At 37.5% G+C, this 288,358-nt stretch overlaps 2 non-coding genes across 2 annotated transcripts; one reads left to right on the forward strand and one right to left on the reverse strand.

Moving 5' to 3' along the window:
* Positions 1-590: 590 nt before the first annotated feature.
* Positions 591-697, reverse strand: LOC141602869 (small nucleolar RNA R71). The gene has a single exon (XR_012524775.1). It is a non-coding gene; the product is annotated as a small nucleolar RNA R71 (small nucleolar RNA).
* Positions 698-168,659: 167,962 nt separating this feature from the next.
* On the forward strand, positions 168,660-168,766 carry LOC141602890 (small nucleolar RNA R71). The gene has a single exon (XR_012524796.1). It is a non-coding gene; the product is annotated as a small nucleolar RNA R71 (small nucleolar RNA).
* The last annotated feature ends 119,592 nt before the right edge of the window (positions 168,767-288,358 follow it).

Below are 288,358 nucleotides of genomic sequence, written 5' to 3' on the forward strand. Positions count from 1 at the left end.
ATGTCTAGAAGATCACAAGGTGACTTGTTACCCTTTGATCACGAAATTGAAAGAACTTTGACAACCAATAGAAGACTTGCTAGGAGAACTTTGAGAGGTATTGGTGAGGTTGTAGATATTCAACCAAATACTATTCAGTTCATCAACCCTTTTGCAAGAGAAGGTGAGGAGAACCCAACACAAAATCCAACACAAAATCAACCCACAATGCCTAAGTTTTTATCACATTCCGTTACCCACCGAGGAGAACCTACCCAATGGTACTCCTACACCACAACATCTAACAGGAAATTTTATTGCCAAATCCGCATTCATCCAATTAGTCGAAAGAAGCCAATTTGGGGGGGGGGGGGGGGGTTCCTAGTGAAGACCCTCATTCTCATATGGAGACTTTTTGTAACTATTGTGATGCGATCTCTCAAACCGGTGTAACTCAAGACCAAATTCGATGGGTCTTATTTCCTTTTTCTCTAATTGGCACCACGAAACAATGGTTGAAAGGCCTTGATAAGGCTACTCTCGGAATTGATTCTTGGAAAAAGTTGGCTCTAGATTTCTACAAAAAGTTCTATCCACCGGAAAAGACTAACATGCTAAGAGCTCAAATTACGGGCTTTAAGCAAAGCGATGAAGAATCTTTGTATGAAGCTTGGGAGCGATTCAAGGGAATTTGTCGCTCATGTCCTCATCATGGACTTAGCGAGTGGTTCTTGGTACAACAATTTTGGAACGGTCTTTATGAAGATTCAAGGAACATTCTCAACATGGGATCAAATGGAATGTTCACCGAAGTTGATGACAATCAAACTTGGAACAAAATTGAGGAAATGGCGGTCCATAACTCACAATATATTAGACCTCGCAAGGCTACTAGAGGAGGAAAGCATGAAGTGGACTCCATTACTCAATTGGGTGCTCAACTTATTGCTCACATTTATACCATCAATTTGAAGTTTGAAAAAGCTATGGCTAGACTTGAAGAAGCCTCAAAATCACCAAAGCATCATGTTAATGCCATGACGGCATCTTCATCAATCCCAAGTGGGATATGTGAGAATTGTGGAACTTTGGGACATGACCAAAGTGAATGTAGGGGAACAAATGAACAAGTGAATGCTTTCCAAGCATACAAGAGCGGTACCCCTTATTCAAACTATTACAATGAAAACACCAAATTCCATCCAAATCTCTCATACAAAAGCCAAAATGTTCAAAACCCTCAACCAACATACACCCCACCTCCCATGAGAAACCAAAATCAAAGACCCTTTTACAACCAAAACCAAGGTTACCAAAATCAAACTCCATACAATCAACAAAATGACCAAGGTTTTGATGTTCAAAAAGCGGTCCTCCAAATGCGAAAGAATCAACAAGAGTTTTTCAGTCAAATGCAAAAAGATAGTCAAGCAAAGGAAATCACCATCAACAACATCCTAGCTCACACCAAAATGTTGGAAACCCAATTGACTCAACTAGCATCTTCAAGCTCACAAAGACAAAATGGGCAATTACCACCTCAAAGTAATCCCCCAAGACATGAAACAGTTAGTGCCATTCACTTGAAAAGTGGTACAAAGTATGAAGCACCGAAGAAGCAAGTTGAGGATGAAGTTATGGAAGCTAGTGACAAAGAAGAAATTGTGCAAAACTCCAAGGATGGAGAACCATCAAAAGAAGAAATTTCAAAGAAAAATGAAGACAAGTTCAAGGAGAAGGAGCCCATTGTGATTAGACTTCCTTTTCCAAGTCGTCAAGCCAAGCCCAAATTTGATGACCAACTTGGAAAATTTATGGAAATTGTGAAGAATTTGGAAGTCTCAATTCCTTTCACGGAACTAATCAATCACGTGCCGGCCTATGCAAAATACATGAAAGACATCCTCACAAAGAAGAAGTCGATCAGGAAGCTTGAGACTATCGCCTTCACTAAGGTGAGTAGTGCAATACTTCAAGGGAGTTCACCTCCAAAACTCAAAGATCCGGGAAGCTTCTCAATACCGTGTACCACTGGCGACACCACGATCAACAAAGCCTTATGTGATCTAGGGGCTAGTGTGAGTGTTATGCCGTACTCGGTGAGTAAAAGGTTGGGGATGGGAGAGCTTAAATACACCAATATCACACTCCAAATGGCCGATAGATCGACGAAGACACCATTAGGGATATGGGAAGATGTTCCCGTAGGAGTTGGGAAATTTTTTATCCCGGTGGACTTTGTCATTGTTGACATGGAAGAAGACTCCAACATTCCAATCATTCTAGGAATACCTTTCTTACACACCGCGGGTGCGGTGATTGATGTACAACATGGAGAGCTCACTCTAGAAGTGGGAGATGAGAGCATAACTTTCAATTTTGACAAGACCATGAGAGCTCCCCGTTTGCATGAACCATGTTTTATGGTTGATCATTATAGCCGGAAGGATGATAGGAAGAAGTCGGAATTCCAATGGAAGAAGAAAATTGATGATGCTCCATTCAAAGAGCAAGTGAATTGTAACAAAGAGAGCTTGAAAAGCTCACCAAAGTCAAGCAATGAAGAGGATGGCCTCATTGGCCAAGACAAGAAAGTGGGAGAGTTGTCTCTATCAACTCAAAAGATCTTTAGTGATCAAGTATATGAAGATTGTGGTCTTTGGGACGATGAGTTTGAAGGGATTTTCAATACCTATATTGGTAATGCTATCGATCAAGACCGACATGAAGCACAACAAGGGCAAAGGTCTATTGAAGATCTTTATCATGATAATGAAGAAGCTTTTGACTACTTTTTCAAGGTGTTGAGTAACATCAACAACACCTTGGACATTCCCCCATGACATCACACTAAGGATGAGAGTTTGGTGGTGTCCTCCCTAAACCACCATTTCTAAATATTTCTAACTCCTTAACTCGCATTTTAATTCTTACATTGCATTTTTGTCATTTTGGATTTTTATGCTTTGATCAAGATAATTATCATTTTTGAGAGAAGTGAGGGAGGGTCTAATGATGTTAATTGATGTGTAGTGCTTTAGCTTAGCATGGGGATAGCAATTGCCTAAGCTATTCATGCCTTAGTAGTGCCCCTATAATGAAGAACACGGGATTTGAAGAATGAAAAATGACAAGGGATATGCAAGTGCACGGATGGAACTGAATCCGGTTAAAACAGGGAGAATCTGAGCGTCTTCATGGGAATCCGCCCGTCTTCAGGCAATCTGGGCATCTTTGTCAAAATCCGCCCGTCCATCTGAGCTGAAAATTTGAAATTTTGGGACTGTTGAAGAATCCGAGCGTCCTGGTAAAGAAGACGCTCGTCTTCAGAAATCTGCCCGTCTTGGAAGGAAAGACGCCCGTATTTTTGCCTGTGAAAAACAAGAAATATCACTGTTTGAGAATCCGCCCGTCCTGCAATCAAAGAATCCGAGCGTCTTTGCTGAAAGACGCCCATCTTTAGGCGAGAATCGTGAACCAAAAAAGGCAGAATCCGAGCGTCCCGAAGGAAAGACGCCCGTCTTCCCCTGCAGTTCAAAATTTTTTTGGTATTTTAAATACCCATCCAACATTCATTTCTTCATTCCTTCATTCAAAACACTACCCATAAACCCCAAAACTCAAAACCCTCATCCTCTCCATCACTAAAACAAGATTTCGTCAACCAAATTCAACAAAATCAAATCCAAACTTTCTTTTAACAACAATTAATCACTCCTTTTCCAACAAAAATCAAACCAAGCACCAAAATCTTCAACCTTTGAGTCGATTCTTGAATTACAAAGGCAAAGCCTTTCATCTTAAAATCGATTTGGGTATACTTGGAAATTGAAGATTTTCACTCTTTTCTTGTTATTTTCATCAATGGCAAGGACAAAAGGATCAACAAAGACACCTAAGGCAAAGGTGTTGGAATATGTGTCCTCCGACAATAATGCGATCACGACTGTTGATCATGATGATCACATGTTTAAGTCTCATTAAAATGAATACAATTGGGAAGTAATATTGTTACTGTCAACTGGTCAACATATATCGGTAATGATTGGCTGACTAGAGTTTGACATTACTGTCGTGTGACGGTGGTGATCAGTTGACCCCCTAGGTCATACCTAAAGGGCAATACTCTTAATTGATTATTTAATTAATCGTATAATGTTACGAGTTAATTAAATTACTTGAAAATTGACGGACGATTTTGGAAGTAAAATTTACGTATCATATTGAAATGTGATTAAATAAGATACGGTCTGAGTAATTAAATTGTATAATTACTCGGATGAAATAAATTGTTTAATGTAACAATTAAATTGAATGAATTGATATAAATACAATATGTTGTGATTTATAAATTGGTAAAATTTTTGGCACAAGTAATTATGAAATTACTAAGTCAATTTTTGTATGTGACGTATTTTTATTAATACGTTGATTTTTAATATGATAAAAATACATAAACAAATATATGTGACATGTGACATGTAACATATAGACAATTGACAAAAATAATATGGACACCATATTATGCAAAGGGCCGAAAAATTAGAAGGTGTTTAGCTAATTATATGTTGTTTATAATTAGTGGAAAACACAATGATTAAAGGCATCCCTAGCCATGCAAACCTATTGTTCCTTGTGAAGAACAATTTCTCTATGCATTGGCTTCTTTTTCCTTCTCCTCTTACACGGTTTTGGGAAGAAAAATGCCATCATTGTTTTTCCTATTTTTCCACCTAATAACACTAAAAATGTTTAGTAGTGTATTCATTCTAATTCCATCATCAAAATAGAGATTTTCTAGAGAAATAAAATCCTCTCTTCTTCTCTCTAAAACCGAAAACACATAAGGGTTTTTATAAAGTTTTTGGTTCAATTTTCTTCTAAATTTAATATTATAACTAGTACTTGTAATATTAATTTTAATTAAGAGGAGCCTTGGGTATAAAGCATAGGGAGAGATCTTACACTTAGATCTTCATTCTTCCATTGGAATAAGCTCAAGAACAAAAGAGAAAGGTGATCTCTTTTGTGCCCAAATAGCCGAAATACTTCAATGTAAGGAGATTATTTCTCTTCTCTTTTATTAATGTTTGCATGCATAAGATCCGTTTTAATTTATGACAAATTAATTAGACATATATGAGTATGTTAAATATGTATATGAATATACATTTCCTTCAATCGGTATCATGAGCCACGGTTGTTTGCATGCAAATTGGTTAAAAGTTTTTCCGAGTTATATGAATAACAAAATAAAACTTGTAAAATTTGTGTTATTATGATATATCACGAAATAATTACATGCATGTTAATATTTCTGGTGCTAAAGTGTTTTAGGATTTTTGGGTTAATTTTTCGGATTTTTATTGTTCATATATAATAATAATGACATTTAAATGTGATTTTATGAGTAAAAATGTCATTTTTGGTCGAAAATTAGCTATACTTCGAATTTTAAGTTGATATTTGGATATGTTATCACATATATTATTTTGAGATAACCTGTAATTTTTCATAATTTTTGCACTTGTTATGCTCGAAAAATGAATTTTTCATTATTAAATATGAATTTAAGAGAAAAATAGGTTAATATGAGTTAAATTTCGAATCTGGTCATAGAAAATTAATATGTTGTCACATGCAATTTTACAAGATGTGTGTAAAATAATTGGCTATAAAGAAGTCTTTTAGCATGATTTATGAATTTTTGAAGAAAAATGGCATAAATAGTGACATTATTAGTTGAAAATTAATAAAACATAACCTATGACTTAGGAAAAACGTCTAATGTTGCATTTTATTATATTTTTCAGATCTAAGATTAAAAAGTTAATGAAAATAATTTTTCCATGTTTTTATGATTATTTTATTAAATATCGATAAACCGCAACATTGTTTTTCCGGAAAAATTTCGAAATTTTTTTAACCTAAGATTTTGAACATTATGAGTGTCATGGAATTTTTCCAGAATGTTCATGAATTTAAATTTCAAATTTTGAATTTATTTGAAATTTTTGGATTTATTTGAAGTTTAATAGCTTATTTTTGTAATTTTTTGTCCATTTATGAACAATTTTGTAAATAAAAGTTAATTATGGTCAAATTACTAGTGGAGACTATATTTTGAGTCCTAAAAGGTTAGGGTAATTAACTTATGCATAAATATGAGTTTGTGCATTTTTGTGATTATAAAATGTTGAAATCACGCAAATCCGTAAAAACCGAGTAATATACGATATTGGCTAATTAAAAGGCGATTTAGCATAAAATTGAGCATGTTCATACATAATATAATGCTGCATTTTCTTTATGATTGTCATAATTTTTAATTTATGTAATTTTGAATTATGTAATTTTACTTAGTATGGCCTTAGATTTTAATTGGTATTTCCCGAAATGTATGGGAATATCGATTCGGTTGTAATTTTTATTGTGATCTCGTATCACCGTTTTGTAATATTTAATAGATTTATTTTATTCTAGTTACAAATGTATAATAGGAAATTATGTAATTTATTATGTATTTTTATTCATTCCGGAGTTCCAAAAGACGGATTTCTTCAAGAATGACGATACATAAAGACGGTGTTACCTCGAGATGCGTGCCACAACCGAAGTTCAAGGGACCAATGGAGTTGGTTTCCGAATATGTAATAGATTAATAGTTTTTCTATTTTAGGAAAGGCCATACTAGGATTTATTTATCTTTATGCTTGCATTTTATTTTATGTCACATGCATCGCTAAATCGCCATAACTAAACATGCATTGTCTTATTTTATCGAGTTTATCGACCGTGTCAATTAGAATTATCGTAGTTCACCGCTTTAGTTCACTTAAAACGTGATAGATAATAAATTGACATGACCTCTCGCTAAAACAAACAATTGAGACATAGCCTTACCAAATAGTAGAAACCATGAAAACCTATTTCGCGAGGGAGTGCACTCGGCCCTACCGGGGTACAAACCTTGTTACGTAGGGGAAGTGGGTGATGAATGTTAATCCACCGAATTCATGTTGATAAGGGATGTATCGGCCCTACCGTGCCCAAGTTGATATGGATTTGGATCATGGACACATTTATTCGAAATTTGGATTGACCTCAACAAAAGTTTTTGATAAGGGATGTATCGGCCCTACCGTGCCCTTGTCAAATGTGTTTTGGGCTAAAGATAAAAGTTAATGTAATATTATCGACCAAGAGTTCTAAAAGTAGAATCGATTAAGCGTTAATCCACCGAGTTATATTGATAAAGGATGAATCGGCCCTACCGTGCCTAAGTCGATATGAATTTGGGTCTTGGAATCATTTATTCTAGTTGGGTAGAGGTCACTAGAAAAATGCTTATAACTTGTTTAAATCATACATTTTTACGAGTATTATTAAAACGACAATTGTTTTACTCCTTATATTTTGTTTTGTAGACCACTTCTTTTTCATAACAAATGGCAACACCAACTCCTAATGCTACACCACTCGCTACTTCATCTTGGCTCCGATCCTTCATGGATCGATGTAAACTTGAAAAGAATGGGTCAAATTTCTCCGAGTGGGATGCCCAACTCAAATTAGCCGCCGAAGGTGACGACAAGCTTCGTTACCTTACCGAGGCCTCTCCACCCGAGCCCACCACTAGGTCCACCGCGGCCACTAGGGAAGCCTATGAGGCTTACCAAAAGGAGTCCGCCGCAATGAAAAATGTCTTAATATTTGCGATGGAGGCGGAACTCCAAAGGAGAGCCTTCAAAATGGGCAATGCTAATGAGATTTACTCCAAACTTGTGACCATGTTTTCACAAACTCCGCGGATCGTCCAATATGAGGCGGCCGCGGCATTCTTTGATCTCGACTTCAAAGAGGGCCAAAAGGTTAGCCCTCATGTGCTCAAACTCATGGAGCTTGTCGAGACCTTGAAAATTCAAAAAGTTGAAATCCCCAAAGAACTCATCGTAGATAGGATTCTACACTCCTTGTCTAAAGTTAAGGCATATGTGCAATTCCGGGTGAATTTCAACATGCAAGACAAGGATATGTCTCTTGAGGAGTTGCACAAGTTACTTGTGCAAGCCGAGAGGGACATGGGGTTAAATGTGAACCCTCCCAAGGATGTGCTTAAGATAAGCGCAAAGAGTAAGGGGAAGTTCAAGAAGAGTGGAAGAAAGGGTAAAAAGCAAGCTCCCACATTCACCAAAGCTAAGTCTTGTGAAGCTAGCACCTCCAAAGTCAAGAAGGGTCCTCTTGACAAATGCCATTATTGTAATGGCATGGGACATTGGAAGAGGAATTGTTCCAAATACCTTGGTGATATCAAAACTGGAAAGATCACTCCAGTAGGTAAATGACTAACCTTCTTTTGTGTTTCAAAATTCAACTATGGTATTATGATGCAAAGTTGTGATAATGTATCTCCCTTTTTATTGTAAATAGGGCCGCCACCAAGCAAAGACAAAGGAAAAGAAAAGCAAGCATAAGAAACCATGAAGAAGCTAAGGATAGCTTTTATGGAGCTTTGTTTTTCATTGTCTTATTTTAAGTTATGTTTTGAATTTTAGAACTTCAAGTTTCCGTGTTCGACATGGAAAGGTATTTTGGATAATGGTTTGTATTTTGAATGATAGTGACTTGGTTTCATTATATGTCCACATGCTTAAGGCTTGTGTATGATCATTAATGAAGTGATTTTGAGTCTATGAACTCTCTTAAAGGTATGTCAACCACCAAGTACACATATGAAATCTATAACAATTAGTCAACCTATGAGGTAGTCCTCCTTATACTTCAACATCATTAATTTGTGTCTCATATGCTATCTTTGAATGTTTAGTGTATTCATTCTAAAGATAGAGTGGGAGAAAAATGAGGACACAACACACAAGGCAAGATATAATTGTGTACTTGTGTAAATGAAGATCTACGCAAGAAAGAATGATTTGAATGAAGGTATATCTATTTACATAGTATACCAAATAGATGAGATCTATAGTCTCAAGTTAGTTCTAAATGACTTAAGAGACCAAGTGGAATAATCATAAGAGTTTATTCTCAAGATAACTACACGAGGAGACCAAAAGAAGTTTTGGAAGAATAATGACTAATGTAAAGTCTTAACAAGCTTTTGACTAAGGTTATGAATCATTTGACCAATAGTTTCAATCATGAGTTTTACTTAAGAGCCTAAATGAATCATAGTAACATACTAGTTATGATCAAGTTGCAAAGATTGATATTCCGATATCTTCAATAGCCAACGTTTTAACCGCAAATGTCATTGTTTAACCTCCCTATGAAATGGTTAAACCTCCTTCCGAAAGGGTATTCCGAAGGACCTATTCTAAATATTATTTGTATTTGAATAATGACATTGCTACACATCATTATGACATGAGTGTGTTAGAGATTTAAAATCTCTTTCCGTAAGGTTGAGATGAGACCACTTCAAAATAGGCATTTTTGAAAGGATATGATGGGAACATATATGGTTTTATCCTAGTAACTTGGCAAAGCAATTTATATTTATATTCTTGACAAATTTCGATTAAGAAGTCATCTCGAAATATGTAGAATTGAGTGGGAGTTAGGAAATTCTCATGTGAAGACATAGAATTTAGTGGGAGCTATCATCCTTGAATGTATAAAACTCATTACTCATTAAAGAATGACGAGCTAATATCTTCTTTCATAAAGAAGCTTTTGAGTTTTCAATTCTGGATGAAAATGGACAATGATGAATCCAATTACATCATGGGATGTTGGATTAGTATTAAGAGATACACATCACATCAACATACGCGTAGGTTATTCGTATGAATGAAAATGGGATTACCATTAGCAAGTCATGGTAGTTCATTGAACCTATGAACGGTTGATCTCATGATTATTAGTAACTAATGTTTCCGCCATTAGAATAATCATGTACATGTCCAATTATGAATCATATGCATAAGAGCATGATGATTGACTTGGTGAGCCATAATAGAAGCGTCATGAATTCTCGAGTAGAATCCGATGAGCGATTTCGATGATTGACGGATGTTCTATTGTGTGTCAAGAGTTTGCACATATTGTAGAAAATCCGAGCACATATGAGGATTTATGAGAATCCCAAATCTTTCAAGCCCAGAAAGAGAAATGAGAAGTTTTGGAAAGATACTTGGTTAAATAAGAGGTTATTCAAAACAATCTTTCCTAATAAAGCTAGGACTTGTGAGAAGTACTAAGCTAATAATCTTGTCAATTGTTACAAGATTCTACAAAACATATACCTAGTGCATTGTGTGTGGATGGAATACTTGATCGGTACAAGTTGTATTATTCATCACAAATTCGTTCATTATGAGATGATCGATAAGAAAGTTCTTTCAAGTTAAAGAACCAAAACCAAGGTCGAGAACCTTGATGTATGCTTGGTAAAATTCATGGTATGAGAACATGAATGTGAAGGAAATTGCAAGTGTAAGAAGTTTGAACACGTGGACACATGGGATGTTAAACTTCTATTGCAATCGATAAGTGTTTACACTTATGATAAACATCACAAGGTTGTAATATGATATTGACTACCCGAGTGTGATGTCGACATTTGTCGTTTGAGTTATTATTAACTCACTTGGTACATTGTTATATCCAAACGGGTTGTGGAGACAATTGAACCCCGTTAAAGTGAACATGGATTAACATTGTTTATGCCCATAGTTACTTATATGAGGTGACGTCTCGAAGTGACTAGAGTGTGATGCGATTGATGGCAAGTTCAAGTGCCATAGAGTCATGTGTGATGACTAGTCGATCACATAGGCGGATTGTTAGGAACATTTTGTCGGGCCTTATGACCGCTTATAGAGTTCTGCAAATTTATATAGCCTGGTCGTGGCGAGAGCTACTATAGTATTCAAATGAGTCGATTCTTTTGACTAAAGACTATTCGCCTAAGATGGCACGATTTCAGATTAACTTTGATTTGTGTTACTACGACCTTCGTAAATGGGGTCAAATGGGCATATTTTGGGTTATGATGGCTGTGGCTAGTCGAAGGGAATGAGTGCGATAGGAATTGTCCACCCCTAGTCGGGGTTATAACAATATCTCGGGGCCACTCGAGGAGTAATGAACTGGAAATGCGTGGCCACGCTCGGATGGCATCCAGAGTGGATAAATCCGGTCAATCAGTTATTCTCCAGATCGAGGAAACCACTCTCGATATGATCACTTGCAAGTACGACCTGAAAGACACCTTGCATTGAGTGGGAGATAGTAATAGGACAAGAGAATTGGTGACGCACACTTGTCGAGGACAAGTGGGAGATTGTTGGAATATGTGTCCTCCGACAATAATGCGATCACGATTGTTGATCATGATGATCACATGTTTAAGTCTCATTAAAATGAATACAATTGGGAAGTAATATTATTCTTGTCAACCTGGTCAACATATATCGGTAATGATTGGTGACTAGAGTTTGACACATCGTCGTCGTGTGACGGTGGTGATCGATTGACCCCCTAGGTCATACCTAAAGGGCAATACTCTTAATTGATTATTTAATTAATCGTATAATGTTACGAGTTAATTAAATTACTTGAAAATTGACGGACGATTTTGGAAGTAAAATTTACGTATCATATTGAAATGTGATTAAATAAGATACGGTCCGAGTAATTAAATTGTATAATTACTCGGATGAAATAAATTGTTTAATGTAACAATTAAATTGAATGAATTGATATAAATACAATATGTTGTGATTTATAAATTGGTAAAATTTTTGGCACAAGTAATTATGAAATTACTAAGTCAATTTTTGTATGTGACGTATTTTTATTAATACGTTGATTTTTAATATGATAAAAATACATAAACAAATATATGTGACATGTGACATGTAACATATAGACAATTGACAAAAATAATATGGACACCATATTATGCAAAGGGCCAAAAATTAGAAGGTGTTTAGCTAATTATATGTTGTTTATAATTAGTGGAAAACACAATGATTAAAGGCATCCCTAGCCATGCAAACCTATTGTTCCTTGTGAAGAACAATTTCTCTATGCATTGGCTTCTTTTTCCTTCTCCTCTTACACGGTTTTGGGAAGAAAAATGCCATCATTGTTTTTCCTATTTTTCCACCTAATAACACTAAAAATGTTTAGTAGTGTATTCATTCTAATTCCATCATCAAAATAGAGATTTTCTAGAGAAATAAAATCCTCTCTTCTTCTCTCTAAAACCGAAAACACATAAGGGTTTTTATAAAGTTTTTGGTTCAATTTTCTTCTAAATTTAATATTATAACTAGTACTTGTAATATTAATTTTAATTAAGAGGAGCCTTGGGTATAAAGCATAGGGAGAGATCTTACACTTAGATCTTCATTCTTCCATTGGAATAAGCTCAAGAACAAAAGAGAAAGGTGATCTCTTTTGTGCCCAAATAGCCGAAATACTTCAATGTAAGGAGATTATTTCTCTTCTCTTTTATTAATGTTTGCATGCATAAGATCCGTTTTAATTTATGACAAATTAATTAGACATATATGAGTATGTTAAATATGTATATGAATATACATTTCCTTCAAAAGGCACTCTCGACAAGACAAAAGTGTCTTCAACCAAAGAAAGCCTCATTGGCTATGGTGGTAGCTAGTTCAAACTTGGAAGTTCAACAACAACAACCTCCCTTGGAAGCAACAACATCAACAACTCCGGAAATTGCTCAATTATCAAACTATCCGGAGGTAATTTTCGTTTCTAACTCCCATAGGGATACATTTGCCAAGTATGCTAGAAAATCCTTTATATCCACCAAATTCATATGTGAAGATGCCTTGAACAAATTGGGTGTCCTTGAACAAACAAAAGCCTTCTTTGAAGCCATGGGGTTGGGAAAATTATTTGCTACAAGAGAATTGACATACCTCTCCCTTACCTTAGAATTCTTGAGTTCTTTGAAAGTTACTAAGGTAGAGACTAGAGAAAACATCGAGTTCCGCCTTGCTAATGTGAGTAGACGCATCACCTTTGATGAATTGGGTAAAGCATTGGGTCTTAGTTATTCACCTAGTTATTACAAGAATCCCGAAAAGTATGACCCCGCTCCTCTTTGGGAGGTGATTTCCGGGAGGAAATTTGAGAACTATCATGCAAGTCGTGCTCTATTAGTCCACCATCCGGGCATTAGAGTATGGCACAAGGTCATCGGGAATACTATCATTGCAAGAAAAGACACTAACCACTTTACCAAGCTCGATTGTGTTCTACTTGAGTCGGCCTTAAATATTGGAAGGGAATTCACCAAGCCTTACAATTCTCTAAGGCTTTTGATGGAAAGATGGCTAAATGTTGATTGTGGAAAGCAAGGCACCACTTTTATTGTAAATGGAGGTCTAGTCACTCTTTTGGCTAAGTACTTTGATCCAAATTTCAACAAGGATAACAAGTATGTGGCGAAAAATGGGGGTTATCTCATTGACATGAATGCCATGATTAACAAGTACAAGTGGGTCCCTCATAACCCTCTTGACACCAAATATGGGTGGCTCACCAATGAGGCTAGATCTTTTACTTTGCCTTCCAAGATATGCCGTTTGAGTGTCCATCGGACCAACTACCTTCTTCCCCTCTCAAAAGAAGCCGAATACATCATCCGTCAACAAAGGGGTGAAATTGAAATGCCCTCCTCCTCCATTGTCACACCACCCTATCCATTCAAGTATCAAGAGTTCAAACCCGAAGGTGTTAAAGTAAGCAAAGACTACATGACTCTACTTATGCAGGAGATGCACAAACAAGCTTTTAAGGATCGGGAAGATGCATACTTAGCCCAATATCCACCCCTACTTCATTTAGCTAGGCAAGGACTACTTGATCCTTCATGTCCTTTGCCTAGTTGGGCAGATAGGGAGGTCTTCTTTCCAAGTGCATCTAGGGGTGAGATTCCGGGTGGCGATGAGGTTGTCGGTGATTAGGTTGTTGATGATAGCATTAATGAAGAGGCTAATGAAGACGAAGAAGAGGATGATGAAGGAAGTGAGCAAGGAAGTGAAGAGGAAAGTGGAGATGAGTCCACTTCTATTGAGGAAGATGACGACAATGATGATATGGTGGAAGATTAGCAAGCTTTGGAGGCTCCTACCCTCTTGAGATTTGTCCACTTCTTTCTTTGTTTTATTTATATTATCTTGATCATGGTTGGAGAGTCCTAGCAACATAGAGGACTAACACCTCGATCCCATTGAGGTGTTCTTATTTCATTGTTCCCACTTTTGAAAATCCAAAATGCCAATTTAGTTTCATGCATTGCATCTTGTGTGCATAAACTACCCCAACTTTAGGACATTAGAAATAATGTCTATCTCGGTTTGGGGAAGTACATGCATATGCAACGGGAGGTAATCTAAATTACGCTCTCCGTCATAAACAAAAACCCATGCATCATGTAGTGTAGATTAGTGTAGCTTGCATTTAGTGTAGAAATCATGCATCATGTTTGCATAATTTCCCATCATTTTGGTCATTGAGGACAATGCCCATATTAGTGTGGGGATGGGGAATTCTAACTTAACTTTTATTCAAAAATCCAAAAAAAAAATCAAAAAATTTCGAAAAACCATAAAAATTTGAAAAATTTGAAAATCCAAAAACAAGTTCATTTCCTTTGTAGTGTAGTCATGTATATATTGTTGTATATTTTGTGTTTGTTTTATCCTTGTTCACATTGATTGACTACGCCACATCCGAGACATGAGGATCATTGAAGACCGCATGGTATGATCTTTCCAATCTCCTTTTTCTTCTTTATGTTAATGACTTTGTGGCTTTATTTTGATTGATGCGGTATAACAATGTGAATTTAGGACTTGCATTTCGTTTATATGTCATATTAGTTGGTAAAATCATTTGCGTTAGGATGTTTATATGCTAGTTGCATCATGGCATGTAGTTGCATGTTAGGAAAATTTTGCGAAACCGTCTACTTGGGAAGTTTGACAAGTGTATATAGGCCCTATTATATGTTTTTTCTTCTTAAGACTTTGCTTGTTAGAATACTTGTAAAACACCCTAGGATGTGTCATGCTAGTATCCTTTGACCCATGGATTAAGGCCTAGTCAAGAGTACCTTGTGGTGTGATAACTCCTTGGCTACCGTTTATTCCAAGGTGACCCTTGAAACCATGCAACCATCATTCATCCATGTTCTACCACATTTTTGTCATCAAAGGGAATGGGCACAAAAAGAAATCAATTTGAGTTCAATGAAATGAAAAGTGAAAGAAAGTTTGGAAAAAAAATGCATCAAAAGAAAAGAGGAGCAAAAATAGAACTCCTAAAGCTTCAAATATAAGCCACCCTCGCTACATATGGGGCGACTTTGAAAATGTTCAAAAGAAATGCAAAGAAAAGTTGAAAGTTGTCAAGTGTTGAAATGCCAAAAATCAAAAAGAAATGGCAAGAAAGTGGTCTCAAATGTCAAATGCCACAAGAAATTGGGGGGAAAAGCAACAACAAAAGCAAACTCCCAAATGAAACTCAATTACTATTGGTCCCTTTATCCATCGTATCCATTTTTGTGCATGGTAGAGAGGGGACGGCCCTTCTTCTTGTCTAGGCAAGAGGGGGAATTCCGCGATCCTCCAGTGTTTCTAACACCATAGAGAGTCTATTCTTGACAAAAGCATTTAACGATTGAGGACAAAGGTACCCTAGCTTGACACAACTTGGAGGTGATTTATTGGTATCCTTATAGGCTTAGTAGTTTGAAGAAATTGCATCTATGAAGAAGTGTGTACCCTTGAATTGCTTCCCTTGTAGATAATTTCCGCCACTTAGATGAGGAATGTGGCTATTCTTTTGTAGATGCATCCATTACTTGTTTTGTGTGCTTAATGTTTGGATGTGTCGCCATTTTGGCAAGACCCACCTTGCCTTGCAAGAATGCATCCTACCTCATGGTTGTCTTGTTGTGAGTTGAAGGGGCGGAGTGAGACCCGCTAATTGTCTCATATCGGCTATGTTATTAGGTTAGTTTAAATAATGGTCCTAGTCTTTGTTACCTCTTTACTCGGGGCGAGCAAAGGTTCGGTTTGGGGATATTTGATGTGACCATAATTAGAGCATATTTAGTCCCCGAATTAGCCTTGTTCCCATGCTTTTTAGTGCATATTTGGGTCATTTATTGTCTTTAGTTCTTTGTTTTGCATATTCTATGAGGTTTTGTGTCAATGGAAGGAAAGGAGTGCAAACCTTGCATTTTCATGGCAAAATAAGGCTAAATTAATTGAATTCAATGACCAAGCATCAAGGAGAGACAAGATTAGAAGGCCTTTGTACATACTATAGTAGATGGGCAATGATGAGAAAAGATCCTTGCATCCCCGAGGAATCCTCAAGGATTTTATGAAGAAAAAAGGAAGAAAAGAAGAAGGAACGAGACTACCTGACAATCCGTGCGGATTGCCTAGAAGACGCCTGTCCCTCACCCACAACCAGTGCGTCTTCCTCAGCTGGACGCCCGGGCAAACCACCCAAAGACGCCCATCTTTCCCTTCTGGACGCCCGTCCAGAAGCTGCCAAATCCGCCCGTCCCGTGCTAAAGACGCCCAGATTCCTAAACAGTCCTATTTCGTCTTCTTCAAGCTTCAAGGAAGGATGCACATCTTTTTCTAGAGACCGGAGTCTCCTTAAGAGACCGGCGATTCCTCAACAAGGGATTTAATCGTCATTTAAGCCCTTAGTTAACCCTAATTCATGCACCTAATCCCCACTATAAATACCCCATTAGTCTAATTAGAAGAGCATGTTTTTCTTAGCAATCTTTAGTGTAGTTAATATCAATCAAATCTCTCTTTAATCTTGTAATCAACATTTAATCAAGTCTTAATACAAGTTTTATTTCCTTAATCTCTCTCTTGTTCATCCTTTATTTTGGGTAATTGAAGATTATTTGGGTTATTATTGGGAGATTGACAACCTTCCAATCAAGCATCAAGTACTTCTTTTATTCTTTGCTTTATTGTTGGAATCATTAGTAGGTATAATCCTCTTAATCCCTTTTTAATTATTGTTAATCACTTTCATTTATTCATCATGTTTCACTTTGTTGGTATGATTGACAACCTTGCTAGCATGTTCAACATGATAATGAGTGAGTAGTTTCCTTAGCTAGGGTTAATGGGTAATTAGGGGAAACCAACATGGGGAATGATTCATGCTTAAATTAATATGCTTTCATAGTTTATTTGCTTGCTTCTTGTGATCTCAACTTATGCACATGTTATGTTTGATGAAATGTGAGCCTATGAATCCTTGCATTTTTTACCCATCACTTATCTTTTCAATGAGACTTGTAAGATATAACCCAACTCGAGTCTCATTAGACCATGCATATTGTTGAGTAGGGAAGATTAAGTCGACTTGTAGGTGTTGTACAATCTAATCGATTCGGCTCCGGGACCCAAACTTTCCTAGGATTGTAAGATATAAACCAACTCGATCCATCACAACAATAATTGCTTGCTTATAACTTGAGAATATGTTTGTATGATCAATTACCATGAATCCCGTATGACCCCATGACACCCTAGTGCCTTTTATCAATTGTTTACATCCCTTTTAATTCATCTTGCTTGTTTACTTTCATTGCTATTTAGTTTAGTGATCTTCTACTTCAAACCCCAATTGTGACACCCTTAAGACACCACTAGTTACAATAGAAATCTCATCTCAATTCCCGTCCCTTGGGATCCGACCTTTATTTGCCCTTTACTAATTGTAGAGTTGTTGGTGAAGTTATAAATTGTGTTTTGGTCTAGGTGATCCTAACGACAAGTACTGAAAACTAAACCCCACGAGGGAACACGACCACCAAATTAGTATACCCATTTCGGCCCTCATTGTAAGTAGATCGGTTTTCTTCTTACTTTGCATTTTATTGTTATGCATGCATAAGATCTTGGTAGTTTATGACTAAACTAAACTTTAATAGTTATTAGAAATGTCTAATAAGAGGTTAATGAATCTTACATGACCTTCGTCAGAGTCTAGAGATCATTTTAAATTATTTAGATATTGTTTAGTTTATTTTCGCTGCAGTTGTTTTAAACGTATTTTGTATTATTTATTTAACTCGTCGGAACTTTTGTAATAAAACCATTTGAGGCACTTTGTTTATATTGTCTTAAAGTACTTTGGTAATTGTTCGTCTTTCATACTTACTACCTCAGGCAACTGAGATGGTAACACCTTTATTTATCTAGGAATGTCTTGCTAAAGGCTCCTAAATAAATTGGATGTTACAAAGGGGTATCAGAGCGAACGTTCTTAAGGCCTAAACAAATGAATTTAATGAACTTAGGATGCGTCTAATAAAATGAACCCGGGGTAGAAACTATTTAGGAGCCCTTTTCTTAGGTTAGGGAGACATCCTTGATCTGGCGCTTTTCAGTTTTGAGTTGATCACCTCGAGGAAGGTTATGAAAGAGGGGTAGTTAGCGTGGATGCTTTATCTTAAGGGCCTAATTATGTCCTGAAGTTGTGAAAGGTACTAACGTTATTTGCAGGATGAGAACAAAAGATAAGAAATTTTGAGACGGATGAGAAAGGAGAAGTGTGTGGCCTATGAGACGGCAGTCACAGTGCGTTGAATTTTGTTTTAAGCTTGTTTTAATTTGTGGCATAATTACGCATGAAAATTTTCTTGGCATATCATGAATGGCATAAATTGGAGAAATATGAATAGTTGAATTATTGCATCTTTAATGAATTGATTGTATATACGTGAATTTCATGCTTAGAAGTTTCATGTCTAGATATATGCGGTATGTGTTGCCCTGAACCTATAAGCATAGAATTATGAAATTGCATGAATTAAAGACTAAGAATGTGTAACGAATAATTAATTTGAGCAAAAGTGGAGGAAGGCCTTAAGTGGGCCGCGGCTATGAAGTGTCACGGTGGTTGGTCGGGCAAGACCAGCTCGACCAATCACACATTGTTTTGTATGCAGGAATTTTATCTTATACCTTATGCTAGGAAATTCTTTTAAAACGGAAACTTATGTTTCTTCTTTATTCTTATTAGAACCCAAAAATGGCACCAAAGAGAGCGACATCCACAGCTATGTCACAGGAAGAGATTGATATGCTTATTGCAACAAATGATGCTTTAACAGCTGCTTTGAAATCAAAGACTGCAATGATGGATCATGTTAAGATGAGTGCTATAATTGCTAGTCATAATCCGATGAAGTACGATGGACTAGGTGAACCGTCCTTGCTGGGAGATTGGTATAGGGAGTTTGACAACCTCTTTGAACTGTTAAACTACCCTAAAGAGATGCAGGTGGATCAGGCTGCTCACTACTTGAAAGGAAATGCTGGGTTATGGTGGAATCGTAATAAGGTAGTGATAAGGGAAGTTTGGCGAGAGAGTTATGAACCTTATGTTACCTGGGAGGTCTTTAAGGATACCATGAGAGGTGTGTTTGTACCTGAGCATGTTCAGAGTAGCATGAGGTTGGAGTTTGATGCATTTAAGATGACGGAAATGATGACAATAAAAGACTATCATAACAGATTTATGGAGCTAGTTGAGTATGTGTCAGACTTAAACTATGGAGAGGAGGTGTTGGCTTTGAGGTCTGAGAACGGTTTAACTACGCGTATCAGAAAGAGACTTGCAGCTAGGGAGCCAAGTAATGTAGAGGAAGTCTATCAAAGAGCGGGACATGTTGAGAGAATTGTTGATATGATGAAAGAGGAAAACAAAGAAAAGGGAGAAAAGAGGAAGGCAGAGACTACTAGTAAGGGAGAAGGAGGAAGCAAGAAGCAGAATTACAATCAATACCGGTCATTCTCTACGGGAGTAGCCGTGAGTGGTGGCGGGTTCGGTAACAGCATGGTGATGAGTGGGGCGAGCGGTCTAAGCATGCCACAGTGCTATAGATGTGGTACATTTGGCATAAGATCGTTGAGTGTAGGACTACTTTGAGGAGGAATAGTATGAGAGAAGGATTTGGTGGTGGAAATTTAATTGGGTTCAAGACACCAGCACCGAGCTATGGAAGCAATCGTTTTAATGGGTTATGGAATAATCAAAGAAGCTACAACAATAACAACTTTCAGAATCGCTTCAACAACAATCAAGGCAATGGAAATGGAGAGAACCAGAACAGCACCATAAAGCAGGGCACGACGTCAGCATCAACGGTGTAGGGCAGCGCGACGAATAATGGTAAATTGTTCATGATGGGAAAAAAGGCTGCTGAGGGAGATGCGCATGTGGTTTCGGGTACTTTTCTAATCAATTCTAAGCTACCTTATGTTTTATTTGATTCGGGAGCAACCAACTCATTTATATTCATTGACCATGTTAAAGTGTTGTAATTAGTTGACCCAGTAGTAAAAAAAGATGAAGTAACAATATCTTCTTGGGAGTCGATATCTTGTACCAAATTATATTAAAATATAAATATTCTTATCGGGGAGGTTTTATTTTACATGGACTTAAGAGAATTTCCTTTGGGTGGTTTTGATATTATCTTGGGGATGGATTGGTTGAGTAAAAATAGAGCCTTTTTTTATTGTCATCAAAACAAAGTATCCTTGCAGGGACCAAAGGGAGTAAGGGTGTCTTACAGGGGATTCGTGGTGAGACCAAAGGTGAGACTTATATCAACAATTACCTTGAATCCGTGTTTGAGGAAGGGAGGAGAGTTGATCTTGTGTCACGTGAGGGACCTGCATAAGGAAGGGAAGGGCGCAGGAGAGATTCCTGTGGTGAGTAAGTTTCATGGTGTTTCCTGAGGAGATTCCAGGTTTGCCACCAAAGAGAGATGTAGATTTTAATATTGAATTAAAACCTGGGCTGGGACCCATTTCTAAAGCACCTTAAAGAATGTGGCCTAAGGAGTTGAAGGTGTTGAAGAAGCAGTTAGAGGAGTTGCTAGATAAGGGTTATGTGAGGCCAAGTGTATCACCTTGGGGCGCACCAGTTTTATTTGTTAAGAAGAAGGATGGGAGCATGAGATTGTGTATATATTATAGGGAGTTGAATAATGTGATGATTAAGAATATGTACCCTTTGCCTCGAATTGATTATTTATTTGATCAGCTGAGTGAAGCTGGAGTTTTCTCTAAGATCGACTTAAGGTCGGGTTACCATCAGTTGAGAATTACGGAGGAGGATATTCCTAAGACGGCATTTAGGACGAGGTATGGGCATTATGAATTTGTGGTTATGCCATTTGGTTTGACTAATGCGCCTGCAGTATTTATGGATTTGTTGAATAATGTGTTTAATCCTTACCATGATCAGTTTGTTGTCGTCTTTATTGATGATATATTGGTGTATTCTAAGAATAAAGAGGAACATGAGATACATTTGAGAATTGTATTGTGGACCTTGAGAGAGAATAATTTATATGCTAAATTGAGTAAATGTGAGTTTTGGTTGGATAAGGTAGCATTTTTAGGGCATGTGGTGTCAAAAGAGGGAGTGTCAGTTGATCCAGGTAAGATTGAGGCGGTGTCTAGCTAGGAAAGGCCGAAAAATGTGGCGGACATGAGAAGTTTTCTGGGGTTGGCTGGTTACTACAGAAGATTTCTGAAAGATTTGTCTAAGGTAGCTAAGCCTTTGACTGCATTGATGAGGAAGGAGAATAGTTTAAGTGGGATGAGAGTTGTGAGACGGCTTTTCTATCCTTTAAGGAGCACTTGACCACATCTCCTATCTTAGCTTTACCATAAGAGAGCGAGAATTTTGAGTTATATACTAATGCTTCGAATAATGGAATAGGATGTGTGCAAATGCAAAGAGGGAAAGTGATAGCTTATGCTTCGAGACAGTTGAAACCATATGAACAAAATTATCTGACGCACGATCTGGAGCTAGGGGCGGTTGGGTTTGCTCCTAAATTGTGGAGGCATTATTTGTATGAAGCTACTTTTAAGGTATTTTCTAATCATAAGAGTCTTAAATATATTTATACTCAGAAAGAGCTTAATATGAGGTCGAGGAGATGGATAGAGCTGATTGGGGATTATGATATGGAGATAGTTTACCATGAAGGGAAGGCTAATGTAGTGGCGGATGCTTTAAGTAGGAAGTTTATTCATGCTTAATGTTCAGCTATATCGCGTGTGAAGTTGCAAGATAAGTTAGAGAAAATGGGAATTAGTGTGATAAGAAAAGGGGATTCAGTTGAGGACTTAACTACTGAGTCAGAGTTGTATGTAGAGATTAGAGATAAGCAAAAAGGAGACCCGAGAGTAGGGAGGTGGCGCACGGCTGTGGAGGGTGGCGTGGCGTGGCGTCACGGTTTAACGTGGTGGAGGATGACGGGTTAAAGTTCAATGGGAGATGGGGTGTACCTTATGATGAGAAATTGAAAAGAAAGATTTTGACTGAAGCACATTTTACACCATATTCTATGAATCCCGGAGGAGATAAGTTATATAAAGATTTGAAGAAAACGTTCTCGTGGCCTGGGATGAAGAATGAGGTTGCTGAATTTGTTTCTAGGTGTTTAACTTGTCAAAGGGTGAAAGGTGAGCATAAGAGACCATATGGTATGGTACAGTGTTTAGATGTGCCTGAGTGGAAGTGGGAGAGCATTTCTATTGACTATATTGTGTGTTTGCCTCATACCCAGAAGGGCAATAATATGATTTGGGTGATAGTAGATCGTCTGACTCAGACTGCACACTTTATTCCTATGAAGGATACTTGGAGTAAGGCTGATTTGGCTAAAGCTTATGTGAGAAATATTGTGAAGTTGCATGGAATTCCAAAAGATATCGTTTCTAATCGTGACTCGAGGTTTATTTTTAAGTTGTGGCAAGAGTTGCAAGAGTGTATGGGTACAACTTTAAAGATGAGCACTGTATTTCATCCAGCTACAGACGGACAGACGGAGAGGACCATTCAGACTTTAGAGGATATGTTGAGAGCTTGTGTCCTGGAGTTTGGAGGATCATGGGAGGAGAGGTTAGATTTAATAGAGTTTTCTTATAATAACAGTTATCATGCTAGCATTGGTATGACACCTTTTGAAGCTTTGTATGGAAGGAAGTGTAGGAGTCCAGTTTCCTGGGACGATGTCACTGATGCTGTGACACTGGGGCCGGATTTAATCCAGCAAATGGTTGAGCAGGTACATGTAATTAGACAGAAGATTAGAGCTGCACAAGATCGACAGAAGAGTTATGCATATTTGAAGAGAAGTGAGATTGAGTTTGCTATGGGAGATAAAGTTTTGTTGAAAGTGTCACTAATGAAGGGAGTGATGCATTTTGGTAAGAGAGGAAAGCTGAGTGAGATGTACATTGGGCCTTATGAGATTTTAGATAGAGTTAGTGAAGTGGCATATCGTCTTGCACTACCACCAGCCTTGGAAAGAGTACATAATGTTTTTCATGTTTCAGAGCTAAGGAAATATGTGAGTGATCCTACTCATGTGTTAGCAGCTGAGACAATTGAGATGGATGAGAATTTTTCTTATGTGGATGTGGCTACGGAAATTTTGTACAGAAAGATGAGGAAGACTAGAAATAGTGAGATTCCATTGGTGAAAGTTATTTGGTCTAATCATAATGTAGAGGAAGCTACTTGGGAAGTTGAAGCTGAGATAAAAGAGAAGTATCCTCATTTATTTGCTTAAGGTATGTTGGTTACGAGGACATAACCTTTTCTTTTACGGGGGTAGAATATAACACCGCGTTTAATTTTGGTCTTAAATAATAGTAATTTAACTAAAGTGTGTGTCGTTTATCATTTAATTGATTAGTTTGGGTATTCAGGTGTGGTGAACTTCGGGACGAAGTTCATTTTAAGGATGGAAGATTGTAACACTCCGCATTTTTAATTAATATAATTTATAATGTATAATTTATAAGATGTGAATAAATAATAATTGTTGTCGTAAAAAGAAAAGAAGACATATAAATAAAATCCGGGTTGGATCGTATATGATCATGGGTTAGACCGTGTAAGGGGGACGTGGTATGTGGTTTGGGTGTTATCTATGCTACCTAGATATTTTCATTAGTTTATTAATATATGCAACTTCCTAGAACCTTCCACCTTCGCCTACCAATTTTTATATATACCTAGCTAATGTCTCACCATCATATTTATTCCATATCAAAAACTCAACACATATAATTGTGAGGAAGAGAAATTTGGTGAGACAACCTTAAGACGGAGTTTTCATCTCACGCTAATTAATTGTGGCAAGTTGTTTATTAATTATTTATATTTGACGTAGGACCCGCACCTTGACTGCGACCGTTGACTGGACCGTGGCCGCGGGGAGGTGTTGACTGGCGGGTTGACCACCGTCGGGTCAACCGTGTATGGGGGATGCGTTTGTGACGGTTTTGGGGGATTATTTTGGGTAGTTTACATCTTAAATTCATTAATAAGATTAGTTTATAATCATATATAATTTAATTGATTGATTAGGTGGTAGATTTGTGGAAGAAGCTTTCTAAATTTACTTGTTGATTTGTGAAGAATTGCTAAAGGTAGGCAGGTTAACTACTCAACTATGTCTCATTGGTAAATTGGTGAATTGTTTATAAGATGGATTGTTAATGTATTGTTGGCATGAGATAAGTTGTTGGTTGCATTATCTTATGATCATTATATCATCTTGAGCATATTGTTATAATTGTTGTCTTGAGCATCTTATAATTATGTTATTATCATTGTTGGCTGGTATTTTGAAAGAGGACTGGCATTGCAATTGAGATTATTTGGTCGGCGAGGCATGGTGATATGGAAGAGTCATGGACCTGCGCGGTTTTGGTCGGCCAGGCACGGTGGCGTTGGGGTTTGGCCGTGGACCTGTGCAGTATTCGCATTGAGACGGTTGTGTTGTGGGTTCGATTGTGGCGTGTGATGTGGCACACGGTAGTATTCACATTCTTGTTTAGTTATTCTACTCAACCTCGTGGTTGACTGTGTATTCGTCAACACCTGTGATGAACCAAATATTGGGGAGCAGATTGATTTTAGGTTAGCTTGTGTGAAGTGCTGGATGCTTGGAGGGAGCTTGGGACGTTGACCTTTGTCAAAGTCTAGAGATCACTTTAAATAATTCAGACACTATTTAGTTTATTTCCGCTGCAATTTTTTTAAACGTATTTTGTATTATTTATTTAACTCGTCGGAACTTTTGTAATAAAACCATTTGAGGGAATTTAGTTATATCGTCTTAAAGTAGTTTGGTAATTGTTTGTCTTTCATACTTACTACCTCAGGCAGCTGACATGGTAACACCTTTATTTATCTGCGAATGTCTTGCTAAAGGGTCCTAAATAAATGGGGATGTTACATGCAATTTCTCATGTTTTAATGGAAAAATATCCGCAAATGCACCAAGAGTCATCTTATGGTCTTCATTAAACAACCGGAAACTTACACCATAAATAAAATCCTTCTTCTTGGACTTGTGAAATTCAAATGAACTCAAGAACTCAAGGGTGTGTTCGGGTAAAGTCTTATAATTCATAGTGTATGTAAATTTCATGTCAAAACTCTTAAACAAATATTTAACATGGTTATCAAGACCAATATTCTATAAGGAATCATGATTAATGAATTTGGTTGCCTTCATACCTTTGGCTCTCAAAGAAACCCAATTTTCCCATTGCCTTTTATTAGTGAAGAAGACCTGGGGAAAAGAGGGATCATACCATTCTGGTGTTTCTTGCATTTCGACATCCTCCGCAGCATGGGATGCCTCGGCTTCATCTCTCCTCCTATTTGAAGGACCTTGGTTGCTTGAATTTTTAGGAGCCATGAATTTTCTGAAATTTATGACGAACATTTCATCTCAAAACAAGCATATAATCATCCAAATCAAGCATAATAGAACAAATTAGTGAACTAATTCATCCTACAAACAATAATAGAGCACAATAAAACCAATTTCTAGCATATATAAGTGACAAATTTAAAACCCCCAAATTGAGCTAGGGTTTGAGAAATTGGGATTAAAGGGGATTAAATGGATGAAATCAAAGAGAAATGAGGTAGAAACTTACTTCTTGATGAATATTGATGAACAAACCATGAAATCTTGATGATGGAAGTGGTATTTGGTGTGATTTTGACTGAGAAACGAAGAAAAATGAGAGAAGAAGTAAGAAGGAGTACCGTCGGGATGTTGAACAAATGATAGAATGTTGAGGATATCCCGTGTTTGATGATAAAAGCCAAGAAAATACAATACCACGTCCCCGATCGGGGACACCCCACCCCGATCAGGGGTTGACCATCTTTTGTCTCTTTGACTTATTCACTCCGTATATCTTATTCCTTACTCTATTTTTGAATGTTACGACCCCGAACGGGGTTTCTTGCATGGGGAAGCGTGCTACTCCTCCATAAAGCCTTCTTCTCATCTTCAATCACCTATAAATCACAAATTAAAATACCAACTAATCTAGAAATTATTTCTAATCCGACGAAAGCATTAAATTGTACAAAAATATAAAAAACAACAAATATAACATGGGTTGCCTCCCAAGAAGCGCTGATATTACGTCCCACACGACGTAATAAGCTTGAATGAGTTAAGCTTCCATAGGTAGAGGGCTCACGGTGACCCCCTCTATAACTCCAACGGTCACATTCTCATGATAGACCTTCAAACGATGGCCATTAGCTTTGAATGTTTCTCCAGTGGTGGTTATTAGTTCAACGGAACCGAACCTGTTGACATTAGTGACGGTAAATGGACCGGACCACCTTGATCGTAATTTTCCCGGAAATAGCTTGAAATGGGAATTAAATAACAACACTTTATCACCGATCTTGAAGTCTTTCTTTAATATCATCTTATCATGCAACCTTTTTGTCTTCTCCTTATAAAGACGGGAACTTTGATATGCTTGAGTTGCAATAGGCATTTCTCTCAACTTTGCTTGGCCTCCATATTTAGCTCCTTGACCGCCCAATATGCCTTGTGCTCCATCTCAACTGGTAGATGGCAAGCTTTTCAATAGACCAACCTATATGGTGATGTACCAATAGGTGTCTTGAACGCGGTATGGTAGGCCCATAAGGTGTCATCTAGCTTCATGCTCCAAACTTTCCTTGATTTGGCAACAACTTTCTCAAGTATGGACTTGAGCTCGCGGTTTGATACTTCCACTTGGCCACTTGTTTGTGGATGATAGCCCAAGCCTCTTCTAGGAGAAACCTCATACTTTACAAGCAATGCATCAAGTTGTTTCTCACCAAAGTGAATACCACGATCACTAATGACATCTTTAGGCACACCAAATCTTGGGAATATTATCTTTTGGAACAAGTTAATCATGGCTCAGGCATCATTGGTGGGAGTAGAAATTTCGTCTACCCATTTAGAGACATAATCAACGTCGACTAATATTTAACGATTACCTCTTGATGTAGGTAATGGCCCTTGTTAATCAATACCCTACACATCCAACACCTCCACTTCTAAGATATCATTCAAAGCCATCCCGTACCTCCTTGAAATTGAGCCCGTTCTTTGGCAAGCATCGCATGCCATCACAAAATTCTTGGCATCTTAGAACATGGTAGGCCAATAGAAACCGGATTGCAACACCTTGGAAATGGTCTTGGATGGTCCATGATGACCACCATAAAGAGAATAATGACATCCTTTAAGAACACCTTTCACATCCAAAGTGCGGGACACATCTCTAGAATAGCCCATCAGAGCAATGTTTGAACAAATAAGGATCGTCCCAAAGGAAGAATTTGACATCATGTAAGAACTTCTTCCTTTGTTGATATGAAACATTGGGTGGCAACTCCTTTCCAACTAGAAAGTTTGATATGTCGGCATACCATGGAGTATTGGCCTCCAACATGATCAATGAGTCATCGGTGAAAGAAACATCAATAGGGATATCCATACCTCCATCTTCATACTTTAATCGGGATAAGTAATCGGTAACAACATTCTCGACCCCCTTCTTGTCACGAATCTCAAGATCAAATTCTTGTAAGAGTAAAATCCATCTTATGAGCCTTGGCTTGGCTTCTTGCTTGGCCAGGAGATGCTTCAAAGCGGCGTGATCGGTATGAATAATGACTTTGGACACAATCAAATAAGAGCGAAATTTGTGTAAGGCATGGACAATGGAAAGTAGCTCTATTTCCGTGATGGCATAGTTGATTTGAGCCGCATCCAAGGGTTTGCTAGCATAGTAAATAGCATGGAGCACCTTGTCTTTCCTTTGGCCTAGCACGGCACCTACCGCATAGTTGCTTGCATCACACATGAGCTCGAATGGGAAGTTCTAATCCGGTGATTGGATGATAGGTGCGGAGATCAAAGGCTTCTTGATCCTATTAAAAGACTTAAGACAATCATTTGTAATCACAAATGGAGCATCTTTTAAAAGAAGCTCCATAAGGGGTTAGGCACTCTTAGAAAAATCCTTAATGAAGCGGCGATAAAATCCCACATGGCCTAAGAAACTCCTTACATTTTTGACATTTATCGGTGGGGGTAGTTGTTCAATAACTTGCATCTTAGCACGGTCCACTTCAATTCCTCTTTCGGAAACAATATGCCCAAGCACCACTCCTTCATTCACCCTGAAGTGGCACTTTTCCCAATTCAACACTAAGTAAACCTCTTCACAACGCTTCAAAACTTTAGTCAAGTTAGCCAAGCATGAATCAAAATAAGAACCATAAACGCAAAAGTCATCCATAAAAACCTCAATAACAGATTCAATAAAATCATAAAAGATGCTTATCATGCAACGTTGGAAGGTAGCGGGGGCATTACAAAGAACAAAAGGCATCCTACGATAGGGAAAGGTACAATAGGGACATGTAAACATGGTCTTCTCTTGGTGGCCAAATTCAACCTCCTATAGTCAATACACATGCACAATCCCGTCATAATCCTAGTTGGATTGAGTTTATTTTTATCATTTTTTACTACGGTTGTTCCTCCTTTCTTAAGAACCACTTGGACCGGACTAACCCATTTAGAGTGAAATTTGACCACTTTATCAATATATAAAGTGTCTTTAAAAACCAATTTATCTAATTTTTACAACTCCTTGTAAATATTATATGCTAATTATCCCCCCCCCCCCCAAATAATGTACACAAATACCGTAATAATTTAGTAAATTAACTATTAGTTACTAAATACCATCTTATTTAATCATATTAAAATAAGATATAAAATTTAATAGTCAACTATCGTAAAATCAAATAATAAATTAACTTGGCCCGAGTTCTAAACTCATCTCAAATTATAAAACTCACTTGACTAATAAAAGTCAATAAATAAAAGGGACTAATTAAATTATATCTTATTAAATAATTAGTTTTTCCATTAGGGCTCCACTAGTATTAAGAGATACACATCATATCAACATTCACATAGGTTATTCATGTAGATGAAAATGGAATTACCATTAGCAGTCATGGTCGTTCATTGAACCTATGAACGGTTGATCTCATGATTATTAGTAACTAATGTTTCCGCCATTAGAATAATCATATACATGTCCAATTATGAATCATATGCATAAGAGCATGATGATTGATTGGTAAGCCATAATAGAAACGTCATGAATTCTCAAGTAGAATCCGATGAGCGATTTCAGTGATTGACGGAATGTTCTATTGTGTGTCAAGAGGTTGCACATATTGTAGAAAATCCGAGCACATATGAGGATTTATGAGAATCCCAAATCTTTCAAGCCTAAAAGGAGAAATGAGAAGTTTATGGAAAGATGCTTGGTTGAATAAGAGGTTATTCAAGATAATCTTTCCTAGTTAAGCTAGGACTTGTGATAAGTACTAAGCTAATGATCTTGACAAATTGTTACAAGATACTACAAAACATACACCTAGTGCATTGTGTGTGGATGAAATACTTGATCAGTACAAGTTATGTTATTCACCACAAATTCATTCGTTATGTGATAGTCGATAAGAAAGTTCTTTCAAGTTAAAGAACCAAAACCAAGGTCGTGAACCTTGATGTGTACTTGGTAAGATTCATGCTATGAGAGAGAACATGAATGTGAAGGAGATTGCAAGTGTAAGAAGTTTGAACACATGGACACATGGGATGTTAAACTTCTATTGCAATCAATGAGTGTTTACACTTATGATATACATCACAAGGTTGTAATATGATATTGACTACCCGAGTGTGATGTCGACATTTGTCGTTTGAGTTATTATTAACTCACCTTGTACACTGTTATGTCCAAACGGGTTGTAGAGACAATTGAACCCCGTTCAAGTGAACATGGATTAACATTGTTTTTTGCCCATAGTTACTTATATGAGGTGACGTCTCGAAGTGACTAGAGTGTGATGCGATTGATGGCAAGTTCAAGTGCCATAGAGTCATGTGAGATGACTAGTCGATCACATAGGCAGACTGTTAGGAACTTTTTGTCGGGCCTAATGACCGCTTATAGAGTTATGGCAAATTTATATAGCCTGGTCGTGGCGAGAGCTACTATAGTATTCAAATGAGTCGATTCTTTTGACTAAAGACTATTCTCCTAAGATGGCACAGTTTCAGATTAACTTTGATTTGTGTTACTACGACCTTCGTAAATGGGGTCAAATGGGCATATTTTGGGTTATGATGGCTGTGGCTAGTCGAAGGGAATGAGTGCGATAGGAATTGTCCACCCCTAGTCAGGGTTATAACAATATCTCGGGGCCACTCGAGGAGTAATGAATTGGAAATGCGTGGCCACGCTCGGAAGGTATCCAGAGTGGATAAATCCGGTCAATCGTTATTCTCCGGATCGAGGAAACCACTCTCGATATGATCACTTGCAAGTACGACCTGAAAGACACCTTGCATTGAGTGGGAGATAGTAATAGGACAAGAGAATTGGTGACGCACACTTGTCGAGGACAAGTGGGAGATTGTTGGAATATGTGTCCTCCGACAATAATGCGATCACGACTATTGATCATGATGATCACATGTTTAAGTCTCATTAAAATGAATACAATTGGGAAGTAATATTGTTATTCTTGTCAAGCTGGTCAACATACATCGGTAATGATTGGTCGACTAGAGTTTGACATTACTGTCGTGAGACGGTGGTGATCAGTTGACCCCCTAGGTCATACCTAAAGGGCAATACTCTTAATTGATTATTTGATTAATCGTATAATGTTACGAGTTAATTAAATTACTTGAAAATTGACGGACGATTTTGGAAGTAAAATTTACGTATCATATTGAAATGTGATTAAATAAGATACGGTCTGAGTAATTGAATTGTATCATTACTCGGATGAAATAATTGTTTGATGTAACAATTAAATTGAATGAATTATTATAAATACAATCTGTTGTGATTTATAAAATGGTAAAAATTTTGGCACAAGTAATTATGAAATTACTAAGTCGATTTTGTATGTGACGTATTTTTATTAATACGTTGATTTTTAATATGTTAAAAATTACATAACAAATTTATGTCACATATGACATGTGACATATTGACAAAAATAATATGGACTCTATATTATCCATTGTGCCGAAATTAAGGGGTAGTGGAAGCTAATATTGTGTTTGTTTAATTATTATAAGAACACAATGATTACCTACATTCCTAGCCATGCAACCCTAATATTCTTGTGAAGACAAATGTGTTCATGCATTGGCTCCCCTAAAAGCCCCCCATTCCACCCGGTTTTTGATGACAAAACCATCATTGGTTTTTCATCTAATTTTACCTATTATTACACTAAAATGAGTTAGTGATATTCATTCACTTGATCATCCAAAAATAACTATTTTAGAGAGAATAAAAATCCTCCTATCCTTCTCTCTAAAAACCGAAACTTTTATGTGATTTAAATAGTTTTGGTTCAATTTTCTACTAAGATTAATATTATACTAGATCAAATAATATTAATTAGATTAAGTGAAAGCCTTGGGTATAAAGCTTGGGGAGAGATCTTATACTTAGATCTTGTTCATCCATAAAGGAAAAGCTCAAGAACAAGAGAGAAAGGTGATCTCTCTTGTGCCCAATATAACCGAAATCTTCAATGTAAGGACATGATTTCTCCTCTATTATATTATTGTTTGCATGCATAAAATCCGTTTTAATTTATGACAAATTATTTAGATATATATGAGTATGTTAGTATGTATATGAATCTACATTTCCTTCAGATCTCTCGCGAGAAGCATTCTCTTATTCACTCAATCTAGGCTCATGGGTTCGAGTACACGTTAAGCTCAACATTCATTCCCACTCTTATGGCTAAGGTCCAATCGTATCGTGCATAGTTTATGACTCTAGGTATACATGTATAATTCCTGACTCCGTACATTATAATCATAACACGGTCGGATACCTCGTCTACTGTGATTCACTTTCTTCCGTATTCCTTATTCCCGATTAATTCATGTTGCGCATAAACCATATGATCACGCATGTATTCTTATCTATCCTCGTATCATATCATCTCACTCTAGTCACCGCAAGACTCGATCGTGTATAAGACTCATTGAATTATCACTTATGCTTACCAATTACCGCATTATTATTATCCTTACTAAGCATGTTTGGTCTCATCCATCGCCTAAACATATTTCATGTTACAACGTACAAAACGGCACATAATAATGTAAACAACTCATTCCGGTTTATTCGTTAAGGATTTCTACGTTCATACAAGTATTGGGAGGTCGGTAGGGTCATAAAACGAAAGTACACAATCCATGTCGGTTCAAAATCATTGAAACAAGAACAAAACAGGGCACTCGGTCGAGGGGAGACATACTCGATCAAGTGGGGATGTCAGTCGGTAGACAAAGAATGTCACATGGTCGAGTGCGGGTTTTTACAGAAAGTTCCTAGGGTCTGTTTTCGGCTCACTCGATCGAGTAGATGGGGCACTCGGTTGAATGGAGCGCCACTCGATCGAGTGGAAATGGGGCTCGGCCGAGTGTCACATGATAGTCCAAAATATGGTCATTCCTAGTTTTTAAGCTTATATATAGTCGATTATACTTGAAAAACGGTGTCAATGGTGATCATAACATCATCCTACCAAACAACATCTACTAGGTTTCGACCTTATGGCTGAGTTTACAACACGAGAAAAGCAAATTGTTCGAGACTCAGCCGACACAAGGTCAAACAAGTTTCTACATAAGTAAACAGGACTAAGAAGAGGACTTCCTCCTCTTGCCAAGCCTTTTCACCCGCCGAACTAGGGCTCCTTGAATGTTTACCGGTGACTCTTCCCTCTGCCAGCTAAGCTCTTCACTCCTTGTATAGCCCGAGGTGTCCATCGTCGCGTCTTCTACTATTGCAGTTACGTAGCGGCCATGATACTCCATAAGTCCCGGTGCCCAACTAGATGCCCCTCCTCCACTCCCTCTTCCGTAGAAAACATTGCCCCCACCCTCTTGAGAGACATCTCTCACCTCCTCTTGGTACGAACTATCCACATTACCTTGGTAATCACCACCCAAATCTCTTGGTAGCCTCCACCTTGATGTGTATCATTGAAGAAACTCTCGATGGTATAGTGCGGTCCCGCCCAAGGACCAAGCAAGTGTCCGCCGCCGTGAGGAATTCTATGACCCCAATCCGAGGGCTGAATACCATAAGCCTTGAAAACCCCGGAAGTGTTCCCATCCCCGGACTAAAAGCTAGGGCGTTCGGTCAGCCGTACCCCTTGGTTATATGTGAACTCGTGCATGTCTCGTAGGACCAAGGATTTGTTCACTCTCTCAATTAGGTTTGACATGGGATATTGGTGACCATAGGCTGGCGGTGGTTGGTTATACCCTCTGGTGAAAGATGGTACGTGCATGGAGTGTCGGGGAGGGTCATGGTGTGGCGAAGATTCGCGTATGAAGGAAGAGGACGGGTCGTTGTAGATACCTCATTTCTGCACCTCCCGCAAGCCACCCGGTGATGATTGGGCCGCATGTTTGGTACACAGAACGATTTTTAACAGTTCGCAAGTTTATCATCAAGTGATAGCTCAAATACTTGTGTCTACCCCTTGGTCGTCATCTACGAGCCATTACGGTTGTTTTGACAGTAATTAGAGTTCATTTGGAGTTCGGGTGAAAAACCGTCTTCATTTTCTAATAAACCGTTTAAGATGCCGAGTTAGAATGTTCTGGAATATTCCAGATATTTCTATTCCATAATTTTAATCATTTCATCTTTTGGCAAAATATATCCCGAAATCATATTTTAAATAATAAGGAAGTTGAGATCTACCGCAATTCCATAATAGAAACGCGGAAAATCTTTCTTCCGCAGGAGGAAACTTCTAGGGAAAGGACGCAGTACCCGATGCACCTCTTCCAAGGGTCGCAGTGGTTGCTGCGCCTCTTCCCTAGCTCTTTTCTGTGTATTTTAAGATCTTATCGAGATTTGTTTCCAAAGTTTTAACGTAACCCTAATTCCTTCGTGTGATTAGTATAAATAGGGACCTTCATTCCTCATATTTCTCACGCGAGTGTCCGCCCTTCTCTTATCCCTTTGCATTCTAAGACCGCACTCTTTGATTATTGACATCTACGTGCTTGAACTTTCGACCACGTAAGCTCGGATCCTTCTGAGTACCAGTCTCGTTTTGCATGACCGGCCAATTTGACCAACTCCACTCAATTAATCAAATCAATTTAATTTAATTACTCTTACGAGGGCACTTTCATCATACATTCGAGTCGAGCAATCACTAATTGTTAACTTAGTTGATCTCGTTTGGTCAAACATGTAAGTCTGAGGGTGTAAATCCCATGTTTTATTATTGTACTTTTTATCGTATCAATAATTGTAAGGTTTACGCCGAAAGCATGTTTAAAACCGATTTAAAAAACCCTTTTATCAAACTTATTTTTACGGATTAACAGAGGACAGACATCGAGAAGAAATGCAGCAACTACTGCGCCTCTTCCTCAGGCTGCCGCTGTTTCTGCCTTTCTTCTTCTTCCTTTGTTCTTTGTTGATTCGTTTCTTTTATTCGTCTTTTCTTATTTTCTTCATATTTTCTTCATAATTATAATACATAATTCATAATTATTTATCACCCTTTAATTTCCGACTTATATCCCAAGTAATCAATATTTGCGGGTTTTCGTCATTAAAATCAAACTCGGGTTTTAGAAATTCGATTTGTTCATATCTAGTCCCTAGAAATCGCCTTTTTGTATATTTCATCTATTTATGATTACCCATCTTCTTTAAATTTCACTAACAAACCTAATTTGTAATAAGTCTATAATTCACTTTAATTCGTTCTAATTAATTCTCATTAATTTAAGTTCGTTCTTTATCGCTTTTATGATTAATTCACAGGTAAATTGTAATACCCCGTAATTTCGTAAGCGTTTATAAGAATAATTTATGTAATTTGAACAATTAATTAAAAGGTTAATATTTAATAATTATGAATATGTAATGATATACTAAAGTAATAAATAATAGAATTACGAGTCGGGATGAAAATTAGATAATTAATAATATACAATAATTCATATAATGATAATAAATATAATTATGTTATAATAATAATAATAGTAATATTAATATTAATAATAATAATAATCATAATCATAATCATAATCATAATAATAATAATAATAATAATAATAATAATAGTAAGGTAATTACATAGTTTCCTAATTGATTTCTTATAGATCTAAACATACCCTATAAATAGAGATAAATACCTTGCCCTAGTTTATGATATGCAAACTGAAAATTTGAGAGAAGAGGAATTAAGACGGAATTAAAACGGAATTTATATCGCTAATTAACTCGAGGTAAGCCGTCTCATGTATATACTTTGCTTTGCTATGACTTGTAAACTAGACCACCATAGATCAGGTCGTAAGTACCGTTGTGATCGTGGATGACCAAGGATCACCGTTGACCTGAATTTTCCACTGTTGACCGACGGGAATGGGGTGTTTGAAGGGTGTTTTCGAGGGTGGTTTAAAGGGGGTTGTAATATGTGTTTACACGGGTTTATACCCTATACCGTGACTATATTGATACCGGACCTAGGTGGTTGGCTTGGGGGCGGTTGTGTCGGCTCTAGTGGTGGAGGTAGGCTGGTTTGGGGTGGTGGTTTGCGTGGTGGCTGGCGGTAAACAGGGGAAAGTAGGGGATCGCGTGTGACTGTCTTAAGACGAACCCTGTGACTTTGTTTGTTGACCAATAAGGGATGTGGGACCACCCCTAAATCCTCCGTGGGACGGTGGTGTCAGTGGTGGTGTGAAGAGGTGGTATTGGTGGTTGTGGGGACCGTGGGTGTTGGTTTAAGACACGGTGGCTGGGATTGTTGTTACCGGTTTTGTGATCTGACTCGTGACTATAAAGGCAGTTGCACCACCATGGGTTTGGCTTAGACTTGACCTGGGTTTGGGGACACGGCCGTTGGACCCACCGTGGGTCATATTAGTCCACAGTGGTGGTCAGTAACGGTGTTTTTGTTGTTGTTACGGGATGGGTGTGTGGGTGTGTGGGTGTTATGTTTGTTGGTTGTTTGTTTGTTAATGAGGGGTGTCGTGGGAGCTGCTAGGGCGTGGCTGGTGGTGGTTGTATGGTGCTGTAGGCGGTGGCTGGTGTTGAAGTTGGTGGTTGTCGGTTGCACATTACCTGGCTGAAACGTATAGGGAGTATTCGTATGGAGGGTTTGTTTGTATGACATTACACTTTACACGTTGCTTTTAAGACGGGTTTTGATTACTAATTTACGTAATAATATAATTATTATTAAAGTTAATGAATAAACATAAAGAGTTGATAATGAATTATTAATAAAGTATAAATAATAAATAATCAATTTTGAATAATTTGCTATTGTTTAGGTGACGGATTTGTGAGATGGGTTTACTGAAGAATATTTTAATTGATTGTGTAAATTGGAGTATTGCTGAAAAGGTAGGATAATCTACTCAACTATATTTGGTTTGCGTGTTTAATACGTGAATGTATTGAAAGGATGATTGGTGTATGATTGCTTATTTAATTAAGCTAATTGAGTGATTAACTTTGTTAATTGATTGGAGTTGTGTATATTTTATACGATTATATTGTGGCATGCTTTATGAGAATTGGACTGCCCCAGGCTTAGTCTCTAGTGGATAACGTGAGTGGTTGTTGGACTGCCCCAGGCTTAGTCTCTGGTGGATAACGTGTGTGAATAATTGGAAGGCCCCAGGCTTAGTCTCTTGTGGATAACGTGGATAGTTGATGTCGAGATGTGACATGTGAACAGTTGAGATTGGAATATTGACAGTTATGAGAGATTGGTTGTTTTAATGTATTTTATCCTACTCAACCTCGTGGTTGACCGTGTATTCGTGAACACCTGTGATGAACCATAATGGGGAGCAGATTTGACAGGTACTAAAGATTAGCTGACTTGGGAGCATTGGGATGTGAGCTCGACTTGGACCATAGTTGCTGTCTCGATCACTTAGTTGACTTATACAACTTTATTTATGTTATTTCCGCTGCGTAGTAAATTGTAAGGTTAAGTTTTATATTTAATCGGTTGGCAATGTAATAAAACCATTCTTTCAGTTAAAGTACTTCGGTTTGTTTTAATTTGTATCATTTACCTCGGGCAACCGAGATGGTAACACTCTCATTTACTTGGGAATGTCTAGCTAAAGGCTCCCGAATAAATGGGGGTGTTACAAAGTGGTATCAGAGAAAGACGATCCACAGGCCTAACCAATGAACAATAATGAACATAGGATGTGTCTAATAAAATGAACCCGGGTAGAAACTGTTAGGAGCCCACTTAAAGCTTGGAATGAGTTAGGGGCCCCTCACACCAAACTTCTGGCCCTTTCAATTTTGAACCGGTTCCCTTGAGAGATATTACAGAGTGGAGTAATTTAAAATGAATATTGTTTATTTTGGCGTAGGAGTTTTGGTTGCTTTTTTGAATATTGTTTTCATTGATGACTGAGTTTACGGGACGTAACCTTGATTTTAATGGGTGTGCAATGGATGAAATGAGGAGTTGATGTTGAATTGCTTTGATCATGAGCATGAAAGTAATTATAAATAGATATTGATTATATGGTTGAACGTTGTGTGATAGTAGAATCATGTCTAGTGATATGCGGTTGTGTGAATCCCAAAGCCATGTTATTTAAAATATATTATGAAATGATTAAGCTTGTGATATGTGTTGGAAAAGTAGATCTATATACTCAACATATTCATAAATGATTTAGGTTAATTTAATCATAAAATTAATTGGTGATCTTATGCATGCAAACAATAATTAATATAAAGAGGAAATCTTTATCTTACATTGGAATTTTGGTTTATTTGGGCACAAGAGAGATCTCCTTCTCTCTTGTTCTTGTGCTTTCCTCAATGGAAGAACTAAGATCCAAGTATAGGATCTCTCCCAAAGTATAATACCAAAGGCACACTCTTAATAAAATTAATATTATGTATACTAGAACAATACTAATTTAGTGATAAAATTGACCCAAAAATATTTTGTTTTGGGCTCTTAAAACCGGTTAAGAGAAAGGAGAAGAAGAACAAAATATTTTATCTCTCTAAAATATTTTATGATGAATGAATGAATATCACACAACAACAATTATGTTATGTATTGTATATGAAAAATATATGGCAAAAAACCCTTTGTTTTTCCTTGTGAAAAACCGGGTAAGAGGAAGGGAGGGGAGCCAATGCATGCTTGAGTTTGTCTTTACAATGACAACTAGTTTGCATGGCTAGTTTTGTAGGGGAATGATTATGTTCACCACTCACATAATCAACACAATAAAACTCCCTAATACTCCCTTAATTTCGGTTTACATAGATAATATGGACTCCATATTATCTTTGTCAAAATGTCAATTTGTCTTATGTTACATGTCATATGTAACATAAATTTGTTATGTATTTTTAACATATTAAAAATCAACGTATTAATAAAACTACGTCATATACAAAAATCGACTTAGCAATTCATAATTACTTGTACCAAAATGTTTTACCAATTTATAAATCACAATAACTTGTATTTATAATAATTCATTCAATTTCAATTGTTTCCTTAAACAATAATTTCATCTGAGTAATGAAACAATTTGATTACTCAGACCGTATCTCATTTGATCAGATTATAATGAAATACGTAATACGTAAACAATTTGAAACAATAATGAAACAATTTGATTACTTCCAAAATCGTCCGTCAATTTTAAATAATTTAATTGACTCGTAACGTTATACGATCAATTAATTTGTCAATTAAGAGTGTTGCCCTTTAGGTATGACCTAGGGGATCAACTGATCACCACCGTCGCACGACAGTAATGTCAAACTCTAGTCAGCCAATCATTACCGATATGTGTGGACCAGTTGATAGTAAAAATATTACTTACCAATTGTATTCTTTATAATGAGACTTAAACATGTGATCATCATGATCAACAGTTGTGATCGCATTATTGGCGGAGGACACATATTCCAACAATCTCCCACTTGTCCTCGAAGAGTGTGCGTCACCAATTATCTTGTCCTATTACTATCTCCCACTCAATGCAAGGTGTCTTTCAGGTCGTACTTGCAAGTGATCATATCGAGAGTGGTTTCCTCGATCTGGAGAATAACTGATTGACCGGATTTATCCACCATGGATACATTCCAAGCGTGGCCACGCATTTCCAGTTCATTACTCCTCGAGTGGCCCTGAGATATTGTTATAACCCTGACTAGGGGTGGACAATTCCTGTCGCACTCTTTTCCTTCAACTAGCCACAGCCATCATAACCCAAAATATGCCCATTTGACCCCATTTACGAAGGTCGTAGTAACACAAATCAAAGTTAATCTGAAACTGTGCCATCTTAGGCGAATAGTCTTTAGTCAAAAGAATCGACTCATTTGAATACTATAGCAGCTCTCGCCACGGCCAGGCTATATAAATTTGCCAGAACTCTATAAGCGGTCATATGGCCCGACAAAATGTTCCTAACAGTCTGCCTATGTGATCGACTAGTCATCTCACATGACTCTATGGCACTTGAACTTGCCATCAATCTCATCACACTCTAGTCACTTCGAGACGTCACCTCATGTAAGTAACTATGGGCAAATACAATGCTAATCCGTGTTCACTTAAACGGGGTTCAATTGTCTCTACAACCCGTTGGATGTAACAAAGTATAAGGTGAGTTACTAATAACTCAAACGACAAATGTCGACATCATACTCGGGTAGTCAATACCATATTACAACCTTGTGATGCACATCGTAAGTGTGTAAACACTTGTTGATTGCAATAGAAGTTTAACATGTCATGTGTCCATGTGTTCAAACTTCTTAATCGTATTATCCTTTTCATTCATGTTATCACTCGTAGCATGAACCTTACCAAGTACACATCAAGGTTTCCGACCTTGGTTTTGGTTCTTTATCTTTAAAGAACTTCCTTATTGATTATCACATAATGAACGAATTTGTGGTGAATGATATAACTTGTACTGATCAAGTACTCCACTCACACACAATGCACTAGGTATATGTTTTGTAGAATCTTGCAACAATTGTGAAGATTATCAGTCTCGCACTTCTCACAAGTCCTAGCATATTTGGAAAATTAGTTTTGAGTAACTTCTTACTTCAATTAAGTAATATTCCAAAATTCTTATTTCTCCTTTTAGCTGAAAGGCTTAGGATTGTCATAAATCCTCACATGTTGTTTGAATTTTAATATGTGCAATCTCTTGACACATAACAGAGTATTCTGTCAAACACTGAATTCGCTCATCGTATTTTCCTTTAGAATTCATGACGTTTCTTGTATGGCTTGCCAATGAATCATCATGCTCTCATGCATATGATTCACCATTGGACATGTGCATGATTATTCTAATGGCGGAAACATTAGTTACTAATAATCATGAGATCAACCGTTCTTAGGTTCAATGAACGACCATGACTGCTAATGGCAATTCCATTTTCATTTACATGAATAACCTATGTGTATGTTGATACGATGTGTATCTCTTAATACTAATCCAATATCTCTTGATGTAATTGGATTCATCATAGTCCATATTAATCCAGAATTGAAAACTCAAATACTTCTTTGTGAAAAAAAATATTAGCTCGTCATTCCTAATGAGTAATGAGTTGTAAACATTCAAAGGATGATTGCTCCCACTAAATTCCATGTCTTCACATGATAATTTCTAAACTCCCACTTAATTCCACATGTTTCGAAATTGATTACTCAATCGAAAACATTTCAAAATTGGAATGTATGTTGCTTTGTAAAGTTATTAAGATGAAGCCATATATGTTCCCATCATATCCTTTCAAAATTCCTATTTTGAAGAGGTCTCATCTTAACATTATGGAAAGAGATTTTAATCTCTAATTCGTACATGTCATAATGATACGTAGCAATGTCATTGTTTAAATATAAATAATATCTAATACACGTCCTTCAAAATACCCTTGTCAGAAGGAGGTTTAACCAATTCATTGTCAAAATATGGTTAAGAAATGACTCTTGCGTGGTTAAAAACTTAGCTATTGAAGATATCGGTATATCAATCCTTGCAACTCGTTTATTACTAGTATGTTACTTTGATTCATTTAGGCTCTTAAGTAAAGTTTGAAACTATTGGTCAAAATTTATCATAAACTAGTCAATTAAGAATTTACATTAGTCATTCTTGTTCCAAAACTTTCTTTTGGTCTCCTCGTGTAGTTATCTTGAGAACATACTATTGCGATTACTTCACTTGGTCTCTTTAGTCATATAGAACTTACTTGAGACCATAGATCTCATCTATTGGGTATACTATATAAATAGATATACCTTCATTCAAATCATTCTCCCTTGCGTAGATCTCATTTACACAAGTACACAAATTTATCTTGGTGTGTGTTGTGTCCTCATTTTTCTCCAACTCTATCTTTAGAATAAATACACTAGAGATTCAAAGATAGCATATGAGACACAAATAATGATGTTGAAGTATAAGGAGAACTATCTCATAGATTGACTAATAGTTTTAGATTTCGTAAGTGTACTTGGTGATTGACATTCCTTTAAGAGAGTTCATAGACTCAAAATCACTTTATAAATGATCATACACAAGCCTTAAGCATGTGGACATATAATGAATCCCGTCATTATAGTTGTCTATTAGATCACTTTAAGTGAATAATCATATGTTTCTAAGAGCAAGCATTTAAATACGAATTTTAGAACAAAGGATAAAATGATAAAACGGGTGACTTGGGTTGCAAACCAAGCCACCATTATCCAAAATACAACCAATTATCCAAAATACCTTTCCATGTCGAACACGGAAACTTAAAGGTTCTAAAAATCCAAAACATGATTAAAATAAGACAATAAAAAGCAAAGCTCCATGAAAACTATTCTTAGCTTCTTGATGGTTTCTCAAGCTTGCTTTTCTTTTCCCTTGTCTTTGCTTGGTGGAGGCCCTATTTACAATAAAAAGGGAGATACATTATCACAACTTTGTATCACAATACCATAGTTGAATTAGAAACATAAAAGAAAGGATAGTCATTTACCTACTGGAGTGATCTTTCCAGCCTTAATATCACCGAGGTATTTGAACAATTTCTTTTCTAATGTCCAACACCATTACAATAATGGCATTTATCAAGAGGACCCTTATTGATTTTTGAAGTGCTAGCTTCATAAGTCCTAGCTTTGGTGAAAGTGGGAGCTTGTTTCTTACCCTTCCTCCCATTCTTCTTGAACTTCCCCTTGCTCTTAGTGCTTATGTTAAGAACATCCTTAGGTGGGTTTACATTTAACCCCGTGTCTCTTTCCGCTTGCACAAGTAACTTGTGCAATTCTTCAAGAGACACATCCTTGTCTTGCATGTTAAAATTCACCCGGAATTGAACATACGCTTTGACTTTTGATAAGGAGTGTAGAATCCTATCTGCAATGAGTTCTTTGGGGATTTCAACGTTTTGAATTTTCAAGGTCTCGACAAGCTCCATAAGTTTGAGCACATGAGGTCTAACCTTTTGGCCCTCTTTGAAGTCGAGATCAAAGAATGCCGCGGCCGCCTCATATTGGACGATCCGCGGAGTTTGTGAAAACATTGTCACAAGCTTGGAGTAAATCTCATTAGCGGTGCCCATCTTAAAGGCTCTCCTTTGGAGATCCGCCTCCATCGCAAAGATCAACACGTTTTTCATTGCGGCGGACTCCTTATGGTAAGCCTCATATGCTTCCCTAGTGGCGGCGGTCGACCTAGTAGTAGGTTCGGGTGGAGAGGCCTCGGTGAGGTAACGAAGCTTGTCGTCACCTTGGGCGGCTAATTTGAGTTGGACATCCCAATCGGAGAAATTTGACCCATTCTTTTCAAGTTTACATCGATCCATGAAGGATCGGAGCCATGATGAATTAGCGAGAGGCGTGGCGTTAGGGGTTGGTGTAGCCATTTGTTATGAGAAAAAGAAGTGGTCTACAAAACAAAATAGAAGGAGTAAAACAAATGTCGTTTTAATAATAATAATACTTGTAAAAATTTATTTAAACAAGTTTTATTGCATTTATCTAGTGACCACTACCCAACTTGATAAATGATTTCAAGACCCAAATTCATATTAACTTAGGCATCGGTAAAGCCGAAAAACTACCCTTATCAATATAACTCGGTGGATTAACCTTTTAATCGATTCTACTTTTAGAACTCTTGGTCGATAAATTTACATTAAAATTTATCTATAGCCCGAAACACATCCGGCAACCGTCGAGAATACTTTCGTTGAGTTCAACCCAAATTTCGAATAAATGTGTCCATGATCCAAAATTACATTAACTTGGGAATCGGTAAAACCGAAAACAACCCTCATCTTTATAAATTCGGTGGGTAGACATTTATCACCCCACTTCACCAACGTAACAAGGTTTGTCTTACGGTAAAGCCGGCTCAACTCCCTTGCGAAACTGGTACTTCATGGGTTTCTAATTTTTGGTAAGGCTATATCTCAATTGTTTATTTTAGCGAGAGGTCATGCCAATTTATTATCTATCACGTTTTAAGTGAACTAAAGCGGTGAACTACGATAATTATGATTGACACGGTCGAAGAACTCGATTAAATGATAATGCATGTTTTAGTTATGGCGATTTAGCGATGCATGTGACATATAAATAAAATGCAAAGCATAAAAATAAATCCTAGTATGGCCTTCCTAGAATAGAAAATCTAATTAACTATTACATATTCGGAAACCAACTCCATTGGTCCCTTGAACTTCGGTTATGGTACGCATCTCGAGGTAACACCGTCTTTATGTATCGACATCTTGAAGAAATCCGTCTTTGGGAACTCCGAAATAAATAAATTACATAATAAATTACATAATTTCCTATTATACATTTGTAACTAAAATAAAATAAATCTATTAAATTACAAAACAGTGATACGAGATCAGAATAAATTACAACCGAATTGATATTCCCATACATTTCGGGTAATACCAATTAAAAACTAAGGCCATACTAAGTAAAAATTACATAATTCAAAAATTACATAAAATGAAATTATGACAATCATAAATAAAATGCAGCATTATAATATGTATGAACATGCCCAATTTTATGCTAAATCGCCTTTAAGTAGCCAATATCGTATATTACTCGGTTTTTACGGATTTGCGTGATTCAACATTTTATAATCACAAAAATTACATAAATTCATATTTATGCATAAGTTAATTACCCTAACCTCTTAGGACTCAAAATTTAGTCTTCGCTAATTATTTGACCATAATTAACTCACATTTCTAAAAAAAAATTGTTCATTAATGGACCTAAAATTACAATAAAAACTATAAACTTCAAATAAATCACAAAATTTCAAATAAATTCAAAATTTGAAATTTAAACTCATGAACATTCTGGAAAAATACCATGACACACATAATGTGCAAAAACTCAGGTTAAAAATTTCGAAATTTATCCGGAAAAACAATGTTGCGGTTTATCGGTTTTAACAAAATAATCATAAAAACATGAGAAAAATTATATTCATCAATTTTTCAATTTTAGATCTGAAAAATATAATAAAATGCAACATATGATGTTTTTCCTTAGTCATAGAGTTTGTTTTATTAATATTTCACTAATTAAGTCAGTATTTATGCTATTTTTCTTCAAAAACTCATAAATCATGCATAAATACTTCAATATAGCCTATTATTTTACACACATCTTGTAAAATTGCATGTGACAACATACTAAATTTCTATGACCAGATTCGAAATTTATCTCATATTAACCTATTTTTCATCTAAATCCGATTTTAATAATGAAAAACCCATTTTTCGAGCATAAGAAGTCCAAAAATTATGAAAATTTACAGTTCATCTCAAAATAATATATGTGATAATATATCCAAAAATCACTGGAAAATTCGAAGTTTAGCTAATTTTAGTCCGAAAATGACATTTTATTCTTAAAATCATATTTTTAATGCCATTATTGTATAATATGAACAATAAAAATCCATAAATTAACCAAAATATCCTAATAACATTTTAGGACCAGAAACTTTAACATGCATAATGATTTTCGTGATATATCATAATAACACAAAATTAAACAAGTTTTATATGGTAATCGTATAACTCGGAAAAACTTTTAACCGATTTGCATGCAAACAACCAAGGCTCTTGATACCGATTGTTGGAAAAGTATATCTATATACTCAACATATTCATATATGATTTAGGTTAATTTAATCATAAAATTAATTGGTGATCTTATGCATGCAAACAATAATTAATATAAAGAAGAAATCTTTATCTTACATTGGAATTTTGGTTTATTTGGGCACAAGAGAGATCTCCTTCTCTCTTGTTCTTGTGATTTCCTCAATGGAAGAACTAAGATCCAAGTATAGGATCTCTCCCAAAGTATAATACCCAAGGGACACTCTTAATAAAATTAATATTATGTATACTAGAACAATATTAATTTAGTGATAAAATTGACCCAAAAATATTTTGTTTTGGGCTCTTAAAACCGGTTAAGAGAAAGGAGAAGAAGAAGAAAATATTTTATCTCTCTAAAATATTTTATGATGAATGAATGAATATCACACAACAACAATTATGTTATGTATTGTATATGAAAAATATATGGCAAAAAACCCTTTGTTTTTCCTTGTGAAAAACCGTGTAAGAGGAAGAGAGGGGAGCCAATGCATGCTTGAGTTTGTCTTTACAATGACAACTAGTTTGCATGGCTAGTTTTGTAGGGGAATGATTATGTTCACCACTCACATAATCAACAAAATAAAACTCCCTAATACTCCCTTAATTTCGGTTTACATAGATAATATGGACTCCATATTATCTTTGTCAAAATGTCAATTTGTCTTATGTTACATGTCATATGTAACATAAATTTGTTATGTATTTTTAACATATTAAAAATCAACGTATTAATAAAAATACGTCATATACAAAAATCGACTTAGCAATTCATAATTACTTGTACCAAAATGTTTTACCAATTTATAAATCACAATAATTTGTATTTATAATAATTCATTCAATTTCAATTGTTTCCTTAAACAATAATTTCATCTGAGTAATGAAACAATTCGATTACTCAGACCGTATCTCATTTAATCAGATTATAATGAAATACGTAAATTTTACTTCCAAAATCGTCCGTCAATTTTAAATAATTTAATTGACTTGTAACGTTATACGATCAATTAATTTGTCAATTAAGAGTGTTGCCCTTTAGGTATGACCTAGCGGATCAACTGATCACCACCGTCGCACGACAGTAATGTCAAACTCTAGTCAGCCAATCATTACCGATATGTGTGGACCAGTTGATAGTAAAAATATTACTTCCCAATTGTATTCTTTATAATGAGACTTAAACATGTGATCATCATGATCAACAGTTGTGATCGCATTATTGGCGGAGGACACATATTCTAACAATCTCCCACTTGTCCTCGAAGAGTGTGCGTCACCAATTATCTTGTCCTATTACTATCTCCCACTCAATGCAAGGTGTCTTTCAGGTCGTACTTGCAAGTGATCATATATAGAGTGGTTTCCTCGATCTGGAGAATAATTGATTGACCGAATTTATCCACCATGGATACATTCCAAGCGTGGCCACGCATTTCCAGTTCATTACTCCTCGAGTGGCCCTGAGATATTGTTATAACCCTGACTAGGGATGGACAATTCCTGTCGCACTCATTCCCTTCAACTAGCCACAGCCATCATAACCCAAAATATGCCCATTTGACCCCATTTACGAAGGTCGTAGTAACACAAATCAAAGTTAATCTGAAACTGTGCCATCTTAGGCGAATAGTCTTTAGTCAAAAGAATCGACTCATTTGAATACTATAGCAGCTCTCGCCACGACCAGGCTTTATAAATTTGCCAGAACTCTATAAGCGGTCATAAGGCCCGACAAAATGTTCCTAACAGTCTGCCTATGTGATCGACTAGTCATCTCACATGACTCTATGGCACTTGAACTTGCCATCAATCTCATCACACTCTAGTCACTTCGAGACGTCACCTCATGTAAGTAACTATGGGCAAATACAATGCTAATCCGTGTTCACTTAAACGGGGTTCAATTGTCTCTACAACCCGTTGGATGTAACAAAGTATAAGGTGAGTTACTAATAACTCAAACGACAAATGTCGACATCATACTCGGGTAGTCAATACCATATTACAACCTTGTGATGCACATCGGAAGTGTGTAAACACTTGTTGATTTCAATAGAAGTTTAACATGTCATGTGTCCATGTGTTCAAACTTCTTAATCGTATTATCCTTTTCATTCATGTTATCACTCATAGCATGAACCTTACCAAGTACACATCAAGGTTTCCGACCTTGGTTTTGGTTCTTTATCTTTAAAGAACTTCCTTATTGATTACCACATAATGAACGAATTTGTGGTGAATGATATAACTTGTACTGATCAAGTACTTCACTCACACACAATGCACTAGGTATATGTTTTGTAGAATCTTGCAACAATTGTGAAGATTATCAGTCTCGCACTTCTCACAAGTCCTAGCATATTTGGAAAATTAGTTTTGAGTAACTTCTTACTTCAATTAAGTAATATTCCAAAATTCTTATTTCTCCTTTTAGCTGAAATGCTTAGGATTGTCATAAATCCTCACATGTTGTTTGAATTTTAATATGTGCAATCTCTTGACACATAACAGAGTATTCTGTCAAACACTGAAATCGCTCATCGTATTTTCCTTTAGAATTCATGACGTTTCTTGTATGGCTTGCCAATGAATCATCATGCTCTCATGCATATGATTCACCATTGGACATGTGCATGATTATTCTAATGGCGGAAACATTAGTTACTAATAATCATGAGATCAACCGTTCTTAGGTTCAATGAACGACCATGACTGCTAATGGCAATTCCATTTTCATTTACATGAATAACCTATGTGTATGTTGATACGATGTGTATCTCTTAATACTAATCCAATATCTCTTGATGTAATTGGATTCATCATAGTCCATATTAATCCAGAATTGAAAACTCAAATACTTCTTTGTGAAAAAAAATATTAGCTCGTCATTCCTAATGAGTAATGAGTTGTAAACATTCAAAGGATGATTGCTCCCACTAAATTCCATGTCTTCACATGATAATTTCTAAACTCCCAATTAATTCCACATGTTTCGAAATTGATTACTCAATCGAAAACATTTCAAAATTGGAATGTATGTTGCTTTGCAAAGTTATTAAGATGAAGCCATATATGTTCCCATCATATCCTTTCAAAATTCCTATTTTGAAGAGGTCTCATCTTAACATTATGGAAAGAGATTTTAATCTCTAATTCGTACATGTCATAATGATACGTAGCAATGTCATTGTTTAAATATAAATAATATCTAATACACGTCCTTCAAAATACCCTTGTCAGAAGGAGGTTTAACCAATTCATTGTCAAAATATGGTTAAGAAATGACTCTTGCGTGGTTAAAAACTTAGCTATTGAAGATATCGGTATATCAATCCTTGCAACTCGTTTATTACTAGTATGTTACTTTGATTCATTTAGGCTCTTAAGTAAAGTTTGAAACTATTGGTCAAAATTTATCATAAACTAGTCAATTAAGAATTTACATTAGTCTTTCTTGTTCCAAAACTTTCTTTTGGTCTCCTCGTGTAGTTATCTTGAGAACATACTATTGCGATTACTTCACTTGGTCTCTTTAGTCATATAGAACTTACTTGAGACCATAGATCTCATCTATTGGGTATACTATATAAATAGATATACCTTCATTCAAATCATTCTCCCTTGCGTAGATCTCATTTACACAAGTACACAAATTTATCTTGGTGTGTGTTGTGTCCTCATTTTTCTCCAACTCTATCTTTAGAATAAATACACTAGAGATTCAAAGATAGCATATGAGACACAAATAATGATGTTGAAGTATAAGGAGAACTATCTCATAGATTGACTAATAGTTTTAGATTTCGTAAGTGTACTTGGTGATTGACATTCCTTTAAGAGAGTTCATAGACTCAAAATCACTTTATAAATGATCATACACAAGCCTTAAGCATGTGGACATATAATGAATCCCGTCATTATAGTTGTCTATTAGATCACTTTAAGTGAATAATCATATGTTTCTAAGAGCAAGCATTTAAATACGAATTTTAGAACAAAGGATAAAATGATAAAACGGGTGACTTGGGTTGCAAACCAAGCCACCATTATCCAAAATACAACCAATTATCCAAAATACCTTTCCATGTCGAACACGGAAACTTAAAGGTTCTAAAAATCCAAAACATGATTAAAATAAGACAATAAAAAGCAAAGCTCCATGAAAGCTATTCTTAGCTTCTTGATGGTTTCTCAAGCTTGCTTTTCTTTTCCCTTGTCTTTGCTTGGTGGAGGCCCTATTTACAATAAAAAGGGAGATACATTATCACAACTTTGTATCACAATACCATAGTTGAATTAGAAACATAAAAGAAAGGATAGTCATTTACCTACTGGAGTGATCTTTCCAGCCTTAATATCACCGAGGTATTTGAACAATTTCTTTTCTAATGTCCAACACCATTACAATAATGGCATTTATCAAGAGGACCCTTATTGATTTTTGAAGTGCTAGCTTCATAAGTCCTAGCTTTGGTGAAAGTGGGAGCTTGTTTCTTACCCTTCCTCCCATTCTTCTTGAACTTCCCCTTGCTCTTAGTGCTTATGTTAAGCACATCCTTAGGTGGGTTTACATTTAACCCCGTGTCTCTTTCCGCTTGCATAAGTAACTTGTGCAATTCTTCAAGAGACACATCCTTGTCTTCCATGTTAAAATTCACCCGGAATTGAACATACGCTTTGACTTTTGACAAGGAGTGTAGAATCCTATCTGCAATGAGTTCTTTGGGGATTTCAACCTTTTGAATTTTCAAGGTCTCGACAAGCTCCATAAGTTTGAGCACATGAGGTCTAACCTTTTGGCCCTCTTTGAAGTCGAGATCAAAGAATGCCGCGGCCGCCTCATATTGGACGATCCGCGGCGTTTGTGAAAACATTGTCACAAGCTTGGAGTAAATCTCATTAGCGGTGCCCATCTTAAAGGCTCTCCTTTGGAGATCCGCCTCCATCGCAAAGATCAACACGTTTTTCATTGCGGCGGACTCCTTATGGTAAGCCTCATATGCTTCCCTAGTGGCGGCGGTCGACCTAGTAGTAGGTTCGGGTGGAGAGGCCTCGGTGAGGTAACGAAGCTTGTCGTCACCTTGGGCGGCTAATTTGAGTTGGACATCCCAATCGGAGAAATTTGACCCATTCTTTTCAAGTTTACATCGATCCATGAAGGATCGGAGCCATGATGAATTAGTGAGAGGCGTGGCGTTAGGGGTTGGTGTAGCCATTTGTTATGAGAAAAAGAAGTGGTCTACAAAACAAAATAGAAGGAGTAAAACAAATGTCGTTTTAATAATAATAATACTTGTAAAAATTTATTTAAACAAGTTTTATTGCATTTATCTAGTGACCACTACCCAACTTGATAAATGATTTCAAGACCCAAATTCATATTAATTTAGGCATCGGTAAAGCCGAAAAACTACCCTTATCAATATAACTCGGTGGATTAACCTTTTAATCGATTCTACTTTTAGAACTCTTGGTCGATAAATTTACATTAAAATTTATCTATAGCCCGAAACATATCCGGCAACCGTCGAGAATACTTTCGTTGAGTTCAACCCAAATTTCGAATAAATGTGTCCATGATCCAAAATTACATTAACTTGGGAATCGGTAAAACCGAAAACAACCCTCATCTTTATAAATTCGGTGGGTAGACATTTATCACCCCACTTCACCAACGTAACAAGGTTTGTCTTACGGTAAAGCCGGCTCAACTCCCTTGCGAAACTGGTACTTCATGGGTTTCTAATTTTTGGTAAGGCTATATCTCAATTGTTTATTTTAGCGAGAGGTCATGCCAATTTATTATCTATCACGTTTTAAGTGAACTAAAGCGGTGAACTACGATAATTATGATTGACAGGGTCGAAGAACTCGATTAAATGATAATGCATGTTTTAGTTATGGCGATTTAGCGATGCATGTGACATATAAATAAAATGCAAAGCATAAAAATAAATTCTAGTATGGCCTTCCTAGAATAGAAAATCTAATTAACTATTACATATTCGGAAACCAACTCCATTGGTCCCTTGAACTTCGGTTATGGTACGCATCTCGAGGTAACACCGTCTTTATGTATCGACATCTTGAAGAAATCCGTCTTTGGGAACTCCGAAATAAATAAATTACATAATAAATTACATAATTTCCTATTATACATTTGTAACTAAAATAAAATAAATCTATTAAATTACAAAACAGTGATACGAGATCAGAATAAATTACAACCGAATCGATATTCCCATACATTTCGGGTAATACCAATTAAAAACTAAGGCCATACTAAGTAAAAATTACATAATTCAAAAATTACATAAAATGAAAGTATGACAATCATAAATAAAATGCAGCATTATAATATGTATGAACATGCCCAATTTTATGCTAAATCGCCTTTAAGTAGCCAATATCGTATATTACTCGGTTTTTACGGATTTGCGTGATTCAACATTTTATAATCACAAAAATTACATAAATTCATATTTATGCATAAGTTAATTACCCTAACCTCTTAGGACTCAAAATTTAGTCTTCACTAATTATTTGACCATAATTAACTCACATTTCTAAAAAAAAATTGTTCATTAATGGACCTAAAATTACAATAAAAACTATAAACTTCAAATAAATCACAAAATTTCAAATAAATTCAAAATTTGAAATTTAAACTCATGAACATTCTGGAAAAATACCATGACACTCATAATGTGCAAAAACTCAGGTTAAAAATTTCGAAATTTATCCCGAAAAACAATGTTGCGGTTTATCGGTTTTAACAAAATAATCATAAAAACATGAGAAAAATTATATTCATCAATTTTTCAATTTTAGATCTGAAAAATATAATAAAATGCAACATATGATGTTTTTCCTTAGTCATAGAGTTTGTTTTATTAATATTTCACTAATTAAGTCACTATTTATGCTATTTTTCTTCAAAAAATCATAAATCATGCATAAAGACTTCAATATAGCCTATTATTTTACACACATCTTGTAACATTGCATGTGACAACATACTAAATTTCTATGACCAGATTCGAAATTTATCTCATATTAACCTATTTTTCATCTAAATCCGATTTTAATAATGAAAAACCCATTTTTCGAGCATAAGAAGTCCAAAAATTATGAAAATTTACAGTTCATCTCAAAATAATATATGTGATAATATATCCAAAAATCACTGGAAAATTCGAAGTTTAGCTAATTTTAGTCCGAAAATGACATTTTATTCTTAAAATCATATTTTTAATGCCATTATTGTATAATATGAACAATAAAAATCCATAAATTAACCAAAATATCCTAATAACATTTTAGGACCAGAAACTTAAACATACATAATGATTTTCGTGATATATCATAATAACACAAAATTAAACAAGTTTTATATGGTAATCGTATAACTCGGAAAAACTTTTAACCGATTTGCATGCAAACAACCAAGGCTCTTGATACCGATTGTTGGAAAAGTAGATCTATATACTCAACATATTCATATATGATTTAGGTTAATTTAATCATAAAATTAATTGGTGATCTTATGCATGCAAACAATAATTAATATAAAGAAGAAATCTTTATCTTACATTGGAATTTTGGTTTATTTGGGCACAAGAGAGATCTCCTTCTCTCTTGTTCTTGTGATTTCCTCAATGGAAGAACTAAGATCCAAGTATAGGATCTCTCCCAAAGTATAATACCCAAGGCACACTCTTAATAAAATTAATATTATGTATACTAGAACAATATAAATTTAGTGATAAAATTGACCCAAAAATATTTTGTTTTGGGCTCTTAAAACCGGTTAAGAGAAAGGAGAAGAAGAAGAAAATATTTTATCTCTCTAAAATATTTTATGATGAATGAATGAATATCACACAACAACAATTATGTTATGTATTGTATATGAAAAATATATGGCAAAAAACCCTTTGTTTTTCCTTGTGAAAAACCGGGTAAGAGGAAGAGAGGGGAGCCAATGCATGCTTGAGTTTGTCTTTACAATGACAACTAGTTTGCATGGCTAGTTTTGTAGGGGAATGATTATGTTCACCACTCACATAATCAACACAATAAAACTCCCTAATACTCCCTTAATTTCGGTTTACATAGATAATATGGACTCCATATTATCTTTGTCAAAATGTCAATTTGTCTTATGTTACATGTCATATGTAACATAAATTTGTTATGTATTTTTAACATATTAAAAATCAACGTATTAATAAAAATACGTCATATACAAAAATCGACTTAGCAATTCATAATTACTTGTACCAAAATGTTTTACCAATTTATAAATCACAATAACTTGTATTTATAATAATTCATTCAATTTCAATTGTTTCCTTAAACAATAATTTCATCTGAGTAATGAAACAATTCGATTACTCAGACCGTATCTCATTTAATCAGATTATAATGAAATACGTAAATTTTACTTCCAAAATCGCCCGTCAATTTTAAATAATTTAATTGACTCGTAACGTTATACGATCAATTAATTTGTCAATTAAGAGTGTTGCCCTTTAGGTATGACCTAGGGGATCAACTGATCACCACCGTCGCACGACAGTAATGTCAAACTCTAGTCAGCCAATCATTACCGATATGTGTGGACCAGTTGATAGTAAAAATATTACTTCCCAATTGTATTCTTTATAATGAGACTTAAACATGTGATCATCATGATCAACAGTTGTGATCGCATTATTGGCGGAGGACACATATTCCAACAATCTCCCACTTGTCCTCGAAGAGTGTGCGTCACCAATTATCTTGTCCTATTACTATCTCCCACTCAATGCAAGGTGTCTTTCAGGTCGTACTTGCAAGTGATCATATCGAGAGTGGTTTCCTCGATCTGGAAAATAACTGATTGACCGGATTTATCCACCATGGATACATTCCAAGCGTGGCCACGCATTTCCAGTTCATTACTCCTCGAGTGGCCCTGAGATATTATTATAACCCTGACTAGGGGTGGACAATTCCTGTCGCACTCTTTCCCTTCAACTAGCCACAACCATCATAACCCAAAATATGCCCATTTGACCCCATTTACGAAGGTCGTAGTAACACAAATCAAAGTTAATCTGAAACTGTGCCATCTTAGGCGAATAGTCTTTAGTCAAAAGAATCGACTCATTTGAATACTATAGCAGCTCTCGCCACGACCAGGCTATATAAATTTGCCAGAACTCTATAAGCGGTCATAAAGCCCGACAAAATGTTCCTAACAGTCTGCCTATGTGATCGACTAGTCATCTCACATGACTCTATGGCACTTGAACTTGCCATCAATCTCATCACACTCTAGTCACTTCGAGACGTCACCTCATGTAAGTAACTATGGGCAAATACAATGCTAATCCGTGTTCACTTAAACGGGGTTCAATTGTCTCTACAACCCGTTGGATGTAACAAAGTATAAGGTGAGTTACTAATAACTCAAACGACAAATGTCGACATCATACTCGGGTAGTCAATACCATATTACAACCTTGTGATGCCCATCGGAAGTGTGTTAACACTTCTTGATTGCAATAGAAGTTTAACATGTCATGTGTCCATGTGTTCAAACTTCTTAATCGTATTATCCTTTTCATTCATGTTATCACTCATAGCATGAACCTTACCAAGTACACATCAAGGTTTCCGACCTTGGTTTTGGTTCTTTATCTTTCAAGAACTTCCTTATTGATTATCAAATAATGAACGAATTTGTGGTGAATGATATAACTTGTACTGATCAAGTACTCCACTCACACACAATGCACTAGGTATATGTTTTGTAGAATCTTGCAACAATTGTGAAGATTATCAGTCTCGCACTTCTCACAAGTCCTAGCATATTTGGAAAATTAGTTTTGAGTAACTTCTTACTTCAATTAAGTAATATTCCAAAATTCTTATTTCTCCTTTTAGCTGAAAGGCTTAGGATTGTTATAAATCCTCACATGTTGTTTGAATTTTAATATGTGCAATCTCTTGACACATCACAGAGTATTCTGTCAAACACTGAAATCGCTCATCGTATTTTCCTTTAGAATTCATGACGTTTCTTGTATGGCTTGCCAATGAATCATCATGCTCTCATGCATATGATTCACCATTGGACATGTGCATGATTATTCTAATGGCGGAAACATTAGTTACTAATAATCATGAGATCAACCGTTCTTAGGTTCAATGAACGACGATGACTGCTAATGGCAATTCCATTTTCATTTACATGAATAACCTATGTGTATGTTGATACGATGTCTATCTCTTAATACTAATCCAATATCTCTTGATGTAATTGGATTCATCATAGTCCATATTAATCCAGAATTGAAAACTCAAATACTTCTTTGTGAAAAAAAATATTAGCTCGTCATTCCTAATGAGTAATGAGTTGTAAACATTCAAAGGATGATTGCTCCCACTAAATTCCATGTCTTCACATGATAATTTCTAGACTCCCACTTAATTCCACATGTTTCGAAATTGATTACTCAATCGAAAACATTTCAAAATTGGAATGTATGTTGCTTTACAAAGTTATTAAGATGAAGCCATATATGTTCCCATCATATCCTTTCAAAATTCCTATTTTGAAGAGGTCTCATCTTAACATTATGGAAAGAGATTTTAATCTCTAATTCGTTCATGTCATAATGATACGTAGCAATGTCATTGTTTAAATATAAATAATATCTAATACACGTCCTTCAAAATACCCTTGTCAGAAGGAGGTTTAACCAATTCATTTTCAAAATATGGTTAAGAAATGACTCTTGCGTGGTTAAAAACTTAGCTATTGAAGATATCGGTATATCAATCCTTGCAACTCGTTTATTACTAGTATGTTACTTTGATTCATTTAGGCTCTTAAGTAAAGTTTGAAACTATTGGTCAAAATTTATCATAAACTAGTCAATTAAGAATTTACATTAGTCATTCTTGTTCCAAAACTTTCTTTTGGTCTCCTCGTGTAGTTATCTTGAGAACATACTCTTATGATTACTTCACTTGGTCTCTTTAGTCATATAGAACTTACTTGAGACCATAGATCTCATCTATTGGGTATACTATATAAAAAGATATACCTTCATTCAAATCATTCTCCCTTGCATAGATCTCATTTACACAAGTACACAAATTTATCTTGGTGTGTGTTGTGTCCTCATTTTTCTCCAACTCTATCTTTAGAATAAATACACTAGAGATTCAAAGATAGCTGATACGTGCCTAATATATAGTCTTTTTGGCCTATTTCAGCACGTATTTCTATGCTTTTCTATACTATTTTTATAGTATTTTGCCCCGAATTGGCTACTTTGGTGTATTTTGTCCTTTTTGTAGGAATGATCGCGAAAGTGGTGGAACCATACTCCTTTTCGTCCTTTTTGCATGCATTTAGAGGAGACGGAGTTGTCCCAGAGTGAGATACTGCATTTGGAAGCGTCGTGGCACGCACTACGAGGCACTAGGGAGAAGACGTGAGCTGAACTGAAGATAAGAATACTCGATCGAGCTATCCCTTGGTCGATCGAGTGATTTCTAGACCCCCTGGTACTCGATCGAGCTATCCCTTAGTCGATCGAGTAAGCTGCACATGACCAAGTCCTCGATCGAGTAAGAAGCTGGTCGATCGAGGGACTTCTGCTGAGATGATGGTCGATCGAGTGGTTTAACCCACTCGATCGAGAGGTTTTCGACGTTATGGGCTTTAATCAGTCCATGCTTTACTTTTCCGCGTAAACTCTTGGTTGTTTTGGCTATTTAACCTATGATTTACTAGGTTAATAGCATCTCCTTTTCATTATCTTTTACACAAGAAAACTATCAAACCCTTAGTACGTAGCTTTACCTTCACTGTTACTTTTATTTTCGGATTATTGGCTGCTCGGATTCAGTGTTCTTTACGCCGGATTCGCTCAGATTGTAATCTTTCCTTTCTCTTTATTATTAATAATCACTTGTTGCTTTTATTTCTTGTTTATGTTATCATTCTTCCTTGCCCTAATTTCCGTTATTGCATTTTATTATTATTTCATTATGTCTTCTCACTCTTTGGAAATTTATTTCTTTGTTAGATTAATTACGAACATGAGTAGCTAAACCCCTTTCATGTTGGGATTAGGAAATCTGCGGTAGAAAATGACGATGTAGTGAATGAATTAGATGAACTGATAAGAGACTCTGTCACTATAGCAATTTAACTGTAATTCCCGACCTAGTTGAGTGCACGCTTCTATGTCACCCATTAAACTGGCTACAATTAATCCTGGATCGAAAGATTGGACTAAATAGGCTCGCTATAAAATGAGACTCGCCCTAATGAGGACGAAAGTTAAGTTAGTGGTATTTTAGGATAGGAAGTGGACCGAAAGGACCTTCTAACATCCGTCTCACATTAGTTCGTCTGAGTCATTCACTGCCGAGTTGTTGGGTTACCGTATTGAACCGAATTCCCGACATGTCTCTCTCTTATTGATAGTTTTAAATTATTTTCCTGCTCTTACTGCTCTCTACTTTATTTCTCTTCCCCTTAATTCTCGTAGTTTAGGAACCAAAATTCAATCAACACCAATTGTTACCATAGGATTAGAAATAGACAGTTATAATTACGTTACCTCCCTGTGGATTCGATACTCGACTGCCTCTACTACATTTTAGTTGAGACCGTTAGGTTTTATCTTTGATAGGGTTGCGATAGCCGTTTCAAATTTTGGCGCCGTTGCCGGGGAGGCAATTGTTCAATTTACTAGCTGTTTTATTTTTAATTCTTCTTTTAGTTTAAGGAACATCGTTCCTTAGACTATTCTTACACTTGTCTGTAGTTTCTTCTTATGCGCAGGTCGCAGGGTGGTCCACTACTACCGTTCAATCCGGAGATTGAAAGATCCTTGCACGTAAAGAGGAGACTATTTCAAGAACAACAGGCAGAGGAAGAGTCTGGTTCTCGTTCTAGCTATTACGAGAACGAGCTTTTCGAGGAGAATCCACCGTCTTCTCCAGTTTCCAATTCATCAGTTGAATCTATTACTTTCCCAGATTTTCCCGAAATGGCTGAGGAAGCAACCATTGCTAGTCACTCCGAGCCCACGGCTGACAATCTCTATAAGGGGTTTGCCTTACCAGAGGAGGCAAGAAAATTCGAACCAAAGCCTGCCTATATTAGCATGATCGAAAGAAATCAGTTCGGAGGAGCGCCATCAAGATGCGGCTCAAAGATATGGAGACTTTTATTGATTCATCGCTGCTCCATACCTCCCCACCGGCGTGACACCGGATCGATAAAAGAGACCATGTTCATCTTCTCACTCGCGATCTTTGCAAGGGAGTGGTATAGGGATTTGGACCGAGCTGCTCACGGTATAACTGACTAGAGTTCACTGGCTTTAGCGTTCTATAAGAAGTACTTTTCTGCATCGAGGACTATCGCCATTAGAGCTCAGATAACGAGCTTAAAACAAGGGCCTGACGAGAACTTTCATGAGGCATGGCTTCGATTTAAGAAACTAGTGCGAACCATACCGCAGCACGGTTTCGAAAAGTGGAGCTTGTGCAACCATTTTTACAATGGTTTATATGACGATCAGAGGGCTATTTTAGACGCTGCAGCCAATGGTCGATTTGCTGACAACTTGGGAGCGACCAAGGGATGGAAGATCATAGACGATTTGGCCACTCATAAGGCCGAATATGGGAATTCAAGAGGAAACCAAAGGAGAGCCGCTGAATCCTCCTCAGTAGCCGCATTAGAAGCTCTTACCGCGAGGTTTGACAAGTATGAACTAGGGGGAGCTCTCAAGGGAGGAATGTACCAGGTTAATGCTATGACAGACGGTCCTTTCGTCTACACAAGGTGTGGGGGAGATGGACATGTCTCTGATTATTGTCCTAGTCCTTATGAGCAGTGTGCTGCCTTTCAACATTACAGGCAGAATAACGCTTATTACGAGCCAAATGTCCATCCCAATTTGAGGTGGACAAGCCAAAACGTGCTCAATCCTACTCCTCCTCCGAATTAGCAGCAGCAACCGTATATCCCACCGCATAAGAACCAACAAGTCTATTAGAAGCCTCCGTCTTTCAACCCTCCTAACCAAGGTGCTTCGTCATCTAGTGGGGTGAGTGAGATGGGTGAGTTAAAGTCCATGATGCAGTCCATTGCAAAGCAATTACAACAGAAGGACACGGCATTCAAGGCACTTGAGACTCAAGTTGCCCAACTTGCTGCAAATCAATCTTTGAGGAAGCCGGGTCATTTACCGACTCAAAATGAGAAGAACCCAAATGAGACGGTAAATTTGATAGAATTGAGAAGCGGTCTTTCTTATGAGGGACCGGAAGTACAAAGAATCGGACCGAGGAAGCTCTCACCGATGGTGAACAGTGTTTGTTAAGAGAAAAGGGCTCACGACAAATGAGTTACTCGATCGACTGAAATCAGGTGTTCGATCGAGTGGAAATGGTGAAGAAAGCCCTCGATCGAGTAGTCTTTCTGCTCGATCGAGTGAACAGGAAGCTGAAGATGGTCGATCGAGTGGGAATGTTGCTCGATCGACTGAAGTTCTTGAAGAAACGCTCGATCGAGTGAGGAAACCGGTCGATCGAACAAGATTGATTGATGACGGGAAGCTTATACGAGAGCTGCTAGTGCTCGTTTAAGCGAAGAATTACCGGAAAGACCTCGTTCGAGAGGTAAGAAGCGTTCAAAGGATACTGAACTTGCTCCGGAAGACACTTTGGAGGTGAGAAACAAGAGACTCGAGATACCAATCACGGTTCCCTTCCCGAGGTGGCTGCAGAATACCAAGGTTAATCAACAGTTTGGCAAATTTGTTGAACTTTTGAAGAGCTTGGAAGTTTCCGTGCCGTTTCGAATTGTTGACTAAGGTACCCTCTTATTTAAAGTTCATGAAAGAAATTTTAGCACGTAAGAGGGCTATTAATGATAATGAGACCGTAGCTTTAATCGAGGTGGGGTCAGCCCTATTTCAAAATAAGTTACCCCTAAGCAATCGGACCGGGTAGTTTTTCGATCCCGTGTCACATCGGTATGCAATTGATTGATAACGCGCTATGTGATTTAGGCGCTAGCGTAAGTGTTTTACCTTTGTCTCTAGCCAAGAGACTTGGTTTAACAAAGCTGAGTTGCACCAATATGACTGTTCAGATGGCCGACCGTAGTCTATCACGGCCACTAGGTGTAGCAGAAGACGTACCTGTTCAGATCGGGAAGTTCTTTATTCCCGTCGATTTTGTCGTCTTAGATATCCCCGAAGATGCACACACCCCTATTATTTTAGGGAGACCATTTTTATCCACTGCCCGTGCAGTAATAGACGTCGGGGGGAAGACTTTGACCTTCCAGGTAGGGGATGAGGAGCTGATTTTTCATCAGTCCAAGTTCCGGAGGGCTCCCATGCAAGCTCAGCCTTGTAATGCCCTCTCTTCTGTTGACCCTATTATTTGAAGGAAATGTAGATTCATATACATACTAACATACTCATATATGTCGAAATTAATTTGTCATAAAATTAAATACGGATTTTATGCATGCAAACAATATACTAAAATAGAGAAGAAATCATATCCTTACATTGAAATTACGGTTCAAATGGGCACAAAAGAAATCTCCTTTTCTTTTGTTCTTGAGCTTTCCTTTAATGGAAGAACAAGATCCAAGTGTAGGATCTCTCCTTAGGATTTATACCCAAAGCTTAACTCTTAATCTAATTAATATTATAAGTACTAGTATAATATTAATCTAGTAGAAAAATGAACCAAAAATATTTTGGTTTTGCTCCTAAAACCGGGTAGGAGAATAGATGAGGAAGGATGTAATTTTTATCTCTCTAAAAATTATATTATGAAGTAAGAATGAATAATTATCTAACCACACACTACATATGGTGAATGATAAAGATAATAAGTAAAAGAACTCCTTGTTCTTTCCAAGGGAGAACCGGGTAGGGTGGTAGGAAATGGCCTATGCATGGCCTTTGTGCTCTTACACAAAAGGCACTAGGTATGCATGCCTATATTAGAGTAATTATCATTATGCTTACCACTAACTTAAACAAACACAATATTTGTTTAAACAACCTCCCATTTTCGGCACATATAATAATATGAGATCCATATTATTTTTGTCAATATGTCACATGTCATATGTGACATAAATTTGTTATGTAATTTTTAACATGTTAAAAATCAACGTATTAATAAAAATACGTCACATACAAAAATCGACTTAGTAATTTCATAATTACTTGTGCCTAAATATTTTACCAATTCATAAATCGTATTTATAATAATTCATTCAAATTTAATTGTTTCTGTAAACAATAATTTCATCCGAGTAATGATACAATTCGATTACTCAGACCGTATCTCATTTAATCACATTTCAATTTGATACGTAAATTTTACTTCCAAAATCGTCCGTCAATTTTTCAAGTAATTTAATGAACTCGTAACATTATACGATTAATTAAATGATCAATTAAGAGTATTGCCCTATAGGTATGACCTAGGGGGTCAACTGATCACCACCGTCACACGACAATAATGTCAAACTCTAGTCAGCCAATCATTACCGATATATGTTGACCAGTTGACAGTAACAATATTACTTCCCAATTGTATTCTTTATAATGAGATTTAAACGTGTGATCATCATGATCAACAGTCGTGATCGCATTATTGTCGGAGGACACATATTCCAACAATCTCCCACTTGTCCTCGACAAGTGTGCGTCACCAATTCTCTTGTCCTATTACTATCTCCCACTCAATGCAAGGTGTCTTTCAGGTCGTACTTGCAAGTGATCATATCAAGAGTGGTTTCCTCGATCTGGAGAATAACTGATTGACCGGACTTATCTATCATAGATACTTTCCGAGCGTGGCCACGCATTTCCAGTTCATTACTCCTCGAGTGGCCCTGAGATATTGTTTTAACCCTGACAAGGGGATGGACAATTCCTATCGCACTCATTCCCTTCGACTAGCCACAGCCATCATAACCCAAAATATGCCCATTTGACCCCATTTACGAAGGTCGTAGTAACACAAATCAAAGTTAATCTGAAACTGAGCCATCTTAGGTGAATAGTCTTTAGTCAAAAGAATCGACTCATTTGAATACTATAGCAGCTCTCGCCACGACCAGGCTATATAAATTTGCCAGAACTCTATAAGCGGTCATTAGGCCCGACAAAATGTCCCTAACAATCTGCCTATGTGATCGACTAGTCATCTCACATGACTCTATGGCACTTGAACTTGCCATCAATCGCATCACACTCTAGTCACTTTGAGACGTCACCTCATACAAGTGACTATGGGCGAATACAATGTTAATCCGTGTTCACTTTAACGGGGTTCAATTGTCTCTACAACCAGTTTGGATGTAACAATGTATAATAAAAGAGTTTGAAGGTAAAAACTCGAACGACAAATACGATTATCACATATGAATAGTCAATGCCTGATTACTATATCATGTTCTATAATCTAATTTGATCTTGCATGTAGTTGTTCATTTCAATTCAGTTGAAATGGCATGACTCATCATGTTTAGCCTTTGAGAAGGCTTTGGTTAGTAGGTTTTATCAATTTCTTGTACCTTACTCAACCTTACTACATACTCGTTTTCCTTTGTAATGTATACATTTGCATCACAAAACTTTCTGAGTACGTGTCGAGATCCAATCAAGACATAGGTCCTCTAGCCTACGAATAGCTCCCACTGTTTTCACAGTGTGTGGGACTCATCCTCTTGCACATCTCATGATTGCAAGTGTACTCAATTTCCGTTATAAATATCTCTTATTGTTCTTTATTGTCTAGAACGATTCTAGAAAATCTACTTCTTTGTTAACATGGCCACAATGGTATCTTAACCATCCTAATGTGTTTTGATTATGGTTTTGTCGGAAACCATGCGCAACCTCAATTGTCAATTGTCACTTGTGTAACACCCTTACACAAAATTGCATCATAAACACTTTGCTTTACTTCCTTAATGCTTCTGCATGCACTTAAGGGTAATCTATATGGCTTACTTGGCAAGGATTACTTAAATTCGATTTTGAAAACAATTCATCATACTCAAAGCATATGAAGTGTTATACATCATTACTCATTTAATTGGTCCGGCAGCGGAAGCAAATGGAATCAATCAAATATGTTCAAATTAATTGAACTAGTCATGAATCTTATCAACATAAGACTTCTTACTGACGCTAATATCATGTGGATTTATCTTCATAAATCCGGATATTCAAGATGTATTATAATACTCCAAAAGTATCAAATCATTCCTAATGATCAATATGTCATCCACATATCAGACTAATTAAAATTTCCGTAACTCCCACTAAACTTCATGTATACACACAACTTCTCGACTTATCGAGAAATGTTTTATCACATGATCAAAATGTTGATTCTAACTCATTGATGTCCTACTTAAGACCCTCTCTTAAGTTTCACATTATCTTAGGATTGCAAGAATCTACTAAACTCAAGACATGTATTGAATACATTCCTTCTATTGAAGAAGTGGGTTTTAGATTCACTCGCTATGTATTTCATAACCTCATAATGAAACACAATCCCTAAGAAGATCCAAATAGACTTAAGCATTTCAATTAGTGCAAGACCCTTTGTCACTAATCAACCAATCTTGCTTTGAAATATCTCTTTATTAGTGCAAAACCCTTTGTCACTAATCAAGCCTTTTATTTCGGATTTTCATGGCTCTAAGCCTTGTATTGAGTTGTGACTTAAACACTCTTATGTAAGTCATATATTCATTACTTTCTAGAAGTAATCAATTTGAATCAAACGATTTCTCTTGTAAGTTATAAGCTCTTTGCTTTCTTAAAAGTAGCATGAATTCATCATTTTCAACAAGTGACGAACTTTAACCTCCTAGGTTTTAAAGAAACAATGTCTTACATAAAACATCTCATGTAGCCAAGAAAGACCAGTTTCTTGCGACATAACATCTTTGTGGCTCTTTGAATAATTTCTCCCACTCTGTCTTCTAGAAATAAACTTGTATTTTAGAAAGACAGCTTCATGAGCCGCAAACCCGTCGTACTCGTGATAATTGAAAGGGAAAAATGAGCATTTGTTTCTTGTGAAAACTTACAAATATGGCACATTACCATTTCATATCTCATATGATTTAGTGGAAAATAAATTAGACAAAAATGATAAATTCCCCAAAAGGATCAAGTAACTCAAAGTAACTTGATTGAAGTCCAAACCATATCGAATAGCGTTTGAATTCACATCCAACCACACATTATTCCATAATGCGTGTTAAGAGAGATTAACTTGTGATACTATATCACATTTCCTTTGGCTTATATCAAAGTCTTCACTTTGATAATCCCATCACGACTTAAATCGTGATTCCTTGAACTCTTTGAAATTCTTCAAAGATTTCTCTATTTACCTTATTAAGTGAACATATTAGCGTCAACTTAAATCGTTGGTAAAAGAAAATGATCAACCTATTTTGGATCGATGATTTACAAACTCGATCTCCTTTTCAACCAAAAGGCACGAGACATCTTGCTTTGAATACAAGATACACATATACCATTAACAATCTAATGGTTTCAAGAGTACTCGATAACTCTTTCCGTTCATCATTCCAAAATTTAAGGTTTAATCTTGGGTTACCAATTTGAGTCTTGCATCATCTTCATGATATATCATTCTAGCTTGGTTTAGAATATAATCACCTTGATGATGGGCTAGCCATACATCAAATCATGGTGTAAAGGGTCACAAAAGTGAAACCTCTTTTGTATCTTAACAAATTTGTATTCTTATTTAGAGTTTATGTACTTAATAGTCACAATTAATTACAACTCCAAACCCGAAAACTAGATTGAGTACACAATGACTCTATCTCTCGACATCATTGATGCTAGTCGTCATATTCTAATCATTCTATGTATCAAGTACAACGATGTAAACCACCACCGGTTTCAAATATTTGAAGTGGTACTAGCAAAATTTATGTCAATCATATAAACATTTAAAGAAGAAGATCATATTAGATGTCCCACAACTAATTTGTTGATTCTTCAATAATTTGGGGTAGTTTCTTTTCTTGTGTCCAACATTTAAGACAATGGAAACTTTATCGGTCGGGATTGATAGGTTTAGTATCGCTATTCTCAACAACTTTACTTTTAACATTACCTTGTATCAATTCCATTATAATCCTTACTTCTTGAACCTCGTTCTCATCTTAACGGTTTAAGAGAATGCTCCCACTCATTTCAATGAGTCTTTGCTTTGAGAAGCAAAAATTGAATTCATGAAGATTACTCTTCATTTGTTCGTTTTAGTCTTAAAACTTTCATTGAAGTGGTTGCGTTATTTTGGTCAATTATGAATTCCAACAAATCTAATTACCAAAAAAATTTATCATTTCAAGGTACTTAATTCAATTAAGTATATGAAACATAACAATCCATTGTAAGTAGATGTATTAGTCAAGAATCAAAAACCTGTTTGATAATGAATAACCTTTATCTATACTCTTTACAAGAGATCCTTAGCAATGGTTCACTTGAGGTTTTAGAAGCAAATTCATATTTGTCTTTAGTTACGATGTTTTAATGGAGATTTGAATCAAAAACGAAATGATATCGTATATGAATTGTGGTAAAGAAATAGAACAATATAATAACGGAATAGTGAAAACAAAACATTTATCGTTATATTAATACTTGTAAACAAGTATAGCATTTACATAGTGACCTCTACCCAACTATGATAAATGATTCCAAGATCCAAATTCATATTAACTTGGGCACGGGGTAGCCGATGAAACCCTTATCAATATAACTCGGTGGATTAACTCTTTAATCGATTCTACTTTTAGAACTCTCGGTCGATAAAATTACTCTAATATTTATCTATAGCCCAAAACACATCAACAAGGGCACGGGGTAGCCGATGAAACCCTTATCAATTACTTTTGTTGAGTTCAATCCAAATTTCGAATAAATGTGTCCATTATCCAAACCCACATTAACTTAGGCACGGGGTAGCCGATGAAACCCTCATCAACATGAATTCGGTGGATTAGACATTTATCACCCACTTCCCCTACGTAACAAGGTTTGTACCCCGGGGTAGCCGAGTGCACTCCCTCGCGAAATAGGTTTTCATGGTTTCTACTATTTGGTAAGGCTATGTCTCAATTGATTGTTTTAGCGAGAGGTCATGTCAATTTATTATCTATCACGTTTTAAGTGAACTAAAGCGGTGAACTACGAAAATTCTAATTGACACGGTCGATGAACTCGATAATATGACAATGCATGTTTAGTTATGGCGATTTAGCAATGCATGTGACATAAAATAAAATGCAAGCTTAAAAGTAAATAAATAAATCCTAGTATGGCCTTCCTAAAATAGAAAAACTATTTAACTATTACATTTCGGAAACCAACTCCATTGGTCCCTTGAACTTCGGTTGTGACACGCATCTCGAGGTAACACCGTCTTTATGTATCGTCATTCTTGAAGAAATCCGTCTTTTGGAACTCCGGAATGAATACAATTACATAATAAATTACATAATTTCCTATTATACATTTGTAACTAAAATAAAATAAATCTATTAAATTACAAAACGGTGATACGAGATCACAATAAAAATTACAACCGAATCGATATTCCCATACATTTCGGGAAATACCAATTAAAATCTAAGGCCATACTAAGTAAAATTACATAATTCAAAAATTACTTAAATTAAAATTATGACAATCATAAAGAAAAATGCAGCATTATAATATGTAAGAACATGCTCAATTTTATGCTAAATCGCCTTTTAATTAGCCAATATCGTATATTACTCGGTTTTTACGGATTTGCGTGATTTCAACATTTTATAATCACAAAAATACATAAACTCATATTTATGCATAAGTTAATTACCCTAACCTCTTAGGACTCAAAATTTAGTCTTCACTAATAATTTGACCATAATTAACCCATATTATATAAAAATTGTTCATAAATGGACCAAAAAATAACAAAAATAAGCTATTAAACTTCAAATAAATCACAAAATTTCAAATAAATTCAAAATTTGAAATTTAAACTCATGAACATTCTGGAAAATTTCCATGACACTCATAATGTTCAAAATCTTAGGTTAAAAATTTCGAAAATTTACCGGAAAAACAATGTTGCGGTTTATCGATTTTTAATAAAATAATCATAAAAACATGGAAAAATTATTTTCACTAACTTTTAAATTTTAGATCTGAAAAAGATAATAAAATGCAACATTAGACGTTTTTCCTAAGTCATAGATTATGTTTTATTAATTTTCCACTAATAATGTCACTATTTATGCTATTTTTTCAAAAATCCATAAATCATGCAAAAAGACTTATTTATAGCCAATTATTTTACACACATCTTGTAAAATTGCATGTGACAACATATTAATTTTCTATGACCAGATTCGGAATTTAACTCATATTAACCTATTTTTCACCTAAATCCGAATTTAATAATGAAAAATTCATTTTTCGAGCATAACAAGTCCAAAAATTATGAAAAATTACAGGTTATCTCAAAATAATATATGTGACAACATATCCAAAAATCAACATAAAATTCGAAGTATAGCTAATTTTAGACCAAAAATGACATTTTTACTCATAAAATCTCATTTAAATGCCATTATTGTAAATTATGAACAATAAAAATCCGAAAAATTAACCAAAATATCCTAAAACATTTTAGGACCAGAAATATTAACATGCATGGTTTAATTTTGTGATATATCATAATAACACAAATTTTACAAGTTTTATTTGTTATTCTTATAACTCGGAAAAACTTTTAACCGATTTGCATGCAAACAACCGTGGCTCTTGATACCGATTGAAGGAAATGTAGATTCATATACATACTAACATACTCATATATGTCGAAATTAATTTGTCATAAAATTAAATACGGATTTTATGCATGCAAACAATATACTAAAATAGAGAAGAAATCATATCCTTAAATTGAAATTACGGTTCAAATGGGCACAAAAGAAATCTCCTTTTCTTTTGTTCTTGAGCTTTCCTTTAATGGAAGAACAAGCTCCAAGTGTAGGATCTCTCCTTAGGATTTATACCCAAAGCTTAACTCTTAATCTAATTAATATTATAAGTACTAGTATAATATTAATCTAGTAGAAAAATGAACCAAAAATATTTTGGTTTTGCTCCTAAAACCGGGTAGGAGAATAGATGAGGAAGGATGTAATTTTTATCTCTCTAAAAATTATATTATGAAGTAATAATGAATAATTATCTAACCACACACTACATATGGTGAATGATAAAGATAATAAGTAAAAGAACTCCTTGTTCTTTCCAAGGGAGAACCGGGTAGGGTGGTAGGAAATGGCCTATGCATGGCCTTTGTGCTCTTACACAAAAGGCACTAGGTATGCATGCCTATATTAGAGTAATTATCATTATGCTTACCACTAACTTAAACAAACACAATATTTGTTTAAACAACCTCCCATTTTCGGCACATATAATAATATGAGATCCATATTATTTTTGTCAATATGTCACATGTCATATGTGACATAAATTTGTTATGTAATTTTTAACATGTTAAAAATCAACGTATTAATAAAAATACGTCACATACAAAAATCGACTTAGTAATTTCATAATTACTTGTGCCTAAATATTTTACCAATTCATAAATCGTATTTATAATAATTCGTTCAAATTTAATTGTTTCTGTAAACAATAATTTCATCCGAGTAATGATACAATTCGATTACTCAGACCATATCTCATTTAATCACATTTCAATTTGATACGTAAATTTTACTTCCAAAATCGTCCGTCAATTTTTCAAGTAATTTAATTAACTCGTAACATTATACGATTAATTAAATGATTAATTAAGAGTATTGCCCTATAGGTATGACCTAGGGGTCAATCGATCACCACCGTCACACGACAGGTAATGTCAAACTCTAGTCACCAATCATTACCGATATATGTTGACCAGTTGACAGTAACAATATTACTTCCCAATTGTATTCTTTATAATGAGATTTAAACGTGTGATCATCATGATCAACAGTCGTGATCGCATTATTGTCGGAGGACACATATTCCAACATTATTGACACTCCAGATGGAAATTTGGAGGATATTGCTGTTATTGCTAACCCTCCGCCTCATACTGAGAGCAAGAAGGAGGGAAGTTCGTCTGTTTTCCTTGCTGCAGGTACAGATGAGAGCAAGAAAGGAGCTATCAAGGGACATGGCGCAACCATTATCAATCAAACTGGAGCCCAGGATGCCAAAGAAGATGACAGAGGAGCGAGAACAAAGAAAGTTCGAACTTACATAGATTGGAACTACATTCCTCCTCATGTCGCAGAATGGTGATTCAAGTTCATGGAAGATGAAGAGGTCGGTCAAGATCGCCGAGGTGACGTCCTCAGTCGAGAAGCCCACAAAGGGGCTACTGAAAGTTGATGAGAATTAAACGGGGAAATGCCCCGTGTAACAAATTGTAATAGACAATTCGTTGAATTTCTTTTAAACTTTGTTTTATTACGTTTTAATTAGGACAATTAGTTAGACAATTTTTAGCATAGACTAAGACTATAGACTGTATTTCCTGCGCATTTGGTATTTCGGGATGTGTTTGGATGTGTTTTATGCAGGTTTGGGGAAGTTTCACGCATTTCGAGGAAGTAAAGACGGAAATTCAAAGAGTCTACAAGAGGAAGTCCTCGATCGAGTACTTTTTGTACTCGATCGAGTGGAAATTGGGTCGATCGAGCTGTCTGGTTACTCGATCGAGAAAAGCCAAAGAGGAACAGTCGATCGGGGATACCTACTCGATCGAGCATAGGGGACATCAAAAGTCCTCGATCGAGTGATTTAAAAACCACTCGATCGAGTGGTATGAACAGGACACGGGAGTTTTCTTTCTTAAAACTCTTATTTTCCTAATTCTATTTTCATTTCACCCTAATTTCGTCTAACCCCCTCCCTAATCGCGATTTTCACTCCCCCAAATCCCCATTTTCTTGCCCAAAATCACCAAATCCGTCACCTACATTCCATTGCTAGCACTTTAATCTTCAATAGCCCCTTGTTTTCCCTGTCATTTGTGTTCGTCTTCACTGTTTTTAAGGGAAATTAGGGTTCGCGGTTTTTTCGATTAAAATCCTCCTTTGTCGCTTGTTTATTTGAAGTTTAATTGCTTTTATAGGATCATCATCATCAAGTAAGTGTTTCATTCACACTCTTTGCATTTTCTCTTCGATTAATTCGAATTTCTTGAGGTGATCTTGAATTAGGGTTCGAAAAATCCATGTCTAGTCGAATTTTTTCGATTTCATTGTGTTTATACACCCTTAATTAGCTTCTTGATGATATTATCCCAATCCCTCACTGCTTTGCATGTTCAATTCGAAATTAGCGCGAGATTACGCGACTAGGGCTTCTCAGTCGAATTTTTCGACTGCTAGACGGTCTTTATGCTGCCATGCTTTGTCTAACTGCAGTTCTTGCCTACTTATTGCTGCTGTTATCTGTTTTTCCGTCCCCTATCGCCATTACATGCTGTAAATCATTGGGAATCTTGTACTGTGAGTATTTTTTCGACTGCTAGGAGTCCCACATGCTTTCATATGCGGCTTTCATGCCTCTTAGTCTCCTTTAGCAGTAATTATTTTGGCACTTTATCACCATTCACTTTCTGCCAATTCAAAAATTCAGAGGAATTGTTGGGGTTTTGCTTGCTGTAGAGTCGATTTTTTCGACTTTTAGGGACTTACATCTTTGTCACATCTTTGGTTAACGCGTTATTTTAGCCACGGTTAGCAACCGTTCTTCCTTATTAAGTCCCTTGATTTGATTGCAGGATGGATGCTAGTTCTTTGCCTTCTACTAGTACGTCCTCCAGCCCGTCCGTGAGCGAGTCAGTGGTCCCTGCTGTCACCACTACTTCTGCCCTGGTCACCACTACAGTCCCTGCTACTGTTTCTACCCCTGCTAGACCCTTCTCCATGCTGGACAGAGGACTCACACCTCGATTCCCGCAGCCAGGTATGGTGCCACCTAGACCTAACCAGCAGGCTAGCCAGTTAGCCATCACTTCCAGCCCTTCTGAGGCTGATGTTACGGGAGAGGGCGCTCTCACACCTTTACCGCGGATGCCCACGGTACGTTTTACTTCAGCGGACCACCGGACTCGGTTAGCCGCTTTACTTCGTTGCCCCCTCTCCTCCACCCGCTTCCTTGCACGGACTGACCTAGAGACCTTAGGAATTAATGAGGAGGTCTGTAGTTTGTTGAACGGGACGGGTATGTCGGGTCTGATCACCATGCAGGAAGCTGCTATTCGTACCCCTACATACGAGTTTTTCAGCTCCTATTCTTTTGACACCGACTCTTACGATGCTGACCACTCCAGCTCTTGCATTCACTTTCGACTCCGTAATGAGTCGCACCACTGGACTTTGGCCAGGTTTGGGCAGGTTTTAGGCCTAGTTAGTGACGGTCCCACCGACCCACCTCGGGATCTCCTTCAGCCACTTTGGGCTGCGCTTTCTCACACCCCCTTCCCCTCACGGAAGGGATCTCACGTTCACTTACCTGCCCCCCGTTACTACTTGCGTCTGATAGGAGAGACCATTTTTGGGCGACCTGAGCCCAATAACGTGACCAAGACTGAGCTAGCGATTCTCGCGGGGTACCTCAACATTGACTACGGTACCCCGTTTGTTCTAAACATTGCCTATCTAGTAGCTCAGCATTGGAACGGAATTGGGACTCGGGTCAAGACCGCTGTTGTCTGCGGCGGGCTAGTGACTAGGATTGCCCGCCACCTTTACCCCACTGAGCCTGGACTTACTGCACCCGATAGGATGGCTTACCTTGACCTGGGAGCCATGACCGACTTCGCCTGGTTCCCAAAGGTGAAGGGGAGCGCGAGGACGTGGAAGATTTGTGGTTCCACGTCTGTTACCTTGCCGTGCTCTACCCTTCCTCCACTCATACCGCTCCCGTCTGCTGCTGAGGGAGCGAGGCCACCTCCACCTACCTACCACCTTACCTTCACTCCTACTTCTTCTTCTAGGAAGAGGAAGCGGGAGGCCGGAGCATCTTCTAGCTCTCAGGCTCAGACTCCGGCCCAGACCCAGACTCAGACTCAGACTGGACCCACACAGACTCCCACACCTACACCTTCACTCACTCCACCTCCTTCCGATCCGGCCTTTCCGGCCAATTTTGTTTGCCCTCCTGTTTTGGGGGCGCCCGAGGTCATGGACCAAGGGCGTCGTGATGCCTTGCTTTTGGATATGTGCAGGTACATTACTGAGATGAGACGGGATATGGCTTTGGTTGTATTCCCGCTCTACGAGTACCACATCCGAGCACGGCGACCAGTTCCAGAGGGGTGGCCACATCCCTCCTTCTGCCGATACCCAGCGGACGGGTACCCTCCACTGCCTTCTGACTCAGAGGAGGAGCCGGAGGAGACACCGGTAGCACGAGAGGTGCGGTTATGGGCTGAGCGGGCGGCACAGCGAGCTGCCAGAGAGGAGGAGAGTGATCCTCCATTCACACCCGGTCCGGAGGATCAGCCTGGAGATGACGACTGAGTTTCCACCTTGTCTGTTGCTGGTTTGGGGAGACCGTTTTGTTGAGTCGGAGTACCTAGGAGACGGCGGTGCCGACGACGAGTAGCTACTGGTCTACTCACTTCCCCAGTTTTCTGGCTGGTTTGGGGAAGTTCGCTTTTGTATGTACATTACTCTTTTCATTTTTGTCTCCTTTATTTTTTTATTTTGCTGGTTGTATACCCCCATCCCCCATCTTTTTCTTTGGTGTATCTTTGGAGGACAACGAGGGCGTTGTCCGTTTTGGTTTGGGAAGGGTATTGCATCCTTTTGAGTCTGCATCTGCATTTGTTTTGCATTCACGTTTAATTTCTTGCCTGCATTGTTGTTTATTTTCAATAAAAATCAAAAAAATCAAAAAAATTAGAAAGATTTCAAAAATTCAAAAACATTTCACGTTTATTTCTGCATATAGGTTGAGTCGGAACGGTAGATTCCCGTGATGAAATTGCACTATAACTTGTCATATTACTTGAGCCTTGCACTTTTATTGATAGTCTTCAGCCTTGTCATACGCATAATCTACGAATTTCTGTTCAAATATAAGCTGACTGTTTAGACTTGACCTATAAACTGGCAAACTACTTAAAAATTCTGAGTTTTAGAGCCATAACTGGTGACATTCATGACCAGTTCATTAGGAATTTTGAGAGTAGTACTCCATGCATAGCATGTTCGTCTCATTTGCACATTTATGACATTCAATTTCTCGTCAAATGCACATATTCGGGTTTGTGGTTGGTGTCACATGCAGGGAGGGTCTTGCAAATTCCCCTTCCTTTATATCTTTCACCCACTTAGCTCCACATTAGCCAAAACTTGCCTTTTGACCCATTAGCTACATTCCAAACTAAGCCTGCCTAGTCAAGCTAGTTAGTTTGTCCCTTTTTGGTATGTCTTCCACTGCAGTTTGGCCTGTCATTCTTGTTGGGAGTTGGTGTTTGTATTAAGGAAGGAGGAAAAAGAGAAAAAGAAAGAAAACATGAAAAAAGAGAAAAAAAAAGTATTGAAAAAAAAAAGAAAAAAAATATATACATGAAAAAAAAAAAAGAGCTGATATGAAAAAGAAAGAAAGAGAAATTGTGTAAAAAGTTGTACCCTCTTGTCAGAGTTGAGAAGATGTTCGAAGATGTACAATCGACAAGAGTTGTTTTTCAGTTAGTTGTTTCAGACGGTGTCTTTAAAAAGGGAAGTTTGTGACCGTCTGACTCCTCCGTTCTATCCTATTTTTTTTGAGGAGATTGTGCTTTGAGTCTAGTGAGTTTTGTGCCAAGTGAAGGGCACTAGTACTTAGTTTTTCAGTCAGTTTGAGATCCGGATGGTTTCATTATGGTCCTGTTAGGAACTAGATTGACGCTCTTACCTCCACATTTCCATAACTTGTTTTGCCACTTCTCACCTGAGCCTCACTATTCCCATTTTATTTGCATACCCTCGGCTGTGACGGACATTATTTGTTGGAGTGTGTGCATTAGTACTTGAATTGTCTTCCATTTTTGTTGCATGCATGCTATGTAGGTCACAGTTAGGTGAGTGACTGTCCTTTCTTCTCTCTTCTACATATTACATTCGCCCTTTGCTTCATGAGAGAAGAGTGACCACGTGAGAGTCCAGTTTTGTTGATCTTGCAAGGTCGATAGGTCAGCTTTATTTATGAACAGCTTATAATTCGTTTGCGTCATTCGCTTGGCTTTAATCGTTGATTTTTGTTGCATTAAATCGGTTCAAGTAGACAAGTTAAGCTAGCTCTGAGTTATCATTTCCGTTCCATTAGTTTAGTTTTGAGTTTACTCGAGGGCGAGTAAAGGTTTGGTTTGGGGAGATTTGATACGTGCCTAATATATAGTCTTTTTGGCCTATTTCAGCACGTATTTCTATGCTTTTCTATACTATTTTTATAGTATTTTGCCCCGAATTGGCTACTTTGGTGTATTTTGTCCTTTTTGTAGGAATGATCGCGAAAGTGGTGGAACCATACTCCTTTTCGTCCTTTTTGCATGCATTTAGAGGAGACGGAGTTGTCCCAAAGTGAGATACTGCATTTGGAAGCATCGTGGCACGCACTACGAGGCACTAGGGAGAAGACGTGAGCTGAACTGAAGATAAGAATACTCGATCGAGCTATCCCTTGGTCGATCGAGTGATTTCTAGACCCCCTGGTACTCGATCGAGCTATCCCTTAGTCGATCGAGTAAGCTGCACATGACCAAGTCCTCGATCGAGTAAGAAGCTGGTCGATCGAGGGACTTCTGCTGAGATGATGGTCGATCGAGTGGTTTAACCCACTCGATCGAGAGGTTTTCGACGTTATGGGCTTTAATCAGTCCATGCTTTACTTTTCCGCGTAAACTCTTGGTTGTTTTGGCTATTTAACCTATGATTTACTAGGTTAATAGCATCTCCTTTTCATTATCTTTTACACTAGAAAACTATCAAACCCTTAGTACGTAGCTTTGCCTTCACTGTTACTTTTATTTTCGGATTATTGGCTGCTCGGATTCAGTGTTCTTTACGCCGGATTCGCTTAGATTGTAATCTTTCCTTTCTCTTTATTATTAATAATCACTTGTTGCTTTTATTTCTTGTTTATGTTATCATTCTTCCTTGCCCTAATTTCCGTTATTGCATTTTATTATTATTTCATTATGTCTTCTCTTTGGAAATTTATTTCTTTGTTAGATTAATTACGAACATGAGTAGCTAAACCCCTTTCATGTTGAGATTAGGGAATCTGCGGTAGAAAATGACGATGTAGTGAATGAATTAGATGAACTGATAAGAGACTCTGTCACTATAGCAATTTAACTGTAATTCCCGACTTAGTTGAGTGCACGCTTCTATGTCACCCATTAAACTGGCTACAATTAATCCTGGATCGAAAGATTGGACTAAATAGGCTGCTATAAACGATGAGACGCCCTAATGAGGACGAAAGTTAAGTTAGTGGTATTTTAGGATAGGAAGTGGACCGAAAGGACCTTCTAACATCCGTCTCACATTAGTTCGTCTGAGTCATTCACTGCCGAGTTGTTGGGATACCGTAGTGAACCGAATTCCCGACATGTCTCTCTCTTATTGATAGTTTTAAATTATTTTCCTGCTCTTACTGCTCTCTACTTTATTTCTCTTCCCCTTAATTCTCGTAGTTTAGGAACCAAAATTCAATCAACACCAATTGTTACCATAGGATTAGAAATAGACAGTTATAATTACGTTACCTCCCTGTGGATTCGATACTCGACTGCCTCTACTGTTGGGAAATGTGTCCTCAACAATAGTGCGATCACATGATTTAAATATCATTACTAAATCTCATTTTAAGAATACAATTGGGAAGTAATATTGTTACTGTCAACTGGTCAACATATATCGGTAATGATTGGCTGACTAGAGTTTGACATTCTTTGTCGTGTGACGGTGGTGATCGATTGACCCCTAGGTCATACCTATAGGGCAACACTCTTAATTGATTATTTAATTAATCGTATAACGTTACGAGTTAATTAAATTACTTGAAAAATTGACGGGCGATTTTGGAAGTAAAAATTTACGTATCAAATTGAAATGTGATTAAATGAGATACGGTCTGAGTAATTGAATTGTATCATTACTCGGATGAAATTATTGTTTAAAGAAACAATCGGAATTGAATGATTTATTATAAATACAATCTGTTGTGATTTATAAACTGGTAAAATATTTTGGCACAAGTAATTATGATATTACTAAGTCGATTTTTGTATGTGACGTATTTTTATTAATACGTTGAATTTTTAATGTGTTAAAAATTACATAACAAATATATGTGACATGTAACATGTTACATGTGACAAATTTGACAAATGACAAAATAAAATGGATTCTCCATTTTATGCCAAAACCGAAAATGTGGGTGTGTGTACATGGTTTATATTGTGTTGTTTATTTTTAAATAGAAACACAATCATAACACTTGTGAGTAGGCTTGCATGCCTAGTCTCTTGTGAAGAGCACAAACAAGAGGCATTGGGCATACTACCCAATGCTCTCTTTTTCGGCCACCAACAACAATAGAGAAGAGAGCTCTTCACTTTACTCATTCATTCATGCTTCTTATTTTTCTAGTGTAAGAAAATGAAAAATACTCTCTACAATTTATGAGAATTCTAGAGAAATAAACTCCAAAATCCCCTTACTCTTGACCGAATATTCAAGAGCACAAACAATATTTTTGGGTCATTTTTCTACAAGAATTAATATTATCTAGTACTCATAATATTAATTCTAATTAAGAGAAAGCCTTGGGTATAAAGCTTAGGGAGAGATCTTACCCTTAGATCTTTGTTCTTCCATTGGAAAAGCTCAAGAACAAGAAGAGAAAGGAGATCTCTCTTGTGCCCTATTAGAACCGAAATCACAATGTAAGGATGATTTCTCCTCTATTTTATATTATTGTTTGCATGCATAAAATCCGTTTTAATTTTATGACAAATTAATTAGACATATATGAGTATGTTAAATATGTATATGAATCTACATTTCCTTCAATCGGTATCATGAGCCACGGTTGTTTGCATGCAAATTGGTTAAAAGTTTTTCCGAGTTATATGAATAACAAAATAAAACTTGTAAAATTTGTGTTATTATGATATATCACGAAATAATTACATGCATGTTAATATTTCTGGTCCTAAAGTGTTTTAGGATATTTTGGTTAATTTTTCGGATTTTTATTGTTCATATTTAATAATAATGACATTTAAATGTGATTTTATGAGTAAAAATGTCATTTTTGGTCGAAAATTAGCTATACTTCGAATTTTCACTTGGTTTTTGGATATGTTGTTACATATATTATTTTGAGATAACCTGTAAATTTTCATAATTTTTGCACTTGTTATGCTCGAAAATTGAATTTTTCATTATTAAATTCGGATTTAAGAGAAAAATAGGTTAATATGAGTTAAATTTCGAATCTGGTCATAGAAAATTTATATGTTGTCACATGCAATTTTACAAGATGTGTGTAAAATAATTGGCTATAAAGAAGTCTTTTAGCATGATTTATGAATTTTTGAAGAAAAATAGCATAAATAGTGACATTATTAGTGAAAAATTAATAAAACATAATCTATGACTTGGGAAAAACGTCTAATGTTGCATTTTATTTTATTTTTCAGATCTAAAATTGAAAAGTTAATGAAAATAATTTTTCCATGTTTTTATGATTATTTTATTAAATATCGATAAACCGCAACATTGTTTTTCCGGAAAATTTCGAAATTTTTTAACCTAAGATTTTGAACATTATGAGTGTCATGGAATTTTTCCAGAATGTTCATGAATTTAAATTTCAAATTTTGAATTTATTTGAAATTTTTGGATTTATTTGAAGTTTAATAGCTTATTTTTGTAATTTTTGTCCATTTATGAACAATTTAAGTAAATAAAAGTTAATTATGGTCAAATTATTAGTGAAGACTAAATTTTGAGTCCTAAGAGGTTAGGGTAATTAACTTATGCATAAATATGAGTTTATGTATTTTTGTGATTATAAAATGTTGAAATCACGCAAATCCGTAAAAACCGAGTAATATATGATATTGGCTAATTAAAGGCGATTTAGCATAAAATTGAGCATGTTCATACATATTATAAATGCTGCATTTTTTCCTTTATGATTGTCATAATTTTAATTTATGTAATTTTGAATTATGTAATTTTACTTAGTATGGCCTTAGATTTTAATTGATATTTCCCGAAATGTATGGGGATATCGATTCGGTTGTAATTTTTATTGTGATCTCGTATCACCGTTTTGTAATTTAATAGATTTATTTTATTTTAGTTACAAATGTATAATAGGAAATTATGTAATTTATTATGTAATTTTATTCATTAGGAGTTCCAAAAGACGGATTTCTTCAAGAATGGCGATACATAAAGACGGTGTTACCTCGAGATGTGTGTCACAACCGAAGTTCAAGGGACCAATGGAGTTGGTTTCCGAATATGTAATAGATTAATAGTTTTTCTATTTTAGGAAAGGCCATACTAGGATTTATTTATTTTATGCTTGCATTTTATTTTATGTCACATGCATCGCTAAATCGCCATAACTAAAACATGCATCTTCTTTTATCGAGTTTATCGACCGTGTCAATTAGAATTATCGTAGTTCACCGCTTTAGTTCACTTAAAACGTGATAGATAATAAATTGACATGACCTCTCGCTAAAACAATCAATTGAGACATAGCCTTACCAAATAGTAGAAACCATGAAAACCTATTTCGCGAGGGAGTGCGCTCGGCCCTACCGGGGTACAAACCTTGTTACGTAGGGGAAGTGGGTGATGAATGTTAATCCACCGAATTCATGTTGATAAGGGATGAATCGGCCCTACCGTGCCCAAGTTGATGTGGATTTGGATCATGGACACATTTATTCGAAATTTGGATTGAACTCAACAAAAGTTTTTCGATAAGGGATGAATCGGCCCTACCGTGCCCTTGTCGGATGTGTTTTGGGCTATAGATAATTATTAGAGTAATTTTATCGACCAAGAGTTCTAAAAGTAGAATCGATTAAAGAGTTAATCCACCGAGTTATATTGATAAGGGATGAATCGGCCCTACCGTGCCCAAGTTAATATGAATTTGGATCTTGGAATCATTTATCATAGTTGGGTAGAGGTCACTATGTAAATGCTATACTTGTTTTACAAGTATTAATATAACGATGAATGTTAAGTTTTCCACTATTCCGTTTTTATATTGTTCTATTTCTTTACCACAATTCATATACGATATCATTTCGATTTTGATACAAATCTCCATTAAAACAACGTAACTAAAGACAAATTTGAAATTGCTTCTAAAAACCTCAAATGAACCATTGCTAAGGATCTCTTGTAAAGAGTATAGATTAAAGTTATTCATTATCAAACAGGTTTTTGATTTTTGACTAACACATCTACTTGCAATGGATTGTTATTCATATACTTGATTGAATTAAGTACCTTGAAGCGATAAATTGTTTTGGTGATTAGATTTTCAGAATTCGTAATTGACCAAAATAACGCAACCACTTCAATGAAAGTTTTAAGACTAAAACGAACAAATGAAGAAGTGATCTTCGTGAATTCAATTTTGCTTCTCAAAGCAAAGGCTCATTGAAATAAGTGGGAGCATTCTCTTAAACTGTTAAGATGAGGACGAGGTTCAAGAAGTAAAAGGAATTGATACAAGGTAATGTTAAAGGTAAAGTTGTTGAGAATGACGATGCTAAACCTATCAATCCCGACCGATATGGTTTCCATTGTCTTAAATGTTAGACACGAGAAAGGAAACTACCCCAAATTATTGAAGAATCAACAAGTTAGTTGTGGGACATCTAATGGGACATTCTTCTTTAAAATGTTTATTTGATTAAACATAAATTTTGCTAGTACTACTTCGTCAATATTAGAAACCAATGGAGGTTTTCATCATTATGTTTGATACATAGGATGATTAGAATATGACGACTAGCAACAATAATGTCGAGAGATAGAGTAATTGTGTACTCAATCTAGTTTTTGGATTTAAAGTTGTACTTAATTATGACTATTAAGTGCATAAACTCTAAATAAGAATATAAACTTGTTAAGATACAAAAGAGGTTTTCACTTTTGTGACCCTATACACCACGATTTGATGTATGGCTAGCCCATTATCAAGGTGATCATATTCTAAACCAAACTAGAATGATATATCATGTAGATGTAAGATTCAAATTGGTAACCCAAGATTAAACCTTAAATTTTGGAATGATGAACGCAAAGAGTTATCGAGTACTCTTGAAACCATTAGATTGTTAATGGTATATGCGTATCTTGTATTCAAAGCAAGATATCTCGTGCCTTTTTGGTTGAAAAAGGAGATCGAGATTGTAAATCATTTATCCAAAATAGGTTGATCATTTTCTTTTACCAACGATTTAAGTTGACACTAGTATGTTCACTTAATAAGGTAAATAGAGAAATCTTTGAAGAATTTCAAAGAGTTCAAGGAATCACGATTTAGTCGTGATGGGATTATCAAAGTGAAGACTTTGATATAAGCCAAAGGAAATGTGATATTGTATCACAAATTAATCTCTCTTAGCACACGTTATGGAATAATGTGTGATTGGATATGAATTCAAACGCTATTCGATATGGTTTCGACTTCAATCAAGTTACTTTGAGTTACTTGATCCTTTTGGGGATTTTATCATTTTTGTCTAAATTTTTTTTTTTTCCACTAAATCGAATCATATGAGATATGAAATGGTAATGTACCATATTTGTAAGTTTTCACAAAGAAACAAATGCTCATTTTTCCCTTTCAATTATCACGAGTACGACGAGTTTGCGGCTCGTGAAACTGTCTTTCTAAAATACAAGTTTATTTTTAGAAGACAGAGTGGGAGAAATTATTCAAGAGCCACAAAGAATGCCACAGAGAATGTTATGTTGCAAGAAACTGGTCTTTCTTGGCTACATGAGACGCTTTGTGTAAGACATTGTTTCTTTAAAACCTAGGAGGTTAAATTCGTCACTTGTTAAAAATGATGAATTCATGTTACTTTTAAGAAAGTAAAGAGCTTATAACTTACAAAGAAATTGTTTGATTCAAGATTGATTACTTCTGGAAAGTAATGAACATATGACTTACATAAGAGTGTTTAAGTCACAACTCAATACAAGGCTTAGAGCCATGAAAATCCGAAATAAAAGGCTTGATTAGTGACAAAGGGTTTTGCACTAATAAAGAGATATTTCATAGCAAGATTAGTTGCAAAGGGTTTTGCACTAATTGAAATGCTTAAGTCTATTAGGATCTTCTTAGGGATTGTGTTTCATTATGAGGTTATGAAATACATAGCGAGTAAATCTAAAACCCACTTCTTCAATAGAAGGAATGTATTCAATACATGTCATGAGTTTAGTAGATTCTTGCAATCCTGAGATAATGTGAAACTTAAGAGAGGGTCTTAAGTAGGACATCAATGAGTTAGAATCAACATTTTGATCATGTGATAAAACATTTCTCGATAAGTCAAGAAGTTGTGTTTATACATGGAGTTTAGTGGGAGTTACGAAATTTTTAATTAGTCCGATATGTGGATGACATATTGATCATTGAGAATGATTTAAGACTTTTGGAGTATTATAATACATCTTGAATATCCGGATTTATGAAGATAAATCCACATGATATTAGCGTCGTTAAGAAGTCTTATGTTGATAAGATTCATGACTAGTTCAATTAAATTGAACATATTTGATTGATTTCATTTGCTTCCGCTGCGAATCAATTAAAAAGAAATGATGTATAACACTTCATATACCTTGAGTATGATGAATTGTTTTCAAAAATCGAATTTAAGTAATCTTTACCAAGTAAGCTATAAAGATTACCCTTAAGTGCTTGCAGAAGCATTAAGGAAGTAAAGCAAAGTGTTTATGATGCAATTTTGTGTAAGGGTGTTACACAAGTGACAATTGACAATTGAGATTGCGCATGGTTTCCGACAAAACCATAATCAAAACACACTAGGATGGTTAAGATACCATTGTGGCAATGTTAATTAAGAAGTAGATTTTCTAGAATCGTTCTAGGCAATAAAGAACAATGAGAGATTTTTATAACGGAAATTAAGTACACTTGCGATCATGAGATGTGTAAGAAAGATGAGTCTCGCACCTTTGTGAAAACAGTGGGAGCTATTCTTAGGCTAGAGGGCCTATGTCTTGATTGGATCTCGACACGTACTCGGGAAGTTTTGTAATGCAAATGTATACATTACAAAGGAAAACAAGTATGTAGTAAGGTTGAGTAAGGTACAAAAGGTTGATAAAACCTACTAACCAAAGCCTTCTCAAAGGCTAAACATGATGAGTCATGTCATTTCAATTGAATTGAAATGAACAACTACGTACAAGATCAAATTAGATTATAGAATATGAAATAGTAATCAAGCATTGACTATTCATATGTGATAATCACATTTGTCGTTCGAGTTTTATTTTAAAACTCTTTTATTATACTTTGTTACATCCAAACGGGTTGTGGAGACAATTGAACCCCGTTAAAGTGAACACGGATTAACATTGTATTCGCCCATAGTCACTTATATGAGGTGACGTCTCGAAGTGACTAGAGTGTGATGCGATTGATGGCAAGTTCAAGTGCCATACGGTCATGTGAGATGACTAGTCGATCACATAGGCAGATGTTAGGAACACCTTGTCGGGCCTTATGACCGCTTATAGAGTTCTGGCAAATTTATATAGCCTGGTCGTGGCGAGAGCTGCTATAGTATTCTAAATGAGTCGATTCTTTTGACTAAAGACTATTCACCTAAGATAGGCACGATTTGATTAACTTTGATTTGTGTTACTACGACCTTCGTAAATGGGGTCAAATGGGCATATTTTGGGTTATGATGGCTGTGGCTAGTCGAAGGGAATGAGTGCGATAGGAATTGTCCATCCCCTTGTCAGGGTTAAAACAATATCTCAGGGCCACTCGAGGAGTAATGAACTGGAAATGCGTGGCCACGCTCGGAAGGTATCCAGAGTGGATAAATCCGGTCAATCAGTTATTCTCCAGATCGAGGAAACCACTCTCGATATGATCACTTGCAAGTACGACCTGAAAGACACCTTGCATTGAGTGGGAGATAGTAATAGGACAAGAGAATTGGTGACGCACACTTGTCGAGGACAAGTGGGAGATTGTTGGGAAATGTGTCCTCAACAATAGTGCGATCACATGATTTAAATATCATTACTAAATCTCATTTTAAGAATACAATTGGGAAGTAATATTGTTACTGTCAACTGGTCAACATATATCGGTAATGATTGGCTGACTAGAGTTTGACATTACTGTCGTGTGACGGTGGTGATCAGTTGACCCCCTAGGTCATACCTATAGGGCAACACTCTTAATTGATTATTTAATTAATCGTATAACGTTACGAGTTAATTAAATTACTTGAAAAATTGACGGGCGATTTTGGAAGTAAAAATTTACGTATCAAATTGAAATGTGATTAAATGAGATACGGTCTGAGTAATTGAATTGTATCATTACTCGGATGAAATTATTGTTTAAAGAAACAATCGGAATTGAATGATTTATTATAAATACAATCTGTTGTGATTTATAAATTGGTAAAATATTTTGGCACAAGTAATTATGATATTACTAAGTCGATTTTTGTATGTGACGTATTTTTATTAATACGTTGAATTTTTAATGTGTTAAAAATTACATAACAAATATATGTGACATGTAACATGTTACATGTGACAAATTTGACAAATGACAAAATAAAATGGATTCTCCATTTTATGCCAAAACCGAAAATGTGGGTGTGTGTACATGGTTTATATTGTGTTGTTTATTTTTAAATAGAAACACAATCATAACACTTGTGAGTAGGCTTGCATGCCTAGTCTCTTGTGAAGAGCACAAACAAGAGGCATTGGGCATACTACCCAATGCTCTCTTTTTCGGCCACCAACAACAATAGAGAAGAGAGCTCTTCACTTTACTCATTCATTCATGCTTCTTATTTTTCTAGTGTAAGAAAATGAAAAATACTCTCTACAATTTATGAGAATTCTAGAGAAATAAACTCCAAAATCCCCTTACTCTTGACCGAATATTCAAGAGCACAAACAATATTTTTGGGTCATTTTTCTACAAGAATTAATATTATCTAGTACTCATAATATTAATTCTAATTAAGAGAAAGCCTTGGGTATAAAGCTTAGGGAGAGATCTTACCCTTAGATCTTTGTTCTTCCATTGGAAAAGCTCAAGAACAAGAAGAGAAAGGAGATCTCTCTTGTGCCCTATTAGAACCGAAATCACAATGTAAGGATGATTTCTCCTCTATTTTATATTATTGTTTGCATGCATAAAATCCGTTTTAATTTTATGACAAATTAATTAGACATATATGAGTATGTTAAATATGTATATGAATCTACATTTCCTTCATCTACTACATTTTAGTTGAGACCGTTAGGTTTTATCTTTGATAGGGTTGCGATAGCCGTGTCAATGAGGTAACGTAATTATAACTATCTATTTCTAATCCTATGGTAACAATTGGTGTTGATTGAATTTTGGTTCCTAAACTACGAGAATTAAGGGGAAGAGAAATAAAGTAGAGAGCAGTAAGAGCAGGAAAATAATTTAAAACTATCAATAAGAGAGAGACATGTCGGGAATTCGGTTCACTACGGTAACCCAACAACTCGGCAGTGAATGACTCAGACGAACTAATGTGAGACGGATGTTAGAAGGTCCTTTCGGTCCACTTCCTATCCTAAAATACCACTAACTTAACTTTCGTCCTCATTAGGGCAGTCTCATCGTTTATAGCAGGCCTATTTAGTCCAATCTTTCGATCCAGGATTAATTGTAGCGATTTAATGGGTGACATAGAAGCGTGCACTCAACTAGGTCGGGAATTACAGTTAAATTGCTATAGTGACATGAGTCTCTTATCGTTCATCTAATTCATTCACTACATCGTCATTTTCTACCATGATTCCCTAATCCCAACATGAAAGGGGTTTAGCTACTCATGTTCGTAATTAATCTAACAAACAAATAAATTTCAGTGAAAGACACATAATGAAATAATAATAAAATGCAATAACGGAAATTAGGGCAAGGAAGAATGATAACATAAACAAGAAATAAAAGCAACAAGTGATTATTAATAATAAAGAGAAAGGAAAGATTACAATCTGAGCGAATCCGGCGTAAAGAACACTGAATCCGAGCAGCCAATATTCCGAAAATAAAAGTAACAGTGAAGGCAAAGCTACGTACTAAGGGTTTGATAGTTTTCTAGTGTAAAAGATAATGAAAAGGAGATGCTATTAACCTAGAAAATCATAGGTTAAATAGCCAAAACAACCAAGAGTTTACGCGGAAAAGTAAAGCATGGACTGATTAAAGCCCATAACGTCGAAAACCTCTCGATCGAGTGGGTTAAACCACTCGATCGACCATCATCTCAAAGAAGTCCCTCGATCGACCAGCCTTCTTACTCGATCGAGGACTTGGTCATGTGCGACTTACTCGATCGACTAAGGGATAGCTCGATCGAGTACCAGGGGGTCTAGAAATCACTCGATCGACCAAGGGATAGCTCGATCGAGTATTCTTATCTTCAGTTCAGCTCACGTCTTCTCCCTAGTGCCTCGTAATGCGTGCCACGACGCTTCCAAATGCAGTATCTCACTCTGGGACAACTCCGTCTCCTCTAAATGCATGCAAAAAGGACAAAAAGGAGTATGGTTCCACCACTTTCGCGATCATTCCTACAAAAAGGACAAAATACACCAAAGTAGCCAATTCGGGGCAAAATACTATAAAAATAGTATAGAAAAGCATAGAAATACGTGCTGAAATAGGCCAAAAAGACTATATATTAGGCACGTATCAATAGCATATGAGACACAAATAATGATGTTGAAGTATAAGGAGAACTATCTCATAGATTGACTTAATAGTTTTAGATTTCGTAAGTGTACTTGGTGATTGACATTCCTTTAAGAGAGTTCATAGACTCAAAATCACTTTATAAATGATCATACACAAGCCTTAAGCATGTGGACATATAATGAATCCCGTCATTATAGTTGTCTATTAGATCACTTTAAGTGAATAATCATATGTTTCTAAGAGCAAGCATTTAAATACGAATTTTAGAACAAAGGATAAAATGATAAAACGGGTGACTTGGGTTGCAAACCAAGCCACCATTATCCAAAATACAACCAATTATCCAAAATACCTTTCCATGTCGAACACGGAAACTTAAAGGTTCTAAAAATCCAAAACATGATTAAAATAAGACAATAAAAAGCAAAGCTCCATGAAAGCTATTCTTAGCTTCTTGATGGTTTCTCAAGCTTGCTTTTCTTTTCTCTTGTCTTTGCTTGGTGGAGGCCCTATTTACAATAAAAAGGGAGATACATTATCACAACTTTGTATCACAATACCATAGTTGAATTAGAAACATAAAAGAAAGGATAGTCATTTACCTACTGGAGTGATCTTTCCAGCCTTAATATCACCGAGGTATTTGAACAATTTCTTTTCTAATGTCCAACACCATTACAATAATGGCATTTATCAAGAGGACCCTTATTGATTTTTGAAGTGCTAGCTTCATAAGTCCTAGCTTTGGTGAAAGTGGGAGCTTGTTTCTTACCCTTCCTCCCATTCTTCTAGAACTTCCCCTTGCTCTTAGTGCTTATGTTAAGCACATCCTTAGGTGGGTTTACATTTAACCCCGTGTCTCTTTCCGCTTGCATAAGTAACTTGTGCAATTCATCAAGAGACACATCCTTGTCTTGCATGTTAAAATTCACCCAGAATTGAACATACGCTTTGACTTTTGACAAGGAGTGTAGAATCCTATCTGCAATGAGTTCTTTGGGGATTTCAACCTTTTGAATTTTCAAGGTCTCGACAAGCTCCATAAGTTTGAGCACATGAGGTCTAACCTTTTGGCCCTCTTTGAAGTCGAGATCAAAGAATGCCGCGGCCGCCTCATATTGGACGATCCGCGGAATTTGTGAAAACATTGGCACAAGCTTGGAGTAAATCTCATTAGCGGTGCCCATCTTAAAGGCTCTCCTTTGGAGATCCGCCTCCATCGCAAAGATCAACACGTTTTTCATTGCGGCGGACTCCTTATGGTAAGCCTCATATGCTTTCCTAGTGGCGGCGGTCGACCTAGTAGTAGGTTCGGGTGGAGAGGCCTCGGTGAGGTAACGAAGCTTGTCGTCACCTTGGGCGGCTAATTTGAGTTGGACATCCCAATCGGAGAAATTTGACCCATTCTTTTCAAGTTTACATCGATCCATGAAGGATCGGATCCATGATGAATTAGCGAAAGGCGTGGCGTTAGGGGTTGGTGTAGCCATTTGTATGAGAAAAAGAAGTGGTCTACAAAACAAAATAGAAGGAGTAAAACAAATGTCGTTTTAATAATAATAATACTTGTAAAAATTTATTTAAACAAGTTTTATTGCATTTATCTAGTGACCACTACCCAACTTGATAAAAGATTTCAAGACCCAAATTCATATTAACTTAGGCATCGGTAAAGCCGAAAAACTACCCTTATCAATATAACTCGGTGGATTAACCTTTTAATCGATTCTACTTTTAGAACTCTTGGTCGATAAATTTACATTAAAATTTATCTATAGCCCGAAACACATCCGGCAACCGTCGAGAATACTTTCGTTGAGTTCAACCCAAATTTCGAATAAATCTGTCCATGATCCAAAATTACATCAACTTGGGAATCGGTAAAGCCGAAAACAACCCTCATCTTTATAAATTCGGTGGGTAGACATTTATCACCCCACTTCACCAACGTAACAAGGTTTGTCTTACGGTAAAGCCGGCTCAACTCCCTTGCGAAACTGGTACTTCATGGGTTTCTAATTTTTGGTAAGGCTATATCTCAATTGTTTATTTTAGCGAGAGGTCATGCCAATTTATTATCTATCACGTTTTAAGTGAACTAAAGCGGTGAACTACGATAATTATGATTGACACGGTCGAAGAACTCGATTAAATGATAATGCATGTTTTAGTTATGGCGATTTAGCGATGCATGTGACATATAAATAAAATGCAAAGCATAAAAATAAAACCTAGTATGGCCTTCCTAGAATAGAAAATCTAATTAACTATTACATATTCGGAAACCAACTCCATTGGTCCCTTGAACTTCGGTTATGGTACGCATCTCGAGGTAACACCGTCTTTATGTATCGACATCTTGAAGAAATCCGTCTTTGGGAACTCCGAAATAAATAAATTACATAATAAATTACATAATTTCCTATTATACATTTGTAACTAAAATAAAATAAATCTATTAAATTACAAAACAGTGATACGAGATCAGAATAAATTACAACCGAATCGATATTCCCATACATTTCGGGTAATACCAATTAAAAACTAAGGTCATACTAAGTAAAAATTACATAATTCAAAAATTACATAAAATGAAATTATGACAATCATAAATAAAATGCAGCATTATAATATGTATGAACATGCCCAATTTTATGCTAAATCGCCTTTAAGTAGCCAATATCGTATATTACTCGGTTTTTACGGATTTGCGTGATTCAACATTTTATAATTACATAAATTCATATTTATGCATAAGTTAATTTCCCTAACCTCTTAGGACTCAAAATTTAGTCTTCACTAATTATTTGACCATAATTAACTCACATTTCTAAAAAAAAATTGTTCATTAATGGACCTAAAATTACAATAAAAACTATAAACTTCAAATAAATCACAAAATTTCAAATAAATTCAAAATTTGAAATTTAAACTCATGAACATTCTGGAAAAATACCATGACACTCATAATGTTCAAAAACTCAGGTTAAAAATTTCGAAATTTATCCGGAAAAACAATGTTGCGGTTTATCGGTTTTAACAAAATAATCATAAAAACATGAGAAAAATTATATTCATCAATTTTTCAATTTTAGATCTGAAAAATATAATAAAATGAAACATATGATGTTTTTCCTTAGTCATAGAGTTTGTTTTATTAATATTTCACTAATTAAGTCACTATTTATGCTATTTTTCTTCAAAAAATCATAAATCATGCATAAAGACTTCAATATAGCCTATTATTTTACACACATCTTGTAAAATTGCATGTGACAACATACTAAATTTCTATGACCAGATTTGAAATTTATCTCATATTAACCTATTTTTCAACTAAATCCGATTTTAATAATGAAAAACCCATTTTTCGAGCATAAGAAGTCCAAAAATTATGAAAATTTACAGTTCATCTCAAAATAATATATGTGATAATATATCCAAAAATCACTGGAAAATTCGAAGTTTAGCTAATTTTAGTCCGAAAATGACATTTTATTCTTAAAATCATATTTTTAATGCCATTATTGTATAATATGAACAATAAAAATCCATAAATTAACCAAAATATCCTAATAACATTTTAGGACCAGAAACTTTAACATGCATAATGATTTTCGCGATATATCATAATAACACAAAATTAAACAAGTTTTATATGGTAATCGTATAACTCGGAAAAACTTTTAACCGATTTGCATGCAAACAACCAAGGCTCTTGATACCGATTGTTGGAAAAGTAGATCTATATACTCAACATATTCATATATGATTTAGGTTAATTTAATCATAAAATTAATTGGTGATCTTATGCATGCAAACAATAATTAATATAAAGAAGAAATCTTTATCTTACATTGGAATTTTGGTTTATTTGGGCACAAGAGAGATCTCCTTCTCTCTTGTTCTTGTGATTTCCTCAATGGAAGAATTAAGATCCAAGTATAGGATCTCTCCCAAAGTATAATACCCAAGGCACACTCTTAATAAAATTAATATTATGTATACTAGAACAATATTAATTTAGTGATAAAATTGACCCAAAAATATTTTGTTTTGGGCTCTTAAAACCGGTTAAGAGAAAGGAGAAGAAGAAGAAAATATTTTATCTCTCTAAAATATTTTATGATGAATGAATGAATATCACACAACAACAATTATGTTATGTATTGTATATGAAAAATATATGGCAAAAAACCCTTTGTTTTTCCTTGTGAAAAACCGGGTAAGAGGAAGAGAGGGGAGCCAATGCATGCTTGAGTTTGTCTTTACAATGACAACTAGTTTGCATGGCTAGTTTTGTAGGGGAATGATTATGTTCACCACTCACATAATCAACACAATAAAACTCCCTAATACTCCCTTAATTTCGGTTTACATAGATAATATGGACTCCATATTATCTTTGTCAAAATGTCAATTTGTCTTATGTTACATGTCATATGTAACATAAATTTGTTATGTATTTTTAACATATTAAAAATCAACGTATTAATAAAAATACGTCATATACAAAAATCGACTTAGCAATTCATAATTACTTGTACCAAAATGTTTTACCAATTTATAAATCACAATAACTTGTATTTATAATAATTCATTCAATTTCAATTGTTTCCTTAAACAATAATTTCATCTGAGTAATGAAACAATTCGATTACTCAGACCGTATCTCATTTAATCAGATTATAATGAAATACGTAAATTTTACTTCCAAAATCGTCCGTCAATTTTAAATAATTTAATTGACTCGTAGCGTTATACGATCAATTAATTGGTCAATTAAGAGTGTTGCCCTTTAGGTATGACCTAGGTGATCAACTGATCACCACCGTCGCACGACAGTAACGTCAAACTCTAGTCAGCCAATCATTACCGATATGTGTGGACCAGTTGATAGTAAAAATATTACTGCCCAATTGTATTCTTTATAATGAGACTTAAACATGTGATCATCATGATCAATAGTTGTGATCGCATTATTGTCGGAGGACACATATTCCAACAATATGAATGCTTTAGAGTATATACTAGTCGTGTGTGAAAGTTTATCGACCAAGTTGTGTTGATATAGGAGTAGAAGGGTGTTAATAAGGGCTTGTGACCTAGTAGAAAGGAACCTAGAGCTGAACTTTATTCCGTCATATTTTACCTCTATTTGATTTAGTTGCCATTAGACCTCCGTTCACCATACATGGTTGAAATTTTTATGAGTAATAACCCAGTGAGTGAGCTTACTAATGTCGTTGGTCTTAGGTTTAAAATTTTAGGTTTGGGAGAAATAAATAATTTAGTGGACAATGGTCGGAATATTCCTGTATAGTTAAGTTTTCGACAAACAATTTTGTAAAATTTCTCATTTAATACATACTTAATCTTTTTGCTTAATTCCAACTCCACTCTTTAAAAGATTCAAATATGTGTCTAAATTGATAAGGCGTGTGGCAAGGTAAAGTTTTGACAATTAATAGTGATTTTTACAAATTAACCCAAGTTTTTGACAAATTGATGATCAGTTTCTGTTTCGACCCACTGAATTGTAAAAATCTTTATAAAATGATTATTCGAGATTTGGGCTTAATTCTTTTTCTCATGATTAGAAAACTCGTTATATTTTCTGGAAAATATAAAAAAATCAATGTAAAATGTAACGGTTATTTAATAGTTATTTTTGAAAGTTACAACTTGACTTTGATTTCCGAAAACGCGAGTTTTACAAAAGTTTCAATATGATTGCTTTATCTTTTCCTAAGACAAGGTAGTTGTGAGATAGGAATGATGATAGGAGACCAAAGGAAGGGTAATTAGTACTTATTAAGTGGATTGGAGTTTATCATTTATAAGCATTTACTTTATTAATAATTTTATTAGGTAGTACTTCCGAAACTTCGGGACGAAGTTTATTTTTAGGAGGGTAGAATGTGACACCTCATATTTTGAGTTTATTTTAAGATACATTTCCATGTGTGAGTTTATTTTATGATACATGGTAGTCAGTTGTGTTGATTGTTATTGAGACCTTCGTGGCATTCCGGGGTGAACTTCGGGACGAAGTTCATTTAAAGAGGAGAAGACAGTAATACCCCGTAATTTCGTAAGCGTTTATATGAATAATTTATGTAATTTGAACAATTAATTAAAAGGTTAAAAGGTTAATATTTAATAATTATGAATAAGATGTAATGATATAATAAAGTAATAAATAATAGAATTACGAGTCGGGATGGAAATTTGATAATTAATAATATACGATAATTCATATAATGACAATAAATATAATTATGTTATAATAATAATAATAGTAATATTAATAATAATAATAATAATAATAATAATAACAATAATAATAATAATAATAATAATAATAATAATAATAATAATAATAATAATAATAATAATAATAATAACAATAATAATAATAATAATAATAATAATAATAATAATAATAATAATAATAATAATAATAATAATAATAATAATAATAATAATAATAATAATAATAATAATAATAATAATAATAATAATAATAATAATAATAATAATAATAAGTTAATTACATAGTTTCCTAATTGATTTCTTATAGATCTAAACCTACCCTATAAATAGAGATAAATACCTTGCCCTAGTTTCTGATATGCAAACTGAAAATTTGAGAGAAGAGGAATTAAGACGGAATTTATATCGATAATAAACTCGAGGTAAGCCGTCTCAGGTATATACTTTGCTTTGCTATAACTTGTAAACTAGACCACCATAGATCAGGCTGTAAGTTCCGTTGTGATCGTGGATGACTAAGGATCACCGTTGACCTGAATTTACCACTGTTGACCGACGGGAATGGGGTGTTTGAAGGGTGTTTTCGAGGGTGGTTTAAAGGGGGTTGTAATATGGCTTTAAAAGGGTTTATACCCTATACCGTGAATATATTGAGACCGGACCTGGGTGGTTGGCTTGGGGCCCGGTTAGTCGGCTCTAGTGGTGGAGGTAGGCTGGTTTGGGGTGGTGGTTTGCGTGGTGGCTGGCGGTAAACAGGGGAAAGCAGGGGATTGCGCGTGACCGTCATTAGACGAATCCCGTGACTTTGTTTGTTGACCAATAAGGGATATGGGACCACCCCTAGATCCTCCGTGGAACGGTGGTGTCAGTGGTGGTGTGAAGAGGTGGTATTGGTGGTTGTGGGGACCGTGGGTGTCGGTTTAAGACACGGTGGCTGGGATTGTTGTTACCGGTTTTGTGATATGACTCGTGACTATACAGGCGGTTGCACCACCATGAGTTTGGCTTAGACTTGACCTGGGGTTGGGGACACGGCCGTTGGACCCACCGTGGGTCATATTAGTGTAGGGAAATATCCGTAAAATTCCCTTAAATTTTAGGACTATAACGTAAGTTTAACATGCCATTTATGGTCATAAATGAAAAACAATAGAGAAACGATAAAGAACAAGAATCAACCTCGGGTCCTTTGTGAATACGGCCTAAGAACATAAATCAATATAGATTTCCTCCTAATCGTTGCACCCAAGACCGTCTGAGACTATGCCCCTTGTGCTAGAAAGTACTCTCTAATTGCCTTGCAATATTGAGAGAGTTTTTGTGAGGTTTTCGATTTGAGATCTAGGTTTCAGAGAGAATGCCTCCAAAAACCTAATTTTTTTGTGCAAATGAATATGCTTAGGTCAAAAGGAGAGAAAGCTCTCCTTTTGTTTGTTTCGGCCTAAACCGTGAGCCTCATGGGGAAGTGGGCTTTCACTTCCTCCTTATTTTAACTCGTGGCCCGACTCGAAAATGCTAAAATGTATATGACGGGATCTTATTATAAATCGTCATCGGTTATCGGTTATTAAAATATCGACTAGTAACATGGATTAGTCGACATATTAATACTTGTCCGACAAAGACAATATTGTATAATTAATTCAATATACATCAATTAAATATAATCGTTTATATTCAATTTACGAATTAACCGCTTAATTCGTCTTAGCCATTATTATTTAATCCGTATTAAATAATTATCTCAACATCGCGTTTGATTAATTATTAGTCAATAACTTCGACTAACTGCTTAGTCATATTAGGCATCAACATGACTGTATTTTCATACCGTCACATCTCTCAAACATATCCTATAGGTGTGACTTTTAGGGACCAGTTGATCACCGCCATCAGTATGACAATAACGTCAAACTTATCTAGCAAGCCAACCGTTATTGATAAACGTGGACCAACTGATAATAATACAAAAGTATACCCTTTGATCCTTTTAGAGATTTAAATGTTATTGCACTAACTGTAGAGGACACCAGCCCCAACAAGCTCCCACTTGTCCGTACAAGTGTATGTGCAATAACATTATCCGCACTAACTGGAGGACACAGCTCCAACAATTAGTCTACAATGGTGGTCAGTGATGGTGTTTTTGTTGTTGTTACGGGATGGGTGTGTGGGTGTGTGGGTGTTATGTTTGCTGGTTGTTTGTTAATGAGGGGTGTCGTGGGAGCTGCTAGGGCGTGGCTGGTGGTGGTAGTATGGTGCTGTAGGCGGTGGCTGGTGTTGAAGTTGGTGGTTGTCGGTTGCACATTCCCGGCTGAAACGTATAGGGAGTATTTGTATGGAGGGTTTGTTTGTATGGCATTGCACATTACATGTTGCTTTTAAGACGGGTTTTGATTACTAATTTACGTAATAATATAATTATTATTAAAGTTAATGAATAAACATAAAGAGTTGATAATGAATTATTAATAAAGTATAAATAATTAATAATCAATTTTGAATAATTTGCTATTGTTTAGGTGACGGATTTGTGAGACGGGTTTACTGAAGAATATTTTAATTGATTGCGTAAATTGGAGTATTGCTGAAAAGGTAGGATAATCTACTCAACTATATTTGGTTTGCGTGTTTAATACGTGAATGTATTGAAAGGATGATTGGTGTATGATTGCTTATTTAATTAAGCTAATTGAGTGATTAACTTTGTTAATTGATTGGAGTTGTGTATATTTTATACGATTATATTGTGGCATGCTTTATGAGAATTGGACTGCCCCAGGCTTAGTCTCTAGTGGATAACGTGAGTGGTTGTTGGACTGCCCCAGGCTTAGTCTCTGGTGGATAACGTGTGTGTATAATTGGAAGGCCCCAGGCTTAGTCTCTGGTGGATAACATGGATAGTTGATGTCGAGATGTGACATGTGAACAGTTGAGATTGGAATATTGACAGTTGTGAGAGATTGGTTGTTTTAATGTATTTTATCCTACTCAACCTCGTGGTTGACCGTGTATTCGTGAACACCTGTGATGAACCATAATGGGGAGCAGATTTGATAGGTACTAAAGATTAGCTAACTTGGGAGCATTGGGATGTGAGCTCGACTTGGACCATAGTTGCTGTCTAGATCACTTAGTTGACTTATACAACTTTATTTATGTTATTTCCGCTGCGTAGTAAATTGTAATGTTAAGTTTTATATTTAATCGGTTGGCAATGTAATAAAACCATTCTTTCAGTTAAAGTACTTTGGTTTGTTTTAATTTGTATCATTTACCTCGGGCAACCAAGATGGTAACACTCTCATTTACTTGGGAATGTCTAGCTAAAGGCTCCCGAATAAATGGGGGTGTTACATAAATAATCCGTTAAATCACTTCTACTTGAGTCGAATATTAATAATCAATCATTAAAATCACCAATGAACATTAACAATATGCAGTTCTGGCTTCACAACCAGAACTCACCTCAGGAACAGACGCAGTGACCATTGCGCCTCTTCCAAGGGACGCAGCATTGCTGCGCCTGTTCCGAGGTGACTTCTGTCTCTGAACTTCCGTTCTTGCTTTGACCTAGTTTATTAGTTTTACGTATTAATCGACTATTAATCATAATATCGCCACTAATTTGTCCGTTTTCTAACCTTAATTATTTTCCATTTCTTTTCTCAAATTGTCCGTTTTAAATGTATTTTCGACGTAAATCATTAAACCATTGTAATTATTGTAATTTTAATTATCGTATTTTGTTTATTACTCTTTATTATCATTTGTTTGCTCTCACATATAATCAACCTTAAATCCCTACTTCGACGTAATGTATGCTAAATTACATGTTCATCGACTTATTTTAATCTCACATGCTAGGATTAATCTATTAGATGTTGCATTGCATGCATATAATCGACAACATATCAAGTATAGATAATTTCCCTAATCATTAGTAGGGGCCGCTATCGAGGCGGGCGGGATTAGGTGTTCAATCAAAAGAGCTTCCTAATACGTACCCTCACCCCTTACTCCAGATCTATGTGAACATCCGTGTTCATTGGCATCCACGAGAGTCATTCTAGACATAGAATGCTAAGGGTAACGAGTTCTTAGTGTCTATGTCACTAATTTGTGTCTTGACATGACGCGAAGTATTCGAACGGTTTCCAATTTTCCACAATAAATTGGTGGCGACTCCACAAATGCAAACGCTTGTTTTCGCAAGCGCCTCCGTGGGCCCCCCGTGTCCACAGTTTGGCAACTCCGCTAGGAAGTAATACACTTACGTGTTGCCAAGGGTGAAACTTAAACAAGGTTAGGGAATAGTTTATATGAGACAGTTGTCGGTTTTCATTACTCGATCTTCTTAGATTGTTTTATTCGCCTTCCTAGGCCCAACCCAACCCATTCAACCAATCGTCCCGTCTGGACGGTCCAAATTCTTATCTGGGCCTAAGGATGATAGCGATTGACGTCAACCATACCATGATGCTTACTCATGTTTGTATCAAGGGCTTTCACTACTCGAGGGAATGGAATAGGAACCGGCCTTACTCATGTTTGGCACGAGCCTCTCCACAGACCCGGGTTTGATTGTTCGGTATGGCAACTGGCCCTTTTAAGCCAAAACCCTTTAAATGCACTCAGCATACTGTTATAATGCCTGTTTGAATGCTTGTATCATATGTGATCACCATTTTCTAAACCAAACCATGACCAATTTTGTAAAATCAAAAACCTTTTTCAAAATGTAAATATTTTCGAAAATGGGCCAAATTAGGGCAAGATGAGTCGAAACCCTGTCCAAATATCGAGTCAAAATTCGGGCCTCAAAACCGATTTCAAAATCTCACTTCGAGTTAACACTCATACAACTACACTACAGTTGACTAGGACAAACATTTTAAAACTTCGTCATTTTCAAACCTCACTTGACACAAGTGGCACACTCCCACCCCACAACTCGTGTCTTTTCTTTGAGTAAGTGTGTTAGAATGGTCGATCATGTTTTGATTCGTCATCGATCTCTTATCCAGTTTCCAAGATGACTGAAGCTAGTACCACAAGCGCCAACAGTCAACCCCGAAATGGTAATGATCAAATCATAGCTGCGCTCGCTCGTCTCCAAAAAAGCCAAGACCAAGTTTATGATCGCCTCAATACAATCGAGGGCCGAATTATTGCTGTAGAAACTAGGCTACCTCCTGCAGAAGATGAAGTTCCTATTGAATTTGTGAATGATAACCTTCCACCCTATGTTGGACAAGCAGAAATTAACCCTCCAGTAGGTCCTTACTGAAGCTGAAAAGCGACTTCAATACTTGGTGGAGCAACTAATGTACCTCAAAGGAGATGATATCTATAGGGAAAACAATCGCAAGTATGAGGCCGTGAGCGCCAAATTACCAACCAACTTCAACATGACTGATATCCCAAAGTTCAAGGGACATGAAAACCTTTGAACCACATTCGTGCTTTCAAAGACTACATGTCTATCAAAGGCATCAAACCTAAGATGTTCTTAAGGATCTTTCCTTCATCTCTCGACACCATTCCTAAGCAATGGTTCTATTCTCTAGAGCACAAGAAGATTGCAATCTGGGATGATGCTGCAATCGAGTTCGCTAAGCAATATGCGGATAATGCTGAAATCCAAGTCAATATGCGCACTCTAGAGGTTCTTCTCCAAAATGAGAAAGAAGCCTTCACCGACTTCCTAATTAAGTAGGTGGAGGAAGACTAGCACACAACTTGTCGAGCGTCCAGATGAAGCTACCCTTGTGGAAAAATTCGTGGATAACTTCAGACCCATTTATGTTAATCACTTGAGGTACCCAAACACTAAGACCTTCAAGGACTTAACTGTGCTAGGGACAAGAATTGAAGATGACATCCGTAAAGGACTCTTGTCCAAAACGGTAGGTCGTGGATATCAAGGCTCAAAAAGTCGTTCCTATGTCTCTACTAGCAAGACTGATGAGGTTAACCTTTTCCAATCATCAAAGAAGAATAACCCCCAAAGGAAGTTCACAAACATTGGTGATACATATTCCAATGCTTTGAAGAGATTGATGAAACAAGGTAAGCTCCAACCCATAGGACCTACACCTGATCCAGAAAAGAAGTCCAAGTTTGGGGATAAAAATTCATACTGCGAATATCATAGAGGTAAGGGACACAATACAGAAAAGTGTTACAAGCTAAAGCATGTCCTTCAAGATATGATTGAAGACGGTCGCCTACCAATACCTCTTGGAGGTAAGCCTAACAATACTCAGAATCCTCTTAGAGTTCTGATGATTATAAATGAAGAATCTACCTTAGATTGTTCACACCTCATTTCTCCAATCGAAGATGAGATCCATGCATTAGAAGATGAGGGGAGTTATTCTACCATTTATCCTACCATCGCCGACTTTGTTGGATGGGCAAACAGCGTGAATATACAAGTCTCAGAGCTAGAAAATGTAGTAGCATCCCTCCGCAATCCAAACACCATACCTAGGGAGAGCACGCCACTAAATATCTCTCAAAATTATACAATGCAAGATGTGGTAACCGTGGTTGATAACCTAATCGATCAAATAATCCACTTAGAAGCTGGAATCATCAGGTTGAGAGAACTTGCTACAGTCAACGGCATATGGGCCGATGATGATGAAGACGAATACCTCACTGAGCACTAGCTATTCAAGATTAGTGAGGACATAGCCAAAAATGGCGAGGACCAAGATATAGACCACCTTACTCATTCAGGGCGTCCATATCAAAACATTTCTCAAAATGGTCCTATAGCTAATGGTCCAATTACTAACACCAACATCGTAACACCAAATGATGGCGAAGATACATCTACCGACCACATGCTAAAACAATTACAGAAGACAAAGGCTGATCTTTCAGTGTGGCAGTTAGTTGCAAGCTCATTCCCTCATCGTCAAGCTTTGCTGCAAGCCTTGGCTAAATTAAACATGGCACATAACTCTACACCTGATGACGTAGTCAACTTGGTCTTCCAAGATTCAACTAAGCTAAGTAACCCGGTTACTTTCTCAGATGAGGATTTACCACCTTTCGGCACTAGTCACAACTTGGCTCTATACATTACTGTCATTTGCTTAAAGAAGAATGTACCAATGACTTTGGTAGATGATGGCACTGCAGTCAGCGTCAATCATACCATTAAAAATGGCATATAAGTTGGGCATGAAAGAGTCGGATTGGACCCCTACAAACCAAGGCGTTCATGCATACGATGGTACGCGATGTAAAGTAGTAGGACTAGTCAACCTCACCATAGCCACATGACCGATTGAGCGAAAGGTAACTTTCAGATAATAGATATCGAAGCATAATTCAATATACTTCTGGGAAGGCCTTGGATTCATGCTTCCAAAGCAATAACTGTTGGAATATGTGTCCTCCGACAATAATGCGATCACAACTGTTGATCATGATGATCACATGTTTAAGTCTCATTTTAAGAATACAATTGGGAAGTAATATTTTACTGTCAACTGGTTCACACATATCGGTAATGATTGGTGACTAGAGTTTGAAATTTACTGTCGTGCGACGGTGGTGATCAGTTGATCCCCTTAGGTCATACCTAAAGGGTAACACTCTTAATTGATTATTTAATTGATCGTATGACGATACGAGTTAATTAAATTACTTAAAATTGACGGACGATTTTGGAAGTAATATTTACGTGTCTCGTTGTAATTTGATTAAATAAGTACGGTCTAAGTAATCGAATTGTTTTATTGCTTAGATGAAATTTTTGTTTACGGAAGCAATTGAACTGAATGAATAAATTATTATAAATACAAGATGTTGTGATTTATAATTGGTAAATTATTTTGGTACAAGTAATTACGAATTACTAAGTCAATTTTGCATATGACGTATTTTTATTAATGCGTTGATTTTTAATATGTTAAAGATACATAACAATTTTACATGACACATGACATGTGACAAATTGACAAATTGACAAAGATAAAATGGAGTCCATTTTATCTTATTTGGACCGAATTAATGGGGTGATTTAGGATAAAAATTATGTTGATTAATTAAGTGGAAAACATAATCATTTCTCCTAAACCTAGCCATGCAAATCTACTTGCTCTTGTGAAGAACACCTTGCTCATGCATTGGCCCTTACACCCCTCCCTCTACCCGGTTTTGTCCAAGAGAAAACCATGGGTTTTTCTCTATAATTTTTACCATATACACTACTTGAATACTAGTGTAATATTCATTCATTCATACATCAAAAATAGGATTTTTAGAGAGATAAAATTCTTTCTCTTTCTCCCTTTTCTTAACCGAAACTTAAGAGACCAAATAAATATTTTCTGGGTCAATTTTATTCAAATTAATATTGTTCTAGTATCAATAATATTAATTTTATTTAGAGGTTACCTTGGGTATTATTCTTTGGGAGGGATTCTATACTTGAATCCTTGTTCATCCAATATTTGGAGAGCTCAAGAACAAGTGAGTAGGAGAACTCACTGGTGCCCAATAATCCGAAATATCCAATGTAAGAATGATGATTTCTTCTTTATTCTTAATATTGTCAGCATGCATAAGATTAGCATTTAATTTTATGACTAAATTAATTTGAAACATATATGAATATGTTAAGTAATGAGATATATATTTCTAAAAAGCGGTATCATGAGCCTTAGGTTATTTGCATGCAAATCGGTTATAGTTTTTCCGAGTTATACGATTAACATATAAAACTTATAAATTTGTGTTTATTATGATATATCACGAAATCAATTATGCATATTAAAGTTTCTGATCCTAAAATGTATTTAGGATATTTTGGTTAATTTATGGATTTTTATTGTTCATTTTATATAATAATGGCATTAAAAATGTGATTTTATGATAAAAATGTCATTTTCGGACTAAAATTAGCTAAACTTCTAATTTTCAAGTTGTTTATATATATATTTTCACATATATTATTTTTAGATGACCTGTAAACTTTCATAATTGTTTGAGTTATTATGCTCGAAATTTGGATTTTTCATGATAAATATCGAATTTAAATGAAAAATAGGTTAATATGAGATAAATTTCGAATATGGTCATAGAAATTTAGTATGTTGTCACATGCAATTTTACAAAATGTGTGTAAAATAATAGGTTATAATAAAGTCTTTATGCATGATTTATGATTTTTTGATGAAAAATAACATAAATAGTGACTTAAATTAGTGAATAATTGCTAAAACATACTTCATGACTAAGGAAAAACGTCACATGTTGAATTTTATTACCTATTTCAGATCTAAAATTGAAAAGTTGATAAATATAATTTTTCTCATGTTTTTATGATTATATTTGATAAATCCTGTAAATCGCAACATAGTTTTTCCTAGATAATTTTCGAAATTTTTAACCTAAGTTTTTGAACATTATGAGTGTCATGGTATTTTTTCCAGAATTTTCATAAGTTTAAATTTTGAATTTTGAATTTATTTGAAATTTTTATGATTTATTTGGAGTTTATGGCATTTTATTGTAATTTTGAGTCCATTTATAAACAAATTTAAGAAATATAATTTAATTATAGTCAATATGTTAGTGGAGACTAATTTTGAGTCCTAAGTTGGTTAGGGTAATTAACTTATGCATAAATATGATTTTATGTAATTTATTGTGATTTTAAAAGGTTCAATCACGCAAATCCGTAAAAACCGTTTAATATACGATATTGGCTCCTTAAAGGTGATTTAGCATAAAATTAGGCATGTTCATACATATTATAATGCTGCATTTTATTTATGATTGTCATAATTTTATTTTATGTAATTCTACTTAGTATGGCCTTAGTTTTTATTGGTATTACCCGAAATGTATGGGAATATCAATTCGGTTGTAATTTATTGTGATCTCGTATCACTTTTTTATAATTTAATAGATTTATTTTATTTTAATTACAAATGTATAATAGGAAATTATGTAATTTGTTATGTAATTTATTTATTCCGGAGTTCCTTGAAGACGGTGTCACTCAAGAAGGCGATACATAAAGACGGTGTTACCTCGAGATGCGTGCCAAAACCGAAGTTCAAAGGACCAATGGAGTTGGTTTCCGAATATGTAATAGTTAATTAGATTTTCTATTTTAGGAAGGCCATACTATGATTTTATTTATGTTTTGCATTTATTTATATGTTGCATGCATCGCTAAATCGCCATAACTAAAACATGCATTAGCATTTTAATCGAGTTTATCGACCGTGTCAATTATAATTATCGTAGTTCACCGCTTTAGTTCACTTAAAACATGATAGATAATAAATTGACATGACCTCTCGCTAAAATAATCAATTGAGACATAGCCTTACCAAAAGTAGAAACCATGAAAACCTATTTCGTGAGGGAGTGCACTCGGCTTTACCGGAGTACAAACCTTGTTACGTAGGGGAAGTGGGTGATAAATGTCTACCCACCGAATTTATAAAGATGAGGGTTGTTTTCGGTTTTACCGATGCCCAAATTGATGTAAATTTGGATCATGGACACATTTATTCGAAATTTGGGTTGAACTCAACGAAAGTATTCTCGACGGTTGCCGGATGTGTTTCGGGCTAAAGATAAATTTTAATGTAAATTTATCGACCAAGAGTTCTAAAGGTAGAATCGATTCAAAGGTTAATCCACCGAGTTATATTGATAAGGGTTGTTTTTCGGCTTTACCGATGCCTAAATTAATATGAATTTGGGTCTTGGAATCATTTATCAAAGTTGGGTAGAGGTCACTAGATAAATGCAATAAAGCTTGTTTAAATTAATTTTACGAGTATTATTATTTTTGAAAACGACATATGTTTTATTCCTTCTATTTAGTTTTGTAGACCGCTTTTATTTCTCATAACAAATGGCCACTCCAAACACCAACGCCACACCTGTCACTAATACTTCATGGCTCCGATCCTTCATGGATCGTTGTAAACTTAAAAAGAATGGGTCAAATTTCTCCGATTGGGATGCCCAACTCAAATTAGCCGCCCTAGGTGACGACAAGCTTCGTTACCTCACCGAGGCCTCTCCACCCGAACCTAATGCTAGGTCGAGTGCCGCTACTAGGGAAGCATATGGGGCTTACCACAAGGAGTCCGCCGCAATGAAAAATGTATTAATCTTTGCGATGGAGGCGGATCTCCAAAGGAGAGCCTTTAAGATGGGCACCGCTAATGAAATCTATTCCAAGCTTGTGACAATGTTTTCACAAACTCCGCGGATCGTCCAATATTAGGCGGCCACGGCATTCTTTGATCTCGACTTTAAAGAGGGCCAAAAGGTTAGCCCTCACGTGCTCAAATTAATGGACCTAGTCGAGACTTTGAAGATTCAAAAGGTTGAAATCCCCAAAGAACTCATTGTAGATAGGATTCTACACTCCTTATCCAAAGTCAAAGCGTATGTTCAATTCCGGGTGAATTTTAACATGCAAGACAAGGACGTGTCTCTTGAAGAATTGCACAAGTTACTTGTGCAAGCCGAAAGAGACATGAGGTTAAATGTTAACCCACCTAAGGATGTGCTTAACATAAGCACCAAAAGCAAGGGGAAGTTCAAGAAGAATGGGAAGAAGGGTAAGAAGCAAGCTCCCACTTTCACCAAAGCTAAGACTTATGAAGCTAGCACTTCCAAAATCAAGAAGGGTCCTCTTGATAAATGCCATTATTGTAATGGTGTTGGACATTGGAAAAGAAATTGTTCCAAATATCTTGGTGACATTAAAGTTGGAAAGGTCACTCCAGTAGGTAAATGACTATCCTTTCTTTTATGTTTCTAATTCAACTATGGTATTGTGATACAAATTTGTGATAATGTATCCCCTTTTATTGTAAATAGGGCCTCCACCAAGCAAGGACAAGGGAAAAGAAAAGCAAGTTTGAGAAACCATCAAGAAGCTAAGAGTAGCTTCCATGAAGCTTGGCTTTTTATTGTCTTATTTTAATTTATGTTTCGGATTTTTAGAACTTTTTGATTTTCGTGTTCACATGGAAATGTTTGATCCTTTCTAAAACAATTGTTGTATTTTGGATTATGGTGGCTTGGTTCGCAACCCATCACCCGTTTTATCGTATTTTATCTTTGTTCTAAAAATTCGTCTTTATATGCTTGCTCATAGAAACATATGATCATTCACTTAAAATGATCTAATGGACAATTATAATGATGGGATTAATTATATGTCCACAAGCTTAAGGCTTGTGTATGATCAATTATAAAGTGATATTGGGTTGATGAACTCTCTTTAAGGAATGTCAATCACCAAGTACACTTATCAAATCTAAAACAATTAGTCAACCTATGAGATAGTCCTCCTTATACTTCAAAAATCATTATTTGTGTCTCATATGCTATCTTTGAATCTCTAGTGTATTCATTCTAAAGATAGAGTGGGAGAAAATGAAGACACAAAGGACACCAATCAAGATTTGTGTACTTGTGTAAATGAGATCTATGCAAGAAAGAATGATTTGTATACCTATGCAGATATTATACACGAATAGATGAGATCTATGGTCTCGAATAGATGAAATCTACATGACAAAAGAGACCAAGTGAAGTAATCAAAAGAATATGTTCTCAAGATAACTACACGAGGAGACCAAAAGAAAGTTTTGGAATAAGAATGACTAATGTAAAGTCTTAACAAGAGTTTTGACTAGTTTATGAACAACATTTGACCAATAGTTTCAATATTGATATTTACTTAAGAGCCTAAATGAATCAAAGTTGCATCCTCGAAAATAAATGAGATTTATGACTAAAAGTTGCAAAAATTGATATGCCGATATCCACAAGAGCTAAGTTAAGTAGTAACCACGCTAATGTCATTACTTAACCTCATTATGAAAATGAAATGGTTAAACCTCCTTCCGAAAAGGGTATTTTGAGAAGGACGTATATTAGATATAATTCACATTTAAATAATGACATTGCTACGCATCATTATAAAATGAATGAGTTAGAGATTAAAATCTCTTTCCGTAAGCTTAAGATTGAAACCTTTTCAAAATAGGTATTTTGAAAGGATATGATGGGAATATATATGGTTTTATCTTAATAACTTAGCAAAGCAAAATATATTTAAATTCTTGAAATATTTCGATTGAGTAGTCAATTACGAAACATGTGGAATTAAGTGGGAGTTGGAAATTATCATGTGAAGATATGGAATTTAGTGGGAGCAATCATCTTGTAAAAGTTTATAACTTATTACTCATTGAGAATGACGAGCTAATACTTTCTTTCACAAAGAAGTATTTGAGTTTTCAATTCTGGATGAAAATGGACTATGATGAATCCAATCACATCATGAGATGTTGGATAGGTATTGAGATATACACATCGAATCAACGAGAAACGTAGGTTATTCATGTCAATGAAAATGGAATTTCCATTAGCAGTCATGGTCGTTCATTGAACCTAAGAATGGTTGATCACATGATTATTAGTTACTAATGTTTCCGCCATTAGAATAATCATGCACATGTCCAATAATAATGAATCATATGCATAAGAGCATGATGATTCATTGGCAAGCCATAGAAGAATCATCATAAATTCTCGAGGCGAATCCGATTAGCGATTTCAGTGTTGGACATAACACTCTGTTGTGTGTCAAGAGGTTGCACATATTAAAGTTCGAACACGCGTAAGGATTTATGAAAATCCTAAGCTTTTCAAGCTAAAAGGAGAAATAAGAAGTTTGGAAAAATACTTAGTTGAAGTAAGAAGTTACTCAAAACTAATATTTTCTAATTTGCTAGGACTTGTGAGTTGGTAGAACACTTGACCAGTGCAAGTTATATCATCCACCACAAATTCGTTGGTTGTGTGATAAACAACCAGAAAGTTCTTTCAAGATAAAGAACCCAAACCGAGGTTGGGAACCTATATGTGTACTTGGTAAGGTTCATGCTATGAGAGATAACATGAATATAAAGGATAATGCAATATAAGAAGTTTGAACACATGGGCACATGATATATTAAACTTCTATTGCAATCAACTAGTGTTTACACACTTCCGATATGCATCACAAGGTTGTAATATGGTATTGACTACCTCAATGTGATGTCGACATTTATCGTTTGAGTTATTATTAACTCACCTTATACTTTGTTACATCCAAACGGGTTTTAGAGACAATTGAACCCCGTTAAAGTGAACACGAATTAGCATTGTATTCGCCCATAGTTACTTACATAAGGTGACGTCTCGAAGTGACTAGAGTGTGATGCGATTGATGGCAAGTTCAAGTGCCATAGAGTCATATGAGAATGACTAGTCGATCACATAGGCAGACTGTTAGGAACACTTTGTCGGGCCTTATGACCGCTTATAGAGTTCTGGCAAATTTATACAGCCTGGTCGTGGCGAGAGCTACTATAGTATTCTAATGAGTCAATTCTTTTGACTAAAGACTGTTCGCCTAAGATGGGACAGTTTCAGATTAACTTTGATTTATGTTACTACGACCTTCGTAAATGGGGTCAAATGGGCATATTTTGGGTTATGATGGCTGTGGCTAGTCGAAGGGAATAAGTGCGATAGGAATTGTCCACCCCTAGTCAGGATTATAACAATATCTCAGGGCCACTCGAGGAGTAATGAACTGGAAATGCGTGGCCACGTTCGGAAGATATCTATGGTAGATAAATCCGGTCAATCAGTTATTCTCCAGATCGAGGAAACCACTCTCGATATGATCACTTCCAAGTACGACCTGAAAGACACCTTGCATTGAGTGGGAGATAGTAATAGGACAAGAGAATTGGTGACGCACACTTGTCGAGGACAAGTGGGAGATTGTTGGAATATGTGTCCTCCGACAATAATGCGATCACAACTGTTGATCATGATGATCACATGTTTAAGTCTCATTTTAAGAATACAATTGGGAAGTAATATTTTACTGTCAACTGGTCCACACATATCGATAATGATTGGCTGACAAGAGTTTAACATTACTGTCGTGAGACGGTGGTGATCAGTTGATCCCCTTAGGTCATACCTAAAGGGTAACACTCTTAATTGATTATTTAATTGATCGTATGACGATACGGGTTAATTAAATTACTTAAAATTGACGGACGATTTTGGAAGTAATATTTACGTGTCTCGTTGTAATTTGATTAAATAAGATACGGTCTAAGTAATCGAATTATTTTATTGCTTAGATGAAATTATTGTTTACGGAAGTAATTGAACTGAATGAATAAATTATTATAAATACAAGATGTTGTGATTTATAATTGGTAAATTATTTTGGTACAATTAATTACGAATTACTAAGTCAATTTTGTATATGACGTATTTTTATTAATGCGTTGATTTTTAATATGTTAAAGATACAAAACAATTTTACATGACACATGACATGTGACAAATTGACAAATTGACAAAGATAAAATGGAGTCCATTTTATCTTATTTGGACCGAATTAACAGGGTGATTTAGGATAAAAATTATGTTGATTAATTAAGTGTAAAACATAATCATTTCTCCTAAACCTAGCCATGCAAACCTACTTGCTCTTGTGAAGAACACCTTGCTCATGCATTGGCCCTTACACCCCTCCCTCTACCCGGTTTTGTCCAAGAGAAAACCATGGGTTTTTCTCTATAATTTTTACCATATACACTACTTGAATACTAGTGTAATATTCAATCATTCATACATCAAAAAAAGGATTTTTAGAGAGATAAAATTCTTCCTCTTTCGCCCTTATCTTAACCGAAACTTAAGAGACCAAATAAATATTTTTTGGGTCAATTTTATTCAAATTAATATTGTTCTAGTATCAATAATATTAATTTTATTTAGAGGTTACCTTGGGTATTATTCTTTGGGAGGGATTCTATACTTGAATCCTTGTTCATCCAATATTTGGAGAGCTCAAGAACAAGTGAGTAGGAGAATTCACTTGTGCCCAATAATCCAAAATATCCAATGTAAGAATGATGATTTCTTCTTTATTCTTAATATTGTTTGCATGCATAAGATCAACATTTAATTTTATGACTAAATTAATTTGAAACATATATGAATATATTAAGTAATGAGATATAGATTTCTAACAATAACATCCACCCTCCACCAGAAAATCAAGATCCCACTAGATGGCAAAGTAGTGACGATCAGTTCGTCACCTATCAAGGCTGTAATAGAAAAAATGTCAAGCAACCAAGTGGTTACATATCCAGTATACGAGCTTGGGGGCTTCCATAGCATAAACTTGGTAGAAAGTGAACTGGCACCCTTATACTTCAATCCATATTCCAATTTAGTGGTCAACCACATACTCAAGTCTGAGGGATACTTCCCGAGAATGCCACTGAATCATGTCCGAAGAAATACCTTTTCACCTTACAAAGAAGGAAACTCTCAAAGGGTACCATTAGGATTGGGATACAAACCCACGAAAGAAGAAGCTCTAGAGATGATCACACAGTTTCAAAACCGTAAGAACGTGGGAATCCAAATGCGACCCTACCTCCCTACCCTAAATGGATACTTTGTTAGAGAAGGGGTTCAAGAATACTTTCATGGGTTTCCCGAACCTTGGCACTATAAAAGAAGGCAACTAGCTGGAATCGAGATCTTTCACGATTGCTACTTCATTCCTTCAGAAACGGTTCCTACCGTCAAGACTCGTCAAGCACCTTGCTTAGACCAATAGGCCGTTAGCCTTCTGTTTGGAGAAGATCGATTTGTTAGAGCTGCGCAGGACGGGATCATTACCATGATACTTCAAGATGACAATTTCAACCCTACCGCGTTAATCACAGAAACTAGTTCGAATCAGCATAAGGGATGGAGAAAACCAATCAAATGGACAAACAACCAAGGAAGACTCTTCAAACTCACCACTGGAGAAGGAGAGATATTCAAAGGAGAACCCGAAGATAATGAATTCGAGTCAGAGTCGGAGTCGGAGTCGGAATCAGAGTCGGAGTCTAGAGAAGTCCCTAGAGAGTCTCCTCATGTCGTCACTCCCAATCCCCTTGTTTCTCCTAGCATACCATCAAGTAGTAACAATAGTTCGGGAAATGTCCCAACAGCTGTCCCTTTACCGTCACTGACTACTGAACAGATGGCTTCTTTGTTTCAACTATTTTCAAAATTTAATATGAATAAATCAGATTCTGCTTACTCTTTGTGTTATTCTGAATGCAATTCTATTTACGATGATAATGAAGATGATCCAGACCCAGACTCAATCAAACTACCTCCCTACATAGCTAAAGAAATATTACAAGAAGGGGAAGGGGAACCAGTTATAGAGAACACCGAACCCATCAACGTAGGAACCGAACTAGAACCCCAAGAACTTAGGATAGGGACAACCTTAAGCCCAACTGAAAGGGCCAGTTTCATAGACCTCCGACACGAGTTCAAAGACATTTTTGCTTGGTCTTACAAAGCCATGCCAGGGATCGACAGGGATATTGCAGCACACAGAATTCCAATCAAACCAGGTTTCTAACCTGTAAAGCAGAAGCTTCATCGGATGAGCACAGAATGGGCTCTTAAGATCAAAGAAGAAGTCGATAAACAATTCAAAGCCAGGTTCATCAAAGTTTCCGAGTATTCAGACTGGCTGTCCAACATAGTACTCGTACCCAAAAAGGATGGGAAAATCCGAGTTTGTGTTGATTTCAGAGACTTTAACAAAGCAAGTCCCAAAGACGACTTTCCTCTACCACATATCGACATATTGGTAGACAATACAGCAGATCACGCGTTGTTGTCCTTCATGGATGGATACGTAAGATATAATAAGATCAAAATGGCCATAGAAGACATGCATAAGACCGCCTTTGTTACTCAATGGGGCACCTACTGTTATACTGTTATGCCGTTCGGATTCATCAATACTGGAGCTACGTATCGACGCACTGCTACCACACTCCTACATGACATGATGCATAAAGAAGTCGAGATGTATGTGGATGATATGATTGTCAAGTCCAAAGATAGGAAGAGGCACATTGATAATCTTCGCAAGTTCTTTCTAAGACTACGGAAGTACAACATGAGGCTTAATCCTCAGAAATGTGCATTCGGAGTAATGTCAGGCAAGCTTCTTGGATATGTCATCAGTCAACGAGGAATAGAAATCAATCCTTCCAAAATCAAAGCTCTAATCGAAATGCCACAACCTCAGACAGAGAAGGAGGTTAGGGATTTTTTAGGCAAGGTGCAATACATAAGTCGATTCATATCGAAACTTACCATGATATGTGAACCAATCTTCAAAAAGCTAAAGAAAACAGATCATACCACATGGGATGATGATTGTCAAAAAGCGTTTGACAAAATCAAGGAGATACTAGCCAAACCACCAGTGCTCATGCCTCCACAACGAGATCAACCTCTTTGTTTATTTCTCATAGTGACCAAAATAGCCATGGGGGCTATGCTAGCACAAACCATTGGAAAAGAAGAAAGAGCTATCTAATACCTTAGTAAGAAGTTCTTGGAATACGAATGCAAGTACACACCTCTCGAAAAGACATGCCTCGCTCTTGTATGGGCAACAAAAAAGCTACGCCATTATATGCTTAGCTACTCCGTCAAGGTGTACTCCAAAATGAATCCTGTCAAATACCTCTTTGAAAAACCCATTCTCAACGGACGCTTGGCAAGATGGACCTTAATGCTCTCAGATTTCGATCTAAAATACGTACCTCTAAAGGTTATAAAAGGGCGTGCCGTCGCCGAGGAGTTCGCAGATAATCCCATCAACGACAACCAGGCAGTAGACATATGGTTATTCCCAGATGAAGATATACTACAGACTAGCGTAGACCCTTGGGACCTTTATTTTGATGGAGCATCGAACTTAAGAGGATTTGGAATAGGGGTATTGCTCATTTCTCCTGAAGGTGAGCATACACCACTTTCTGTCAAACTCGACTTCGAGGTGACAAATAACGCAGCAGAATATGAAGCTTGCCTTATTGGACTACAAGCAGCAGTAAGTTTAGGCATCAAAAATCTTCGAGTTCACGGAGATTCATCCTTGATCATCAACCAAATTACAAGATCTTGGAAAATTCAAAGTGAAAGTTTAGCGCCCTATCAGTCCAGGATAGATCAGGTTGCCCAATTCTTCGATCAAGTGACCTACCTACATCTACCTCGAGAAGAATATCAGTTTGCAGACGCTCTTGCAAAACTTGCATCACTGATTAACATGCCAGACGGCAAGGTAGAAATGCCTTTATGCATCGAACGACGGTTAGAACCGGCCTACATGCACAAAATTATAGATGAAGAAGAAAACCAAGGGGGGCCTTGGTTTCAAGCCATTCTAAACTTTAAGCTCAATAGTACATATCCGCCAGATATGGATAAGAGAGGACAACCTGCTATAAGCCTACTAGCCTCTCAATATATCCTCATGCAAGGATAATTGTACAAAAGAACACCTCTTGGTGTAGTTTTACGTTGCCTTGATCATTCACAGGCACGAAAAGTGATGGAAGAAGTTCATGATGGAGAATGCGGCCCTCACATGAGTGGACCAATGATGGCAAAGAAAATCACATGTCTGGGATATTACTGGACCACGATGGAATCCGATTGCATCAAGTATGTCAGACACTGCCATAACTGCCAAATCTTCGGGAATGTGAGACATGTCCCTCCTTCACTACTCTACATAATGACATCTCCATGGCCATTTTCTGCTTGGGGAATCGACATCATGAGGAAGATCACCCCAGCCGGAACAGGAGGTCACTATTTCATTTTGGTGGCGATCGACTCTTTCACCAAATGGGTCGAAGCAGCATCTTACACTAGTCTCACACCCAAGAACGTGGCAAAGTTCATACAAACCAATATCATTTGTCGATATGGTTGCCCGCATGATATCATCAGTGACAATGGACCACATTTCCAGGCTGAGACTGAACAATTGCTAGCCAAGTAAAAAATAAAACACCACCTTTCCTCGCCATACAGTCCACAAACGAATGGCGCGGTGGAGGCAGCAAATATGAATGTCGTCAGAATCCTACAGAAAATGATTGATCATTATCGTGATTTGCCCATTAAGATACCATTCGCCTTATGAGGTTATCGCACATCCGTTAGGACGCCCACTGGGGCTACTCCTTTCTATTTGACTTACGGCATGGAAGCTGTAGAACCAGTTGAACTAGAGATCCCATCCTTACGTATTTTACTCGAAAGCCAAATTCCGGAAGCCGATTGGAAGAAATATAGGTATGAAGAACTCATCCTCTTGGATGAACGTAGATTGCGTACATTGCATAATGTGCAAACATATCAGGCGTATCAAACAAGCCTTCAATAAAAGGGTTAAGCCTAGAAACATCAAAGAAGGAGACTTAGTCCTCAAATCAGTTAGAGAACTTCTACGTGTCGATCCACGAGGAAAGTTCAAACCCAACTGGGCCGGACCATTCTTGGTCAAATCCATACTCCCGGGGGGTGCGGTTAGGATCACAGACCTAGATGGGAACGAATTTGCTAACCCAACTAACCTCGACCAACTAAAACAATATTATGCCTATAATAAGATAAAAACGCGCCTTGCGTAACACCCACGTGCCGCTCATGCGACACGAAATAAAAACGACCCTTGGCCTGCTGAAATAAAGATTATGTCACCTTGCTCTTGCATTCTGACAATTCGTCATCCTCATATCATCAAATAAATTGAATTGTATTCTACGAGTAAGTAAAGCTCATGCTCAATTTCTAGTTCGCTACAAGCTCTTGCTTAGAACAATTATTCTTTTACATTTACTCGAACAACGCGCAAGAGTTTGATTTTATTTTTTTAATGAATACGTAGGCAATCCTTCATAGGATACAACCCATTATTTTAAATGTAAATAGAAGGACATTTGCATTTGCATTTGAAATTCGACAAGAATAAAAGAAAGGAAATCACAATAGTTTCATAAGTAATTAATTTTTTATTCATTTCTTCCATAAATAATAACAATACGCCACATAATATAAAAAATGCTGAAAAAACGAATAGGCTAGGATTCTCAAAAACCCCACCATCTATTACAAATAATAATATTAATAAATAGTACTTCGACTTAGGCTACTCTTCCATCTTTCCTTTGCCTTTCTCATTTTTATCATACTTCTCGTCCCGACCACGAGCCGGGCGCTCCTGTGCTATCTCGAACCTGATCACCAAAGGTCTCTCTCGCGGTCTAGCCTTACCATCTCTACGGTAGGAGCGACCTTTGGTTTCTTCGACGGATGAACAACTCGGAATCCAGCCTCTTCCTCCACCTCAGTCAAGTACTTTTGGTTCTCCTTTGCTACCTCACGAATCTTGTAGTCAACGGGCTCCCGCTTCCTCAATTCTCGCGCTCCTCGGGAGTAGTAGCCTTCCTCCATTGCAAGTATGAATCTGATACCCATAATGAACTAATAGAAGGATGTATGAACCACATGTTCCTCTGAGCCCACTTGAGAGCCCACTCTCTACGACTCTTGGTAGTATGTGCCACTACAGTCTGAGGAACGATATCAAGCTTAGGAATCTTCTGTTTAAGGCCCACTTGCCTCATCAATCTCTCCGGGAAGATGCATATCATGAATTCCAAGCCAGGAATGCGAACTGACGGAGTAGGATCTAAGGATGACACTCCAGTGACTGACTTAAGATGCCACCATGGCACGACCCATCTGATCAAAGGACCACCTTCGTTCTTCAATTTGTTCTCCCAATATTTGCAAACCCGAGTGAAGTCCACCATATAGAGCCTGGTCCTTATTGCAATCGACCGAGCATGATACCCTGGAACATTAGCTGGGGGCTCGATCAACCGCAGATGCTCCATGAGCCAATCCTACCAAGAATGCGGGAATTAATGTCCAACAAAGAAAAATCGAACAAAAAAAAAGAGAAAAAAGAGAAAAAGGTTCTTACCTGCAAAATGATAGGACTTCCCAAGTAAGGAAGCTCGCGGTTGGCTTTTCTATTATCCAGCCCCAAAATGATTTCTCCTAGGCACAGACACGCTGGGCTCATGCGCAGCTCCATCTGTTCAACCAAGCTCAAGTACCGAGGATCTCTTCTCATTTCCTTATCAACATGCCCTTAGAGGACATATCCATGCAGTAGGCAAAACCCGAATGCCCTACGCCTCGCCATTTAAGAGATAGAAGGGTCTTCCTTGTTTATAAATCGATCAATAAAATCAAGCATACGGACCCCTTTTGAGGTCACAAGACGGTCAACCTCAACTTTAGTCAGTCCAAGAAAATCTCTAAATTTGCTTTTGTACCCTTGAGAGCTAGAGGGTATGGCAGGCGCATGTTCTGGTTCCCATCCTCCAATTGCAGCAATTTCCTCAGGAAAAGGACAGATATCACCTCCAGGGAAGGCAAATACATGGAAGTTAGGGTCCCAATATTCAAGACAAGCATCCAAGAATGGTTTCACAACTTACACCAATTTGAGACTCAAAATCGACCCCAAATTGAAAGCACCCATGTCATGCTTCTCAACGTTTGTAAATTCATTTGTCCAATCTTTGACACGGTTTTTAAAGGCATCCATAATTTGTGAATTTTCTTCTATGAATATAGGAGAGTTTTATATAATAGACGGAAGAAGGATAAAGGAATTATGTGAATAAAAGCTCCCTCGACGTCTATATATATATACTAAAAGTTGTTTCCTAATTTCTGTTAGAACTGAAGCTATGGGGAAATGGCGCAACACCTTCTGCGCCTCTTCGAAGGATCGCAGCTCATGCTGCGCCTATTCCTCAGAGGATTTCTGTGATTTTTTCCGCTTTGGATATTTCCTAATTTATTTTGCCTATAATTTCCTATTCCTATACGTTATTATTTTGGTAATTCCGTCAAATTGCTATATTTTATGTTTCCTAATTTTCCGGGCACGCTTTTCGAGACAAAATCGACATTTTCGCCAAATAAGCACACTTACCCATTTCATTTTATTTTCTTTTTTTAGGGGAATCATTTCACTCCCCATTTCACATTTCATTTCAAACTTATACATTTCTTTTTTCATATTTTTATGTGGTAGCCCTCCCTACCGTCTGGTCATTTCTAGCAATTTTTCCCGCTCATTTCTGGGTCATTTTTTATGTCTTTTCCGCATTTCGCGCTAGTTTAAGCCATATGTACAATATGTGTTTATGTATAGTTTGTATGTAAATTTCGGCAGCATGACGTCGTAAACCGTCATCTACCAAACCTGTTCTAAGCTAACCTGCAGGAACAAACATACAACCCAGCAGCAAAGGCACTCAGGCCATCATATATACAATCAAAATGCTATATGTAAATCAAACTGGGGGCTCTTGCCCAAAACAAAGTCCAAAAAGTCTAAAATGAAGACCTAAATGTACAAAATGTATACAACACAGCCGACGACAACAAAAAACAAAGACGACTACTCCTGAACGCCACCTCGCTCGATGACCCTAGCCTCGAGAGCAGCGATCTCGGCGTCCCTGGCCTTCAACTCCCTCAACAGGCGAGCCGTCTCCTCCTGGGACTGTGCTAGCTCCCGCTCCAGGTCGCGCTTCCTCTACAAATGACAAAGGAATGCCTCATTTCAATCATTTTAAAATGCGGGGAAATTACAACAGAAATCAAAATGAATGAGAGGTTCATACCTGTCGTCCTCGGCCACCAGCAAGTGCCTCGATGGCTGTAGCCCGCAGCCGGTTAGCCACCCTCCACAGCGACACATGTCCAGACGGCGCCACCCGCATTTCAAATAAACAAAAAATTTTCAATGAAGTGGACAAATGTATTCTTATATAACAACAAAAGTCAACTGAATCTGGGGCTTACCCTCCTAATCAAATGCTGCCACTCCTCCAGGCCAGCATCTGTCACCGCCTTGCCGAAGTCGCGGAGCTCAGAGATCGTCGTCATCCCCGCCGCGTCAATGTACTTAAGGGTCTCGGGGTACGCTGGGGGCTCGATGCCCGCCTCCTCAACCTCCTTCAAAATTCAAAAGAAGTCTTTATTTGATGATCATTCATCATTTTGTCAAGTCAATTAAAAAAAGGAAAAATGAAGCACTTACCACGACCGGCTAGTACGCCAACCTCTGGCGAACAAACAGAGAGTACTCCTCACCAGGAAGGAGAAGAGCGTCGCCACCAACGTCTCCCAGGTCAGCCTCCCTCTCAGCATCCGAAGGCTCCCTAAACATCGTCTGAGGAGGATCGATGGAAACTGTGAAGGCATCACGAGAGCACTGACGAGTCAAGCGCTCGCCCAGATACCACACTGGACCCATAGACGTCCTCAGCAGGAACCGACTCGAGCTCCTAGGTCGAAGGACCTAAGCCACGAAATGAGGGGCATCAGGGTAGTCCACCCAAGGCCTGGGAACCCAATAAGACAACAGAACAAGGGGTCATTCTTATGATCATTTCTAGGGAATAATGGATAAATAGTGAAGGAGTAAATAAAAAAGTGATCAAATTAGTTACGTCACTCAGCTTCAGAGCATTCACGCCCCATCGACAGACATCGTAAAAAGAACGCTGGCTCTTCCTACGATATATCACCCAGTCCCTCACAACTGGGTAAGCCCTTGGCCCAGGCTCCTTCCTCTTGGGCGCAAAGCCTGGAAAGTAGGAGTACACCCATGCCTGCAAAGCAAGACAATCGATGATGATCTTTCACGATTCGATAAAAGAAGGAGAAATGATCCTTCATGATACTAAATGAAGGTTCATACCTCCAACAGCAGTCTAGGACCAACAGTAGCAGGAGAAGTCCCCTTCTCCAGTAGCTCGGGATGGACCATGCCCCTCATATAGCGTGTGAGGACCGCAAAGCCAGGAGTGACCCACTCCCAATGACCTAGATCACTCAGGTCAGAAAGGAATAGAAGAAGCTTCGTCGCCAATCTCTCCCCCTTGTCTCCAAGGTAGAGTGAAGACAAGAACCACCAGAGCCACAAGCGGGCTCTCTGCTCCGCAGTACACTGAGGAGGAGCCACCTCCCTCCCATCCATCGTCACCGACTCCGGGGTCTTACCCGCAAAGTAATCTCTGACGTAAGTGCTCGGCACTAGCCCGGGAACCGCAGAAGCACTCGCCGCCAGGTTCCAACCAATCAGCCTCCTGGCCTCAGCCGAGTCCACCTTCATGGCCGTCGACGGCCACACCATAGCCTCCTCTCCACACGGCAGACGAGAAACCATGCCGTAGTCCTCCAACGTGACCCCGACCTCACCAAAAGGCATGTGAAAGGTCGAGGTCGTGTCCCAGTACCAATCGAGGATTGCTCAAATCAGGCAAAGGTTAGGCCGAAGCTTTCTTTCTTTGATCTCCCTCCACGCTCTCACCAACGCTCCGAAAGCTCCTAGCTCGATGATGGCCTGCTCCTCTTCTGATAGCCTCCCATAGGCCTCCATCGTCATCGTGTAGCCAGAGAAGGACCTCAACTTCCCAGCCTCCTGTATCGATTCGACGCAAAGCTATCTTTAGCTCAAAGGGAAAGCAACAGAGAAATGAAACGGCAAATGAATATGGAAAGATGACGAGAGAATGAAAAGGTCGAGACTTACCAAACTCTTCACCGTCCTGTAAGACATGTGGCTCTCCGCTGCCCAAATTAGATGGTGACCATCCCATTTCTCATCCCACTCAGTTGCCCTCGCCAGCTGGCGACCGCCTCGTCCGACGTTAGCCCGTCTCGGGGCCTCCTCCTCAGCAAAAGCCTCCTCCTCAGCAGTCTGCTTAGAAAACGCCTCCTCTAACACCTCCTCAAAAGTAAGAGAAGGGTCGAAGTCAGTGTCCACGTCCATGGGAGCCTTCCCCAACGTAGAAGCTATGTCACCTACAAAATTAGAGCAAATTAGGCCGCGACAAATGACGGCGAGCCTCGGTCAAAGTAAATTCCAAGCCTTTCAAGATCCGAATATGGCCTTTTCCCGCTATCTTTGGCCATTTCTTTCAAAACCCGGCCAATTATGTGGTAAACTGGGTCAAGTCAAGTCTAAGTTCGAGCCTAGTAATCGGTTTGAGTCGAAAATTCGGCAGCATTTCGCTATAACGACGATTATGCCCTAGGAAAGTGTCCTGAAAAAGCCATCACAAATCAAAAATCCGAGATATTAGGAAGTTTACGCATCACACAAGGATCGCAAATACCAAATTTCATCACAAATGGGCAATCCTAAGGCTATTTTCGAAGCAATTTACAAAATAGCTCAGAAATCGTCTCAATTTTACTCAAATGCTCAATACTCAATGAAAATTCAAAAAGAAAGCATGGTTATATTCCTTGAACTACCAATTATCCATTTCTAATGTCAATTTTACAAGGCAAATCCATTTGGGGGAAAGCCCCAAATTTTTGAATTAATTGGGTGGAAAAACCTAATTTTTTCGATCCAAATTAAGCAAAATGCGGATGTTTAAACAAGAATAAGAAACATACTTCGATTAGTCATGATTAATGCAATATTTTGATCAAGTTTTGGTGGAATGTCGTTGGAATTTGAGAGAGTTTACGGAGAATTTGTGTTTTGTTATACTGAATAAACACGGGTTCTGTTGAGTTTTTACTCAGACATGGACGAACCCAGGAAAGGACGCAGCAGGTGTTGCGCCTCTTCTAAGGGTTGCAGCTCTTGCTGTGCCTGTTCCTCAGCTTCCCTCCAATTCAATTTTCAAAAATTCGTTACAAGTTCGTTCTTCGTGGGCCCATCTTTGGTGCGCCTCTTCTCCAACACCATATATCGTGCATTTGGTCTGTTTGATATTTATTCTTCGTCCGGACCCGTACCTTCGAGCAGACTGTGAATTTTCATAGTACCTTACCTTCGAGCAGACTGTGAATTGTCGCAGTACTTTATGAAGACTTCGCTTGCAACAACGAGCAGGTTTTCTTCGACGGTGTTTTGACACACCTTAATTATTTTCCCAGCGAGAGTTCATGACAGCCGATTGTTCTTCTCGAGACATGGAGTTCGCTTGAGACCGACACAAGCAGATTTCACCTCAAGTTTTTTTGCTGGAGTTCGCTTGAGACGACGCAAGCAGATTTCCCCCCAGCAGTTTCTACCGACATCCTGCTGCCTTTCAATATTATGTTTTTCCCCTCGGAGTTCGACAAAGAAAGAAGTCTCAGGTATGGTTTCTTCTTATGGCTGGCGAGCTTCCTTACGTAGTCTTATTGACTTTAAAAGACCCTCCCCGATAGTCGACAGACTCTAAAATGTTCCCGATGACGGGTCCTTAGTTCAAACCCTTTGAAACACCTCGCGTCGCCATAGTCGTCAGGTTGTAATCTTCGATTGACCTAATGGCTATACTTTGACTTTCGCCTTGTCCAAGCCTCAGTCAAAGTGGGGGCTCTGTAGATACCTCATTTATGCACCTCCCGCAAACCACCCGGTGATGATTGGGCCGCATGTTTGGTACACGGAACGATTTATGACAGTTCGTAAGTTTATCGTTAAGTGATAGCTCAATTACTTATTTCTACCCCTTGGTCGTCATTTACGCGCCATTACGGTCCTTTTGACAGTAATTAGAGTTCATTTGGAGTCTGGGTCATAAACCGTCTTCATTTTCGAATAAACCGTTTAAGATGTCGAGTCAGAATGTTCTGGAATATTCCGGATATTTCTATTCCATAATTTTAATCTTTTCATCTTTTGGCAAAATATATCCCGAAATCATATTTTAAACAATAAGGAAGTTGAGATCTACCGCAATTACATAACTGAAACGCTGAAAATCTTACTTCCGCAGGAGGAAACTTGTGGGGAAAGGACGTAGTACCCGCTGCACCTCTTCCAAGGGTCGCAATGGTTGTTGCGCCTCTTCCCCAGCTCTTTTCTGCGTATTTTAAGATCTTTTCGAGATTTATTTCCAAAGTTTTACCGGAACCCTAATTCCTCCGTGTGATTAGTATAAATAGGGACCTTCGTTCCTCATATTTCTCACGCGAGTGTCCGCCCTTCTCTTCTCCCTTTGTATTCTAAGACCGCGCTCTTTTCTTATTGACGTCTACGTGCTTGAGCTTTCGACCACGTAAGCTCGGATCCTTCTGAGTACCAGTCTCGTTTTGCATGACCGACCAATTTCACCAACTCCACTCAATTAATAAAATCAATTTAATTTAATTCCTCTTACGAGGGCACTTTCATCATACATTCGAGTCGAGCAATCACTAATCGTTAACTTAGTTAATCTCGTTTCGTCAAACATGTAAGTCTGAGGGTGTAAATCTCATGTTTTATTATTGTACTTTTTATTGTATCAATTATTGCAAGGTTTACGCCGAAAGCATGTTTAAAACCGATTTACAAAACCCTTTTATCAAACTTATTTTTACGGATTAACAGAGGACAGACGTCGAGAAGAAACGCAACAACTGCTGCGCCCCTTCGAAGAGTCGCAGCATCTGCCGCGCCTCTTCCTCAGGCTGCCGCAGTTTCTGCCTTTCTTCTTCTTCCTTTGTTCTTTGTTGATTCGTTTCTTTTATTCGTCTTTGCTTATTTTCTTCATATTTTCTTCATAATTATAATACATAATTCATAATTATTTATCACCCTTTAATTTCCTACTTAAATCCCAAGTAATCAATATTTGCGGGTTTTCGTCATTAAAATCAACCCCGGGTTTTAGAGATTCGATTTCTTCATATCTAGTCTCTGGAATTCGCCTTTTTGTATATTTCATCTATTTATCATTATCCATCTTCTTTAAATTGCACAAATAAACCTAATTTGTAATAAGTCTGTAGTTCACTTTATTTCGTTCTAATTAATTCTCATTAATTTAAGTCCATTCTTTATCGCTTTTATGATTAATTCACATGTAAATAATCCGTTAAATCACTTCTACTTGAGTCGAATATTAATAATCAATCATTAAAATCACCAATAAACATTAACAATTTGCAGTTCCGGCTTCACAGCCAGAACTCACCTCAGGAACAGACGTAGTGACCACTGCGCCTCTTCCAAGGGACGCAGCATTGCTGCGCCTGTTCCGGGGTGACTTCTGTCTTTGAACCTCCGTTCTTGCTTTGACCTAGTTTATTAGTTTTACATATTAATCGACTATTAATCATAATATCGCCACTAATCTGTCCGTTTTCTAACCTTAATTATTTTCCTTTTCTTTTCTCAAATTGTCCGTTTTAAATGTATTTTCGACGTAAATCATTAAACCATTGTAATTATTGTAATTTTAATTATCGTATTTTGTTTATTACTCTTTATTATCATTTGTTTGCTCTCACATGTAATCAACCTTAAATCCCTACTTCGACCTAATGTATGCTAAATTACATGTTCACCGACTTAGTTTAATCTCACATGCTAGGATTAATCTATTAGATGTTGCATTGCATGCATATAATCAACAATATATCAAGTATAGATAATTTCCCTAATCATTAGTAGAGGCCTCTATCGAGGCGGGCGGGATTAGGTGTTCGATCAAAAGAGCTTCCTAATACGTACCCTCACCCCTTACTCCAGATCTCTGTGAACATTCGTGTTCATTGGCATCCCTGAGAGTCATTCTAGACATAGAATGCTAAGGGTAACGAGTTCTTTATGTCTATGTCACTAATTTGTGTCTTGACATGACGCGAAGTATTCGAACGGTTTCCAAATTTCCACAATAAATTAGTGGGGACTCCACAAATTCAAACGCTTGTTTTCCCAAGCGCCCCCGTGGCCCCCCCGTGTCCACAGGCGTAAGTGGAGTGTCTAGGGTGATCAAAGGGCGGCGAGGGCATGGGCACATAGGAGGATGATGGGGCATGCGAAGAAGTCCTATGAGGATCGTAAAGTAGTTGTGGGGTTGGTTCCTCTTGCACCGCTTCACCATCAAGAGTATAAGTAAGATTTTCGAGATATGAGGTAGGATCGGGCCGGAGGGCGAGGTAGGGCTATTTCGGGTAGGTGAGAGGTTTCAGGCAATCTCCCGTTTGCGGGAAGCTTTATGTATAAGTCCGTATTAACCCTCCATGAGTACCCCTTTTTGTCTTTCCTATCCACAACGCAAAACATGCCTTTCATGTAGGCAATGTCGAAGTATGGCACCTCCGTACTCGTGGGTCTATCAATAGCCTCCGGTTCATAGCCCAAGCGGTTCTTGGCTAGTCTAGTCACTAGGGCACCACAATCAAAGGAGCACTTGTCGGACTTGGTCATCCTTTCAAATGCTTAGCATGCCATAAATACGGGACTAAAATAAAAACGCCTCTCATAGTATGGACTGAGGTAGGAGCTTAGAAGTAGTACTTCCGAGGAATTGAGCTTACTAGGGTCCTTTCTCCCGTAAAGGAGGTTGGTCAATAGGTGAAGGAAAATTTTCAAAATGGGGTGTTCCACATCGTTTATTTTCATGGCACTAATGTCGGTATTTCGATTACCCATGTAAAGGTTGACGTATTTTGTGGCTTTCATTTCCTTCCTCGCCTTGTCAAGAGTAAGGGTGGTACTTTTTCCTACACCTAGTCATTCCGCAAAGGCATCACTAGATAGGTGAAAGGGGGTGTTCTTGAGTCGGAAGCTCACGGTGTGGTCTTTCGTATTGTAGAGGAAGGAGCTCAAAAATTCTAAGGTAAGGTTGCGATAGCTTCTTTCCACTAAGTTATACAATCCCTCCATCCCAAGTACGCTAAAGATATTATGCACTTGAACCTCTATCCCCAAGGCCTTTAAGGCATTCTCCGACACACACCTAGTGGCGTTCATACATCTCTCAGTGAGGGCTAAAAAGGTATTCTTATGGGGTTCGCTCTCAAATTCTAACCCCGGGTATCCAGGATGGGTAATGGGGGGTGGTACCGCCAGTTCTGGTTGGGGTTGACGGTTGTTTCTTCTATAGGTGCTCCTCATGTTCCTTGACATTCTACAAAAGAAATCACACAACAAGATATAGAGTGAGAAAGATAAGGACTTGGAACTAACTTTGTAAATGGATGAAATTCTCTCCCAATTCCCAAAATTAATAATTGACCATGTAATGAGCATTAAAATGAAGTCTTTGACATAGCGAGTGTTAAATTTTGGAGAAATAAATTTACATTTTTAAGATGAAACTTTCTTGATTTAACTCATAGTGTAATAATAACCATCAAATTCTTAATTTATCGACACTTCTCAAAACACTTTTCAGACCAAATCAAAGTTGTTCATGGCTACTTAGGAAATTTTCAAGAGTTTCACCCAATTTCAAGATAGAAGAATTTTCGTTTTGAGATCACATATTGTATTATCAATTAAAAGGGTAATCTTATTAGGCAAATAAACCAACTTTCACTCATGGAAATCGAATATTTGGGCATGACTTGTCTAGAATTCAAGAATTTAAGATGAAGTTTTAAGACGAAATTTTCACATACTAAACAAGATCCATCAATAACAGCACAGGTTAAGCCTTTGTTGTCCAATTAGACTCAACAACAAGCACCAGAAATCCACATACAAGCTCATGTATCCATTTTCGTGTTCTTCAATTTGGGTGGTAGAATTGACAAAAAAATTTGATTTTTAGCAACAATAATAATGTAGAAAGCTATTTGTTGCTATGAATTAAGTAAAAGCATGAAATTAATTGACAAACCTCAAACACGTTACAGTAGATCCAACTAATTTAAGATGGAGAAAGAAGGATAAGAATGGTCTACTTACATTGCTCATTAGGAGAGACTTGAGACGAAAATTTGGGTGGAAAACTTAGTCCAGGTCGCAAATCACAAAAATGGAGTTCTTGAATTATTTTTAGAGAGATTTTGGTGTTGTTTGAATGAGGTGAAAATGAGATACGAAGAAAATAAGGAATGAATAAAAGGGGATTAAACCTGTGTAAATCCCATCCCAGCTCCACTCGGTCGAGTGGCGAGTTCACTCGGTCGAGTGGAATTTTCACTCGGTCGAGTGGCCGAGTTCACTCGGTCGAGTGTCCTATTTTCCAGAATGTATCCATCTTCTGGAAAATGGTCCATTATGTCGAGTGTCAGGGCCCACGCGATCAAGTGCGAAGTTAGTCGATCGGGTGTGAACTCGTACTCGGTGGAGTGGTTGCTTATGGTTGGAAATTTCGAGTCGAATAAGAACGATGAAATCCCTGCAACACAAAGAGAAGGTTCGTGAGTCCACCGGCTTTCGGTGACTCACCCGAGTTAGCTCATGCGTCATCCTATTTTACCGTCCTTGGTACATTACTGTAGTACTAATAACTACTCTACCAACATAATTCACCATTCATATACAACAAAACACTAACATGCATTCAAGGAGCAATGTCATCATTCGCATACAACCATATACCAACTATTTCTAAGTACACTACCCCTAACAACCTACCATTCAACTTCAACACACTTTCATGCTTCATAGCAAGTACTACATCATAAAGGAGCATAATGTAAATCACATATTCATGCACTCATACCACTATACAACTTTCCACATAACGTTCACCCATACTCTTAACCACCCACATAGTGACCAACAGAGACAATAGGCACTAGTTTTGATATGAGGGCGCCCACTCATCCAAAACCGATCTCCTATCGTACTCAAGTCGGGTTCATTTTATTAGACACACTTAGGTTCATTTTGGTTCATTCGGTTAGGTTCCAAAATCGTCGCTCTTACAACACTTTCTAACACCCCCCTTTTTACCCGGCAAAGGTAATTGGGAGATGTTACCTTCTCGGTTTCCCGAGGCGGTGAATCGGAGTTACAATAAAGAAACATTTATTATAAATGACAAGTTTAGTGATTATAAACCATTAACTAATGAATAAAATACAAATCATGGCTATTGTACTCATCTAACTAGCTACACTCGTCTCGTGACTCATCAAGCTCGTCCCGTCTCCCGCGTACTATCCAAAAAATTTGTACCTAACCTGCTCCCCATATGACCAAAGGATATCATATGGATCAACACAGGCCACCCCAAAAGAGACAGGTGACAATTACACAGAAACATAAACGTCAGTTTCAATAAGCAAATAAAGTGCGACACGACTCAAGTGTGAACATGCAACATGGCTACTAATGTGAATGAGACGCTATCAAACAACCACCGCCACAGTACCGGGACACGCCCTGACATATCGACAACCACACTGGTACCGGGACACACCCAGACATACCAACATCCACAAACAGGTACCGCGACACGCCCTGACGTACCGGGTCCGAAAGCCAACTGGATCCTCTGCCAGACGTCGTGTCTCAACCACACGAGTCCCTCCGTAACTCAAGCCATTAATGTGCACATCCCTCTTGGAGTAGAAAGCTCCAAGAGGCGACTTAAGCGTAAGACGGTCTCCCAACCGTCTTACGTCTCCAAAACAACAACAACAATAACAACATCAATAAATCCTCCAACATATATGATAATAACCAATACATGAACCACACTTAACATATCATAATCGTCCTCTTAATGATGTTATTACCACTAAACATGTTATAATGCAAATTCCCTAATTATGCTAGACTAACCACAACATCAACATAAACACATCACATTATTCAAACTGAGTAGGATTAACTTACCTTTTTGCAATCTCCTCAACCTACTCGACTCCGGACCGAAACCGTCTCATCCTATACAAATCATATAATAACTATCACAATACATCCTATACTAATATAAACTACAAAGGCCCTTATTATTACTCCTTAATTACCCCTATTACACATACTAATCACTAATTAATTACCAATAACGAATTCCCCCAAAACTTAAGGTTTAAAGACTAGAAAAGGTTAGATCTTTACTTACTAGATGAAGGAGATGAAGATGAAGGTGGTAGATCTTCTAATCCAAGCTTAAATCCCAAGTATAAGGTGTTTGTGAGGATTTAGAGAGAAGGGAGAGAGTTTGGAGAGATAAGGAGGAAGGTGGAAATGATTTTAGGGTTAGGGGCGAAAGGGGTTTAATCCCGTATTCTGAAAACAGCATCAGTCGACCGAGTGTCGAGTCCACTCGATCGAGTGGACTCACTCGGCCGAGTAGCACTCCACTAGGTCGAGTGTACCCTTCACTCGACCGAGTAAGCCCACTCGATCCGCAGCAACACCACTCGGTCTAGTCCAGGTCTAGTGTAAGGCTATCCTTCCTTTCCGAGTGCTCCCTTATCGGTCTAAAGGTCCTCTCACGCATCCCAAGGTCTAAGTACGGGTCCCACAAAGCCCGGGTATTACAGTAAGACTTGATAAATCAACCCCGGGATACGAATGGATAATCAAGGGAGCCGACTCTATAGTCTTGCCATGAAAAATTTGTCGCATTTCTACTCATAGAAACAACTATCTTATTCCCGGCTCCCGACTTGCCAAGTCAATCATCAACGATCAACAAAATCCAAATGAAGACCCCTCCTCCTTGGTTATACCGCCTTACCCCTTTGCCTTTGAAGAATTCACAACCGATGATCCAAATGTTGTGGAAGGCCACGATTACTTAACTAAATTCATGAAGCATGTCTATAAGGAGGCTTATAAGGATTGGGTGAATGCCTATTTTGCCCAATATCCACCACTCTTTCACCTTGCTAGGCAAGGACATCTTGACCCTAAGAGCCCTTTGCCGGATTGGGTGGATATAAAGGTAATCTTTCCTCAAGCATCCCAAGTTAAAGAAAGGGAAATCCGGGTTGCTAGGAGTGAGGAGCATGTTGATGATGAACATGGGGAAAGTACTGAAGCAAGTAATGAAGATAGTGACCAAAGTTCAAGTGAAGATGATGATGGTGATGCCTCCGGATCCTTGGATGATAATGATGATGATGATGATACCACGATGAGTGATAGTTGATTCACTACAAAGAAAAGCTTCCATAGCGACAGACAAATCCGTCGCAAATAACGAAATCCCGTCGCAAATATAGAACTTGCGACGGAATTGCGACGAAACTAGCCCGTCGCTTTATTTCGTCGCAAAATTTCGTTTTGCTTTGGAAATTCCGTTGCAGAGTAAAATCTGCGACGGATCAAAGCATCGCAAATGCCAGTCGCAAAACATGGACCTACGACGGAATTTCGGTCGCAGTTCAATGTTCATGCAAGGCCACGTAGGCACAAAGGTCAACCAAAAAGTTAAAATCTGCGACGGATTTTCCGTCGCAAAGTACTGTTCATGTAAGGCCACGTAGGCACAAAGGTCAACCAAAAAGTCAAAATCTGCGACGGATTTTCCGTCGCAAAGTACTGTTCATGTAGGCCACGTGTCCTCCTCAGTCAACCCATTAGTCAACATCTGCGACGGAAAATCCGTCGCAAATTCCGTCGCAGGGAAAAATGAATCAGGGGGTTTGCAGCATTTTTCCAGCTTCCCAATTGCTTAGAAAGCAATTACATACTCATACTCCCGGTTTCCTGCAAACATAGAGAAAATCCAGCAATTGACAAATTCACAACTCGTTCAAGACGAGATTTCCTAACAACGTTTTCGCATTAACTTGAAATAAAAGGTTTACATAAGTTTAGTATAATAACTGTTCAATAAAGAAAGCTAAATAAGTCCATAAACAAGGAGTAGGAGTGATAACTACTAATCAACTAATAACTACTGATCAATACACGGGAGTAAGAGTAGGCCTAGCATTGTCGCCACCATCATCATTAAAGTCATTTCTAGCTTGCGATACACCTCCGGGGTTACAAGTTTGAGTAGTAAAACCTTGTTGGCTCAAGAACTCCTCTATTGCCGCAATCCTTTGAGATTGTTCGGCCTCGACTTGCTTAAGTCGGGCATTCTCTTTTGCGACTCTACCAACAAAACCCGAAGTATGAGGAGTAGAAGTGACGTTACCAGTCGAGCGGCGGTGGTGCTCTCAAATGTGTGGTGCTGCATTTCCCGTGCCAATTACTCTTCCTTTCTTATCAAATCCTCCATGTTCTTCAATATAGATCTCATTATCATCAATGTTCTCGACCCTTGACTCTGAAGCTGAGTTTTCTTTGAGAGGATCGTACCCTATATCATTAAAAAACGAAAGATTAGATGCCATCTACTAAATAATCGTGATTGAAAAAATGAGTTAAATTAAATATTTATAGTAACTTACGAAGAGTTGATTGCTTTTTTTGGATAACCATCCTTTTGTGCTAGCTATGCTTCTTTGTCTTCTCCAACAAGTGCAAAGCGGACGGAATTTCTCCTTTTCCATCTTTATCAACCTACAATTTTGATACTTGTTAAATATAATTACTAACTTTAAATAAAGTTAAAGAAAAAAAGGTAATAAATTAAAAAAGCAAGTGAAGAAATTACCATTGAGTCCATATATTGCAATGTGTTTTTTCGACCCATTAGGTGAGTACCCAACGCCTTCCCCTTCTCGTCACATCCCGACTTACCTTAGCCGAATTCTGCTCCGATTTTTCCGTGAAAGTAGGTTCTTCAAGTGGTCTTCTCTTCAATCTACGGTGCAACTCAACACTAATCCAATACGGCTTTTCATTCTCTTCCTTTTGATAAGCTCGATAAATCATTTGCCGTAAATGGGTCTTCATGGCATCTTCCCAAGGCTTCTTAACCCTTGCCTTGTTGCGGGGATCATAACTAACACGCCACTGTTCAATAAACAATAAAGTTAGAAAATAAACTTCATTGTAAATAAATATAAAATAAATGAATAAAATACTTAATGTTAAATTAAATGACAATTGCTAATACCTCAAACCAATTACACCAATCCTTCTTTATAGTAGATGATGCCGATTTCCAATTAGGAGCATGTTCTTTGTAGTTGAATCTAATATTATTCGATATCAAGTTCACAACGGATTCATGACTGAACCTGAAAAAAAAATGACAATATATATATATATATATATATATATATATATATATATATATATATATATATATATATATATATATATATATATAGAGAGAGAGAGAGAGAGATAGGATCTTGTGAGTTTTGTTTCTTATGGTGAGTTGTGAGTTTTGGGCTTTGAAATCTCAGCCAGTAGATTATATTAGAGATGAATGGTCAAGATCTAATCTTACCTGTCATATATAACCACTATCATTTACTTATTTTATCTTTTTTCTAGTGCTACTCTTTTTTTTTTACTTTAATTTTTTTAAACCTCGTGTTATTATGTTTTTTTACAACTTTGATTTTTTTTCTCTTGTGTTTTTCTCTAATTTTCTCATTATGTTACCTTTTTTTTCTTTTTCTTTTTCTTTTTGTACCAGATTTTTTTTTACTTGAAATTTTTTTTACTCTTATTTTTTACCTCGCGTTATTATTTTGTTATTGTGCTTTTTTTTTACTTTGATTTTTTTCACGACTTTGATTTTTTTTTCTGTTTTTTTTTACCTCACGTTATTGTGCTGTTATTGTTATTCCGCTGTTATTGTGATATTATTCTGCTGTCACTTTGATTTTTTTTACGACTTTGATTTTTTTTTTCTTTTTTTTTTACCACGTGTTATTGTGCTGTTATTCTACTGTTATTCTGATGTTATTGTGATGTTATTCCGGTGTCACTTTAATTTTTTTACTACTTTGATTTTTTTACTCTTTTTTTTTTACCGCATGTTATTGTGCTGTTATTCTGGTGTTATTGTGATCTTATTCCGGTGCCACTTTGATTTTTTTTACGACCTTGATTTTTTTCTTTTTTTTTTTACCACGTGTTATTGTGCTGTTATTCTACTGTTATTATGGTGTTATTGTGATATTATTCCAGTGTCACTTTTATTTTTTTTACTACTTTGATTTTTTTTACTACTTTGATTTTTTTTACTTTTTTTTCCCCTGTGTTATTGTGCTGTTATTGTAGTGTTATTTTGGTGTTATTGTAGTGTTATTCTTATGTTATTGTGGAGTTACTCTGATGTTATTGTACTGTTATTGTGGTGTTATTCTCATGTTTCCCTAATTTTCTTTTTATGCTAATTTTCTTTGTTATCATAAGTGTTACATATTCGGCCTACGAGCTGCAATATTTGTTAATTTAGTTATGCTTCTACCTTTGATTAATAATCATAGCAAACACTAGGCAAACCATTTCCTAGCTGCGGTACGGGTTAGATTGATTCTATTATGTAGTGATTTGCACTATACAAAACAAACACTGACCAAACCATTCACGCCATAAGTCACAGGAAGTCACTATATTGCTTGAGCATTAAACAAAACAAAAACAGGCCAAGCAATTCAAGCCATAACTTCAAGACATGCCAGCTATATATAAGTGCCCCACTTCTTGTTCTAGTGTTTTTCGTTTCCAATTTTCACTTTCTTTACTTCAATTTCGTGTCTATATTTTTCATTTGGAAATCACTTGATATGAACTCGCGAATCACAAATGCCATCCACTGTAACATTTTCAAGTGTACTTACAAACTTGATTTCTTTGACAGCTAACAGTTGTTCGCTTTTGAATGTGTTCTTACAACATACTCCATATCATCCTTCTCGAATCCCGACGATCGAGTGAGATAATCTCAATAAATTCTCCGATCAGGCAAAAATGCTTTTACAATACGTTGACACATTGTTTTTTCTGTCTTGTGTTTTGATACAAAAACAGGCCAAGCAATAAACAAAAACAGGCCAAACAATTCAAGCCATCATCTATTATCATCATAATATTCCATAATCATCTTCATCATCTATCATCAGCATCATCATCTTTTTTAATTAGAAACCGCCTGGTAGAAACAAGTGCCTATCGATCTCGACTATTCTTCATCAATCAAACTCCAAATCTCGATTATTCTTCATTAATACTCGATTTTCCGGCGAAATCTCTGGCGTGAGAGCGATCGGAGGTCGACGAGGGACGGAAGCCGCATAAAGTGCCACTGTGAGAACGAGCATTGACTAAAGAATTAAACAATCCAATTTTCCGGCTAATGATATTGCCGGAACACCTCAGGCGACTATAAATATTCTGGTTGTTGATTTTGAGGTTTTGGGGATCTTTGAGGAAGTTTGGAGATGTGACGCCATTTTAGTGTGATATGGAGATTTGAGAAAACAATGGAGGAAGTACGACTGTACCAATGTTTTATGGCTGAGATTTTATTTGTTTTTTGAGTTAATCTAAGCCGTGTATTTTTCCTAATCTAATGGCCCAGATTTTCTAAACTCACAACTCACCGTAAGAACCAAACTCACGAGATCCCGCCTATATATATATATATATAAATCGTTATAAAAATAATTAATTATGAAAAAATAACATACTTACTAAACGCCATCTTGCTCAAGAGAATCAAGATGAATTTTCTCAATTGGCACATTTTGTTGTTCTTGTTGATGACCTGCTGGTATTTCTTCATTCTCGTTTTCATATCATCGGTTTCCTGCATTACTATTACTACCTTGTCTTCATCCCCTCGTCGCCATAGAAACCAACTAAATTCTTCAACATTGTTAGAAATCAATTAGTAGCAACAAAATAAAAAATCAAATAATAGCAACAAAGTAAGAAATTGGCAAAGTAAGAAATCAAATAATAGCAACAAAATAAGAAATTGGCAAAGTAAGAAATCAAATAATCATATAATAGCAACAAGTTAAGAAATTAAATAGTACTCCCTCCCTCTCGGTCAAGTAATCAAATAATAGCAACAAAGTAAAAAAAAATAAGATTGAATAAAAAGTAAGATTGAATGAAAACAAACTAGATTTCATTAAAATAAGCCATACGACATCTACAACTAATAGTACCAACAAAGTAATAAGATTGAATGAAAAGGTACAAAGCATCTACATCATTATCACTTAAATTGGCAACAAAGTAAGAAATTGGCAAAGTAAGAAATCAAATAATCAAAAAATAGCAACAAAATAAGAAATTGGCAAAGTAAGAAATCAAATAATCATATAATAGCAACAAGGTAAGAAATTAAATAGTACTCCCTCCCTCTCGGTCAAGTAATCAAATAATAGAAACAAAGTAAAAAAAATAAGATTGAATAAAAAGTAAGATTGAATGAAAACAAACTAGATTTCATTAAATTAAGCCATACGACATCTACAACTAATAGTACCAAGAAAGTAATAAGATTGAATGAAAAGGTGTAAATCCTAGTCATCATCATCATCATCATCATCATCATCATCATCATCATCATCATCATCACTTAAATTAGTGTTTTCGTTGCCTTTAAAAAGCGAATTAGAAAATCCTCATCGTCATCTTCTTCTAAATACTTCTTACAAGCCTCCTCCCCTAACTCTTCCTCATCTTCCTCCTCTTGCATATCATCATTATGTACTTGCATTTCATCTCCTTGCATTTCTCCTTGTTCCTCCTCCACATTTTCATTCTCATCTTCTATTTCAATTATTGCCAATGTTGTATCACCATTATTAACATCTTCTTGAAAGATAGATTCATCAGTAGGAGCATCAACTTGTGATCTTGCCTTTATTTTAAATACTGCTGACCACTGATCTTTATCTCTTTTGATATTTGGATAAGGAGTATAGCAAACTTGTTCCACTTGATATGCTAATACAAATGGGTCATATTTTGGAAATTTTTTGCTCCGATTAACATCCACAAGTTTATATTCCTTATGTACTTGCATTCCTCTTTCTGAGTTATCTATCCAATTACATTTGAATAAAATAACGTTGTAAGGGTTTTTCTAGCCAGTATAAGACAACTCAACAACTTCATTTAGGGTTCCATAGTAGTCAGCTCCTTCAGTAGAACTCACACACACTTCATTGATAATTGTCGACTTTTCCAAATCTTTCCCATCTATGAAAGCTCGAAATTTGTAACCATTGATGGAATAACGCTTCCATGTTCTTACTTTTCTGAAAGGTCCATTTTCTAAGGCAACTACAACTGGATATTTTAAATTATTTACCTAGTATTAATGATAATGAACCAATTATTTACCAAATAATAATAAAATTTAAATAAGCATTATAGAATATATATTATTTAGTTACTTGACCTCTAAACCAGTCAGGGAATTTTGTTTCAAATTTGTTCCAAATATCCTCGGCCATAGAAACCTCAGGATATTCTCTTTTGATGTAATCCTCAAACAACCTATTCAAAAATGCCGAATTAAGTTTTGAATTAATTTTTGCATGTTTTACTATTGAAACAACATTTAAAATTAAAATTTTTTTCACCTACCTTTCCATACGTTTCAACTCATCAGAATCACAATTAGATAAAACATAGAGGTGTGCACGTTCATATTCGTTGTCTTCCAAAAATCTTTCACGACATTTTTCCAGAAGTAGTGCCCTCATGATCTTGAAATAGCTCAGGCAAGGTAGAATACTTCGGCTTTTTCTGACCTATGTCAAGGTCTTTTGCCTTCGTGTCTAAATGTTCTTCAAAGTAAAAAGAACAAAAATTTGATATTTCTTCAAGCAAATATGCGTTGCATAATGACCCTTGAACACGAGCTTTATTTCCAATTTTTTGTTTTAAATGATTCAAGAACCTACAAAAAAATTGGTTAAGAATGAATGACATTAAGTAATAACCTTAAAAGGCTTCGTAAAAGATATTACCTCTCAAAAGGATACATCAACCTATATTGCACAGGACCACCCACTTTCACTTCATATGGCAAATGAATTGGCAGATGTTCCATTGAGTTAAAAAATGAAGGTGGAAGTATTTTTTTTCAATTTGCAGATTATCTCGACAATATTTTTCTCGAGACTTGTTATTTTTTCAATTTGAACTGATGAAGTGCACAAGTCTCTGAAAAATTGACTAATCTTAGTTATGGCATTCCACTCATTTTTAGGGAGAAGGTGCCTTAAAGCAACCGGCAGTAAACGCTCCATAAACACATGACAGTCATGGCTTTTCAAGCCATGTAGCTTCAACTCATTCATATCGACACATCTTCTCAAATATGAAGCATAGCCGTCTGGAAACTTTAAATTACATATCCAATCACACAAGACTATCTTCTCCTCTTTTTTTTAAAACGACTGAATCCACCTTTCGCGACCTTGAACAAAGTTGTAACATGTCTTTTTGTGCATTTGGGTTCAAGGTTGTCTTGTCTTTTCTATCCATCACCGTGTGAATTAGTTGTTCGAAAAAATTTTTCTCAATATGCATGACATCAAGGTTATGTCGAATTAGTAGTGTGCTCTAATATGGAAGCTCCCAAAAAATACTTTGTTTCCACCAACCAATTCGTTTTGCTTTAACCGTTCTCAATTCATGGTCAGATGCATCCACGATCTTTGGTAAATATTTCACACATTCCCACACTTGTTCGCCCGATAACCTCGTTCCAGCAACATCGTTCTCTATTCTTCCTTTTCGAAAGTGGACCTTATCCTTGTGAAAAGTATGACCAGTGTCTAAATATTGTCTATGACAATCAAACCAACTCCATTTTCTGCTATGCTGAAGCCAAATCGATTAAGTCTCTTTTTTCGTACAACATGGACATGCATTCTCACCAGCAGTTGACCAACCAGATAACATGCAATAAGTAGGAAAGTCGTTGATCGTCCATAGGAGTGTGGCTCTTAAGTCGAAGTTTTGTTTCCTAGACACGTCATATGTTAACAATCCTGTGTCCCACAATTGCTTCAACTCGTGAATTAGAGGCTGTAAATAGACATCAAGGTTTTGTTTGGGACTCTTTGGTCCAGGAATAATTAATGTTAAGAACATAAATTGTCTTTACATGCATAGCCAGGGTGGTCAATTGTAAGGTGTAAGCATCACCGGCCAGCATGAATACAAGTTCCCGAATGGCCCAAAAGCCGAGAAACCATCAGTGCAAAGTCCAAGTCTAACATTCCGAAGCCCAGATACAAAAGAAGGATGAAGATGATCAAAATGTTTCCAAGCCTCACTGTCACTTGGATGAGACATTGTCCCACTAACTCGGTGGTTTTTATAATGCCAACGCATTTGTTCCGCGAGGTTTTTTGTGGCATAAATTCGTTGCAAACGTGGCCCTATTGGTAAATAATTTAAGAAATTTTCGGGGACCCTTTTGCCATTTGCATTCTTTTCACTTTTGTACCTAGCTCTACCACATTTTCTACACTTGCCAAGAAGAGCGCCGTCCATCCAAAAAAGCATACATCCATTAAAACATGCATCTAGCTTTTCATGAGGAAGTTGAAGAGCTTTGAGAACATTTTTGGTTTCATAGAAGTTACGCATCAAAATATGATCTTGAGGAAGAAGGTCTCCCATGAGTGACGTGAAACCATCTACACATTTATGGGCTAAGTTGAATTCACATTTTAGAGTGACAAGCCTGGCAGCCGACTGTAGCAATGAGAGTCGACATCCCTCGTAGACAAGTTGCTCGACACGTTTTAACATTTGAAAAAAGGCTAATATATTGGGATTTGGAGATTCATCAACCACCTCGGCATTAAGAGCTTCTTCCCTAATTTTATCAATGCTATCGCGCAAGGCATCCTCTACCATATCCCTATAAGGATTGTCAGGGGGCATTGCCATTTCCTCTTCCTCAACAGGGAATTTCTCTCCGTGACACACCCAATCATAATAGGTGTCACAAAAACCCTTTAGACCAAGGTGTTTTCGTACTTCTTATTCAACTAAATACTTTTTATTTTTGTACTTACTACATGGACACCTAATTTCTTTAATTCTAATGAATTCGTCTTGTTGCTTAACATAATCAATGAATTTATTAACCCTTATTACGAATTCCTTCCTTAATGTTTTATTGGAATCCAACCTTTGATACATCCAGTTTCGTTCTAATCTCTTCATTGCAAATCTACATATATATTAGTAAATAAAAATTATTAATAAAAATGGTAAGAGCATTCATAAACCCATCTTTGAATCTTTTATACAACAACAACAACAACAACAACAACAACGACGACGACAACAACAACAACAACAACAACAACAACAACAACAACAACAACAACAACAACAACAACAACAACAACAACAACAACAACAACCGCAACCACAACCACAACCACAACCACAACCACAACCTGCAAAAAAATACTTTCTGTATTGGGGTCCTTATCTCTCCAACCTAAACCCATCTTTGAATCTTTCATACCATTAGTAAATACCCAATTTTTTTCTTGATTGTAATGAGACAAAAATTCGGCAGCACTTCCTTACAGTTTCCAAATACATTATTTAGAATGAATTCTCACTCTACATATGTATTCGGAGAACATTAAAGGAAATGTCAACAAAATTTTGTCTCATAACAATCAAGAAAAAAATTGAGTATTTACCACCTAAATGGCATAAAAGATTCAAAGACAGTCCCAAAACGGGGACTATTCAAGAATTACACCTAATGTGTAATCCCTGAACGGGTACTAGGTTAAAAATATTTAACAATCACAACACAAGCATAAGATGAATTAATATTTGTAAAAAATACACACAAATGTACACAACTTATCAAAACAAACTTAATAATTACTAATAAACCTTATAAAACTAAGCAAAAGTAGAGTAAGCATGCTAAAACTGGTTTAAACATCATAAATTGGCTTTTAACTAAACTAAATAAACTACCCTAATAATCCCAAATATCCTAATTGTATTTTAATTAAACGAAATCATTTTAATAATCCTAAACTTAATTAAACTACGCATCCTAAAATGGTTTAAACATCCTAAATTGATTTTTAACTAAATTAAACTACCCTAATATCCTAAACATTCTAAATTGGATAATAATTAAACTAATTTATTTTAACAATCCTAAACTTAATTAAACTATGCATCATAAAATTGATTTAAACATTCTAAATTGGTTTTTAACTAAATTAAACTATCCTAATAATACTAAACATCCTAAATTGGCTTTCAACTAAACTAAACTATCCTAATAATACTAAACATCCTAAATTGGCATTCAACTAAACTAAACTATCCTAATAATACTAAGCATCCTAAACTAATCATAATTAATCAAAACAATAACCATAAATCCTAATTAATCAAAATAATAAAATAAATTAAACAAACCATATATTAATTAAGACAAGGAGACAAGGGAAGGGAGGAGCGTACGGCAGGCAAACGGCGGCAGGCGGCGGAACGGCGCCAGAAAAAAAAGAAAGGGGAAAGGAGAAGAAAGGGGAAAGAAGAAGAAAGGGGAAAAGGGAAAAGGGAAAGGAGAAAGGAGAAAGAGGAGGAGTGATGTGCGGAGTAGGGTGGTGGTAGGAGTGGTGGTGGTGGGATATGAGGGAGACGGGTTTTAGGGATTTTTGGGTAAAATATGCAACAAAATTTGTTGCATTGTGATTCATTTTTAAGCCAAAAGAAACAGTCCAAGGAACGGTTCACAATTGAATGCATTTCATCGCTTTTTGAAGTGTCATTACATCAAACCTAACTTCCAAGCTCTATATCTCAAGTTTTACTCATGAAAATACAATGATTCTTATGTCATTAGAAAGCTTGGGATCTTAGAAAATGATGGATTTTGAATCACCTCCATATCAGGTCTATAGCTTGAGATATGGCTGATGCAAACAGACTGCGCATTTCTGGACAGCCCATGACCTACGTGCACTAAAAGTTCAATAACTCGAGATTCACTCAACGTCTAAGGTTGATTATTTTTGGAGGTGAAATTTAGCTCCATTAGCTTTCAAATGAGCTATCATAGGCCCTGAAATTCGTCCTGAGCTAAGAGATATGCCTCTTCCAAAATGCGGCTGATTTTCTAAGATGCTCTCTAAACCCGGTTTTGAACCGTCCCCAACAATCAAGGTCCAACTTCAATTCCGTCTAAGAAGTCATGCCTCCAACCGCCCTATTTCACATCTTTGGTGAGTTTAGGATGTTTTTGTGTAGGATCTTTTATCTTCAAGGGTTACCATTCAGAAATTATTTGAAGAACTAAAGCAAAGGTACAAGGGGACCCAGTTTGAACAATGAGCAAAATGTCGCTATCAATCTTTCCTCTTTTGATCCAACAAAGCTCAAGAGACTTTTTAGAACTGCAAAAGAGCCTTACACGGTTCTCCAAGGCCTCCAATCAGTCCATATAGTCATAAATAAGAAGTTGAGCTAACAAACAAGAAAGATTGGACTATTAGTTTACTTTAGCTTTTCTTTGCTTTATGTCATTTTCCGTTTCAGCATTGTGTAAGTACCTTGGCTGCCGTTTTTTATGTCCTTTAGCTGCTCATTTTGTAGCCCGTAGATGTAACTTGTAATCAAGGGTCAAGATTGTAAGCCTTGGTCTATATAAACCAAGCTAGGCACATGAGAACTTCAGATTTGAGTAAATTAAAATATGAGTTTGAAACTGAAGTTTTCAATCAATTTTCTTCTTGCTTAGTACAGAAAACCCCTCATTACTTAGTGTTTGAGGCGGGATTAAGCTCTTGCTTCGTGATCTTCAGTTTAATTCCAAGGCTTAAACCTGCTTCGTGATCTAGTTTAAGTCATATCCCGGTTACTTGTTCTTGTTTCGTGTCAAAACAGTCCCAAAGATTCTGTTTTCTTTGCTTCGAGTCCTTGTGGAGAATGTTATTTGAATGTATACTTCATAAGCATTTAAGTTACAATCTTATTTCCATTGCTTTCTTTCAAAGTTATCAAGCTAATTAGGATCTTATATTCATCCAAAACAGGCTGTTTCGTGCCTTGCTTTGGTTGAATCGTTTATTAGCTTCTAAATCTGTCCTTATATAGTTTGTTGGTCCTTAAAATAGTCCATCTATGTGTCCAAATCGAGTCCTTTGTTGAGTCTAATTCTGTCCAAATTAGTTCTTGTTTTCGACTCTTATTTGTCCAAAAGTTGAGTCCTTGTAGTTTTACTCCAAATTGGTATCAGAGCTTTGGTTGAGTGTTAATCTTTCCTAACTACATCTAAAACTAAAAAAACAACCCAATGAGTGAAGAGAGGTTTTCAAAGCTTTGGTTTGTTTCTAGAAAAATCAGTTTTACTTAAGTTGTTGTGATTCTGATTTTTCATGGGAAAATCAGTAGCTATTGGTGTTTCACCCTATGTTCCATGCTCAAAGATAAAGCCTTGTGATCTTGGTTCCATTTCCAAGTCATTAGAAGCGGCTATGGTGAAGTTGCAAGCTCTAACAAAAGGGTATGAAGGTGATGTGCATACAAGGAGTGCAACAAGCACCCATGGGGTTCCAAGGGAACCAAAACCTCCCGATTTGTATCAAGGAGAACACCTCATGCCCTATGAGTGTTCTAATTCCTCTCCTACCCTTAGAAGCAAAGGTAACACACCATTACTTCCTTTCTTTAATGGTGAAAACAATAGAGCATTTGTGTCTTGGTTGTTTGATGTCGAATGCTATTTCGAGAACAAGTGTTTTTCTGATAAAGAGAAGTGTAAACTGGTTGTGTCTTCTTTAAAGGGTGTTGCTTTGTTGTGGTATAATACTCTTACATTTTCAAGGAGGATGGAAGGGAAGGGTAGAATATGTTCTTGGTTTAAACTTGAAAGGAACATGAGATTAAAGTTTCTACCTTCTTCTACCATGGATAATTTATTGGCTGAACTTAAGACCCTTAAACAAAATTCCTTGAGTGTTCATGAGTATGCTAGATTATTTGAGGAATTACACTTTGTGTGTGACAATGAAGTAAGTTCATTTCAAAAGGGAATCAGATTTTACAATGGCTTGACATCTGAAATTGCTAGGAAGATTAAATTAGAAATGATGCATTCATATGGTGAATTACTTGAGTTGTCTTTGTGTGTGGAGAAGAGCTTAGCAAGGCCTAAAAACCATGAGGTTTTAGCTAAAAGGGAATGTTTAGGGGTAACCAAAACAGTTGGGATAGAGGAGAGTTTAGACCAAGGAATTGCCATGCCATGCTTAAACATTGCTTGTCCTAAGTCTAAGTCCCTTGAGCCAAAGGTCATGAGTACTTATGCTAAAATGAATAGCTCATGTAGTGATATCTTTGAGAACCCATGTCTGGAAACAAAAACCCCCTTCAACTCATTACATGAGGCTACTAGTGAGGAAGAGAGTAGCCATACCCTTACCCATGGAGCCATCAATGACCAAGCTACTGATTTGGAGCCTAGAGAAGTGATTGTTAACCAAGGACTACTTAGCCCTCAAACCATGGAGTTTGGACAGTCCATGGTCATGTTCAATGGTGGAACTTGTTCGGATTCAAGCAAGGGTAAAGCAAGAGGAGAGTCTAGGGTTGTCCCATACTCAAGAGTACCAAATCCGACCTCCTACATCAGCCATGGTTCTTGCTTCAAAAGCTACATCTTGGGAGCATGCCAACCGAGTAAGGAGCAACCTCAAACGTCCTTAGAGTCTTATTTGTCCAAGAACTTTGGTGATAAGAGAGTAACAACACCTCTCTTGCCATACACAATTCTGGTCTATGATCCGGGATGAAGTCATGATAATCCATCTCTTGAGGTGTGTGTGGTCTTATTGTGAAGAGGTTGAAGATGACAATGTCGAGAATTTAAGGGAAAATTCTTTTGAAGAAAGGGAGTTTGCAATAAAATTTGTTGCATTGTGATTCATTTTTAAGCCAAAAGAAACAGTCCAAGGAACGGTTCACAATTGAATGCATTTCATCACTTTTTGAAGTGTCACTACATCAAGCCTCACTTTCAAGCTCTATATCTCAAGTTTTACTCATGAAAATACAATGATTCTTATGTCATTAGAAAGCTTGGGATATTAGAAAAACGATGGATTTTGAATCACCTCCATATCAGGTCTATAGCTTGAGATATGGCTGATGCAAACAGACTGTGAATTTCTGGACAGCCCATGACCTACGTGCACTAAAAGTTCAATAACGCGAGATTTACTCAACGTCTAAGGTTGATTCTTATTGGAGGTGAAAGATAGCTCCATTAGCTTTCAAATGAGCTATCATGGGCCCTTATATTTGTCGCGAGCTAAGAGATATGCCTCTTCCAAAATGCGTTTGATTTTCTAAGATGCTCTCTAAACCCAGTTTTGAACCGTCACCAACAATCGAGGTCCAACTTCAATTCCGTCAAAGAAGTCATGCCTCCAACCACCCTATTTCACATCTTTGGTGATTTTAGGATGTTTTTGTGTAGGATCTTTTATCTCCAAGGGTTACCATTCAGAAATTATTTGAAGAACTAAAGCAAAGGTACAAGGGGACCCGGTTTTGAACAATGAGCAAAATGTCGCTATCAATCTTTCCTCTTTTGATCCAACAAAGCTCAAGAGACTTTTTAGAGCTGCAAAAGAGCCTTACACGGTTCTCCAAGTCCTCCAATCAGTCCATATAATCATAAATAAGAAGTTGAGCTAACAAACAAGGAAGATTGGCCTATTAGTTTACTTTAGCTTTTCTTTGCTTTATGTCATTTTCTGTTTCAACATTGTATAAGTACCTTGGCTGCCGTTTTTTATGTCCTTTAGCTGCTCATTTTGTAGCCCTTAGATGTAACTTGTAATCAAGGGTCAAGATTGTAAGCCTTGGTCTATATAAACCAAGCTAGTCACATGAGAACTTCAGATTTGAGTAAATTAAAATATAAGTTTGAAACTGAAGTTTTCAATCAATTTTCTTCTTGCTTAGTGCAGAAAACCCCTCATTACTTAGTGTTTGAGGCGGGATTAAGCTCTTGCTTCGTGATCTTGAGTTTAATTACAAGGCTTAAACCTGCTTCGTGATCTAGTTTAAGTCATATCCCGGTTACTTGTTCTTGTTTCGTGTTAAAACAGTCACAAAGTTTCTGTTTTCTTTGCTTTGAGTCCTTGTGGAGAATTTTATTTGAATGTATACTTCATAAGCATTTAAGTTACAATCTTATTTCCATTGCTTTCTTTCAAAGTTATCAAGCTAATTAGGATCTTATATTCATCCAAAACAGGCTGTTTCGTGCCTTGCTTCGGTTGAATCGTTTATTAGCTTCTAAATCTGTCCTTATATAGTTTGTTGGTCCTTAAAATAGTCCATCTAAGTGTCCAAATCGAGTCCTTTGTTGAGTCTAATTCTGTCCAAATTAGTTCTTGTATTCTTGTAGTTTTACTCCAAAATAATTGAAGAGTGATAATGAGGGAGACGGGTTTGGCTGCTGCCCGTATAAAGAAACCCTGCGACGGAAATTCCGTCGCAAGAATAAAATATTAATAAAACCTGCGACGGAATTTCCGTCGCACGGTTAAAATAATATTAAAATTCCAGCGTGTTGTGAGCTATACAGGTGGACATTAAAAAAAGGCTGCGACGGAAATTCCGTCGCAGGAAAAATATTATTTTAATATAGCGACGGAAATTCCGTCGCAGACTTTATATTATTTTAATATGGCGACGGAAATTCTGTCGCAGCCCTTCCCGCCATGTCAGAAAATTCGGCGGTCTGGCAAAATGTTCTGCGACGGAAAGTCCGTCGCAAGTCCGTTGCATGTTCTGTGGTCTGTCGCATGTTCCGTCGCAGGTTTGAATTTGTTACGGGTTAATATTTCGTCGCAATGTGTCCGTCGCATCGAAACCTTTTTTTTGTAGTGATTGTTGAAATAGCGAAAGGAGGACGACATAATTAAGGAGTTGATGGCTTCCATAGCATCTCATGCTATACCATTGTGAGTCTCCTACCCCTCCTTTTACTTTGTTTTTTAATCTCATGATTACATAGCTTGACTAACATGTAGAATAGAGCATTTAGAGAGTCATTTTTGGACTCTTTATGGCTAAGAGTTTTTGAGTCCTAGCAACATCAAAGGACTCACACCTCGGCAAGATTGAGGTGACTATCGTTTTTGCTCCCACCCTGAAGAATCCAATGACAAGTTACTTACCATGCATTGCATTGCATAACTTATGAATAAACTTCCCAATTTTTTCACTAGCAATAGTGTTTAGTTTGGTTTGGGGAAGTTCATTCATAAGTAACCCGAGTTTATTCAAATTAGCTCTTCTACCTAATAGAAAGCATGCATCATGTAGCATAGCTTAGTTTGCATCATGTGTAATATATATCATGTAGTATGCATTTAGTATAGAATTCATGTGTTTCATATAGCCTCATGCATTTGCATTTGCATATATTTCCTGTCGTTTTGTCCATTGAGGACAATGTCCACACTAGTGTGGGGATGGGAAATTCTAATATCAAACCTATATTATAAAAATGATAAAATTTAAAAAAATTTAAAATTCCAAAAACATGTTCTTTCTTTGTAGCATAGAATTATATATACATGTTTGTTTGTCACTCTTATCACATGGAGACGACTACGCCACGTTCGAAGCATCATTATATATATTAAAGAAAACCCTTTTCTTGCTGATGTGGCAGCATGAGGATTCACAAATGTGGGTTTCAAGCCCTCTAATTAAAAGGGTAGAATTGTCCAAAAAGTTGTATGGTTTATTTGTCAATACAAAATAAAAGGTAAAAAAGTCAATTACTTTTGCATCCTTTACCATTTCCCAATAACAACTACCAAAATTTTTACCAAAAAAAATAACAACTACCAAAATTATACCGTCGCTTTGTCTAATCGCATCACTCTTAATTCCAAATCAAAACCCCACACTTACAACCACCGACTGTTGTGTTTTCGCCGGATGTCGCCATTTCCAAAAACAATTACCAAAATTATACCGTCACAGCGTCGTAGCTCCCTTACCATAGTCAGTCCGCTGTCGGCCATCAGTGTGTGGGTGTTTATTGGAAAATCCTAATCCCCAAATTAATTTGGGGATTTACAATTTCGATTTAGAGTGGCGACGAATAAGATTGGATGACATTAATAGAGAAAGTTTTGGGATTAAAAGAAGAGAGAAATTTTGGGATGTTTCATAAATTTTGATATTCCTTCTCATGTGATTAACAAATTTGTTAATGAGAGTCAGTCTATGTGGTTCAGTTCAAAACTCGTCGTCAAAAGCTACCAACCAAAACAATATTTATAATTTCACAACCTACTCTTAATAAAGAGGTAAGTAAAGGTCGGATCCCAAGGGACGGGTATTAATGTAGGATTTTCAATTGTAAGTAGCTATGTTTAAGGGTGTCACAAATTGGGTTAAGATGAGATGTGGTCTAAACTAATCAATAAGATGAATGTAAATCAATGAAAACAAAGCAAAGCAATTAAAGGGGTTTGTAAACAAATGATTAAGAGCACTAGGGTGTCATCGATTCCTAGGGGATTCATGGGAATAGATTATACAAACATATTCTCAAATAGATGCAAGCACTTATTGTTGTGATGGGATCGAGTTAGTGTATATCTTACAATCTCTAGGAATATTTGGGTTCCGGAGCCGAGTTGTCTAGACTGTACAACACCTACACGTCGACTTAATTCTTCCTATTCAACTCTATGCATGGTATAATGAGGCTCGAGTTGGTTTATATCTTACAAGCCTCATTGAAAAGATAAGGGATGATAAAAAAAATGCAAGGATTCATAGGCTCGCATTTCATTAAACATAACATGTGCATAGGTTGAAATCACAACAAGCAAGCAAATTAATTATGAGAACATATTAGATTAAGCATAGATTAATTCCCATGTTTGTTTCCCCCAATTCCCCATTGACCCTAGCTAAAGAAGTACTCATTCGTGATCAAGTTTAGCATGCTAATAAGATTGTCAATCATACTAACAAGGCAAAACATGATGAATAAATGAAAGTGATTAACAATAATTAAACAAGGGCAAAAAGGAATTATACCTATGGAGATGGTCCAAATAATAAAGCAAAGAATAATAGAAGTACTTGATGATTGATGGAAGGTTGTCAATCCTCCAAATAAACCCAAATAATCTTCTAATTACCCAAATAAAAGGAAGAACAATTGAGAGATTATTGAAAGATTAAAATGCGATTAATGTTGGAAAGTGTATTACAACTAAATTAAGATGATATTAAGATTCTATAAAGATTGGATTAAAATGAGATTAAGGTAGTGTGGTAATCTAGGTAGTACAATGGGGTATTTATACTAAAATTAAGTACAAGGATTAGGGTTACTAATGGCTTAAATGACTATTAAGACCCTAAGAAAACTTGAGGAAATGCAACACCCGTGGGACATGCGCGGATCATCTCTGCTAGTCCAACCAGGATCCGCTCGTCCTATGCTGAAGCACGACTATCCTGTAAGAAGATCCGCTCGGATCACAAGGGGGGCGCTCGTCCTGAGGCTCTTCAATCCGCTCATCCAGAGATCAAGCCGCTCGGATCCTGGCACTTTGGTATGCTCGGATCATGCTCTGGGATGCTCGGATCCTTGCTCTGATCCGCTCGTCCTGATCTCGGGCTGCTCGGATCATTGGACAGAGTTGTTCTCTTGTTCGGCTCCTTAACAATCCGCGAGGATTGTGTTGGGGATGCAAGGATCTTTTCATCATTGCACATTTCACTCTATTTATTTGCTTAGGCCTTTAGTGTTGGTCTTGTCTTTGATGCTTGGTCTTTAGATGCGATCCATTTAGCTCCATTTCGCCTCATAAATGCAAGGTTAGCAATCCTTTCCTACTAAGGACACAAAACCTCAAAGAATATGCAAAATGGGAAAGTAAAGATAATAAATGACCCAAATAAGTGCTAGAAAGCATGGGAACGAGGTTAATTCGGGGACTAAATGTGCTCAATATGAGTCGCATCAAACATCCCCAAACCGAACCTTTGCTCGTCCCGAGTAAAGGGGTGACTAAAACTAGGACCTTTATTTAAACTAGCCTACTAATATAACCGATATGAGACAATTAGCGGGTCTCACTCCACCCCTTCAACTCACAACAAGACAACATGAGGTAAGATGCCTTCTAACAAGGCAAGGTGGGGCTTGCCAAAATGGCGATACATCCAATCATTAAGCACACAAAAGAAGGTATTGGATGCGTCTACAAAAGAATAGCCACTTTCCTCATTTAAGTGGCGGAAATTATCTAGAAGGGAAGCAGTCTAAGGGTACACACTCCATTATAGATATGGTTTCTTTAAATTACTAAGCCTAGAAGGATACCAATAAATCACCTCCAAGTTGTGTCAAGTTAGAGTACATTTGTCCTCAATCGCTAAATGTTTTTGTCAAAGTAGACTCCCTATGATGTTAGAAACAATGTAGGATCGCGGAATTCCCCCTCTTGCCTAGACAAGAAAAAGGGTCATCCCCTCTCTACTACGCACAAAAGTGGGTTCAATGGAAAAAGGGGTCACTTGATTTTGAGTTTCATAATTGGAGTTTGCATTTGATTTTGTTATTCCCCCCAATTTCTTGAGGCATTTGACATTTTTAGGAACAATTTCTTTTGCCATTTCTTTGATGTTTGGCAATTTTGATGCTTCACAATTTTCAACTTTTGCATTTTTGAACAATTTCCAAGTCAACCTAATTTGTAACGAGGGTGCTTATATTTGAAGCATAGGAGTTCTTGTTTTTATACTCCTCTTTTCTTTGATGCACTTTGCAAGCTTCTTGATTTTCTTTTTGGTATTTGAACTCAAATTGATAATTTTTGTGCTCATTCCCTTTTTGTTGACAAAATGTGATAAAAGTGGAAGATGGTTGCATGGTTTTAAGGGTCACCTTGGAATAAATGGTAGCCAAGGAGTCATCACATCACAAGGTACTCTTGACTAGGCCTTAGTCCATGGGTCAAAGGATACTATCATGACACATCCGAGGGTGTTTTAGAGGTATTCTAATAAGCAAAGTCTCAAGAAGAAAAAGTATCTACAATGGCCTTATATACACTTGTCAAGTTTCCCAAATAGATGTTTTTACAAAAATTTTCTAAAATGCAACTAACATTTATACAACCTAGTGCATATGATTCTATCAACTAGTATGCCATATAAACTACATGCAACTCCTAATATCACATTGGTTTGTACAACATCAATCAAAATAAAGCCACATAGTCATTAACATAGCGAGGAAAAAGAAAATTGGAAAGATCATACCATGCGGTCTTCATATTCCTCATGCCTCGGATGTGGCGTAGTCGATCATATGTTATAAGAGGACAAACAAACACAAGTATATACACAATATACAATTCTATACTACAAAGTAAAGGCCATGTTTTTGGATTTTTAAATTTTTTAAATTTTTATGGTTTTTGTTTTTATGAAATAAAGAACATATTTTTGTGTTTTTCTAAATTTTTCAATTTTTATCATTTTTGATTTTAAAAGTTCAGTTAGAATTTTCCATCCCCACACTAGTATGTGCATTGTCCTCAATGGCCAAAACGATAGGAAATTATGCAATGCAAGCTAAATGAATATGCATGATTTCTACACTATATGCAAACTATATGACATATATACAAAAGTGATGCATTCTAATCTATTCTATATGATGCATGATTTTATTGGTTGGAGAGCTAATTTAGATTAACTCCTATTCCTTGTGCTTGAACTTCCTCAAACCAAATAAGACACTATTTCTAGTGCAAAAATAGGGGGAGTTCATGCACAAGGCAAATATGCAATGCATGAATCTAATTGTCATTTTGAATTTTCAAAGAGGGAACAATAAATTTATCATCACCTTGATGTTTCTAAGGTGAAATAGTCCTTAATTTTTACAAGGACACCTCTAGAGTTTGCAATAATTAGTCATTAACCAAGTTAGAAAAGCATGTAGTTTTGGACAAGAAAAATGAGGGGGAATGAAGAGATTTACCGAAGCCATGGTGGGTGCCTCATGCTCGCTTCACCAAGCCTATAAAAATCTTCAGTGGTTACTATCATCCCCTCCAAGATTACTATCCCATTGTGCTCGGGATTCATCGCTCTCATAGAAATCCATAAATTCGTCTCCGTCGCTATTCACCTCTACCGTATCACCGCCACTTAACCCCGCTCCTTCTCCTTATCCATGTCCATGGGTTCCACCATTGGCATGCTCCGAGTTGGGAAATAGAATCTCCATTTGGGCCCAAGAGGAAAGCATTCCCTCTTCACTAATGTGCCCTTGATGAGCCAACCGGTGAAATTATCGATAAAGAGCATAATAATTGTCTACTCTAGGTTCATATTGTTTGCGGTGTAAATCTTGGAGTAGACTGTTGGAGCTTGTGTCCTCCACAAATTAGTATGATAACATTTGTAAATCTCTTACAGGTTCACAAGGGTATACTTCGTATATTTAATCAGTTGATTAACGTTTACCTAATAACGGTTGGCTTGCTAGAAAGTTTGACGTTATTATCATACAGATGGCGGTGATCAACTGGTCCCTAAAGGTCACACCTATAGGACGTGTTTGAGAAATGTGGTTATAGAAATATAATTACATTGATGCCCAAAATGACTAAAAAGTTAGTCAATGTGTTGATGAGATAATTATTTAATGAAAATTAAATAATATTAAGTTGAGACGAATTAACTGTCAATTCATAAATTAAATATAATAAGTTATATTTAATTAAATATATATAAGGTTAGTTTGGACGAATTAATCTGTTAATTCGTAGTTAAATATAATCAGTTGTATTTAATATCAACAAGTTGAATATGTCATAGTGGTAATAGTGAGGGTACACATACCAAGAGGTCATGGGTTCGATCCTCACTAGATGACAATTTAACCTTTGCGCTTTCGATACCCTTCTTATTATACTTTATATATTTTTGGAAAGACCAAAAAATAAGGAAATTTTTATTCATTATTTCGGTCATTATTGGCCGAAAATTAGGAGAATAATATATTTCCTAATTGAATTGGTAATTCGTTCTATATAAGAGAAAAGAGGAGAATTATTTCTACCCTAATGCTTTTTCTTGACCTTGCCTCCTCTTTCTCATCACAAGAAGACAAAGACAATAAAATTTTACAGAAAATTTTAGATTGATTTCTAGCATAATCAAAGGGCATATCTCAGATCGTCTTGGGTGCAACTAATAGGCGAATATCAATTTTGATATTGTTCTTAGGCCATATTTGCTAGGACCAAAGGTTATTTCTGAATCCTTTACTTTTGTTTATGTATTTTATTTTATGACCATTGATCATCTGCATTAAATCGTTATAATCCTTCTAGTTTAAGGGAAGTATACAGACTTATTTCCCACATAGACCCCTTACAAAGTCATATCTAGGAAGGATGAAGGGATTTGGGTGATTGTAAGGTTGATATGGAAAGGGGTAAGGCGGGATAGCAACTTTTCCTTGATCATTCGCTTGAGGCTCATTTTGTTGAGGTTTGGTAGGAGGTGGGGTTCGATTTGCTTGGCTTGGACGAGTTGGCACAAGGTAAGATGGTACTTGTGAAAGGGGACCCCTTCTAGGTGATACCCTTGTTAAACCTTTCATCGGGAGAAAGATGGGGGTGCTCCCATTGGTGAGCCACTTGATCTTTCGCTCATATCCTTCAAAGGTGATCCAATGGTGGTGTTGGAAGATTAACATCTCATCAATCTTGGTAGTACCCGGAAGAGGTACATAAGCATTGTTGTTGTTGGAAGATGGATTGAAGAATTTAGCAAGTCTTGTTATTAATACTCCATTGACAATACGGATCATACCATCATCATCTCCATTCCGGAATTTTGCCCACCTTTCAAGAAGCACTAAGGGGGCGTTGAAATGGTAACCACTCCTCCCTTGTATCTTCAAATAAGACTCCATAAAGACTAGATCAAGTTCGTTCACAATCGCGGGATCGTGGCGAGCTATGAGAGTGCTTGAAATAAACCGGTAGGTTTTGATATAAGAGGCCGAGCATTCCTTGCTTAATTAGAAATCGCGACCCATCAAGGCTCGCCATAGCGGTGCTATGCTATAGTTCCGAGGTTTTGATATACGGGTAGGCGATACATCAAGACCAAACACACCCGCAAATTCCACAAGGGTCATCATTATTGTTGTGTTCTCAAGTCGGAATTCTATAAAAATCGTCTTGTTTAGGGTTGATATTTTCAGAAAGCTCAAGAATTCGAGGACTAATGGTTGATATGTAGGCTCGTGCATGTTGAACATAGTTGAAAGACCAAAATGTTCAAAGAGAGCTTCGTATGACCCTTGCTCTTCTTCTTTCTTTGGGTAGGGATCCTCTTGTTCTCATCTTGGAAGTAGATCTTGAGATTTTGTTTGAATGAGATAAAGATTAATCTTTTCAATTGAAATCCCTTCAAACCCTAAGTTTTGGGTCTTTTTGTTTTGGAGATGCAAATGGGTGTTTGTGGTATGTTTTGAGCATTTGGGAGAGGATTCTATGTTTTATTGAGGAGAGTAGGATGAGGTGTCTTAATATATGTGATTGAGAGAAAGGCAAGCTTGTCGAAAATAGAAGAGCAGCACGGGAGGGGGGCGCGCGGATCGCACACGGGACAAGCGTCTTCTGCGTTGAAGAACATTTAGACAAGCAGATAAGGACGGGCGGATCGAGTCCAGGATGCTCGGATTCTTCTCAGCTTGAGCGGGTCTCTTCTGGGATGCTTTGATCTTTCCTGGGACATGCAGATTCCCCTACAGCGAAATTTTATAAATTTGAAGTCTCCAAGGATGCGTGGATTGATGCCAGGACGAGCGGCCTGAGGTTGAGGACGAGCGTCCTGAAGCTGATATGTGCAGATTCTCTTACAGGTCTTTTTCCACATTTTGAAATATCCCAGGACCCGCGTCATGACAGCAGGACGCTCGGATCCTAACTGCAGACGCTCGAATTGCTGTTGGCTCCCATGAGCTCACTTCTGCTCATGGGGATTCCTCCTTTTTGTTCTTCTTTCTCATTAATTCATTCATTGACAAGGGTGCTTCCCCACAATTGAATCGTTACATCCTTTATTCATCAAATAAGATTAGTAACACTCCCTCTCTACTCTCATGTCAAAATCATGCTTTTAAAGAAGTAAAGCGCAAATACAATGAAGTTAAAAATACAAGTAAGAAGGGTTAGTATATGTAAAAGTGGTGGTTTAGAAAGGACTCCACCAAACTTTATCATTTGATGGTCTTATCATGGCGGGACAGGTTCGAGGCGGATGACCTCTACTTCTCCTATGAATGCTCCTTCATAGTATGGCTTCAATCTTTGACCGTTGACCTTGAACTTGTTTCCATCCTCCAACTTTATCTCAAAGTCTCCATACTTTCCTACCTCGGGGATCACATAGGGGCCCATCCGTCTTGAATTTAACTTCCCGGGAAAAAGTCGATATCGGGAGTTGAATAAGAGGACTTTGTCTCCTTTATGCAAGGCTTTTTGCCTAATTCTCTTGTCATGAAGCAATTTGGTTCTTTCCTTGTAGATCTTTGCATTTTCGTAGGATTGTAGTGGGAATTCCTCCAACACTTGAATTTTCATTATCCTCTTTTGTCCACTTAACTTGAGATCAAGGTTGAGAGCTTTGATTGCCCAAAAGGCTTTGTACTCCAACTCGATTGCCAAATAGCATGCCTTTCCATAGACTAGCTTGTAAGGAGAGGCTCCTATGGGAGTCTTATAGGCCGTCCTATAAGCCCAAAGAGTGTCATCAAGCTTCATGCTCCAATCCTTACGAGTTTGTTAACAACCTTCTCAAGAATTTGCTTGATCTCTCTTTTTGAAACTTCAATTTGACCGCTTATTTGAGGATGGTATCCCTAACCGGTTCTATGTAGAACACCATACTTTGTCAAAAGAGATGTGAGCTTCTTTTCATGGAAAGGTGTCCCTCCATCACTAATAATTGCTCTAGGGACTCCGACTCTTAGAAAGATTACTTTCTTGAGAAGCTTAGTAACCGTTTTGGCGTCATCGGTTGGGGTAACAATTGCTTCTACCCACTTTGATACATAATTGATGGCTACAAGAATGTATTTATTTCCTTGAGATGATACAAATGGTCCTTGGTAGTCAACTCCCCAAACATCAAAAATTTCTACCTCCAATATTCCTCGTTGTGGCATCTCATTTCTCCAAGAAATGTTCCCGGTTCTTTGGGAAGGATCACAATGGAGAATAAATTCTCTAGCATCTTCAAACATGGTAGGACAAAAGACGCCCGATTGAAGGACTTTAGCAATTGTTCTTCCCCCAAATTTGAACTACAATCAAAGAAAGAGATTCTTGTTCGAAGTGAAGAGATACTTTTGGAACGATCCCAGTCTTTACAAGGAATGTAGTGATGGACTTTACCGAAGATGCATACCCGAATGGGAACTTCAAGGTGTTTTAGAGGGATGCCATTCATCACCATATGTAATTAGCATAGTCGGCGAACCATGGTGCTGTGTGTTTCTCGAGTTGTGAATGGATGGCCATCAAAATATCATCGGGGAAAGAGTCATTGATTGGTGTCTCTCCCTCATCATGTAATCAAATTCTTGACAAGTGATCCGCTACTATATTCTCGGCTCCTTTCTTATCCCTTATCTCCAAATTAAATTCTTAAAGTCACAAAATCCACCTCAACAATCTTGGTTTTGCTTCTTTCTTTATCAAAAGATGTCTAAGAGCACGATGGTCCGAGAAAACAATCACTTTTGATCCAAGCAAATAGGAACGGAATTTGTCTAATGCATAGGCAATGGCAAGAAGTTCCTTCTTCGTGGTGTCATAGTTCACTTGGGCGGCATCAAGAGTCTTGCTTATGTAATAGATAGCATGCAAAGCTTTTCCTACCCGTTGGCCAAGAACCGCTCCAACGGCATAGTTACTTGCATCGCACATGATCTCAAATGGTAGTTCCCAATTTGGTGGTTGGATGATTGGTGCCGAGATTAGTGCCTATTTGATTCTATCAAAAGCTTCAACATACTCATTAGTGAATTAGAATTGGGCATCTTTAAGCAAAAGTTGAGTAAGGGGTTTCGCGATTTTAGAAAAATCTTTTATAAAATGGCGATAGAACCCCGCATGACCGAGAAAGCTCCACACCCCTCTAACATTCACGGGAGGTGGGAGTTTCTCTATCAACTCATCTTTGGCCTTGTCAACTTCGATGCCCTTTTTTGAGATTAAATGACCCAAGACAATTCCTTCATTGACCATAAAATGACACTTTTCCGAATTCAAGGCAAAGCTAACATCTTCACACTTTTGCAATACAAGAGAAAGGTTATACAAACAAGAGTCGAAGTGTTTTCAATTGACTCTAAAATCATCCATAAAACATCTATTATGGTTTCTAAATAGTCGGAAAAGACACTCATCATGCATCTTTGGAAGGTAGCGAGGGCATTACATAGCCCGAAAGGCATTCTCCTATATGCAAAAGTGTCGTAGGGACATGTGAAAGTGGTCTTGTGTTGGTCATCCGGATGTATCAGGATTTTGAAGAATCCCGAGTACCCGTCAAGGTAGAAAAAGAATTTGTTAGAGGCTAACCTCTCAAGCATTTGGTCAATGAATGGTAGGGGAAATGATCCTTTCTTGTTGCGGAGTTCAATTTACGATAATCGATACACATACGCCAACCGGTGATCTTCCTTGTGGGTATTAGCTCGTTCTTATCATTTGTCACCACCATAGTGCCTCCTTTCTTATGTGCCACTTGAACGGGGCTAACCCACAAAGAATCCGATATAGGGTAGATGATTCCCGCATCAAGTAATTTCATAACCTCCATTTTTACAACTTCTTGCATGTGGGGGTTTAATCTCCTTTGGCCTTGGATAGTAGGCATATGGTCTTCTTCTAGATGAATTCTATGCATGCAAAAATTGGGACTTATTCCCTTAAGATCAACTAGACTATAGCCTATAGCTTTTCATGTTCTTTTAACACATCAAGCAAACTTTCCAATTGGTTCTCATCAAATTTTTCATTAACAATCACGGGTTTGGTTTTAGATTCATCAAGGTAAGCATACTTCAAATTTTGGGGAAGGGGTTTTAGATTTGGAGTTTGTACCTCACTTTCTACCATTGAAGGCTCATTAGGGGCATTTTCCATCTCCATTACACATTCAATCCTCATGGCATATTCGATTTGTTCCTCAAGCTCTTCATACCCATCGTACTCAAACTCCATAACGTATTCATCTAGCTATTTGTCTTGCACGGTATGATCTTTGGTTGCTTGTTCTACTTTAGTGGATTGTGATGCTTCCTTGAGAATGTCATTTATCAATATGGATTGCTTATGGGTGAGCTCCTTGTAAGCTAGAGCGGCTTCAAGGAGATCTACTTCCAATTTTCAATGCTTATTTTTGGCCTCACTTGCTTCTAAGGCTTCCAATGCTTGCAAGGGGTCTTTGATGAGAGTAGTACCCATATGGTCCTCTACACAACAATCTATAATATCCATCTTGCAAAATACACTAAGAGAAAAAGGTGAGAAGTACCTTGAGGAAGTGCTCTCCCTCAAGGTAAAGAAAGACACAACTAAAAATAATTAATGAAAATCAAATCAATTTAACACCGTCCTCGACAACGGTGCCATTTTTGGTTCGGTTCAAAACTCATCGTCAAAAGCTACCAACCAAAAAAATATTTATAACTTCACAAACTACTCTTAGTAATGAGGTAAGTAAAGGTTGGATCCCAAGGGACGGGTATTGATGTAGAATTTTCAATTGTAAGTAGCTATGTCTAAGGGTGTCACAAATTGGGTTGAGATGAGATGTGGTCTAAACTAATCAACAAGATGAATGTAAATTAATGAAAACAAAGCAAAGCAATTAAAGGGGTTTGTAAACAAATGATTAAGAGCACTAGGGCGTCATGGGTTCATAGGGGATTCTTGGGAATAGATTATACAAACATATTCTCAAATAGATGCAAGCACTTATTGTTGTAATGGGATCGAGTTAGTGTATATCTTACAATCCCTATGAAGATTTGGGTCCCGGAGTAGACTCATCTAGACTATAGAACACCTACAAGTCGACTTAATTCTTCCTATTCAACTCTATGCATGGTCTAATGAGGCTCGAGTTGGTATATATCTTACAAGCCTCATTGAAAAGATAAGGGATGGCGAAAAAATGCAAGGATTCATAGGCTTGCATTTCATCAAACATAACATGTGCATAGGTTGAAATCACAACAAGCAAGCAAATTAATTATGAGAACATATTAGATTAAGGATAGATTAATTCCCATGTTTGTTTCCTCTAATTCCCCATTGACCCTAACTTAAGAACTACTCACTCGTGATCAAGTTTAGCATGCTAATAAGATTGTCAATCATACTAACAAGGCAAAACATGATGAATAAATGAAAGTGATTAACAATAATTAAACAAGGGTAAAAAGGAATTATACCTATGGATATGGTCTAAATAATAAAGCGAAGAATAATAGAAGTACCTGATGATTGATGGAAGGTTCTCAATCCTCCAAATAAACCCAAATAATCTTCTAATTACCCAAATAAAAGGAATAACAATTGAGAGATTAATGAAAGATTAAGATGTGATTAATGTTGGAAAGTGTATTACAACTAAATTAAGACTAAATTAAGATGATATTAAGATTCTATTAACATTGGATTAAGATGTGATTAAGATAGTGTGATAATATAGGTAGTATAATGGGATATTTATACTAAAATTAAGTACAAGGATTAGGGTTACTAAGGGCTTAAATGACTATTAAGACCCTAAGAAAACTTGAGGTAATGCAACTCCCGAGGGACATGCACGGATCATCTCTGCTAGTCCCACCATGATTCGCTCGTCCTATGCTAAAGTACGGCTATCCTGTAAGAAGATACGCTCGGATCACAAGGGGGATGCTCGTCCTGAGGCTCTTCAATCCGCTCGTCCAGGGATCAAGCCGCTCGGATCCTGGCACTTTGGTATGCTCGGATCATGCTCTGGGACACTCGGATCCTTGCTCTAATCCGCTCGGGCTGCTCGGATCGTTGGATGGAATTGTTCTCTTGTTCGGCTCCTTAACAATCCGCGAGGATTGTGCTGGGCATGCAAGGATCTTTTCATCATTGCCCATTTCACTCTATTTATTTGCTTAGGCCTCTAGTGGTGGTCTTCTCTTTGATGCTTGGTCATTGGATGCGATCCATTTAGCTCTATTTCGCCTCATAAATGCAAGGTTCTCAATCCTCTCCTACCAAGGACACAAAACCTCAAAGAATATACAAAATGGGAAACTAAAGATAATAAATGACCCAAATATGTGCTAGAAAGTAGGGGAACGTGGTTAAGTCGGGGACTAAATGTACTCAAATATGAGTCACATCACAATGATTTGATAATGATCTTTATTTGTTTCAGTAGAGTCTAATTAAAAAAAAAAAAGTGATGTAATAAATTGTTTTGTTATTTATCCATTAAAAAAATAAGCCATCAACAACTTATTCACAAAAAAAGGTGACCATATAATTAGAAATGGATTATATACATTTCAACGTAATCCATTCGGAGAGTAATTGGTAGAGTAGCCCATCCTCTTTCGAGAGCAATTGGTAGAGTAGTTTGGGCGGATAGCTTCCCACCTTCTGCTATCAATGCCGTATTATTTGATATTTCGTTATTATAGTATTTACTTCGGGTTTATTTTAAAAGAAATTTGATTATATACAAGACGAGAGAATTATTACATGAGAACAATAAATGAACAAAAATGACTAAATAATTAAAAATCAAAAGTTTATTCATAAACTCGAAAGTTGGAATTATTTAATTGATTATATACAAGACGAGAGAATTATTGCATAAGAAAAATAATTAAAAATAAAAATTTTATTTATAAACTCGAAAGCTGGAATTATTTATGAATAAAAGTAATAGTCGTCGTAGTAATAAAAATAACAATAATAATCGTGGAATTAATAAAAATAACTAAAGTAACAACGATAGTAGTAATTGTGTCTTATAATTTTGTTTATAATTTCTATTTCGATCATAATTTAATGAATGCAATAATTATAGAATCATGAGTAACTAAAGTAATAGTAGTAATAGCGGGATTAATAAAAGTAATAATAATAGTACTATGGCAGGAGTAGTGAAAGTAAGAGTAAGTAAATAACAACATCGTAATGAAAGTAATAATAGTAGCTACTAGAGGACTCAGTGATTGTATCTTATAATTTGATTGATAAATTTTACTCCCTCCTATTTCATATGATATTCCCTTTTCTCTAATATATGTGAGGTGTATTTTATTAAGAAATGAACCTTATATGAAATAGGAAGGAGTATCTTAATCAAAAAACAAAGCTACCCATATGATGGGTAAACGCCGTAAAACTACTATAAAAATAGGATCACAAGAAGTTTCCGTATATTTTTAGCCTGTGAGTCTCAATCACAAGTTACAAACTTAAATTTACTGTTTAACCTTCATTTAAAAATTTTATTATATAAATTATGTTTAAAAATAATATAAAATAAACCCGTGAATTTTCACGGGTGTTACACTAGTAAGGGATATAAAGAAGACCGCATGGTATGATCTTTTCAAATCTCCTTCTCCCTTTCTTATATGTAAATGACAATGTAGCTACTTTTTGTTGATGCGGTTTATACCTATGTGATATTAGGAGTTGTATTTAATTTATATGGTATAATAGTTGATAGAAGCATATGCATTAGAGTTGTATATATGTTAGTTGCATCATGGCATGTAGTTGCATGGTATAAATTTTTTTTTGTGAAAATTCCTAATTGGGAAGCTTGACAAATGTATATAAGGCCCTTGTAGATAATCTTTCTCCTTGAGACTTTGTTTGCTAGAATACTCTCAAGACACCCTAGGATGTGTCATACTAGTATCTTTTGACCCATGGACTAAGGCCTAGTCAAGAGTACCTTGCGGTGTGATAATTCCTTGGCTACCGTTTATTCCAAGGTGACCTTTGAAGCCATGCAACCGTTCTTTCATTTTTATCATCATTTTGTCAACCAAAAGGGAATGGACACTATAATCACCAAATTGAGTTCAAATGCTAAATGTATGTCAAGAAGCTTGCAATTGTGTCAAAGAAATAGACTCCTATGCTTTTCTAGAGTACCCTTGCTACATATGGGGTTACTCTCAATGTTTAAATGTCATATCAAAGCCGAAAAGTAAAAATGCGAAAGTATTAAATGCCAAAATTCAAAAATGGCAAGAATGTTATTCAATTGTCAAATGCTACGAAAATGGGGGGGAAAATAACCCAAAAGCAAATTACCATCGTGAAACTCAACTATCTTGATCCCTTTATCCATTGACGATCCTATCTTTGTTGCAAGGTGGAGAGGGGACGACCCTTCTTCTTGTCTAGGCAAGAGGGGGAATTCCGCGATCCTACAGCGTTTTCTAACACCATAGGGAATTGGCTCTTGACAAAAGCATTTAGCAATTGTGGACGAAAGTAGCCTAAATTAACACAACTTGGAGGTGACTTGTTTGTATCCTCTTAGACTTAGTAACTTGGAGAACCAATATCTATGATGGAATGTGTACCCTTAAATTGGTTCCCTTTCTGATGATTTTCGCCAATTAGATGGGAAAAGTGGCTATTCTTTTGTAGATGAATCCTTTCACGTGTTTTGTCTACTTAATGTTTGGATGCATCGCATTTTGGCAAGTCCCACCTTGCCTTGTAAGAAGGCATCTTACCTCATAGACGTCTTGTTGTGAGTTGAAGGGGCAGAGTGAGACCCACTAATTGTCTCACATCGACTATGTTATTAGAGTAGTATAAATAAAAGTCATGTTTTTAGTCATCTCTTTACTCGGGACGAGCAAAGGTTCGGTTTGGGGATATTTAATGTGAATCGTATTTACGCACATTTAGTCCCCTAACTAGCCTTGTTCTTACCCTTTATAGCATGAATTAGGGTTGTTTCTTATCTTTAGCTTCCTATTATGCATATTCATTGAGGTTTTGTGCCATTGGTAGGATAGAAGTACTAGCCTTGCTTAAACGGAGCAAAACGGAGCTAAATTGATCGCATCTAATGACAAATCAACTAGAAAAAGCCAATACTAAAGGCCTAAGTGATAAAAAACAAGTAAATGGGCAATGATGAAGAACCCCTACGACCCGTAAAGTGTAATACCCGTCCTTTTAGGGACCCGTTGACCAACGTTGACCGACCTTTGGGGCAGGCAATAGCCCTTAGTGATGCATGTGATCGAGGCCATTTCGTGTTCACAATTAAGTATATGTGGTCGTTGGTCAATGGTCGATACAAAACACAATTTATACTTCACAAACAACTCTACAATTAGTAAAGAGGCAAGTAAAGGTCGGATCCCAAGGGACGGGTATTGAAATGAGAATTCTATTGTAACTAGTAGTGTCTAGGGGGTGTCACAAATTGGGTTGATGTAGAAGGTTACTAAACTAAAATAACAATGAAAATAAACTAGCAAGATGAATAAAATAAGGGGTGTAAACAATTGATTAAAGGCACTAGGGTGTCATGGGATCATAGGGGAATCATGGGATATGATCATATAAACATGTTCTCAAATTATAAGCAAGCAATTATTGTTGTGATGGATTGAGTTGGGTTATATCTTACAATCCTAGGAAAGTTTGGGTCCCGGAGCCGAATCGATTAGATTGTACAACACCTACAAGTCGACTTAATCTTTCCTACTCAACACATGCATGGTCTAACAAGACTCGAGTTGGGTTATGTCTTACAAGTCTCATTAAAAAGATAGGAGATGATAGTAAATGCAAGGATTCATAGGCTTAGCATTTCATCAAATATAACATGTGCATGTATTAAGATCAAAACAAGCAAGCAAATAAGATATGAAAGCATATTAATTTAAGCATGAATCATTCCCCATGTTGGTTTCCCCTAATCACCCATTAAACCCTAGCTAAGAGACTACTCACTCATTATCATTTTGATCATGCTAGCAAGGTTGTCAATCATACCAACAATATGAAACATGATGAATAAATGAAAGTAATTAACAATAATTAAAAAGGGATTAAGTGATTATACCTACTAATGATTCCAAAATAATAATGCAAAGAATAATAGAAGAACTTGATGATTGATGGAAGGTTGTCAATCTCCCAATAAACCCAATAATCTTCTAATTACCCAAAATAAAGGAAGAACAAGAGAGAGATTAAAGAACTAAAACATGGATTAAAACATGATTAATACTTGATTACAATATTGAAGAGAGATTTGATTGATATTAACTACTCTAAATATTGATAAGAAGAACATGCTCCTCTAATTAGACTAATGGGGTATTTATAGTGAAAATTAGGGAGGATGCATTAGGGTTAACTAAGGGCTAAACTAGTAATTACACTTTTTAAGTTGAGCAAGGAGGACCCGGTATTTTCTGAGAGAAGGGCTTCTCTTTTCGTAGCTCGAAGAATGAAATCCGTGCTGTACAGGAATCCGTGCGGATTAAAGTCGGGACGGCCGGATTTGGGCTGTGCAATCCGAGCGGATTCAAGAGAGGGACGCTCGGATTGTTGAGGGGGAATCCGAGCGGATTCCAAGGAGGGACGCTCGGATTGTGCTGGCTGGACGGACGGATTGTCTGCAATCCGTTCGGATTGTTGGTCAGCTTCAATTCTTCTTCTTTTCTTCCCTTTTCTTCATAAATTCCTTGGGGATTTCCTTGGGGACGCAAGGATCCTTTCTCAACATTGTTCTTCTACTATAATATGTACAAAGGCCTTCTAGTCTTGTCTCTTCTTGATGCTTGGTCATTGAATACAATCAATTTAGCCTCGTTTTGCCATGAAAATGCAAGATTCTTACTCCTTTCCTACCAAGGGATCAAAATCTCAAAGAATATGCAAAACAAAGAACTAGAGATAAGAAATGACCCAAATAGGCACTAAAAAGCATGGAAACAATGGTAATTCGGGGGCTAAATATGCGCCAATTACGGTCACATCAAATATCCCCAAACCGAACCTTTGCTCGTCCCGAGTAAAGAGGTGACAAAGACTAGGACCAAAACTAACCTATCCTAATAATAATAGCCGATATGAGACAATTAGCGGGTCTCACTCCGCCCCTTCAACTCACAACAATACAACCATGAGGTAGGATGCCTTCTTGCAAGGCAAGGTGGGTCTTGCCAAAATGGCGACACATCCAATCATTAAAGCACATAAAATCACATAATGGATGCATCTACAAAAAGAATAGCCACTTTCCTCATCTAAGTGGCGGAAATTATCTACAAGGGAAGCAATTCAAGGGTACACAATCCTTCATAGATGCAATTTATTCAAACTACTAAGCCTAGAAGGATACCAATAAATCACCTCCAAAGTGTGTCAAGCTAGGGTACCTTTATGCTCAATCGTTAAATGCTTTTGTCAAGAGTAGACTCCCTATGGTGTTAGAAACACTGGAGGATCGCGGAATTCCCCCTCTTGCCTAGACAAGAAGAAGGGTCGTCCCCTCTCTACCATGCACAAAAATGGGTATGATGGATGAAGGGATCAATAGATATTTGAGTTTCACTTTGGGAGTTTGCTTTTGTTTTTGTTTTTCCCCCCAATTTCATGTGGCATTTGACATTTGAGAACACTTTCTTTTTGCCATTTCTTTTTAATTTTTGGCATTTCAATACTTGACAACTTTTTTGCATTTCTTTTTGAACATTTTCAAAGTCACCCCAATTAGTAACGAGGGTGCCTTGTATTTGAAGCTTAGGAGTCTATTTTTGCTCCTCTTTTCTTTTGATGCATTTTTGCAAACTTTCTTTCACTTTTCATTTCATTGAACTCAAATTTTTGAACAATTTCTTTTTGTGCCCATTCCCTTTGATGACAAAAATATGGTAGAACATGGACGAATGATAGATGTATGCATGGTTTCAAGGGTCACCTTGGAATAAACGGTAGCCAAGGAGTTATCACACCACAAGGTACTCTTGACTAGGCCTTAATCCATGGGTCAAAGGATACTAGCATGACACATCCTACGGTGTTTTACAAGCATTCTAACAAGCAAAGTCTTAAGAATAAAAAGCATCTATTAGGGCCTATATACACTTGTCAAGCTTCCCAAATAGACAGTTTCGCACAATTTTTCTAATATGCAACTACATGCCATGATGCAACTATCATATATACATCCTAATGCAAATGTTTCTACCAACTAATATGTCATATAAACTAAATGCAAGTCCTAAGTTCACATTGTTTTTACCGCATCAATCAAAATAAAGCCACATAGTCATTAACATAAAGAGGAAAAAGGAGATTGGAAAGATCATACCATGCGGTCTTCAATATCCTCATGTCTCGGATGTGGCGTAGTCAATCAATGTGAACAAACATAATATATACAAGACAATATATACAAAGGAAATGAACTTGTTTTTGGATTTTTCAATTTTTCAATTTTTATGATTTTTGAAATTTTTCAATTTTTATGGGTTTTTGAATAAAAGTTAAGTGTTAGAATTCCCATCCCCACACTAATATGGGCATTGTCCTCAATGGCCAAAATGATGGAAATTATGCAAAGATGATGCATGATTTCTATACTAAATGCAATTCTACACTAAGCTATACTACATGATGCATGGTTTTTGTTATGACGGAGAGGATAATTTAAATTACCTCCCGTTGTGTATGCATCAACTTCCCCAAACCAAATGAGACACTATTGCTAATGTCAAAGCATTGGGGTAGTTCATGCACACACTATGCTATGCATGAAACTAGATTGTCATTTTGGATTTTACAAATGGGAACAATAAAGAACACCTCAATGGTACCGAGGTGTGAGTCCTTTGATGTTGCTAGGACTTAACCAACAATGATCAAAATGAAATAAAATACAAAAAGATATAGACACAAACCATGGGAGTGTAGGAGTCTCCAAGGCTTGCTAGTCCTCCATCATGCTATCATCATCATCACTTCCCTCATGAGAAGTGGTCACATTGCCACTTTCCTTGTCACCTTCTTCTTCACTTTCTCCATCATCTTGTTCATCATCATCTTCACCATCTCTTTCTTCATCTCCACTTGCTTCTTCCTCAACATTATCATCAATTTCTTCACCATTTCCAACAACCTCATTGTCTTCCACCACGTCCCTAGATGCACCCGGAAACAAGGCTTCTTTATCCGCCCAACTAGGCAAAGGACAAGATGGATCAAGGAGTCCTTGCCAAGATAAATGTAGGAGGGGAGGATATTGAGCCAAATATGCATTCTTCCGATCTTCATAAGCTTGCTTGTGCATGGCTTGCATAAGAAGAGTGACATAGTCTTTCCAAATTTCAACTCCTTCCGGTTTGAACTCTTCATACACAAAGGGGTAAGGCGGTATAACAATGGAAGAGGAGGGGGTTTCATGATCACCCTTTTGTTGTTGAATGATGTACTCGGCTTCTTCGGATAGGGGAAGTAGATAGTTGGTCCGGTGGACACTTAGGTGACAAATCTTCGAGGGTAAGGTGAACGATCTAGCTTCACTTGTTAGCCATCCATATTTAGTGTCAAGGGGGTTATGGGCAACCCACTTGAACTTGTTAATCATAATGTGCATATTAATAAGATGGCCACCTTCCTTTGCCTTGTACTTGCTATCCTTATTGAAATTAGGATCAAAGTGCTTGGCTAGGACCGTGACTAGGCCGCCATTAACAATAACGGTCGTACCCTTCTTCCCATTATCAACATTAAGCCATCTATCAACCAATAGCCTCAAAGAATTGAAAGGCTTGGTGTGAATTCTTCCGACATTCAAAGCCGATTCAAGGAGGATAAAATCAAGTCTTGTGAAATGATTGGTGTCTTTCCTAGCAATTATGGTATTTCCCACAACTTTGTGCCATACTCTTATGCCCGGATGATGGACCAAAAGAGCACGACAAGCATGAAAATCATCAAATTTCTTCCCGGAGATTGCCTCCCAAAGAGGCTCGGGGTCATACTTTCCATAATGCTTAAGATATCTTGTTTCATCGCTAAGACCCAAAATTTCACCTAATTCCTTAAAGGTAATGCGTCTACTAATGTTAGCTAGACGAAACTCAAGATTTTCCCTATTCTCAACTTTGGTAACTTTTAAAGAACTTAAGAATTCCAAGACAAGGGAAGGGTATGTCGATTCCTTTGTTTCAAACAATTTCTTCAAACCCATGGCATTGAAAAAGGCTTTTGTTTGTTCAAGAACACCCAATTTCTCTAAGGCATCTTCACATATGAATTTGGTGGATTGAATTGATTTCATAGCAAACTTGACGAATGTATTTCTATGGGTATCGGAAATAAAAGTTACCTCCGGATAATGTAAGAGTTGATCGATTACCGGAGTAGAAGGTGATGCTCCCATAGAAATTTGTTGTTGTTGTGGTTGCACTTCCAAGTTTGGTGTTGATACCACCATTGCCAAAGCTTTCTTTGTTTGGAGAGCTTTTTGCCTTTGAGAGAGAGCCTTTGCCTTTGGTGCCTTTGTTGCTCCCTTTGTCCTTGACATTTGATGAACTAACCAAGAAAAGAATCAAAAATCTTCAATTTGTAGAATGCCCAAATCGATTTGAAGGTGAAAGGCTTTGCCTTTATGAAATCAAAAATCGACTCAAAGGTTGAAGATTTTGTTCTTGGTTTTGATTTTTATTGGAGATGGAGTGATTGATTTGTTGTTTAAGGATGGTTTGATTTGATTTTGGTGGATTTTGTTGAGGGTTTTTGTTTTTGTGATGGAGAGGATGAGGGTTTTGATGTTGTGGGTAGTGTTTATGAATGAATGAGTGAAGGAATGAAGGTGGGAGGGTATTTAAAGAAGTCGGAATTTTCGAAAACGCAGGGGCAATCCGTGCGGATTCTGTAGCTTCAAAATTTTCAGAAGCTCGCCTAAAGACGGGCGGATTCTGGGGAATCCGCTTGGATTCTTCTGTGATGGGACGGGCGGATTTGCTGCCGGACGGACGGATTTCAGTCCAGAGAAATTTCTTTGTTTTCTTCAGCTGCAAAGACGGGCGTCTTCTTCACAAGACGGACGGATTCTATGAGACGGGCGTCTTTCCAGAAATCCGCTCGGATTCTTTAACAGTCAAGAATTCTCAATTTTCAGCTCAGCTCAGGACGGGCGTCTTCTCAGCAGGACGCTCGGATTGTTGAAGACGGGCGGATTTTGTACAATCCGCTCGGATTCTGGTCCTTTGTACCCGGATTCATTCCATTCGTGCACAATGCATTTCCCTTTACCATTCTTCCATTCTTCTTCATTTCTTGTGTTCTTCATTGTGGGGGCACTACTAAGGCATGAATAGCCTAGGCAATTTCCATCCCCACACTAAGGTAAAGCACTACACATCAATTGAAGTCATTAGTCCCTCCCTCACTTCTCTCTTACATGACAATTATTTTGATCAAAGTAAATAAAAATCCAAAAATGACAAAAAATGCAATACAAAAATTGAAATGTAAGTTAGGGAGTTAGAAATATTTACAAGTGGTGGTTTAGGGAGGACTCCACCAAACTCTCATTCTTGATGAGATGTCAAGGGGGCATGTTCAAGGTGTTGTTGATGTTGCTCAACACCTTGAAGAAGTAATCAAAAGCTTGTTCATTATTGTGGTAGAGGTCTTCAATAGACCGTGGCCCTTGTTGTTGATCATGATCGATGGCATGCCCAATGTAGGGATTAAAAATCCCTTCAAACTCGTCGTCCCAAAGACCACAAACTTCATTGAGTTGATCATTGAAAATCTCTTGCTTAGATGGAGACAACTCTCCCAATTTCTTTTCTTGGCCAATGAGGCCATCCTCTTCTTCCTTGGTTGATTTTGATGAGCCTTGCAAGCTCTCCTTGTCACAATTCACTTGCTCTTTGAATGGAGCATCTTCATCTTTCTTCTTCCATTGGAGTTCCGATTTCTTCCTTTCATCTTTCCGGCTATAATGATCAATCATGAAACATGGCTCATGCAAACAAGGAGCTCTCATGGTTTTGTCAAGATTAAAAGTTATGCTTTCATCTCCCACTTCTAGAGTGAGCTCTCCATGTTTCACATCAATTACCGCACCCGCGGTGTGTAGGAAGGGTCTTCCTAAGATGATAGGAATGTTGGAATCTTCCTCCATATCAACAATGACAAAGTCCACCGGGATGAAAAACTTCCCAATTCGCACGGGGACATCTTCCCATATCCCTAATGGTGTCTTCGTCGATCTATCGGCCATTTGGAGTGTGATATTGGTGCATTTAAGCTCTCCCATTCCCAACCTTTTACTTACCGAGTACGGCATGACACTCACACTAGCCCCTAGATCGCATAAGGCTTTGTTGATCGTCGTGTCGCCAATGGTACACGGTATTGAGAAGCTTCCCGGATCCTTTAACTTTGGAGGTGAACTCCCTTGAAGTATTGCACTACTCACCTTAGTGAAGGCGATAGTCTCAAGTTTCCGGATCGACTTCTTCTTTGTGAGGATATCTTTCATATACTTTGCATAGGCCGGAACGTGATTGATTAATTCCGTGAAAGGAATTGAGACTTCTAAATTCTTCACAATCTCCATGAACTTTCCAAGTTGATCATCAAATTTAGGCTTGGCTTGACGACTTGGAAAAGGAAGTCTAATCACAATGGGCTCCTTCTCTTTGGCCTTGTCTTCATTTTTCTTTGAACTTTCTTCTTTTGATGATTCCCCTTCTTTGGGGCTTTGCACAATTTCTTCCTTTTCACTAGCTTGCACAACTTCATCCTCAACTTGCTTCTTTGGTGCCTCATACCTTGTACCACTTCTCAAGTGAATGGCACTAACCGTTTCATGTCTAGGGGATTACTTTGAGGTGGTAATTGCCCCTTTTGTCTTTGTGAGCTTGAAGATGCTAGTTGAGTCAATTGTGTTTCCAACATCTTGGTGTGAGCTAGAATGTTGTTGATGGTGGTGTCTTTTGCTTGGCTATCTTTTTGCATTTGAGTGAAAAATTCTTGTTGATTCTTTTGCATTTGGAGGACCGCTTTTTGGACATCAAAACCTTGGTCATTTTGGTGATTGTATGGATTTTGATTTTGGTAACCTTGGTTTTGATTGTAAAAGGGTCTTTGATTTTGGTTTCTCATGGGTGGTGGAGTGTATGTTGTTTGAGGGTTTTGAACATTTTGGCTTTTGTATGAGAGATTTGGATGGAACTTGGTGATTTCATTGTAAAAATTTGAATAAGGGGTACCACTTTTGTAAGCTTGGAAAGCATTAACTTGTTCGGTTGTTCCCCTACACTCACTTGGGTCATGACCCAAAGTTCCACAATTCTCACATATCCCACTTGGGATTGATGAGGATGCCGTCATGGCATTGACATGATGCTTTGATGATTTTGAGTTTTCCTCAAGTCTAGCCATAACTTGTTCAAATTTCAAGTTGATTGTGTCAATGTGAGCACTAAGTTGAGCACCCAATTGAGTAACGGAGTCCACTTCATACTTTCCTCCTCTAGTAGCCTTGCGAGGTCTACTATATTGTGAATTATGGACCGCCATTTCCTCAATGTTCCATGTTTGATTGTCATCAACTTCGGTGAACATTCCATTTGATCCCATATTGAGAATGTTCCTTGAATCTTCATATAAACCATTCCAAAATTGTTGTACCAAAAACCATTCGCTAAGTCCATGGTGAGGACATGAGCGACAAACACCTTTGAACCGCTCCCAAGCTTCATACAAAGATTCTTCATCCCTTTGCTTAAAACCCGTAATTTGAGCTCTTAGCATGTTAGTCTTTTCCGGTGGGCAGAATTTTTTGTAGAAAGCTAGAGCTAACTTCTTCCAAGAATCTATTCCAAGGGTGGCCTTATCAAGGCCCTTCAACCATTGCTTTGCGGTGCCGATTAACGAAAAAGGAAATAAGACCCATCTAATTTGGTCTTGAGTCACGCCCGTTTGAGAGATAGCATCACAATAATCACAAAAGGTTTCTATATGAGAATGAGGGTCTTCACTTGGCATCCCCCCAAATTGGCTCCTCTCAACTAATTGGATGAAGGCGGACTTGGCAATAAAATTTCCGGTGAGATGTTGCGGTGTAGGAGTACCATTTGGTAGATTCTCCTCGGTGGGTATAGAGTGTGACGAGAATTTAGGCATTGTAGGTGGATTTTGTGGGATATTGTTTAATGGGTTCTCTTCTCCTTCTATTGCGAAAGGATTGACAAACTCACTAGTGGGTTGAACAACTTCACCAACACCTCTCAAATTCCTCCTAACAAGTCTCCTATTATTCGTCAAGGTTCTTTCGATTTCACGGTCAAAAGGTAACAAATCACTTTGTAACCTTCTAGACATGCAAAATATCAAACAACTCAAAAACAATTAGAACAAACCTTGAGGAGTTCTACTTCCCCAAGGTGAAGAAAGACACAACTAATAACAATAAAAGAAATATTAAATCAATTTAAACACCGTCCCCGGCAACGGCGCCATTTTTGATCGAGGCCATTTCGTGTTCACAATTAAGTATATGTGGTCGTTGGTCAATGGTCGATACAAAACACAATTTATACTTCACAAACAACTCTACAATTAGTAAAGAGGCAAGTAAAGGTCGGATCCCAAGGGACGGGTATTGAAATGAGAATTCTATTGTAACTAGTAGTGTCTAGGGGGTGTCACAAATTGGGTTGATGTAGAAGGTTACTAAACTAAAATAACAATGAAAATAAACTAGCAAGATGAATAAAATAAGGGGTGTAAACAATTGATTAAAGGCACTAGGGTGTCATGGGATCATAGGGGAATCATGGGATATGATCATACAAACATGTTCTCAAATTATAAGCAAGCAATTATTGTTGTGATGGATTGAGTTGGGTTATATCTTACAATCCTAGGAAAGTTTGGGTCCCGGAGCCGAATCGATTAGATTGTACAACACCTACAAGTCGACTTAATCTTTCCTACTCAACACTTGCATGGTCTAACAAGACTCGAGTTGGGTTATGTCTTACAAGTCTCATTAAAAAGATAGGAGATGATAGTAAATGCAAGGATTCATAGGCTTAGCATTTCATCAAATATAACATGTGCATGTATTAAGATCAAAACAAGCAAGCAAATAAGATATGAAAGCATATTAATTTAAGCATGAATCATTCCCCATGTTGGTTTCCCCTAATCACCCATTAAACCCTAGCTAAGAGACTACTCACTCATTATCATGTTGATCATGCTAGCAAGGTTGTCAATCATACCAACAATATGAAACATGATGAATAAATGAAAGTAATTAACAATAATTAAAAAGGGATTAAGAGATTATACCTACTAATGATTCCAAAATAATAATGCAAAGAATAATAGAAGAACTTGATGATTGATGGAAGGTTGTCAATCTCCCAATAAACCCAATAATCTTCTAATTACCCAAAATAAAGGAAGAACAAGAGAGAGATTAAAGAACTAAAACTTGGATTAAAACTTGATTAATACTTGATTACAATATTGAAGAGAGATTTTATTGATATTAACTACTCTAAATATTGATAAGAAGAACATGCTCCTCTAATTAGACTAATGGGGTATTTATAGTGAAAATTAGGGAGGATGCATTAGGGTTAACTAAGGGCTAAACGAGTAATTACACTTTTTAAGTTGAGCAAGGAGGACCCGGTATTTTCTGAGAGAAGGGCTTCTCTTTTCGTAGCTCGAAGAATGAAATCCGTCTTTGCACTGAGAATCCGTGCGGATTAGAGTCGGGACGGCCGGATTTGGGCTGTGCAATCCGAGCGGATTCAGGAGAGGGACGCTCGGATTGTTGAGGGGGAATCCGAGCGGATTCCAAGGAGGGACGCTCGGATTGTGCTGGCTGGACGGACGGATTGTCTGCAATCCGTTCGGATTGTTGGTCAGCTTCAATTCTTCTTCTTTTCTTCCCTTTTCTTCATAAATTCCTTGGGGATTTCCTTGGGGACGCAAGGATCCTTTCTCAACATTGTTCTTCTACTATAATATGTACAAAGGCCTTCTAGTCTTGTCTCTTCTTGATGCTTGGTCATTGAATACAATCAATTTAGCCTCGTTTTGCCATGAAAATGCAAGATTCTTACTCCTTTCCTACCAAGGGATCAAAATCTCAAAGAATATGCAAAACAAAGAACTAGAGATAAGAAATGACCCAAATAGGCACTAAAAAGCATGGAAACAATGGTAATTCGGGGGCTAAATATGCGCCAATTACGGTCACATCAGCATGTCAGAGTACCTTATGCCTTGATTTCCTTTAGAAGTGAGTGGCACTCGATAGAGTAGATGCTACTCGATCGAGTAGCTTGGGTACTCGATCGACTAGGGGCCACTCGATCGAGTAAGTGGGTTACTCGATCGAGTAGCGTCTTTCCAGCGAGGGTTTATAATCGTGTTTTGTCAAAACCGCATATCTTTTTCCGCCTCCTTCCTTCAGATGTATAGGTCATCTCCCTCCTTTCCCTTCACCAAATACCTTCCATGGAAACCTTTGAGGATGCTAATGCCTTGAGGACGAGTTGCTTGAGTCGTGTAGGGGTCTTAACGTCGTTGTGAGATGCGTTGGTATGTCATCATCATCGTCTTTGTCGTTGTTTATCTTTGTATGTCTGTAGAGGTAGTAATAAGCTTGTGTGTGGTTTGTTTAGGGATGCTTACTTGGTTGATATCATATGGCTAATCGAGGAATCGCTGCTTTTGGTTAAAGGTAGGTTCGCCTACTCAGTTTCTGTTGATTGTCTAATGTGTCGGTTGCTGTGTCGTTGTTGTATTGTTGTCGTGACCGTGTGGTTGAGTATACATGGTAGTCAGTTGGTGTATGCGGATTTTTTGGTTGTTGTTGTATTACAGCTGCGTTTGATTGTTTGTTTCTCGTTCTCGAGGTGCGTCCTCGACTGAGTGGAGTCACTTGCGGGAGTGGCTTCACGCCCTAGTTTTGCCCTCCGTGGAACCCGCCATGGGAGGGGATGTGCACATTAATGGGACAGGGTTATCGCTCGATGTGATGAGCGGGGCTTAGGTGGGAACGGCTGCGGTCCCCCACTGGCAGGGCTGGTCTAGTGGACGGTTGGTGAAAGAGATTGGTGGGAGTGGTTGTGACTGTATGTGTGTTTGGTTGTGGTTGTTATGGGTCAGTTATGTTTGTTGTGTCTTGTCTCAGTTACTGACCTTGTGTGGTTGTCTTGTTTTTTTTTTTGTGTCTGCCGTGATCCCTTATGGTGAGCAGTCCCTCTTAGCAGGTGCTGATTTGGATGCTAGCTGGAGTCTGGGTTGGGATGAGTCCTCACGAGTAATGTCAGAAGTAGTTCTATAGCTTGACGAGTTGTACCTTTGTTTTAATAGTTTAGCTGCAACACTTGTATCTTAAATGTAATTGTTCTTTTATCGACTTTTGATTATTACTTACCTCGGGCAACCGAGGTGGTAAGACCTTTATATGCTCGGGAAGGTCTTGTTAACGCTCCTTGGTATATGGGGGTGTTACAAAGTGGTATCAGAGCGACGATTTTGTAACTTGTAACAAATGAACCTAATGAACTTAGTGAGTCTAATAAAATGAACCTGGTTTATGTATATTGGGAGCCCCAGCTTATGCTAGATTTTGGGTGAGTAGGCGCCCTCATTTCAAAATCTTGGCCCCATTGTGCTTGAGCCAACCACTAGGTATGGGAAGGTTGAGTCGGCCATTATGTGCTTAATATCTATGATGATTATGTTAGTAGTGACTATGGTTAAGTCTCTGTTGAAGTTAACGTGTGCATAATAGTTATGTTAGAAACATTTATGGTAAAGTTTTGATGGAGGTAATATATGTGTGTGATGATAATGAGGAACGTGAATGGTTTTATACGATAAAAGTATGTGAAAAGAGTATAAACGTGTGATGCGATATGAAATGTGGTAATGGCTGTGTTTGTTTCAGGTTGTTAGTAATGGTAGTTTCTATACGGATTTATAAATCTTATAGTAGTGCTAATAATGGTAATTAAAAGAGTTATAGAATTGTAATGAGAATTATCAGAATAGTGATGGATGCATGTAAAATAGGAATGATTGAAAGCTTCCGTATGTGACGTGATTAAATTGAGTAGACTAGTTGTTGTGCTAAAGCATAGTTGCATTGCGAAGTAGACTCGGATGATACCTGGACATTTAATGCTAAATATGTCTTTAGAGCAATGTGATTGTAAGGTTGTTAGCGGAATTGTAAGACAAAGTTTAGACATGAACTAATGAGTGAATTGCATACATGGATGATTTGACAGTAGGGTAAACTATGTTGTGTGAAGTTCGTTATAGCATAATATGTGAGTATCTTAAGTTGGTAAGACTGTCACGATACATTTGAGTAGTCATGATATAATGTGAATGAATATGATGACCAGTGTCGACTTCCAAATTTGGTTTGGAATCGACACGTGATGTTATTTTGCAGGAATCTTCAGTTCACCTCGTTATTCCGACCGTGTACCCAACTTTACTTGACCGAGTGCGAGTGTTTACTAGACCGAGTAGACCTCACTCGATCTAGTTACGAAGCTATGACGTCGAGGAAGTAGGAATTTCCTACAAATTCTCGATCAACAGCGCCTACTCGATCGAGTAGAGGGCACTCGATCGAGTACCCTAGACACTCGATCGAGTAAGTGAATAGTACCTGGGTGTAATACGGGATTCATATACCCTTTCCATCTTCTTTCCTTCTGATTCTTCATTTATCAAAAACCTAAAATTCTTAGTCTCTCTCTCTCTCTCCAGTTGCTCTTGCCTAGTAATTTTGGTGCTTGATTCTTGTGTTTCTCTTGCTTGATCCGTTCTTTCTACTTGCTAATTCCTCAAGGTAATGAAATTCATCTTCTTTTATGTTGTAATTGATTAAAAGCATGTATAAGGGTTGGTGTTTGTTGAGAAATCCAGTTTATATGCATAAAATCTTGCTTGTAATTGTTATCATATGGTCTAGTTGCTTCAATTTGTTGATTATTGTTGCTAGTTATGCAGAAATCGAATCAAGATGGGGGTTTATGTGACTCGAAATTTTAGGAATTTTTGATTTTGAATTGAGTTTTGGTTGTCTTTTGTATATAAAAGGGGGAAAATTGAGTGATGTATGTTGTATATATCATGTGGGAAGTTGATTTTTGTGATTTTCACCTCAAAATTTACCTTAAAACTCCGTCTTAAAAGTGCTACAAACTAAAATTCGTCTCATATAATTGAAAACTTGAGTGGTACATGAATGTAATTAGAAGATTTGAGTCCTAAAAGTTGTAATAGTTGAGTTAATTTATGTCGATCATGCCAAATTTTCGCAGCTGTAAAGACCGTCTGAACTTTGAAAATTTGAGTTTTACTTGTCAATTGGGAATTGTTGGTGATAGTGTGTACTTAGATGAGTTTTCCATGAAGAAATATGCTTCCTTTGTACGTTTTGGTGCATACATGTGGTGTATTTATATTATATGTCTTGAATAGATGCCGAGACTAAACTTGGGGATCCGACAAAGTAAGAGGGGTAGGGCTTCCAAGCCCGAAGTTGGGGAGGGTAGTGGACCAGTAGTACCAGCTGTACCAGAGTACCCTTCGGTAGTTTTGTAGACTATAACCAAAGGAAGAGGTTTGTCGCTTTACAGTCTCGCAAGATGAGACCAACCCGTTGTGGTGACACGACTATTTTAGAGGACCTGGGTGTTGAGACGGATGTCCGACATATTTTTGAGACTTTGGGGTTCATTGTGTTGTACCGTTTACGGAAATATTCATATGCTTTTCTGACCTTGGAGTTCATGAGCTCGTTTCAGTACGAGCCGGCTGAGCAGACGGTGCAGTTCCGTATTATGAACACCAGTTTTATGTTAACCATGGACCTGTTTGCCTCCCACCTTGGTTTAGCTAAGCCTCCCATGGGATCTCTCCGTGACATTCCAGCTGAGTGCGGGGTTTGCCGCCTTATGCCCTGTATTACCGGGAAATCAGCCCCCACCGCTAGTAACATGTTGATTAATGATGTGCAACATGTTACCTTGAGGATCTTCCTACGTGCCGTGTCGAATCTTGTTTATGAGCGACCTGATATGAGTAAGGTGAACTCCCATGAGTTGTTGCTTCTGATGGCCTACCTTAACCTCGAGCGGACCGAGAACGTGGTTTTCAATGCTCCCGTTATGGTTTGTGCCAGCCTTGCGTTGATGGCCTCTTCTAGTACTAGGTTCCTGAGTTGTGGTGCTATTGCCACCCGGTTAGCTGAAAAGTTAGCTTCATTTGAGGCTTCCTCCGAGTACGTTCCTTTAGCCACCCCCGTGCCTACCGTTTGATAGACTACATGATTTAACCCAAAGTTCCAACTCTTTGACGTATATAGATCACAAAAGGGGTCTTTCAAGCATGCTAGGCTTCTTAGTATTGACAACATCAACAAAACGTCTCCCAAGGAGAAAGTTTCATTATTCATTTGCCGAATCTCATCCTCATGAGAAGCTATATTTCTAAGAACATTCGAATTGATAAAGGCATTTGGGTTGTCACAAAACTCTCTATAACCAACCCAAATTTTAAACATCTTATGTAACCTTTACAACAAGATCAAGGTAAGCTACCAAAGTATTAACCTTAAATCAAGTCTCGAAAACGTCTCGTGTTTCCTTCCTTATCGCATCGTGTGCAAGGAGATCAATTCGGATTGCATGGTGACACGCCATCACATAGAGTTCCATACTATAGAAAAGCATTTGATGAGGGTTTAAGATTCGTTACTTTTGAAAAGTAACGCAATATTATCGCAAAATTATCACCTAATATCCACTGAGCTACAATAAAGAACGCCTTCTTGCATTGTACTCACCACTGAGCCTCAATAAATAACGTCTTCTTGCATTGTACTCAGTTTGTGGGTCTTGGACTTCCGCAAGTTCAAAGTTTCTCCCACTATGTCTTCCAGAAAATGAAAATCTTTCTGGAAAGACAGCATTATGAGCCACAAACTCTTTGTTCTCGTTTTGGAGGAGTAAAAACCAAGTGGTTAAATGTTGGATAACCCTTACAAATACACAAATTGGTTCTGAACATAAACATTTATGATCCCAAATGTATAAAAGACAAGTTAAGGACTCTCCCTATCCATATCTCGTATGGAGTCATTTAGGCTATTATAGTTGGGTTTAAAACTTTTAGTGAGAAAAATAGCTTACAAAAATTCCGAAAAAACCTCAAACTATATCTCATAAAGTTCGGTTTATATACTTGACTACACCATACTCTATGGTGTCCCAAGGAGAAGGTATTATGTGAACTGGTTCACAATCTTCTTAGTGATTATCAGGATCATTACTTGATATTACCCATTTGATCTTCAAAGTCATTACTTTGAAACTTCCGATCAACATCTTGATCTTGAGGTGCTTTTGGTTTACTACTTCATTTTGAAAATATTCCTCGTTTCAAAAATTACTTTTATGTCTTATTAAATAGATATGAGGTTTTCATATCTACTTAACATTACGGTAAAAGTAACCAAGTATGTATATTACTAACTATCGGCCTTACACATCCGTATGTATATGGTCAATCACCTCACTATTTGTGTTTCTTTTCTACAAAAGAAAACATAATACATGCACACATCCCATAAGACTCACAATCAAATGGTTGTTCGATGTGCTTATCGTTTATTCGTGTAAACGAATTTTCTTGAGGTTTGATCAAATTGGGTTCACCGAATTTACAGACATTAAAATCTACAAGATAGTATAATATTTAGTTTTCATGAAGAATGTAAAATTCCTCTAACTTGAGTGGTCTAAACCAATCACCAAGTTATCATAGGAGTAGGTACAACATTTTGTTTTAAATCACATAAGTGATGCCTTCTATGTATAAACATAGATGATTACATTCTTTTAAAACCAAATTTAGGTACATTTGTCCCCATCGAAATCATTGCTAATCTAGTACCATTTAGATACAAAATGTCCTATGCTAGACATCTTACGTTTTATCAATTCATGTAAACTTCTTTACAAAGAAATGACCCGTACTTCGTATCTCATACCAATATAGTGGAACTAGCTTATCCATTGAGTAGATGTCTCTTTCAACTTTGTTCTATTGCATACATCTAGGGTTGAGTCTTCTTAACTCCCACTCACTTTCACATTCCTCTTTGCTTCAATCAAGCAAAAATGAATCTCATGAAGACCTCTCTTCATGTCATTCGTGATATTTTATACACTTAGTAAGAGTGAATTACTATAAAGTGAGTGCAACATGTGGCAAAATCTCAATTTCTTGCGAAATTGGACTACCTAACCGTTCAATTGTTATCATATGCCTAAATTCTTTAGCGCATAAACAATCGATTTGGCTTTTCTCGAATTGAGCCATTTGACGGTATTATATTGGAGTATTATTTGTGTTTTTGAAAACTCTTTTCGCAAACATTTGAATTACTCTTGAGTAATTAAAAACTAATATGTCATCTTCATGACGGAGGTGTCACTTCCGAAATCAAGACTCTCTTGATAAAATGTGACTCCCTTTTAAACTCGTAATAAGTGTTTGCAAGATGAAAACCCCTTTTAAATATGTATGGATGTTAAGTTGTATAGTAATCGCAATAATTGTTGTAAGCTTATATAGGTGAATTAGTAAATCATGTTACCAATCATTGATACCGAATTCCTTCAAAGAAACCGCTTCCTATGAAAGAATGAAATGAGTATAATAATAAATAGAGGATGAAAGGAGGATGAAGTGCGCGATGTCATAGTAAATTCATTAATGAAAAGGAACGAAAAATAGGAAAAATTAACATTCAATGTTTTAAAAATACTTGTGAAAAACATGTTCAACAAGTTTTAGCATTTATATAATGACCTCCCACTAAATTATATAAATAATTCCAAGACCCAAATATTAAACAAAAATGAGCATCGCTTGGGCGAAACATCCCATAACTGCGTAAATTCGGTAAGTCACGTTGAATAATTCTACCTCTAGAACTCTTGGTCGACGAATTTCCTCAAATTCATCTACTAGCCCCGGAACACAAGACCGTCTTATATCCCGTTGAGTCCAACCAAGTTTAGCGTGTGATAACCGTTTACCACCCTACTTACTCAAGTTAAAAAGAGAACACCCCGCTTGGGCGAGCGTGGCTCTAATGAACAAGAGATTCATAGGTGTTACTAATTGGTAAGGCTAATCTAAATTTTAGTTATGTGAGAGATCTTGTCAATTTAGTCATAAATTCCTTAGAAGTGAATTAATTCGGTGAATGTAAATGACGTGAATTGACAACTGCGAAAAAATGCATGTGAATGGCGATTTTGGCATGCGCGAAAATAAAACAAGCAAACATGTAAGGATATGAATAAATCCTAGTATGACCTCCTAGTTAATAAAACCTAGTCTATTACATTTCGGAAATCAACTCCTTGGTCCCTTGCCTCTTCATTCCATAAGTGGCTCTTCCTTGTGGGATTTGGAACACCTTCCAAAAATAGACTCCGTCTCGTTGTAATCCGTCTTTTGGAAACGCCGGTAAAATAACTATTACAAATGAATTACATAGCTATTCCTATTATACATTAATTAATAAAATAAATAAAACTATTAATTAATTACATACCGACGATACGAGATCGTATTTAATTACAAACAAATCGATATTCCCATTCATTTCGGGTAATAACGATTAAAATTAACTAGGCCATACTAGGTACAACAAGATAAATACTTTAAATAAATGACAATCATTCATTCAACTTAAATAAATATGCTTAAAATGCTGTAAAATGATGCCAAAATCGCCTTATCTATCATTCACTGGTATCCATCTCGGTTTTTGTGGATTTAATCGATTTTTAACATGTAAAAATCAATAATTAACTCTTAAATCTCATTTAAGTCCAAACTAATTGTCCAAACTGTTTTGAACCTCAAAATTAGTCCTCACTAATTTTATGATAAATTATTAGTTTGATTTGGTGATAATTTTGCTAATTTAATCGATAAAATCATAAAATTTAAGTAAAAATCCAAAATACTTGAACAATTACCCAAAAAATTGAAAGAAAAATTTTTAGTATTCTGGAATACTCCCAAGAACAATAAAATGTCAGAAAAATTGCCCAAACATTCTGGATAAATTTTGTGAAGAAAAAGATCGATATTTATCGGTTTTTAACCACTAAAACCAATAAACACCAAAACAAAGTGAAAACACACATGCAAAATCATTTATGACATTTAAATAATATTCTTAAATGTACATAAATTTATCATTGGCAGAATCAAAAGTTTCGAAATTATGATTAATTAATTTGACTTTTATCGACTTTTAACTCAAAAAATCAATAAACATGCAAAAAACTCGAACCAACCTTCAACCTTTTGCATACAATCAGTAGAAAACATGCATGAATTACCATAAAAAATACATTCACCTAATCAACTTCTAACTAATTTTAGTCAATTTTTAACTAAAATGCGACATTTTGACTCGGTTTTCTACCAAAAATCATTAAAAATAGCAAAATAACTTTAAAAATCACCAATAAATTCCACAAACCTTTTGAGATCAGTAGGTATTCATGTCCCAAAAAATTCGTGCTAAAACCTCTTCTAACACAATTTTTGAATTTTTATAGATTATCTCATAATTGATTAAAGTGCTTAAAATCAACATGCAAATTACAAGCCTAAGCTCTGATACCACTTGAAAGATCATAGATCCATATTAGACTCTCTAATAAAATTAATTTATCTCATAAATTATCATTTAGGTGATCTATGTAACATGCATGCTAATATGAAAGCATAAAAGGAAAGAACAATTTCCTTACATTGAATTTGTGGTAAAAAGGGCACAAGCTAGATCACCTCACTAGTTTATTCTTGAGCTATGTGAATATGGAAGATCCTCCAAAAACCAACCTCCAAAGTAGAAGGTCTCCTTCCTTAATCCACCGAAGAACTTACACCCAAATAATTTTATAAGTATTAACTAGATACTAGTAAAATTTAACCCTTAATAATATGTTAATAATACTAACACTCTTAGTATTAATTTTGTTTTACTAACAACTTAGTAAAAAGATGCTTATTATTTTAGAGAGATGTTGGAGGAAAAAAGTTCACATGCATAAGTGTTGTGTGTAGTGGTAAGGTTGAGTGAAAAATGTGAACAAATGATGGAGTAAAGTAGAAGGGAAAGTGGCGGGTGGAGGAGTGTGTTAGTGGACAATTTTGTCTTACATTTTTATCTTACATCAAATGCAAAATCTTGTATAAGATAAATTATGGTAGTATACAAAATAAGGTGAAATGATTATGTGAGTAATCATCCACTACTCTTATTTTACACGGTCCATTTGCCCATTTACGGGTCCATGTTGGTTCTAATATTTGTCGCACAAATCCGTGTAATTTTTATTTTAAACATCGTATCATATTTAAATACTTCCATAATTAATTCGTACAATTCACTCCGTAAATATACGTGTACCACTACACATATTATTTACGTACTAATATTAATCACATTAATCAATTAGTACAGTTTTAGTAAATTATCAGTTAATTAACTAAAACCCGTCTCCCAAAACTTACTATTCAATTATCGCATAATTAAATAATAATTGTCGCTCCTCGAGTTCACAACTCGAAATCTCTCTAAAAATAATCGACTAACCTCTTAGTCTATAAATCAAGGGACTAAACAAATTGTATCTCATATAATTAATTAGTTATCAATTGGGGTTTGTTCCTTTAGGTGTGACCGAAATGGGTCAGTTGATCACCGCCGTCTTAGGACAATAACGTCAAACTCTAGTTAGTCAACCGTTATCGATTTACGTTAATCAACTGACGAGAATCAAATAAATAAATATCTGATGATATTCCATTAATGAGATTAATTATGTTAACGCACTATTGTGGAGGACACTAACTCCAACAGTATTCTCAGGGCATTGGAACATCGGGACCACATCCAGTTTGGTGGAGGGGAGTCGGAGATTACAGCGGGGTTTTTCACTCTTACGGGGTGGATGCGTCGACATGGCGAGCACCTCAGTCCTACCCTTACGGCGGTTTAACCCCTTGGTATGTGAGGTCAGATGCTGGAGCCGGTTGTTATGCGGGTGTTGGTACGTCAGGAGCAGGCACCTCAGGTGGTGGTGAATATGAGTATGATGTTATAGATGAGCAGCAGCAGCAGGAGTGATACTGCTTTTCCTACCTTGTTAGTAGTTGTATCGGATGTTAGTTTGCTTTGATTGGAATTTTATCTTTTTGTGCTTTTATGTTCGGACTGTATTGGTGGCCTTAAGGCCGTATTTGCTTTCCCTAGACTTGTCTGCAGGATTTATGGTCGGGTTATCATCCGACTAGTGGCTATGCAATTATGTATATATATAGATATTGATGTCGTGTTTGGAGATTTTGAGCAGTCTTTGACCTGAAGCTACTCGATTGAGTAGCTAAGATACTCGATCGAGTAAGACCAGCTCGACCGAGTGCCTAACCCACTCGATCGAGTGTCACTGTTACAGGAACTTTTCGAAAATTTAATTGTTCGAATGCTTTTATTTTTGCATATTTTGATACTTATAATGGTCATTGATGGTTAGTGGCATAGCTGGGTCGACCTATTAATTATACTTGGGTCCGTGCTTGACTTATATATGATATTTTGTGGGAATAGAGGTGACATAGAGGGTTCTTTTATTACATTCACAAGCAAACCTAACTTATTCATTATTGAAAAGACTTGTTACCTATTTCGCAGAATTTCCATAGCTATATTATATACAATTGATATATGCATGATAGTTATCCTCGTAAGGTAGCATATATTTGTATGTAAGACAATGTTAGTCGGAATTAACGAGTAATGTCGGCCAGGGCAGTTGTATTAGACAACTTACTTATGGTGAACTTCGGGGACAAAGTTCCTTTTTAGAAGGGAAGAGTAATGTCGCGAATTAAAAAGGCTGATATTATAATAATTTTGTGGTATACGATACTAATTCCGTTGTTGTTAGTAATGCTAGCTATTGTCTCTGTTATAATTCTCGCACGAAGTTGTAATTGTTTTAATTGTTATAGTTGTTTTAGTTGTTTTGATGTAATTGTTTTAATGGTTGTAATTGTTTTAGTCGTTAGATGGGTAATTTGTATGTTTAAGTAAAAGTTGAGTAATTTACAATGAAACGATAATCATAAAGAGATGAGTGTGTCAGGAACGGTAATGAAGTGTTTGAGTTGTTGTGTGTCATGTTTTGGTATTTGATGGTCGGGTACTAGTGAAAGTATAGTCCCGTAGTGCGTGGCTAAGAGTTTGGAGTAGTAGTATAGCTATGGGTCGTGTTGGTACATGTTATGAGTTTGATACTCCAATTTGGGGGTCGTAGAAGTTGATATATATGGTGTGTTGGGCAGTGATGATGATGACATAGTGGGGTAATGCCCCTAGAGAGTAGTAACCTGTGTCGGGAGAACAGTTCTGTCAACCTTGAGTTCTTGTTGTGAGGTTGGGGGAGAGTGAGTTGAACTTCGGGGACGAAGTTCTTTTTAAGGAGGGAAGACTGTAATACCCGTCCTTTTAGAGACCCGTTGACCAACGTTGACCGACCTTTGGGGCAGGCAATAGCCCTTAGTGATGCGTGCCAGAGTACCTTATGCCTTGATTTCCTTTAGAAGTGAGTGGTACTCGATAGAGTAGAGGCTACTCGATCGAGTAGCTTGGGTTCTCGATCGTGTAGGGGCCACTCGATCGAGTAAGTGGGTTACTCGATCGAGTAGCGTCTTTCCAGCGAGGGTTTATAATAGTGTTTTGTCAAAACCGCACATCTTTTTCCGCCTCCTTTCTTCAGATCTATAGGTCGCCTCCCTCCTTTCCCTTCACCAAATATCTTCTATGGGAACCTTTGAGGATGCTAATGCCTTGAGGACGAGTTGCTTGAGTCGGGTAGCGGTCTTAACGTCGTTGTGAGATGCGTAGGTATGTAATCATCATAGTCTTTGTCGTTGTTGATCTTGGTATGTCTGTAGAGGTAGTAATAGGCTTGTGTGTGGTTTGTTTAGGGATGCTTACTTGGTTGATATCATATGGCTAATCGAGGAATCGCTGCTTTTGGTTAAAGGTAGGTTCGCCTACTCAGTTTCTGTTGATTGTCTAGTGTCTCGGTTGCTGTGTCGTTGTTGTATTGTTGTCGTGACCGTGTGGTTGAGTATACATGGTAGTCAGTTGGTGTATGCGGATTTGTTGGTTGTTGTTGTATTACAGCTGCGTATGATTGTTTGTTTTCGGTTCTCGAGGTGCGTCCTCGGCTGAGTGGAGTCACTTGCGGGAGTGGCTTCACGCCCTAGTTTTGCCCTCCGTGGAACCCGCCACGGGAGGGGATGTGCACATTAGTGGGACAGGGTTATCGCTCGATGTGATGAGCGGGACTTAGGTGGGAACGGTTGCTGTCCCCCACTGGCAGGGTTGGTCCAGTGGACGGTCGGTGATGGAGATTGGTGGGAGTGGTTATGACTGTGTGTGTGTTCGGTTGTGGTTGTTATGGGTCGGTTATGTTTGTTGTGTCTTGTCTCAGTTACTGACCTTGTCTGGTTGTCTTGTTTGTTTTGTGTGTCTGCCGTGATCCCTTATGGTGAGCAGTCTGTCTAAGCAGGTGCTGATTTGGATGCTAGCTGGAGTTTGGGTTGGGATGAGTCCTCACGAGTAATGTTAGAAGTAGTTCTATTGCTTGACGAGTTGTACCTTTGTTTTAATAGTTTAGATGCAACACTTGTAACTTAAATGTAATTGTTCTTTTATCGACTTTTGATTATTACTTACCTCGGGCAACCGAGATGGTAATACCTTTATATGCTCGGGAAGGTCTTGTTAAGGCTCCTTGGTATATGAGGGTGTTATATAAAGGATCCCCACGAGTTAAGGGGCGGCCAAATGAAAGAAGAAGCAAAACTGCCCTTCAGGACGTGCGTCCTAGAGCAAGGATGTGCGTCCAAATGCTAAGTACGGGCGTCCCCAAGCTCAGCCCGAGCATCCCCAAGGCAGGACGGACATCCCACAGAGTAGGATGAGCGTCCATCAGAAGGAGGTCGCACGTCCCATGCCAGGGCTTACAAAGCGTTGAACTTCATTTAAGGGGCTTAATCGTCATTTAAGCCCTTAATTAACCTAATACTTGTACTTAGTATAAATATTCCCTTGTAATAGGAGAGTAGTAACAAGGAAATTAGTAGATTAAAGAATTCAATTAGTAGATTAAATAAGTCAATTAGAGATTAGAGAGAGATTACACTTTAATCCTTCCTTAATTATTGTTCAAGAATTCTTAGATCTAGTTGGGTAATTGAAGATTATTTGGGTTTTTATTAGAGAATTTACAACTCTTCATCATCAATCAAAGTTTTCTTCTATTATTCTTTCCTTTCCATTTTCTCATCTTAAGATTGGTATAATTTCTTTACTCCTTACTTAATTATTGCTTATTGCTTTATTCCTACATTATGTTTATACTTGTTAAGATGATTGACACCATTGTTAACATGTTTTTCATGATAACAAGTGAGTAGTTCCTTAACTAGGGTTAGTGGGGGATTATGGGAGTTAATCATGAGGTAGATCTATACTTAATAAGTTCATATCAATGTTTGCTTGTTGTAATTTAAACTTATGCACATGTTATGCTTGATGAAATGCTTGATTGACAACCTAGCATGATTCTCTTATCCTTTCAACAAGACTTGTTAGACCATGCATATAGTTGAATAGGGAAAACCAAGTCGATGTAGTGGGTGTTGTAAAGTTGTGACCGACTCGGCTCCGTGACCTAAGTCTCCCTAGGAATTGTAAGATATAAACTAACTCGATTCCATTAAAACAATAATTGCTTGCATCTATGTAACTTATTTATGTGATCTCATCATGATTTCCCTATGAACCCATGACACCCTAGTGTTTTAATCAATTATTTACAAACTCTATTTGCTTACTTTACTTTGCTTTCATTTATTTACTCTTCCTTTTGTTAAGTAGTTTAAATTGCAAATCTCAACCTCAACCCAAATTGTGACACTAAGACATACCTATTTACAACCGATTAGTCAATACAATCCCCGTCCCTTGGGATCCGGCCTCTACTTACCGCTCGACTAAGAGTAGTTTGTTGAGATTATAAATATTGTTTGAGGGCATAGAATAGACGACAATTTTAGAGCTAGCATCATTTACCAAAACATACATGCAATCATATCACGATTCACATAGTGCTTGCCATACTCGTAACCACCCACGTAATGACAAACTGAGACAATAGGTACTACGTTTGATATGAGGGCGCCTACTCATCCGAAACCGACCTCCTATTGTAGTCATGTCAAGTTTCTTTTATTAGAAACTCCTAGATTCATTTTGGTTCATTGGTTTAGGTTCCAAAATCGTCGCTCTAATACCACTTTGTAACAGCTCCTTCTTACTCGGCCAAGGTAATTGGGAGATGTTACCATCTCGGTTTCCCGAGGCTGTGAATCGGAGATAAAATCAAGAAACTTTTATTATAAATGATAGTTTAGTGAATTACATAAACGTAAAAAACAAATAAATGAATAGAAGTCATACTAGTATGACCCTCTAAAGAAGACTACCTTATGCCGACTTGACTCCAAGTCTGATGCTCGTCCCGTCTCCCGCTTGACACCAAATACATCATGTACTTAACCTGCTCCCCATATGATCGGAAATATCATATGGATCAACTCAGGCCACCCCGGAAATAGGTGACAATTACACAGACACACAACACGTCGGTTTCAATAAGTAAACGTAAGACACAACGTGATAATAAATATACAACATGCCAATTATATGAGCGAGACAAGATTATACAATCACCACGCCAGTACCGGGACATGCCCAGACGTACCCACAACCCCCGGTACCAGGGACACACCCACGAAACCTCATCTCACAAACAGGTAACGGCACATGCCTAGACGTACAGGGTCCGGAATCCAACCGCATCCCGTGCCAGACGTCGTATCTCAACCACACGAGTCCCTCTGTACTCTAGTCATTAATGTGTAGATCCCTCTTGGAGTGAGAAGCTTCAAGAGGCGACTCAAGCGGAAGAAGGTCTCTAAACCGCCATTCATCTTCTCAACAACAACCAAACAATCATAAGTAGTCATATCCTCCAATACACATGACAAATATAACAAATGCAAGATACCACACAACATGCCAATTACCGACTCATCATGTAACACTCGCGATTTTAACTTAATGGATAATTTATTAAGATCGCTATTTAATAATACTCAATTTTATTTGGCACATAATTTATTTGGTTTTATAGTTTCAAAATCGTGCTTTAGTTTCATAAAAATTAATTTGGCTTTATTTGAGCCCGGAAACTCTTTAAAAGTCGTAATATGGGTCTTTTTATTGCAAAATCGAGTCACAGACCATTTGCCTTTGTTATTGGGTTAAAACAAACTTATGAACCATCTTTAAGACAACAAAATCTCCTTCTTTTAGGGTTTCCCCTTTCATTTTTCAACAACTTCTCTTCATCTTTTTCCCTTGTAAACGATGAGATTTTCACCATTAAACATTCAAAAACTCAAACCTTAAGACGGATGTCATTTCTTCGTTTCTCAACTAAATCCTATGATTTTTGTACCAATATCGTCCTCTTCTTCTCCCCCTTCTTTATATGTAAGAAAAACCTTACCTTTCGAGTCTTTTGGAAAATCAATCTTTTGTGAGATGACTTTTCGAACACCTTTTTGTCTTAAACTTGTTTCTAGGTGGAAGCTTTAGTATTCCGGAGTAATATTGAGTCGGAATCGAGTCTTTGAAGAGCTAAAAGGTAACGGTGATAGGTTATCGACAGTATGTTAATTTTGTGTGTTTATATGTTGTAGTATACTAATATGTGTGTTAAAGTTTGAATCTTTACATCTCTTATATATTTATTGTTGAATAAGTTTGTATGTGAAAGCATCTTATGGTTATTTGAGAAATTTCTAGTCTGTTGGTTGCATGAGTGTTTACATGGATGAATTGGGTTAGTTACCTGCATGAATGAGTGAGTAAACCATCTTGTTCAAGCTTAATATTTATGCTTAATTATGTCATGAAATTGTTAGTTTGTAAACTATTGATTGAGAATAATTGGGTAAAGTTGGTTGCTTAGATATGTAAACTATTGATTTCCGTCTCAAGTATACATATGAAATTCCTTGTTATTTGTTTGGGCTAAAAATAGCATAATAAGGAAGGCCCACTTAATGAAATAAAAGGTTATGGGAGAAGTGATAAGGTGGAAGGAAGCCCGTAATTAGGAAAAGGGGGAGCGGGCTGAAGGAAGACCACGGGCTCATCAGAGAAGACATCCGGATTAGGGAAAGACAAGTTAGGGAGAAGTTAGGGAGATCAGGGAGAATTGGAAAAGGCGGCCGAGTTTGGAAAGAGTCCATATGGAAATTATATTCCCTTTCCATAATCAAAGTAGGACATATCTAGGATTCTTACCCTTAAATAGTCAAGGAAGCAAATCAAGAAGGACATTCACATATTCACATATTCAACGACATATTCACACATTCACATTCAAGAACACATCCGCACCACGACATTAGCATATTATTATACTCAAATATACATCCGCCCAAGATCTTGCAGGCCTGACGCCTAGCGCCAGCAGGATTAGCTTTACGCCTCAATTGTAATCATCCTCCTATTCAAGTAGTGCAATATTTGGTAGGGTACCGTCCCTCCCGCGGTTGTTCCCACATTGGGTTTTCCGCGTCACCAAATCTCACGTGTCAATTTACATTACGTACTTATTTTTCTATTTACTTATCAAACATACGAACAATCATACAATCAACCAACGAGTAAGACCGCATTGACCCTAATCAATCAACTTGGTAAAAAATACCTAAACAGTTTGGCGCCCACCGTGGGGCATTGTGGTCGTCAATCGTTGATACTCTAGATGCACAATGGATAAGCAAGCATCGGACGCCATGTCAGGTAGCAGACAGCCATCGCCACCACCACCCTCTACTCAAAATCCGGCATCAACAGTGGCTACACAGGCTCCCGGACACACCTCAAGAATCATACCTACATCAAAAACCTCTCTACCTCCCAGGACTCCTGCTGTCGCAACCCAGGCCAGATCGGATAAAGGAATGCCAAGCTCAGGCCTCACCCCACCACCTAGTCCCACACAAATCTTGCTCACTGGCGTAGAGAACCTCCAGAAAGCCATGGAAAACATGAGAGAAGACCAGAACAAAGTTGATGCTGAAGCAAGAAAAAGGGACAGAGAGCTCTGGGCACAGATAGACATCCTGAAGCAACAGTCTACCACCCCAACAAGCAGGGCAGACGTGGGAAAGTCTCCACTAGTAGATCTAACGCAGGGGGCATCAGGCAGTAGAAATCCACTTCGACAGATACCGGCTGAACTGATAACCAGATTGGATCTATCCTTAATACCATCAGATGGAAGAATAACCCCACAAGGGCTGGGATACCTCACGCCGGGTAACTGGCCTACGGCTAGCTGTGTGGAGGCACGAGCAGGTGGCATCCCCATCAGTAGCCCCGCCACGATCGATCAAACACTTGGAGTAGGATCCGAGTCAAACCAACAAATGGACTGGCAGCAGGGGACAGTCGTTACAACAACTCCTATAGCAGCTAGAACACATCAGAATCTTTAAGAGCTCGGATCAGGAGGCAGTACATTAAACCAGCAGGCAGCCGACATGCGGACCCCAGATTCAGGCAGCAAAATAAATCAGCAGTACTTGGAGTTAAAAGAAATACTGAGCAGGGTTGCCACCCCCACTCGAGAAAGCAGCATTAGACAGCTATGCCGACTCACCATTCGTGGACACCATATCCATCACAGCCATGCCAAAGGCATTCACAAATCCAAATATGCCCCTCTTCGACGGCACAGCAGATCCCTTTGATCATATAAGCCAGTACAAGCAGAAAATGAGACAGTAATGGCTGTAGGGCAAGTCAAGGAGGCTTGCATGTGCAAAGGGTTTGGGTCCAGCCTAACAGGACCGGCACTTCGATGGTCTGTAAGCCTGCCCAATAAGTCGATATCTACATTTGTTGAATTGGTGAACGCATTTACTCAACAGTTCGCAAGCAGCAGAAAACCACAGAAGCACGCAGGAGATTTGTACAGTATCGTCCACGGGGCAGGAGAGAGCATTGGAGAATACAATACTAGGTTCAACAATGAGAAGGTATCAGTATGAGAGTGCGATGTCTCAACAGCAGTAGAAGCCTTCAGAAGAGGCCTCCACCACGACTCCGACCTATACAAGCAGCTAACTATGCATCCCTGCCATAGTTTCGAGGCAGTGCAGGAGAAGGCAGCTGCCGCAATCAGATTGGAGGAAGATATCATAGCCAGAGCCAGCTTACTAAGCACGCCAAGTATTTCTAGTACCTCAGCCGTGGAGAAATTGGGAAGAAAGCAAACCACCAGCAAGAAGGATGAGAGGTACAGACCATATGGAAGGGGAGTCAACAGAATCGAGGAAAATCAGCAACTCCCCACTCTGACAGAGTATGGATTCACTACAGGTATCGGGGGAATCTTGAAGCCACTCAAGGAGATGGGAGATGGAGTCAGGTGGCCCAACCCACCAGTAGGAGAGCAAGCATGGAGAAAGGATAGCAAGAAGAAGTGTGAGTTCCACCGTGATATCGGGTACAACACTGAGGATTGCTACACATTACAAAGAGAGATCAAGCGCCTGTACGAACAAGGAAAGCTGAGCCACCTATTACCACGTGGGGGCAAGCAGCAGGATAAGGTAGGCTCCGCCAAGCCTGCAAACCCACCCACATGCACCAAAATCATAAACGTGATAACAGGCGGCTCAGACTTAAGCGGGCTGACATACTCAGCAGCCAAGAGACGTGCCACCGAGACCAAAGGAGACAGGTCAGCCAATTCTTGTAAAATTTCTCACAGTGACCTACCAGCGGTCAGCTTTGATGAAGGAGATACATACGACGAGCGAGAACATCATGACGCACTTATTATCACCTTATCAATGGCCAATTGCACAGTTAGGAAGGTCTTGGTAGATACTGGAAGCTCGGTCAACCTAATCATGCTGAAAACCATAGAAAACATGGGATTCAGCGAGAAGGATTTGCAGAAGAAGGGTATTCCGCTAGTAGGCTTCAGCGGGGAAACAGTCAGCTCACTGGGCGAGATAGTCATCCCAACCTATGTGGGAGGAGTCAACAAGCAAGTCAGGTACCTGGTTATAGACGGACCCTCCACCTACAATGTCATCTTGGGAAGACCATGGTCGCACTGAGATGAAGGCGGTCCCCTCAACATATCACCAGTGCATAAAGTTCCCCACACCATGGGGAGTAGAAACAATAAGAGGAGACCAGGAGGAAGCTAGAGGCTGCTATAAGAAGGCACTTAAGTGCACTGCCAGCCCTCCCGCATAGCAATTATAGAAGCAGCCTATCCAGGACGAATACATCGAACCCCCAGCAGAAGAGTTGGATCAAATCAACCTGGACAAGCTGCACCCAGAAAGAACCGTGCTCATTGGAGCAGGATGCACAAGAAGCTTGAGACAACAACTAAAGAAGTTCCTACAGGATAACATGGATTGTTTTGCATGGTCACACGATGACATGATAGGAATAGACCCGTCCATCATAACCTATAAGCTTAGTGTGGACCCAAAGTGTAAACCCATCCAGCAGAGAAGAAGAAAGTTTGCAGCGGAAAGAAACAAAGTGATCAACCAAGAGGTAGATAGCCTGCTGGCAGCAAAGAAAATAAGAGAAGTAAAATATCCAGAATGGCTGTTGTTTAGGTATTTTTACCCAAATCGATTAATTAGGGTCAATGTAGTCTATATTCGTTGGTCGATTGTATGATGATTCGTATGTTAATAAGTAAATAGGAAAATAAAGTGCGTAAAGTAAATTGACACGTAAGATTTTGGTGACGCGAAAAACCCAATGTGGGAACAACCGCGGGAGGGGCGGTACCCTGCCAAGTATTGCACTATGAGAATGGGAGGATGATTACAATTATGATACGTAGCTAATCCTACTGGCCCTAGATGTCAGCCCTGCAAGATTTGGAATGAGCGTATATTATTTGCCGAAGTGTGATCTTGAATGTTGTTGTATGAATGAATACGGATGTGTCTTGGATGTCCTTCTTGATTTGCTTCCTTGGCTATTTATAGGGTAAGAACCCTAGATGTATCCTACCTCGAATATGGAAAGGGAATATTATTTCCGTAAGGACTTCTTTCCAAACCCGAACTCTTTTACCAATTCTCCCCAATCTCCCTAACTTCTCCCTAACTTCTCCCTGACTTCTCCCTAACACTCCTTTCCTTAACGCGGGCACCTTCTATGATGGGCTCTTGATCCTTCTCAAGCCCATTTCCCCTTTTCCTGACCGCGGGCTCCCTTCCTCCTTACCACTTCTTCCATAATCTTTAGTTTATCAAATGGGCCTTCTTTATTACGCTATTTTTAGCCCAAACAGTTTGCCCCAAATTTCTTGTGAAGTACGCTTTCAAGTATCGAGCAAGGAATTTACGTAATCAAATACTAAACCCTACGCCGTCTTTTTACTCCTTCCCATGCAATCCATCATTTCCAGCCGCCCTACTCCTCTTTCTCCACACCTAACTCCCTCTCTCCTCTTTATAACTCCAACGTCCCTCTTCCACTTTCATTAATCATTTCAAATTATTTCAAAAAACTCTTCTCTCTTAAACCCTCAATCTTCCTTCTTCTTCACTCCTCGTCGGCTTCACTGTTTCCCTTCTCCGTCTCCATCTTCAGGTAATCCATCCTCTCTTCTCCTTTTAATCTTCATTTTCTCTCTTCACCATGGGCAAAACTCGTCAATCCTCCACACCCTCTGATCATAACCTCGAACCCATATTCCCTTCTCGGGGGCTTTTCAAGCACCCCCACGATTGTGACTCTACTTTAACGCCGGTCGACATCCCTATGATTAAGAATCTGCTTGGTCTTGGTGACGGGGTGGATATTGCCATCCCTGAACCGGGACAGAAAGCTGACGCCCTCCGTCCAGGGTGGGTTTGTTTCTATCTGTACCCATTTAAATATGGCCTCCGTTTTCCTTTCCCTAAAATCGTTCAAGATTTTATCTTTACCAACAATTTCGCCATGGCACAAATTTTTGCTGCCATATGGAGAGTTCTTCTCTATTCTCTGGCTGCTGGTCAGAGTACTGGCAAATCTGTCACTCTGGGCGATCTGGCCCATATGTACAACATCAGATCCCTGGGCAGGGGTCAATTCTCCTTCCGGGGCCGTGGAGAGGCTCCCTTCAAACATGTGTCAAAATCTCGCGATGAGAAATGGTTCAAGGACTTCTTCTACGTGAGGAAGGACTCCATCCAGCCTCCTGCCGATTATATTTTCGAGAAATGGGTTCTGACTTCGAGTAAGTAGCCTTCCTGTTACCTGATTTGTTTTATCTCACTGCTTACTAGCTTACTTCATCGTCTTCGTGCAGGCCCCTGTGACCTCACCCGTTTCAGCGCCAAGATCCCTGCCTGCAGCAAGCTGTTAAGCATTTCTGAGTCTGAGAGAAATTTCCCAGACCTGCTTCCTGGTTTCTCACCTGCTTCTTCCTCCAATCATCCTCAATCAGCCCACAGTATGTCTTCTAGTAAGGTTTCTGTAACCACTTTCGTTTGCATGCTGTGTCTGATGACATTTTAAGCATTCTGTTGCCTGAGGCTATGTGTGCTTGCAGGTTCAAAAGTTGATCAATTGGAACTCATCCTCCAAAGTGCTAAAAGAAAGAGACCTTCTGCCAGCCCTGATGTGGCCTCTGCCTCCAAGAGGAGTGCTCCTGCTGCCTCTTTTCAAACTCCTCCCACAGTTTCTAGTTCTACTGCACGCGTGCCCCTGGAGTTTAATCCGTTATCTCGCCATCCGCCTACTCCTCCTGCCAGTCCTCGTGCTTCGTCTAGTGGGGGCATCATTGCTCATTTCCCAGAAGGCTTTAGGAATGTGACAAGGTGCCGTACTGGCCGGAGATTAATGAGTTGCTCTTTCCTCCTGTTGAGGAAACGTTTGCGGAGTTCACCCCAGAGGAGATGGCCGAAAATGACGTGCATAACGCCTTCATGGTAAATATTCTTCGCCTTCTACCTGTCTGCCTATCTGCTTCTTGCTTAAATTCTGCCTCTCAACTCTCTTGCTGACTTCGGATTATTTATGCCCTAGACTCTTCAGTCTGCACTCTACAACAGGAAGATGATCAACATAGTGCAGACCACCAGCCGTGCTACCAGCGCCAAGAACCAGGAGCTGAAGGAGACTGTTGCAGATTTGGCACAGCAGTGGGTTGATCTGAAGGAGCGTGTGGTGGAGCGGAAGACTGAGCTTGCTGTCACCAAGAAGAAATTGAAGGAGGGGGCTGATCAGCTGGCTCAAACCCAGGCCGTGTGCAACACTTTCTCTGACTCCCTCAAGCGTTCTGATGAGAAAATCAGCGAGTTGATTTCCCTGGCCACCAATGTTGTTGCATATGCTACCTGGAGGGGAAAGATCAGTGGGATGCGTGCTGCCCTTGAGGAGGCTCCCACCCAGAGACCATAGAGGAAGAGGAGAAGCGGTGGAGATGCTCTACCCCGCTCAACCCGATCCGAGTATCCGATGCCCGAGGTTGGTGAGGTGAATTCTCTGCGCCGGCCGAGCAGCAGTCTTTGGGGGGTAGTCTTTGGAATGTCCCAGGATGATGCTGACGGATCTCAGGGAGCTATGACGGCTGAGGATGCTCAGGCTTAAGCAGTACCTATAATGAGAGGTCAGCAGGCAGAGGAGATGCCAGAGGTGGAGGTCATTAATGTGACCGATAATTAAGTTTTTATGTTTTGATAAACTTTTTTGGCAGTCTGGCCCTGAGGTGGCAGACTTTGTAAGTTTTAAACTCGTTCTTGTGTTTGCTCCGCCAGGGTGGCGGTTAAACTTGGGGCCGTATTTTTGGCCATATTTTGAAATGCCCCTTGTCATAGTTTGGCAAGGTTTACATATTGTGTGTTCGTTGTTTATCTTCCCTGTTTTTAGGAAGTCTGTGACGTGTCAGTCTGTTTGACTGATTTAGGCGAGTCCTGTCACCCTGAAAATGATAACGTTCTGACTCAGCTAGCTGCCGTGTCAGCCTGATGGCTGATTTAGGCGTATGCCGCAATGTAAGGATGAGTGGTCGTGTCAACCTAGGAGGCTGATTTAGACCAGCCTGGTCAGCCTGGAAAGACTGATCCAGACCAAGCTAGCTACCGTGTCAGCCGGATGGCTGATTTAGGTGTATGCCGCAGTTTTGGACTACTTAACCTTGTTCATGACGAAAGGTGTGTTCATCTCGTTTTATGCCAGCAGGGGCGTCATTGAGGCAAGTTTATCGTCATTCTAGGACCAGATGGAGACGCTGCAGGATTCTGGTAGCGCAGATATCCCTACGTTCCATGTTCATTTTTGCATGCATGCTGGGGCCCAGATTAATTGCGATTAGTGCGAGCAACGTCCAGGGGGTGGTATCAGGGGTAGATGGATAAGCGTATTCAGCTGTCAGCCAGGCCCCCTTTCGTATGTTCCACAGTCCGCCTAGTGAGGGTGCTCCTTGTGGAGAAAATAGGTTGGGCATGTTGGAGTGTCGTGTGCCTTGTCACCCCGCGTTGGCAGTTGACAATCCTGCTAGACATCCTTTCAAAGTACCATAGATACCAGAATTCAAAGTGATGTATTTAGAGAAGCCTGAAAATAAGAAAATCTATTAAAATGATGTGAAGTACCTGTCGCCATCTCATGGGGTACCAGAGCAATTGTGGTCCCAGGACAATGCCAGACCACACCATCCAATAGCAGTTTAAATATTAAAAATAATTTAAAGATACCAGAAATAGGAGTGAAACTGGCAGTATGCCTACTACCGGATTTTTATTTTATCTTTAAAAATGATTTGGCTTCTCATAGTACATTATTCTGAAAGCTAGAGTCTACTTATTATTAAAAGTAATATCTCTTCAGGTGAAGTATGTTCCATGGGCGTTGTATGATTTGACCGTCCATAGTCATCAGTCTGTATGTGCCATGGCCAACAACTCCTTCTACCTGGTATGGTCATTCCCATTTGTAGGCGAATTTGCCTGCTTTTCGATTTTTGGTGTTTTGAAACACCTCTCGGAGAACAGGGTCTCTACCTCCAGGAGCCTGACTTTCATATTTTTGTTGTAACTCCTGGCCACTGACTGTTTGTAGGCAGCCAGACAGATTTTTGCGCTTGCTCGCAGCTCGTCAATTGTGTCCAGGCTTCTGGTCATCTCTGCATTGTTCAGTTCCCTCGTCATATTTTCATACCTGTGAGTGGGAACTAGAACTTCTGATGGAAAGACCGCTTCCGCGCCAAACACCAGGTGAAGGGTGTTTGACTGTTGCTATCTTTGGCGTCGTTCGTCTCGACCATAACACTAGTGGCAATTCATCGCCGACTTTCCTCCTAACTCCCGTAACCTCCTTCTCGATTGTCCATAATGATTTTATTCTTTGGATTGACTTGTCCATTGGACTTGAGTCCTAGGTCTTGACTTTTTAAGGTGATATTCCACCGGCACAAGTATCCTCGAGATCGTTGGAGATGAATTGTGAGCCATTGTCACATATGATTTCTGATGGGATACGAAATCTGCAAATGATGTTTCGTTTTATGAACGAAATGACTTGTTTATCTTTTACTTCCGTGAATGCTTCTGCTTCTATCCACTTGGAGAAGTAATCTGTCATTGCTAGCATCCAGGTCCTGTTTCCTGTGGCCCGTGGTAGGGGGCCTACTATATCCATGCCCCATGCCATGAATGGCCAAGGAGAGATAATAGGGTGCAGAGGCTCTGCTGGCTGGTGGATCATGGGCACTAAGCTCTGGCAGGCATCACATTTTCGTGCATACTCTGCTGCATCTGCTTTCATTGAAGGCCAATAATATCCCTGTCTGAGTGCTTTATTTGCCAGACTCCTGCCCCCTGCATGGTTTCCATATTCGCCACTATGGAGAGCATGTAACACAGTCTGTACTTCTTCCTTGTCCAGGCACCGTAGGTAGGGGCCTGCTAGCGATTTTCAAAATAATATATCATAAATGAGTATGAATCTGGAGGCCTTTATTCTAAAAGCCCTCACTTCCTTCTTATCATCCGGTAGCTTGTTATGGCGCAGCCAGTCTAGGTAAGGTGTGCGCCAGTCGTCTGCTGGATCGGCTACCTGGTCAGGCGTCTGCCTGTTTGATCGAGAGCCCTCACCTTCCTCTGTAACTGCTTGGATTTCCTCTTCGCTTTGTGGATCCTCCAGTTCACCCCTGTCTATTCCGTCTGCCTTCTGGATAGAAGGTTCCAGCAAATGTGCTATTGGAATGTTGGATAGCTCTGTTGGCTTGAATGTTGCCCCCAGGGTTGCTAGGGCGTCTGCTTCCACGTTCTGATCTCTGGGGACCTGTTTAAGCTTGCAAGTTTCGAATTTTTGTTTTAACTCCTTTGCCACTTTTAGGTATGCTATCATCTTCGAATCTCTGGTCATAAACTCATCATTCACGTGGTTGACTATTAACAGGGAGTCACTGGATATGAGCAGGTGTCTGACCCCTGCCTCCAAAGCTAGCTTCATTCCCAATATCAAGGCCTCGTATTCTGTTTCATTGTTGGTTGCCTTGAATTCACATCTTACATCTTATGCTATCAGATCTCCCTGTGGTGATCGCAGAATTAATCCTACACCTGCCCCCCTTTGGTTGGAGGCTCCGTCGATATGCATCTGCCAGACTTCTGTGTGCTTGCTTTCTTTTAAGGTGAGGATCTCAGTATCTGCCAGATTCTGGATGGTTGGACTGAAGTCTGACACGAAGTCGGCCAGTGCCTCTGATTTGATTGTTGTTCTAGGGTCGTATTGGATGTTGTATCCACTGAGGTGTACAGACCATTTAGACATTCTTCCTGACAGTTCAGGCTTCCTCATGATAGCTTTCGGCGGGTAGTTTGTCACGACATGTACGATGTGTGACTCAAAATAGGGACGCAGTTTGCGAGATGCTACTACCAATGCTAGTACTAACTTTTCAAGAGATGTGTACCTGGTCTCTGCCGGCAGCAGAGACTTGCTTACGTAGTATACTGGCTTCTGCTCCTTTCTGAGTTACAATATAGCCTAAGAACTTGGCAAAAGATACCCCGAAGGTGCATTTAGATGGGTTTAATTTCATCTTGTATTCCCTGAGGGTGCTGAATGTTTCTGCCAGATGCCGCATATGATCTTTGGCCTTCTCTGATTTCACCACCATGTCATCAATATACACCTCCATTGTTCTTCCTATCTGCTCTTTGAACATTCTGTTAACCAACCTTTGATATGTGCAGCCTGCGTTATTTAGGCCGAACGGCATGACGTTGTAGCAATATATTCCTCTTTCGGACATAAATGCTGTCTTCTCTTGATCGGCAGGATCCATCTTGATCTGATTGTATCCACTCCACGCATCCAGTAATGTTAACATTTCGTGTCCAGCTGTTGCATCCACCATCGCATCAATATGGGGCAGCGGGAATGGATCTTTAGGATATGCTTTGTTGAGATCAGTGAAGTCCACACATACTCTCCACTTCCCATTCTTTTTAGGCACCACCACTACATTAGACAACCATTCTGGGTATTTCACTTCTCTTATTTTCTTTGCTGCCAGCAGGCTGTCTACTTCCTGGTTGATTACCTTATTTCTCTCTGCTGCGAACTTTCTCCTTCTCTGCTGGATGGGTTTACACTTTGGGTCCACGTTAAGCTTGTGTGTTATGATGGATGGATCTATGCCTATCATATCATCGTGTGACCACGCAAAGCAATCCATGTTATCTTGTAAGAACTTGACTAGCTGCTGTCGTAAGCTTTCTGTACATCCTACTCCAATGAGCACGGTTCTCTCTGGGTGCAGTTTGTCCAGGTTAATCTGTTCCAGCTCTTCTGCTGGGGGTTCGATGTATTCGTCCTGGATAGGCTGTTTCTGTAATTGCTATGCGGGAGGGCTGGCAGTGCACTTGAGTGCCTTCTTATAGCAGCCTCTAGCTTCTTCCTGATCTCCTCTTATCGTTTCTACTCCCCATGGGGTGGGGAACTTTATGCACTGGTGATATGTTGAAGGGACTGCTTTCATCTGGTGCAGCCATGGTCTTCCTAGGATGACGTTGTAAGTAGAGGGGCCATCTATAACCAGGTACCTGACTTGCTTGTTGACTTCTCCCACATAGGTGGGGATGATTATCTCACCTAGCGAGCTGGCTGTTTCTCCGTTGAAGCCTACTAGCGGAATAGTCTTCTTCTGTAAATCCTTCTCGCTGAATCCCATGTTTTCTATGGTTTTTAGCATGATTAAGTTGACCGAGCTTCCTGTATCTACCAAGACCTTTCTTACTGTGCAATTAGCCATTGACAAGTTGATAATAAGTGCGTCATGGTGTTCTCGTTCATCGTATGTATCTCCTTTATCAAAGCTTACTGCTGGCAGGTCGCTGTGAGAAATTCTACAAGAGTTGGCTGGCCTGTCTCCTTTGGTCTCGGTGGCATGTCTCTTGGCTGCTGAGTATGTCGGCCGCTTAAGTCCGAGCACTTTGTTATCACGTTTATAATTTTAGTGCATGTGGGTGGGTCTGTCGGCTTGGCGGAACCTACCTTATCCTGCTACTTGCCCCCACGTGGTAATAGGTGGCTCAGCTTTCCTTGTTCGTACAGGCGCTTGATCTCTCTCCTCAATGTGTAGCAATCCTCAGTGTTGTGTCCGATATCACGATGGAATTCACACTTCTTCTAGATATCCTTTCTCCAAGCTTGCTCTCCTACTGGTGGGTTGGGCCATCTGACTCCATCTCCCACCTCTCTGAGCGCCTTCAAGATTCCTCCGATACCTGTAGTGAATACATATTCTGCCAGGGTGGGGAGTAGCTGGTTTTCCTCGATTCTGTTGACTCCCCTCCCGTATGGCATGTATCTCTCGTCCTTCTTGTTGATGGTTTGCTTTCTTCCTGATTTCTCCACGGCTGAAGTACTAAAAATACTCGGTGTGCTCTGCAAGCTGGCTCTGGCTAGAATATCTTACTCCAATCGATCGCTGGTGCCTTGCTTTTTCCCATCGCTTCGAAACTATGGCGAGGATGCATAGTCACCGCTTGTATAGGTCGAGTCGTGGCGGAGGCCTCTTCAAGGCTTCTATCGCTATTGAGATATCACATTCTCGTCATCGCTACCTTCTCATTGTTAAATGGTATTGTATTCTCCAATGCTCTCTCCCGCCCCCGGACGATTCTCCGTACGGGTCTCCCGCATGCTTCGTGGCTTTCTGTCACGCTTTGCGAATCGTTGAGTAAATGCGTTCACCAATTCGGCGAATGTAGATATCGGCCTGTTGGGAAGGCTTACAAACCATCGAAGTCCGGTCTGTTAAGGTGGACCGAATCCTTTGCACATACGCAGCCCCCTTAACTTGTCCTATAGTCATTACCGTCATCATTTTTTGCTTATCTTGGTGATATGATCAAAGGGGTCTGTTGTCCGTCGAAGAGAGGCATATTTGGGTTTGTGAATCCCTTTGGCATGGTTGTGATGGATATGGTGTCCACGAATGGTGAGTCGGCATAAGCGTCAGAGCGCTTTCTCGAGTGGGGGTGGTAGCCCGGAACCCCGCTCAAAGATCTCCTTTAGTTCAAATCTGCTTGATTAGTTATATTGGTGAAACTGGGTCCTTTGTCATTGTCTCGCATAATTCCTCCCGATCCGGGCTCTTGAAGATTCGATAAGTTAAATTTGCCTGGGGGTTGTGCCAACGATTGTCCCCTCGCCGTTCACTTCTTTGGTTTGACTCGGATCCCGCTACGTGTGTCGATCGACAGTGCGGGGATCGCCGACGGGGAGGCCACTGCTTGTATCCTACGCATTTGGGCCGGGCCCGACTATCTCGGTGTGAGGTATCCTAACCCTCGTGGGGTTATCCTTCCATCTGATGGTATCGTAGCCAAATCCAATCTTGTAATTATTTCATTTGGTATCCGCTCGCTTTGTTGTTCCTCGTGTCGATCTACCAAGGAGATCTTCCTTCACTTGTCCTATTTTTGGAGTGTTGACTGCGCCGCTTCAGGAGATCAATTTGTGCCCGAGCTCTCTGTCTCTCCTTCTTACCTCAGTATCTGCTCTCCTTTGGTCTTCTATCATGTTTTCCATAGCTTTCTGAAGATTCTCCACGCCGGCGAGCAGGATCTGCGTGGGACTGGGAGGCGGAGTGACGCCTGAGCTTGATGTTCCTTTGTCTGATCTGATCTGAGTTGAGACAGCAGGGGTCCTGGGAGGTAGAGAGGCTTTTGTGGGATTAATCCTGCGATCACCACAGGGAGACCTGATAGCGCAAGCAGTAAGATGTGAATTCAAGGCAACCAACAATGAAACAGAATACGAGGCCTTGATATTGGGAATGAAGCTAGCTCTGGAGTTAGGGGTCAGAGACCTACACATATCCAATGACTCTTTGCTAATAGTCAACCACGTAAATGATGAGTTCATAGCCAGAGACTCAAAGATGATTGCATACATGAAAATAGCGAAGGAATTAAAACAAAAATTTGCAACTTGCAAGCTTAGGCAGATTCCCAGAGATCAGAATGTGGAAGCGGACGCCTTGGCAACTCTGGGGGCAACATTTAAACCAACAGAGCTATCCAGCATTCCAATAGCACATATGCTGGGGCCTTCTATCCAGAAGGCAGATGAAGTAGACAATGGAGAATTGGAGGATCCACATAATGGAGAAGGAGCCCAGGCAGTTACAGAGGAAGGTGCGAGCTCACAGTCACCTTATCAAACATCTGAGCAGGCAGATGACTGGGATTGGTGTGCACCTTACCTAGACTGGCTGCGTCATAACAAGCTGCCAGACGACAAGAAAGAAGTGAGAGCTTTCAGAGTGAAGGCCTCCAGGTTCATACTCATTGATGATATATTATTCAGAAAATCACGGGCAGGCCCCTACTTACGGTGCCTGGACAAGGAAGAAGCACAGACTGTGTTGCATGCTCTCCACAGTGGCGAATGTGGAAACCATGCAGGGGGCAGGAGTCTGGCAAATAAAGCCCTCAGATAGGGATACTACTGGCCTACAATGAACGCAAATGTGACACCTGCCAGCGCTCAGCACCAATGATCCATCAGCCAGCAGAACCCTTGCACCCTATCATTTCTCCCTAGCAATTCATGGCATGGGGCAAGGACATAGTAGGACCTCTGCCACGAGCCACAGGAAACAGAACCTGGATGCAGGCAATGACAGATTTCTTCTCCAAGTGGATAGAGGTAGAAGCATTCACAGAAGTAAAAGATAAACAGGTCATTTCGTTTATAAAATGAAACATCATTTGCAGGTTTGGTATCCCATCGGAAATCATATGTGACAATGTCTCACAATTCATCTCCAACGACACCGAGGGATACTGTGCCAGGTGGAATATCACCCTAAAAAAGTCAGCACCCAGGACCCCGAAGTCCAACGGGCAAGCTGAATCCAGCAACAAAATCATCATGGACAATCTAAGAAGGAGGTTACAGGAGTTAGGAGGAAAGTGGGCAGATGAATTGCCACTAGTATTATGGTCGGACAGAACGACACCAAAGATAGCAACAGGTCAAACACCCTTCAGCCTGGTGTTTGGCGCGGAAGCAGTCATTCCGTCAGAAGTTCTAGTTCCCACTCACAGGTATGAAAATATGACAGGGGAACTGAACAATGCAGAGATGATCAAAAGCCTGGACACAACTGACAAGCTGCGAGCAAGCGCAAAAATCCGTCTGGCTACCTACAAACAGTCAGTCGCCAGGAGTTATAACAAGAATGTGAAAGTCAGGCTCCTCGAGGTAGGAGACCTGGTTCTCCGAGAGGTGTTTCAAAACACAAAGAATCGAAAAACAGGCAAATTCTCCTATAAATGGGAATGACCATACCAGGTAGAAGGAGTTGTTGGCCATGGTGCATACAGACTGATGACTATGGACGGTCAAATCATACAACGCCCATGGAACATACTTCACCTGAAGAGATATTACTTTTAATAATAAGTAGACTTTAGCTTTCAGAATGATGTACTATGAAAAGCCAAATCATTTTTTAAAGTTAAAATAAAAATCCGGTAGTAGGCATACTGCCAATTTCACTTTTATTTCTGGTGTCTCTAGCTCTTTTAAAACTTTAAACTACTATTAGATGGTGTGGTCTGGCAGCATCCTGGGACCACAATTGCTCTGGTACCCCATGAGATGGCGACAGCTACTTCACATCATTTTAATAGATTTTCTTATTTTCAGGCTTCTCTAAGTTCATCACTTTGAATCCTAGTGTCTATGGTACTTTGAAAGGATGTCTAGCAGGACTGTCAACTGCCAACGCAGGGGGTGACAAGGCACATGGCACTCCAACATGCCTAACCTATTTTCTCCAAAAGGAGCACCCTCACCAAAGTGATCGTGGAACATACGAAAGAGAGCCTGGTTGATGACTAAAAACGCTTACCCAGCTACCCCTGATACCACCTCCTGGACGTAGCTCGCACTAATCGCAATTAATCAGGGCCCCAGCATGTATGCACACGAACATGGAACGTAGGGATATCTGTTCTACCAGAATCCTGCAGCGTCCCATTGGTCCTAGAATGACGATAAACTTGCCTAAATTACGCCCCTGTTGGCTTTAAACGTGATGAACACACCTTGCGTCATGAACAAGGTTAAGTAGTCCAAAATTGCTGCATACGCCTAAATCAGCCATCAGGCTGACACGGCAGCTAGCTTAGTCTGGATCAGCCTTTTCAGGCTGAACAGGTTGGTCTAAATCAGCCTCTTAGGTTGACACGACCACTCCTTCTTACATTGCGGCATATGCCTAAATCAGCCATCAAGCCGACACGGCAGCTAGCTGAGTCAGAACATTAGCCTTTTCAGGATGACAGGACTCGCCTAAATTAGTCAAACAGGCTGACACGGCAAACTTCCTAAACTATGGGAATCTAAGAAACAAGCACAAGATATAAATTAAACCTTGCCGAAACCGCGGCAAGGATATTTAAAAATACGGCCCCTGAGTTTTAACCGCCACCTTGGCGGAGCAACCACAAAAAGATACTTTTAAACTTATAGGTCTGCGACCTCTGGGCCAGACTGCCAAAAATTCATCAAAACAACAAAAACTTAATTATCGGTCACATTAATGACCTCCACCTCTGGCATCTCCTCTGCCTGCTGGCATCCCGTTTCAGGTACCGCACCAGCTTGCACATCCTCAGCTGCCATAGCTTCCTAAGCTCCGTCAGAAGCGTCCTGGGACATTCCAGCGTCACCCCCAGCAGCTTGCTCAGCCAATGCAGGAGAATTCACCTCCCCAACTTCAGGCATCAGCGCACTCAGATCAGGTTGGGTGGGGTAGAGCATCTCCAGCTGCTCCTCCTCTATAGCTTGCTGGGTGGGAGCCTCCTCAAGAGCAGCACGCATCCCGCTGATTTGTCCCCGCCAGGTAGCATAGGCAACAACATTGGTGGCCAGGGAGATCGGCTCGCTGATCTTCTCATCAGAGCGCTTGAGGGAGTCAGAGAAAGTGTTGCACACTGCTTGAGTGCGAGCCAACTGATCAGCCCCCTCCTTTAGCTTCTTCTTGGTGACAGCAAGCTCAGTCTTCAGCTCCACCACACGCTCCTTCAGATCAGCCCGCTGCTGCGCCAAATCGGCAATAGTCCCCTTCAGCTCCTGGTTTTTTTACGTTGGTAGCACGGCTGGTGGTCTGCACTATGTTGATCATCTTCCTATTTTAGAGTGCAGATTGGAGGGTCTGGGGCAAGAAAGTCAGAAGTCAGCAAGAGGTATCCAAGCAAAAGCAAACAAACAGGTAGAAAATGAAGAGTATTTACCATGAAGGCATTGTGCACGTCGTTCTCAGTCATCTCCTCTAGGGAGAACTCTGAAAATGTCTCCATTAGAGGAGGGAAGAGCAGCTGGTTGATCTCCGGCCAGTATGGCACCTTGTCCACATTCCCAAAACCCTCTGGGAAATAAGCAGTAATCCCTCCGCTGGATGAAGCACGAGGACTGGCAGGAGGAGTAGGCGGATGACGAGACAACGGATCAACCTCTAAGGGCTCGGGTGCAGCAGAACTGGAAAACATAGGAGTAGTCTGGAAGGAAGCAGCAGGAGCACTCCTCTTGGAGGCAGAGGCCACATCAAGGCTGGCAGAAGGTCTCTTCCTTTTGGCGCTTTGGAGGATGATTTCTAAAGGATCAACTTTTGAACCTGCAAGCAGATGTAGCCTCAGACGACAGGATACTTAGAACATCAAGGGGAACAGTATGCAAATTAAAATGGTTGTGGAAGTCTTACCAGAAGACATAATGTGTGCCGACTGAGGAAGGTTGGAGGAGGAAGCAGGTGAAAAACCAGGGAGCAGGTCTGGGAACTTTCTCACAGATTCAGAGATAGTGAACAATTTGCTGCAGGTAGGGATCTTGGCACCAATACGGGTCAGGTCACAGGGGCCTGCATGAAGACGATGAAGTAAGCTAGTAAGCGGCGAGATAAAATAAATCAGGTGACAGGAAGGCTACTTACTCGAAGTTAGAACCCATTTCTCGAAGATGTAATCAGCAGGAGGCTGGATGGAGTCCTTCCTCACAAAGAAGAAGTTCTCAAACCATTTCTCATCACGGGATTTGGACACGTGTTTGAAGGGAGCCTCTCCACGGCCCCAGAATGAGAATTGACCCTTGCCTAGGGATCTGATGTTGTACATATGGGCTAGATCGCCCAGAGTGACAGGTTTACCAGTGTTCTGACCGGCGACCAGGGAGTAAAGAAGAACCCTCCAGATGGCAGCAGAAATTTGTGCCATGGCGAAGTTGTTGGTAAAGATGAAGTCTTGGATGAGTTTAGGAAAAAAAACGGAGGTCGTATCTAAATGGGTACAGATAAAAGTCAACCCACCCCGGATGAAGGACGTCAGCTTTCTGTCCCGGTTCAGGGATGGCAATGTCCACCCCATCCCCAAGACGAAGCAGACTCTTGATCATAGGAATGTCGGCCAGAGTCAAAGCGGAGTCACAGTCGTGGGGATGTTTAAAGAGCCCCTGAGAAGGAAAGGTTGGGTCAAGATTACGGTTAGCGGGTACAGGGGTTGATGAGGATTGTCGGGTTTTACCCATGGCGAAGAAAGAGAAAATGGAAATTAAAGGAGAAAAGGGGAAGAATACCTGGTGAAAGAAATGAAGGGGAGTGGAACAATGAAGCCGGCAAGATGAAAGAGGAGGGAAGTCGAGGGTTTAGAGAGAAAGAAATTTTTTGAAATGATTTGGAGTTAATGAAAGTGAAAGGTGGAAGTTGGGGTTATAAAGAAGAGAGAGGGAAAAAGGTGCGAGAAAAGAGGAATAGGGCGGCTGACGTGATTGATTGCATGAGAAGGAGTGTAAAAGACGGCTTAGGGTTTTTAGCATTCGATTACGTAAATTCCTTGCTCGACACCTTAAAGCGTACTTCACAAGAAATTTGGGGAAAACTGTTTGGGCTAAAAATAGCATAATAAGGAAGGCCCACTTAATGAAATAAAAGGTTATGGGAGGAGTGATAAAGAGGAAGGAAGCCCGTAATTAGGAAAAGGGGGAGCGGGCTGAAGGAAGACCACGGGCCCATCAGAGAAGACATCCGGATTAGGGAAAGACAAGTTAGGGAGAAGTTAGGGAGAATAGAGAGAATTGGGAAAGGCGACCGAGTTTGGAAGAGTCCATATGGAAATTATATTTCCTTTCTATAATCAAAGTAGGACATATCTAGGGTTCTTACCCTATAAATAGCCAAGGAAGCAAATCAAGAAGGACATTCACATATTCACATATTCAACGACATATTCACACATTCACATTCAAGAACACATCCGCACCACGGCATTAGAATATTATTATACTCAAATATACATCCGTCCAAGATCTTGCAGGCCTGACGCCTAGCGCCAGCAGGATTAGCTTTACGCCTCAATTGTAATCATCCTCCTATTCAATTAGTGCAATATTTGGCAGGGTACCGTCCCTCCCGCGGTTGTTCCCACATTGGGTTTTCCGCGTCACCAAATCTCACGTGTCAATTTACATTACGTACTTATTTTTCTATTTACTTATCAAACATACAAACAATCATACAATCAACCAACGAGTAAGACCGCATTGACCCTAATCAATCAACTTGGTAAAAAATACCTAAACATTATTACATGTTATTATTCAATTGGATTGTAATGATAATATTGGCTCGGCTCTAACATTGTCGTCTAAGCTAACCGACCAAAACAATATTTATAATCTTAACTAGCTACAATTAGTAGAGCGGCAAGTAAAGGTCGGATCCCAAGGGACGGGTATTGAATTAAGTTATCGGTTGTAGGTAGCTATGTCTGAGGGTGTCATAATTTAGTTTGGGTTGAGATGAGTGTCTATACTACTACGCAAGTGAAACAAAGTAATAAAAGGTAAATGAGGATGTAAACAATTGATAAAGGTACTAGGGTGCCATGGGTTATAGGGGATTCATGGTGGAGATCATACAAACATATTTACGTAGATGCAAGCAATTATATTTGTAGTGGAATCGAGTTAGTTTATATCTTACAATTCCTAGGAAGATTTGGGTCCCGGAGCCGAGTGGGTCAACACTGTACAACACCTACAAGTCGACTTAGTTTCTTCCTATTCAACATTTTGCATGGTCTAACAACCCTCGAGTTAGTTTATATCTTACAAGTCTTGTTGAATGGATAAGAGATTTATGAATGCAAGGTTTTCAATCAAGCAATTTATCAAGCATAACATGTGTATAAGTTGAAACTACAACAAGCAAGCAATCTTTATGAAAGCATATTAGATTTAAGTATGAATCTACCCCCATATTTAGTTCCCCTAATCCCCCATTAACCCTAACTAGATAACTACTCACTCATGGTCATGGTAAACATGCTAATAGGGGTGTCAATCATACTAACAAGTCCAAATATGATGAATGATTAGGATAACGAACAATAATTAAGCAAGGAGTAAAGAAATTGTACCAAACTTATGATGAAAAAATGGAAAGAAAGAATAATAGAAGAAAACTTGATTGATGAATGAAGAGCTGTCAATTCTTCAATAAACCCCAAATAATCTTCCAATTCCTCAACTAGATCTAAGAGTTCTTCAATAATAATTAAGGAAGAATTAATATATAATTAAGCTAATTGATTTCTAATCTACTCTTAAAATAACTTCCCCTCATATTCTAATACAATGGAGTATTTATACTAAGTACAAGTATTAGGGTAACTAAGGGCTTAAATGACGGTTAAGTCCCTAGAATGAAGATTAACGCCTTGCAAGTCCCATGAGGAATCCTACAACATGTCCATGTTAGACGCTCGTGCTGCTTAAGGATTCACCCGTCTAAGGCTTAAGACGCTCGGATTTAGCCTCGGGTCGCCCAACTTGAGGTCGGGACGGCTTGATTGTTGTACAGCTTGGCTTCACTTCTTCTTGACTGCGACAAGATCCGTGGGGATCATTGAGGAATCATAGGGGTCTTCATCATTGCCCATTTTACTTGGTTTGTTAACTTAGGCCTTTAGTATTAGCATCCTCTTTCTTGCTTGGTCGTTAAGTGCGATCAATTTAGCTCCGCTTTTGCTTCCATATGTGCAAGCTTAGCATCCTCCCCTAAAAAGGGCACTAAAACCTCATAGAATGTGCAAAATAGGGAACATAAGATAGAAACAACCCTAATAAGTACTAGAAAGCATGGAAACGAGGCTAGTTAGGGGACTAAATATGCGCAAATACGAGCCACATCAAATATCCCCAAACCAAACCTTTGCTCGTCCGGAGTAAAGAGGTGACCAAAACTATGACCTTTATTAATACTACTAGCCGATGTGAGACAATTAGCGGGTCTCACTACGCCCTTTCAACTCAAAACAAGACACCTATGAGATAAGATGCTTTCTTGCAAGGTAAGGCGGGCTTGCCAAAATGGCGATGCATCCTAACAATTAAGCACACAAGATTAAATAAATGATGCATCTACAAAAAGAAAAGCCACTTTCCTCATCTAAGTGGCGGAAATCATCTAAAGGGGAAGCAATCTAAGCGTACACACTCCATTGTAGATATCATTTCTCCAAGTTACTAAGCCTAAAAGGATACCAACAAATCACCTTAAAGTTGTGTCAAACTAGGGTACTCTTATCCTCAATTGCTAAATGCTTTTGTTAAGAGTAGGCTCCCCATGGTGTTAGAAACAATGTAGGATTGCGGAGTTCCCACTCTTGCCTAGACAAGAAGAAGGGTCGTGCCCTCTCCACCATGCAACAAAGAAAGGATCATCAATAGATAAAAGGGATCAATATGCTTTGAGTTTCACAATGGAAGTTTGCTTTTATTTTGTTTTCCCTCCAATTTTTTGTGGCATTTGTCTTTTGATAACATTTCTTTGCCATTTTTTATGTTTGGCAATTTGATACTTGACATTCTTTGCATTCTTTTTGAACATTTTCAAAGTAACCCCATTTTGTAGCCAGGATACTTTTATTGAAGCATATGAGTCTATTTTTGTTCCTCTTTTAATTAATGCAATTTTCGCAAACTTTTTGACTTTTACTTTGGTACTTGAACTAAAAATTGGAGATTTATTGTGCCCATTCCCCTTGTATTGGCAAAACATGATGATAGAAATGAAAGAACGGTTGCATGGCATCAAGGGTCACCTTGGAATAAACGGTAGCCAAAGAGTCATCACACCACAAGGTACTCATGACTAGGCCTTAGTCCATAGGTCAAAACATAATAGTATGACACATCCTAGGGTGTCTTGAGGGTATTCTAGAAAACAAAGTCTCAAGGAGAAAAATTATCTTCAAGGGCATATACACACTTGCCAAGCTTCCCAACTAGACACTTACACAAAAAATTTCCTAATATGCAACTACATGCCATGATGCAACTAGCATATATACAACCTAATGCAAATGCTACTATCACTAGTACGCCATATAATCTAAATGCAACTTCTAAGATCACATTGGTGTGCACCGCATCAAACAAAAAGAAGCCACATTGTCATTAACATACAAGAGGAAAAAGGAGATTAGGAAAGATCATACCATGCGGTCTTAATATTCCCCATGCCTCAAATGTGGCGTAGTCGGTCCCAAGTGATAGGAGTTGACACAAATAAACAAATATATACATTTCTACACTACAAAAGGGACCAACATGTTTTTGGATTTTTTGAAATTCTTATCATTTTTGAATTTTTTTTAGTTAGGTTGTGTTAAAATTCTCCATCCACACACTTAGAATGGACATTGTCCCCAATGGACAAAACAATAGGGAATTGTGCAAATGAATGATAAGAATGATGAATGATTCTATACTAGATGCAAACTATATGTGAAATATTTACATGTGATATATACAAGTGATGCAAACTAAACTATACTACATGATGCATGCTTTCTATTGTTCGGAGAGCTAATTTGAATTAACTCGGATTGCTTGTGACTAAACTTCCCCAAACCAGTTAAATTAGTGGGTGAAGTTTGGCCATATAGCCATGCATGTAATTGTTGGAGTATGTGTCCTCGACAATAATGCGATCACATGTTTAAATCTCATATTAGGAATACATAAGGGATTGTAATATTTTATTGTCAACTGATCCACATTAATCGGTAATGATTGGTTGACTAGAGTTTGACATTACTGTCGTATGACAATGGTGATCAGTTGATCCCTTAAGGTCATACCTCTAGGGAAACATTCTTAATTGATTAATTAATTAATTGTATGACGATACAAGTTAATTATTTCCTTAATTTGAACAAATAATTTTGTGAGTAATAATACGTATCTTATTGTAATTCGATTAAATAAGATTCGTACTAAGTAATTAAATTGTTTTATTACGTAAGGTTTATTTATTGTTTATGAAACAATTAAAATAAGAATGAATTGTTTATTATAAATACAAGTAGTTATGATTTATAACTCTATGACCCATTTTAAGTAATTGTAATTGAGAATTACTAGCTAATTCTTGTATGTGATTTATTTTGTTATTATAATGATTTTTAATTTGTTAAAAATGCATTAATTAATTAACATGTCTAGTTACATGTCCAATATGTCACATTACACAAAATTGACAATTGACAAAGTTAAAATGGGTCCATATTATTTATATGTGCCGTGAATATGGAAGGGGTAGGAGGATTTGTGCTTTAATTATTTTAATTAGTGGGTAACATGATGATTACCTACTAATCATAGGTATGCGTACCTACACTCTTGAGAAGAGAAAAATGCAAAAGCATTGGGCACTCTACCCATGCCAAAACCGGTGGCCTCCCCCATATACACTCAAGTAGTGTATTTCATAGATTACTCTAATTCATTCTATTATCTCTTACATTGAGAATTTATATACTTCCCTCTAAGATAGTAAAAATTCTTAAGAAGAAAACTCACAAAATAATAATATTATTATTACTAAAGGTAGTAACCAAAATAATATTAAGTCTTATTAAGGTTGTCTTATACTAATTCTAGTATCAAATTAGTATTTGATTTAAGAAGGATTTCCTTGGTACAAATCCTTAAGGTGTAGACCTTGCTATTAGATCTAGGGTTTTTGGGGCATTTGGATTATTCTTAAGAAGTCTAACTTGGTAGGAGACCAATTTAGTATAAACCAATTCGGCCCTCTTTGTAAGAATGTCTAAATTTCTTCTCTTTTATTTAAATTGTTATGCATGCATAAGTTCCTTTTAGTTTATGACTTAACTAATAAACACTTAGTTATTAGAGGTGTCTAATAAGATATTAATGAATCCTTCAATTGCTATCAGAGCAAGGGTTGTTGCATGCATAATCGGTTTTGTTTTTCCGAGTTAATATGTTAACATATAAAACTAAAAATTTGTGATTTATGAAGATAAATGCCACGAAAATTTTGCATGTTAAACATTCTGGTCCTAAATCGATTTTAAGTCATTTTGATGATTTATGGTAATTTATTACTCTTTAAAATGATTATTAGTATTTTTATTACATTTTATTAAGTAAAATGACAATTAAAATGCTAAAATTAGTTAGACTATGATTCTGACCTTGAATTTTTACACAACCTCACACACATATTTTAAACATTGTATGTAAAATTTCATATAAAATGGTTTTATACAGTATGATTTATGATTTTTACATGATAAAAATCGATTAAATAGAGGTATTTTGGTTAAAATGGTTAGACTTCGTTAATGACCATGAAATTTTAGTATGTTGTCACATGCAATATTTGCACAATGTATGTAAATTTTGAATTGAAATGGTTTTAGTGTGCATGATTTATGATTTTTAGATCTAAAAATCACATAAATAGTGATTATTTTAGCAAAAAAAAGCTAAAATAAATTTTATGGCATGAAAATTTTTCCCAATATTGTATAAGTGATATGAACATTAGATCTAAAGTTGCATGTCAAATTTCGTTTGATTTGAATAGTTATTACTTTTTATGGGATATAAATTGATAAATAGCAACTTTAATAGTCATTAATATAAAAATTCGACTTTTGGACTTACAATTTTTCATTTCCAGGTTCTAGAGACTTATTTAGAATATTTAAAATTTTGATTTTGATTTATTGCATGATTTTATGTTTAATTTGGAATTAAAAGGTCAAAATTATGTTTTATCCGATTTATTTGTGAAATAAATTAAAATAATCTATAGGTAAATTTTCATTAAAAATTTAGAATTTTCGGAATTTTCCAGAATATAAAAAATTATGATTTTGAATTTTTCGAATTTTTATGACTTTTTGGGAATGATTTCCTTATTATTTTGAATAATAGTTATTAAAGAGCAATTATATAACATCAAGTTGAATTATTGTCAAATGTTTAGTGAAGACTAAATTTTGGGTCCTAAGAAGGTTGGGGTAATTAACTTGGACATAAATTTGATTTATGTAATATTGCGTGATTTTAAAAGGTTAAATGCCACACTAATCCGTAAAACCGGAACGAATATACGATATTAGCTTAAATAGGGCGATTTGGCACATCACATGGCATGTTTCATACACATATTAATGCTGCATTTTTAGTATGATTGTGATGTTTTATTTTATATATTTTTGAATTATGTAATTTGTACTTAGTATGGCCTTAGTTTTAATTGGTATTTCCCGAAATGAATGGGGATATCGATTCGGTTGTAATTAATGTGATCTCGTATCACTTTTATTTTATTTAGTTTTGTTTTTGTTTTTATAATGTATAAAATAGAAAAGCTATGTAATTTATTTATTTCGGATTTCCTTGATGACGGTGCAATTCGAGAAGGTGGTCTGACAAAGACGATGTTGCCTTAGAGTGCGTGCCAAATGAAGTTCAAGGGGTCCAAAGGAGTTGGTTTCCGAATTTGTAAATAGTTTATTTGATTTACTATTTTAGGAAGGCCATATTAGGACACTATCGTTTTTGCTTTGCATTTGTTTGATATGTTTGCTTGCATAGCCAAATCGCCATAATTACACATGCATTTTACTTTATCGTGTCATGGACCGTGTTAATTATATTTATCGTAGTTCACCGCTTTAGTTCACTTAAAATGAGATAGATAATAAATTGACAAGACCTCTCACTTATAAATAATTGAGAATTAGCCTTACCAAATAGTAGAACCATGAGTCCCAATTTCATAAGGAAGTAGGCTCGACTCACCGGGGTGCTAAACATGTTACGTTGGGTAAGTGGGTAGTAAAATGTTATTACATCGAAATTTGGATTGAGCTCAACGGAAGTATTCGTGACCGTAATCGCATGTGTTCCGGGCTAAAGATAAATATTAAAGTAATTTTATCGACCGAGAGTTCTAGAAGTAGAATCCATTAAAGAGTTAATCCACCGAGTTATATTGATAAGGGATGATCGGCTCACCGTGCCCAAATTAATATGAATTTGGATCTCGGGATCATTTATAATAGCTGGGTAGAGGTCACTATATAAATGCTTAAAACTTGTTTAAAATGTTTGCAAGTATTATTAAAACAATAGATGTTTATTAATTCCTTCACTTTAATTTTGTAGTTAAATTTGTTTTGTCGATTGCAATGGCAACTCCAAATTCGTCCGCAACCACTAGCTCGAACACTCTCACCAATGTTTCATGGCTCCGATCCTTCATGGATCGTTGTAAATTAGAAAAGAATGGTTCCAACTTCGCCGATTGGGACGCTCAACTTCGCTTGGCCGCGGAGGGTGACGATAAGATTCGTTACCTTACCAAAGCCTCTCCTGCCGCACCTACCGCTAGGTCTACCCCGGCCGCTAGGCAAGTCTATGAGACTTACTAAAAGGAGTCGGCCGCGATCAAAAATGTGTTGATCTTCTCTATGGAGGCCGAACTCCAAAGGAGTGCTATAAAGATTAGCACCGCCTATGAGATCTATACGAAACTTGTGACCATGTTTTCACAAGCTCCGAGGATCATTTAATATGAAGCGGCATCTGCATTCTTTGATCTCAACATTAAGGAGGGCAAAAACGTTAGCCCTCATGTGCTCAAGTTGATGGAGCATGTTGAGACCTTAAAAATGCAAAAGGTAGAAATTCCCGAGGTACTAATCATTGATCGAATTCTTCATTCCTTGAACAAGGTTAAGGCATATGTTCAATTCAGGGTGAATTTTAATATGCAAAACTTGAAAGTGTCTCGATGAATTGCACAAAATACTTGTGCAAGCAGAGAGGGACATGGGGCTAAGTGTTGCACCACCAAATATGTGCTCAACATTAATCAAATGAGCAAAGGGAATTTCAAGAAAGGTGGCCACAAGGGAAAGAAGCAAACTCCCTACAAGAACAAAGGAAAAGATTGTGAAGCTAGCTCCTCTAAGCCCAAGAAGGGCGCCCCGTCCGGGGACAAATGCCACTATTGTAATGGTGTTGGGCATTGGAAGAGAAATTGTTCAAAGTACCTTGGCGATATAAAAGTTGGAAAAGTTATTCCAGTAGGTAAATTACTATCCCTATCTTTTATGTTTCAATCTCAACTTTGGTATTTTAATACAAGTTGTGATGTCTTACCTCTTTTTATTGTAATTAGGGCATCCTAGCAAGGACAAGGGCAAAGAAAAGCAAGCCTAGAAGATCTTGAGGGAAGCTATATGTAGCCGTCCATGGTGCTAGATCAGTGGATGCTTAGCTTTAGTTTGTTTGTCTTTAGTTTCATGTTGTATTTTGAAATTTTAGAACTATTTTGATTTCCTCGTTCGACTTGGAAATTTAGGTGTTTCCTTAAAACAATGGTTGTATTTTGGATATTGGTGACTTCGTTTGCAACCCAAGTCACTTACTTTATCGTATCGTTTGTTCTAAAAAATTGTCATCATACACTACTTGCATCTAGAAACATAAGATTATCAACTTAAATTGATCAAATAGACAATTATAATGATTGAGTCATTATATGTCCATAAGCTATGAATTCGATTCTCCTTATGTCATTGTGACCAAATGTCACTAATTACTTATATAGGATCAATTATGAAGTTATGATTGAGTTGTTGAACGCACACAAGGGAACGTTGCCAACCTTATTTGGTACACCTATCATACTTAAAATTGTCTAGTCTATATTATCCTTTTAAATGTCACGTTTAAATCACTATTAAGTTGATATGTGATAAGTTTTCCTCCTTCACCATCATTATTTGTGGCTCAAAGGCTATCTTTAGAGAAAAAGGGCATTTTTTCCTAAAGATAGAGTGGGAGTGAATTTAGCCACAAACCTTAACTAGATGGGATCTACGTGAGGAGACCAAAAAAAGATGTTCTTGAGAAAACTACCTGAGGAGACCAAAAGAAGATGTTCTTAAGGAAACTACGTGAGGACAGCAAAAGAAAGCGTTCTTTTGGAAATTTAGATTATGACCTATGAAGTGATTAGACCTAGAGATTTTTAATTGTTTCATAAACTTAAGAGCCTCATGAAACTAAAATGATGCCTCTGCAAGTAAATGGATTTATTTGGGATTGTTGAGACCAATGGGTGGCTCCTGAGTCAAATAAAACGAAACAAGGATGAGAATTAACAAGAAATGTATCAAAGACAACATGGGCATCCTCTTCGACGCTCTTCTTATCCATGGCAAAGAGTTTGCCACTAGCCTTGGGCTCACCTTGTACCGTGCTCGCCGATTGAGTTGGCCTAGCCCCCGAAGCATTGCCTCCCGAAAAGCTCATTGCCCTAGATGGAGCTCCCCGCTTGAAGTTTCCCAAGTTGTTTCCACCATCAAAAGTGGGGTTAGCATTTCTCGGGTTGCTCCATGCCCCCGAATTCCGGTTGCTTGACCCCCCCTTTGCGAAGGGGTGAAGTAGGAGTTTCCATGTCCGAACCTCCGATTGGGCCCATTTTGAGTGCTAGTACACTCCATACTCTTGTGGCCGAAGCCACTAAAATTGTAGCACCTTAACTCACCTCTTTTATTAGCGGCTCTCCCTCCGTAGCCGTCCGTCCTTCCAAAGCTATTTCCTTGTCCTCCTCCCGAATAAGACTTGGATTATTAAAAGTGATATTCTTTGATTGGTTCCATCCTCCTTCACTTTCGGTCTTTCTCTTTTCTCTGAACCTTTCCTTGGCATCCTTAGTCATGTTGAGAAGTCTTTCCGCGTTTTCGGCCCTAGCATACACTTCCTTCACACTAGAAACTTCACCCGATGGGAGCTTGTCCAAGATCTTGACGGTTAATCCCCCTTCAAACTTAAGCGCCAAATGAGATTGGCTAATATGAAGGTCTTCCACATAGGTGGCAAGCTCGTTGAAACGAATATAGTAATCTTGCACCAATGAACCGATCGAAATCCGCCCGGAGCTTACATCTAACATGCTCGGGGATGATCTCCTTCCTCATTTCCATCTTGAAGTCGGCCCATGGAATAGCGGCTTCACCTCTTCATCGTAGTTGTCCCTCATGGCATCCCTTTCCTAGTACCACCAACCCCAGGCTAGTCCTCCAAGATAGAAGGCGGCTTGCTCCACCTTGAGCTCATCGGGGCATCTCACCACCTCAAAGACACTCTCCATTTGCCTCACCCAATCCGTGAAGATATTGGGCTCACCAACCCCTAGGTACTTGATGGGGCGGTGACGTGAGAAGGCAATGCTCACGGCTTAAGTATCCATTGCTGTATCTACAGCAAGAGCTGTTAACCAGGCTAACAATCTTTTAGAGACTGATTAGGCACAAGCAAAGCACACCCTTGTCTTGCCAGGGATGCCAGCCACAAATCAAGCCAGCAACAACACTCAGGCAACCTCAACTACCACTCCAGTTTCATCAGGCCACAAAAACAGTAGCCAGGCTAGCCACAAGCAGCCACCTTGGCCAGCTGAATCCTCGTTCAACTAATCACAAGTTAATCCTAAGGAGCCAAGTCAAATTCCTAAAGCATTGCACAAAAATTCAGACTGAAAAGCTAGTTGCAGCAGGGTAAATCAGATAAAGCAAAGTTGCCATTTTTGGCCAAACAAGGAAAAAACTCTCAACAAATAAGATCTTGGCCTGGTTTAGCATTCATAATATAGAGCCTTGAGCCTCAGAAGATGCCTGGACCAAGGCCATTTAACCTTCAACAACCAGCCAAAGATTTACAATAGCCAAGGATAACATGTCACTCTCAACCTGCAGCTCTTTTGTTCTTATTCAGTTTGCCTTAATTTCTTTTGTTTCTGTTCTAAAATAATTCCACTACTCTTGTTTGCTTCCTAAGTTTAATCCTGGCCCTTAGACGGAGTTTATCTAGGGTTTTACATGTACTGAAAGTTCACAGGAAGGCCTATATAAGGACCATTCCTCAGTCTGTTTCAGGCAAACTTTGATTAATGAAAACCTTGAGATTTCTCTCAATAATTTGTAAATCTTATTAACTTTGTCGAGTCTTAGCTATAAGTTAGACTTAATATCTTCTTGTGCTTGCTTAGAAGGTGAATAAGGATATGTGGTATTACTTAGAACAGGTATGTGCTTGCTTGAACTGTTCTGAGTGCATTGTCTGTCTGTTGTGAGTTTGCTATGTGCTTGATTGAGTAAATTTATTCCAGACTCCATAAATTATTAAGTTTAACCTATGTGCTTGCTTGAGGGTGAATTTGATAATTATATCCTGGTTTCTAGGTCACAAAAAGAGTCATCCAATCCAACTGAGAAAAACTGTCTGAGAATCAAACTGTGTCAGTCTGGTTTTCTATTTGTTAAAAATAATTAGAATGTGTGTAAAATTCTGAGATTTGGCCTAGTTTAAGTTTACCATTTTAACTAAATTGTCACCAAGTTTCATAATTTTTCAAGTCCATTTACTATTGTTACAAAATTCTTCAAGTTTACCGCATTCCCTGAAAGTTACCCTTTGTCTGTTTCAGGGTTTGTCCAAAAAGTGTCTGTCCCCATAGCTTACACTGCAAATTCAGGTTATCAGAGCTTAGGTTATAAAACAATCCCATCTTGTGTTAGTCTTGAGTGAGAGAAAAGTGAGTTCATTTTCCCAGCTACATCAAAACTACAAAAAACAACCCAATGAGTGAAGAGAGACTTGCTGGTATTGAGACCAGAATAGAGAAACTAGCAGGAAATGTGGATACCTTGCTCTATGTTGTCCATACCATCATGGAAATATTTCTAAACCATGACCTAAGAAGGCAACCACCACCTTTCAGAGGAAGAGGAAGGGGGAGAGGGATTGCAATGGGAGCAGGAAGGAGGCAACCACATCATGAGGAGGAAGCCATCTCTGAATTAGATGACTCAAGAATGGAGGAAGGAATCTATGATGCCAGAGACAAAGATGTAAAGGTAGACATTCCTGGTTTCCATGGTAGTTTAAATCCTGAGGATTTGTTAGACTGCCTTAGATCTGTTGAGAGAGTCTTTGAGTTTAAGGGTTATGATGACAGAAAAGCTTTTAAATTTGCCATCTTAAAACTCAAAGGATATGCATCTCTTTGGTATAAAAGTGTGAAACACCAAAGGATTAGAGATGGTAAGGAACCAGTCAGGTCTTGGCTTAAGTTGAAAAAAAATTAACGGAGAAATTCATAGCCAAAGACTATACCCAGGATATTTTTATTAAACTGACTCAGTTGAGACAAGAGCAGTTATCTGTTGAGGCCTACCTTAGGAACTTTGAGCAGCTAACCCTGCAATGTGAGGTTACTGAGAAACCTGAGCAAAATATTGCTAGGTTCATTGAGGGTTTAGATCCTAAGATAGCTAGCAGGGTAAGGATGCAGCAGGTTTGGTCATTTGATAAGGCAGTTAACCTAGCCTTAAGAGTTGAGAAACCGGGGAAGGTAAAGCCTGTAACACCCAAATTTCCCACCAGACCAACATTTAAACCTTATACTAGTGTTAAAATCACTAAGACACCTAAACCAGCTACCCAACCCATAACAGATAAAGGGAAAGCGCCCATGTATCCTAAAACCAACCCACCTTTGTCCAGGGATAAGATCAACTGCTTTTAGTGCCACGGTTTTGGCCATTTCAAGAAGGATTGTCCTTCTAATAGAGCTCTCACAGCTATGGAGATTGATGAGTAGGAAAGGGAGGGTCTAGTTGAGTATGAGGAAGATGAAACATTGGTCGTAGAAGAAGTGGAAGCTGAGGGAGAAACTGATCAAGGACAAGTTGTAGCCCACCCTCACACAGGGCACAGTTTGTTCCTGTGGAGAGTTATGCACTCTCAACCTGCTCCTCTAGAATCTGAACAAAGGTCCATGATATTTAGGAGTAGATGCATTGTCCAAGGGAGGGTGTATAATCTGATCATTGATGGAAGTAGCTGTACCAATGTAGCATCCACCATTATGGTCAGCAAGCTGAGTTTGCTTACCTAAGAGTACCCCAGTCCATACAAACTAAGATGGTTAAACAAGGGTGCTAAAGTGAGAGTTGACAAGCAGTGCATTATTCCTTTTTCAATTAGGATGGTGTACAAGGATGAAGTGTTGTGTGATGTGGTCCCTATGGATGCCTGCCACCTGCTGTTAAGGAGGCTATGGGAGTTTGACAGGAACACCACTCACCAGGGAAAGGAAAAGGTCTATATTTTCAAGCATAATGGCAAGAAGGTCACCCTGACTCCTTTTCCACCAAACCAGAGAGGTTATGGAAGTCCTAACATGCCTAAGGAAGTTAATGGAGTGTTGTTTCTATCTAAAGCATCCATAATCAAAGAGATGAAGCAAGAGCAACCTGTGTTGTTTCTACTATCAAGGGAGATCAACACTGAGGAGAGTACTGGTGTGCCTGCAGAGGTTGAACCTCCGATTCAGAAGTACAAGGAGGTTTTTCCAGCTCAGTTGCCTAGTGGATTGCCACCCCTAAGAGGAATTGAGCATCACATAGACCTTGTACCTGGTTCTGTGCTTCCTAACAGGCCAGCTTACAGTTGTGATCCCACAGCAACCAAGGAATTGCAGCATCAGATTGAAGAGTTAATGACAAAGGGGTTTGTGAGGGAATCATTGAGCCCATGTGTAGTGCCTGTTTTACTGGTACCTAAGAAAGATGGAACTTGGAGAATGTGTACTGAAAGCAGGGCTATAAATAACATTATAGTCAAGTAAATGTTTCTTATTCCAAGGTTGGATGACATGTTGGATGAGCTCAGTGGGGTTCTGATCTTTTCAAAAATAGATCTCAGGCAAGGATATCATCAGGTGAGGATAAGAGAAGGTGATGAATGGAAAACAGCTTTGAAAACCAAACATAGAAGTATGAATGGCTTGTTATGCCATTTGGGTTATCTAATGCCCCAAGCACTTTCATGAGGCTAATTACTGAAGTTATGAGGCCTTGCCTTGGAAAATTTGATGTAGTATACTTTGATGATATACTCATCTACAGCAGCAGTCTATTTGAACATCTGTCACATTTGGAAGCAGTTTTTAAAATACTCAGGGAGAAGAAGTTGTATAGGAAGCTTGAGAAAGGTACCTTCATGGTCAATGAGGTAGCATTTCTGGGACATATTATATCAGGAAGAGGGATATCAGTTGATTAGGAGAAGATTAAGGCTATGCAGACATGGCCAGTCCCACAAACAATCACAGAAGTAAGAGGGTTCCATAGTCTAGCATCTTTTTACAGGAGATTCATCAAGAATTTCAGCACAGTTGTTGCACCCATCACCGAGTGCATGAAGAAGGGATATTTCCAATGGACTGAAGCTGCTCAGCAGTCCTTTGAGAAAATCAAGAAGTTAATGTGTGAGACTCCCATTGTAAAGCTGTCTGACTTTGAACAATTATTTGAGATAGAGTGTGATGCCAGTGGAGTTGGGATAGAAGCTATCCTGATCCAACGCCAGAGACCTGTGGCCTATTTCAGTGAGAAGTTAAATGGAGCCAAGTTGAAATATTCAACTTATGACAAGGATTTCTATGCAATCATCAGAGCTCTCACACATTGGAGTCACTACCTGAAATCTAAGCCATTTGTGTTGCATTCTGTTCACGGGCTCTGAAATACATCAATGGTCAACACAAGCTGAGCCATAGGCATGCTAAGTGGGTGGAGTTCTTGCAAGCTTTCATATTTTCAAGTAAATACAAAGAAGGAAAGCAAAATATGGTAGCTGGTGCCCTTTCTAGGAGACACTCTTTGTTGACTGTCATGAGTAACAAGGTCCTTGGGTTTGAGTTCATGAAGAAGATGTATAAGGAGGATCCTGATTTCTCTGAAGAGTGGATTACTCACACAGAGGGAGGACCAGCTCAGTAAAATAAATATATGCTGCAAGAAGGTTTTCTGTTTCATGGCAACAAGCTGTGTGTGCCAAAGGGATCCTACATGGATTTGCTGATCAGGGAAGTCCATTCAGGAGGACTAGGGGGGCATTTTGGGGTTTATAAAACCCTAGAGATCTTACAGGATCAGTTTTACTGGCCAGGATGATAGGTGATGTTCAGGCAGTCCTTAGAAGGTGCTCAACATGCCAGAAAGCCAAGAGCTCCTTCCAAACAGGACCCTACACTCCACTGCATGTCCCTGATAAGCCTTGCGAAGATATGAGCCTTGATTTCATTGTGGCACTACCTACAACACAGATAGGCAAGGACTCAGTCATGGTGGTTGTGGATAGGTTCAGCAAGATGGCTCACTTCATAGCCTGCAAGAAAACTGAGGATGCTGCCAGTGTTGCTGAGCTATATTTCAAGGAAAGTGTGAGACTCTATGGGATTCCTAAGACAACTGTATCAGACAGGGATACCAAATTTATGAGCTACTTCTGGAAGACCCTATGGAAGGTGCTAAAGACAAAGATCTTGCTCAGTACCTCCCACCACCCATAGACAGATGGCCAAACTGAGGTCACTAACAAAAATTTGGGGAGGATACTAAGGTGTCTAGTTAGCAAGACTTTGAAGGATTGGGATTTAAAGCTAGCTTCAGCTAAATTTGCATTCAACAGAGCACCATCTATTACTACTGGTCACAGTCCTTTTGAGATAGTCTATGGGGTTAATCCACTTATGCCCTTGGACTTGTCTTCTGTCCCAAGGGGAGAACTCAGTCCTGATGCCAAGAGAACAGCTGAACAGATGCTGAAGCTGCATGAAATTGTGAGAAAACAAATTGAAACGTCCAATGAGTTGTACAAGAAACAATCCAAGAAGCCTAGAAAGAAGAAGGAATTTGAGGCAGGATATCTGGTCTGGCTACACCTCGGGAAAGAAAGGTTCCCATCAAAAAGAAAGAACAAACTTATGCCTAGGGCAGATGGGCCATTTGAGGTCTTAGAAAGGATTGGTCCAAATGCTTACAAAATTGACTTGCCAGGGGACTATGGAGTTCATGGAATATTCAATGTAGGTGATCTCAGTCCATTCTATGAAGATTCTGAGGTGGAGGAAGATCCAGGCTTGAGGTAAGGCCATGTTCAACCAGGGGGGATTGCAGCAAGAGCTGTTAACTAGGCTAACAATCTTTTAGAGACTGATCAGGAACAAGTAAAGCACACCCTTGTCTTCCAAGGATGCCAGTCACAAATCAAGCCAGCAACAGCACTCAGGCAACCTTCACTACCAATCCAGTTTCATCAGGCCATAAGAACAGTAGCCAGGCTAGCCACCAGCAACCACCTTGGCTAGCTGAATCCTCGTTCAACTAATCAAAAGTTAATCCTAAGGAGCCAGGTCAAATTCCTAAAGCATTGCACAAAAATTCAGACTGAAAAGCTAGTTGCAGGAGGGTAAATCAGATAAAGCAAAGTTGCCATTTTTGGCCAAACAAGGGAAAAACTCTCAACAAAGAAGATCTTGGCCTGTTTTAGCATTCATTATATAGAGCCTTGAGCCTTAGAAGATGCCTGCACCAAGGCCATTTGACCTTCAACAACCAGCCAAAGATTTACAACAGCCAAGGACAACATGTCACTATCAACCTGCAGCTCTTTTGTTCTGGTTCAGTTTGCCTTAATTTCTTTTGTATCCGCTGTAAAATAATTCCAGTACTCTTGTTTGCTTCCTAAGTTTAATACTGGCCCTTAGATGGAGTTTATCTAGGGTTTTACATGTACTGAAAGTTCATAGGAAGGCCTATATAAGGACCATTCCTCAGTCTGTTTCAGGCAAACTTTGATTAATGAAAACCTTGAGATTTCTCTCAAAAATTTACAAATCTTATCAACTTTGCTGAGTCTTAGTTATAAGTCAGACTTAATATCATCTTGTGCTTTCTTAGAAGGTGATTAAGGATCTGTGGTGTTACTTAGAACAGGTATGTGCTTGCTTGAACTGTTCTGAGTGCATTATCTGTCAATTGTGAGTTTGCTCTGTGCTTGCTTGATTAAATTCATTCCAGGCTCTCTAAATTATTAAGTTTAACCTCTGTACTTGCTTGAGGGTGGATTTGATAATTATATCCTGGTTTCTAGGTCAAAAAGTGTAATCCAATCCAACTGAGAAAAATTATCTGAGAATCAAACTGTGTCTGTCTAGTTTTTTATTTGTTAAAAATACTTAGATTGTGTGTAAAATTCTGAGATTTGGCCCAGTTTAAGTTTACCATTTTAGCTAAATTGTCACCCAGTTTCATAAGTGTTCAAGCCCATTTACTATTTTTACAAAATTCATCAAGTTTACTGCATTCCCTGAAAGTTGCCCTTTGTCTGTTTCAGGGTTTGTCCAAAAACTGTCTGTCCCCATAGCTTACACTGCAGCATCTCTCTCCCGACTGACGTTCCGAAGAGCCTCGGCGAAAGCATCATTTTGGGAAATGAGCCGATCCACTTCCTCTTCGGATCGTTGGAGTGGTGGCGAAGGAGTCCTAGCACGGGTTCTCGGCATAATGTCTCTTCAATACCCATAACAAACATCAATACATGTCCCACAATAAGCGAAAAATGGTATTGACCGCTTTACAGGTCCGCTCGATCGAGTGTATACCTTCACTCGGTCGCGTGATATTCCACTCGGTCGAGTGATGTCTCACTCGGTCGAGTGCCTCAAGATACAAGAGGTTTCCAAAATCCTTCATCAACCCACTCAGTCGAGTGGCCTCACCACTCGGTCGAGTGATTCACACTTTGTCGAGTGTCACTACTTACAGGAACTTTCCATAATCTATAAATTGACCTACTCGGTCGAGTGGTATGGGCACTCGGTCGAGTGCCGTCTAGTCGACCGAGTCCCTCTTTTCACTTTGTCGAGTACACCTCTTATAGGTCTATACTCATTCCGACTCACACAAGTCCACATATGACTCTATTTTACATGTCTTAAGCGCATATACGGGAAAAAAAATAAAATTATGGATTTACAGATCACACATAAAAGCATGGATAACACAAGCCACATTCCGACTCACGTATGGCTACCACTAGCACACGGTTCACGTTCATATTGAAAGTTTGTCAACTTCAACATTTCAACATGCTCACACATAAACATCCAACATGTTCCTTTCTAGTTGATCACGATCATCCATGCTACCATAAGAGCTACCAAACATGAAGCTAGTTCACAAACACCAAAAAATAAATATGCAACAACCATATGCAACAAGTACGTCCCATTTCCCACGCGTAGTGACCTACTTAAGCTAAGAGGACAAGAGTACAACCTTGGGACGTCTCCCAAGCTCGTCACAAGTTCTCTATGACTCAAACCAAGTTCATTTTAGATTGACACATCTAAATTCATTAGTTCATTAATTTAGGCTCCTATACCATCGCACTAATACCACTTTGTAACACCCCCATAAGTTGGGACCCTTCCTCAAGGCATTCCCAATACATGGAGGAATCACAAGACTTGGTTTCCCAAGCTTTTAGTGCGAACAAACGAGTCAAGAAGTATTTACGACTAAATTTAAATAGATAAGTTGTAGTTAGATAAATAGTTACATGTTAGGGGATGAAAATGTCATCCCATTTAGTACAACACAATTCAAATAAAGTGGAGTTTAAATAGTCAAAAACAAAATAAGCAGAAGTGGTGATAACTAAATGAAGACCACTCCCAAGCCCTTGCATCAAATCAAGCTAACCTGTCAAACACTGCTCCCCATATGGGCGGAAATCACTATATGGTTATATGCTCATGACGTCACATACCTAACACTAGGCAAACATTATATGCTCATGTGATAAATGCTAAAGCAACAAACCATAAATCTAACAAGTGTATGAAATGCATGACAATCATTCTCTAAGTTCCTTACCTCCACATAATCGATGACCGGGACACGCCCATGACGTCACATACCAACACTAGGTACTTGGAACACGTCCGTAGTACCGGACCCGAGAGCGACTCGAGTCCCCTGCCAGACATCGTTAGGGATGTCAATTTCACCCGCACCCGATCAAAATCTGATCCACCCGATCCTAAAAGACAGACGAAAACCCGACCTAAATGGATGACGGATGGATGATGGATGACGGATGACGGATGGGTTAGATGAAAAAATTTCACCTGTCATCCATCCACCACCCGGTTTTATTATTTTTGATTTTGAAAAAAATATATGTATTACATTTTTAAGATAGGAAATATTCAATTTCTCTTATTTTTCTACCCTCATTATATAAATTTTGTTAAAATACACACTAAAAAGTTACATTAAAATGATTATATAACTGAATTTTTGTAAAGAATAAAAAGTCTTATCAGTTTTTTAGTCTTAAGCATACATATACACTATCACCCGTTTATCACCCGATCCACCCGTTTCATCCATGTATGATGGGTAGGTGGATGACGGATGATAATTTTAATGGATGATGGATGTGTTGGATGATATTTTAATGTGACGGATGGATGACGGATGAGGCTTCACCCGACCCGAACCCGATCCATTGACATCCCTAGACATCGTGCCTCAACCACACGAGTCCCTCTAAAACTCAAGTACTAGATGTGCACATTCCCCCTAGTGTGGGAAGCTCCAAGGAGTGACTCAAGCGGAAGACGGTTTCCCAACCGTCTTCCGTTTCCATAACCATAACCAAATATGGTCCACCATCCTCCAACACCAATCAAAAGACAATCAACACAAAGAATTGCCAACAAGAATACTCATGTAATTAAACCAAACATAATACAAGTCAAAATGCTCAACCTTCACCAATTTACCTCTTTTCATGTAATTACTTTCTAACATGTTATAATGCATTCTAACCATGTATAAGATCAATTAACCATACTTACTCTTTCGCCATATACATAAGCAACATGAAACCATATTATGTCATAAACCCTAATTCCCTAAACATGTTATAATACAACTACATGAAACAAGTGCAATAAATGATAATAAATGCATAATTAAACACTCATATTATTAGAGCTAAGTAGGGAAAACCCTACCTTAAGCTTATCTTTACAAGGCCTCAAGCTAACCACTAAAAATGCTCCTCAATGAAGCTTCCTACACAATTAATTACTACATTTATTACCATATTCTACTATAACAAACATACTAATTAAACTCCTTAATTACCCATCTTAATTTCCCATAACCTAATTAATTATGAGATAATATACTAGGATATTAAGGAAATAAAGTATAAATCGACTTACAACCAATGTGGATGAACAAAGGAGAGAAGATGGCAAGAATCCTTCACTTGTGGAGGCTAGGTTTTAGAGGATAAGTTTGGTGAGTGTTTTAGAAAGAATTTAGAGAGTTTACAGTGTGGTGGGATTAGGTTGGGAAGTGAATTTAGGTGAGGAAATTTGAAAAGATAAGATTCGGAAGCGACACTCAACCAACCAATCTTCTCGCGTAAAACAGACTTGACCGGGCACTCGATCGAGTTGTTAGTCCACTCAATCCAGTGGGCGCTCCACTCGGTCGAGTGACCAACTTTCAGAACTTCCAGCCTTCAGCCGAAACTCACTCGGTCCTCCACTCGGTCTAGTGGGGGTCCACTCGGTCGAGTGGGGCTCCACTCGGCCGAGTGGATAGTCTACTCGGTCAAATAAGGCCTTTATAAATGCGAGGTATTACACCATTACCAAAATCATCCTTGGTTATTTATACCATGGCGGTTTTATTCCGTGTAACGATGATATCGTTGGTTAATAACAAAATAACGGAGATTTGAACATTATCATCTCCTATTTCTTTCATTTTTCGTTTATTCATGTTTGAAAACATTTTAGTCATATTCATATTCATCCTTGGTTCCTCATACCATGTCGGTTTAATCCGAGCACGATGATAAATTTTGACTAATTACAAAGTAATGAACTTAACATAATCAGTTCATATCATGCATTTTCCATCTTTATTTTCAAATGCATGAGAGTCTTGACCATATCATGGATCATCCTTGGCTAACATAGGTGCCATGTAAATTTATTTCGAGCGTGGTGATGAAACGGTTTAGCAAATACACTTTACATATTTATTTGCAAAAGTATCTATGTCAAGCTTGCAAATTCAAACACGACAATGGGTATCATCAACATAATGATGAATATTCCGAGTCATGTTCTACACTTTAACACAAAAGTGGTCTTAACGACCTTTTCAACAAAAGCGGTTTTAACAACCTTTTAAAACAGTTTTAACAACCTTTGTCAAGCCCAGAAGGCTCACTTGGGCTACCGTATGACATGCGCCCCAATGTCTGTCTGTTTTTCGCCTCTTGTAAAACTAGGGGAAGCCCCTTGCATCGCTTATAGGCTCACGCCTTAAAGGCTGGCTGGCACTACTTCTGTTTCATTTCCAGCACTTATCTAGGACGATCTCGATTTCGGTTAACACGGATACATGACGAATCAAATTGACGAGTTCAAATTTTATATTTTACCATTTTTAAGCACTTTTTCAAAAAAGTTGATCGTGTTAAGCCCCATAAACCTAACTTGGTAGATGGATGTTTATTTTCTGTCTTTGCATGCAAATAAACTTTTATATCCAACTCAACATCAATTACTTGATATTTGGATAAACAAACGACATAACAAATCTCACATGTTAGCTTTAAACTTGTGGATGCGCATTCATGCATTAAACCCGTTTTATCAACTTTTTCATTTAACCAACCAAGATCGAACAGTAGAGGCCGCTAGCGCGGGCGCGATTGGGTGTTCAATTAACGCGCTTCCCAATACGTACCCTCACCTCTTACTCAGAACCTTTGGATAGTGGATGGCCTTATCCAGGGCGTACGAGAGTCATTCTAGCGATAAGATGCTACAAGAGGGACGAGTCCTTATCTTTAGTACCTATGTCAAGTTCTGCTTTGTGCTTTGTTTTACCGAGTTATAAAGTGGATTCGAATGGTTTCCAGGAATTCCATAATTGCTTGGTGGCGACTCTGAACATCTCTGCATCGTTTCGAGACCTTCATCGAGACGAAATCGACCGATAATCTAAAGCGATCCGGTCAAGAGCATTTCTACGTCCCCGAATGTGGCTTTCAGACCGCTGCATGTCCACAGATTGGCGTGTAGGTAGCCTATGTCCACAGATTGGTGACTCCGCTGGGGAAAACTAGGACACTTGTATCTTTGTGATCCCTAGATGGTGAAACTCGAACGAGGTCTTGGTTGTAATGCATTATTTGATATTACGGTCATAAGTCGGGTTCCTTGTCCAGGCCTACAACCTAACCTTTATCGACCAATTCGCTCGTCTCGTCGGTGTGAGTTTTTCCATCCCTTCATTTCGAATCCTGATTTCGTCAAGAATACCATTGACGTTACATATTTTTGTTTCGTCAAAGATCATTCACTTCCAACATGAACGAGGCTAGGGAACCAACCTTGCATCTTTTGTTTGGATTGGCATCCCTCTCAAAAATCGGGGATTGGTCGCTTGGTGTGTAACCACCCTTATTAAGCCAAAACCCGTGTCATCATTATGAATAATATAATGAACTATGAGTCTTTATGTGCTATGTGATCATAAGTCCTTCCGTGTCATTTCTAAACTTTGCAAAAAACACCATTCGCGCCATTATAATGGCCATTACAAACCTCAGTCTTTTGCCGACCGTTGAAAAAAAAAAAAAAAAAAAAAAAAAAAAAAAAAAAAAAAAACTTTTACGCCGTCATAATGACGATTTCAAACACGGTTTTTCACAACCATTTGCAAAAACACCATTCACACTGTCGTAATGACGATTTCAGAACACGGTTTTTCACAACCGTGTGAAGCGTGTGTGTCGATAGATTATTCGATATTTGTGAATTAAACCCGACTAATCAATTAACGTTGCAAAGCATAACGAAACGAAACAAGAAAAGAATGCAAGAGACACGAAGGTTTTTGAAGTGGTCCAGTTTCACAAGTCGAAACCTACGTCCACTATTACTACCTTTATACGGATTACAAAATTATCAATCTACTCGTACAACTAACTCTAGTTGCAACTCACTTTGAGTATCGTTAAATACTCGACTTTTCAAGAGAACGAATCTAAGCACTATTACCCAATAAAGTAATTCTTAGAAATAATTAGCAATATGAAGAACGACTTTTCTAAATAATTTTGGTATGCAAAACAATATATGTTTATTCGATTAAATGTATATTTTACTCAATTTGTTTGCAAGAGAATTTTATAGCATGAAAAGTCAGTTTCAAGTGTTGAAGTACTCGTGTGTATATATAGCAGAGAGGAGAGCTAGGGTTTAGTCAAAACCCTAATGGGTGGCGTGGAGTCTTCCACAAGAAAAGAATTAAATCTTCTTTTATTTAATCCAATAATATCTTAGAAGATAAAAAATAATAATTAAAATAATACAAGGAGATAAAATATCTCTAACAAATATGATCTTGATTGCTCTAATTCTTATCTTGCACAAGGGATTATCACGTACAAGAGAAAACGGCTCATAAGCCCAATTCCTCTTCACAAAACCCTAGTGAGACATTAGGTTAGATGGATTGAATAAGGGTTTAGATACTAATAAATAGAAAACTCTAGATAACATGACAACTCATAAGTTGTTTTACTAATCAATAAGATAATCATAGATTTATTCGATCCAACTAGGCCAAACCCTCATTCTACTACACACACTTGTTCACGAAAAAGATATTAAAACTTAGTTTTGAAAAACTGATTAAAAACCTTAAATCGTGTACTTCATATTACAGCTCAAAGTTATAGGTGAAACAACTATAACTATAAGCTTGGTAAGTAAAGTTATAGGTAAAACAACTACCACTTAATTTGCTAATATTACTTCTATAAATACCGTTATTGGATGATGACCTATATTAGCTAATCTTCCTGGAGATCTTCAGTATATGGATCATCTCTTCACCTCTTCATCTTGATCATAAGCTCTTTCTTTTGAGCATCCTAATGCTTGTACGTGTCTTATCATCAAAGTTGCTTTATGAAGCTTCAAAGTTATAGCTCAATCAACTATAACTTTACTTCAACACTTCATCAAAAATCTTTAAAGTTATAGTCAAGGCTACTATAACATTGCTTGCTTAAATTTTAACCTTAATCAATATAATCAAGGCTAAACAAACGATTACAAGCAACAGAATATATATTGTAAAGCACACTTGTCATTATCAAAACATAAACATATAACTATATGGTCCAGCAACAAATTCCCCCTTTTTGATGATGAAAAGCCTCTATGATTTGTCACTAAGTGCAACAAAATTTGTTGCATTGTGATTCATTTTTAAGCCATAAGAAACAGTCCAAGGAACGGTTGAATGCATTTCATCGCTTCTTGAAGTGCCATTACAACAAGCCTAACTTCCAAGCTATATATCTCAAGTTTTCTCATGCAAATCCTATGATTCTTATGTCATAGGAAAGCTTGGGATATTATCTAGACAATGGATTTTTAATCACATCCATATCAGGTCTATAGCTTAAGTTATGGCTGATGCAAACAGACTACGTATTACTGGACCGCCCATGACCTATGTGAACTAAAATTTCCATAACTCAAGATTTACTCAATGTTTATGGTTTATTATTTTTGGGGGTGACACTTAACTTCATTAGCTTTCCAATTAGCTATCATAAGCCTTAAGATTTATCTGGAGCTAAGAGATATGGCTCCTAAAATATGCGTCTGAATTCTTGAGTTGTTCTCCAACCCGGTTTTGGTCCGTCTTCTGTTTTGAGGTCTAGGAGCTTCATAAATGCCAAAGTCATGAAACCGAAGCCTAGACTGGATAATTTAGAGAGTTTGGAGCAAATTTGTCTGGGTCATTGGTCCTAAAATTGCAGGATTAAATAAGTAGCATAAGGACACTTTTTGTCTATCAGAAATTGGGCTGTTTTAGAGAATGGGTGAAATGCCGCTTTCAACTTCCTTATTTTGGCTAAACAAGGGTTGGGCACGACTTGGGACTCCTTCTAGCCTCTTGTGCTTGAATATTTGCAGCTGCCAAGGGCCATTCTCCTAAGGCTTACACATCTTATTTGACCATTAGTAAGCAAACAAATCTGAACTCACTTTATTACTTTATGGTTTATGCTTTATTGTTTTCTAGTCTTTATATTCAGTTTTTATAAGATAAAATAGCTGTTATTTTATGCTTTTTGTAAGGCTCTTTCATGGCCCTTAGATCTAGAATGAATGGTGGATATTGTATTGCATTGGTCTATATAAACCAAGCAAACCTAATGTAACAATCAGATTGACTTTAAGATTAAAATTATGAGTTTGAAAACTGAGTTTTCTACTTGCTTTCTTCTTACTTAGTGCGGAAAACCATCCATTTTCTTAGTGCTTTGGGGCAGAATTTAGTCCATGCTTTATGATCTTGGACGAGATTCCTAGTCTTAGACTTGCTTCGTGATCTCGTCTAAGTCATATCCTTGTCTAGTTCCTTGTTTTTCGTGTTCATTTCAGTCACAAATACAACCTATTTTCGAGTCCAAATCTGTCTAAAATTGAGTCCTTGACGTTTTACTCCAAATTGGTATCAGAGCCAAGTTATAACACAATTCCATCTTGTGTTAGTCTTGGATTAAGCCTTTGCAAGTTCATTATTTAACCTTAACTATATCAAAAATACAAAAACAACCCATTGAGTGAAGAGAGTTTATCAAAGCTTTTGTTTGTTTCTTAAAAAATCAGTTTTACTTAAGTTGTTGTCATTTTGATTTTTCATGGGGACATCAGTAGCTATTGGTGTTGTACCTTATGTTCCATGCTCAAAGATGAAACCTTGTGATCTTGGTTCCTTTTGCAAGTCATTAGAAGAAACTATGGTGAAGTTGCAAGCTCTAACAAAAGGGTATGAAGGTGATGTTCATACAAGGAGTGCCACAAGCACCCATAGGGTTCCAAAGGAACCAAAACCTCCTAATTTGTCGCAAGGAGAACACCTCCTGCCCTATGAGTGTTCTAAGTCCTCCCTTACCCTTAGAGGCAAAGGTAACACACTATTACTTCCTTCTTTTAATGGTGAAAACAGTAGAGCATTTGTGTCTTGGTTATATGGTGTTGAATGTTACTTTGAGGATAATTGTTTTTCTGATTCAAGGAAGTGTGAAATAGTTATGCCTTGTTTAAAGGGTGTTGCTTTGTTTTGATATAATACACTTAGTGGATGTTTGGTTGGGGGGTATGAATGGAATGGAATGGATCACCTATTCATGTGTTTGGTTGGCCACCTTTGGAATAAATTTAGAAACCCGATAGATTCTCAATCCACCACAACCCCTTGGAATCCCATAATCTAGTCATCTCCCAAGTTTCTAAATCCAATCCCCACTGATACAAAACCTAAAGTTAAAAAATAAGAAAAAAAATCCCAAATTACTGTTGTTCTACTCTACGTAAATCATCATCTTCTACTTTCATCACACAGTACAATTTCGCTGTGCTTTTTTTTTAATGATGATCGAAGTATGATTTAGGATATTGGATTTTTAGTGTTTGATTTGGGTTTGAGTTATGTCATCTTCTACTTTCACCACACAGTACAATTTCGTTATGCTTGCCTTTTCGAGTTTCTTGATGATTGTTGCACATATCATTGCATTTTGTTGTTTGCCAATGCATGAGTTTTATTGTACTTCACACGTGTATTGTTGTTTTCTAATACATGTATCCACTTTGCTTATCGTCTTTATCATTGCAGTTGTTGACTTTGTAGGAATACAATTGCAGAAGGTCTTGCTTAAGACGGCCACAATCCGTCTTAAACTTAAAACGGATAGCGGCCGTCTCACACAAATGCAAGTGGGACCTAAGTGGGTATATTAATTTCCCACCCACTTGCCTCCCATTTGTGTGAGTGGGCCACTATCCATCTTAAGCTTAAGACAGATAATGGTCGTCTTAAGCAAGACCTTCTGCAACCTTCTGTTGTATCACAAGTTCTCATTTAAGACGGCCACAAATGCAAGTGGGAGGCAAGTGGGTATATCCATTTCCCACACACTTGCCTCCCACTTGCATTTTTGTGAGAGGCCACTATCCGTCTTAAGCTTAAGACGGATAGTGATTGTCTTAAATGAGAATTTGTGATACAATTGTAGCTTTTGTTTGCAGAAAATAATTATTTCTATGCATGACTTACAAGTTATCATTGCAGTGTTGTTATCATTGCAGTGTTGTTATCATTCTTCTGTTTGACATAATGCCTTCTATGTGAGTGTTGCTTAGGATGACTAACGGAAGTTCAATATGATTGTTTAAGTTACTTCTAAATTGAGTATAAACTGTGACCTGATTTGGTTTTTCAGAGAAATGTTTTCTTCTCAATTAACTTTAATAAGGAGGAGGAAGAAGAAGCATGTTGAAATGTTGTTGACAATTATGGTTGTTATTAATATAGTTACTATTCTATATGTAATATTGTGTATGCTGGGTGTGGCTATTCATAAAATTGAGTGCCCACGATATAGTAAAGACGAGAAAAGATATCTTAGGCGAAGACACTTGCATACACTTACTAAGCATAGTGATATAATTTGTAAGAGTGAACTTCGTGTGAATCGAAGAAGTTTTTATGTACTTTGTGAGATGGTTAGAGATATTGGAGATTGTTATATATATGATTTATATGACAATGGGATGAAATAACTTTATTCAATAGTTTTTTTCCTTATTGACATTGTTTTGTATATAGCATGGAAATCGGGCAGGCATCTCAAAGCGGAAGGGGAAAAAATAAGCGCATTTGGACTAAACTAGAAGAAGAACATCTAATTGATGGACTACTAGAACTGAATAATGATCCAGAATGGAAAGCAGATGGTAGTTTCAAGAATGGTTTTAAGAATAAATTGGAGGATATGTTGAATAGAAAATTTCCAGGATGTGGCTTAAAAGCGGTTTCTCATATTGAATCAAAAATTAAATGGTTCAAGGAAAAATACAATGCGCTTACAAAGATGTTTTGCACTTCTGGTTTTTCCTGGGATGAGGAGAAATATATGATACAGTGTGAAAGACAATCATATGAAGATTTTTTCAAGGTAATGCACTTTCTTTACCTCTCTTGCTCCATTTGTTATGATTTTTTTTGTTTAACAAATTAACTTGAAGACATTATTGTTGTAGCAAAACAAAAGTGCTCAAGGATTATGGAACGTTCCGTTTCCACACTTTAATAAATTGGCAATAATATATGGTCCCGATCGAGCTACTGAAACTAATTCCGAGACTTTCGTCCAAGCGGTGGATAACCAAGAAAATGAGGTTGTTGACTTATGTAGAGATGAAAGTGACGAAGACGACAATATTGATGATGATTAGCCACTTTATATTCCTACTCAATCTAATCCAAGTGAGCCGTCTTCAAAGAAAGCAAAGACCGGGAAAATTTCAACGGATTATAAGAAACAAAAAAAAAAAAGAGAGAAAGATGCTAGAGGTTGACGATTTGACTACGTCTTTCAAAGATATGTCTTCAAACCTTTCCGGGATTTGTGAATGGAATGAATGTTCACATGTCTAGTATTGCAAATGCATTATCAACCACTCAGCGAGATGAAAAAGCCATCACGGTTCGTGAACAAGAGTTTGAAGACCAAAAGAAAAATTTAATAAATGAGCTACTTGGCGTACAAGGGTTGACTAGATTTGAAGCATTATTAGTTGCACAAAAATTGGCATCTAATCCCAGTGATCTCTCTCTTTTTTATCATAGTCCCGATGAAGCATGGAAGAGAGAGTTTGTTATGAACCTCATTCATCCGCACTTATCTCGAAATGGGAACGTTTCATTTGTTTTGTTTGATGTTTAGACTTACTAGTATTTTTCATGAAACATTTTTCATGCGTTTTTTGTTTAACAATATTTTCATTTCGGACGCTAAATATTGGTATCAATAATTTGGATTGTTCTTTGGCTATAAATTTTCGTTAGTAAGTTATAGTTAATAGAAAAAAATGTAGAACTCTTTTTATAATTTAATAAACTTACCTATTATGATTAGAGAAAAAATTGGATATTTAATCCATTCCAAATGTGAACCAAACACCATGAATGACATTTACAATCCATTACAAAATTGAAACAAACAAGTGTTAAAAGGTATGGGGTTCTGACTCCATGTTGGAGTATGTGTCCTCAACAATAGTGCGATCACATAATTAAATCTCATAATAAGAATACGGAAGGGATGATAAATTATATAGTCAACCGATCAACATTAATCAGTAATGATTAGCTAACTAGAGTTTGATATTACTGTCGTTTGACGGTGGTGATCAGTTGATCCCTTAAGGTCACACCTATAGGATGAGACCCAAATAAATAATTAATTGTATTCGATACAGATTAATTAATCCCTTATATGTATGAGTTGGATTTTGTATCTTATAATAATGTGATTAAATAAGATTCTATTTAGTGGATTAATATATTAATTTACTGAATTATATTGAGGTTTTATAAATATTTCGACGTATAGGTAATTAGTTATTTACATTTACAAGAGGTTGTCAATTTAACTAACTAACTATTATGGGACCCATTATACGTTGATATAATGGTAAAATATTAGTCAATAAGTTGAGTGAATATATGTTTATTAATTTGTCACATAATTGTTGTATGATCAAATTAATATTTAATTATGTAAGATAATTAAACATAAGACTTATAAGTATTTGTGGGACAAATATTATAAGACAAAAACGGACCCATTTACACTCAAGGGCACCGGTTTTTGGAGATGATAGGACACTTGTCCTAAGTCTTCTATTTTGTTTAAAAATCTTATGAGACAAGCACCACTTGTGATGTTGCCTCTACCTAATATGACACTACCAATAAAGCATTTGCATGTGATTTTTGAGAAGACAAAAATGCTCTATAAAGAGCTATATGGCCGGAACCTTCAAGAGTAGAGAAGAACATTTTTTTGTTCTCAATTTTTCTCATACTTATTCTCTCTAAAATGCTCCTCTCTTCCTCACATGCAAACTCCTAATACTTATCATAGCTCAAGAACAAGTGAAGGTAGGAGACCTTACTTGTGCCCATTTCGTGCTATACAGCAATGTCAGGAACATTGTTTTTCTTCCTTATTCTTTTATTTTGTTATGCATGCACTAGATCTAAATGAACTTAAGTTAATATGTTAACTAGTATAGATCCCGCGCAAATGCGCGGTTTTTTAGATAAGAATATTAGAGAATTTAATAATTATACTATTGGTATTTAACTCCATTTGAAATTTAATTATAAACTTTATTATTAGTAATTTTGTATTAAGAGCTAGAAAAGAGATTATTCAACACTTTTTACTCCTTATAAGATTGTCGGTTTCACTAAAATTATTTTATTATCTTTGTTTTAATAAAACGTTGTTTTTAATTATATCACTATATCCTGAAGGCGTTATATAAACAATTAAAAAAAAAGTAATCAAAATTTAAGTTTTCATATAGTATGGAGCAAAGATGGATATTAAGTTAAAGTGTAAAAAAAATATATCATAAGTAAAAATATTTATATCACATTGTATATATAATTAGTGCAATTTCATGTATGTAAAAAAATAAGAATATCCGTGAATATGTTTATGCAAATTAAAAGAATATTATCCCTTTTTAAATGGTATATAGAAATTATTTATTGTATGAAATTATTAATCAGCATGGTCCAATTGTAGATATGATATTATGAAGTCCATTTATAACTTAAGTCGAAATTAATCAAGATGGCCCACTTGTAGATATGATGTTATGAAGCCCATTTATAGCTTAATTCATTTAGGCGGGAAAACTTTAGAGATTTCTTATTCTTTTAGTTTAAGGGGGATTAGTTCACTATTAGAAGAGTCTAATATTAGTATCAGAGCATAGGATGTTGCATGCATAATCGATTTATAGTTTTTTCGAGTTATTAGTAACTTAATTAAAACTAAAAAGTTGTTATTTATTAGATAAAGCCACGAAATATTGATGCATGTTGTATATTCTGGTCCTAAAATATTTTTAGGTCATATTGATGATCTATGGATAATTATTGCTTATTTTAATGATTTTTAGTGAAATAATTATATTTTTATGAATAAAATAAACTTTTATTTACTAATAATAGTTAAACTTCACTACTGGCAGTGACATTTTAGTATGACCTCACATGAATATTTTATGTATTGTATGTAAAATTTCGTATTAATGTGATTAATATTTCATGATTTATGATTTTTATGTGATAAAAATGGTATAAATGGAGGTTAAATGACTAAAATTAGTCCATGAAATTTTAATATGAAGTCACATTATTAGTTGGCGTACAAGGGTTTGAAGACCAAAAGAAAAATTTAATAAATGAGCTACTTGGCGTACAAGGGTTGACTAGATTTGAAGCATTATTAGTTGCACAAAAATTGGCATCTAATCCCAGTGATCTCTCTCTTTTTTATCATAGTCCCGATGAAGCATGGAAGAGAGAGTTTGTTATGAACCTCATTCATCCGCACTTATCTCGAAATGGGAACGTTTCATTTGTTTTGTTTGATGTTTAGACTTACTAGTATTTTTCATGAAACATTTTTCATGCGTTTTTTGTTTAACAATATTTTCATTTCGGACGCTTAATATTGGTATGAATAATTTGGATTGTTCTTTGGCTATAAATTTTCGTTAGTAAGTTATAGTTAATAGAAAAAAATGTAGAACTCTTTTTATAATTTAATAAACTTACCTATTATGATTAGAGAAAAAATTGGATATTTAATCCATTCCAAATGTGAACCAAACACCATGAATGACATTTACAATCCATTACAAAATTGAAACAAACAAGTGTTAAAAGGTATGGGGTTCTGACTCCATGTTGGAGTATGTGTCCTCAACAATAGTGCGATCACATAATTAAATCTCATAATAAGAATACGGAAGGGATGATAAATTATATAGTCAACCGATCAACATTAATCAGTAATGATTAGCTAACTAGAGTTTGATATTACTGTCGTTTGACGGTGGTGATCAGTTGATCCCTTAAGGTCACACCTATAGGATGAGACCCCAATAAATAATTAATTGTATTCGATACAGATTAATTAATCCCTTATATGTATGAGTTGGATTTTGTATCTTATTATAATGTGATTAAATAAAATTCGATTTAGTGGATTAATATATTAATTTACTGAATTATATTGAGGTTTTATAAATATTTCGACGTATAGGTAATTAGTTATTTACATTTACAAGAGGTTGTCAATTTAACTAACTAACTATTATGGGACCCATTATACGTTGATATAATGGTAAAATATTAGTCAATAAGTTGAGTGAATATATGTTTATTAATTTGTCACATAATTGTTGTATGATCAAATTAATATTTAATTATGTAAGATAATTAAACGTAAGACTTATAAGTATTTGTGGGACAAATATTATAAGACAAAAACGGACCCATTTACACTCAAGGGCACCGGTTTTTGGAGATGATAGGACACTTGTCCTAAGTCTTCTATTTTGTCTAAAAATCTTATGACACAAGCACCACTTGTGATGTTGCCTCTACCTAATATGACACTACCAATAAAGCATTTGCATGTGATTTTTGAGAAGACAAAAATGCTCTATAAAGAGCTATATGGCCGGAACCTTCAAGAGTAGAGAAGAACATTTTTTTGTTCTCAATTTTTCGCATACTTATTCTCTCTAAAATGCTCCTCTCTTCCTCACATGCAAACTCCTAATACTTATCATAGCTCAAGAACAAGTGAAGGTAGGAGACCTTACTTGTGCCCATTTCGTGCTATACAACAATGTCAGGAACATTGTTTTTCTTCCTTATTCTTTTATTTTGTTATGCATGCACTAGATCTAAATGAACTTAAGTTAATATATTAACTAGTATAGATCCCGCGCAAATGCGCGGTTTTTTAGATAAGAATATTAGAGAATTTAATAATTATACTATTGGTATTTAACTCCATTTGAAATTTAATTATAAACTTTATTATTAGTAATTTTGTATTAAGAGCTAGAAAAGAGATTATTCAACACTTTTTACTCCTTATAAGATTGTCGGTTTCACTAAAATTATTTTATTAACTTTGTTTTAATAAAACGTTGTTTTTAATTATATCACTATATCCTGAAGGCGTTATATAAACAATTAAAAAAAAAAGTAATCAAAATTTAAGTTTTCATATAGTATGGAGCAAAGATGGATATTAAGTTAAAGTGTAAAAAAAATATATCATAAGTAAAAATATTTATATCACATTGTATATATAATTAGTGCAATTTCATGTATGTAAAAAAATAAGAATATCCGTGAATATGTTTATGCAAATTAAAAGAATATTATCCCTTTTTAAATGGTATATAGAAATTATTTATTGTATGAAATTATTAATCAGCATGGTCCAATTGTAGATATGATATTATGAAGTCCATTTATAACTTAAGTCGAAATTAATCAAGATGGCCCACTTGTAGATATGATGTTATGAAGCCCATTTATAGCTTAATTCATTTAGGCGGGAAAACTTTAGAGATTTCTTATTCTTTTAGTTTAAGGGGGATTAGTTCACTATTAGAAGAGTCTAATATTAGTATCAGAGCATAGGATGTTGCATGCATAATCGATTTATAGTTTTTCGAGTTATTAGTAACTTAATTAAAACTAAAAAGTTGTTATTTATTAGATAAAGCCACGAAATATTGATGCATGTTGTATATTCTGGTCCTAAAATATTTTTAGGTCATATTGATGATCTATGGATAATTATTGCTTATTTTAATGATTTTTAGTGAAATAATTATATTTTTATGAATAAAATAAACTTTTATTTACTAATAATAGTTAAACTTCACTCTTGGCAAAGTGACATTTTAGTATGACCTCACATGAATATTTTATGTATTGTATGTAAAATTTCGTATTAATGTGATTAATATTTCATGATTTATGATTTTTATGTGATAAAAATGGTATAAATGGAGGTTAAATGACTAAAATTAGTCCATGAAATTTTAATATGAAGTCACATTATTAGTTGGCGTACAAGGGTTTGAAGACCAAAAGAAAAATTTAATAAATGAGCTACTTGGCGTACAAGGGTTGACTAGATTTGAAGCATTATTAGTTGCACAAAAATTGGCATCTAATCCCAGTGATCTCTCTCTTTTTTATCATAGTCCCGATGAAGCATGGAAGAGAGAGTTTGTTATGAACCTCATTCATCCGCACTTATCTCGAAATGGGAACGTTTCATTTGTTTTGTTTGATGTTTAGACTTACTAGTATTTTTCATGAAACATTTTTCATGCGTTTTTTGTTTAACAATATTTTCATTTCGGACGCTTAATATTGGTCTGAATAATTTGGATTGTTCTTTGGCTATAAATTTTCGTTAGTAAGTTATAGTTAATAGAAAAAAATGTAGAACTCTTTTTATTATTTAATAAACTTACCTATTATGATTAGAGAAAAAATTGGATATTTAATCCATTCCAAATGTGAACCAAACACCATGAATGACATTTACAATCCATTACAAAATTGAAACAAACAAGTGTTAAAAGGTATGGGGTTCTGACTCCATGTTGGAGTATGTGTCCTCAACAATAGTGCGATCACATAATTAAATCTCATAATACGAATACGGAAGGGATGATAAATTATATAGTCAACCGATCAACATTAATCAGTAATGATTAGCTAACTAGAGTTTGATATTCTTTGTCGTTTTGACGGTGGTGATCAGTTGATCCCTTAAGGTCACACCTATAGGATGAGACCCAAATAAATAATTAATTGTATTCGATACAGATTAATTAATCCCTTATATGTATGAGTTGGAGTTTGTATCTTATTATAATGTGATTAAATAAGATTCGATTTAGTGGATTAATATATTAATTTACTGAATTATATTGAGGTTTTATAAATATTTCGACGTATAGGTAATTAGTTATTTACATTTACAAGAGGTTGTCAATTTAACTAACTAACTATTATGGGACCCATTATACGTTGATATAATGGTAAAATATTAGTCAATAAGTTGAGTGAATATATGTTTATTAATTTGTCACATAATTGTTGTATGATCAAATTAATTTTAATTATGTAAGATAATTAAACATAAGACTTATAAGTATTTGTGGGACAAATATTATAAGACAAAAACGGACCCATTTACACTCAAGGGCACCGGTTTTTGGAGATGATAGGACACTTGTCCTAAGTCTTCTATTTTGTCTAAAAATCTTATGACACAAGCACCACTTGTGATGTTGCCTCTACCTAATATGACACTACCAATAAAGCATTTGCATGTGATTTTTGAGAAGACAAAAATGCTCTATAAAGAGCTATATGGCCGGAACCTTCAAGAGTAGAGAAGAACATTTTTTTGTTCTCAATTTTTCTCATACTTATTCTCTCTAAAATGCTCCTCTCTTCCTCACATGCAAACTCCTAATACTTATCATAGCTCAAGAACAAGTGAAGGTAGGAGACCTTACTTGTGCCCATTTCGTGCTATACAACAATGTCAGGAACATTGTTTTTCTTCCTTATTCTTTTATTTTGTTATGCATGCACTAGATCTAAATGAACTTAAGTTAATATGTTAACTAGTATAGATCCCGCGCAAATGGGCGGTTTTTTAGATAAGAATATTAGAGAATTTAATAATTATACTATTGGTATTTAACTCCATTTGAAATTTAATTATAAACTTTATTATTAGTAATTTTGTGTTAAGAGCTAGAAAAGAGATTATTCAACACTTTTTACTCCTTATAAGATTGTCGGTTTCACTAAAATTATTTTATTAACTTTGTTTTAATAAAACGTTGTTTTTAATTATATCACTATATCCTGAAGGCGTTATATAAACAATTAAAAAAAAAAAGTAATCAAAATTTAAGTTTTCATATAGTATGGAGCAAAGATGGATATTAAGTTAAAGTGTAAAAAAAATATATCATAAGTAAAAATATTTATATCACATTGTATATATAATTAGTGCAATTTCATGTATGTAAAAAAATAAGAATATCCGTGAATATGTTTATGCAAATTAAAAGAATATTATCCCTTTTTAAATGGTATATAGAAATTATTTATTGTATGAAATTATTAATCAGCATGGTCCAATTGTAGATATGATATTATGAAGTCCATTTATAACTTAAGTCGAAATTAATCAAGATGGCCCACTTGTAGATATGATGTTATGAAGCCCATTTATAGCTTAATTCATTTAGGCGGGAAAACTTTAGAGATTTCTTATTCTTTTAGTTTAAGGGGGATTAGTTCACTATTAGAAGAGTCTAATATTAGTATCAGAGCATAGGATGTTGCATGCATAATCGATTTATAGTTTTTTCGAGTTATTAGTAACTTAATTAAAACTAAAAAGTTGTTATTTATTAGATAAAGCCACGAAATATTGATGCATGTTGTATATTCTGGTCCTAAAATATTTTTAGGTCATATTGATGATCTATGGATAATTATTGCTTATTTTAATGATTTTTAGTGAAATAATTATATTTTTATGAATAAAATAAACTTTTATTTACTAATAATAGTTAAACTTCACTACTGGCAGTGACATTTTAGTATGACCTCACATGAATATTTTATGTATTGTATGTAAAATTTCGTATTAATGTGATTAATATTTCATGATTTATGATTTTTATGTGATAAAAATGGTATAAATGGAGGTTAAATGACTAAAATTAGTCCATGAAATTTTAATATGAAGTCACATTCATGTTCTACAGATTGTATGTAAAATTTGAGATAAATGTGATTTATTATGCATGATTTATAATTTTAATGGTTAAAATGATATAAATAGTGACTATTTTTAGCAAAAATAGTTAAAATGAATTTTATGGCATAAAACTTTTCCCTAATATTGTATATTTTATATGAACATCAGATCTAAAGTTGCACGATTAATTTTGATTAATTTGATATGTTTATTGATTTTTATGTGATAAAATTGATAAAAGGGTAAGTTTATTAGTCATAAAAAAAAATTCCAAATTTTTGGTTTAAATTTTGCCATTTCCAGGTTCTGGAAATTTTTAAGAATGTTCAAAATTTTGATTTGGATTTTTCCATAATTTTTATGTTTAATTTGGAATTAAATGGTAAAAGTTATGATTTACATGATTTATTAATGAAATAAATTATAAATATTTTGTGGGAAAATTTTATTGTGTTTTTTGGAATCTTAGTAATATTCCATTATTTAAAAAAATGTGATTTCGAATTTTTCGAATTTTTATGATTTTTTGGGAATTATTTCATAATTGTTATGGTTAAGAGAAGTTTAATAAGCAATAATAGAAAACCATGTTGAATTATTGTCAAAAATTGAGTAAGGACTAATTTTTGAGTCCTAATTGAATTAGGATAATTAAATTAGACTAAAAGTAGATTTTAGTAGTATTTAGCGATTTTAATAAGTTAAAATCGTGCATTTCCATAAAACTGGGTTATATAATCGATATAAGTTAAATAGGGCGATTTGGCACATAATTTGGCATGATAGACACATATTATAATTATGCATATTTCATTGTTGAATGTCATATTTTATTTATGTAATTTTGAATTATGTAATTTTATCTTAGTATGGCCTTAGTTTTAATCGATATTACCCGTAATGTAAGGGGGTATTGATTCGGTTGTAATTTAATGTGATCTCGTATCACTTTTATTTTTACTAGTTTTTCATTTTACAAATGTATAATAGGAATAGCTATGTATTTTTATTATTATTTGTAATCCCGGAGTTTCTTCAAGACGGTGCCATTTGGAAAGGCGTTCCGACAAACACGATGTTCTAGGGAGGCGTGCCACTTGAAGATTCAAGGGACCAAAGGAGTTGGTTTGCGATTATATAATAGATTATTTGATTTTCTATGTTAGGAAAGCCATACTAGGAAGTTATTATTTTGCTTTGCATTTCTTTTAATCTGTTGCATGCATTGCCAAATCTCCATAACAACACATGCATATCATATCGAGTCTTCGACCGTGTCAATAATAATTATCTATTATTCGACTTTTAGCTCACTTAAAATTGATAGATAATAAATTGACAAGACCTTTATTTTTAAAAGATTGATACTTAGTCTTACAAAATAGTAGGAGCCCATGATTCTCAATTTCATAATGGGTACAATACGATTTTCGGGGTCCTTCTATTGACGTTGGGTAAGTGGGGTAATAAATTGTTATTACACTTCGAAAATTTGGTTGATCTCAACGAAGGTATTTTGCGACCGTAGCCGCAATAGGTTCGGGCTAAAGATGAACTTAACGTAAATTCATCGACTGAGAGTTCTAATTGTAGAATCGGTTAAGAGGGTTAACCCACCAAGTTATATTAGTAAAGATGTAGAGGGCTCGTAGGCCCACATCCAAGTTAATATGAATTTTGGATCTCGGAATCATTCATTGTAGTTGGGTAGAGGTCGCTATATGAATGCAATACTTGTATTTATGAGTATTATAACGATAAATGTTAATTGTTTCCTTCATCTCCGTTTTTGTAGTTATTTTTCCGCAATGGATTCATCTTATACTCTTACACCGATCACCATTAATTCGTGGCTCCAATCATTCAATGAAAAATCCTCCTTGTATTACAATGACCCGACTAGAGAACTACGCTTTGGCATTGGTGAGGATGGAAATCTTTGCTACCTTACCACTTCCACACCCCACTCCAATATTCATGCCCACTACCTTGGTAAGAGAATCTTGTGAGAAGAATGTCACAAATTCCAAGGCATCCTTGTTTGTAGAAGCAAGGAGAAATATCATATTGAGTGGGAGTTCTAGCAAGAATGTCCTTGCAACCGAAAGAAGTAACGGTATTAATAAAGGAAAGGCAAAGAAGGGTAAGAAACCCAAACCCGATAATAGATTGGAAGTGGTTAGTGAGACTACCACAACCAAAACCAAGAAGGGTGCCCAATCCTACGATGAATGTCATTATTGTAATGTCATGGCCATTGGAATTGAAATTGCCCCAAATATTTGGTAAATATCAAAGCTGTACTTATCACTTCAGTCGGGGTTAAGTAATGTGGAAGTGATGCGAATTGGGCAGCGGAGTTTATATGATGTGAATGCGGAAGCGGAATTTATTGAATCGAACAGTGTTGATGACTGTCTGATTGTCGAAATTGATAAAAGGTAATTTTTATATGTTTTTTTATATGTGAATGAAACAAGAAATAAAGGATATTTGTTTCGAATTATGTGAATAAATCGAACCAATGGGATATTTGCTATTGTTAGACCTATAACAATAACAATGGAGACCAAACTCAAGACCTATTGAGAATGATCGTGAATTTACTCAAAACGCGTTGAATAAAAACAAAGGATTGGCCGCAGCCATTTTCAACTCAAAACAAGTTTTTCTAAATTTCTGGTCTTATTTTATTCATAAACTTCAAGGCTTTATATAGCCTCAAATGAGCTGAAATGAGTAGCCAATAATGTGAAGAGTTTGAGCATTCACTCTTCACTTAATTACAACACTTAAAGTAACAAGTTCAATGTACCTAGACAACTACTAATTAAGGTTAAGATTTTATTTTAACAACATAATCTGAAAAGTAAAATAAAAACGTCATATTGGACCGTCCTTCCCTTGGAATGCATGCCACAATCAACTCTCATGCACCATACTTAGTAAATTCACATAGGAAGGATAATTGAAGCTCATAGGCTGAAAACCACGAGCCACAATCAGACTATCACCGTGACTGTTCAGAACCAGCTCATCAACCAACTCCGAGTTACTAACTTGGATCGCATCAGGAATCACTTAGCAAAGATGGCATGGATCTCCGATTAGCAAAATGGATCTAGGGTAGCCATTGCAATGGGAACCTATGTAATTGCCTTGGCTAATTGATTTTAAGTTGCATCTATATAATTGTTATTATGTACCCACTCTGTCTAAAAATATTTTTTCCATTTCTATGTTAGACATGGAAGGATTGTTTTTTTTCTTGTGCCATCAAAAACAATCGTTGTATTTTGTTGAAAATGACTTGGCCGTGAGCCAAGCCACTTCTATAAATGGTATTTATATTTTAGACACTTCCAACTCAACTAAAGATGTCTATAACAAACAATCCAAAAGACTCATAACAAGTGATCCAAATGATTCGTACATTTGGCTTTTTCGATTAGGTCACATAAATGAGAAACGCATTAAAAGGCTAGTGTCGACTGGAATTATTGAGCCATTCGATTTCTAATCATATGGAGTATGCGAATATTGTCTCCTTGAAAAATGAATCGTGCCCCCTTTAGTGATAAAGGGACACGAGCAAGTGATTTATTGGGACCAATGCATACCGATATATGTGGTCCAATGAGCATCACCGTAAAGGAAAATTATGACTACTTCGTCACTTTTACCGATGACTTAAGTAGATATGGGTATGTTTACTTAATCAAAGATACCTCAATATTTCGAGGTAGAGGTAATTAGTTATTTACATTTACAAGAGGCTGTCAATTTAACTAACTAACTAACTAACTATTATGGGACCCATTATATATTGATATAATGAGAAAATATTACTCAATAAGTTGAGCGAATATATGTTTATTAATTTATCACATTATTGTTGTATGATCAAATTAATATTTAATTATGTAAGATAATTTAACATAAGACTTATAAGTATTTGTGGGACAAATATTATAAGACAAAAATGGACCCATATAAACTCAAAGGCACCGGTTTTTAGAGATGATAGGACACTTGTCCTAAGTCTTCTATTTTGTCTAAAAATCTTATGACACAAGCACCACTTGTGATGTTGCCTCTACCTAATATGACACTACCAATAAAGCATTTGCATGTGATTTTTTAGAAGACAAAAATGCTCTATAAAGAGCTATATGGCCTGAACCTTCAAGTGTAGAGAAGAACATTTTTTGTTCTCAATTTTTTTCATACTTATTCTCTCTAAAATGCTCCTCTCTTCCTCACATGCAAGCTCCTCGAAAAAACCACTCAAATACTAATATTTGTGATATACTACTAGTGTAGTAGTATTGGTAATATTAGTAATAATTAAGGGTACATTACTACATAATATATAGTTAACATTAAGTAGTAATTTTTGGGTTAAATCTCGGGTGCAATCAAAAGGAGGGCTCCTAATATAGAGTCTTGGAGGATCATCCTAATACTTATCATAGCTCAAGAATAAGTGAAGGTATGAGACCTTACTTGTGCCAATTTCGTGTTACACAACAATGTAAGGAACATTGTTTTTCTTCCTTATTCTTTTATTTTGTTATACATGAACTAGATCTAAATGAACTTAAGTTAATATGTTAATTAGTTCACTATTAGAAGAGTATAATAATAGGTATATGAACCTAACAATTGGTATCAGAGCCAGGTTACGATCCTGGGACCTGTGGGTTATGGGCCCACCATGCTTTAATTATGCTTTAATTTTCTTGCTCTGATACCAATTGTTAGTTTCATATACCCATATTAGACTCATCTAATCATTTTATAAATTACGTATAATTTATATTTATGTGGATCTAGTTGCATGCATGACAAAATAAGGAGAAAATGATATTTCTTACATACAATATGGACCGAAATATTGGGGCACAAATAAGGACACCTTCCTTATTTATTTTTGAGCTTAGCAATAATGGATGATCCTCCAACCTCAAGTGTAGAGATATTCCTTAATAATTGTACCCAAGACTTTCCCTTAAATCTAATATACTAATTAACTATATTAATATACTAGTTAACCTTAAAATGATTCTAATAATATGTATTACTACACTAGTAATAATATTTATGACAATATTAGAATAAGGATGAACAATGTAAGAAATCTAAAACTCATTTTAGAGAGAAGGAGGAGAAAATATGAGAATGATAAGAAATTAGAGAGAGATGAAAAATAAGAACAACTTCTTGTTTTTCTAAGGGGGTGCCGGTTGGGTGTTCACATGGGGAAGGGTGGTTTTTCTTCTCAAGACTCCTTTTGGCCTTACCCATAATATAGAGTAGGTCCTAGGGTGTTTAGGCATGCTTATGGTGATGATTATGTCCTAAGCATGCAATAAACTAATGAAAAAATCATCACCCACTAACCCCTTATACCAACCAGTTTTTATACATAAAATGGACCTTCATTTTATCTTTGTAATTTGTCATTTGTAATATGTTGTGACATGTGACATGTAACATGTCATTAGTAATATAAATGCATATTTAACTAATTAAATATCATTTCAAATTAAATAAATTACATTTAACAAATAAACAAGTAATTCACAATTACATGTATATAAAATGGGTCACATTAAGTCTAGTTAATATAATCTACAACATCTTGTAATTATAACTAACGAATTACTCTTATCTCAAATGTTTCACAAACATTAATCAATTTTAATAATATAACAAATTAATTACTAAATTGAATCTTATTTAATCAAATTACAATAAGATATATATATATATATATATATATATATATATATATATATATATATATATATATATATATATATATATATATATATATATATTCTCACTCACTATCATAAATTGTTCAATTTTAAGGAATTAATTAATTTGTATCGACATACAATTAACCAACTTATCTATTAAGGGAATTGTCCTATTGGTGTGACCTTAAGGGATCAACTGATCACCATCGTTAAACGACAGTAATGTCAAACTCTAGTTAGCCAATCATTACCGATTAATGTTGATCAGTTGACTTTATAATTGAATCATCCCTTACGTAGTCTTATTATGAGATTTAATTATGATGTTTAATCATGTGATCGCACTATTGTTGAGGACACTTACTCCAACAATCTCCCACTTGTCCGAGACAAGTGTGTGTCACCAATTCTATTGTCCTATTACATCATCTCCCACTCAATCCAAGGTGTCTTGCAGGTCGTACTTGTATTTGATCATATCTTGAGTGGTTTCCTCGATCTGGAGAGTAATTGTTTCACCGGAATTATCTACCGTAGATACCTTCCAAGCGTGGCCACGCATTTTCAGTTCACTGCTCCTCGAGTGGCCCTGAGATTTAGATAACCCTGACAAGGGGATGGACAATTCCTATCGTACTATTCCCTTCGTATAGCCACAGTTCATCATGACCCAAAAGATACCCATTTGACTTCAGTTACGACATTCGTAGAGCATAAATCAAAGCCAATCAAAACTGTGCCAACTTGGGCAAATGGTCTTTAGTCAAAGAATTGACTCAAAAGAATACTATAGTAGCTCTCGCCACGACCAGGCTTTATAAAAATTACCAGAACTCTATAAGCGGTCACTGCCCGACAGAGTGTCCCATACAGTCTGCCTATGTGATAGACTAATTATCCCATATGACTCTATGGCACTTGAACTTGCCATCAATCGCATCACACTCTAGTCACTTCAAGACGTTACCTTATATAGGCAACTAGGGCCCAATACTATGTTAATCCAGTTCACTTTAATAGGGTTCAACGTTGTCCTTACAACCTATTTGGATATAACAAAGTAATAAAAGAGATTTTAATAAAACTCAAACGATGAATGTAATATCACATATGTAAAATTGATACCATATCAATTACTATATAATCTATAATCCATACTTAATATTGTATCTAACTATACATCTCAACTCAATTGAAATGGCATGACTTATCATGCTTAGCCTATAAAAAGACTTGGTTAGCAAGTTTTAGCAATACTTTGCACTTTCCCTAACCTTACTATATACTATTTCTCATTCTTGTGCATAATCTTGTATTATGAGAACTTCTTTGAGTACGTGTCTAGATCCAATATGGACATAAGCTTTCTTGCCTTAAAAAACTCCCACTGTCCTCACAGTGTGTAAGGATAGGACCTTCGGTTATTGGAACGAACTACCTAGTTCCTCCAATTCATAAAACCGAACCCTAATATCATCCCTTCCTTCTTGCATATCTCATTATTGCAAGTGTACTCAATTTCCATTGTGTATATCTCATTTTTCAACTGCCTTGGATGTTCCTAGCAGATATCCTCCTTAAATAATATAGCCAAGATGGTTCTCTAACCACCCTTATGTGTTTAGAATATGGTTTTTGTGTAACTCCTTGCACATAAATCCATCTCAATTCTAAATGCTTAGCTTCAAGTATAAGAAATTTAAGAACGGTGATACATCTTAGCGTAATGAATTAATCCCGCAGCGGAAGCATGTGGATTCAATTTCTACATGTTCAATACTTTTGAACTTGTCAAGATTCTTATTAACATAAGAATATTCATTTAACGCTAATATCCTTTTAGAACTATCTTTATAGGCCTGGATACCTTAGAGATGTATTATTCTTCTCCTAAGTCTTCCATCATTCAAAATGATCAATATGTCCCTTACATATTGATGCCTGTCGTTGTGTGCACCAAAAATAATATTTATAAAACCTATTAGAACTAACAGAAGCTAGTGGTAACAGGATCGATCCGCAGGGAGGTAGGGAGATTATAGTTGCTTTTAATTTTAGTCTAACGGTAACAGTGAGGGGGGGTTTTAATGTGAATTATAACTAAATCTAATAACATAAACTAAATAAACGAATAATAGTAGCAAAAGATGTAAACAATGATAAAATAAATGCTAAGACGGTCGGTTCACTATAGCTGCAATGACACAAAATCCTAGGCAAGTCCGAAATACAGTCGTGTAGGATGGGTTAAACAAGTCCTCTCGGTCCAAGTTAACTAGAAACTACTTTCGGCCTATGCTACTAGTCCCTAAGTCTCACTAATGCTAGCTCTCGCCCTGAAAAGTGATTCCTAAAGCCTAAATTACATTATCTCTCGATCTCAGCAATTTAGTCGTCTCAACTCGTTAATTAATGCCCTTCCCTATCTTTCGATCTATGGGTTGGTCAAAACTAAGCATCTAACAAGTCTCCTCTCGGTCTCATTGTTAAATATTGCACTTAGCGAATTATACGGTGCTAATCAGACATGAAGTCAGTCGGTCGACCAGCTACCCCAGTCGATCGACCAACCGGCTCAGTCGGTCGACTAGTTAAGCCAGTCGATCGACCAAGCCCTAATGCGGGGTCACACCTATTCTAATGCCATCTACGCCATAGATCCCCTACATCTTAGCACGGGGTGTTTAGCTACTCATACTACTGATAATAACAACAACTAATTTGATAATAGGCATAAAGGATTGCATAATTGAAATAATTAACGAAGAAATACGCATAAAACTATAACTAGGGCTTTGGAATTTTATCTAGTAAGAATTAATACTAATAAAACGATATAACAATGCTGGAATTTAAAAGATTAGGATTACCGAAGCAAAGGAACAAGATGAATCCGAAAGCATAGTACGAACTTTATTGAGATTTCTAAACTAAAAGTAATGAATACCGAATGTATGATAGGAATTAGATCCTAATGATCTCTGATGCCTTCTCTGAAACATAGGGTTACGTTATATAGAAATATCACGTAACTCTTATCATAAAACCTAATTACAGTGGGCTTTCTTGCGTCTTCTAATTTCCGTCAACTCGTGGGGTGGTCAATTGACCACTTGGACCAGTCGATCGACCAAGAGCGTTGTACAGTAATGCATTCTGACGATTCCTGCAGCACGCACCGATCTTAAAACACCTGCCATTTCTTCGTTACTTGGTCAAATCAGGCGTTCTACACGGCGTTGGAAAGCTAAAAGGATAAGATTTCACCTCCAATTGGAATCACTCGATTATCAGATATAGAACTCGAGATATAGCCATCTGAATAAGGCTGTAATGTCGAGAAGCATTCTGACGGTCTATAGACCATGTGGGTCAGTCTATAGACCACTGTAGCTGGCAATCTGCTTCTAAAACTCTCGTAAATATGTCTTTCAGGCCTTGAAATGCACACCAAGTTCATCTCTCGAGTCACTACTCCATGTCAAATGCAATGCTAAGTACTCGGGGACGGATTTGGCTCTTTTCTCGCTGGATTCTTCACATTTCTGCAATATTATACAAAAACACGAAAGTAGACGAAAATAGGGAAAATAGTAGCATAAACTACATATTTTAACTCTGAAATGTGTGTAAAATAAGGTGTAAAATATCATATAAATGACACGCATCAAACTTCCCCAAACCAAACCCTTGCTTGTCCCCAAGCAAGAAGATCCTAAAACCTAATGGAACGAATTCAATCTCAGAGCGAAAAGCAAACTGCAAAGCCTAAACCAATTTAATGCTAAAAAACAACAATCAATTAACAATATGAATCATGCAAACGAGTTGTGTAGTCGTTAAAAATAAAGCTGGACCGTCGACCTTGCAAGACCTTTAAAAATTGGACTCTCACGGGTTACTCTTCTCTCATGAAGCAAAGGGTAAGCATATATATATATATATATATATATATATATATATATAAGAGAGGAAGAGAAATAGCCACTCACCTAGACTACGACCCACATAATCATGCATGCAACTATTATGATAGACAATTCTAACTACCGTATATACATTCCAACCGAACAAGGTCCTGTCACAGCCGAGGACTTACAAAAGTATGGTAGAGTGAGGCAATGGGTAAGAAAAGGCAAAATATTTATGGGAATGTGGAGGTATAGGTGATCAAGCTAGTACCTAAACAAAACCATACGACAGCATCCATTTCCAACTCAACTATAGAATTAAGCACAATGCCCTTCATTTGGCACAAAACTCACCAAACCGAACTGAAAATACTCCTCGATAAATGTAAATAAAACATAGGAGTGAAACCGTCTCAAACATTTTTCCAATTTTTTCTTTCTTTCTTTTCTTTCTATTTTTTCGGTTTTTTTTTTCTTTTCATTCACGTTTTTTTTCTCTTTTTTTCATTTTTCAATTCTTTTCTCATCTTCCTTTTCTTCATTAAATACCAACTCCAAATCACTGGATACAAGCCAAACTTGGCACAATAAATTATATACCGTAAAACAATCTATACTAGCTTGACAAGGCAGGCTAAATTTGGATGTAGCTAAGGGTCAACAGGCAAATTTGGCTAATGTGGAGTTCAATGGATAAAGATGAAATAAAGGGGAAATTGTAAGCACCTCCCTGCATGTGACACCAACCACTAACCCGAATGTATGCAGGCAAAAAGCAATTGAATTTCATAAATGTGCAAATTAATGATACATGATATGCAAGGAGTAACTACTCACAATCCTACATGAACTGGACACAAATGACACCAGTTATATGAGCTCTAATCCTTGAAAATTATAAGTAGGTTGCCAAAATTCAGGTCAAGTCTATAATCCAGCAAATATTTAAACAAAAACTCGTAGTTATGCATATGTGATTCTACTAATAACATGTCAATTAAGCAAGGCTTAAGCGTAAACAGCTGAAAATGCAATGTCATCATTGAAATACTACCGTTCCGACTCAACCTATATGCTAAAATAAAGGTGAACTTTTTTTTGAATTGTTTTGAAATTTTTGAAATTTTTTGAATTTCGTATATATAAGGGAAATAAAATAACAAATGCAAACTGAAGTGCAATAAAAGTGAAACAGAAATGAAATACAAATATGTGAATGCAATGCAAAACCCTTCCTCAAACCAAATCACACAATGCCCTCATTGTGCAAAATCATGTAATGAAATAAAAGGGAAACAGGAATTTGCGACAAAATTAACTAAATAAGACATGAAGAGGAACTCGGAAACTCACAAGACTTTAAGCGCAGAAGGAAACCTCCCCAAACCAGCGTGAGCTAGGAGGTTTCAGTAGCCAGCAGTACTTCAGTACCTGAAAAGACAAACAATACCACGCGTAATTCCGAGAAAGCAATTTATGAAACGCAAAATTATGTGCACAATAAGGAAACGAAAGAAAACAGAAATAAATCGGAGAATAAAGTGGAGAAATGACTCCCTCAACAACCCAAATTGACCAAACACAGCAGGGGAATGATCAAAAACAGGTACAGCAGCGGGCAATGGTCGATCGACCACCTTACCTAGTCGATCGACCAGAGTGACAGGATCAGAAGCTCCTGGAACTGTAGCGCTCAGTCGATCGACCATACTGGCCAGTCGATCGACTGAAATACCTGCTCTAACTTTCTGATTTCTTCAATTAGCTCAATTGAGCTAACAAGGTCTATGAACCTGCAAATACACGTAATAACGCGCCCAAAATTGCGCAAAACCTAAAGTAACTGTCTAAAGTCTAAATAAATCCTAAGCAAACTTATTAAAGCGAAGTCTCGCGCAAACCAAAACGATAAAAAGTCTAACAAAAGCAATAAAATGTTTTCAAAAGTCTTAATCAACTAATAGTTGATCAAGAATGGCCACGGAATGGCCCACTTGCTCGGCTTCTGGCTACAAGAGGTAGCTTCCGCGGTGCTCATCTCAGAAGCTGGACTCCACTCTACTCCGACTGGGATACTCAATGGATGATCTCTAGCATCTTCCCAAGCATGACCATCATCTTCTAGCTCCTCACACTCAAGATCAGGCTCCAAAATTTTGACTGGCTCCTTCTTCTTGGGCTCCTCATCTGGCTCCTCGTCAGTTGCATAGCTCAGACATCCCAAATCGCCTCTCTGAACAATGGCCTCCTTCACAGCCGGAGCGATCAGCAGTTCCTTATTCCCCAAACCGGTTCCTGCAACATCCAAAATAAGAGAATCGTCCTCCATATTGCTCCCAATCTGGGGCGGAGGTGTCATAACAGGAATAGGTACAGGTAAGGAAGTAGGAATCTCAACATGAGATTTCTTTTCAGAAATCACATTGCAAGTAACGGGGCACATAGGATCTCTCTTTTTATGAGACTGGGCAAACAATATGGAGTGCTTTCCTACCTTAAATCTCAAAGTTCTTTCCCCTACATCAATTATTGCACCAGTAGTGTGCAGAAACGGTCTTCCCAAAATAATTGGGGTGTTGACATCTTCAGGAATATCCAAAACAATAAAGTCAACAGGAAAAAAGAACTTTTCAGTTTGAACATGCACATTCTCTAAGACCCCAACTAGCTGAACTGAAGAACGGTCAGCCATTTGTACAGTCATATCAGTAACAGTAAATCTAGTTAAGTTCAATTTCTTAGCCAGACTCAAAGGCATAACACTGACACTAGCCCCTAAATCACATAATGCCTTCTCAATTGAGAAGGTACCAATATTACAGGGGACAGAGAAACTACATGGGTCGATTTTACGATCGCGAGTGTGAGTTAAGTATGAACTAGACTCCTCAGTTAAATGCACAGACTCGACAACATTCAAAGACCTTTTCTTAGCTAGTAACTGTCTCATAAACTTCATATATGCAGGTATTTGATTAACTAGCTCTAAGAAAGGTATTTGCACATTAAGACTACGCACTAAATCTTTGAATTTATCGAATGTTACCTCGTCTTTGGTTGGCACTAGTCGCTCTGGATAAGGGGTTATCAGTAGTAGCTTTGCCCTCTCTTCTAGGTCTCTCATACCGGCATCAGTGGACTTAGGCTGAAAATCCACTACTTTGTCCTTGTTGTAGCTCGAACCTTCTTCAGACCGTCTCAGAAATGAACCATTAACCGTCGTGGGGTCATACCTTGGAACCGGAAAGGACCCATCAGCATCCGGATCTTACCTCGATAATTTCGGAGCCGTCGTACCCTGAAACAAGAAGTCTCTCAAGTTATCAGGCATTGGAGGACGGATTGGTTCGACATCAGCTGCTTCCTCAGTCGATCGACCAGTGGGGTCGGTCGATCGACCACTCTCTTTTTTTCCAGAATGGTCAGAAGGATCAGAAAGTGTCGCTGAAGAATTAAGGGTGGTCGATCGACTGGGTGATGCGGTCGATCGACCGTGATTACTATTGATCGTCTTTTTCTCGCCTTTTTCTTCTTCCCTTTTTAAGCAGCTTTCTCGGGTCCATCAAGAGTAGCCCCGCTCCTCAGCATCATTGCATGTACGGTCTCAATTCGCTGATTCAGAGAGCGAAATTGACTCGGTATCTCAGCTACATTCTTATCTAATGTGGCAAATTGAGATTTCTGCTCCGTGATTGAGACCTCATTCGTCGCATTACTTTTCTGTACCTCCACCATAAGCAGCTGCACTAGACTTGTCAACTCTGCAACTTCATTATTCGACTCTTGCTGTAACGGAGTGGATGATGGTAGGGTTACATAAAAAGGCACATATGGTTGATGCGGTGAAGTAGGAGCGTAATTATACGCATTGTCGAGCTTAAATTGATGAAAATCAAACATCTTCTCCATAGGCCTCATGCATGTATCAGCTATGTGTCCAACTCCGCCGCATATCCCACAAAACTCCACCTGCTGCTTCTAAGAATGGAACATGGGTGGACTCTTCTGAAGTACTGTAGATAGGACCTGTAGGACCTAACAAAATAACACTAGAGAAGATGGTAAGAACTGCCTCAAGGTACTCAGGCTTCCTTTGAGGCGAAACACAGACTAAAATAAAAAACAAATAAAACTAGCGCTGCCTCCCCGGCAACGGCGCCAAAATTTGATGCCTGTCATTGTGTGCACCAAAAATAATATTTATAAAACCTATTAGAACTAATAGAAGCTAGTGGTAACAGGATCGATCCGCAGGGAGGTAGGGAGATTATAGTTGCTTTTAATTTTAGTCTAACGGTAACAGTGAGGGGGGTTTTTGATGTGAATTATAACTAAATCTAATAACATAAACTAAATAAACGGATAATAGTAGCAAAAGATGTAAACAATGATAAAAGAAATGCTAAGACGGTCGGTTCACTATAGCTGCGATAGCACAAAATCCTAGGTAAGTCTGAAATACAGTCGTGTAGGATGGGTAAAACAAGTCCTCTCGGTCCAAGTTAACTAGTATCTCCTTTCGGCCTATGCTACTAGTCCCTAAGTCTCACTAATGCTAGCTCTTGCTCTGAAAAGTGATTCCTAAAGCCTAAATTACATTATCTCTCGATCTCAGAAATTTAGTCATCTCAACTCCTTAATTAATACCCTTCCCTATCTTTCGATCTATGGGTTGGTCAAAACTAAGCATCTAACAAGTCTCCTCTCGGTCTCATTGTTAAATATTGCACTTAACGAATTATATGGTGCTAATCAGATACGAAGTCAGTCGGTCGACCAGCTGCCCCAGTCGATCGACCAACCGGCTCAGTCGGTCGACTAGTTAAGCCAGTCGATCGACCAAGCCCTAATGCGGGGTCACACCTATTCTAATGTCATCTACGCCATAGATCCCCTACATCTTAGCACGGGGTGTTTAACTACTCATACTACTGATAATAACAACAACTAATTTGATAATAGGCATAAAGGATTGCATAATTGAAATAATTAACGAAGAAATACGCATAAAACTATAACTAGGGCTTTGGGATTTTATCTAGCAAGAATTAATACTCATAAAACGATATAACAATGTTGGAATTTAAAAGATTAGGATTACCGAAGCAAAGGAACAAGATGAATCTGAAAGCATAGTACGAACTTTATTGAGATTTCTAAACTAAAAGTAATGAATACCGAATGTATGATAGGAATTAGATCCTAATGATCTCGGATGCCTCCTCTGAAACATAGGGTTACGTTATATAGAAATATCACGTAACTCTTATTTATAAAAGATTAGGATTACCGAAGCAAAGGAACAAGATGAATCTGAAAGCATAGTACGAACATTATTGAGATTTCTAAACTAAAAGTAATGAATATCGAATGTATGATAGGAATTAGATCCTAATGATCTCTGATGCCTCCTCTGAAACATAGGGTTACGTTAAATAGAAATATCACGTTACTCTTATTCATAAAACCTAATTACAATGGGATTTCTTGCGTCTTCTAATTACCGTCAGCTCGTGGGGTGGTCGATCGACCACTTGGACCAGTCGATCGACCAAGAGCGCTGTACAGTAATGCATTCTGACGATTCCTGCAGCGCGCACCGATCTTAAAACAGTTGCCATTTCTTCGTTACTTGGTCAAATCAGGCGTTCTACGCGGCGTTAGAAAGCTTAAAGGATACGCTTTCACCTCCAATTGAAATCTCTCGATTATGAGATATAGAACGCGAGATATAGCCATATTAATAAGTCTGCAATGTCGAGAAGCATTCTGACGGTCTATAGACCGTGTAGGTCAGTCTATAGACCATTGTAGCGGGCAATCCGCTTCTAAAACTCTCGCAAATATGTCTTTCAGGCCTTGAAATGTGCACCAATTTTATCTCTCGAGTCACTACTCCATGTCAAATGCAATGCTAAGTACTCGGGGACGGATTTGGCTCTTTTCCCGCTGGATTCTTCACATTTCTGCAATATTATACAAAAACACGAAAGTAGACGAAAATAGGGAAAATAGTAGCATAAACTACATATTTGAGCTCTGAAATGCGTGTAAAATAAGGTGTAAAACATCATATAAATGACACGCATCACATATAAGACTAGTAACACCACATAACTCCCACTAAACTCCATGTATAAACAGAACTACTCGACAATTCGAGTTTATCACATGACTCATGACCAAAACACAAAATTCAACTCTTTGACATCTACTTAAGATTTCTTCTTATGTTTTCATCCTACGTTAGGATAGTTACAATTCTCAAAAATCATGCAAGATGATTTTAAAATCTAACTGTCAAATCATATCCGAATTTAATAAAGCGTTGTTGTTGCGTGCAAAACCCTTTGCTACCAATCAACCAAGCTAAGTAAACATTTTCATGGTTATTCCCATTTCGGACTGTTGCGGAGTTGAAACTAGATAAAGTATCTTAATAAGTTACAGGCTTGTTAATTTCAAAAATAACATGACTCCTGTCCACTTTAGATTTCGAAGAAATAATTACTGATTTTGACCAAGAAGGAACATCTTCATACGTCTTATTCTCAGTTTTTGGCATCTTCCTACGTCTTATTCTCAGTTTGTGGCTTTTGAACATTTTCTCCCACTCTGTCTTTAAGAAATAATCCTCTTTTCTTAATAGACAGCATCACTAGCCACAGGCCCTTCATTCTCGTGATCTTGTAGCAAAAATGAGCACATGTTTACTATCGAAACAAGCTACAACTTAGGTACCATGCCTAATCATATCTCATATGAAAAGTAGATGATTGCGTTAACCATGTTTTGTTTTAGTGGAAAATTTAAATGCCAAATAAATTTTATAACAGAAACTACCTCCAACTATATTGTAAAGATGAGTCTACTTCAAAAGGAAGTAGAGAACCAATTGAGCAAGAAAATTAAAGCATTACGATCCGATCGTGGTGGCGAATATCTGAGTAAGAAATTTGATTCTCACTTACGGATTATGACCTTGTGTCACTACCTATAAAATCAAATAATATGAGTTGGATTGAGTTGTCGAACTCACTTTTGGGGATTTGCAATCCAAAACGGACACATTATTTTAAAGAAAGGTCAACCTGGAGATACCTAAAGTAGCAAGTCTATTTAACAAATGACATGGATCAGACACGCATATTACATGAATCAAGCTGCCATAATAGAGCCGGACTTTTTATGAGCTAACACGTTAGTCTAGATGAACTTGTATTACTTCACCATATATATATATATGTTTGTGACTCACAAAACTATCTCTTAAGAAGATAGAAGTATTTCTAAGACATAGAGTGGGAGTAGATCGTCACAAACATGTCTTATAGTCAATGTGTTACTTTTGAAAGTACTAGAACTATAATCTATTGAGATAGAGTGGGAGTAAAGTACACATGTCTTATTGTTAATATATTACTTTTCGAAAATAATGAAATATGACCTATTGAATGATCAATTGCGAGCAGTCCCAAATCGACTTTGTTGCATAATAGCCATAGCATTACAATCTCAAGAGTAGATTTACTTTAAGGCGATGGTCTCTTTAAAGTAAATAGGGCTTTAGAGTACCTAAAGGCATAGATTGACATGAAGATGTTAATCAAGATAAAACATGTTAGGAATTGCCACATTTCATTTTGATGAAGAATGGCAAATGATATTAAAAATTCACTTTTCTAAAATGGGAATTTAAAGAAGGATGTGTACGGAACACAAAACCTTAGATAAAAATCTAAGAATCCTAACATATTATACAAAGCTTACTTAAGCGGTCCTAGAATGGTCTTAAGCAAGCATCAAAGGATTGTAATTATCATACTTTTAGTTCATGTGATAATTGAGAATGGGTTCATTAACATGATTGAAGAATCATGTTTATATATGAAGTTAAGTGGAAGCCAAAATTATTTTTCTCATGTCTTATATGTTGATAACATATTACTCATTGAGAATAATATACCAATGCTCTCCTCTGTGAAAGAGTGATTGGGAGACTGGGAAAAGGTGTAATATATTCTAGATTTCCGAATCTATGTGTTAAATATTGAGAGCCATATGGTGATAAGAGTCTAATAATTATTATAACATAGTAATTAAGAGCATTATGATGATAAGTTCTGTCATATTTGTTTAAACATCAACATGGTTGAGTAGGTTGTTCATAGTGATAAAAGTGGAATTACTATGATAGAGTCATATTCATTCACTGAACCTAAATAAGTTGTTGATCACATGGAATCGATTTCTAATGTTTCCGCCATTAGAATGAATAAGTATGCCATTAAATGTACACGCCGTGATGAATCATATGCTTGGAGCATAATAAATCAATAACAAGTTAATTCGAATAAAGGTCTTTTGAAAGCCATAAAGAACATCCTTTAAGATTATTGAGAAGAATTGAGGATTCGTTCTTATGTTTGGATGATATACTAAGTTATGTGTTGAAGGGTTGCACAAACTCTAGTTTCCAAACCTATAAGGATTTATCGAAATCCTAGGCTGATTTTATTCACTTAAGAGTAAGAGGCTAGAGAAATGTTTTAGTTTCAACCATTGCAAGTTCTATAAATAGAATCTAAGTACATTGTGATAAGATGGTCAACATAGGGAATGAGAGTAGACCCCTCTACCAAAGACTTTATCACAAGTTATATGATAACAGTTGGAGCATCTTCCAAGTATAAGAGCCCAAGTCTAGTAAGAAGACTCGACATCTGCTTAGATAAATTCATGTCATAATAAATAACATTGAACAGAAGGAAATAGCAATACATAAACTTGGAATGTATGGATACATAGTATATCCACTTACCAAGCTTTTATTGCATTTTAACAAGTGTAAAAGGTACACTATAGATTATAAGATATGAAGTACTAATAGTGTATTGACTATTCATATATGATAATCACATCAATCGTTTGAGTTTCTTTAAACTCATACATTACTTTGTTATATCCAAATGGGTTGTTGAGAAAATATTAAACCCCATTGGAGTGAACTAGATTGACATAGTATGCGCCCCTAGTTATTTATAGGAGGTGACGTCTCGAAGTGACTAGAGTGTGATGCGATTGATGGCAAGTTCAAGTGTCATAGGGTCATATGGGATGACTAGTCGATCACATAGACAGACTGTATGGGACACTCTGTTGGGCAGTGCGCTTATAGAGTTCTAGAAATTCATAAAGCCTGGTCGTGGCGAGAGCTACTATAGTATTCTTATGAGTCGATTCTTTTGACTAGAGACTATTCGCCCAAGTTGGCACAAGTTTCTGAGTAGCTTTGATTTATAGTCTACGACTGTCGTAACTGAAGTCAAATGAGTGTATTTTGGGTCATGATGATATGTGGTTGTACGAAGGGAATAGTGCGATAGGAATTGTTCACCCCCTTGTCAGGGTTGTTTGAAATCTCAGGGCCACTCGAGGAGTAGTGAACTGAAAATACGTGGCCACGCTCGGAAGGTATCTACGGTAGATAAATCAGGTTCGACTGTTACTCTCCAGATCGAGGAAACCATTTAAGATATGATCAAATGTAAGTACGAGCTGCAAGACACCTTGCATTGAGTGGGAGATTGTAATAGGACAAGAGAATTGGGGACGCACACTTGTCTCAGACAAGTGGGAGATTGTTGGAGTATGTGTCCTCAACAATAGTGCGATCACATAATTAAATCTCATAATAAGAATACGGAAGCGATGATAAATTATATAGTCAACTTATCAACATTAATCAGTAATGATTGGCTTACTAGAGTTTGACATTACTGTCGTTTGACGGTGGTGATCAGCTGATTCCTTACGGTCACACCTATAGGATGAGACCCAAATAAATAATTAATTAATTGTATTCGATACAGATTAATTAATCCCTAATATGTATGAGTTAGATTTTGTATCTTATTGTAATGTGATTAAATAAGATTCGATTTAGTGGATTAGTATATTAATTTACTGAATTATATTGAGGTTTTATAAATATTTCGACGTATAGGTAATTAGTTATTTACATTTACAAGAGGTTGTCAATTTAACTAACTAACTATTATGGGACCCATTATACGTTGATATAATGGTAAAATATTAGTCAATAAGTTGAGTGAATATATGTTTATTAATTTGTCACATAATTGTTGTATGATAAAATTAATATTTAATTATGTAAGATAATTAAACATAAGACTTATAAGTATTTGTGGGACAAATATTATAAGAAAAAAATGGACCCATATACACTCAATGGCACCGGTTTTTGGAGATGATAGGACACTTGTCCTAAGTCTTCTATTTTGTCTAAAAATCTTATGACACAAGCACCACTTGTGATGTTGCCTCTACCTAATATGACACTACCAATAAAGCATTTTCATGTGATTTTTGAGAAGACAAAAATTCTCTATAAAGAGCTATATGGCCGGAACCTTCAAGAGTAGAGAAGAACATTTTTCGTTCTCAATTTTTCTCATACTTATTCTCTCTAAAATGCTCCTCTCTTCCTCACATGCAAACTCCTAAAAAACCACTCAAATACTAATATTTGTGATATACTACTAGTGTAGTAGTATTGGTAATATTAGTAATAATTAAGGGTACATTACTACATAATATCTAGTTAACATTAAGTAGTAATTTTTGGGTTAAATCTTGGGTGCAATCAGAATGAGGGCTCCTAATATAGAGTCTTGGAGATCATCCTAATACTTATCATAGCTCAAGAACAAGTGAAGGTAGGAGACCTTACTTGTGCCCATTTCGTGCTATACAACAATGTAAGGAACATTATTTTTCTTCCTAATTCTTTTATTTTGTTATGCATGCACTAGATCTAAATGAACTTAATTTAATATGTTAATTAATTCACCATTAGAAGAGTCTAATAATAGGTATATGAACCTAACACTCCATTCCACCCCGAATTCTCATTCCAATCCATTCCATTCCCAGACTTTGAACCAAACAGCCCCTTAATCTTTCAAGGATGGTGAAAGGGAAGGGTAAACTTCGTTCTTGGTCTAAACTTGAAAGGAACATGAGACTAAAGTTTCTACCTTGCTCTACCATGAATGATTTGTGGACTGAACTTAAGACCCTTAAACAAAACTCCTTAAGTGTTATTGAATATACTAAGTTGTTTGAGGAGTTACACTTTGTGTGTGACAAAGAAGTGGATTCTGTCCAAGAAGGAATCAGATTTTATCTTGGCTTGAAATATTAAATTGCTAGGAGAATTAACTTGAAAATGATGCACTCATATGGTGAATTTATTGAGTTGGGTTTGTATGTTGAGGATAGCTTAGAAAGGCCTAAAAACAATGAGGTCTTAGATAAGGGTAACATATTAGAGGCCATCAAAACAGTTGGGAAGGAGGAAGAGGTGAAATCTGAAAATGCAAAAAGAAGAAGGTGTATGCTTGGTCTCTCTTGAGTCTAAGGCGAAGGATGTTCATGCTCCTAAGAGGTAGGGTGTAGGTGATGTCATTACACTCCAAAAGAAGGAGGAACCATCCCCTACACCATCTACACAAGTCCTTGTTGAGAAAGAGCATGAAGCTGAACTTGTTGCTTGCTCAAGCGTCTACTTGAGTCCATTAGAGATATCCATTAACAAGAAGTTGTAACAACCTCTAAGCCTTAAGATGGATAGTTTCCTAAGCTCCTTTGAGGGTGAGATGTGTTGGGATTCAAGCAAGGATAGGGCAAGAGGGAAGTCTTGGGTTGTTCCATACTCAAGTGTACTAAATTTGACCTCCTACACCAGCCATGGCTTTTGCTTCAAAGTCAACATGTTGGAAGGTGTCACTTGTCACAAATCAGCTCCTCACTTTCATTGTTATATGTTGATAAGGTTATAAATCAGTCTTATTCAATTGGGTGCAATTTCATACATGTTAGTTAAGGAATCCAAGCATATGAATGTTAACATGTCTAAACTGTTTTGGAGTAATGAGTTGATTCATTTTGAGATGTTTAAAGGCATGAAGTATATTTCTTGGGTTTTGTTGATGCTTCTAGTAGGGTAAGTGTTTTTGAGATTATCATTCTTATTTTCTCAAGGTGGAAGTTATTTGTCAACAATGAAATTGATTCATTTAACACCTAGTGTCCAATTCTGAAATTCTGGTGTTTTGAGTTGAATGTTGTTCAAATTCATTGTGAGAGCTTGTCAGGACTATTTGGAACATCAAGGAGAGGTTATTTACATGTTTTTAATAGAGTTCATGCTCATTTTGGGAGGATTGTGTTGAGATTAAAATACCAAAACAGGAGCAGCCCCTTGAAAGCATTACTAGGCACCAATAGTAATGTTGTTCCTATTTTGGGGTTGGATTTAAATGAGTATATGTTGCTGGTCATTCAAGATAATGTGGTTGTTGTTGAGCTTAGAGTAAAGGCTCCTTGGCCTTAGGATGAAGGATACATGAGCTCAATTGAAGGTAAAACAAAAGGGAACATAAGTAAAATCAATGAGCCTTGTATTAGCACATAAATTTCGGAACCAACTGTGAGGGTTTCAATCCTAAGCCTTGGAAAATCCACCCCAATCAAAGAGAAGTTGAAGCATAGTGAACCATCAAATTTGGGAATGGTACAACCCTTCTCTTGCCATACACAATTCTGGTCTATGATCCGGGAAGAAGTCATGAGAATCCATAGTTGAGCTTGATTTTTTTATGAATAGGAGGACACGAACCTTGCCAACATGTCTCTTCATTTTAATCCAACAGAATTTGAGGGCAAATTCTTTTGAAGAAAGGGAGTTTGCAACAAAAGTTGTTGCATTGTGATTCATTTTTAAGCCAAAAGAAACAGTCCAAGGAAGGGTTCACAATTGAATGCATTTCATCGCTTTTTGAAGTGTCATTACAGCAAGCCTAACTTCCAAGCTATAGAATCTCAAGTTTTTCTCATGCAAATCCTATGATTCTTATGTCATTGGAAAGCTTGGGATATTAGCTAGCCAATGGATTTTGAATCACCTCCATATCAGGTCTATAGCTTGAGTTATAGCTGAAGCAAACAAACTACGCATTATTGTACAACCCATGACCTAGGTGAACTAAAAGTTCCATAACTCAAGATTAAACCCTTTAACTTATAAATGTAGCAAATAGGCCCCATAAGTTTCTCTTAATGTTCAATTCACCACATATCTTATTTTTAGTAATGAAATTTACTAAATTAAATATATTTACTATTATTAAAAGTCAAAATTATTGATCAAATATTAATCCTAAAATTCTTAATTATTAGATAACATGTTCAATTTTTTTTTTTTTTTTTTTTTTTTTTTTTTGTATTATGGTGAAAAAAAATCATAATATGAGAATTTTATTTTTAGTCAAGTTACAATGAAAAGTTACATGCCCAAATTTTTTTTGATCTTAAATTTGGTTCACATTTTTTTGTTGAATATGTAAATATTGTATTTAGTTTTTAGTAGATATATTTAAAATAATTTTTATAATAGAAAATAATGGGTTTTAGTTAAAACAAAATGGTAGAAAAATTAATTTGGGCTTAATTGCACATTTTTGAAAATTTATGGGGGGTAATTTGCTACAAATGAAACTTAGGGGGTTGAATTGCACATAACACATAATTATGGGGGTAATTTGCTATATCCCCGCTCAAGATTTACTCAATATTTAAGGTCGATTATTTTTGGGGGTGAAATGTAACTTCATTAGCTTTCCAATGAGCTATCATAAGCCTTAATATTCATCTAGAGCTAAGTGATATGGCTCCTAAAAGATGCGTCTAAATTCCTGAGTTGTTCTCCAACCCGGTTTTGGCCCGTCTTCTGTTTTGAGGTCCAGGAGCTTCACAAATGCCAAAGTCATGAAACAAAAGCCTAGAATGGATTATTTAGAGAGTTTGGATCAACTTTGCCTGGGTCATTGGTCCTAAAAGTGCAGAATTAAATAAGTAGCTTAAGGACACATTTTATCTATCAGAAATTGGGGTGTTTTAGAGAGTGGGTGAAATGTCACTTTCAACTTCCTTCTTTTGGCTAAACAAGGGTTGGGCACGACTTGGGACTCTTCTAACCTCTTGTGCTTGACGATTTGCAGCTGCCAAGGGCCATTCTCCTAAGGCTTATACATCTTATTTGACCTTTAGCAAGCAAACAAATTTGAACTCACTTTATTACTTTATGCTTTATGGTTTATTGTTTTCTAGTCTTTATATTCAGTTTATGTCAGATAAAATAGCTGTTATTTTGAGCTTTTGTAAGGCTCTTTCGCGGCCCTTAGATTTAGAATGAATGGTGGAGATTGTATTGCCTTAGTCTATATAAACCAAGCAAACCTAATGTAACAATCAGATTGAGTTTAAGATTAAAATTATGAGTCTGAAAACTGAGTTTTCTACTTATTCTTCTTGCTTAGTGCGGAAAAACCTCCATTTTCTTAGTGCTTTGGGGCGGAATTTAGTCTTTGCTTCGCGATCTTGGACGAGATTCCTAGTCTTAGACTGGCTTCGTGATCTCGTCTAAGTCATGTCCTTGTTTAGTTCCTTCTTTTCCATTTTCATTTCAGTCACCAATACAACCTATTTTCGAGTTTCTGTCCAAAATCGAGTCCTTAACGTTTTACTTAACTAAGGTTAAGTTCCTCCTTAACAAAACACCATCAAAGTTATAGTAAGTTGAACGCAAGAACCAACTATTTATATTCAAAGTTATAGCACCTTATGACCTTTAAAGATTAAAGGTCTTGACAAGGAGCTAGCTTAGTGATGCGTGTCTTTTATATGATGTTTTATACCTCATTTTACACGCATTTTAGAGCTCATTTTAGTAGTTTAACCTATTATTCTCCCTATTTCCGTCTACTTTCGTGTTTTTGTACATTATTGTAGAAATGTGAAGAATTCAACGGAAATCGAGCTAAATCCGTCCCCGAGTATCCTGCATTGCATTTTGACGTGGAGTATTCACTTAAGGAACGAGCTTGGTGCGCATTTCAAGGCCCGAAAGACAAATCCACGAGATCATAGAAGTCAAGTACCAGCTAGAGCAGTCGATCAACCACTACATTCAGTCGATCGACCAACTCACGGGCTCCAGAAGCTACTCTACACTGCTAGTCAGTCGATCGACCGCCCTGCTTAGTCGATCGACCACATCGCTGCTTCAGACGAGAATTAAAAGATCGAGGAACTTGAAGCCCATGGTGTTTAGGTTTTAATAATAAGTGTTACGTATATTTTCTATATAACGTAACCTAGTTTCCAGAGATTTTCATCCAGTTTTTACCTCACTTTACATTCAGTTTAGTTTTATAAAATAATTAGGGTTTGGGAAACTATTTTCGCATTGGATTTTCGTTGTGCTTTCAATCATTCCGTTACAATCCTTCTGCAATTTCGGTATTCACTTGCTCTTATTCCAGTTCATCTTTATTGCGTTGATAGTTTAGAAATTGCTAGTTAGTTTCCCGAAACCGTAATTACCGCTTTATGTTAATTGTTTGTTCAACTGTTTTAAGCATGAATTCAGTAATCTATATCGTCAATATTACTATTATTTTCATCATAGTTATGAGTAGCTAAATTGCTTGTGCTAGGATGTAGGGGAATTATAGTGTAGGCGGCAATAGAATAACACGGCCTAAATCGCATGTCAGTCGATCGACTGCCTTGCCTGGTCGATCGACTGACCACGTGAGGTTTACCTTCGTTTTAATTGATTTAAATGTTATATTTGACGAATCGAGTACACACGACTAGTTGAATGCTTAATATTTGACTGACCCATTAGATCGAGAGATAGGGACAGTTGTTAGATCACCAATTAAAATGACTAAACTATGTTGAGATCGAGAGATAGGTAAAGTTTAGACCGTTAGTCATTTTTCAGGACGAAAGTTAGTATTAGTGATATTAGGGACTTATAGCGAGATTGAAAGATGCTATCTGTTAAGAGTGGACCGAGAGGACCTCTTGTTTCCCGCCTCATGTGTTTGATTTAGACCGACTTAGTTTGCTGCCGCCGAAACTATAGTGAACCGACCATCCTAGTACCCCTCTTTTATCTGTTTTATCCGTTTATTTAGTTTATTGTCTTTTATTGCTGTTAGTATAGACCAAATCAATTCCACCCCCACTTTCGTTACCTTAGACTAAATTAGACAATTAGAAATTACATTCGCCTCCTCGTGGTTCGACCTTGTTACCACTAGCCTAGGTTAGTTTTAATAGGAGATTATAAATTTTATTTTTGGTGCTCACAACGACGGGTATCAAATTTTGGCGCCGTTGCCGGGGAGGCAATTGTTCTAATTTTTAGTTGTTTTTATTTAGTCTTTATTTAGTTTAAGGGACTTCCGTTCCTTCAATTTTTTTTTATATTCTTTTTGTAGTTTCTTCTTATGCGCAGGGCACAGGGTGGTGAACTAGTACCATTCAATCCTGAGATCGAGAAATCCTTGCGCGAGTTGAGACGATCACAAAGGGTATTACCGACAGAGGAAGAGCTGAGTACTCTGTCAAGTTACTACGAGAACGCTCTATTCGAAGAAGATCCACCTACATCTCCTGCCTCTACTTCTTCAGCTAAGACAGTCACTTCTCCAGAAATTCCAGTCATGGCTGAAGAAGCAACCATTGCCAGTCACTCAGAGCCGACAGCTGCGAATCTCTATAAAGGATTCGAACTACCTGGGGAGGCGAGAAAATTCGAGCCGAAGCCTTCCTATATTAACCTGGTTGAGAGAAACGATTCGGGGAGCCGCAAATGAAGATGCAGCCAAGCATATGGAGATTTTTATTGATTATTGCTGCTCTATACCCCCGCCGACCGGTGTGACCCAAGACCAGATTAAGGAGACCATGTTCATTTTCTCTCTTCGTGATGCTGCAAGAGAGTGGTATAGAGATCTGGATCGAGCCGCTCATGGGATCACCGACTGGAATTCTTTGGCCTTGGCATTCTACAAGAAATACTTCTCTGCCTCGAAGACGAATTCCATTAGAGCTCAGATCACGAGCTTTAAACAAGGGCCTGATGAGAACTTTCATGAAGCATGGGTCCGTTTCAAGAAACTGGTGCGAACCATACCGCACCATGGGTTCGAAAAATGGAGTCTTTGCAACCAGTTCTATAATGGGCTGTATGACAATCGAGGGCTATTTTGGATCTTTGCAGACCAATGGCCGATTTCTTTGAGAACATGGGAGAGACTAAGGGGTGGAAGATCATTGATGATTTGGCCACTCATAAGGCTGAATATGGGAATTCGAGAGGAAACAAGAGGAGAGCTGCTGAATCTTCCTCTGTTGCTGCACTTGAAGCTCTCACTGCAAGGTTTGACAAATATGAGTTGGGAGGAGCTTCTAAAGGAGGGATGTACCATGTTAATGCTGTTTCAGACGGTCCTTTCGTCTGTAGAAGATGTGGAGCTGAGGGGCATGTCTCAGAGAATTGTTCTGTCCCCTTTGAGTCTTGCGCTGCCTTTCAACATTATAGGCAGACAAACATGTACTATGAGCCTAATGTTCATCCCAACTTGAGGTGGAGTAGCCAGAATGTCCTAAATCCAACTCCACCTCCGCAGCAGTAGCAGCAGCAAGCCTATGTACCCCCTCATCATAAGCAACAACAATATCAAAAACCTCCCTATGTGCCGCAGCAGCAACAATCTCAAAATTCCGAGTTTGCTGAGTTGAAGAATATGTTGCAAAAGGAGTCCCAAGCTAGAGAGGCTGGAATGAAACTTTTAGAAAGCCAAATTGCTCAGTTGGCTAGCAAGAGTACCACTCGAGCTCCGGGACACTTACCGACTCAAACTGACCAGAAAGAGACCCTAAATGCCATAACTTTGAGGAGTGGGTCTACCCTGGAGGGGCCTGCTATGTTCGAGGATGCCACTGCAAAAGATGAGGCGAAACCGAGTCAAAACAAAGCTGGAACGAGTAATAGAAAGAAAAAGGCGTCTACCAGGTATATCAGTCGATCGACTGACATACCCGGTGGATCGACTGAAGTGCGAGTTACAGAAGCTTCTGGTTCTGTTCAACTGAGTCGATCGACTGACATCACTGGTCGATCGACTGAGATCGCTGCTGATAGTAAGATTTTTCGTCCTCCGATGCCCGACAACTTGAGGGATCATTTGTTTCGGGGTACGACGGTCCCGAAAATATTGGGGAAAGACCCGAGTGCTGATGGGTCAGTCCCGGCTCCGAATTACGACCCGATGTCGATCAATGGTTCACATTTGAGACGGTCTGAAGAGGGTTCAAGCTTCAACAAGGAGAAAGTAGTGGACTTTCAGCCTAATTCCACGGATGCCGGCATGCGTGATTTAGAGGAAAGGGCGAAGCTGCTTCTTACAGCCCCGTATCCAGAGAGACTAGTGCCGACAAAGGAACAGGTATCTTTCGGTAAATTTGAAAATGTTGTTCGTAGTCTTAACGTACAAGTGCCTTTCCTTGAATTAGTGAATCAAGGGCCCGCTTATATGAAATTCATGAAGCAATTGCTTTCTAAAAAGAGGTCACTTGAAACCGTGCATACTATTGCACTAACTGAGGAACCTTGCTCTTACTTGACTCACACTGCACCCCATAAGCTAGAGGACCCGGGTAGCTTTTCCGTTCCTTATAATATAGGTACCTTCTCTATTGAGAAGGCATTATGTGACCTAGGAGCTAGCATTAGCGTCATGCCCTTAAGTCTTGCTAGGAAGCTAAAATTGACTAGGTTTGCGATCACGGACATGACATTGAGATGGTCGACCGATCTGCGGTCCAGCCTATAGGCGTCCTAGAAGACATCCCTGTGCAAATAGGGAAGTTTTTCTTCCCCGTAGACTTCGTAGTCCTAGATATGCCTGAGGATGCCCACATACTTATCATTCTAGGTAGGCCATTTCTGCACACTGCTGGTGCAGTTATTGATGTTGGTTCTGCGACCCTGACCTTCAAAGTAGGGAAGCATTCTATTGTCTTCGCCCAAACAGCTAGGAAGAAGGACCCTATGTGGCTGTCACCGTAATCTGATTTCGAAAAGAAATCATACTTTGTGCTTCCCGATACGCCCTGTCTCTACTCCTATTCTGTCATAACCTCTCCGCCCAGTTGGGAGCGGGTGGAGGAAGATTTGTCTATTTCGATATTGCGGGAGAGCTGGTTTGGGGAAGGAAGAGCCGCAAGTCGCTCCAGCTGTGAAGAAGCCGATCATTCAAAGAGGAGGTCTTGGTTGCCTTAGCTATGGCACTGATGAGGAAGTTGATGACGAGCCGGTCAAAGTGAGAGAGTCCGATTTAGATTCTGATGAGTCCGAAGAGATCATTGACTGGGGAGATATAGAAGCTGCTGGCCCGTTGAGTTCGGCGGATATTGAAGCTAAGAAGGGTGCAGCCAAAAAGATAAGCACCGTTGAGGCTACCTCTAGTAGCCAGAAGCCAACGAAGTGGGCCATACCATGCCATTCTTGATCAACTATTAGTTGATCAAATGCTTTATCAAACATTTACTTTATTGCTTTTAAGACTATTTACCGTATTTTGTGTGCGCAAGACTTCGCATTTTATTTTGCTTGCTTAGGATTTTATATGCTTTAGACTTTACTTTGGGTTTTGTGCAATTTTGGGCGCGTATTATTGTGCATTTGCAGGTTTTTAGACCTCATTAGCTCAAGTAATTGAGCAAATACGAAGAAATCAAGTACAAGAAGATTTTTTCGATCGATCGGTGGGCTATATAGTCGATCGACTGATCCGTAGTTTCCAGGAGCTACTGTTCCTTTCACCTCGGTCGATCGACTGAGTGATGTGGTCGATCGACCGACCTGCACTGATGTACCTGTTTACGACCACTCTCCTGCTATGTTTGGTCGATTTGCGGAACTAAGGGAGTTTTCTACTCCACTTTATCTTCCGTCACTATTTATTTCTTCTATTTTTCTTAATTTTGCACATACTACCGCTTCATCATTGCTTTCTCGATTTATGCATGGTACTTTGTTTGTCTTTTCAGGTACTTATTAGTAGTACAGCTGGCTACGGAAACCTCCTAGCTCACGCTGGTTTAGGGAGGTTTCCTTTTGTTGCGCTCAAAGTCTTGTGAGTTCCCGATTTCCACTTCATGTCATATTTATTTGTTTATTTTCTCGCAAATTCCCATTTCTCTTTTGTTCATTACATGATTTTGCACAATGGGGACATTGTGCGATTTGGTTTGGGGAAGGGTTTTGCGTCGCATGTCATTTGCTTGCATTCCCGTTTACATTTTGTTTTGCATTGCTTTTTCATTTCCTATATATATACAAAATTCAAAAAAATTAAAAATTTCATCAAATTTCAAAAAATGCACGTTTATTTTAGCATATAGGTCGAGTCGGAACGGTAGTATTTCAATGATGACATTGCATTTGTACCTGTTTTTGCCTACGCCTTGCTTGATTAACATGTTATTAGTAGAATTATATAAGTGCATACCTACGAGTTTTCGTTAATTATTTGCTGAACTTGAGACTTGACTTAGAATTTTGGCAAGCTACATCATATTTCTAAGATTTAGAGCCTATAACTGGTGACATCTATGACCAGTTTATCTAGGATGTGAGTAGTACTCGTTATGAGGCATGTTACATCAATGTGCATAAATATGAACTTAATCTGCTTAATACCTATATGCATTCGGTTTGTGGTTTGTTGACACATGTGGTAGAGCTTTCCCTTTATTCATTTTACCCATGAACTCCACACTGCCAAAAACATCCTTTTTGTCCTATTTATTACATCCTACATTTAGCATGTCCTTTGTCAAGCTAGTAGTCTATCTTCTTGGGATTGTTACTTAGTTTTTGGTAGCATTTGCTCTTATTTGAGATTTTGTTGGGAAGATGAAATGAAGGAGGAAAGAAGTTGAAAGGAAAGAAAAAGAAACAAAAAGAGAAAAAAAATGATTCGAAAAAATGGAAAAAAAAGCGTTCTGTACTGTTCATAGCAGTCGATCGACTGCCAATTCTGGTCGATCGACTGAGGTTCGAAAGAAAAGAAGAAATCAACTCGCAAAGTTCATAATCTTATATTTTGGCGATTTTTGCTCCCATGTTGCATTAGTATCTTATGGGGAGTTAGTTGATTACTTTTATACCGGGAGATTGTGAGATTTGTGCTTGCTATAGCACCGTTTCGTTTGATTTTGAGCAAGAAGAAGGATGTTGCCATATGGTTCCGTTTGGGTACTAGCTTGATCACCTGTACCTCCACTTTTCCATATATGTTTTGCCTCGTCTTACCCATACCTCACATATCCCATATATACCTCGGCATGTGTCAAGGTCATTTGTTGGTTGGAATGCACATGTACGGTCATAGAGATTACCTTCATATTATACTGCAGGCATGTTCTTATAGGTCGTAGTTAGGTGAGAGTCTCTACAAAATGAATTCTTTCTATCCTCTTATATATTCACCTGTGCTTATGTGCGATATGAGCGACCCGTGAGAGTCCGATTTGATAAGTCTCTTTAGTTGACGGTTCAGCAATTTTTAACGACCTCATAACTTGTTTGCATGATTCACATTACTAATTGATTGTTGGTTGTTGCATTAAAATGGTTTAGGCTTTACATGTTGTAATTCGCTCTGAGATTGAACTCGTTCCATTAGGTTTTAGGATCGAGTCTAGTTCTTGCTTGGGGACAAGCAAGGGTTTAGTTTGGGGAAGTTTGATGCGTGTCTTTTATATGATATTTTATACCTCATTTTACACGGATTTTAGAGCTCATTTTAGTAGTTTAACCTATTATTCTCCCTATTTCTGTCTACTTTCGTGTTTTTGTACATTATTGTAGAAATGTGAAGAATTCAACGGAAATCGAGCTAAATCCGTCTGCGAGTATCCTGCATTGCATTTTGACGTGGAGTATTCACTTAAGGAACGAGCTTGGTGCGCAATTCAAGGCCCGAAAGACAAATCCACGACATCATAGGAGTCAAGTACCAACTAGAGCAGTCGATCGACCACTACCTTCAGTCGATCGACCAACTCACGGGCTCCAGAAGCTACTGTACACTGCTAGTCAGTCGATCGACTGCCCTGCTTAGTCGATCGACCACATCGCTGCTTCAGACGAGAATTAAAAGATCGAGGGACTTGAAGCCCATGGTGTTTAGGTTTTAATAATAAGTGTTACGTATATTTGCTATATAACGTAACCTAGTTTCCAGAGATTTTCATCCAGTTTTTACCTCACTTTACATTCAGTTTAGTTTTAAAAAATAATTAGGGTTTGGGAAACTATTTTCGCATTGGATTTTCGTTGTGCTTTCAATCATTCCGTTACAATCCTTCTGCAATTTCGGTATTCACTTGCTCTTATTCCAGTTCATCTTTATTGCGTTGATAGTTTAGAAATTGCTAGTTACTTTCCCGAAACCGTAATTACCGCTTTATGTTAATTGTTTGTTCAACTGTTTTAAGCATGAATTCAGTAATCTATATCGTCAATATTACTATTATTTTCATCATAGTTATGAGTAGCTAAATTGCTTGTGCTAGGATGTAGGGGAATTATATTGTAGGCGGCAATAGAATAACACGGCCTGAATCGCATGTCAGTCGATCGACTGCCTTTCCTGGTCGATCGACTGACCACGTGAGGTTTACCTTCGTTTTAATTGATTTAAATGTTATATTTGACGAATCGAGTGCACACGACTAGTTGAATGCTTAATATTTGACTGACCCATTAGATCGAGAGATAGGGACAGTTGTTAGATCACCAATTAAAATGACTAAACTATGCTGAGATCGAGAGATAGGTAAAGTTTAGACCGTTAGTCACTTTTCAGGACGAAAGTTAGTATTAGTGATATTAGGGACTTATAGCGAGATTGAAAGATGCTATCTGTTAAGAGTGGACCGAGAGGACCTCTTGTTTCCCGCCTCATGTGTTTGATTTAGACCGACTTAGTTTGCTGCCGCCGAAATTATAGTGAACCGACCATCCTAGTACCCCTCTTTTATCTGTTTTATCCGTTTATTTAGTTTATTGTCTTTTATTGATGTTAGTATAGACCAAATCAATTCAACCCCCACTTTCGTTACCTTAGACTAAATTAGACAATTAGAAATTACATTCGCCTCCTTGTGGTTCGACCCTGTTACCACTAGCCTAGGTTAGTTTTAATAGGAGATTATAAATTTTATTTTTGGTGCTCACAACGACGGGTATCACTTAGGTAAATACGTATATCTTGGTCATGTCTTCCCCCTCTTGAGATCATCGAAAAGACGAGAACAAACATAAAATGACTAGAATAATATAGACCAAGGAGAGACATATTAAAGCAAACACATATTATAAAACAAGAAATAGTTAAACAAAAGCATGAAAAAGATAATATGTCTAATACATAGAAGAGAAGAGTATTAAGCCTTTGGGCCGAATAAGAGTGTAATAAGAAAATGGGCCGAATTGAACAATTACCAAAATAAAGTTCAACAAAAGTAGAGGAGATGAGACATAAGGTAGGACGAGGATGGGCACAAGGGATGTTGTGGTTTACCACATTTGGATTCACATAACCGGGACGGGTACGAAACTCAAGAGAGTCAAGACGATCAAACCTTGACCGGACCTGATTAGTTTGGTCGGTGAGGCAAGTGTCGAAATTAAGAACTTTCATTGACAACGCCTTTGTAGCCTCTAACATCATTCCCATCTCTGTCCTCATGCTCCTTCCATCCTTCATCAAAGAACCACCTTGGCTTACCAAGTCGTGCATGTGATTACCATGACGAGCTACCTCAAAACGAATATCACTTAAGCTCCGCTCCATCATCTTTAACCGTCCTTCCAACCCTCTCATCCACGCCATTACCTCATTGCTAATCCCATTAGCCTACAAAGTGCCACCTAAAACCGAGACCACACTAGCCAAAGCTGTCGCTTGAGTCTCCCATTTTTCAGCAATACTCGCCATAAACGAGACCAATTTAGGCTCAACACTAGCCATAGCATCGTCCGATTTCTTTTCAACTGGGCTACCTTTCAGTTGGAACACCAACTCCGATCCAACCGCAGCTATCCTCATAAACTTAAAATACTTATCACACATATAATTCGTCACCATCACACTGTAACTCTCCGGATGTACCACCTTTTTTATTTCCAAAAGTCCAGAAACCCACATACCATACGGTAAATATAGAGTAGTCGAGTGCTTTTCCTTGGTAACCGTCATACTAGTTTGAATAATTGGATGAAAATCGATTAAAGTAAGACTTACTTTTCTGCCCTCTAGCGACGCATGCATGACCACTAACATAATGAGAACCGTGAGAACCCTAACTAAATGATTACTAGATAAATCATTTAACTTTAGTATAGTTTAGTCAAAGACATTTTTTATTAAATGTAACACCCGCGAATTTCCCATTTTGACAATTATAGTTTATTAAACCGTTTGATTTCTTTATTCTATATTTTGAATTATTCAATCTAATTAAATTTATTTTAAACACGATTTTTATAAAAGTAATATATTAAAGATTATTTATGTATAAATACGTATTTTAGTCGGGCAGTAATAATAGTGACTGTAATGATATTAGTTTCCGTCTTAAGTTAATATAGACTCAAGACATTTTCCGTCTAGCTATAGACCGATACATTTCCACTTGTGAGACTAATCTTCTCTCGACCTATCCTATATCGACAACACACTCACCTACCCTCTCACACTCTACCTTTTAAATAATCCTTTTGTTATTATCCTATTATTATTATTATTATTATTATTATTATTATTATTATTATTATTATTATTATTATTATTATTATTATTATTATTATTATTATTATTATTATTATTATTATTATTATTATTATTATTATTATTATTATTATTATTATTATTATTATTACACTACCCAATCCCCACCCCTAATTTTCCCTTTCTCCTTCGTGGAATCAACAACCACAAAACAATATCAAGCAGTAGCAGCAACGCCATTAAAACCCCCCTTTTAAACCCTGATTTCTCTTTTGTTTCTCTACTAAATACCATAATTCTTGCACCATTCTCTCCCTCTTTCCTTCCTTATTCTTTCAAGGTAATAAAGTTTCGGTTTTGATTGAGTTTTGAAAATGTCGTCTTAAAAGACAACTCGGTTTCGTGTCTTAAACAGCCCGTTTTTCCCCCTTTTAGCCGAAGACTTTGAAGACTGAAGACAGACTCGTATTTTGGATGTTTCTACTTCGAAATTTGAGGAGCTAAGGTAACGGTATAGGTTACCCGACAAATGTCGAAATTTCCGTCTTTTGTGTCGTTTTATATGCTCTTATTTGTTAAAGTTTGGTCCTTTGTGTTCCTCTCATTTGTATGTTAATTTCCGTCTCAAAATTATACTGATCTGGGTAGTTGAATGGTTCGAGATTGTGCAATGACACTTAATTTGGGTTAGCTCAGAACAAAGTTTGATTGGTATTGTCTTTTAAGCAAGGAATTGATATGTTACGAATGGCGGGCCGATAATCAATGGCCAAAGAATGTGAATGACCTTCGGTACTTGAGTAGTTGTTAAGCGAATCATACATTAAAAGTTTAATGTGGCCAAGTGGTCTTAAGGATGTGATTTTGGACATTGTTCGCAATCTTGGAGTCGATTATTCTCGTATTAATGTCTTTGAGTTATTATTGCATTTGGTTTGATAGTTACTTCGACTTTGAGCCTCTGTCTTGATAGACGGGTCTGGTGGCCTGTATCGAGCTTGTTTTTGGACTGATTTTGGGACGGGATAATGGAGTGGTGTGAATTGGGTATATTGTATGTAAGAAACTCCGTCCATTTAATGCTTAAACTTTTATCTTAAGACGGCTTCACAAATTGTCTAGAAACCATGTATATAGGTTGTGTATGGGCGATTTTCCTTGACTGTTTTTGAGTCGATCACACGGATGATTTGAACCAAATAGTTGATATCCGTATCCTTTGTATATTCAAGTATGTAATGGGTTGGTTGTATGTGATAAATTCTCCCTTTTTCATGCTTAAAGTTTCGTCTTAAAACGGTCACAAAAGAAATTTATAAATCGTGGAAATGGACCTTGTCGAGCAGTTTTCGCGGGCTGTTTTGACGGGTCCATTTCCACTATTTATAAAGAGTATGGTAACCAACTCCCGGCAGAGCGGCGAACGAGAGAGGCGTAAAGATAAGTCAAGCAATACGGTATAGCATAAAGGCATTATCATAAAAATACGACTCAACCAAGCAATATATGTTTGGATCGGGTCTTTTGTACGGGTGAAATCCGTCTTGGTTTGGCCTAGGAAACCGTCCTAAGACGGCTGGACAGTAGGGATTGGCTGCGTCTTTTGTGCTCGGTACTGTGTTGTTATTTGCTGCTGGCTGTTTTGTGCAGGGGTTGTTGCCAGGCCTTCTCGGCTGTGGCTGAGGTTGTGGCTGAGCCATGTCGAGTTTACAGCCAGGCCGTGGCTGGGCAGGTGCCTGTCATGGCTAGGTCGTAGCCTCGGTTAGATTAATTTTAACCGTGAAATACGTGTATTCGGCCTTAACTCATTTAACTTCCGTCACATGCTTTTGCATCCTAAATCTTTTTTTCTACCGTGCATTTATATTTATATTTCTCACATTAATCAATAATGTGGAATTTATTTTTTATTCAAGTCAAAATTTTATGAAATGTCTTCATTTACCTATAATATGAATATTTAGGCCGTTCATTCTCATTTATTTATCGTATCTCAAATACGAGTGAATTATTCTACTTGTTTATTTAAATTGAGTCATTTATAATTAATTCCTGCTTTGCTTATTATAAATGGTTTGTTTCCGTTTATTTACATCTTTATTCAAGTGACAAGTATTTAAGAAATGAGTCAGTAATCTATGTTTACGAGTTTAACTAGACTTGGATTATCATTCGCTCATTACATGTATTAGTTTCTTTCCAAGTTGATTCGTATCGCTTGGTTGAGTCGTATTTTTATGATAATGCCTTTATGCTATACCGTATTGCTTGACTTATCTTTACGCCTCTCTCGTTCGCTGCTCTGCCGAGAGTTGGTTACCATACTCTTTCGACACCTCTCTTGTTGGGCGTTCTGCCGAGAGTTGGATATTTTATTTTATTTACGCCTCTCTCGTTGGCCGCTCTGCCGAGAGTGGGTTACTATACTCTTTCGACGCCTCTCTCATTGGCCGTTCTACCGAGAGTTGGGATATTTTATTTTATTTACGCCTCTCTCGTTGGTCGCTCTGCCGAGAGTTGGTTACTATACTCTTTTGACACCTCTCTCGTTGGCCGTTATACCGGGAGTTGGATATCTTATATGAGTAGTAAAGTTCTTGCTTGGTTATAGATATTGGTATTTATTTTTCAAGGCAAGAGTTATGCCTTGTGTTGTTAGTCTTGGTCCTATCGGATACTAGAGGTGAGATGCAAGCCTTCTAGTTGCGATATGATCGCCGGGATTGATGTTCCCATCCGTTCATATGGTGAGATGCAAGCCATAAGTATGAATGTGACATTAGTAGCCACGTCCCGTGCAATGTTTGTTAAGAGGTTTTAAAAGTAATGGCTACAGTTTTTATTTGATCCCTTACTTAACTGCTTCGCATGATTCGGATTCTAATCTCATTTCTATGTTGTATTTCCTTAAAATGCGTGCGTTTGTATAAATGACCGTATTCTTGTCTTTCATATTATTTAATTGTCTCACATAAATAGTTGATTCTTTGTTATGCTAATGGTGATCTATCTTGTTCCATCTCATTTAATTGTCATGTTTAATTATAAACTTGATATTCATATCTTTTGTAAGTGTGCTACATGACTTACCTGTTTTAGTTCTTTGTTATGTTCGTTTCAACATTTTGTGGCTGGGAGAACCTTGAGTTACTCCCCACTGACTGTGGCATTCATGTTTACATGAATGACAGGTATTAGTTGATGCATTCATGGGGTGAAGACATGTGTGAGCTAGCGATCACTTTGGCCTTGTAGTCGGTTTATTAGGATTGTTTAGACTTACCTTTTATTGTATTGTCATTCGAGGGATATATTTTCCCTCACCTGGACTATCACGTTTGTATAATTTAAACTTTATTTCCGCATTCTTTAATTATGTTTTTGATTTTTAATGAACCCGCGCTTTAAATTTTAAAAGTTTCAAAAATTTCCTAAAATTCCGCATTTTGTTATTGTATTTTTCTTACCATTATTGCGGGGGTTTACAGTTGGTATCAGAGCCTATGTTGCTCCCGACGCACACACGTGTGCCCCAAACGTAAATTTAAACTTGACCTTAAATAATGAATGAGAGATGGGTAGAAATAAGGACCTAAGTTGGTAGTCTCATTGTGTATGCTTCGTGATAGGTTCTAACATTTTTGTCGATTGTCAATTATTTTTGTGCTTTTGGATCAATGACCGTGAGCTTACCCGCGTTGCGATCAAGACTTGGTGCCTATTGCCAGAAATTGAAGGTGTGTCCAACTTTTGAAGAATGCTTCTACTTCCTCGAAGATATTCCTCATTCTTTGTGTACATTGCCTTATTCTTTACCTCTTGGTGCCTATCCTTCTTCTAAACTCTCTTTTCTTCTTCCTTGGAAGTTACTTTTGTACCCTCCCAACTTGTCCTTTGTTCCTTGCTTATCCTCCCTTAATGCCCTGTAGATAGTTCCCTTCCTTTTGTGGAATGTTAACCATGGTTGGACAATTTGGCTTTGTGGAGTTGGTTTTGGTTGACCCATAACCTTGGTTTTAAGAGGTTGTGATGTTAAAAAGACTTAGGTAGTGTGGTGAGACATACTTGGTGATTCTTATACCTAGTTCCTTGATAAAGTGAGTATAATTGATCGGTGGATTCTGTGTGTTAAGTGTGAGTTGCCTATGGTACTAAGATTATAGAACTTGGTCTTGTTGTTTATACTTAGAATTTGAAATATGGTAACTCGAGTATTGTTGCTTGGGGCTTTGACATGGAGTAGAGTTTATGATGAGAGCTTGGAAGGAAACACCTATAGGACGTTGTTGGCCATTGGTGATGAAAGTGTTACTTAGAAGTTTGAGTTGAACTCGAGGTTAGCATAGTCGGTGTACTTTTGTGAGTGTTGTGATGATTACATAGGAACCAGGTTAGGTGAGAGTTGTTGCTAGTTTTGGAATCTCATTTGGGTAGCCACTTTGTGGCAATGAGGATTGGTAGCCAGAGTTCTTAAGATGTAATTATAAGTTAGGATCGATAGATGTTGAGCTGAGATGAGTTAGATGTTTTGGGTAGTTGTCTCGTGATTCGGAAAATGTCACCGTTTATGCTTTAGGTTTCAAGAGTATAACAAAATATCCTTGGGATGATAGAATATGCAAAAGAACTTTTGAACTCAGATTTTTGATTGATGGTTACCATTTTGTGTAACACCCCCATACTCGAAGTGCCTTACCAGGACCACTCAGGTATGAAGATATTACCATCTCGGTTACCCGAGGCATGATAATCATAAGACAATGAAGAAACTTACTTTATTAAACAAGTTAAGTGATTACATAACAAAACCAACTGTAAGCAAAATACAACTGCTCTCAAACTATAAACCAACTGAAAGGAACTGTCCTAACAAACACAGCGGAAGACTAAAGACCCTGATATGTGATGACTCCATCCCCAGCTAGATCCCACGCGTATCCAATATATACCTGCCAAGCAACTGCTCACCACCCCCGAATGGATCACCACAGTTTTTAAAACATTTAAACGGGGTCAGTACTAATCACACAATTTATAAACATATCAACAATCCGATAAACAGACAGCTCACACCGTCACACATACAATCACACCAATCCCAACAATCTCAATCACCGATCGTCCACTTTGGACCAGCCCGCCATGCTGGGGACGCAGCCAGTAACCACCAAATCCCCGCTCTTCATATTGAGCGATTTCCCTGTTCGTTAATGTGCACATCCCCTTCCGTGGCGGGTTCCACGAAGGGCGAAACTAGGGCGTGAAGCCACTCCCGCAAGTGACTCCACTCAGCCGAGAACGCATCTCGAGAACCATAGGCAACCAACCACAATCACAATATCAACAACCGTCTGAATCTATCAACAATGTACAATCACAATCACAGCCGTCACAATACAATTACTATATCAAACAATCAATCTCAACACATCAACAATCATCCCATTATGGGACTAATACTGAGTAGGAAATCCTACCTGGTAAGCACACAATCAGACGGTCTCTACTGCTGAGTCAAAAAGCTTCCTCTATGAACCCTCCTCCTATCATACAACATATAGAGGCTACCAAATCACATACTACACATAAACCCCCAAATCTCTAAATTAGGGTTTAACCAAATCAAAAGAAAAGACAATAAAAAGGGTACATAGATCTTACCCTCGACGCAAGGAATTCAACGGTATAACCAACGACGCGAACTGACCTTCCAAACTCCGGGGATTGCTAATTATGCGATTAGAATGAAGAACTTGCTTGCTTTCTCTCTTAAACAGTAATTTAGGTTTTGCAAAAGTGATTTAGAATAATGACGACAAAGCTTATATACCTTAATCGCATAATTAACAAAACCCGAGAAAACTCCCCGTAAAACCGGCTACTCGATCGAGTACCCAAGGTACTCGATCGAGTACCCCCTTACTCGATCGAGTATCCCAGCTACTCGATCGAGTACCCAACAGTCGAAACTTTTCTAAAACGCAACTTACCCTTACTCGACGAGTAAGGCCTACTCGATAGAGTACCCAAAGACTTATAAATACGGAGTATTACAGTCTTCCCTCCTTAAAAAGAACTTCGTCCCCGAAGTTCAACCCATACATAAAAACAACCATACTGACTCGACCAAGACACAACAACTTAGCTAAGGACTCAAGAACTCGACCGAACATAGAACATGAACTCTTAACACCCACTCCACCAACTATGTTTACTTCCACAACATGACTCACTATGTCGTATCTACCACATATATATCTCTCACGACACCAACTCCATACATAACCAACTACCCTCCTCTAATGCTGCTAGCTCCATAATATCATCAACTATCAAATCCAATACCAAGACACTCATAGACATCAAACGGAATGTTACATTCTACCACCCTTAAAAAGGAACTTCGTCCTCGAAGTTTACTCACACTCGTAACCTCATCATCCAATCACAACACTAGTGAAATACTCTCACACTCCTAAACATCACGCTACTACAAGCACGGTCATGACCTTTAATAAAATCACCCACAACACGAATCGAACTTATATTCTACATCAAGACTCAACTTCCGAATATATTATCATATGTACAACCATCAAAATCTGTTTTATCGCATCCTACTCCTCTTAAGCCAAATGTTACATTCTCGTAACTCACTAATACCCAAACCATATCTATATCTCATTACCCTCTGTACCACCACCTGTCAAAGATAACCGTCTATAAACCAAACACTCACCATTCTTATAACTCACGATCCGCACTCGTTACGTACACGCACACTAGATCCTCAAGTTCTTTCTTTCATTACCGCCAAAACTCATACACAACTTAACATGACACTAATTCCCCCAACACCCTACACTCACTGTCTCACAAAAGATTATGAACTACCTGCCGCTTTCAGATCATTACAACACACGTTCCACGAATCATTTTCCATTACCATGTCTACCGATGTTTCATCTGAAAACAAGATCAAAATTACTGTAACAACCTCTCACAACCGTGTCCCATCAACAGAATATCACTATATCATGACAACAACGAAAACATATACAACTCTATTTCATATCATACTCTACCTCATTCCCAACTTAACATGGTAAAGAAAACATCAATAAACACGATAAATTGTCTATCTCGCACAAACCGGAACTCGCAGGAGCAACATCAAACAAAACAACAATCTATGTATAATCTGGTATGTACTTTGAAACTCGAATCATAATCATCCCGCTTTGCTCCACCACAATCGATGACGACATCACAACACCGCCACCAACCAATGACCCACACCGTAGTGCGAAAATACCCGCATCAAAGACTATGTACCGTGCCCGGATCACCACCCGAGGCACCACAACCACACCGATAGACATCACAATTGCATACAATTCCCATAAATCGACTCAAAGATAACTTCTCAGACAAGAAAAACTTACTCAAATCGACTTTATTAAATCACCACGCAACATATTATATGGATAAACAGATAAGCATCTCATGAACATCATCTCTACCATTTCACGGAATACACATGTGTTATCAATACACATAAAATTATAACTAGCCATGTCAAATCAATCAAATTATTACCTTTTTGGATATCATTCAATTAAATTATCGTGTCCAACATATATATTACCGAACATTCATAAAACAACTTTATAATTATCACACCATACCACTTCTTGTGAGGTCAGAACCTCACACAAACATTTACACATAACATAGACCCGTAATCACAACCAACTAGTCAATCCTGACCACGTAAGTTACCACTCGATAAAGGTTACCTGCCGCCCGAGGTTAACTCATATGCCCCTCATAACATATTCCCCCATTCGCACAACCATCACTTCCTGCCAAATATAACCATACCTTTACTATTCAACTAATAGCATCCGCCTCATCTAACCACATCTTATACCCTCTCACAATCATACACAACAATCAGGTCCCTACCAAATCAACCTCTTTAGAATTGCTACCTTTCTAATGTACCATCACTCTTAACCACTAGTGGTAACACCAACATGCCACCACTGCTCGTATATCAAACCTCTTACACTCATATCAAAATAACATGGTTTTTCTCCTATTTTTGGTTAACATTCCAAATAACGGACATCAAACCCATCCACAAAATTACCTCAACATTATTCCCAATACTATCTTATTTGTATTGTCATCCAACTCTCCACCAAATATCTCGTATCATGCCAATACTCCACCAACTTCTTACTCCCTTAATTCCTCGAAACTCATTATCAATCATGTTGTCCTGAAACTCCTATATAACCTTTAGCTAACATCCTCGTGATACTATCACACATTTCGACGATTCCTTACCTTTATATCACATAGCTCCGATGAACATTTTCCCCAGCTTACTTTTATCCTTCTTTTCTCTTTACACTCGATAATACCAATTAATAGTTCAACTCCTTATTCCTTCTAGCTAACTCTTTAGAAATCCAGATACCCCTTCGTTGCTCCGAAACTCAAATTCCATTTTTTTTTTTTTTTTTTTTTTTTTTTACCGACATCATCTCACTCTTTCTTACCATGGATCTTCTCTTATTATGCTATCTCTCACACTTGCCACCACTCTATCCATAGAACCAACGTTTAATGTTCAAACAATTGCATCTCCCTTTTTACATCTCTAGAAATCAGAATTCACTTAATACCGTTAATTACCCAAGGAAATCACACAGTAGTTTCATCTTTTAATAAACCAAACCTCCCAAACTCACCCATGTCTACAAATACACCTCGCGACATGTCTCCACAAAGTTTACTATATATTACTCTTCTCAACCCCTTTAAACGAACTTTCACTACATATATTCATAACCACACGACTCCTAACCATTTCCCTCCATAATTCTTTACACATCTCAAGCTGCCACTATCCACATCCTTACTTTCAATCTTTTATTCTCACGTTCATTATACTCACATCATCCCTTGCCCATATTCACTTACTTTTACATTACTCAACACACAATCATATCACTCATCCCGTCTCGCAAAACGTGCGCCATGCCTCAATAAACTATACCAATCTTCCTTTTCTTTTTCCACCATCTATCATAATCACATATAACTCATGTCCTCCCCACCGAACTCATACTCATCATAAGTGCCACCCTTTACATCATAAGATTGGGTAACTTACGCTTCAGGACCAACACATACGTAAAACAATGCATAAAGAAGTAATACAACACCTTTGAATTAAACATAATATGCAACGAATGTCAAAAGATAAACATATGACCCGAAACACGCATATGACCTGCTCAGACCCCACTCGATCGAGTACCAGAACCTACTCGATCGAGTTGAGGCTACTCGATCGAGTGCCCAACATGCTCGATCGAGTGCCCCGACTCTTAACCCAAACAGACCTTCGATCTCTGACTTACTCGACCGAGTAGCCCGGCTACTCGATCGAGTGACCCCATACTCGATCGAGTGCCCGAGGTACTCGATCGAGTGCCCAAAAACACGATTCTGGTCAAAATAACGACAAATACCCACTCGATCGAATCAAACCCACTCGATCGAATCATGCAGACTCGTGAATACTACCCGCATGTTATCTCACATACCCCAACGTACTATGCATTCATTATTATTTCAACATTATGATTACAACTACGCATTCAAATCTGCGCGACTCCTCATACAATCAACAAAATAATTTACTTCGTGTTATCAAGTGCCACCTTATAAACAACCATCATGCTTTTCATCCAATTCGTTATACAAAACACATATCATTGAACCTCTATTCTTCATGTTACTACTTACCAAAAGCCAAACATTACCATCTATCATGCTCATATAACATTCAACTTTCAATCATGTATTACCCGCATGTTTTAAACTTTCATAACTTTTCATAACACAAACCACACCCATACACTACAAATCCTATTTCCATGTTGCTAATACAACAACATTGCAAATCCACTTCATCACATAAACACTTCCATAATCAAGAAATTCATATCCTTACGAAATTGCCACTTCATCTTTTCCAATCAATTCATCTAGTTCAATCACATACTTCATCTAACAAGCGCATATGATACGATAGTAGACAATTATACGAACTTAATATATAGCTTTACGCAAACAAAACTACGAAAACAAATCTTATCACACCCCCTAATCACATGTTATTAGGATTGCCTCATTATAAATCATTCATTCTGCAACCTCATTATTCATCACACATCATCATATACGAACTACTTTCTTTTTCTACCATATCATTCATCATTCTCATATACTTTTCCAACGATTCCAACCAACATGTAAACCAACTATCATGCAACATGCTTTCAACAAACCATATACAAAATCCACTGGTTCATACCACACATTACTATATAGATACACAATACACAAGGTAAGCACATAGCGATCGCGACTCATATCCCAAGGTGGCCGGTTCAAAATTATAGGGCGAGTTCGCGACTTTAGGACGTCTCCCAAGTCTTTGCATTAGCTCCTACAACCTTTACCCCGGGTTTATTTTAATTGACTCCCTATGTTCATTGGATTTATTGGTTACAGGTTTCAGGATCGTCGCTCTGATACCATTTGTAACACCCCCATACTCGAAGTGCCTTACCAGGACCACTCAGGTATGAAGATATTACCATCTCGCTTACCCGAGGCATGATAATCATAAGACAATGAAGAAACTTACTTTATTAAACAAGTTAAGTGATTACATAACAAAACCAACTGTAAGCAAAATACAACTGCTCTCAAACTATAAACCAACTGAAAGGAACTTTCCTAACAAACACAGCGGAAGACTAAAGACCCTGATATGTGATGACTCCATCCCCAGCTAGGTCCCACGCGTATCCAAGATATACCTGCCAAGAAACTGCTCACCACCTCCGAATGGATCACCACAGTTTTTAAAACATTTAAACGGGGTCAGTACTAATCACACAATTTATAAACATATCAACAATCCGATAAACAGATAGCTC

The sequence above is a fragment of the Silene latifolia genome, chromosome 9 (genome assembly GCF_048544455.1).
Source record: "Silene latifolia isolate original U9 population chromosome 9, ASM4854445v1, whole genome shotgun sequence".
Lineage (NCBI taxonomy): Eukaryota > Viridiplantae > Streptophyta > Magnoliopsida > Caryophyllales > Caryophyllaceae > Silene > Silene latifolia.